The 288,358-nt window shown below is 32.8% G+C and overlaps 20 protein-coding genes and 4 long non-coding RNA genes across 33 annotated transcripts; 14 read left to right on the top strand and 10 right to left on the bottom strand.

Moving 5' to 3' along the window:
* Positions 1-21,283: 21,283 nt before the first annotated feature.
* On the bottom strand, positions 21,284-22,117 carry LOC130940068 (protein FAR1-RELATED SEQUENCE 5-like). Its single transcript, XM_057868117.1, has one exon. It carries the CDS (start codon positions 22,115-22,117, stop codon positions 21,284-21,286), a length of 834 nt encoding a protein of 277 aa, XP_057724100.1.
* A 9,332-nt stretch (positions 22,118-31,449) lies between these two features.
* LOC130940306 (protein HEAT INTOLERANT 4-like) lies at positions 31,450-36,099 on the top strand. The gene is made up of 14 exons (XM_057868411.1): positions 31,450-31,817; positions 32,147-32,185; positions 32,294-32,347; positions 32,448-32,511; positions 32,640-32,698; positions 33,047-33,171; positions 33,244-33,285; positions 33,656-33,714; positions 33,906-33,985; positions 34,156-34,194; positions 34,612-34,674; positions 34,751-34,798; positions 34,882-35,007; positions 35,475-36,099. The coding sequence occupies exons 1-14, from the start codon at positions 31,680-31,682 to the stop codon at positions 35,520-35,522; spliced, it is 984 nt and encodes a 327-aa protein (XP_057724394.1). The 5' UTR covers positions 31,450-31,679; the 3' UTR covers positions 35,523-36,099.
* Positions 36,100-37,789: 1,690 nt separating this feature from the next.
* On the bottom strand, positions 37,790-39,028 carry LOC130940069 (uncharacterized). Its single transcript, XM_057868118.1, has 2 exons — positions 38,389-39,028; positions 37,790-38,295 (listed from the first exon to the last, which is right to left on the bottom strand). Exons 1-2 carry the CDS (start codon positions 39,026-39,028, stop codon positions 37,790-37,792), a joined length of 1,146 nt encoding a protein of 381 aa, XP_057724101.1.
* Positions 39,029-39,391: 363 nt separating this feature from the next.
* On the bottom strand, positions 39,392-39,946 carry LOC130940070 (uncharacterized). Its single transcript, XM_057868119.1, has one exon. It carries the CDS (start codon positions 39,944-39,946, stop codon positions 39,392-39,394), a length of 555 nt encoding a protein of 184 aa, XP_057724102.1.
* Positions 39,947-39,949: 3 nt separating this feature from the next.
* On the bottom strand, positions 39,950-41,511 carry LOC130940071 (glutathione S-transferase T3-like). Its single transcript, XM_057868121.1, has 2 exons — positions 41,493-41,511; positions 39,950-40,572 (listed from the first exon to the last, which is right to left on the bottom strand). Exons 1-2 carry the CDS (start codon positions 41,509-41,511, stop codon positions 39,950-39,952), a joined length of 642 nt encoding a protein of 213 aa, XP_057724104.1.
* Positions 41,512-45,547: 4,036 nt separating this feature from the next.
* On the bottom strand, positions 45,548-46,464 carry LOC130940333 (uncharacterized). The gene is made up of 3 exons (XR_009070281.1): positions 46,256-46,464; positions 46,048-46,160; positions 45,548-45,948 (listed from the first exon to the last, which is right to left on the bottom strand). It is a non-coding gene; the product is annotated as an uncharacterized LOC130940333 (long non-coding RNA).
* A 24,676-nt stretch (positions 46,465-71,140) lies between these two features.
* Positions 71,141-75,543, top strand: LOC130941397 (BES1/BZR1 homolog protein 4-like). The gene is made up of 3 exons (XM_057869882.1): positions 71,141-71,486; positions 74,264-75,033; positions 75,216-75,543. The coding sequence occupies exons 1-3, from the start codon at positions 71,271-71,273 to the stop codon at positions 75,217-75,219; spliced, it is 990 nt and encodes a 329-aa protein (XP_057725865.1). The 5' UTR covers positions 71,141-71,270; the 3' UTR covers positions 75,220-75,543.
* Positions 75,544-89,658: 14,115 nt separating this feature from the next.
* Positions 89,659-95,219, top strand: LOC130941067 (uncharacterized). The gene is made up of 7 exons (XM_057869446.1): positions 89,659-90,626; positions 92,382-92,627; positions 93,123-93,212; positions 93,715-93,864; positions 94,009-94,133; positions 94,741-94,870; positions 94,974-95,219. Exons 1-7 carry the CDS (start codon positions 89,946-89,948, stop codon positions 95,097-95,099), a joined length of 1,548 nt encoding a protein of 515 aa, XP_057725429.1. The 5' UTR covers positions 89,659-89,945; the 3' UTR covers positions 95,100-95,219.
* Positions 95,220-103,521: 8,302 nt separating this feature from the next.
* LOC130940072 (uncharacterized mitochondrial protein AtMg00860-like) lies at positions 103,522-104,259 on the top strand. Its single transcript, XM_057868122.1, has 3 exons — positions 103,522-103,642; positions 103,690-103,745; positions 104,041-104,259. The coding sequence occupies exons 1-3, from the start codon at positions 103,522-103,524 to the stop codon at positions 104,257-104,259; spliced, it is 396 nt and encodes a 131-aa protein (XP_057724105.1).
* A 1,278-nt stretch (positions 104,260-105,537) lies between these two features.
* Positions 105,538-106,026, top strand: LOC130940073 (uncharacterized). Its single transcript, XM_057868123.1, has one exon. It carries the CDS (start codon positions 105,538-105,540, stop codon positions 106,024-106,026), a length of 489 nt encoding a protein of 162 aa, XP_057724106.1.
* A 12,291-nt stretch (positions 106,027-118,317) lies between these two features.
* LOC130941564 (1-acyl-sn-glycerol-3-phosphate acyltransferase LPAT1, chloroplastic-like) lies at positions 118,318-125,817 on the bottom strand. 5 transcript variants are annotated; one of them, XM_057870116.1, is made up of 8 exons: positions 125,412-125,817; positions 123,355-123,614; positions 122,064-122,332; positions 121,276-121,369; positions 120,694-120,852; positions 120,195-120,604; positions 119,933-120,052; positions 118,318-118,836 (listed from the first exon to the last, which is right to left on the bottom strand). In XM_057870116.1, the coding sequence occupies exons 3-8, from the start codon at positions 122,157-122,159 to the stop codon at positions 118,633-118,635; spliced, it is 1,083 nt and encodes a 360-aa protein (XP_057726099.1). In that variant the 5' UTR covers positions 122,160-122,332; positions 123,355-123,614; positions 125,412-125,817; the 3' UTR covers positions 118,318-118,632. The 5 variants fall into 5 exon arrangements, with proteins under 5 accessions (XP_057726099.1, XP_057726100.1, XP_057726102.1 ...); XM_057870119.1 differs by having other exon boundaries at positions 118,327-118,836; positions 121,276-121,333; XM_057870118.1 differs by having other exon boundaries at positions 118,358-118,836; positions 119,951-120,052; positions 125,412-125,815.
* A 7,196-nt stretch (positions 125,818-133,013) lies between these two features.
* On the top strand, positions 133,014-136,820 carry LOC130941562 (uncharacterized). Of its 2 annotated transcripts, XR_009070650.1 has the most exons (11): positions 133,015-133,649; positions 133,751-133,836; positions 133,958-134,024; positions 134,608-134,750; positions 135,048-135,096; positions 135,197-135,334; positions 135,438-135,518; positions 135,599-135,775; positions 135,849-135,935; positions 136,336-136,556; positions 136,653-136,820. XR_009070650.1 is itself a non-coding variant. In XM_057870115.1 (10 exons), exons 1-10 carry the CDS (start codon positions 133,380-133,382, stop codon positions 136,396-136,398), a joined length of 1,161 nt encoding a protein of 386 aa, XP_057726098.1. In that variant the 5' UTR covers positions 133,014-133,379; the 3' UTR covers positions 136,399-136,809. The 2 variants fall into 2 exon arrangements, 1 of the variants encoding a protein (XP_057726098.1); XM_057870115.1 differs by having other exon boundaries at positions 133,014-133,649; positions 136,336-136,809.
* A 387-nt stretch (positions 136,821-137,207) lies between these two features.
* LOC130941565 (uncharacterized) lies at positions 137,208-139,179 on the bottom strand. Its single transcript, XR_009070651.1, has 3 exons — positions 138,932-139,179; positions 138,442-138,564; positions 137,208-137,488 (listed from the first exon to the last, which is right to left on the bottom strand). It is a non-coding gene; the product is annotated as an uncharacterized LOC130941565 (long non-coding RNA).
* Positions 139,180-141,024: 1,845 nt separating this feature from the next.
* LOC130942145 (probable WRKY transcription factor 38) lies at positions 141,025-144,975 on the top strand. Its single transcript, XM_057870841.1, has 3 exons — positions 141,025-141,353; positions 143,236-143,340; positions 144,521-144,975. The coding sequence occupies exons 1-3, from the start codon at positions 141,058-141,060 to the stop codon at positions 144,906-144,908; spliced, it is 789 nt and encodes a 262-aa protein (XP_057726824.1). The 5' UTR covers positions 141,025-141,057; the 3' UTR covers positions 144,909-144,975.
* A 31,067-nt stretch (positions 144,976-176,042) lies between these two features.
* LOC130940074 (probable WRKY transcription factor 70) lies at positions 176,043-181,972 on the top strand. The gene is made up of 3 exons (XM_057868124.1): positions 176,043-176,433; positions 180,575-180,679; positions 181,573-181,972. Exons 1-3 carry the CDS (start codon positions 176,123-176,125, stop codon positions 181,970-181,972), a joined length of 816 nt encoding a protein of 271 aa, XP_057724107.1. The 5' UTR covers positions 176,043-176,122.
* A 35,694-nt stretch (positions 181,973-217,666) lies between these two features.
* On the bottom strand, positions 217,667-219,676 carry LOC130940582 (nudix hydrolase 14, chloroplastic-like). 4 transcript variants are annotated; one of them, XR_009070339.1, is made up of 5 exons: positions 219,618-219,662; positions 219,323-219,428; positions 218,809-218,901; positions 218,481-218,712; positions 217,667-218,224 (listed from the first exon to the last, which is right to left on the bottom strand). XR_009070339.1 is itself a non-coding variant. In XM_057868770.1 (4 exons), exons 1-3 carry the CDS (start codon positions 219,545-219,547, stop codon positions 218,575-218,577), a joined length of 456 nt encoding a protein of 151 aa, XP_057724753.1. In that variant the 5' UTR covers positions 219,548-219,676; the 3' UTR covers positions 217,667-218,224; positions 218,481-218,574. The 4 variants fall into 4 exon arrangements, 1 of the variants encoding a protein (XP_057724753.1); XR_009070340.1 differs by having other exon boundaries at positions 218,809-218,894; positions 219,618-219,636; XM_057868770.1 differs by having other exon boundaries at positions 219,323-219,676.
* Positions 219,677-220,216: 540 nt separating this feature from the next.
* Positions 220,217-222,314, bottom strand: LOC130940583 (uncharacterized). Its single transcript, XR_009070341.1, has 5 exons — positions 221,851-222,314; positions 220,867-221,133; positions 220,659-220,750; positions 220,328-220,394; positions 220,217-220,234 (listed from the first exon to the last, which is right to left on the bottom strand). It is a non-coding gene; the product is annotated as an uncharacterized LOC130940583 (long non-coding RNA).
* A 6,178-nt stretch (positions 222,315-228,492) lies between these two features.
* Positions 228,493-229,622, top strand: LOC130940438 (uncharacterized). The gene is made up of 4 exons (XR_009070304.1): positions 228,493-228,550; positions 228,762-228,846; positions 229,101-229,187; positions 229,598-229,622. It is a non-coding gene; the product is annotated as an uncharacterized LOC130940438 (long non-coding RNA).
* Positions 229,623-231,833: 2,211 nt separating this feature from the next.
* On the top strand, positions 231,834-235,024 carry LOC130941880 (WRKY DNA-binding transcription factor 70-like). The gene is made up of 3 exons (XM_057870508.1): positions 231,834-232,245; positions 233,420-233,524; positions 234,333-235,024. The coding sequence occupies exons 1-3, from the start codon at positions 231,878-231,880 to the stop codon at positions 234,832-234,834; spliced, it is 975 nt and encodes a 324-aa protein (XP_057726491.1). The 5' UTR covers positions 231,834-231,877; the 3' UTR covers positions 234,835-235,024.
* Positions 235,025-238,325: 3,301 nt separating this feature from the next.
* Positions 238,326-240,418, top strand: LOC130939558 (probable WRKY transcription factor 38). The gene is made up of 3 exons (XM_057867652.1): positions 238,326-238,668; positions 239,088-239,192; positions 239,871-240,418. Exons 1-3 carry the CDS (start codon positions 238,343-238,345, stop codon positions 240,370-240,372), a joined length of 933 nt encoding a protein of 310 aa, XP_057723635.1. The 5' UTR covers positions 238,326-238,342; the 3' UTR covers positions 240,373-240,418.
* Positions 240,419-276,888: 36,470 nt separating this feature from the next.
* LOC130940075 (uncharacterized) lies at positions 276,889-277,559 on the top strand. The gene is made up of 2 exons (XM_057868125.1): positions 276,889-277,032; positions 277,171-277,559. Exons 1-2 carry the CDS (start codon positions 276,918-276,920, stop codon positions 277,557-277,559), a joined length of 504 nt encoding a protein of 167 aa, XP_057724108.1. The 5' UTR covers positions 276,889-276,917.
* A 68-nt stretch (positions 277,560-277,627) lies between these two features.
* Positions 277,628-279,811, top strand: LOC130942060 (sirohydrochlorin ferrochelatase, chloroplastic-like). Its single transcript, XM_057870738.1, has 6 exons — positions 277,628-277,654; positions 277,743-277,824; positions 278,067-278,131; positions 278,224-278,399; positions 278,514-278,575; positions 279,304-279,811. The coding sequence occupies exons 3-6, from the start codon at positions 278,079-278,081 to the stop codon at positions 279,409-279,411; spliced, it is 399 nt and encodes a 132-aa protein (XP_057726721.1). The 5' UTR covers positions 277,628-277,654; positions 277,743-277,824; positions 278,067-278,078; the 3' UTR covers positions 279,412-279,811.
* A 1,424-nt stretch (positions 279,812-281,235) lies between these two features.
* Positions 281,236-285,204, top strand: LOC130940337 (gamma-glutamyl hydrolase 2-like). Of its 2 annotated transcripts, none has more exons than XR_009070282.1 (10): positions 281,236-281,622; positions 281,847-281,933; positions 282,048-282,137; positions 282,547-282,641; positions 283,074-283,134; positions 283,773-283,862; positions 283,986-284,048; positions 284,161-284,249; positions 284,450-284,642; positions 284,735-285,204. XR_009070282.1 is itself a non-coding variant. In XM_057868448.1 (10 exons), the coding sequence occupies exons 1-10, from the start codon at positions 281,260-281,262 to the stop codon at positions 284,766-284,768; spliced, it is 1,065 nt and encodes a 354-aa protein (XP_057724431.1). In that variant the 5' UTR covers positions 281,236-281,259; the 3' UTR covers positions 284,769-285,134. The 2 variants fall into 2 exon arrangements, 1 of the variants encoding a protein (XP_057724431.1); XM_057868448.1 differs by having other exon boundaries at positions 284,550-284,642; positions 284,735-285,134.
* Positions 285,205-286,406: 1,202 nt separating this feature from the next.
* Positions 286,407-287,324, bottom strand: LOC130940076 (uncharacterized). Its single transcript, XM_057868126.1, has one exon. It carries the CDS (start codon positions 287,322-287,324, stop codon positions 286,407-286,409), a length of 918 nt encoding a protein of 305 aa, XP_057724109.1.
* Between the last annotated feature and the right edge of the window lie 1,034 nt (positions 287,325-288,358).

Genomic DNA, 288,358 nt, shown 5'->3' on the forward strand with positions numbered 1-288,358 from the left:
AATGTAACAAAAACATTGAAAATAACAATAATTACTCACATAATTAAAATATATAATCTTAATATATACATATACATGACCCTATATATATCAAAGATTGTTATGTATGACATATAATTTTTTTTTGTTTTCTGTAATGATTATTTATATAGTTTATTGAAAAAAAATTTCATCTTAATATTTAATAAATTTAACATACAAACTATTATTTAGCATATAAAATAAGTAAGTTAAGCCATCATCTAGAACAATAAGTATAATAATGCAAATAGTTATTTATTTCTTAGTAGTGAAAAATATGTAAATACTATAGGTTGATATTTTTTAAGTTTGAAAGTAATAATAAAGGTTATTAATTAAGTTAATTACATAATTATAAAGTTATGAAGAATTTCTTAAGTAATAATGAATTATAAGATCACTATTGTCACCTATTACAAAATTTCAGAAACAATACGGGGGATAGTAAATCAATTCTACATAGATTATACATTAATTCTGTCAAAAAAAATAAATAATCAATACATTGAATATTATTATTTACGTAGTACTATAATACATATATTATCGATTATTAAGTTTATAATTAATTTTTAATCTAATTTTTTTAAATAAAATTTAAATGATCATATTTATTGAATGTTGAATATTTTGTATCTAACCCATTTATTTTTTTATTAAAATTAAAAAAGGATGAATTGTTAATCAATTTTAAAATTAAATTTAAATTTGAGTAAGAAAATAAAAAATATTTTAAATTTTATTTCACTAATCAGATTAATTTGAAAATAATAAATTACTTTGTACATCATATATATTGCAGGATAGTGTAGTCATTTGCTATTTTTTAATGGTAAATATTGTCAAATAAAATGTTATGAGAAATTAGAAGAAAATGTATTTACAAGTTTAGGTTTTAGGAATATATTTTTCAATAGAATAAATTATATATTGAATAACAAACATTGTTATTGATTTCTCTTCACACTAACTAATACTGAACGATGGTGTTTCGGTACACCATGTTACCAAGATAAAAGTTTATTAAAAAATAGATTAAAAATGATGCATAAAAATAATATTATAATATAATATCATGTCCTCTTTAGTAATTATCTGTCTAACAGCGAGTTTAAGTAATGTTATGCAAACGATATTTACTTTATCAAAATAAATATTGGTATGGAGTTGCCAAACACAAAGCATGTTATCATATAGTGACTTCTACTCGAGATCAACATGAAAGAATCACTTTTATTCGCACTCCATTTTGACAAACAACAATCCAAACACAGACTATGTCTCTGGGCTTACTCTGAGTGTCTATACATGCTAATTAGGATATCTGACTGATAAACCTGGCATGAATGCTCATGGGCATGTATTTGGAAATTTCAAACACTAGACTCGCGATATTGAGTCTGATCAATTTGATATCACTAGTTTGGTGTGAATAGGAACAATGATCGAAGGAACGACAACCGTCCGGATCCGAATTCAGAAGGGCAAACCAGTACCCAACCGGATGACTTAAGGTGCCCAAGATGCAACAAGTACCATCCAAATAGACCATGCAGTTTACGATTATGCGTATGTTAGAAGTGCGGGAAGTCAGGGCGTGCATCTCGAACTTGTCCACACAAGAAAGGTCGGGATGCACCCGAATCGGATTTTCAGACCCGAGGTAATTATGAACCAACAGTTGAATTTCTAACTTCTTTGCATACCATTAATGTGTAATATTCGTTCATGCCGCATGACAAGTTTCAATAATCATAAAGTCCAAGTCAATGATTAGTCAAAGACTATTTGTTGTTGAAACGAAGGGATACTTAGTTAACTTATATGAGCGGTTAAGCTCTTGAAGGTTCAGGATGAATGTGCCATAGTAGAAATAGGTTGGGTTATATCTGAGGAATCAGGAGTGTTGAAAGCTACGCAAAGTTATTGTTCAGGACCCAATGACAGTGAGCCACAAGGATGAGAAATGAGATAGACTCAACTATTAATTGCTTGATGTTTAAGAGGCGAGTGAAGTGAAAACCAAATCCCTATACGAGAGAACTTCCGGGATATTGTTTGAAAGCGTACCAAAATTTTTGTCTTAGAGAAAGTGAGTTTGCGGTAGATTTAGTGCCAGAGGCCAGCTTAACTTTGATTGCACCATGATAAAAGGCACGTTATAATCAACAAGATTTTGAAGGCAGTTGAAGGAAGTTGCGGAAAAGAAAGCCATTCAGCCTAGTGTTTCCCTGTGGGAGGTACTGCTTATGTAAAGTGAAGAGGGAAGGCAGCAACAGGAATCCCCACGCGAGATGTTAGTAGAGTTGGTCATATTAGCCAATCGTCTTCTTCAAATTTTAGCTAAGAATTCTTTGGCTCTATATGCTGTATTCTTCCTACCAAAGATCCTTGATTCGAACTCTTTTCTTGAGATGCACCTAGGTTCTGAAACCTTTTACATTCCATTATTTCGGTAAAGCTCTATTTGACCGTTTACAAGATTTTCTTTCTGATTTCTCATGAACACCGTTCATATTGTTTATTTGTCTTTCGATCTTAATGCCTTTTTAGAAATCAGCTCGAGCTTATATTAATATTGTGTATGAGTCCTAGCTATAACCATCGAGACGTTAATTTCCTTAGGGCGATACTTTTGGACGCAGTTGATGAAGCATGTAAGTATGCGATATTAAGAGGAGTTGTGGAGCTTTGATTCCCTGCCGACCATAATACGTATGAGTAAGTTAACGCGCTAGAGTGCACCGTCTATATGGATGCATAAATGCGAAAAAGGTTGCTGCTCTTTCAGAATTTGTGTTAAAGATGCACTTGGTACCCCAAGCAAGCGAAAGGAGCTTTCGAAAGACAAATGAAGGATTAACCTCAGTGCCAGTAATCATGATAGCTAAACTTAAATAAAAACTCAGAATTATTGTGTTGCATTATCAAGGGGATTAGGATGTCTGCAAATACAACACCATGAAGTGGTGACGGACGCCTAAACAGAAAATCTCTTAGTATTGTTCAGATGATCAAAGGAAAAGAACTATTAAGTCAAGGTCTTAACGTTAAGAAAGTGAATGCAGGTGTCAAACTGAATCCATTACAAATTACAACAAATTATAAGGTCAAGAATTAAATTTGAATCAATTTAAAAATAAAAAATTTAGAATAAAAACATAGGTGAAAAATAAAAAAAAGTGTTCGATTTTCTTGAGATTCCAGTTGGGCACCCACATCAGTTTGATTTACATCATTTTAGATTTTTTAACAAAATTAAATAAAAAATATTTTTCATTTTTATTAAATTATAACGACATTTTAGTGAAATTAGTGAGTTGATATTTATTTTATTTTCAAAAAATCTGGTGTTGAGGTGGAAAATAAATTTTATATCACTATATGTTATTTGTCTATAATTTTTTACGTATCGATACGTATAAACTTATCATCGTACCGTATCAAACACCTAAACTTATTAGCAATATGCCTACTCAAAATTTAAAAATAAGAGTCTTCTGCATAATTAACCGTGTGAAGGTTATTTTATTTCCTATGAGCTATTAACACAATAATTAAATACGCATGTTATTAATAATATTTAAACCGATAATTTAGAGTACGATACTCTGCGTAATCGATAGTAATTTTGTTGCCAAAGTAAATTATTTCATTTCACATATTCCACAAAAAAAATTCTAATAACATGTTCAATTAGGAGACTTCTTTAAAAATAGTTACTTATTTATTAACATGCGATAGTACTCCTTTTTAGTATTTTTAGTAATAAGATTATTACTAAACGAATTGTTGATCCTTGTTTTGGGCCAAAGTGAGTCCAAAAACTAGAGAACTATAATAATCATAGTAACGAAGGAGTATGTCGAGCGAACATCTCCACGTGCTAAGAATCTGTCTTTATTTTCAGTTAAAAATTTATTATAACTTCATATAGAAATAGATATATACAATAATTTTTCATTAATCATATTGATTATATTACTGTTAAAACCAAATAACATTATCCCTTAAACATAACTATTATCACTCATGCTTATGCAACTGTATCTTTAAAATTATCCTTTAAGATTTCTTTTTAAAACAAAAAATTTATACACAACAAAAATTTCATGTTTGTAAAGTTCTCTTTAAAAATGTATTTCCGTCCGAAGATAATTTAAAAAATCATATCTCAGTAGGCGGGAAAACATAAAACTTATTTAATGTGGAAATAAAAATTGAATATTGACTTCAGTGGGGACCATTTGATTTTACTCGTGCGGTCTTCAAGGAGTTGCTCTGCATGAACAATGTTGCTTCGGGGTCACGCTTGTGCAGGAGTTACGTCAGTGTCACAAATATACATGAAAGATTTGACATGGACAATAACCTAACATAATGGGGCATCTAACTAGTCAGTTTAGTGTGAGGGAGAAACAATTTCATGGTTACATTAAGTTGTGAGAGTGTGCCACCGAGGTTGTGGGCCCTAGCAAAAGAGTCACTACAAATATCCTTTGCTCAAAAGTCACATAGAGGAGAGAAGTCTTTGCTGTGGTTTTCTTGTTCTTCTTGGTGGGTTAGGGAGGATGGGGTTCCCCTTTTATGCGGTTAAGGTTGGCAAAGTACCTGGTATTTACACTTCGTGGGTTTGTTGCAAGGCGCATGTCGACGGTGTTAGCAACGCTATTTTCAAGGGTTTCCGATCTCACAAGGAAGCTCTGAGATGGCTTCACACCCGTGAAGAGATACTTGTGGAGACATTTGCCCTCGGGAGCAATGATTGTGTGTTCAATCCGGTGACGGACTTCGTTGCGGAGAGACAACTCTCTCCTCACGTAGGTCCTGTCTCCTTTAGGGAGTCGTCACAGTCGGGGACGGGTGTTCAAAGGTAATATTTCTAATCATATGGGGCTGGTTTCTGTGCGTGGTGTGAAATTTGAAGTTCCTAATCTGTGCGTGGTGCTTTGTCCTTGTATGAAGAGGTGCGTGGCAGGTGGACGACTTCCTCTATGTTGAGAATATGGAAATGTTATTGGCACGAGTGTGTACTTCACTTGGTGTTGGGCATCCCCTGTTTTATCGAAGAGAAACCAGTGCGCCGGACAAGGGTCCACTAGTGGGGTTCGCCGTGGTTCTTCCTGCAAATCCTCTAGGCTTGGCCATAACAGCTGAAGGTGAGCTAAGCACGCCTGAGGAGGATGCTCGGGAGGACGCTGCATTTTGAGGGATTGAAGGGGTGTTAAATGTGACGGGCAAGAAGATACTAGACTATAACTACCGCGTGGTCATGCGTGTTCAGAGGCAGCTTCAGGACCTATGCCGCCAAAGCGCATACAGGGATCGTGACCGCATATATCAACTTAAGATGGAGAATGCAACTTTGAAGGCTTAGGTTGCCCTATTCAACGATATCTTAATATGAGCGTGTCTTCTAGTGTCATAGCTAAACTTGTATCCGCACGGACACTTTGCAGGTAGACTTATCGTGGCTTAGCCGTAATATTTTATTGAATTGGTTAGATGAGGGTTTTGGACGGATAGTTACATCTGTTGCCAAGCATGTAAATTGATTCTAGTGTATTGTCCCTGGATTCAGGCTCACATATTTTAATTTTTTAATTTAGGCTCAACCCTGTCAACTAGTTCTGCTTGGTTTTGCTCTTTTCATAGGGTTAGGGTCGGAGGAAAGTGCGTAAATTTAAAGTTTTCGTCACTGATCAAGGTCTTCAGCAGCATGGCCCTGGATGCTACAGGTTTTTGGTTGGGAGTAATCAAATCAATGTTATGGTTAATTGTACTATGCCACTTTACTTGGACGAAAAACTGATTGACCTTTAAAGTTGGTGTTAACGCGTTATGATCTGTGTTATTATTGCTGTCCAAAATAACAAGTTATATAAAAAAATTAACGGCTAAATTTTTTTATTACGGAAGATAAATGTGTGCAATTCAATTCCGTTGGTGTGTGCATGTGTTTTATTTTGATATGGGAATCAGTAATTGGACCTACCGATTACTTTGTAACTTGATTTTTAAAATTTTTTAAATATCAAATCGAAGAGTCCGATTTGTTTGTTATGATTTTTTTTTAAAAAAATTTACAAATCGGAGAGTCTGACTTTTTGTTCTTTATGAATCGGATGGTTGACAAACCCCGTTTTGACGGTTTATCTTGTATTGATTTTAAGAGATTTTATCACCTTTCACCCACATTTATTCAATGAAATAGCATGGTTTTGTGATTGTCTCCTTATTTGTGCTTAGATGTAAAAACATGCTTTTCAACCTTTAATTTGATGGTTCTAATCTCCCTTTGATTCCACTAGATGCCTTGATATGTTTGCTAGTGATTTCAGATTGAAAAGGCTAGGAATGGATCAAAGGAGTGAAGAGGAAAGCATGCAAAGTGGAGAAATCATGAAAAGTCAAAGAAGTTGAACTCGCCCATGGACGCGCGCGCGCACTTGGCGCTTGCGCGCACCTGCGAATTACCCCATGGACGCGTACGCGTGATGTGCGCGTACGCGTCGGTGTTAGTTTATGATTTTTTAATGAAAACGTGGCCAACGAATTCTGAAGGGTTGTGGGGCCCAATCCTAACCAACTTTGGCGCCAAAGATGCTATTTAAAGCCAAGGATTGAAGAGCAAAGGGGATTCCAACTCATTAGTTCATTACACACTCATTAGGATTAGTTTAGAAGTAGTTTCTAGAGAGAGAAGCTCTCTCTTCTCTCTAGAATTAGGATTAGGATTAGGTTTAGTTCTTAGATCTAGATTTTATTCATCTTCTTCTACTTCTATCCTCTTAATTCCTTGTTGATACATTCATCTTCTTCTATTCTTTTGTTGTAATTTCCTTTATGTTGTTCTTATGTTTTGTTGTAGATCTACTTTTGTTCCTTCCTTTCTCTTTCAATTCAATAAGAGGTAACTCATGTAGATCTTTCTTCCTTTATTTGTTGTTGTTAATTCTTTACATTTGATTGTTGTTAGAATTGATTCTTGTTGTCAATTTACTATGCTTTTCTTTTATGCCTTCCAAGTGTTTGATGAAATGCTTGGTTGGATTTTAGAGTAGAATTTTATACTCTTGGCTTGGAAAGGTAACTTAGGAACTCTTGAGTTACTAATGTCCAAGTGATTGATGATTGGGAGCCATTGACTCTAGTTCTCACTAATTGAATTGGTGGAGAGTTAGGACTTATGGACTAGGATTGATATAGCTCATTTAACTTTCCTTTACTACTAGTTAGAGGATGATTTAATGGGATTAATCCTTGCCAATTCTCATATTGTGGTTAGTGATTAGGATAGAGATCCTTGACCACCAACCCTTGCCAAGACCTTTTTAGGCCTTAGTTTACTTTCTTGCCATTTATCTTTCATGCTTCTTATTAAAACCCCAAAAATAACTCACAACCAATAACAAGACACTTTATTGTAATTCCTAGGGAGAACGACCCGAGGTTTGAATACTTCGGTTTATAAATTTTAGGGGTTTGTTTTAGTGACAAACAACTTTTTGTATGAAAGGATTAGTGATTGGTTTAGAAACTATACTTGCAACGAGAATTCATTTGTGAATTTCTAAACCGTCAAAAATCCAATCGTCAATGGTCCGATTTTTATTCCCAAACAAATCGGAGGGTCCAATTTCCAGATTTTAAATAGAAAAGTTCCACATTTGAGAATAATACTCTTATTATCTATAATCCTAAAAAACACTATTTCTACCCTCAATATCAAAAATAATTTGCGAAAATTAACTGCCGATAATCAACAACATTTAAGGAAAAATTACTCCAAATGTTAGTTAGAATGGATTTAACTATTAAATAGGATTTTTAATAGTTAAATATGGTTTAGGACGTTTAACTCTTTTTTTTAATATTTAAGACATTTAAAAAGGAAAGACCAATTCCTGAGATCATTATATCAGTAATTAATTTTTTTTATTTTTCACATTTTTATGTTAATAAGTTTCATTTCATTCGAAGAATTGGTAATTTTTTTTATTTTTTATTATTTTGATTTACGTGATTTCTAACATGTTTTCTTCCTTCAATCCGATAAAAAAGGATGAAAGAACACAAAAATAAAACAACAAAAAAACTAACTAAATACCTAATGAAAATCATTAGAATTAAAAAAATCAAAATTATTAATGAAAGAATACGAAAAAATGGTTGAAAAAATATATGATAATTAACTTATCTATTTATAAAAAGATTTGGTCATTCTTTTGACATGTTATAAATATGACAGTGAAAATTCAGTTCGTCTTAATAATTTTGGTGTTAAAAATCCGTTTCCATGAATAAATTTTCCTTGCCGTCTTTAAGATTAATTTATCTACAATATAACCAGTACAAAATTGGAACTGAATACAATAACAAAATTAAGATTATTAATAGTATTTAAAAAGAGTACTAACAGGTGGTGTATGAACATGATATTTTTAACATCCTGAATAAATAATACTATGTATTTAAAAAAGAATACGTAAAAAGTTGTGGACCTTTAAATGTTATTTTTAGTGTTATAAATATATATTAGTGTTGTATTCTTTCATATCGGAGTACTTACATCTAATAGTGATTTTCACTAGTACTGTCCGAAAAACATTTATTTTATCAAAATAAGTTTGAGTACAAAATCGTCAAACATAAAATCAACTTGGTATAAACTCACTAATACCTCATATTAATTCCTACAAATTATCTTTTATTCCAGCTCCGCTTTGACATGCCTCAACCGTGAATACATACATGGTTGGTAGTTATGTATCTGACATAAATCTCAAAAACAAGGTATGAAAGTTTAATGGGCCAATGTTTGAGAAGGCCATGGCCCGAAAGGGTATTACTGGACAAGTTAGACCTGTAAAGGTTCAAGTCCCAAAAAAAAAGACCTATAAAGGTTGGTGCTGGTTATGCGTGTTCGACACCGCAATAAAGCCTTTTCCGCCCACGTTAACCTAGCCTTTTCATAGTATCTTGATGGAGAAGCCAAAGGGTGCAGCCGAATCTGCTCCAAGCAAGACCTCAGAGAACGAAGCCTCACAAGGTGCATCGGGGTTGGACAAGTACATTCTCTATCAAAGTTGCAGCCACATTTTGATTCATGTATAGCATGAAACTATGTGACCTTATACTGAAGGCCGATGACTGTCTTGTTTTGTTTTTTGTTTTTTTTTAAATCTTCCTGTATTTAGGGAGGGCCATACAGATGCTAGTGAGAATGTGACCTCATCTGAGGATCGGGTTCTGCAACTGCTCAGGTCCATCCGTCAGGTACGACTACAAACCTATTATGCATTGTTGAATGTCATTAACATGGTGGAATCTGGTCTGGTGATGTTTCAAGTCTTTGTTACCTTTTTTACAGCATTTGAAAAGGGATGAAGCAACTTAGAGTGCAGCGGTGCTGACTCAGAACGAGCAAATACAGTCTCTGCACGAAGTTGTTGCCGGTCATGCCAAGCCTATTGAACTGCTTTTGCAGTCTATGCCGACGGGAGCGAAGAGCAAGCCAGCCGTTGAGATGAACATCGACGATGACCCAGGATCGAAGACCGTCCGTGGATGAAAGGTGGCATTTGTGGCGCATAAGCGGGTTTCGTTACGGTCAACAACCAAGATTCTTCCTCAAGCCATTTCAAATCTAGGCCGAAATGTTCCCACCCTGAAGGTAATGAGGACAGAAGTTGGACATTTTGCACGCCATACAATTCCGGAATACTATTTTTTAACTTTGTGGTAATTTTTTTATTCATCTTATGCAAGCACCCATTTCTGCCCCAGAGGAAGCTGGAGTTCAGTGACGATAACGGGTCCAACGGAATGGAAGATGTTCAGCAGAATGGGCCGGGGACACCCTTCACATACTACACGCACGTTGGCCATTACATGGATGGCAGAGAGATCCCCAATGTAAGGCATTCCAAAAGTCACTTCTACGCAATCAACGGGTGATGTACTGCAGTTACATTGTATAACTGTTTTTTCTTGTAATAGTGCGTGGACATGTTGTTCCCACCTCCAGAAGGGATGGAATTTGGGGGACTGGATCTTGTGGTTGCCGCGTACATTTTCAGTAAAGGCCTCCCAGCTAGATTGGTCGGTACCGTTTTCGGTGACGAAAAATAAAAAATTTGCTTCCTGCATTGTGTCTACAGTTTTAGGCCTCATTTTGATGTGGCACCTGTTGCCTTTGGTTACCCGATTATGATGTTTCTTGTCTTCCATGCAGTGAGGTGCTCGTTTCTGATGAACACTGCCCCATCACTAGAGGGTCTCTACATATACTGTGTCCCGAACAACAAGTGATCGATGACGTAAGGTCCCCATGCAAGGTGATTACCCATTATATGTTGCTACTTGTATGACATGCGAATGTGTAACGGTCGCAGGTGCTCACCTTGACCGCTGCTATGTGCACTAGGAGCATCACTGTGGAGTCGTCTTTGAAGCGATAGTGGCTTCCTACTGGATTCTCGGTTAGTACCTGTAAATCTAATTTCCTTCTGTGATCTGAAGTAGATTATTGTAGTAGTCTGGGTCCTGGAATACCAAATATTCGTCTCCGTCTTTCATGTCTTGACAGCAAATTGCATTGAGCCCCAGCCACCATTGTCCACAAACCCTGGAGTACATTAAGAAGAAGTTCATGGGGTTGAGGGACAACTTATTCAAGGTAGTTTCTTAATCGTATTCATGGAATCCAGAGTCAGATAAACAACGAAGGTTATTCATTGGTGAACCCGTGTTGTTTTTTTCCAGGCTACTCCAATAGGTGTACGTGCCAATGCACAAGGATAATCACTGGTACCTCATGATCATCAATTTTGTGAGCTCCAAACTTGTGTACTTAGACTCTCTGAAGGTTGGTACGGAGACAAAGGCCCGCAAGGGTCAAATGTGATATGTGGTAATGCATGGTTTCTTATTCTTTCATTGTGATAATCTGCCTTGTTAAACGAATGTAACATAAAGACTTTTACCGGGTGCGTAGGCATTTTTCTTGGAGAATATGCTTGCTGATCGTAGTTTCTACGACGATAAGGTCAACTGCATCTTTCCAAAGCCTTCTACCTTCGATGTCATGGAACCTGAAATAGGCCAGCAAGATGAAAGATCGTGTGTTACGGCATCAAATTTAATTTTATTATGGCTGGTATTTACCTGAGATATTTAACGTCACATTGTGTCTAAACGATTGTAGGAACGATTGCGGAGTATTGGTGGCATAGTGGATGATCCAGTCCCATCTGTGGCGAAATCACAACATACAGGTAACGTAAGAAATGCACCTAAGTTGACTTGTGCCCACAGCACGAGAGTTCCAATTTGCAATAACTTGTCCTTGGTCTGCCTCCACTGAAACCAAGTCGTTAATGCAATGACTCGAATGCGACTAGCTCTGAACCTTGTCATGGGGAGACATAACGCACTACGAACGGACATAGGACGCATGGCCATTGATAATTGGGATGCAATGTGCCGTCGATCAGTAAGAAAAGCAAGGAAGCACATACGGGATTCATCGGGCAAAGCCGCACCGACTGAGTAGGCCGTGTCGGCGGAACAGAAACTAGTGACACACTCTTCGAATGGTTTTTGACACTTTCTATTTGTCGCATTTTGTTCATCATGGAGAGGTCAACCATTGAATGCCATCTACTGCACCTGTGGTTTGCTGATAAGAGCATACTGTATTTTGTTGAACTGACATGTTAAGTACTGGGTGCCTCTTTTAACTTAAGCAGATCATGCTCAGTAACCGTCCCTACTGCTGATCATGTAGATCATTAAGTTGTAGTATTTTAGTTCAGGGACTTCCAGTTGATATTTTTTGGAAGTATTGGCTACATGTGCGTGCTTGTTGTTACGCACAGGAATATAGTGACTCTGTTATGGCGTGGAATTTGATTTTGTAAAGCCCGTCAAGTGTTTGTTTAAAAAATATTATGAATGAACAAGCTTTACTATTTGTGTCCACAGTTTGGGCTCGTAAGCCATTTTTACCATGTTTTGTTGTGTGTCTGCTAAGTACTTTAACGCAAAAAAATATTAGCTTATTGAGTTTAGGTAAATGCTTTAGCAGTTCATAGAATGGACTAACACCCAAATATATTTATATGCAAGTTGACTAGCAACAGCAACATGTAGGAGTCTGAGTTCAGATAACATCTATGAACGAAAAGCCACAGTTGGGGTATACCCCAAAGGAAAAAAAAAACGAAACAAAATGACCAAGATAGCATTGGGAATTATAGCTGCATGGTATCTACCTGTACCATCGGACTTCCCTACCACTAAAGGCAAACAAAATGGTCTTGCACCTCAATCTTTGAGTATTTCGTTGAACATTTTCATACACTCCTTTAGTTCCTCGTTCTTCTGTTCCAATGCCCGTACATGCTTCGAAAGAGAGTCGACAGCTATGTTCTTCTCTTACTCTATACGCAAGATCTTCTAGTAGTTGAAATCCAAAATCTCATACCCGGTGATAGCTAGAATCTTGTCCAACATCAGGGTGGATGCTTGTTGCCTGGCATCACGGTCTTCGTCACAGACAGGACCCTCAGCATAGACATTCATAAATCTAGCACTGTTCGACATGAAAACAGAATACCAGAAACGGACATCTCCAAGCGCGTTGTTGGCCTTTCTCAGAATGAAGGTCGGGGACCTTACGCGCAGATTTGCACACACCCTCAGGAGCATCAGCTCCATATCCTCTTCGTAGATGAAGGTGGCATCACCGGTTGGGAGTCCATCCGCGATAGTTACCATTGAAAGAGGAGAGGTGAAAATGTGTGGAGGATGGACATGTAATAAGGGTGCGTCGTATATACAGGGCTAATGCAATAAGGTGTTGGCTATAGTTACCGAGTTACGTACCACTTATTTTCGTCAAGTGATCCCCATCACCTCCTGTCTGGAAACCGCTTGAACCTGCATCTATGGCACAATGTAACAAAGTGTTGTTTCTTTTCTTGGGATATCAATAGCAGTGAGATGCATATGTAGTTATAGCAATAACAAAGTCACAAGGATAAAGTGCATATTTCCAGTCAGCCGCGTGCCCTTCTGCAAATCCAATGCAGACCTAACTTTACCTACTCTGTATACATCTTTTCGGTGGCTCTCCCAGCAGGATTTTAGCTGTAATCTCACTATTGATACGACCCTCGCCGTCTGATTTTGTGAAGATCAATGCACCCATGACGTCACTGGGGCTGGCTGTAACTCTATCCAAATAACAGTACTCCTGGGCTGTAAGAAAAATTGCATTTCTAATGGAAGCATTGTACAGTTTATTGGGACACGAAAAAGTGGCCCAGTTCAGGTTACTTGCTGGCAGGTCCATGCCTCATCCAAAAGATCACGTTACCGACTCTTATCTAAAAGCTTTGAGTGGTTTCTATGGGTTACTATTGAAAATATATTTCTTTAAGTTGTCGCATCGTAGCTGTTGAAAAATGAAGAATTTAATAGATGAATTACATGTTTAAGAGGTTCACCGTGATCGTGTGGGGTATAATGGTGTTGTATCGTTTTGTTTTTTCAAAAAAATTCGTAGTTATGTAGATTAAAGAAAAAATTGTTGGTCTTTGGTAAATAAATTATTATCCGTGTTGAATTAGATATTAATTATAAATTTTTAAGCTTTCTTATTAAAAGTGATGTAACAATTTGTTATATCAGCAGGTTCATTGAATTTACCGTGTGTAAATGGTGCGGTTAATGTGAGTTAAACTTAAATTTCTGGTTGCGACCCGGTACAAGAAGGTCATGGCGCGATTCCTGATGGAGTATGGGCTTCGAGTTAATGAAACGATTGACGCCATGGCAGCCGGTGCGCCAACGTAGGAATGGATGGCAATGTGATGAGCTCGTTAGCCAAACGATGGGGATAAAACAGCCGGAGGTGCTACGATGGTAGGTTGGGGCCAGCCATGGGAACTAGGCATATCTTGCCGCCTCTTTATTGGGCCGGGATGATCAGGTGGGAACTAGGTCTGGCTTGCTGTGGTTTTTTGTTCGGGTCATCTTCGTTGAGCTAAGCTTAGCCAAACACCCAAAAGACAATTTAAAGTGAGAGTAGAAAGTTGCAAGCACCTGAGTAAAGGATACATAACCTAACCCTAATTCAGGACAGGCCGATTCAAAATTCTCGAACCCTTCGTCCTTACCAAACCCTTCGGTATCCATGGTAAGCCGTCACCCCTATGTTCTCGATTTTATATGTGTCACAAAGTGAAATATAAAGTTGAAACTCTTTTTGCCTTGGTGTGATATAATAGACAGTCCAAACTTAGCTGAATTCGATGATGGGAATCGTCTGCGGCAACTTCATTGTGGCGGAGCTGCTATCGGGAAATCCCGATCGAGTATTCAAATTTCAAGGTTGGTACCTCTCCTTTCGATCATTCTTGTTGTTGAACTTTTTACACTCTAACCCACTCTCCTTTCTTCCACATAGAAATTTTTTTTTATGTCTTTTGGCAAAGGTACACTTATACATCTAGAAAGGGCAATATTCTCAAGAAGACACACTATTAAGGGAGGAAAAGATATTAGCAGCTAGAGGGAGCGGGAAGAAGATTATTCCTGGTGAGAAAACATCTTTTCTCTGATTTATTCTTTATTCTGCTATTCTCTCTTCTCCCCGGTTAGTGATTCAGTGTTGGTCGTATTCCGTAATCCTTATGTAGGTGATTGCTGCCTAGTTTTGTTCATTTCTTCATTCCTTATTCTTTGCATGCATACTTCTCGAATTTGTGAAAGAAACCCCAAACTATACCCCCTGCACCACTACTAATTCGTTCTTTCCTATTATTAGTTGCCCCCTTTTGAACCTCTTATTTGTTGTTTGGTTGTTATTTTATTGTATGATATAATTGTTGTTATTAATTTGTTATTATTTTTCAATTTTAATTAGAGAACATACTCATAACCGCTGCTTGCTCTTATTGATAAATACAATGAAGACCAATTTGTTATGTGTTATTTCGTTTTCTGGTTCGTGTGCAATTTTTACTAAACGATTTCTCCTGTTCCTCTTTCCAGTCTGAGCCTTCACCTTCTGTTATTTTATTATATTCTTGTTTTCTTTTATTTTTCTATTATACCTAGATTTGAAAAGCCATCATAAAAGTGACATGTGAGAAAGCCATGAACTAAGTATCTGCGTAAGACTTTATATCACATTGTTAAATTAATTCAAAGTTAACGCAGAAATAATTATTAAGCTAAATCAAATTTCTATTGCAAACAAAAATATATGTTTTCAAAAACTTTAAAGATAAAAATATATAATACCTCAAATAATAAAAGAAGCAATATCGTGTTAACCCAAATTAATCAGATAACAGTGATTATTTTTTAAGAATAAACAAAAAAATATGTTAGTATAATTATTAAAAATTACCGGAACAATTATAAAGGGAGAAGATGTTGAGTTTTCAATTAATTAGTTTTTTTACAAGCAAGAGAACAAAAATATCATAACTGAAATCAGCACGACTCTCTAACAGTTCCCTTTAGTGTTTATGAAGTTGAGCTTGTTTTATGAATACAAAATCTTTTGTTGAAAATAAGTTAATACAAAATAATGGGTTGGGGTAAATTTATAAATATTTTTCGCAATTTCATTGAATGGAGCTCTAAACGAGAGTTCCATCAAATGCTTTGCCTTGTTACTATCTATTTGAAGATTAAGTTTGTGATCCCATTTTCTTATCAACTTTCCGTTCTTGCATTGCAGGTCTAATAGATGCATTTATCACTTGCCTTAACGCCTATGAATCCCTTGATGCAACAAGAAAGGGAAGTGTTGCCAGATTTATAAGTCACTCCTGGTATATCAATCAAACAGTATGGTAAAGTTAAATGAAACTACGTTGACTTACAAATCATAGTAGTCAGTGGTTACCCTCGTTGTTTCCCATTCCCTAGGGTTCAACATCAAGTTACTTCTTTTAAGTTTGCATTCAACCAAACTGTGAGACGAGATAATGGAATGTTTTGGGCGAAATAACTGTTGGAGTAGCTGCAAAACATGATACTCCTTTTGGTGCTGAAATGGCAGATGACTATAATTTCGAATGGTTTGGAGGCGCCAAGGTTCACTACCTCTGCGATGTAGGTAGATGTTGTGGGTTTCTTGGAGCAAAGTCTCGTTGTATCCAAGTAAGCTTTTTCTGTTGGCCAACTTTTAAAATAGTTGATGAACTGAAAATTTTATTTGTTCCTGAGGTTCTAAAACAACTCTGTAGCCATGATTCATGTAATCACCATATTAAGTCATCAAATAACTTCTTTGATGTACAAATAGACATTGCTCGTCTTATTTATGCCGTTAAAAACTCTGCCTGAGGCATAAAATTGTTTTGATCAAGGCTGCGAGAATCGAACAGGTCAATGAACTGGTAAAATGACTGGTTCACTCCGTCAATGGTTCGACCAAGGTTCATTGAACTAGTAGGACTCTTGCATTCTGCCTAAAATTCATAAATGATTAGGAAATAAAATAACATTTTAAGAGGAAATAAATACCTGGAAAAATAGTTAGTCTCCACAATCCGGAGTCCCAAATGGCAGAACCTAAGCGATCTTAGTAACAAACCACATTCACGACAAAATAACAGAGGAGCTAAATATTTGTGTGTGCTTATCTATTAGTTTTTTAATAAATAAATCCTTTTTTGTAGTTCCAATCAATTAATCAGCGAGAGAAAGCTTGAGCAGAGATACAAAACTGCTTAATAAGACATGGAGGAGCATCTCCAGATTTGTTGTTGTAGCACTTAATTACCTCCTCCTCCGTATCATCGCAAAATCTGTGTCCATGTTCCTTAGAAGATGAAAGTTTGTAATAGAATGACAACATAGCACAAGATGCTACATAGATCCTTGATTCTATTTTCCTAAAAGAGTATTTGCTACAAATGTGGAGTGATCTTTATTTTCTTGTTCTCTTGAACTTTTGGATGCTTGATTTCACTCTCTACATTCATGTGTCAAAAACTGTAACAGGTATTGGCATGAGTATAATAATTTTCAATTTCAATTCACTTCCTGTTACGTTTGTCAGTATTATTTTTTCCAGCCTTAGTTGAATACCCACGTAATATCTACCATGGTCCATGGAAAAATTTATTCTAACCAGTTCGTTTGAGGTTGCTTTATGACTATGATTTGAATACCCACATATCATCTGTATAATTCATTTTCTATTTTTAGTTAGACCATGTCTGTTTATTGATGTTATTTAGGGACTTTAATGTCTGAGCACTGAGGAAGAATAGTTAAATAATACTGATGGAGAGAGATGCCATTTTGGCCAGGATTGAAGTTTCACAAGCACGCTTAGAGTTCAATGTAGTCCATCATGGATTTCCCATTTTACATGATGGAAAATTTGGGACAGACAACAATTTTTGACTTGGAATGCTCCCTAAAATTCCAGTAAGATGCGAGCATGTCCTGTTTATTGTTTTAACTTGTCGTTGACCCGAAGGTGCATGGTCTTTGTGTCTTTGCCTGGGTTGCAAAGTCTTGAGTGTGAACCTTACAGTTCAAGGCTAGTTGAATATGTAAGATGTAATAATAGTGGACTGTGCCACTACTCTATATAGGACTTTGTTCTTCTCGGGAAGTGGGAGATTCCTAGGAGGCAAAGTGCACATAGCAAAGTTCCTTAGGAGCCTCCAAAAGATAGCGGATGAGGTAAAAGTCGATGTAGCCTGGAAAGTAGCAAACTCTGTTTTTAATTTGATGAATTGATTTTTTCATGTCGCTTAGATTGCTGAATATATGACAATATGTACGACTTTTCTTGGCAAAACAGAATAAACTTCTCTGTGATTCAGACACAGCTAATAATTTTGTTTATGTAGCAAGCTGCAGTTGTCTGGTTGTCGTCACAACAAACCAGATAGCTTCATAGGCAGACGGTGATGCAGTCTTCGCTGTGCCTGAACTCACCCATATTGGAGACTCATGTTATGGCTGATGCCACCAATTCAAGATTCATAGATGAGAACAATGGGTGTTTTCACTTGTAATTCTGGCCCAGCTAGGTGCTTATGCTGCAAGTTTGGTCTTTAATTCAATGAAGAATAGCTCTTACGAAAGGAAGGAGAAATGAGCGCCTGTGTAAATTGACACGTTCTCCTTGTTTAGCTGAAGGTGAAGCCAGGTTTCAGAGATGTGGCAAAGGAGTCCCCGATGTTAAAGACTGACAAATATTACTATTTATTTTTATTGTTTCCCTATTTGGGGAGAGGGGGTGTTCATATACATGGATATTTCGATGTCAAACTTGGTGTCTCTTTTTGTAAAATATTTATAAAATTCGTTGCTGTGTTGTGATGGTCATGAATACAGAAAGTTTGTTTGAATTGCATTGTAGGAATCGTAATCATCAATGTTAGTTAGAGTTGCCACTTTTCTGGATATAAAAGATGTCAATTAAGCCCATTTCTGTTGCCTATTATGCATGCTGATGAACCAATTGCTGCCCTTAAATTCTACAGTTTAAGTCAACTTCGATTTAAATATAAAATGAAAGCGGCGAAAATTTGGAGGCATTTCATAGTTGGAACCAACTTAGAGTTTCCAATTTTCTAAAAATCAATGATGACATTTACACCTGAAAAGAAAATAGGTTAAGAAACAACAAGTAATGTGAAAATAAACACATCCAAAAAGAACGCATGATTTACCAGACCCATTGCTTTGGCCAACCTTAGCAATTTTGTAGTACCTTCGATGTTTGCTTTGTTATATATCAAATCTATTTTATCACTGATATATGCCTCATACATTAACCTTTTGAAGCAGAATCCCCAAGCACTTGTGGTCAAGATCAATGTCTTATTTCACCCCCTTAGGTGCTAGATATTGCCAACTAAGATGTTGCATAGCGCAGATATAGAGGGAACCCGATTGGAAAATCCATAGTGCTAACAAATGCTCACTAAGATAATAGTGGCATCAGATTAAGTAGGAGAATCAAATGCTTCAAATGCAAATTCCACTCATTGTTGGCAATTAACATGAAACCAAATCTTATCATGATGACTAATAGACACACAGCACACAACCCTATACAAAAAGAGGGAAGCTGAATACAAAAAGAGGAAAAATGAATTAAACAGTAGGGAAGGAATGATCATTTTAGCTTGGCATTCAACAACAGTGTCTCAATAGTTGGATTCCAGTAGACTTCTATTCAGTTGTAAAAAAATTCATAAAGCAACAGCTTTTAGTGTTCCCAAATCAGTGCACGACAATTAAACTCACACAAATGCATCAGAGCCAATAAGTAACATTTAATGACACCTATGTTGAGGTCCAATTCAGTCGATAACTACAGTTAATATTCAGCAAGTACATGTGCACAAAAAAAATGCATACACAGCCTGTTGCAACCAGTGTGTTAACTACCGAAACATTAATTCCACCTGAAAACTATACGGTACACATAAAGGAAAACTCACTTCAAATTTTCTAGTCATAAGGCCTTTGCAAGAGATGCCACCATGTCCATCAGCTGCGGCATAATTCACAAAAGAACGTGAATGAGAAAGGAACTATACAGTTTTACACAAGCACCATTTGCGGATTGAGAAAATATGACACATAAAGCATACCTTGCTTGTCTTGGCATCCTCCACATCAAGACCGCCGACAGTGCCCTCCCTCAAACCTGAACTGTATGAACCGAGTACGGCCTCCTCCACTCTGGACTCATCGATTGTCCCGAAGTTGAGATCGTGCATGGGATGAGGATGACTAGAATGACTTGGCTGTTCAACCTCTTCATTTGACCCAGTTACCTCATACTCGGTCACCTGCATGCAATAGCACCAACATAATTTATAACCACCCAAGGACCTCTAGAAATATATTAACTAGCGTAAGACAACCAACGTGAGCATCGCCAGCATCCATCCGCGTGGTACGGGCCCTTTTTACCTTATTTTTTTGTGCTGCGTACAGGACATGTTCATTTGGTATGACCCGGCAACTTACATGCCACACACTTCCTTCTGTTCTAGTTTTGTTTGTGCACCCTAGGTGCACCCTTGGTTCGCACAACATCAGGATCACGGAGTTCAGCAGCCGTGATGTCACCCTTGCCGTCACCCTTTTTGGAGAACATCTCTTCCAGTTTAGCACGTAGCTCCTGTAGCCCCTTCATCACCTCCGTGAATACACTGAATTGTTGTGCCCCAAGAAAAAATAACCAATGAGACGCGGAATGCAATGCCCCATGACGAAGCAAAAACTCCCGGTCACCATCATCATATTTTTTTCCACATACTTACCAACATGTTTTGCATCTTTCGTCCATCGCTTCAACACCAAACGCTTCGGGACCTCCATCATATGCTCGTGCTTCATAACGAAGAACATATGCTTACATAGGTACCCGTGTGTGTCCCAGAAGTAACAGTCACACTGTAACCTTCCCATATTCTTGTCACATAAGACCACAATAGGCCGGCCGGAATGCCCGAATTCATCTACTGTGTACACTTTGGTGGTAAGCAACTGCCAAACTCTCACAAAGTTAACAGAAGCAATGGCTTCGAGTTCCTTCTTCACATTATTGAAAATTGTTCGGGTATACACTCTAGCGGCAAACCTTTCCAAGGAGTCCAACGAGGTCGTCAACACGGGGTCACCATAGATCAACCTAAACTGAGATAGTAACTCGTTATTCCTAAACTCCCAAAGAAGAAGCTCAAGGTTTTGTACAAGTTCCAATATTGTGTGCTTTGATTGAAGAAACTTCTTCACCACGCTGTTAATGCCCTCACACCGCGATGTTGTCCGGAACCTGGCACAAAACTTATCTCGCAAGTATGCATTAGCCCACATCTCCCTCTTCCCGTACACCTGGTTCCCCCACAAGGTGTCATTCAATCCATACTCAGCCGATGCTTCGGCCCATTCGGTCTCATACTCATCGACCCCCATGTCTGCATACAACCACATGTTGAATACCTGCCGTAAAGCCACGTCCTTGACGTTAGATGTAACATTCTTCTCAATGTGCCATGCACAAAGCCGATGGGTTGCATCCGGAAAAATATTTCGAACAGCCTCCCGGATTGAATCATCTCCGTCAGTCACAACAACCGATGGCACCTTATTGCACATGACCTCTAAAAAATTCTCTAGCAGCCATGTATATGATGCGATGCTCTCATCTAACACCAACCCAAACCCAAATATACAAGTTTGCTTGTGGTTATTACAACAACAAAAAAATAACCAGCAGCCTGTTATACTTGTTCTTCTTATATGTTGAGTTGAATGCAAGAACATCGCCGAAGTACTGGTAGTCAAGCCTGCTACCACCGTCTGCCCAGAGTAATTTTGCTAGCATGTCATCCACGGTAACATTATACCAGGCCATAGACATTAGGTCAGTATCAACTTTTTCCTCCAAAGACACTATAGCCGAGTTCGCATCCTCGTCGGCGATTCTAGGCCTACTCCTGTCGACGTAGTTATAGGCATCCTTCTTCAGGAAACCAACTAGAGAATACCCACCGGCCATGCCGACCAGGTACTGCATCGTCTTCGAGGTCGAAATTCCACACCCTTGCATCCCATCTATTTGAGCTTTTGCCGCTTTTATCATGGACCAAAAATTTGGAATTAGGTGGACCATGCCAAGATGTGTGAGCGCATGGTTGTGCTTCATGATAACCTTTTTCACCCTCCAGATGTTATTGCTCCTGTCAAGGTTTATGCACATCCTCGACTCACAGTTTATCCTTGTCTCCGGCTTGTGAAGCCTCATCCTATCCACCCGATTATAATGTTTTCTATGTCTGAACCCTTCTCTATTGCAAAAAAGTCTTCGCCTAATTAGGTTCCCACCTCCATCCTTAAACATATCCCCCTTACGAATTCCAAAACCATGAAACCTCTCCAACTTCTGATAGAAATCATATGCATCTTCTTTCGTTCGAAATACCTTTCTTAATATGTCATCGTCGGTGAGAGAAGCAACATCTTCGTAATCAACACCATCATCACTCCGTGTGTACAACACATTTTTCAAGTTGACTGTTGTCATCTACGTATTCATTGAGATTTCACATTATATAAACAACTTTCATGACTTAAGTTTGCACATTTTCAATAAACAATTGTAACCAATGTTATTTTTTATTTTACTATCATATGTACAAATCACTTATATTACAAAAGAATTTGTAAAGAACTAAAAAAATAAATAAATTCACTATTTATATTGAATTACCTAGAGGCAGATGCATGTTTACCAAGAGATACAAGATTGTTTATGATTCCACTGGTAATTGAATATGTGCCTCCAAAGGAGAAGTTAAATTCAGGAAACTTTGATGAGCTCAAATCTAGCAGCATATAATACAATCGAATAAATGACCATTTGTACGCATGAGAGATGAAAACGCTGATATTTGTAGCCATGATAGCCTGAAACTAAAGTTATACCCATGATAGATGCTCTCCGTGTGATAAAAGTGTCCTAACTTGGATCTGAGCTTGGTTCGTGGGAATCCAATCCTAGGTGGTACTCCCTCCCTTATCTTCAACCCCTCACTCACTCACTCACTCACTCACTCTCTCTCACTCACTCACTCTCACTCTCTCTCTCTCTCTCTCTCTCTCTCTCTCTCTCTCTCTCTCTCTCTCTCTCTCTAACAATGGCTATTGATTCTCACCTATTTATTGAGTCAACTTAGCCAGCCACAACTCATACAGCTTTAACTCTGCACTTCGACTTTCCCTTCTCTACCATTCATGCCTCGGCACTCTTCACTCTCCAAACCCCACTCTGGCCCCTTCTTCCTCAACATTTGCTCCCTCACCATCCACTCCGCCCTTCACACCGACGAAGCCATCCTCTTCTCCCTCCCCACCACTTCTAACCCCATCAAGGACACCCTCCTCACTCACATGCTTTTCAACCACTCTTCCTTCATCCTCACCTTCTCCACCTCCCCTTCCTCTTCCACACTCCAACGACTCTTTCCTCCACAAATCTGCAACAAAATCCACCCTTACGTCTATACTCAGTTCCAAGCCATCCATGCGCGCTCTATCTTTCCCTCCCACAACATTTCTGCCCGAACGATTTGTTTCTCTGCCATCCTCAACATCCCTTCCGAGCTCTCTGTAGTCATGGCTACAAGCTGCATGATGACAACGCCCTTTGCGTGACGACAATGTCGCTGCCCTCGCCTCATTAAACTTGAACTGGTGCATCCAAGACCGACTAGGAAGGAGAGAAGCTCTTCGGAAAATACAACTAGGAAAGGTTTGATCTTTTGGTGCTGTCGCCGAGTTTTCCTTACGGAGAAATAGAGAATCCAAAGATGGTTGTTACAGGGTTTTGGAGTTGAACCAGTGAGGAGCAAGATTCGAGCTTTACCTCTGACAAAATTAGGGTATTTAGGGTTTTGCTGGAGCCATTGTTGGCGTTGTTGATCCCAATCGAAGATATTGGGCCCTAGGGAGAAGGCGGCGGTGGCGTTGGGATTGAAAGGGGTGTCGTTGTCATTGGGGTCGGAGCGGATCTCAGCGAGAATACAGTTGGTTTCCTCGATGAGGCTCTGGTTGACGGCATCAGCGTAGGAGGAGGAGAGGTTGACACCGATGGTGCTGGAATGAATGAGAGAACTCATGCTTTATCTGTGAACTAATACTATATATTGATACCCTTTATTGCAAAGATTTTGTTTTTGGTTTTTGGATTTGGATTCTCTCATTTATGAGTTCTCTGATGAGAATAGTTGTGTGAAATACTGAATATGGTTCTTATTTTTGTTTCAATCACAGATTGCTTTAGTAGAACTAGTTGATTTTTCGAGAATCATGACTTCTATTTTTGGATAAAAGCAAGTCTCTTTGAATTATTTGCCTTGAGTTTTTTACTCCGAAGGATTATAAGAACTAGAAAAGTATAGGAATTAGTCTAACGAGAAGGTAGATAGAATTCAAGAGCTTTAGCCATGTCTATGGCATTACAATAGGAGGGAGTGCCACCTAGGATCGGATTCCCACAAACCAAGCTCAAATCCAAGTCAGGGCACTTTTGTCACACGAAGAGCATCTATCATGGGTATAACATTAGTTTCAGGCTATCATGTGTACAAATATCAGCGTTTTCATTTGTCATGGGTACAAATGGTCATTTATTCTAATACAATCCATGGTTGAAGAGTTTAGCAATGAAAATATCTAAATATGCATTGAAAATGTACAAAATTTCAATAAACATTACTAAACAGATGTAAGAAAGAACGACCATCATTCAGCAACAAACACTACAAAACAGCAAAAAGTAATCACACTATTACCAAATTCAAAAAGAATGAAAACCAGATAAACCCAATCATAAACACAAATTAAATAAGAAGTCAACCAAAAATCACCTTGCAAATCCAATTAAAAATAGCTTTTCACTTTGTACCCTAAACACCAATTAAATCACATGAACCAAAATTAATTTGAGGGAAAACAGGACAGTTCAATGCTTATGAGTTTAATGAGAAAAAAACGGCAACAGCAGCAGAACAAATCAGTTATCATTTATCACAAATTTAAGATTCAAAACACAAATCAATAATCAAGTAATCAGAGATATTCAAAATCACAAATCACTACTTCAGACTTCAGAGACATTTAAATTCAATAATCCAAGTACTTCAGAGACATTCAAATTCTGCCTAAAGCCTTCAACAATATACAAATTTCCACCATTAACTAAGTTTCTACCATTAGCAACCATATAGAGTAAATTCTGCCTAACATAGTAAATTTCCACCATTAGCAACCATACACACAAATTTTCGCAGAGTAACAGAGCATTCAGAACCATACATCCAAATTGGCAAATACAAGACAGAATCAAACTTCAAACCGAGACCGAAGACCAAAGAAGAAGAATTGAAGAACCAAACTTCAGAACCAACATGCAAAGCAAGACCGAAGCAGACTTGAAGAAAAATGGAACAAAAATTTAAGAATAAGACCAAACCCTCCGTGAAGATGAAGACGAAAAGCCACTAACCTGGGTCTGTATCGAGAAGTCAGCGTAGATGAAGAGCCGAAAAGGATCTGCCGAGTTACTGGGTTAGGCGGTGACGCTGGAGAAGCTGGGTTAGGCGGCGACGATGGAGGAAAAAGCGGCGGTGCTGAGGACCTGCGACGGGCGGCAGCGCTAACGACCTGGGTTAGGCGGCGACGATGGAGGGCTAGGCGAAGGGCTAGGCGGCTAGGGATTCTTTGATTCTGCGTTCTCCAGTACATGAATGAATGAATGATTGGGGGAAGGGGGGTTTGGGTCACGAGGGGGGGTTGGGAATGACTTGGATCTGTTTTTTTAACAAATTAAAGACCGGCGTTGTTTTATCCGAACAGGCCAGTTACGGTCCGGCCCAACCGCCAGGTTCGATGGTTTTCATCACCATGACTCTTACACATCTTAAATTATTCTTTGGTACTGGATCCGCATAATAACTTTCGCTTGGGGTACTATCTCATTTAAACAAAGGCCAACACAAAAACAATCAGTCACTCAACAATAAGGCCCAACTTGCATAGCCCAACACTGCCGAAAAATTTCATTGGCCCACTAATTATGTTCTCCCAAAAAATTGTTTAACATCATCCTTCCATTACCAATGATACTTAGCAACTAATTCTCTACACCCCTACATGACCCACATCTAAAAAGCCCCCCTCTTTCCATCATGTGTCAGAAGTACTGATTGCCTAAGTCTATCTAACACCACAGGTGTCGTTCAACGGATGCATGCACATGGCATTCACATCTCTAGATATTCCCTTCAATCCATATCATAGCTTTTGCCTTCTCTTAGAACCCTATGCAGAGATTTTCAATTTCAAATTTACACTTTGGTTACTTTGGTTTGAGTAAACTACCCATTGCGTATACAACAAGCGCCAACAAAAATTTATGAAATATGTGATTGTTGAAAATAGGACAAAAATAACAAAAAATATTATATTTTTTATAAGTGACAAATTTTTTTTTGTATTTAATAAATAATTTTTATTTTTAAAAAAAATTAAATCATTCACAATAAAAAAATTTTAAAAAAATTATTTAACATAAAATTATCAATTTTAAAGATGAAAAAGATATTATTTTTTTAATAATACTTGCAAAAAATTATATCAAAATATAATTTTTAAAGTTGATTTTCAAAAAATATATTTAATATTTAATTCTTTTGTAGCATTTCTAAATCTTGAGATTTATTTATCGTAAGCATATTTTAAAATTATTTTTATCAACAATATAAATATTCAGCTACTATTTTAATAGTTTACTCTTTTAGTTTTAATTTTCTTCTTTTTTTATTAATATTATTAGATTTAGAAGATTTTATTTTTACTTTTTGTTATAAAAGGATATTTTGTGGTAACAATAAAAAAAATTTAGTCTTTTAATAAAAATAGTTACAGAGATATGTTTTTTTTATAATTATTTATAAGAATATTTTTTTATATATAATGATATATTTTTTAAAAAAATAAATAAAAATCAAATGCTGATATAGATAAATATAATCGTAGTGGTGATTTTTTATTCCTCTACCTATCTTATTGTACCGACACTTATAAATTAATTAATTGTGCCAAGTAAATACCAAAGAAATATACTACTTTTTCTTGAAACCACTCATGCGTCTATAATAGGATGGCAAAACAAATTAAATTCGTCGAATCCACACACAAAAAAATACTCGTTGAGCAGAAATTTTAAATTTGCCAATGTAAATTTAAAAAAATCAACGACTAATTAATTAATAAATTAAAATTTCAATAATAGAAATTAGAAATGTAAATTTAAAATATAAAATAAGATAGAGTTAATTAAAACAAAAATTTTGATATTAATTTCAATAAATTTGGTCCAAAATTAAATTAAATGGGTCGAACCAGTCGAACCGGATCTAAAATAGACCCAAAACCCAATTACACCCAACCAACTTTAATTAACACAACACCTCTTTCTCCCTTTTGCCTCCATTCACGCTGAAAATATTCAAGGAAAGGGGACGAGCAAGTGACAACCCCAAACCCTAACACCACAAATCAAACCTCCATAACTTTTGATTCGGAGGTCCGATTGTTGCACTGTTTGTGGCTACAGGACCACAGCGTTGAGCTTTACAAAGCCCAATATATCACAAGGTATGAAAATCATTGTTGTGCTTCAGTTTCTTTCTCCCTAAAATTTGAATTACATGAATAATTATGTTGAAAATTGCTTGATTTCGGTGTTTAGGCTCAAATTAACTTGAGGAGAACATTCAATCTTGCTTCTTTGATGCTTGTGTGAGGTGAAAATCCTAGAACTCTAGCTAATTCATTGATTTTGTGTTTTGGGTATTGAATTTTGGGAATATGTTTGTGATAATCATGTTAGGTGCATGTAAATATGTGATATGAGGTAATTGGATATGTTAGAAGTTTAATTGGAAGCTTGGAGTGAGATCTAATTACTGGATTTTGGTGTTTGAGGCTTACAATTTTGTCTTGTGGGTTGTCTTTGGGTTATACGAGAAAATCGGCAAAGGTATGGTTTAGGTTTCGCGTATTTAATATATAATGTACTGTGAAAATTTAGGCTAGACGACCATAGGATAGGTTAGAACGTAAATGAATGATTAATGTTTAGTATCTTTGTGATGATTTGTGATATGAATTGTTATTGGACTAGGTGTTGCTACTGATGATAATATTAGGATGTGAATTGGTGAATTGATGACTAATGGCTTGATGACATGAAGGTATATGTTTAGTATAGGTGATTTATGATTTTGTTGATGTATTTGAGAGATTGATGCATAAGATTGTTGATTTGAGATATGGTAAGACATGGTGGTTGTTGTGGTGTTGAGAAAAATGTGTTGTGTTGGGAATTTATGGGTATGGTAAGTTAAATTGAAATTGAGTATTTAAGAAAATAGAGGTTTTGAAGTTTTGTGTAACTTTGGTTTTTAACCAAACTTCGGTGAGTTATAACTCGACTTTCGGACTTCCAAATGATTTCAAATATATTTCATATAAAAATTGGGTCCGTGAAGTTTACACCATTTGAAGAACGGAAGAAAAATGTTTTAAAACAAAAAAGTTATGCTCGTAAAAAATTCGGAGGGCGAAGTTGACATTCTGCAGACTTAGCCATTTCTGGCCAAATTGCAATGTATGCGTACGCATACCCTTCATTCGTGAAGGGTCGATTCTGCCCCGCGTACATAGATACACGGACAAGGCTATGCATACGCGAAATGGGCCAAAATGTCCTCCCACGCGTACGCGTGACCTGGACAAAATTACACGTATGCGTACGCATAGCCCTATTTTTCAGCAAATGGATATTTTGTGTTTTAAAGCCAATTTTGACCCTTCAAACCTCTATTTTCATTCTTTTAATCCTAAATCTTATTAGTAAGCCTAATAAGAAGATGGAGTTAGGAAATGGAGGTAACTTGAGGGTGAAGTAAGTTTAAAAAATGATGAATTATGTATGAAAAATATAGAGAACTAAAGTATATGTGATGCCATGGCTGTAAAGGATGATTATGCATTGATTATAAATGATTATGAATGAATTGGAAAAATGAAGAAAACAGAATTGGATTGTGAAATTGAAGGAATTTGAATGAATATAATGATGATGAGATTGAATGTGATTGCAATATGCCTCCGGGTAAGATGCAGTGGTGTTATCCACTTGCTCCGGGTATAAATTTAGAATGAATGAATGGTAATGATAATGAAAGTGTGTTTTTGTATGTGACTCCGAGTAAGATGTAGTGGTGTTATTCACTTGCTCCAGGTAAGAGTCAATAAGCCGGGTAAGAGTCAATAAGCCGGGTAAGATGCAGTGGTGTTATCCACTTGCTCCGGGAAAGTTCAAGGCTTCGGATAAGACGCAAGGGCTATGTTTTGTCACCGCTTACTCTGGGTTGAGAACTATAACACTGCTTGGGTAAGAGGCAGGGTGAAGTTGTCCCCTGCTCCGGGTACGCAGGTAAGATACAAGGATTGTGGCGTTGTCCCACTTGCTCCGTGTTTGGTGTTCTGTCCATGGTTAGCTACCATGACATGTCGGGCTGGCTAAGTAATTGACAGTTGATATCAACAGCCATAGTACAGACATGCATCATAAGCATATTGCTTGAATTGCTTGTTCATGCTCTAATTGGGAATGCCTATGTGACTTTCATATGCTTACTTGTATACGTGCTACTTGCATTACTTGTATCCTAATTGTATTTGTTATTGTTTGCTTGCTTGTCTGTGTGATTTTACTGGTGATGGAGGTTTTGGAGGAAAGAGAATGATGGAGGGTTAGGTTAAAGTATTTGGTTAAGTTTAGGAATTCTTAGAAAACCACCCTTATTTATAGTTTCAGTTTTAATTCTTAAGTTCTATAATCTGAATGTTGGCGTTTTAGGATTGCCTCTGACATTTCCAAGACCTTATATCTTATGTGTGTGGCACCTTTACTATGCTGAGAACCTTTGGTTCTCATTCCATACTGTGTTGTCGTTTTTCAGATGCAGGTCGAGAGGCACTTCAGTAGGTGTCTGGAGTTTTTGCGGCGAAGTGGTTTACTTTAGGGTTTTCTTTTGTTATTTTGATATTATTATGTATAAATTTATAGTTTCTCCTCTTGTGTATAAGAATGCTTTGTTTATGTACCTCTTATAGGTTTTATGGAGAACTAAGGTTTATGTATGTGCATTTTGGGACTTGGGGTTATGTATATATATACGTACATATTCTCCGGCCAACCTTAGCTTCACAGGCTGAGTTAGGAGCTTGTTATTTTGTACCCTTGATCTTCTACTCTTATCTTTTGTATAATTATGTTAGTGTACTTTAGATTTCTTCGTATGCAAGTAACCACGTTTTCTGAACGTTGCACTTTTATATTTTGCGATTTTTGCTTTACCTTTTCATCAAGGCTCCTCGTATATTAAGTCCTTTCAATTATTATACTATATATATTTTATTTTAGAGGTCGTAGCGCCTTGCCACCTCTGTTTTACTTTCTAGGTGTAAAGCTCTATGTGGAAGGGTGTTACAGCCAACCGTAAAAAATCTGCTGAATCCATTCTGCTGAACCAGACCTTTAGTACGACGGGACTAGGGGTGGCAAGCAAGGAAGCCTGCCCCGTCCCGCCTTGCCTAATGAGGTGGTCCTAAAATCCCACCGCCCCGTCTAACTACGGGCTGGCGGGCTAAACCCACCAAAGCTCCTCTTTTTTTTATTATTATTAACTACTAAATAATATATATAATTTCACAACCATATTAATAAATTTATAATTTCTAAAGACATAAAAAAATTATATTTTTTATATTCACAAACATTAAAGTCTTTGCAATTATAAATATCTAATAAACATAATTATAAACCAAGTTTTCATCCAAAACATAACTATAAATATTATCTCCAAAACAAAATAAACATAATTCAAAATATAATTATAAATATTGTCTCCAAAACAACATAAACATAATATAAAATACTTAATTTTCATTTTCATACTCTTGAAAGTTGGGTTGAAAAAGTTGGGTTTTGACAAAAAATTACAAAAATACCCCTTGCAAAAAAATTAATCTTGGTAAAGAAGTCCACCCTGCCCCACCAAAACCCGTGGTTTAAGCGGTGGGTTAGGTGAGCTTTTGCTTTTTGACGATCCCAATTTTTTAGTCCGACCTGCCTTTTTTAACGGTTACGCGGACTGACTTGGCTGATTTAGGCCCGTTTGTCATCCTTAAGCGAAACAACTCGTCTATTGGTCCTTACTTTTTTTTAAAAAATTGAAGTATTTATTTAATGCATCTTTTTTTGTATTTTTTTCAGAATTTATTTGAATGCTGTTAAATTATTAGAAAAAATATTTTTTTAAAGAGAAAATATTTTTTTAATATGTTAGAAAAAAATTTAATAATAAAAATAAAAATATTATAAAAATAGAGTTTTACTATCTTGTAACTTAAAAAATAGAGGTTAAACATACCATAAAAAAATATTTTAATACTATTTATTACTTTTCATGCATTAAGAATGTAAAAAATGAATAACAAAATATTTTGTTTATGATATGTTTAACATGTGCTTTTAAAATTAGGGATAGCAAAACCTATAAAAAAAAATATATTTTTTTTAAAAATTACAATTTATATTTCTTTAAATTTTTTTTACTTAAAAACATATTTTTACATAATAAATAAATAAAGAATATTTGTATTTTATTGTATTTAAATATAATTATTAAATAATTTTTTTTTATATAACATATCTAAATATAAAATTATTTTTAATTTAAAATATCTTTTTAAAAAAAATAACTTAGATGTGATCTCTTCTCTCAGCTGTCAACCATAGCTCTGCAGTCTGCACTCCTCTCTTGCTCTCTCCATCGTCTCTCTTCGCTCTCATTCCGTGAAGCTCGCTCGGCCCCTTTGCCTCATTTTTTCGTCAAAGTACCAACATAGTGGCGACGACGACGTTCTTCTGTGCGGCAGTCAGCGAGCCTCTCACTTCAACCTCTGACTTCGTGTCTCTCTCTCTCTCACTCATTGGAAAAGACGTCACAATGAGGAATGCAAGTAAGAGGAAGAGAGAAGCCCAACATGGTCCACAACAAAACAAGAAACATTCCACGAAATCACTTTCTCGATCTCAAGCTAACCCTAAGCCCCAGGAGGAGTACTTCGAGGAGAAGCGCAACTTGGTAACCACGCTTTACTTGCTTCTGCTTCCACAATGTAGCTTTTATTTTTATTGGGAAAGATATATTGTATATGCTCAACATTTGATGATGATTTCAATTTTAAGTTTTATTTCGATTCAATTTTGCTCTTAATGTTCTATTTGTTTCAATTATACCTTTTCTTTCAATTTTTTATGGTCAAAGATTAGTCAGTTTTGTTTTCCATTTTTCAAATATTAGATATATAGTAAAATTCCAAATAGTAGATAAATGATTCCCTTGAATTTATCCATCAGTATACATGTATGCTTCTACTGATAAATAAATATTTGTTGATTTGTGTTTTATAGGAAGATTTGTGGAGAGAAGTTTTCCTTGTTGGAACAGAGGTTTGTTAATTTTTTGTAGAATTACTAGTTTCTTAAGTTGATTATTGAATTGTCCTCCTTTTTTTGTCCTTTTTCTTTCTTACCTCCTCCGTCGTATTATAATGCCAGTGGGACCAATTGGATTCTGTATATCAGTACAAGTGGAATTTCTCTAATCTGGAAGTGAGTTTAGTTGTCAAATACAAATTTTCCTTTGATTTTGTAGTTCTGTATTTGGTCTTAAGAATTTAGCTTACTAATTTGATCTCTAAATTGTTTTCAGAATGCATTTGAAGAGGGCGGTGTTCTACATGGGAAAAGGGTTTACCTTTTTGGTTGCACTGAGCGTAAGTATTTCTAGCTTTTTATTCGTTTTGTTTCATTACTTTGCATCCCTATTGACGATATTTATGTAGGTTAACATTGTAACTTATTTTGGGCATTCATCTATATATGTTTTTGACATGGTATGCAGCTCAACAAGTCTGCTTTAAAGATGTAGAAAAAGTTGTCTTCGTACCTATTATTGTCGCTGTAAGTTTCCGACTCAAACTGAGCTCTGTCTGCATTAAAATCTTCTAGCTAAGTTCATCATTGCTTGAGGTATCTTTTATTTATTCTTTTATCATGAAAAATTAAATTCTTTATTAGGCAATTATCGATAGCTTGATTCGTGACTTTTGAGTTGATCCAGGTATTGAGCATAATATGAAATACTTATGTTTAACTATGTCTAGATTTGCTGTAGAAATTCCTGTTCACCTATTGTTGGTTAAAAAAATTGGGATTATTTTTGTAACTATATCAACTTTGATAATTACAAACGTTATTTTCACTATTGTTTTGATTTTAAAAATGCTCCAACTTCCTTGTGTAAAATAGGTAGTATCACCTTTCCCACCATCTGATAAAATTGGGATTACCTCTGTTCAAAGAGAGAATGAAGAGATTATTCCCATGAAACAAATGAAAATGGATTGGATCCCATATATGCCTCCAAAGGACCGGTAATTTGTCTACCCTTCGTGTTTTATTTAATTTTGGTGCTTGTCTTTATATATTGTATTCAATGGTGACAGATTGAAGTCTCAAATATTTATCTTGAGTTGCACCCAAAGGAGGTACGACACTATCTTCGCTAATCTCCCTCAGTATCAATAGCTTGCTTCACAATTTCAGGTTGCAAAATGAGTATGGTATATCCATTGAAAGTGAGTGTGTTAGGATGAATATGTTACTCTGGTAAAATGCAGTAGTGGAGCGCAAGTTTTTATGTTCTCTGTTGTTTTATGATGTACCTTCCATCACTTGTTTTCTTGTTTAACTGACTAATGTATAGGGGACCCCAATCTTAAAGCTATAACGTTATTATGTGGCTAATACAGATATCCTATAATTTAAATGAGATACTTATCTTCCCCATAAAATTATTCATCTGGTATGAAAATGTTGATGACTTTTATTTTATGTGTGATATACTCTGTGATTCAGGTCTGCTTTAAAACATCTAAAGTTGGAACAAGTAAAAAAGTATGAGTACTGCTTGCCATGTGAGTTTCTGGCTTTCCTTTACAGTATCATTGATCACATTAATGTGTTGACCATTTCTATCTGATAGAACAAAGAAGATAAGATGCCGTCTTTCTATTATTATTATAAAGAAGATTAAGATGCCGTCTTTTTATTATTCTTGTAAAGAAGATTTGATTAATTGTGTCCTTTAATATCATTCTTTCTGAAGATTTCTACCATCCATTCAAGGAAGACGAACTTGAACAAAGTACCGAGGTTCAAATATTGTTTCCAACAGAGCCGAAGCCGGTAACTGATTGCAATTTTTGTGATGCTTGAGATCCCCACTTTATATGCATGTTTACATATTGATATCACTGCTAAATTCTGTCAGAGTATCATTGTATCAACAGTAGTAGGAAGTTTAGTGCCATATATGGTTTTTGTTTTCCCATACTATTGTTTACTTTTTATCGCAGGTCTTTTGTACATTTGATTGGGAGTTTGAAGATCTTGAGGTAACAGATTAACTTTCTGATGTTTATGATTTTGTCGGGTTAAACTCGCTAGAAGCTAAATTCTAATGTGGAAACTAGAAAAGTTGACATTTCCCCGTACAATCATATGATAATAGCCAGTAATCATGATGCCTGGAGTTTTCTTTTAATCTGCAGCGCATTCGTCAATTATATTCTCTTTACAGATAAGAAACATCTATTTTTGAAATTCAGTCTAAAGAATCTTGACATATCTTTATTGAGAGACGGGAAGCTTAAAGCTTGAGGAGAGAAGCTTCTATTTGTCTTTTTTTACCCCGATCCTTTTACTTTCTCTGCATTGAACCTCCTCGTAAAGTAGCATCAAATAGAAGATAGCTGGAAAAGAATATGATAATAGACAAGTCTTTGAGTGCATACTTGCTTTATATTTCACAGGAGCTCACTAATGCTGTCATACAAGATGAGGAATTATCAGCAGATCAAAAAGATGTCTTCAAGGTACCTAGTAAATGAGAAAGGTGCATGCTTCCAACTTTTCCAGGCAGGATTTTGGCTGATCCTTTCTTTGTTATAGGAATTTGTCAAGGAAAGAGTACGTGAAGCAAAGAAAGCTAATAAAGAGGTAATTTTCTTTGGTTTTGCACACCTTGTTTTGTTGCCATCTGCTTCTGCTTTTTTCATTTTTCACTGATTTTGTCTTCGTAGGCAAGGGAAGCTCGGAGGAAAGCCATTGAGGAAATGAGTGAGGAAACTAAAGCTGCATTTGAAAATATAAGATTTTACAAATTCTATCCTGTGCAAAGTCCAGATGCTCCTGATGTGTCAAAGAAGGTAAGTGGACATGCTAATATGAAGATATTTAAATTCCAAGTTATGTTGCGGACATCCTAATAATTTGACAAGCATCACTTGTGAACATTAAGGAATCAAATTGTGTCCTTAAAACTGGTATTCTTTCATGTAACATACTGATAATGAAGATAAAAAAGAGTGGCAAGCAATTTTAGTCAATCTCTTGTGAACTCTATCATTTACATGGATATTTACCTGATAAATCACAGTGAAGTTATCAAAGTTAACTGATGGAAATAAAGATTACATTTCTCTTTAATCTTTGGATTATAAATGTGGAGTAAAGAATTGGTCAAGGATCACTAGTTCTTTCCCCAGATTTATGATTTGTGTGTTTGGCATGTCTTTATGGTATCCGTGAGAAATACTGCTGAATTTATGAGACGTTTCTGTCATTAGTTTTCTGTCGCATTCAAAATGATGCTCTGTAATTCCTTTATTGGCAGTGTAACGTCATTAACAGGTATTATGGAAAGGCTCATGAGTATCTGTGATTTGCTCCCAGACGACGATGTTGACGGCTTAAAACTTTCCATGCTTGTTTTGCGTGTAGCTAGAAGTGGTCTGGTTGTTGTTTACCGTTCTCAGTGGCGTAGTTATTAAGATCGAACAGGTAATTAACTCTATCAGAGTATTGGGTTATTGGATTACTAGTTCATCCATTGAATCGCAAATTGATCTGTTAGATTGGTTATAATTAAATAGATATATATAATTATATTTCATTCTTTTCATAATAAGTATTTTTTTTAATTTTATTTTGGTATTAATTTAACCATTACTTTTTAATTTCAATAATCATTAGACAGTTTATACCTATATTATATATTTCTATTTATTAAAACAATATCATATAGTTATAGAAAGAGGAAATTTATTATGACTAATAGTGTTTGTCCTTTTTTTCTAATTTATAAATATTTAATAAAAATTATTATTCATTTTAACAATTTTATATAATTTATAAAAAAATATAGTTAATTGGAGAAAGAACGAGTACAAAACTAAAATTAAATTTTATTTTGGTATTAAATTAACTATTACTTTTTAATTTCAATAATTCATTACGTAGTTTATACTTATTATATACTTCAAATATTTAAAACAATATCATATATTATAGAAAGAGAAAATATATTATGATTAATAGTATTTTTGTCTTTTTCTTTTAATTTATAAATATTTAATAAAATTTATTATTCATTTTAACAGTTGTATATAATTTATAAAAAATATGGTTAATTAGAGAAAGCATTTTGTTTATGTTGAGGGTATCACCTTGATGTTGTTGTTGATGCGGCTTGCTACTTCTATTTTGGGCCAAGAATTTTTAAGCCCAGTGAATAGTTTTCGTTTTCCCCTTATTTATAAGATGTGTTTTTGACTTTTTATCCTTTGTTATTATTTATTTACTTATTTTTTGTTTTTATTACACATTAGATTTTTTAAAATACTATTATAATATATCTAATTTAAATTATATATATATTAAAAATTAAAGAACATAGAATACATTTGTTCTAAATTAAAAAATGAATTGAGATATATTTATATTGACAAATATTTTTGTGTGTTTATTCTTTATATTTTATAACATGTATATAATATAATGAATTATGTGTGTGTATATATAACTCTTGATGTTAATTTTTGATATTTGACTATTTTTCTATCTATTTGTTTGTTGTGTTGTACTTATATAGAATTGTGAGACTTTGGTTGGTATTATATTTTAATTTGTGTATTTTTTAATTTTACATTTAGAGTATTTTATATTTTATTTATTTAAATTTGCTATTATACTATCAATTTGTATACTTAAATAAGATTATAAGATTTTAATTATAATTTTAATTGTTAATGTATTTTTTTAAATTTAAATTAGAATATATTTATGTCGTTGAATGTTTATTTATAATTTTATATATTATTTTATAAGATTTCGATTATTTCAGTGTAATCACTATTGAATTGGCCTCAAATCAGTAAATCAGGAGCGAGAACAGTTGAATGACCAGTCCAATTATCAGAACCTTGACAATTACAATTATTTTCCTTGTAGTATATGGTTATGTTCTAACCTCAATTTGGCCAAGATCATGTTGAGCAAGTTATATGAAGTGAGATGTTAGTAAGACCTAGGTTTTTTTTTTTTTTTTTTTGGTCAGTAGTAAGACCTAGGTTTATAACGTTTTTTTTTCTCTACACATGAACCTTATTTGGTGCGCTCAGTATAGGTAGATGCTTCAGTGCCTTTTTATACAAATAGCTCCATTCTTGCATGAGGCACTGGACCTTATCAATTAACATATAAGACCATCTCCAGTAGGGAATTCATTCCAGTTCTTGTTTATGGCTCGCTTGTCATAAAAAGTAACTCCACATCAGCTTTTGCGTCGTAAACAGTAAATAGGAACTCAAAGCATCTCTCTTTTCTCCATTAGAAGAAACTAACTTTAGTCCCTGTTGTGGTTCTACTTAATTAATTAATTAAAATACTTGTAATTAATATAATTAATTTTTTTAATAATGTAATTTAAATATTTAAATTTAAAAATAATTCACTATTAAAAGATATTAATATTAAATAAATTTATATATAACAATAATACACAATAGATAATTCAGGGTTATACTAATTTGTAAAATTACTTAATACAAAGAAAAACATAATTAAACTCTATAGTTGACGACAAGCATTGTGAAATTGCTATATGTGTTCAATCAAGTCTTCCTTCAATTGTCTATGCTGCTGCCTATTTCAAAGTTGGGCATTTCTTTGAAGAAATTGATGGTATGGTGCAAAATCTTCCTCTCCCAGCTGAGGTTGTGATAAGTCATTTTCAACATCATCATACTCTAAGCCTTGAGTAAAATTTCCTGCATAACTGTCTTTTTCATCCTCAACAATCATATTATGCAATATAATATAAGCTCTCATTATGTTGGCAAGTTTTTTCTTTTCCCAAAAATGAGCTGGACCACGTATAATTGCAAAGCGTGCTTGTAACACTCCGAATGCTCGTTCCACATCTTTTCTTTGCCCTTCTTGGTATTGTGCAAATAACTTGCGTTTCTCATCTTGTGGCTTTGAGATTGATTTGACAAATGTGGCCCATTCAGGATAAATACCATCAGCTAAATAGTATCCCATTGTATAATTATTACCATTAATAGTATAATTTACCTCCGGAGCACGGTCATTTAGAATATCATCAAACACTGGAGAACGATCTAACACGTTGATATCATTATTTGAACCAGAAACTCCAAAGAACGCATGCTATATCCAAAGGTCTGAAGATGCTACAACCTCAAGTACTATGGTTGCAACCCCACGATAACCACTCATGTACATACATTTCCACGCCTTTGGACAATTTTTCCATTGCCAATGCATGCAGTCAATGCTACCCAACATGCCAGGGAAGCCACGACCCTCCGCCATTTGTAGCAGGCGTTGTACGTCATTTGGATTGGGTTTTCGCAAGTATTCATCCTGGAACACGGAAATGACACCTTCAACAAATTTTTCCAAGCATTCAATTGTAGTGCTCTCACCTATGCGCACATAATCATCAACAGCATCAGCTGCTACACCATATGCTAACATCTGTATCGCAGCGGTACATTTCTGAAGTGGCGACAAGCCTCTTCTTCCAGTTGCATCAACCCTCTGTTGGAAATACGGATAGACATTTGAGAGAGCGTGTACTAACCGAAGGAACACATCTCTTCTCATTCGAAATCTCCGTCGGAAAATGTCAGCATTATACACCGGTTCATCTGCAAAGTAATCTTGGAAAAGGCGATCATGTCTTGCTTCTCGATCTCTGTTGATCCATCTACGAGTAATTGGGATAGGACTTCTATCAATATCTTCTTCTTCTGAATCTTCGAGTAAATACTCATCGATCCAGTTATCTATGAGTGTGTTATCTTGTCGTCTTCTTTTGCCATACAAAGCCTCATTGAACATATCATCAAAATTTCTAGCCATATGGAGAAATGTAATTTTTAGTTCTCCGTCGAGGTGAGAAACAAGAGTTGAAGTGGAGTTGTGGAGTCATTGATAGTTGATATTTAGTGTGTCTGCAATAAGTACCTTAACGGCTAGTTTTGTAACGGCTAGTTTTGCAACGGCTACTTTTGCAACGGCTACTTTTGCAACGGCTAGTTTTCCTTAATGGCTACTTAACGGCTAGTTTTGCAACGGTCACTTTCATGAACAATAATGACACAATAATATTGACTAATTTAAAAACTTACATCAGAAATAAATAAAACAAACTACATCACATACCAGTAATACGCAATAAATAAATAAGAACATACTACATAACTCTACGAATACAAGGAACCATTAAGTAAACCACTTGGCCATTATTTTCTCACATGCAATCTCATGAAGAGCTCGTCGTTTCTCACTCATTGTAGACGTGTCAGCATTAAGTATTTGCATATCCATTTTCCTTTCTTTTGCTTTTATCTCCATTTCTTTAATATACCTCTGAGTTTGTAATTCTTGTTCTTTCATTGCCGCTTGAATTTGTATCTCCTTCTCTTTGATTGCCATCATCTTTGCTCTATGTTCCTTCTCCTCTTCTCTTTCTTTTTCCCTTTCCATTAGTTCCTTTTCTCTAACATTCTTAATATCTTCCATGAGAGATAATTTTTTTACAACCGATGATTTTCTTTCGCTAAAATCTTCAGACATCTGTGCTTTTTTCTTACCTCTTCGCTTGCTCTTCTTTGATCCTTGTGGGCGAACGGGAGAGTCCACACCGGGTTCGTCAGCCAACGGTGTTTCTGGGTTTGATGAGGATGAGTATGCTCCAGTTGTACTAACCTTGGTTCTCTTTGAGCCGCCACTCTGTGTAGGTAGTTGGCTTCTCCATTTTTGCTCCAACCGAAGCATATTCTAATGCCTCTCAAAAGTGAACTTTTGACCATAATTTGTGGAATAAAGTTTATAAGCCAACTCCTTTATATCATCAGCGTTCGAACCACTCCTTATGTTTCGACTAGCTTGATCGTAACAACCAGCAAATTGTGCAACAGCCTTGTTGATCTTATACCATCGTTTCTTACATGCAACTACCCCCCTTGTCATGTCGGTGCAAAATTCTACACAGTAGCTATGAATTCGACTCCAAAATGTTTTCCCCTTTTGATCGGTACCAACTACAGGGTCAGTTGAAACATTTAACCATCCACTGATCAGCATCTCATCCTCTTTCCAATACCAGTGTTGAATACTATCTTGCCTCCGATCTTCAATATCATCATCATTAAGGTCGATAGCATCTAATCCACGAGGGTTGGCAAAATCTGAATATTGCGAATTGGGACTAGATTGTATAGGAGTCTGAGAGGATGGGTTAGAAGAGCCACCAACACCAGATGAGTTATGTCTTGATGCACTGAATTGAGTTGGAAACGGCAAGGAAGTTGGAGTAACATTTCCGATAGAGGAGTTAAATATGGACGAAAATGGAAAATGGGGTGTTTGTGAATTTGATTTTGCGGTTGGAATATAGGAAACTGATTATTATAAGGAGCTTGAAAATTGAAATTAGAAAGATTTTGTGGATTTGGATTTTGAAATGAATTTGGTTGTGTGAAGTTTTGATTTGGAACTTGAGAGTTTGAGGTTTGAGATTGTTGGGTATTTGGAATTTGAGGAAAGTTTTGTAAGTAATTGAAGAAAGAGTTGAGTTGGTTTGGATCCATTTTTTCGAACAAAAAATAATAGTAGCAGAACTTTGATTTCGTAAACTTGGAAGAAGATAAAGAAGAGTAGTAGATAGTGTGAGAATAGAAGTGTATCTAAGTGGTATATATAGAGTAACAAAATATTAATTTATTAATAATAACGGTAACATAATAACGACTAGTTTTGCAACAGCTAATTTTACAACGGCTAGTTTTACAACGGCTAATTTAATATAATAATATAAATATAAATAATATTTAATATTGATTCTTATATAAATAATTAATATAAATTATTAATTAAATAAATAATTAATTATTTAATCTAATTAATTATTATAATTATTAATAAATTAATTATAATTTAATTACTTAATTAATTATTATTTGAATAATTAATATAAATTATTAATTAAATAAAATTATAATTACTTAATTTAATTAACTATTATAATTATTATTAAATTTAATTTAATTTAATTATTTAATATAATTATTTATTATAATTTAATTATTTAATATAATTATTTATTTAATTATAATTTTATATGTATTTATTTAAAAAGTAACTTGCCATGTGGCAAGTTACCATTGGTTAGCTTGAGTCCCTGCTCAAAGGGACTCTTCTGCCTTGGCCTCCGTGAAGGAACTCATCTCTCTCCTTTTTCAACGGTTAATTTCTCCATGTGTCAGGAAAAAGTGGAATGAGGCTCTCCTATTGGAGTTGCTCTAAAAAGATGTAAAAGTACAATCAGTAAAATCTTGCATTTAGGTACTGTTCCTTCATATGGGGCATAAACCATTTGTAAAATTCAATAAATCCAAAAATTGCCAAGTAAAATCTATTGTGCAACCTCCATTTCATAATCAATAAAATTCTTGGGTGAGTTGCATTAAAATCTTGAAACTTGAAAGCTTCTCTTTATCGGTGATCAATTTTTGAAACCGTTCATTCATCAGAATAATGTCCTATAAAGATGATAACTTCATTGTATCACTTCTTATTGACAAATCTCATTCAAGAAAATGTAGAAGATCCTCTAGCAGTCCTTGTCTCTTTCAACTCATGTAACAACTTAGATCTTCAGTAGACTGATTTTTTAAACTTTATACGTTGGCAATTTACAAAATCTACGTGATACGGTTAGTCTCAGATTTGAATCTACTGCTAAAAAATAATAATATAGATGCAACGAAATTTGCCAATGCTGATTGAATAGCAAAGGGAGCCGCTCAAGATGATGTTAGAACAACAAAAGGAATGAAATTAAATAACCCTTAAGACATTCTACATAAAACTAGATGCGACAACATGAAATAAATTCATTAACCAAAATCAAACTTTAGCAACTAAAATTGAGTCCGTTGCAACGATAAACCAAAACAACATTTGTTTAAAAGGAAGAAAATTATAAATCAGTAAAAGAAACAAAAAATAAAATGAAACCCCAACTATAATCAAATACAAGACCTAAAGCAAGCTAAAACTCATGTTATAATCAAACCTCAACTATGCGATAAACAAATTTAGGCAATGAATTAAGCATGCATATAGACCGAACCCAAAGGTTCAATTCATGCAAGAAACAAGTTTTTCTAATTTCTACGAGCTACGAGGCAAATTGCTCAGATGATTTGGATTTATTCAACAAATCATGAAGGTGATTAGCCTAGAAAAAAAGACATTCGTGCTACAATTGAAGTATGAAAAGCTTGGGGTTTATTATTATTATTTTTTTTTGTGAATTTTTAGGACATGAAACGCGAAACTGTAATCAACTTCTTGCAATTCCAGAAGTAGAAGCAGAGGAATAGTTGAAATGGAGGCCTGATTTGAAAGCCGAACAGGTAGGATGGAGAGTTAAGGAGACGAAAAAAATCAGAACCCTAATTTGGTAAGGAAAAATACTGTTGCAAATCAGATGGGTAATTAGCTTATTAAAAAATTTTGCTAAACTATTTGTTCAGGAAAGTAGGAGCCCAAGAGCCTCAGAAAAAAATAGAAGCAACACAATTACATCGTTTGATATTAATCTCCGTACAAATAATTTGACTGACCAGAACAACTTTTAAATTGGTGCAACTCACAAGAATGATGAGAAGAGTAATAAGGGATGGAAGATCAAGCATCTCGCTAGAAGAGGTGGATCAAGAGAACTAATAATCAGTGTGTTGGGAAAAATGAAGAACAAATGTGATGAAATTGCAGGCAGATCAGGAGGACTGGAGAGTTATGAAAGGAAAGAACTGAAAGGTACCAACCTAAATATGGCATCCCAAATGCAATGAAGATGATGATGTGGAATTGCCAGAATTTGGAAAAACCCTTGGCAATTCACAATATCAAAGGGATAATAATATCCCATTCTCCCGGGGTGATGTTTTTATGTGAGACTAAACATCAAACCTCGTTTGTCAATGGTCAGTTACGAACGTGTGGTTTTAAAGAAAACTTTTGTGTTAATACAAATGGAACAATTGGAGGTTTGGTGGTCGCTTGGAAGTAAGAAGTGAAGCTGCTGGTGAAAGGAAGTGGGGGCTTTTACATTTGGTTTACAGTGGAAGATCAGGACTAGTAACACCACTGAAAGGTATTAGGGGTTCACCTTCATGGTGTTGATCAGATTCGTAATAGCCAATTTAAAGTACTTCTTCCTATAATCCAGCAAGCAGGGGAAAGATGCATGGTAGCTGCAGATTTTAATGCTATTGTAATGTCCCATGAAAATAAGGGAGGCAGGAGAAAATCACCTCAAGCAATGCAGAATTTTCAAGAGTTTATCAACAGGAGAGGATTGATTGATGCAGGATATATTGGAGATAAGTATACATGGTGGAACCAGAGTTGTCAAGATAGAGCAATAAAGGAAAGACTGGATAAGTTACTAATCTCTTTAAAACTCCGAGAAGAATATCCTATGGGCTATGGCTACTATTACACATCTTGATGACAACGAATCAAATTATAGACCGCTCTTACTTCACTAATTCGGAGACTTGTAGAGGCAAGGGACGGTTTTGTTTCTAAGAGAGGTGGTGCAGGATGGAGGCAGTGGTTACAATTGTAAAGGAAAACTGGCAAATGAGGGTGAGTGGATCGGTTATGTTCCAATTATTTTAGAAACTCAAATGCTGCAGACATGAGTTGGTGAAATGGTAATTCTCTGGGGTAGGAAATAGCAGGAGAACTATGGAACAATTAGAAGACAACCTTTCAATCATGAAAGAACAGCCGAATGGGTACGAGAAGGAGGAAATCCTGTGGCTGGAAGATCAATTGGCAGAAGCTTATGCTATGGAAGAGCAGTTCTAGAAGGAAAAATCAAGGGTGAATTGGCTGACATGGGTGACAAGAATACTAGATTTTTTCATTCCAAGCATCAAGAAAGGAATTAAAGGAATAACATCCGAAAACTAGAGGATGAAGATGGGCAGTGGTGTACTACTCCCGAGACTATTGGAGAGAGAGCACATAGTTACTTTGAGGGCCTGTTAAGTTATCCTAATGATCCATCAGAAGCTTTGGGGGGAGTAAACAAAAAAATTTCAGCTAAAACTAACAGAGGGCTAACAAGGTCGATTATTGAAAATGAGATTAAGAAAGTAGTATTTTCAATTAATGCTGAAGCAACTCCAGGTGATGACAGATTCACCGCTAAATGTTATTAGCACTATTGGAGTATAAATAAGGGAGATATTTGTCGAGCTGTTAAAAGCTTTTTTGGAGGTAACAGAATTCTAAAGAGTTTTAATCATACACAAATTTGTTTGATACCAAAGTGCCTAATGCTATGATGATGCCTCAAATCAAACCTATTAGTCTAAGCACAGTTTTCTACAAGATTATTTCTAAAATTCTTATTCATAAAATGCAACTACTTATGAGCAGAATTATTAGTGATAATCAAAGTACTTTCATCCGGGGTAGACTAATTAGTGATAATATTCTGGTGGCGCATGAATGTATTCATTTTTTGAAAAATAAAATCTATGATGATAATGACATAGCTCTAAAACTCGATATGTGTCACGTCTATGATCGTGTAAAGTGGAGTTTTGTATGGTTTATTGTGGAGAAATTGGATTTCTGTAATAGATGGATAGAGTGGATGAAGGAGTGTGTCAACTATTTCTTATTATGTTATTGTGGATGGTTCACCATTGGTTTTTTCAAGCCAACTAGAGGGCTCCGACAAGGAGATCTCCTCTCCCCATACCTATTTTTAATGTGTAGAGGGACTTTTTTATTTGCTCTACAAAGGAGAACAGAATAACTTGTTTCAGAGGCTTCGGTTGAACAGTACATGCCCAACCATCAATCATCTATTATTCGTAGATGATTCTATCCTATTTTGCAAGACAAACTAGCAAAGTTGCATTAATTTATAAGCCATTTTAGAGCTGTACAATAACCTAAGTGGCCAAAAAGTCAATTTGAACAAATCAGTAGTATTTTTTAGCAAGAATACTCAACAGGAGGTAAGAAGCGAGTTGGCGGATCTACTTGGAGTTCCAAATATGGGTACTCAAGATAAATATTTAGGCTTTCCCTCCATGGTTAATAGATCGAAGAAGGAGACTTTTGCTTACGTGAAGGACAAAGTCACCAAAAAACTGAATTACTGGAAGAGAAATCTACTATCAATTAGTGAAAGAGAAATCCTAATCAAAGTAATAGGCACTGCTATTCCTATATACTCGCTAAGTTATTTTACGCTGCCTGAGACATTAATCGATGACCTACATAGGTTGATGATAAATTTTTGATAGGGGTAGAAACATAATCAAAGGAAGATGCACTGGCTCAGCTGGGATACATTAAGCAGAAATAAACAGGAAGGTAATTTGGGATTCAAAGACCTAAAAACTTTAAATCTAGTGATGTTGGCAAAACAGGGATGGAGATTATTAATCAAGCCCCATTCTCTATTCTACAAAATCTTTAGAAATAAATATTATAGGCTAACTTCTTTTCTTGAAGCAAAAAAAGAAAATAGACCATCTTAGGCATGGCAGAGTCTCTTGGAGGGAAGAAATATTTTGAAAAAGGACATGAAATGGCCAATCTCTCCGCAAGGGATGGTGAAGCTATGTGAAGATCCTTGGTTCGGAGATGAACCCCCTTTCTGATTTCCATCAAATGAGCTGGGCAACCAACAATTATTATGGGTAAAACAATTGATGGATGATTTGGGAACATGAAACCTGAACAAAATAAATGCAATTTTTCATCAGTGAAACCAATTTCAAAATATGCCAAACAAAAATTGAAGAAGGTGAAGACAGACTAATTTGGATACATACTAGCTCCGGTGAGTACTCTACAAAACCTGGCTATCAAATCGCATATCTCTTCTTCCATCCAACTTCAAAATACTCCATGAACAATTTAGAGAAAAGAGAATCTAGAAAACCATCTGGAAGATTAACAGTTAGTAAAAAATTAGAATTTTCATCTGAAAATTAATTCACAATGGCTTAGCAGTGAAAGAAAAGATTCATGGGTGCAAACCTCAGGCTGACCCACGTTGTTCTCGATGCTCTACTGCTCCGGAATCAGTCCTGCCTCCGCTGATTCTTTTGTCCAGAAGTCGCAAAAATTTGGAACAACTCTCTAATGACAAGTGCAATTTTCAGGAACAGCTTTCTTCAACCTCGATAGTGGTGGATAGATGTTGTGGCAATAATGACAAATGAAAGTGAGCACAGATTGAATATGACTCGAATAGATTACCTTCTTTGGGGTTATGGTTGGATATGAACTCCTTAGTATTTGATAGAAGAAGAAAAGGACCTGAGAAAATTCTGGCCCAGACAATAAATCTCGTGTCAGAATTCACAAGAAATAAAAACCAGCAACATCGAATTGATTCTTGAAAGTTTTTCTTCTTCGATATTCTCTCTTTACTTTCGTTCATACTTTATTTTTTCTATGTTTTGGAAAACCTGATTCGTAGTGAATTCAGTTTTAAACACGATATTTAGACTATTTTATTGTAATAATATACTAGTTTTTTTTTTTTAATAAAAAATCAGAATATCTTGAAAAAAAGACTCAACCATTAATTCTTAAACTAACATACATGACATTGAATAACTTAAATTTTCTAAAGTATCCCTATTGTTATTTAAGTTTATATTGAATAATTAAATTATTCAATAATTTTGAAAAGTAGTAATCAATCTATCTCTTAGCCAATAATGAAATATATCACATAATATCATTAATTATTTTTCTCAATCAAACATAAACGTTTTAAAATTAAACGTTCTTATTGTTACTTAGGTACTAGCTTTTAGCACTGGGCCAAAATTCAAATGTTTGGTACTTTCGAAATTAGACATTTAAATAAATAAATAATTAGTTAAATAAATAAATAAATGCCAAGGAAAGCATTTTCAATCATAAGCAAAATGATGGTTTCTTACATTATACAAAACTCTTAATTGGAACAAAAACATAATAATAATAACAAAAGTCAAGTGTAAAATTGATTAACAAGCAAGTGAAGCTAAAGATATAAAACTATAATAATTGGTGTCGTCTTAAACACTTAGTTTAGTGTATATACTACATACATGATATGAAATATATGATTGGTAAGAAAAAGATCACATGCATGCTTCGTTCTTTTCTCTCATTTTCTTTTGGCATTCCAATATAGTGTAAGGCTTTACTCGCATTATAACTCTATTCCTTTTAAGAAAAAAAATAATATTTTGATCTTATGATATATATCTTTCTTATTTGCTATTTCTATGTAATCATAGCATATAATAATTAAAAGGGAAAAGGATATTGGCCACCGAATAAACCACTACCAACGGCCACCAAACCCGCCTCTCTTCTACTCTCTTTGATAATGAAATCTGCATATATATCAGCCATGTATACGCGCCATCCTTTATTTATACGTTGACAAATGATAACAAAAGTCAACGAGAAACCTAAATTATTATAGTATGTAGCTAAAATATATCTTAATACCACATATAAGAGTATAATAAAAAAATATTTTTAAAGTTTTGATATGTTTAATTCATTAATACAAAGAATTATTTTATAAAACATTTTAGTAGAACTTTTTTGATGATACTCTTAAAATATATTTTTAAAATACATATTAATAAAATTTATTGTTATATGCAGAAAAATTTGACAAAAACTATAATAATTTTATGAGCAATTTACATGATTAAAACAATTAGAATTTAAATTTATATAAATGTAATATTCTCAAATAGTTTATATTTCAGTCTTAATTTTAATTTATGTAAATTGTTATAGGCTACGAAAATTTTAAAATTTTCATATAAATTCCTTATACCTTATCGCGATGAACACTGATAAACATAAATTATTGTAGTCTAAGAAAGATTATATGCATAAGAATTGAAGTAAATAAATCGTTATAGGGTACTCCGAATTATGAATCAATGTTATAGCTTGCAGCTGTGGAATTGTTGGATAAAAAAATTTTAATATATATATTGGCTAAATAAATTTTTAATAAATTCTATTATAAAATAATTAGATTTTTAAAAAATATTATTATAAGATAATTTATTATTTACAATAAGTTCATCTGAAGATTTTTAAAATAATAAAAATTTGTTAAAAATTAAAGTATTTATTTAAAATTTTCTAAAATCTAATTTGAGTGTTTACTGTATAGGATTATTGTTTCATCTGATGATTCTGTGTTTGGAATTTTGGTTCATATTGTAGGTATTATTGTATTAGTTAGTGTGATTAGTGTTTCGTACAAAAGTAAATATATACTTTAATTTCATCAATAAGGCAATCTCGCTATATGGCTTCGGGCTTATTTAGACGAGTTTTTATAAAAAGATTTTTTTTAAAAGATGTTTTAAAAAAATAAAAATGATTTTATATTTAAATGTTTTATGTAAAAGTATTTGTTTTATTTAATAATTATATTTGAGTACAATTATATAAAAATATTTTTTATTTATTTATAATATTAAAATATATTTTTTAAAATAAAAAATATCCTTTAAAAAAATAAATTATAACTTCTAAAATTTTTTTGTTGTTTAATATTTTTATTTTTATTATTAAATTTTGTCAAATATACTAAAAAATAAAAATATTTTTTAGTGATTTTTTTTTCTATCAACATCGAAACAAGCTCTTTATATCATATAGCTTGCATCTTATTGTGATGCTTATTATATTATTCTTTCTATTAGAAAATGGTTCCATTAAATATTTATAAGATTTAATTACTCTATAAATTATTATAATTTTATCAAATTTTTAATTAGGTTTTTATTTTTTTTAAGTGAATTCCTAGCTATAGCATTTATTTTTTTTCAATTAAATTCCTATTAACATTAAATATCTAAAAAATGTTAGTAAAATATGAATCTATTTATTACTCATATCCTACACTTATAATTTTCACCCTTATCGCCTTCTACTAGTACTTGTACTCCTTCTCCTCTTCTTCCTCCTCCAGCATCTCCTCACCTTCCTTCTCTGTCATTATCCTCTTTCTACCAATAAACTCCTTTTCTACATAGCAGAAAGAAATGATAGGGATCATGCTTTCAAGGTGAATTTTACCATCGATGGTGCGGCGAAGCTGAAGGAGAGTGTGAAAGAGAAGCTTAAGGAGTTCATGGGGGAGTACACCGATGACACTCTAGTGGTACTACCTAATGCAGCATGTGCAACACAATTTCACCCAATAATAACAAAGTCAAAAGCAAATAGCATCACAAAAGAAATTAGTATGCATTAGAACCTGCAACAATATTCAAGCAGAGCACAGGGAGCCTTCAATTCTATTACCAAAAGTGGCCTCTAATTAAAAGTTATATTTCTACTGCTAAATTCATAGAATTCTAGCCTTATATGCACATTTTACAAGAAATTTCAACAGAAACCCATCTCCAATTCATTTAACAGAACTCATAACACATCAAAATATTCAAAAACTAACTGCGACAATGGACGGAAAGAGAGCAACTCATCAACAATAAAACCACGACAAATTCAAATCTCAACAAAAATTTTAGATTTGCAATTGGAGTTTTTGATTTAAGAACCAACCTACCGGAATACGAGCTCTGAACGTTGGCGATCGTACGTGGTGGGAAAGAACCGGATGAGGAAGACGACGACCTCCACTATGGCAGAACCACTCAACACGACGATGGCGCACGACGCAGTTTCCCAAGCTTATGAACTAGAAAATGCGCTTCAACGTTGTAGTTTCAGTGCCAAAGGTTGGAGTACTTGCACAATTGTTGTGACCCTCCAGTGATTTACAGTGACATTAAATTGAGTAATATTTTGTTGGATTCTGAGTTTAGGACTCAAATTGAGGATTTTAGGCTTGTCAGGGAAGGAGGAGGTTGGCGTTGTGGTGGTGGAGGAGGAAGTTCACGGTGGTGGTTGTGGTGGTGGCTGCGGTGCTGATGAAGAGTGTGATCGTGGTTCGGTGCTGGAGAGTGTGGCGAACTACTGCTATATTTGATTTGGAAAGGTCTTTTACTGCCGTGAGAATTTTGGATTCAGATGTGCAGTTCGCTAAAGGTGAGGTTGGAGAAAGGTAATGCCTTGTCAGATGGGTTGTTTGATGAGATGCACTACAAGAAAATGCTGAATACCGTCGCATGTTAGCGGCAATTTTATTATCGGATTTATTGGCGGAAAATAAGTCAAATTCGTCAAATCAAACCATTACCGGCGGATTTACGTTTGCGGATAATTATTGGAAGAAAAAATAAAAAAAGTCACGAAAATTAGGGATAGAGTTACCATCGGATTTTTCCACCGGTAAATCCAATTAGTGGAACGCTATGTTTTGGCGCACTAGAAACTATTATCATCTGATAATCTGCTACTAAATCCGACGGTAAATTTTAGCTAAATACAAAACGCGCTCCCCTCCCTCCCTTACTTTCAAGAACACCCTTCTCTCTCCCCCATTCTCCTCTCTCTTCTCTCTCCACTATAACTACCTTCAGCAGCCCCTCCAGCCACACTCTGCCAGCACTGCCCACCTCTATTATCCTCTAAGTTTGTGTGGAGTTGCCTGGATTATGTTTCGTTGCCTCAAACGAAGTTGTTCCCTCTGTCTTCGCTATTGTTGGAAGAGCTGCTGCCGCTTCTCCCTTTGTCACCGGAGTTGTGTCTCTCCTCTGTCGTCTAAGTAGGTTGCCCACATCTCTCTCTCTATTTCATACAGTTTTTTTTTAATAAAAAAAATCCTAATCCCTTTTTTGCCCTAGCCGCTTTTTTGAACCACTATTCAAGTCCGCCCTTACTTCTGGTTCCCCTGCTCGCGGTTGTTTCATTTGCTACTTGTGTCCCCTTCTATTTTCGCTGCTTCTGGTTATCCTACTCGGCTATTTCGCCCGTGCTTTTAAGTTTGCTTCTTCTTAGCTGTCCTATTTCTGGTTCGTTCTTTTCTATTTTCTATAATTAGTTGATTTAATTGGTTTTTAATAATGTGTTTGTGTAGATAAATGGTTTTGAGTTACATCTTGCTCTCTTGTTAATTGTATTTAATAATTTATAATTGATTTTGGATTACCTTAATATCAATTTAATTGTTGATAAATTTGATTGACGAATTTCTTTCCTTGACTCTTTTTCTTTGGATTTCTCTGGACTCCTATTTATGATGTTATTAACATAATTTTTTAACTAGTTTCTTTTTACCATTCTTGTCGCAGGCTACTGAGCACATAACCCTACTGTAGATGACTACCAAGGTACTGCACCTTGTACATTGTTTATCCTTGATACGTTTCTCAGTTTGTATATCCACCTATTTCCACCATCCTTATTTCCAAATAAAGAAAATATAGAGTCCCTTTTATGCTTTAATGTCTTACTTGGAATATGCTTTTGATTGTAAGTGGATAACATGTTTCATAATTACATTGTGAGGTGGTTCTAACTTTGTCATAAGGTTTAGAATAATGTGTTTATTTTTGATTGATGACTAAACTAATACTGGTTTGTTCAATATTTTACTTTTTAAAGTGTTGATTGTTGTATAAAATGTGTTGTGCGGTGTTATTCTTTTGATACTAAACTAGTAATCTTTGTATGATGGTCTATTTTTTAATCCTTTTTTTATTATGTAAAGTTATAAATTTACTTCTAATTTTTGGAGAGAGATTATAGCTTTTTCCATTAGTTTTATGGAAAAACAACGTCACACACATAATTTTTAATTTTGTTAAGTTAAAAATTATTGGATTTTAATATTTAAAATTATATATTAAATTTTTAAATAATTTTTAAAAAAATTAAAATTTAAGTTTATTGTCAGATTTATTGGGGGATAAATCCGAAAGATTTTGCCAATTAAAGGTTTATATCTGCTGCTAAATCTGTCGATAATTAGTGGCGGACGAAAAAATTCGCTGGTAGATAATTACCGACAAGGTTTTATACCGTCGAATTTATTCCGCCACTAAATTCGACGATAAACAGGTTACCGGTGGATCCATTTGAAAAATTCGCCGGTAAATCCGACGGTATCTGGCGAGTTTCTTGTAGCGGTGAGTGTAGAGAATGCGAATCATAGGTGGAAGGGTGGCAGTAATGGCAGTGGTTCTAGCAGAAATTGGTAGTGAAAACAGGACAATAGTGAAGGGTCAGAGTCAGAGATGGTTAAGGATTATGTTATGGAACACTGCAAGAAAAATATTGGGTACCATCGAAATTACTGTCGAAAAACAAATACAATTCGATGGTAATTAAAATTGAAACTAAACAAGTTCAGTGCCCTAATTTCAAAATTTTAGAAAATTCTAAGTTCAAAACAAGTTTAGTACCCTAAATTCAGAACTAAATAAGAAAAAAAATCAAAACATGTTCTAATTAAAATTGAAACTAAATAATTTTAGTACCCTAAGTGCTGAATTTTAGAAAATTCTAAATTCAAAACAAGTTCGGTACCCTAAGTTCAGAACTAAATAAGGAACAGAAATCAGAACAAGTTCTAATTAAAATTGAAACTAAACAATTTCAATACCCTAAGTTCAGAATTTTAGAAAATTCTAAGTTCAAAACAAGTTCAGTACCTTAAGTTCAGAACTAAATAAGGAACAAAAATAAAAAATCAGAATAAGTTCTAGTTAAAATTGAAACTAAATAAGTTTAGTACCCTAAGTTCAGAACTAAATAAAGAACATAAATTAAAACATGTTCTAATTAAAATTAAAACTAAACAAGTTCAGTATCCTAATTTCAAAATTTTAGAAAATCCTAAGTTTAAAACAAATTTAGTACCCTAAGTTCAGACTAAATAAGGAACACAAATCAGAATATGTTATAATTAAAATTGAAACTAAACAGGTTCAGTATCCTAATTTCAGAATTTTAGAAAATCCTAAGTTTAAAATAAGTTCAGTACCCTAAGTTCAGAACTAAATAATCAACAATAATCAAAAGTCTCAAAACAGAAAATAAACCTTAAAAATTATATCAACAAATCAAAATTTCAGAAAACCCTAAGTTCAGAAGCATTACCTGAAGAAGAACACCAGAGCTGAGAAGAAGAAGCGATGTAGACGACAGCAATATAGGCGGCGGCAGAAGTAGCGGCGTTAGTGGTGGCAGCAGCAGCGTTAGTAGCTCGATCAGAATCCGACAACTACAATGGTGACACGAAAATGACGAGGAGTTGCTCCCGGAGAGGAGGGACTACCAGGGAGATGAGAGGAGTAGAGAGAGAGTGGGAGGCGATAGGGTTACAGAGAGAGAGAGAGAGAGACAAATTTGAATGAAGGTGAAGAGGGTTCGCACTTCAATTTTACGGCATAGTTACCGTTGGTTATAACGTTGAAAAAATTCGACGGTAACGTATTGCAGGTTGCCAAAATGAAGCATTTCAATAAGTGGGTCCACCATCATATTTTTCCACCGGTAAATCCGACCCTAAAGGACGCGACAATTTTTTTATGTTTCCTCCAATTATTACCGGCGACGTTACCGGTGGAATCGTAAATCTACCGGAAATAATTTGACCTGACGAATTTGACACCTAACTCATCAGTAAATTTGCCAATAAATCTGCGGCTACTCTGTGATGGTAAATCCGATGGCATTCATCATTTTTTTGGTAGTGAAATGAATTGATACTAATTAAAGAAGCGTTGAAGATAGAAAAGAAAATGGTAATTTTAGAATTTAAAAAATGTTCAGATGTCTTATTTAAATCTAGTATACTTAACTTTAAAATATTCAATTTTTAATAGAATGTTCTGTTATTTCAAATGTTTTTGTAACGCCAGGAATTTAATTAAAAAAAATTAAATGATATAAAAATCTAATTGAAAAGAAAAAAAAGTATAAGAAGGTCTAATTGAAATTTTAGTAAAATTATAGAAACTTGTAGAATAATTAAACCTATTTATAATTAAGGTAATTTTTATAATATTATTGTTATCATCAAATTAATACTTTAAATATATTGATTTCATTTAAATAAATAATTATTTACCATTAATCTAATATATTACTTTACATTATTAACCCATTAAATTCAAGAATATGCATGATTACGACAGAAAAATTAGATAATCATACATATTTACTAATTCTTGATATAATTTAATTTTAATGCATTATAAATATAAAAATATCTTACGGGTACATCTAGGTTTGTATCATTATGTTAACAAAGTGACATTTATATCTATCTATCAATAAAAATACTTTTTGTTGTATTTACTCTCTTAATAATCTTATAGTTATTATTTATTATTATCATACATATTTAATGAATGAAATAATAAATTAATAGGTATGTTAGTGTCAATTAATATATTAGTACTTGTAAATGACATTAATATTATAATTTATAAAATAAAAACATTAAATAATATTGAACTTAAAAAATAGAAAGTATTCTCATAAATAAAGAGAGTATTATACAGACAATCCATAATATCACTCATATGCATCTTCAAAGGAGTTCAAGATAAGTTTAAAAAAAAAAAAACAAAAACAAAAGAGGAGTTCATTACATATATTTTTTTAAAGAAAGAAATTATTTCTTTTTTAATAATATCCCCTTGCATAGGATAAGAAAAGGGAAAAAAGTAGAACAAAATTAGTTGACTAGATGATCAGATAGGAAGATATGGACTCATTGAGACAGCGGGAGTCATGGGTACCACAAAAAGGCAGGATCCGCAAGAAAGGAGAGTAGATTTTTTCTGGCAAAAAAAAAAAATGGATAGTATCAATTGTGATTTTTAATTTTTTATTATTTTTTATATTTAATTTTAGTTTTATTTATAAAATTAATAATAAAAAATTATTTTATTTTTTTAAATATTAAAAAAATTAGAAAAGATCTATTTTCGCAAGAAAGTGGCACTTGGGATTTGGGGTTGGAGCCTCTTCGGGTTTATTCCACCACAACAGACGACGTAATGTTGTTTAGGTTTATAACATTGGTAGGGTAAACAATTTCATTTTGGATTTAATTAACACGTATTTTAAGACCCATATTAAGGTTAACACTAATATAAATATTTAAATTTTTATTTTATAAATTCATAAAATTTATATATTTTTGTTCTCGTATTATAATTTAGGATAAAATATTATTTTAATTTTTAATATTTAAATTAAATCCTAATTTTATTTATAATATTTGAGACGTTTTATTTTTATTCAAAATATTTTATTTTATTTTTTTTAGTTTTCTAATTAAAATTAATTTTTTTTACAAATACACTTTTTTATTATGATTTTTTTAAATAACAACAAAAATTGTAATTATAGTAGTCATATAGTAGTTGTTGTAGTGATTTGAAAATAAAAGTAATGGTATAATAAAAGAAAGAATAAAGTATCGTTTTTGTTCTTAATGTTTGGGGTAAATTTTATTTGTATCTTTAACGTTTAAATCGTCCTATTTGTATCCCTAATGTTTGTAAAAGTGATTCAATGTTATCCTGCCGTAAATTACACATCATGAACGCTTTAATTTGAGTTTTAAAAATCTCTTCTTGAAGTTAGAATACAAATGTCTGGGATAGAATTGATGATCCACTTCGAAAAATAGCTCATCAAAAGTTGAAACTAATTCCTACAATATTTACATAATTCACTTTTTAGGGACATAATTGAATTTAAACACAAATAGTGAGTATAATATTAAAATCGAACACATCTAAGTGAGACCTAATTGAAAATGAATACATTCAAGTAAGAATAATTGAAAAATATAATCTGATTCGTTAGTATAATTGATAGTAGGATAACATTGAATCACTTTTATAAACGTTAGGGATACAAATAAGACGATTTAAATGTTAGGGACACAAATAGAATTTATCCCAAACGTTGAGAACAAAAATGATACTTTACTCTAAAAAAAAGATAATAATAAATAAAAATGATATTTTAAAAAAAAAATTAATTTTGACCAAAAACTTAAATAAAACCAAACAAAATATTTGGAATGAAAATATAATGTTTCACATATTAAAATTAAAATTAAGACTTATCTTAAATATTAAAAATTAAAATAATATTTTACTCTAAAATTATTTATCTCTATTAGACTGCCACTGTATACAAAGACGTACAACCAATTAACAAATAATTTAGAATAAAATTAAACACTACAATATTTTTGTTATGTAATTACATTTTAAAACAGTGACTATAAATATAACAATTATAAATTTTGAGTTACTATCAGTGTAACTATATCCCAAAGTCACGGTTTTGCCAATGTTGCATTTGTTTTTTTGCCAAATTGAAAACATGACATGGAACCACCCCGTTTGTTTTAAAAGATTTTACGCTACCGTTTTAAATTGTGCCCACCCATTTTGATAGTTAATTTAGTAAGATTGATTAGTCATTTTATTAATAATTTTTTTTGAAATTAATAAATTATAATTATATGACACGTTAAACTGTTGATAATATGTATATTAAATACCAATTTAAATTAATAATTTTTTTTATTGAGAACTTCTTATTTTTTAGAATAATTATCAATAATCGTTTAAATTTTTTTATTTTTTATTACTTCCTTTCATGTACGTAAATTACACAAATGTAACTATATTACTACATTACATATAAAGAAGACCACTAATAAAATATTGGAGTTGATTAAAATGGTGGCTAATAATTAATACTTATACTCCTTCGAAAGAATAATAAAAAAAGAGTGATAGAGTTGGATGCACTCGACACTCTTCTAGCCCAATAAATTAATGCCACTACTCAACAATTTGGGAATATACAAATCTCTAAAGTGAATACACAAGATGCTTTTTATTATATGAGTGGAGAAAGTTCTCAAGGTGAAGGATATGAGTTTGGCCAATTTTCTCTATAGCAATTGAATTATATGAAAAATTCTTCAAGACCATTCAACAATAACCCTTTCTCTAAGACATACAATCTTGGGTGAAAAAATCACTCTTACTTTAGGTGGAGAAATCAAGGACAGAGGCAACCCAATTTCAGTAATAACCCCCACCAAAATAATTTTAACAACAACCATCACCAAAATAACTTCAACTCTCACCATCAATCTGGCAACCCTCATCACAACTACTAATCCTCACAACCTCCCCAACCATCACAAAAATCACAATTTCCTCAAAAGCTTTTTCATATGGAAATTATCGTAGAAAAACTCTCCCAACAAACCTCCACTTTTGTCTAAATTAAACCACTCAAAATTTTATGCAAGAAATTAAAGTCTTCATTAGAAACTTAAAAATATAAGTGGGACAAATTGCTCAACAATTATCAAAATCCACAAATATTTTTTCAGTAACACAATTTCAAATTTAGGAGAAGAATGCAAGGCTATAAGTTTGAGGAGTGGTAAAGTGGTTGGTAAGGAAACTACAAACACTTACAAACAAGAGGAAGAAGCAATAGAGAATATCATAACTCAAGAAGAACACGTGCCTACTAGTCCCCTTATACCCTCACTTCAAGCTTCAAAAGAGTCACCAATTGACAAGGTTAATATGCTAGAATAATACAAGCCAAAAAGTTCATACCCTTAAAAGTTCAACAGGAAGAATAAGAGAAAGCAATACTCAAAATTTTTTGAAATATTCAAGACTTTACACATCAACATTCTATTCATAGAAGCATTTGAACAAATGTCCCTGTATGTTAAATTCATGAAAGAATTATTGTTCAAGAAAAGATCCTTCAAGAGAGGCCAAATAGTTATATTGACTAGAGAGTGTAGTGCAATCATTCAAAAAAATTTGCCAAGTAAGAAGAAATATCCTAAAAGTTTTTAAATTTTCTGTACCATTGAAAACACAACTTTTGAAAGAGTCTTGTGTGATTTAAAGACAAGTATCAATTTGATGCCTCACTCTGTGATGACAAAACTTCAAATTCAAGAGATGAACCCCACAAGAATAGCTCTACAAATGACATACAGATCAATCAAGCATGCACACGGAGTGGTTGAGAATGTCTTGATTAAGGTGAGAAAATTTTTTCTCTCAATAGACTTTGTGATTCTTGACATGGAGGAGGATGAGAATACCTCTATCATTTTAGGAAGATTATTTCTAGCCATTGAGAGAGCTCTAATATATGTGAAGAAAGGTGAATTATGTTGAGGGTGCATGATGAGCACTTGGTTTTTCATATTTTTAAAATCATACATCATTCAAGTGAAGAGAAAAATTGTATAAAGATTGAATCAATTAATCCAAGTCTCCAAGAACCTCCTGATGAGACTAACAAGAATTTACAACCCAAGCCTCTCTTTGATATCAACAAAAACTCCCTGACATAAAACTTAAGTTTAGTGTTGGATAGGTATTATCAAATGAAGAAAGGAAAGCTCCCAAGAAGAAGATGCCCAGGAGCTGGAGAAGTAAGAAGATCTCTACAAGTGACTTTTCATCGGGACAACAAGTGATGCAATTTTCTTTCCCACTATGGATTTGGCCATACAAGTTCAACAAATGGTATGAACCCTACACAGTAAATAAGATCCTCTCCTTGTAACACATTGAACTCATGGATGAAGATAATAGGAAGACATTCACAGTGAATAGGAAGCATTGGAACACTATGATCAAGCTCCACTTTAGCAAAAATAAACCATCAAACTATTGACGTTAAAAAAGCGCTTGTTGGGAGGCAACCCAACCTTAGATAATTTACTTTCATCTTTCTTTTTGCTTTGTTTAAAATTGTGTATGTGTTTCATGGATTAAGTTTGGTGTTGCTACACCAACAGGATGCTTGCATTTCATTGAGTACTTGGCCCAGTTTCACATTGATTGTATCACACTAAGTTTGGTATTCTCACACCAAATTTGATATTGCCACACTTCACCCATGCAAGGTCCACCCCCATTCAAACATATTAGCAACCTATTTATTTTACGTTGTTTAATCTTTACTTTCATTTTGTTTTTAATTTTGTTTGTTTTATTTGAATAAGCTTTCACATCACTTAATTACCTCTACTAGATAATTATGATTATTCCTATTTCTATCACCACTATTTTTCTTTATTGTTTTAGGACAAGCAACCATTCTAAGTTTGATGTTGGATGCTATGCTCTACATAACCTAAAAAGTGATGAACAGGACGTTGAGGAAGATGATGAAGATGACGGCAATGATAACTAAGGTTGTTGAATTCTATTTGCCTCCTTCCTTTTTAATTATGTGCATGTATGTTATCCTATTCTATCTTATATAATGCATTTATGATTTCTGTTTCTTAAGTGATTTATCATGACTTGTTCACCACAACCCACAATTATAATTGTGCTTGCTACATAAAGCAAGCAAGGATCATGTTCTAAGAAGGAAACAACAAGAAACAAGGTGTTGAATATAGAGAGCATGACAATGTGAGTTTGGAAAGCCAAACTAATTGAAATGTTCAATATTTACTGAACAAAATTGTTTGGGACCTTAGTTTAGAGGACTATTATGGGATCTTCACATTTGACAAAGTCTTAGAGAAGCAAAATATAATGAATAATAATTAACAAAAAGGGATTAAAAGAAAAGTCTAAGGCTTTAACTACCACTAACTGGGGAATTGAAAGAAAAAAAAGGAGCTCAAAGAGCCTCCTAAGTCAAGTGCTTGTGGTGCTTATGTATCAAGCAAAAGTTTAAAAACAAAGCACTTAGAGTCACACCTAACCTCAATATGCAAAGCACCCCCCAAAGAAAGAGAAGTCAAAGGCTCTGGGCATCACTGATGGAAAATGTCAAAAGAACATTGTAAGCTCAAAGGTCTCCCCAATCAAGTCCTTGTAATATTTTTGTGTCGAGTAAAGTTTGAGACAAAACATTTAGAGTCACAGCTAGACTCAATGTGCAAAGCACCCAACAAAAATAAAAGGTGAAAAGAAAGTAAATAAGCTTGCTTCAAGGTGATGAGTTAAGGAAGGATTCCATAATCTAATCTAGATAGAGGCGTTGAAAGATTATAACCATTTGTATTGAATTGTGCATAAGTGAAACGGCTAACCAAAATCATTTGAATTGCTACCATTTACTCTTGCTGTTTTAAGCTTTAAAACTTTGATGATTAAGGCATGATTCATTGCTTTGTTGAGGATAAGCAATAGCTTAAGTTTGGTGTTGTGATACATGAGCATCTTATGTACTTTTCTTGGGTGTTTCTTATGTGAAATTGATGACTTTTTACTTGATAACTATGTGCTTTTATATGATATTCTATTAGTACTTTAAGTGCTTGAATTTTTTGTTAATTGTAGGAGAATGGTAGCAAAAGAGAAGTCAAGCACAAGCAAAGAAAAAAAAACCAGGGAAGCATCCTCCAGAAGGCAGAGAACTAGCATGCAACACGCTAAAAAGGAGGGCATGCAACACACCCATACAGGCCAAAGCAGAGGACCTGGTGTGCAACACGTCAGCATAGGGGCGTGGCACGTTAGGCCAAAAGACCAAGAAGTCCATTTTGAATCACAAAGTGGGCGTGTAACATGCTAACTCCTGGGAGTGATTTTGGCCTTGGTGTGCAACACCCCAAGCAACTGGCATGTCACACACCCAGTGAAGAAGATTCAAGATAATTTCAAGAACTTGGCATGCCACATATCGAGACATGATCGTGGCACACTAGGCCAACTTTCTAGAGGCTCAAACCCAAGGAAAATCAAGCAAGAAATGGGCGTGTAACACGCCAAGAAAGTGGGCGTGCCAAACGCCCAAAAGAATGACTCCCATGATGAAAGATAAGATGGCATGTAACACGCCAAGTTCAACGGGCGTGTTATTTTGGCACACCTTCAAAAGTGCAATCATGCGTATGTAGTCCCCATGCATACGCACAACACCTGAAGTTTGCTGAATCATGCGTACGCATCCCCATATATACGCACAAGACCAAAAAATTTGATGGATCATGCGTATGCATATCCCATGCGTATGCACAAATAAAGAATTTTTTTCAGTCATGGGTATGCATCTCCCATGCGTACGCATGACCCTACTTCAACAAGGAACGTGTAACATGCCAAGATCCAAGTGCGTGCCAAATTGGCATGCCTTCAAGGCTCAATTCAATGCACATTATTGGCATGTCACACGTTATATATAGGGCGTGCCACACGCCTAGACAACACTTCCCAGGATTGAATTTTTGTTATGGCGTGCTACATGTAGGTTCAAGGTGTGGCACGCTGGGCCAGAACTCCAGAAAACAAATTCAATGCACCATTGGCCATGCCACACGCCAGCCTCTGGGCGTGCAACACGCTAGGAAGACTTGATCCCAGGGCCTCAAAGCAGAGTGGCGTGAAACACTCCTAACCCTGGGCATGTCACACGCCAAGTTCTGCTTCCAAGGGTGAAGAAAATAGTGGGCGTGCAGCACGCCATGTATGGGGCGTTTCACATGACATTGACTCAAGCAAGTGCAAGCCTTCATTCAAAGTCCAAGCCCATATTGGATTATGAGAAGTTGAATCACTAAAAGCCTTGAACCTGAACTGCAATTGAAATTTGAAGATTAAATGCGGAATATTTGATTTGATTATGTTTTGATTGTAATTAAGTTTGAATTTAATTATTAGGTTTCTTTTAGTTGAGTATATAAGGTTTCTAAGAACCTAGCTTATAGACATTTTTGGCCATTTTTCATTCTAAGTTTGAGGTTTTCATTGAATCATGAGTCACTAATCTCCTTGGTTAAGGTTAGGAGCTCTGTTGATTCATATGGATTAATGTTATAACTTTTCTATCTTGATTAATTCATTGATATTTTCTAAAAAAAAGTTTTTGTTCTTCATCCAAAAGATTTGAATGTGTTGGAAAACAATTCTCTTTTGACTTGAATTCTCTTAATATCTTGGAATAGTTAATTAATTGAATTAAACTTGAAAACTTCTTCTCATGATTCTTAAGTTTTTGACTTGGACTTGATAAGTGACATCAAATCAACCAAGTTTGGCTCTTGAGAATCGTGTGATTTTTAAATCAGATAACGTTCTTAACATCCTGTCACAATTAATTAATCAAGGAATTGATAATTTATTAGGACTAGAGAAATTGATTTACCAAGAAATTAGCATTTGATTATTTATGATTTGCCATAGACACATCTTTGCATTATCAAGGTGGAGAGTGAAAAGCATTTTTTCGGAGGTTAAATTACACAGTTGATCCCTACACTTTTAGTGAAATTGCAAATTGGTCCTTACACTTTAAAAGTTTGTAATTAGGTCCCTAAAAAGAATTAAAATTTACAATTTAGTCCCTGCCGGTCAAAAATTGTTGATTTAACAGAATATTCTTAAAATATGCTGGAAATATTCTGTTAAAATAGATAATATGCTGAGAATATTCTGTTAAATCAAATACTTTTTGAAGGATGGGGACTAAATTACAAATTTTAATTATCTTTAGGGACCCAATTACAAACTTTTAAAGTGTAGGGACCAATTTACAATTTCACTAAAAGTGTAGGGACCAACTGTGTAATTTAACATTTTTCGGAAGTCTCAACTTCTATAAAACCTTAACTTTTTTGAATCATATTACTTTCTCAATTGTTTAGGACTTGCTTTTGTTAAATTTCTTATTTTATGCTAAGTGTTCTTAAATCCTAAGTTTTTTATTGTATGACTAGAATAATAAATTGATTATTACTTGCTTAATCCGTTAACCCTCGTGGAAACAATAACCCATTCCCGTGGTATTACTTGAGACGATTCGGTACATTTGCCGATAGTTTATGGTTTGTAAAATTCGTATCATCTATCCATTCTCAAAGGAAGCATTGTATCTAGCTTTGGTTTACTCAATATTAGTAAGTCTGAATACGTATTTTAGATTCAAATTTAGATAACACAATCTTATTTTGCAGATTTACCTTAATTTTAGATTGGCGATTCCAAAGCTTAGTGTACATGACATGATATCTTCAATGAAAGAGATATTAGAGCTAGCTCCAATTAATAAGGTGACAAAAATAAGAATATTGTTATACTTCAAGATCATGATTTATTTAACTTTAGAATATGAAATTGAATGTGTTACAAAACTAAGTTTTTGAATTTCAAGTTATGTTCAGCACTGATGGCTATGTATTTTCAAAAACCTTTTACTTAGGTTAGTTAACATCTATTTTTATGCCTGATTTTGAGGAATTGTATCATATTCTATAGTGTAAGATTAAGTGGTTGAAATAATATTTTGTGACATGCATAGATGCAAAGAGATCTAATGAAGATATTTTTGCTGTTGTGTGCAATGCGTGCATTGATGGTAATCCCTCAATTCCTGAGGCTGTGGAAGCTGCTAAAGATATCTTTGCACGAAATACGATTCGATTTTACAAGATTAGTCCAACTAAGAGTTTAGGTAGTTTAGAATATAATTTAGTTTCTAAGGTGAATATTAATAGCTCAGAGTCCGATTTGTCACTGGTTCGTATCATATTCGTTGACCGCTATTATAAACATTAAAAAAGATACCATTTTAACCAGTAAAAGTGGCAGTTTAAAACTATTGTTTTAAACAATTAAAAATTATTATTTTATCTGGTTAAAATGGCTGTTTCAACTGCTATTTTAAACTCAAAGAAAATCGTCGTTTTAATTATGAAAATTGTAGTGGTTTTTCAAAAACTTGAAAAACTATAGTAAAAACCAAATGGCACTTAAAATTATGGCGATTTTTTTTAACTGTCATTCAAGATAATAATAATAGCAGTTCAAACTGTTGTAATAATCTCAAAAAGCTGTCATTTTAATCAGAATTTTTTGTAGTGAAAAGGCGAGGACTGTCAAAGAATTAGAGTGAAGATGTGATACGAAGAAGATAGAGATAGAAGCAGTACCGATTATGATGGCATGTGGAGACGATGACGACAGCAACAACACCAATGTGTGAGGAAGAGATGATGATGGTGGCACTAGTGATAACTGATAAGTATTGATTTGGGAATGAACTATTGGAGTCTTTGAAAGAGAAAGAAAAAGAATTTTAGATGTGATAATGACGAAAAAAAATAATTTTTTGAGGATAAAAAAGATATTAATCATATATTGTTTAAAAAAATTTGAAGAGAAGAGATAAAATTGAATTGAAAATATTAGAAATAAAATAAAATTTAAAAATATTTTTATATTTTTGATAAATTTTAATAACAAAAAGTATATTTTATCTATTATAAATAGTAACTGTATTTTTTATTTAAAAAACCCTGATCTCTTTTTTATTAAAGTAGTCAAAGTTAAAAATCATGACTATAAAAAATGCTTGATATGTTTTAAAAATAAATCACAACTACGATTTTTAGTTACGATTTTTGAATGTGACAAAGAAAATTATGACTTATGTGACAAAAAAAACTATGACTTAGTATTTGTTTGGATGTCATTAAATTGATAAAAAAATATTTTTTAATAAAATAAATTTTTTATTTTTAGTGTGTTTGACAAAATTTTTATAGTAAAAATAAAAATATTAAAATTTTTTTTTTAAAAAGTTACAATTTATATTTTTTTAAAAAAAATTAAAAAAATATTTTTTACATAATAAATAAATAAAAAAATATTTTTATTTTATTTTACCTAAACATAATTAATAAATAAAAAAAAATTTATATAAAATATTTAAATATAAAATTATTTTTATTTTTATAAAAAATATTTTAAAAAATATTATTTAAAAAAAGATTTTTCATGAGAATAACGTTCAAACAAGTATTTAAAACATTAAAATATTGTAGCGAAAATCATAATAATAGAAGTAAATACGTTCAAGTAATCCCACCGCATTGCTGGTTCTAATTTCTAAACACATACATCAAGTATATACTAGTTATATGAATGATAAGTTCTTTCGTGATTATATATATCCTTACAAGTTACAACACTACTATATACACTTCCCATTATCAATATACTTGCTATGCAATTTTTGCTTGTGGCAATAAAAAATAAGTAATTCTTCACATACAAGTGATTTTCTATATAAGTCATACAAGTCATTTATAAATATGTCATTTCACGTTTTTTTTTTATCTCTTTTTCTTCTTCTTTTTTTTCCGTGCTTCTTCTTCCTCTTCCTCTTCTTCTTCTTTCTTTGTGTCTCTTTTTCTTCTCTTCCTTCCTCTTTTTTTATTGAAATTTCTTCTCCTCTTTTCGTTTTCTCTTTCTCCTTCATCAAAATTACCAGAAAAAACGAAAAAATATTATTCAAGGTATGTTTCTTGCCTTCTCTTTCCTCCTTCTTCTTCTTCTTGCTACACGTTCTTCTTCCTCTTTCTGTTCTTCTTCTTTATTTACGTGCTTTTCTCTTTGTTTTCTTTCTTCGTTATTCTCGGTTTTCATTGTTTTTTGACATCAAGCTCTGAAATCATTTTTGAAAAAGAAGAAGCAATAGCAGAAGATGAGGAGGAAAAAGAGAAAGAGTTCTGAATTATGCATAAGGTGTACTTCAACGAATTTTGGGTGTATTTCTTAAATTCTTTGGGTGTATTTTTATAATTCTTTGGGTGTATTTCTATAATTCTTTGGGTGTATTGATTTCAAGAAGAAATATATTGTCTCTCCCTATATTGGGTGTATTTCTTAAATCCTTTGGGTGTATTTCTTAAATCCTTTGGTTTATTTCTGTAACTGTTTGGGTGTATTTCTGTAATCCTTTGGATGTATTTCTATAATCGTTTGGGTGTATTTTTGTAATCATTCGGGTGTATTTCTGAAGTTTCATCATCTTCAAAACAATTTCAAAGCTTGATTTCAGAAATCATGAAAATCGAAAAAAACAGAAGGAGATCGAAGGCAAAGAGAGAACACTTTTCTATACAAATCATACAAGTCATTTATATTCACGCTGTAACGCGCGTGTTAGGCCCAACTTATAAGACTTGTAAACAAAAATGACTTGTATGTGTAACACTCCTCTAAAAAATGTGACTTATTTATACTGTAGTTTAGGGGTGTAATAAAATAGGTGAAATTGGGTTGTTTTAATTTAGATTTGATTTTAAATAATAATTGAGTCTATTTTTAAGATTTTTATTTGATCTTAGACCCAATAAAATTTTATTATTTTCGGATCACACTAAAATAAAAAAAAAATATACTTGTTATTGAGAAGTTAATATCTATATTTGAATTTGAATTTGTTCATATATTCTAATTTCATATTTTTTTATTTATTTTTTAATTTAATAAATATAATTAAAAATAAAATAATAAATTTATTATTAATATAACATAATATTAGAATTAATTTAAATATATATACTTTTTTAAGTTTTTTTAGTATGTACATAAATTGAATAAAGTTAGGTTTGTTTTGATCCGCACTTCATCCTAAATAATGATCAAATTTATTTTTAAAATTTTTATTTAATCTTAATTTGAATTCAGACCAAATCTTAAAACCAAACTGGGGCATATACACCCCTACTTTAGCCCCTTTGGCTCTTCCTCATAAAAACACTCATTAAAGGTGCTTTGGTTGGTGGGAAAGAAGACAAAAAAGAGAGAGGTAGGGCCACAATTCCGAACGGGTTCATTTTTGTGGCACCGTTAATAAACCCTTTTCCCATTCACAATTGACATCAAAGATGAAAATTATATTATGTGTGTCAAAAAATCCTTTTTTATCCTTTCAACTTTTCCTAATTGGTTATTACCCGCCCTAAAACATTATAACCAAGAGTGTAATATTAAATATCAAAATATATACTGAAATATAAAATGATCTTTTTCATAAGTTTACGAATCTAGACAATTGCTTTTTAGATTAGTGAAATTCTTAATACTCTTTTAAGTTTGTGTTCGATATTCAATACATAAAGGATTAAACCTAAAAGATATAGATAAAAAAAAAAATCAGATTTTATATCTTTTTTCATTTCTATTTGATGACTAATCCTAAAAAACTGAAAGAAAGAACAAGATTAAACCTAAAAGAATAAAAGGAAAAACACAAGGACAAAAGTTGGCATCACATTGACTTTTAGAATTACTACTAGTTTACCTTCATTAGAGTGGATATGATATGATATATGCCTTTGTTAAAAATATTATTATTTCCCAATAAAATTAAAAATGAAAAGAAGACTAGAAAGAGAAATTTCATCTACCTTATAATATAAGAAGATAGTTAAATTAGAAAAACGAATCAGTTGAGAGAGTTGAGTAGTATGTCCTCTCCCCATAAGATTTTTAAATAAAATTAAGATAAAATATACGATAAAATAGAAGTTAATACTCAAATTAGGTTTTGAAATTTATCTCAAATTTTAAATTGGCTCTTAAAATTTTAAAAATTTCATTAGAGAAATAATGAAAAATCTTGATAATGTGTATAATAGGCTAGTTATTTAGTCTAATAAAAATAAATAATAAAAATTATTTTTATTTAGTTATTTCACATCAAATTTTAAATTTTAAATTTTTAAAAAATTCAGTTAGTTATTTTAAAAAAATTAACCATTCCGAATCCTAATTTACCAAACATTTCACTTCAATACTCTCTTCTTTTTCAATCGGCTGCCACCCCACCTTCATCAATAATCATCCCACTTCATCCCTAGTAAAAATAACCATCCACTTAAGGATAAAAATAATCATTCTCATACCTAATGAATTGAACATTCAATATATTTTAATTATATGTAACTAAACCCAATCCCTATAGGAATTAAAATAATCATTCGCATACCTACTAACATGATCATCCTAAACTGACCATTGAAGTAGAAGAAGGAGATAAATGAACAGAAAAAACAACCATGATCAAACTGGCTGCAGGGGAGGCTGCACGGCTGACGGCAGGTGGGCAGCGCAAAAGAGGCTGTTCGAAGTTGGTGAGCGCGATCGGACATTCGCAAAGAGGCTGGACGGTAGAGGCTGGACGTATGAAAACGTCACACTAGTATGTCCCCTATGTGACACGAATGAAGACGTCAGAGAGTGAAACGTTGCCAACTGGGGGGAGGGACTTTTCTGACTGTCATGTTCAGGGCTGCCCGAACGACGCAACCTTTGTGATTGTGCTGCTCGGTTGTCCGCGGTGCGCACGGCGGCGTCTTCCAAAGCTATGCGCGACGATAGCTATTGTGGGTGGCGGCGCGGCACCGTTGAGAGAAGATGAGACTAGGCGAGAAGCAATTTAGTTCAAATGGAAGAGAAGGATGCAGTTTTGCGTTGTTTACTGTTTTGAATCTTTATTTGGGTTGTATTTCAAATTAGAAATAAATAATAGTTAATTAATTTAATTATTATTTGATTTTAATTTGAAAAATATCTACATTATACATATTATACACTAATTAGATTGGCTCTCCATACTTTCTCAAATTTTAATTGTTTCAATTTAATTCATGAATCTTCAATCTGTAACGCACGTTAACCCTCAAATGTAATAATTTCTATTAACGTCGTGGTAACGTGGCATGCTGACATAAACAATCAAAATAATATTTTCGATTATGTAAAATGAAGAGATAATATATCTTTTAATGACACGTGGTATACTGACATAAATAGTAGTACCACATGTCATAACACGATTTGTCTATGTATCAGTTATATACTACACGTCATAATATAATTTGTTGACATATTATTGATATGTTATTATTCTAAATGATTCAAATTGACCCCTAAATTTATACTCAATGACTCATTTGAGATTCTAAATGATTCTGAAGTTTTGTGCATTAAATATTTAATTTTTTAATTTGGTCTTCTTTAATTTTATTTTTTTCTTTTTTTAATTTATAATTTTGATGTTGGTCATCTCTAATTCTGATTCACTCTAATAGTATTCATATTATTTTAAATAAACTAGCAAAAGAATATAATTTTACCTGAAATAAATCTTAATATTAATTTTATATATTTTAAAAATTAGAAACATACAAAATTTTTATCTTTTAAATTATAAAATAATATTTATATTTTCTTAAGTATATTTTATTTTATTATAAAAAATAAAATACAACAAAAGTATTATAAATAATGATATAAATTGTGTCTTTGTAATAATTTTATACTCTAACATGAATTTTACTAACATCATTCAAATAATATTTATTTTTTTAAAATTATATTTGACAACAAATATCTAAACCAAAGTTACATTGATATGAATTCAATTTCGATAAAAATTAATTTTGTAAAAACACATTTATGCAATATGTATTTACAAACATTAATTCAAACACATATTTAGACTCTAAAATATAACTATGAAATTTTTTAAAAAAAAATTTTAATTTTAATGTAGCCTGATTAATCTTGGGCTTATACAAAATTACACTTGCCTTTGTGAATTTTAAAATAAAATATAATTTAACCAATTCTTATTAAACGTATGATGTGTGTATAAACATAATATGGAATAAAAAAATTTTGAAGTATATTACTGATATTTTAATAATTTTTAATCGTTAATATTAATTATAAAAAAAATATATAATATATAATTAAGATCGATAATTAAAATTTACTGAAATATTAATATATTAATATACTTAAAAGATTTTCTATAAAATAGATGTGACATAGTCTCTCAAATTTAATTTAAAAACTTTATCAAGTAGAATGGTCATATACCAAAGCTTGCTAGATAAACTTTTGCGCTTAAGTAAAGAAATAAGCCGCGAAGGCTCGGACCTATGATATGTCGATACTATATGGATATAGGATACAACATTATATAAGATACGTGAATATATAAATTTAAAATTTTTATAAAATATAGAGACATGACATACATATAAAATATAAATAATTTTTAGATAAATTATAATAATATTTTAATATTTTATTAATATTAAAAATATAAATTAAATTTTTAATTATTTTTAATTATATAAATTATTTAAATTTTTATTTTAATAATTAATAATATATATAAATTTTAAAATTATTTTAAGAATAAATATTAAGAATAAGATTAAATATGTGAATACATAATGATATTTATATGTGTCCAAAAATATTTAAAAAAATATTTTTTATTTAGATACAATTAAACATAAAAATTATATATATCAGATAAATATTAATAAGTATAGTATCTAAAATTGATCTAATATAAAGACACAATAAATAAATAAAAATGTCTGTATTTTATAAGCTGTGACAAATGAATAAACTATTGAGTTTAGAACACTAGTCGTGTGCTCCTGGCACCACTAGTGCCATTGTGCCATCTCTCTCGTATTTTAAAATATTGTTTTTTATTTTTAAATAAATAAAAATTTAAATATTTATTATTTTTTAAAATATTAAAAAGACAAGGGTTTATTATTAATTTGGTATTTAAAAGATTCAGTCATTGACTAAAAAATTCTTGAAAAATATTATCAATAAAATAATTTTTGAATGATTTAAAAATATGACAAAAAAATTAATAAATATTATATTTTTTATAAATAATAAAAAAATTTTATATTTAACAAATGACTTATTTATTATATCTATATTTTTGTAATAACATTTGAATAAATATTTAAAAAATATATAAAAAAATTTAAAACAAAATTTGATCTTTAGATTTTTGTTTTTATTTTTCAAAAGAATATAATAATTGACAATAAAAAATTTTAAAAAAATTTCACTTGACAAAAAAATACAAAATTCTAAAAATAAATTTTTTTATTTTTTAATCATGATTACAAAATTTTGCATAAAAATTTGATCTTTAAAATTGTTTTTTTAACTATATATTTAATATCTAATTTTTTTATCATATTTTTATATATTTTAAGAATTTATTTATCGTTAACATTTTTTAAAATTGTCTTTGTTAGAGATATAAACTTTTCGTACTATTTTAGTAGTTTACTCAAAATATAAAAAATAATATATATATATATATATATATTTGATCCGCAAATTTGGGTAATCAAGTGTTCTCCACAACGTGTACTCTACTCATAATCCACGCTTTTCCTTTCTTTCTTTCTTTCTTTCATAAAAAAAAGTCATTTCCATTTCCCAACTTCTTCTTCTCCGGCCACCCATCTCCGATCACTCCTCCTCCTTTTATGACTTCAGGAACTCGGCTTCCGACATGGAAGGAGAGAGAGAACAACAAGAGGAGAGAGAGGAGGAGAAGAGCAATAGCTGCCAAGATCTTCGCCGGTCTAAGAATGTACGGAAACTTCAAGCTCCCAAAGCACTGTGACAACAACGAAGTCCTCAAAGCTCTTTGCAATGAAGCTGGTTGGACCGTTGAACCAGATGGCACCACTTACCGCAAGGTAACCAACTAACTAACTTAGTAACTGTTGAAGAGAGTGCCTGTCATTTTATTTTACTTAATTGGAATAATGGTGTCTTAGTGTATACTTTTTTCTTCTTGAGATTATACCTCATTAGAGTAAAGCTATGGTTTTTCTGCTTTGGAATTATTGTTCCTTCAACATAATTTGATTAATTTCATACTAAATTAAGACACTTATTCGAGTGAAACAGCTCTCTAATCAGCTTTTGGTGGTTCGTTCAAAGACACTTTTTTTTTGTTGTACGTGACTTTTTTAAAGAAAAAAAAACGGAAATGATGGAGTTTCTTGGATGAAATAATTAAGCTGCCAAGAAGGATTTGTTTCTTTAAATTAATCTAAATCTTGCTTCTTATTTTCCCTTTTGGATTATTTAGTGTACATACAATAATAATACTCTAAATAGTAAATGATATTGCAATGTTTCTTAATTTTAAAAACTAAGACTACTTAACTTCGTGATATTATTAAACTCTCTTTTCCGTTCTTTCTAAAACTAAGAAATGTAAATGGCTTTCCCGGTCCAAGAAAAAAAATGTAAATGACAGTCCTTTATTTAAAAAAAAAATAAAGTGTTTTCTTTCTCTTTTTTCACACTTGTCATTGGTTCTGTCATTTTAGTGGGAAGCATAAAAAAATCTATGTAGCTTGTTGACTAATGCTCACAACCTGAGAACCAGGACATAATATTTTTTTCATTTTTGTCGGATGATGCTCTCTTAATTTATATATAATGAAAATTATAAATTTATTTCTGATTAATTTTTTATTCTGTTATATTAAAATTTTTTGTTTACTTTTAAAAATCTTTTTTTTCATAAAATGAATGGAGGGACGAAAATGCCCCTGGGTGATGCTTTTGATTTGTCTGCCAAAAGTGGGTACTTGAAAGCGAGTAAAACAGGAAAAGGGTAATTTTTCCAGCTCAGATGTTCCCACCTCGGATGCTGTGTCACTGTTGCAAACGTAGCAACTAGCAGCAGTTTTTTTTTTTTTGTTTTCACACTATTATTGTTTTGCGGCCATGCCCATTTGGAGTTTTTTTTTTTTTTTTGAGGAAATTAGTAAAGTTGAAATTAAAAGTTATTTTTTTAATTTTTCTAAAACATTAAAAATTACCTTTATTTAAGTTTTGTTCGTTTTATTAAAGGTTATTTTTTAAGTAACCAAGCTATGTGTTCTTTTCTTTTTTGGAAGAAAAGAAACTAAAACAAATGCTTCTTAAATTATTAATTCTTTCTGGTGTTACAAACTTACAATGGAGGCTCAAAAGTCAAAACCGATAGAGGGGAATTCTTAACAATTTGATTGGGATAAAAAGTAGTGGAAATTGTCATGCTATATAGTTGTTCATTAAGCTTATCTGTACATTGTCTCGTCCAAATTTCACCCCCAATCATAATTGAAGTACAAATGGGTTGAAAATGTTTTTGATATGAAGCTCATCAATCAAGATTTTCACCCTAACCAAACATTTTTTGTGTAAATTTTTTGTTGTGAAAAGAATCTATAGTTTTTGGATTTAGGCTAAGACACGTGTTAGATTGTAAATTAAAGAAATGTTTATGAAAAAAATATATAAAATTTTAATTTTTAATACATTTGTTATGTACTAGTAACTAGATAATTAAATTTTTAAATGAATAACAAAATTTTAATGAGTGCTAACTGCTAACTAAGCCATAGTTAATTGGTAACAGCTACAGATGCAAAACCAAAAATGTTTGCTTAAGTTTACTGACGTAATGAATGTAAAATGAAAACTGTGTCTGTTTGGTTGGAAAACTTGTTTGTTTGTTTATTTATTAAAAAACGATAATAAAATGCTGAGTTCGAAAAGAGCTAAAACATGAAAGTGACTTTCATTGAAATAACAAAATCATTGTATTCCAACTCCACTTTCCACCGTTGTTTTCATCTGCTCATTTTCCACCAACTCAGATAAGCACAATCTTATACAATATATACTATATAGTACACCTTTTTATTTTTATTTTTTTTGGCACTTCCTTGAGCAATAAGAAAGTCATTAATTTAGGTTGCTAAGTGCATGAAAGTCTAAAATGTTGTGCATTAATTTATCTAAAACAGTCTGATACTTTTCGGCATGACAACCATTTTTTATTGCAGAACTACACTGAGTCAATAACTAACAATTCATGTTGTCATCATTAGGATTAGACAAAAATAGGAAATTTGATACTTTAGATAGAGGGTGTGTTTCTTATTTCAAACATATTTTTATATTTCTTTATCTCTATATTTATATCTTGTTTTAACCAATTAATTCGACTAAATATTTATGTTGATTCTACTCCAGTTTGAATATTAGACCAGTGCTTCAGATTGAATTGAAATACTCATTCATTTCTTTTTCTCATTCTCACATTTTGGTATATTTTTGGAATTTAGGATTCACTAGATTAGTGTTTAAATAACGATAGTAGTACAATGAACTTGCTACCAAATATTATGCAAAGAAAAATGTTAGGAGGCCAACACATTTTATTAATATTAGTCAACACTTAACCAATACTCTATTTTAGAGTTTAGAATTTAAAATTTAGAATTTAGTACTTAAGATTTAGAGTATTGACTAAGTGTTAGTCAAAAATGATAAATTTTGTTAGTAATAGAGTATTACTCTTCTGGAAATCATTCAATTCTGCTATGCCAATTATACTATATACTTGAAGTACTTAGTAATGTGATATGTTAATGTTAATGTTAATGTGAAAATGGTTTTGCAATATCAGGGATGCAAGCCTTTGGAGCGCATGGATATAATAGGCGGTTCCTCAACAGCAGCAAGCCCTTGTTCATCTTACCACCCAAGTCCCTGTGCTTCCTACAACCCAAGCCCTGGTTCATCATCCTTCCCAAGCCCATCAAGATCTCCCTATGCATCAAACAATCCAAACGGCGACGGCAATTCCCTCATTCCATGGCTCAAGAACCTTTCCACTGCCTCGTCCTCTGCTTCATCTCCTAAGCTCCCTCACCTCTACCTTCAGAGTGGCTCCATAAGCGCGCCTGTTACGCCTCCCTTGAGCTCTCCAACTGCCAGGACACCGAGGATGAATGCCGATTGGGGTGATCAGTCTGGACGGCCAGGACCAGGATGGACTGGAGGACAACACTACTCATTCTTGCCATCCTCTAGTCCTCCTAGCCCTGGCCGCCAGGTGGTCGACCCTGAATGGTTTGCAGGTATCAAGCTCCCCCATGTTAGCCCAACTTCGCCCACATTCACCCTTATGTCCTCAAATCCTTTTGCCTTCAAGGAAGAGGGTTTGGCTCGAAGCGGCTCGCGCATGTGGACTCCTGGACAGAGTGGGACGTGCTCTCCCGCCTTCCCGGCAGGTTCTGATCACACTGCTGACATTCCAATGTCCGAGGCTGTCTCGGATGAATTCGCATTTGGAGCCGACGCGTCCGGCCTTGTCAAGCCATGGGAAGGAGAAAGAATCCATGAAGAATTTGGAGCAGATGATCTTGAACTCACACTTGGTACCTCAAAGACAAGGTACTTTAACCTAAACACTATTATAGACTGTTCAGATTTTGTCACACCAAAAATTTGTGTCTTTGTCCCTAACACCAAACGATTTTTTTTTGTCAATATTTGTGTCTTCATTTTTATTGATTGATTGATTTATTTATTTAATTAATTAATTTTCCCTTGCTGACGTGATTTTTTAATGACAGGTGATGCCGTTGTTATAAATAGGAGTTTTAGTAATTGAATATGACTATGTGAACCCTCCTTTTGTTGTGGTCTTATTCTGTAGAAAATGTTGGAAGGTAATTGGGGTGTTGTGCTTCCTTTTCTTTAATTTCTTTTGACTCTTTTTTCATTTATTAGCGTCAAGTAATATACATATATGTGTTAGTTAGGTGTGGGGTGGCTTTTCGCAACCCATTGATTTTCATGATTGTAAGTCTTTGTTAAAACGTTATGATTGCAAACATGAATGAATATACATTGTATGGATTGCCACGGAATGATCAAAACGGCTCTTTTGTCTTTGAATTACGTGAAAGATCAGAGTGAAATTGAAATTTTACTCATACTGAAATCCAAAATGTTAAAGCAATAAATAAATAATAAATTTTGCATAGGGAAAAAGTTTTTTTTTTCATGGTATCTCTTTCAATTCAATAGGTCAAAGATTGATTCGCTGTAGATTTGAGCACCATTTAAGATTCTACTGCTGACCAACGGGTTATTACATACACAAAGTGGAATTCAAACTTTTGATACTTATTTAAACGAACGAATGAATTGATCAATCAACCAACCTAAGTTGGTTTTACATGAAAAAGGCTAAGGTCTGATTGTTGATGTACTAACAAACTTATTTTTCAGCTGAAACAGTTGTTGATTAGGAAAATAAGAGGGGCGGTGTGGTACTATGAAATAGTAATTGGGGTCTTAGATTCCTTCTATTCTACTAAGGTCTGAGGTCTTTGATTCCAACATGTCGCGACTTGCCATTTGTATCGTTTTTGTTGATGAAATATTAATAGCGTTCTAACGTGGATCGACAGTTCCTGCATGAAATCTCCAATAGCTATCTGATGTGGTCACTTATACCCTTGGCAATTCTCCGAGTACAAAGCCAAGTTACCATATCCTCAAAGACTTCAGCGGGAAGATAAGGATAAGCAATTCTCCGAGTTTCTAGAAGTTTTCAAGAAGCTGGAGATCAAAATCCCCTTTGCAGAGGCTCTTGAACAAATGCCTTCTTATGCAAAGTTCATGAAGGAAATGCTGAATAACACGAGGGATTGGAAGGCAGTAGAGACAATGGTGTTTTCTAAGGAGTGTAGTGCAGTCATTAAGAGGAATCCTCCTAAGAAATTGAAGAAACCTCTCACTCTTTCCAGTGACACAGGGCCTACCACAAGTCAAGAGTGCAAGGCCATCATAATAGATGCTGAATCCGTACAAAAGGAGGAAGTGCAAGCTGCTAAAGGGTCAAAGGAGAGAGAAGCTCCAGAAATAGCTGAGGTTACACTGTCACATGCCTCCTCTATGACACCCATTCAAGAGCTTGCAACACCACACCCTCAAAAGCCCCAAAAGGAGACCAAGGATGAGCACTACTCACAGTTCTTGAAGGTCTTTAAAAAGCTGCAAATCAACATTCCTTTTGCTGAGGTTTTGGAGCAAATGTCTCTCTCTAATGAAAGAAACCTCATTGATGCTGAGAGAGGCAAATTGATGCTGAGGCTATATAAGGATTATATGGTTTTCAAGGTCTTTAAACCTCCAAAACCCCTTGACAAAGGAGGTACCTGCGTGTAGAGTGCAATGCTGAAGCCTCTTCCCTTGGCGGAAACTCACACAGTTTCTCCAATCATTAAACCTAAGTTTGGTGTTGGGTGTGCACTATCAACCAAGGAGGAAGGTCCCAAGAGAAGGATGCCTAGCGGATGAAAAAATAATAATATCCCTACTGAAGGCTTCTCACCAGGGATGAGGGTAGTATTCCCTGCAAGCCCAATCTTGCCCCATGTAGTGAACAGAATACTGTCTCTTGAGTATATTAAGCTAATCCATGAGAGCATAGAAATGAAGCTCCCAGTGAGGAGTGAGGATTTATTCCTCTATGACTATCTTCCTCCTTGAAGGAACTAACTGTCAAGCTAATGACATTGAAGAAGTTCTTGTTGGGAGGCAGCCCAATCATAAGTATCCTTTAGTTTATTTCAATTTTACTTCAATTTTATTTTAGCTTGATTTCATTTTAATTTTCATTGATTTTCACAGTTTTCCTAGATTTTCTAATGTTTGTGATCATGTGTAGCCATTAGAACAAAAACAGGAAGGCGTAGCAAGAACAACAGAACACCCTGGAGGGTGCCTTCCTGGCGTTCAACGCCAGAAGAGAGAAGAGAAATTGGGCGTTCAACGCCCATAAGGGAACAGAGAGGACCCTCTGGCATTCAAACGCCAGTCCTAGCGTTCAACGCCATTAAGGAGCCAAGTTTTCTTTGCTTAGGGACAAGCAAACTTTTTAAGTTTGGTGTTGCAGAGCGAGCTCTAGGTGTATATTATCATCAATGGCACTAAAGGGAGGTGAATCATCTTCACAGAAGAGCACAGCGTGAGCAACCATCAGCACTGAGGTGGTTGAGTTTCATCCCCCATTTTTTTCTGTTTTTCAGTATTTCATTCTATTTTCTATTCTAGCTTTTGCATGAATTTTTTTTTCAAAGTTTTCAAAAAATTTTATGGTTATAAGATGTCTCATGAATTTCCCACTAAGCTTAACAAGAAAATTTTTTAAAAAGAAGTAGTAAAATGCGTAAGATTTCGAGTTCTATCATGAGTTATTCCAATTACTTAAGATGTGGTGGCCTTATCTTTACTTTCTGAATGTATGAATTAACTGTGCATAATTGATATTGAAGTTGAGCATGTTGCCTGGTGCATGAAATTGCAATCACACTTTTGCAACTCCGCACAACTAACCAGCAAGTGCACTGGATCGTCCAAGTAATAAAACCTTACGCGAGTAAGGGTCGATCCCACAGAGATTGTCGACTTGAAGCAAGCTATGGTCATCCTGTAAATCTTAGTCAGGTGGATTTAAATGGTTATGAGGTTTTGATAATTAAAAGATAAATAAAACACAAATTAAAATAAAGGTACTTATGTAATCCATTGGTGGGAATTTCAGATAAGCGTTTGGAGATGCTTTGTTGCTTCTGAACCTCTGCTTTCCTATTGTCTTCATCCAATCATGCGTGCTCCCTTCCATGCAAGGTGTATGTTGGTGGATCACCGTTGTCAATGGCTACCATCCGTCCTCTCAGTGAAAATGGTCCAGGTACGGTTTCCGCACGGTTAATCATCTGTCGATTCTCACTTGTGTCGGAATAGGATCTCTCTATCCTTTTGCACACTGTCACTGCGCCCAACATTCGCGAGTTTGAAGCTCATCATAGTCATACCATCCCAGATCCTACTCGGAATACCACAGACAAGGTTTAGACTTTCTGGATCTCAAGAATGCTGCCAATTGGTTCTAGCATATACCACGAAGATTCTAATCTCACGGATTCGAATGCTCTGTTGTCAGGAAAGGCGAGTCAAATCCGTGGATCAGAGACCTAAGAGATTATACTCCGGCTGTTGTCCAATGATTACGTTAAACATCATGTAGACCGCTTGTGGTTGTTAGGCACGCGGATCTTGGCTAAGCGAGTAACGAAGATAGTGGGTGATTGTCACGGGTCACCCCTTCATTCTGACTTAACTGAATTAAGTACGAGAGTATATCTTGGAGAAAAAGTAAGCATGAATTGAAAGAAAAACAATAGTACTTGCATTAATTCATGAAGAACAGCAGAGCTCCGCACCTTAATCTATGAGGTATAGAAACCCCACCGTTGGAAAATACATAAGAGAAGAAGGTCTAGATATGGCCGAATGGCCAGCCTCCCCAAAGTGCAAAATGGCATAAGCCCTAGATACAACAGTAAAAAGTGCTACTTATACTAAACTAGTTACTAGGGTTTACAGAAAATAAGTAACTAAGTGCAGATAGTACATAAATCTACTTCCAGGACCCACTTGGTGTGTATTTGGGCTGAGCTTTGAAGCTTTCACGTGCATAGGCCATTTTTGGAGTTAAACGCCAGCTTGGATGCCAGTTTGGGCGTTTAACTCCAGTTTTGGTGCCAGTTCTGACGTTTTACGCCAAAAAAGATCTCTGGTGGGCGTTTAGACGCCAGTTTGGGCCATCAAATATCGGGTAAAGTATGGACTATTATACATTCATGGAAAGTCCAAGATGTCTACTTTCCAACGCAAGAGAGAGCGTGCCAATTGGGCTTCTGTAGCCCCAGAAAATTTACTTCGAGTGCAGGAGGGTCAGAATCCAACAGCATCTGCAGTCCTTTCTCAGCCTCTGAATCAGACTTTTGCTCAGGTCTCTCAATTTCAGCCAAAAAATACCTGAAATTACAGAAAAATACACAAACTCATAGTAAAGTTCAGAAATGTGATTTTTGCACAAAAACTAATAAAAGTATACTAAAAAGTAACTAAAACATACTAAAAGCTACCTAAAAACAATGCCAAAAAGCGTATAAATTATCCGCTCATCACAACACTAAACTTAAATTGTTGCTTGTCCCCAAGCAACCAAAAACAAAATAGGATAAAAAGAAGAGAATATACAATAAATTTCAAAATATCAATGAAGCTTAATTCTAATTAGATGAGCGGAACTAGTAGCTTTTTTCTTCTGAACAGTTTTGGTATCTCACTTTATCCTTTGAAGTTCAGAATGATTGACATCCATAGGAATTCAGAATTCAGATATTGTTATTGATTCTCCTAGTTTAGTATGTTGATTCTTGAACACAGCTACTTTATGAGTATTGGACGTGACCCTAAACATTTTGTTTTCCAGTATTACCACCGGATACATAAATGCCACAGACACATAACTAGGTGAACCTTTTTAGATTGTGACTCAGCTTTGCTAGAGTCCCCAGTTAGAGGTGCCCAGAGTTCTTAAGCACACTCTTTTTACTTTGGATCACGACTTTAACCACTCAGTCTCAAGCTTTTCACTTGGACCTTCATGACACAAGTACATGGTTAGAGACAGCTTGATTTAGCCGCTTAGGCCATGATTTTATTCCTTTGGGCCCTCCTATCTACTGATGCTCAAAGCCTTGGATCCTCTTTACCATTGCCTTTTAGTTTAAAGGGTTATTGGCTTTTTGCTCTTTCCTTTTGGTTTAAAGAGCTATTGGCTTTTTCTGCTTGCTTTTTCTTTTTCTTTCTTTTTATTTGTCGCCAATTTTTTTTTCGCAAGCTTTGTGTTTTTCACTGCTTTTTCTTGCTTCAAGAATCAATTTTATGATTTTTCAGATTATCAATAACATTTCTCTTTTTTTATCATTCCTTCAAAAGCCAACAATTTCAACATTCATAAACTTCACTATAAAAAATTATGCACTGTTCAAGCATTTATTCAGAAAACAAAAAATATTGCCACCACATCAAATTAATTAAACTAATTTCAAGATAAAATTCGAAATTCATGTACTTCTTGTTCTTTTGTAAATAGAAACATTTTTCAAGTGAAGGATTCATGGAATATTCATAGCCTTAAGACATAGACTCTAAACACTAATGATCATGTAATAAAGACACAAATATAGACAAAACATAAAGAATAAAAAACCAAAAAATAGTAGAACAAGGAAATTAAAGAACGGGTCTACCTTAGTGATGGTGGCTAGTTCTTCCTCTTGAAGATCCTATGGAGTGCTTGAGCTCCTCAATATCTCTTCCTTATCTTTGTTGCTCCTCTCTCATGGCTCTTTGGTCCTCTCTAATTTCATGGAGAATAATGGAGTGCTCTTGGTGCTCCATCCTTAGTTGCTCTATATTGGAGCTCAAATCTCCTAAAGAGGTGTTGAGTTGCTCCCAATAGTTGTGTGGAGGGAAATGCATCTCTTGAGGCATCTCGGGGATTTCTTGATGAGGAATTTCCTCATGCTCTTGTTGAGGTCCATGAGTGGGCTCTCTTGTTTGCTCCATCCTCTTTTTAGTGATGGGCTTGTCCTCTTCAATGAGGATGTCTTCCTCTATGACAATTTCAGCTGAATTGCATAGGTGACAGATGAGATGAGGAAAGGCTAACCTTGCCAAAGTAGAGGGCTTGTCAGCCACCTTGTATAGTTCTAGAGGTATGATCTCATGAACTTTCACTTTCTCTCCAATCATGATACTATGGATCATGATAGCCTGATCCACAGTTACTTCGGACCGGTTGCTAGTAGGAATGATGGAGCGTTGGATGAACTCCAACCATCCTCTAGCCACGGGTTTGAGGTTATGCCTTCTTAGTTGAACCGGTTTGCCTTTAGAGTCTCTCTTCTATTGGGCTCCTTCCACACAGATGTCCATGAGGACTTGGTCCAACCTTTGATCAAAATTGACTCTTCTAGTGAGAGGATGAGAATCTCATCTCATTATTGGTAAGTTGAATGCTAACCTCACGGTTTTCGGACTGAAATCCAAGTATTTTCCCCGAACCATTGTGAGCCAATTCTTTGGGTTGGGATTCATACTTTGATCATGGTTCTTAGTGATCCATGCATTAGCATAGAACTCTTAAACCATTAAGATTCTGACTTGTTAGATGGGGTTGGTGAGAACTTCCCAACCTCTTCTCTGAACCTCACGTCGGATCTCCGGATATTCACTCTTTTTGAGCATGAAGGGGACCTTGGGGATCACCTTTTTCACAACTTCATAGAAGTGGTCTTGGTGGACCTTTGAGATGAATCTTTCCATTTCCCATGACTCGGAGGTGGAAGCAACTACCTTTCCTTTCCTCTTTCTAGAGGTTTCTCCGGACTTAGGTGCCATTAATGGTTATGAAAAAATAAAAAGCAGAGCTTTTTCCCACACCAAACTTAAAAGGTTTGCTCGTCCTCGAGCAAAAGAAGAAAGAAGGGAGGAGAAGAAGAAGAAATAGAGGAGATGGAGGTGTATTAGTGGTTCGGCCAATGGGGGGAAGAAGTGTTTGTGATGTGTGAAATGGAGGGTGGTAAGGAGGGGTATTTATAGGGTAAGGGGGGAGGGAATCCGTGTGAGAATGGGTGGGTTTGGAGGGAGAAATGGTTTGAATTTGAATGGTGAGGTAGATGGGGTTTTATGAGGGGTTTTTGGGAAAGAGTAGATGAATGTGAGTGGTGGAGAGAGTATGTAGAAGAGGGTAGGATTTGATGGGTGAATGGTGTTTGGGAAGAGTGTTATGGAGAGGTGTGAAGAGGAGAGAGAGTGAGTTGGGGAAGGTGGGGATCCTGTGGGTCCACAGATCCTAAGGTGTCAAGGATTTCTCATCCCTGCACCTTTCAGGCGTTTAAACGCCCTCTATGTGCCATTTCTGGTGTTAAACGCTAGGCTGATGCCTCTTTCTGGCGTTAAACACTAGTCTGCTGCCAATTCTGGCATTTAATGCCCAGAATGCTGCTAGACTGGGCGGTAAACGGCCATTTTGCTACCCTTACTAGTGTTTAACGCCAGCCAGACACCAGACACCTTTTTCTGGCGTTAAACGCCAGTCTGTGTGCCATTTCTAGCATTTAACGCCCAAAATGCTGGCAGACTGGGCATTAAACGCCCATTTTGCTATCCTTACTGGCGTTTAAACGCCAGTAAGCCTGTCCTCCAGGGTGTGCTATTTTTGATGTTGTTTTTTATTCCACTTTAATTCTGTAGATTTTTTTGTGGCTCCACATGATCATCAACCTAAAAAAAATATGGACTAACACTGGAAAATAAAATGAGAATGTAATTAATATAGATAAATAAGATTGGGTTGCCTCCCAATATGCGCTTCTTTAATGTCAATAGCTTGACAGGAAGCTCTTACAGAGCTTCACAGATGCTCAGAGCATGATTGTGGCCTCCCAACACCAAACTTAGAGTTCGAGTGTGAGGGCTCTGCTTGACTCTATATGGAGAGAATTGGATAAAGCTTGTCATGCTTCTTCTCCATGTTTACAGAAGAAGAACGTTGAGCCTTAAACACAAGGTAGTCCTCATTCAATTGAAGGACTAACTCTCCTCTGTCCACATCAATCATAGCTCTTGCTATAGCTAGAAAAGGTCTTCCAAGGATGATGGATTCATCTTCATTCTTCCTGGTGTCTAGGATTATGAAGTCAGCAGGGATGTAGAGGTCTTCAACCTTTACCAAGACATCCTCTACAAGTCTATAAGCCTGTTTTATTGATTTGTCTGCCATCTCTAATGAGATTCTTGCAGCTTGTACCTCAAAGATCCCTAGTTTCTCCATTACAGAGAGTGGCATGAGGTTTATACCTGACCCGAGGTCACACAGGTCCGCTAGCTATTTTTAGGCTTGGGAATGAACATAAGCATAATGAAGGGATGAAATTAATGAATTTGAATAAGATTGTGGATTGGAGTGATGAAGATAACGATGGGTTGATGAAAGCTTGTGCGTAATAAATGTACTGAATACTGAATTGACATAAGATATGAATAATAAGACTGGTGAACTGAGATATATTCTGGCAAGGTCAGTGGTATAACAGGCTTGCATTTTGACTGTTGTTTACTCTTAGCAAGGATGTGACAAGGACGATAGTGAATTCCGCTTGCACACTGAGCTGAGTTGTGCCAAAATAAGGTCGATTGTTGATCCCGCTTGTTTCGTGGCTCTCTTTGATCGTAAAGATGGTCGGGCTTGCAATTCCCAGATAGATGCCTCCAGGAGAAGGTGATAGGGCAGTAATCTCTCTTAGACTAACATGTGATAAATCCGGGGTAATGCCTTCTGGGGATGCATGACAGAGAAACAGTGTTCGAGTTAGCTACCAGATGTGTCGGATTCTGGCAGTGTAACTGACAAGTGAGCTCATGACCAGTAGGATAGACATACATCATATGCATTTATGTGAAATTATGAGTGTGCATTATTTTAGTTTGTCTACATGAATACCTCTGTTTAATTGCTAATTGCTATATATATATATATATATATATATATATATATATATATCACTTCTGTTTATCGACACTTCTATTCTTAATGTTTTGAGTGTGACACGATTCTTACTTTGATTTTGCTTATCTTTTCTTTCAAGGTTCCTAGTTAAACTATTTTCATATATATTATTTACATGTTGTAATATCTCACCACCTCTGATTTACAACTTAAGCGTAAAGATCTGTATGGTAAAATGTTATACATTGAGATTCAACTGATGGATCATAATTAAATAATTATATAAAATTTTATTTTATTTTTTGTTTTAATCATAAATATCTTTTTTCTTTAGTTTTATTCTGTGTTCACTTAATTATTATTTTTAATTTTTAATAACTCTTGAATTAGTTTATATTTATTATATTCTTCAACTATTTATAAATTAATATTTAGTGTACTCTTTAAGTATTTATAAAAAATAAAATAAAAATAACAATTATAAAAATAAAAAATATATTTCAATTAATAAAATATTTTTTTAAATTTGTAAATATAATTTAATTTTATTTACGTAATACATTTAATGAAAAAGTTATGTATAGAAAATAATATTTTCATTAGTTTAATCAGCTTTGGCCAATCAGATTAAATTGGTTTTGGATGAATTTGACCAAATTTTATTGAATTTGACTAAATTTGACCAGGTCAATTACTTAACCGCTTCAGCCTTTAGATAATGACCTGAGTTAATAATTGGGATGACAGGATTTGATAATTATGCTAAAAAATTATAAAAAGCTCATATTTATCATATAAATAAAAAAAAATACGATAAAAAAGAAGTAAAAAATTAAAATATGAAAAAGAATTCTAAAAATAATTAAAAAAGATTAAAATATTTACTTGGTAGTGATTGAAATAAATCTAAAAATTTTGTATGAAAAAATTATTAGAATCAAGACTACAGCAAAACAGAGGTGAAAGCATATTGTTCTTTGTGCTCCTTTTTATAGAAGAAAATAAATGATAGAATTGATAGGATAAAAATAAAGTTTTTCAATTAATTGTCCAATGGCAACACACAGAAGCTAAGTGTGCGTTTAAATTGGCGTTTGTCAAATTGTAGTTTGAATGAAAGTGATTTTATATAATTGAATTTGCATATAAATAAGATTGTGTCAACATGATTTATGATTCATGTTTAGCAACATACCAAAATTAATTTTGATAAAATAAATATTATTTAAATAATATTAATTAAAATCACTTTTAAATAGATAATTATTAAAAAGGATATGACATTAATTTATAATATTATTTTTTTAAACATGTTTATTTTTTACATTTTTTTCGTATGTTTTTTATATAATATTTTTTTCTAATATTTTTTGTAGTTTTTTTAGTACGCTATAATTTATTATTATTATTATTATTCATGATTAATTTTTTTGTTTAATTTACTTTACCTAATAGGATCAATAAATTATATTATAAAAATATAATAATAAATACAATACAAGTGTACAATGTTAAACTAAAAAAAATTAACAAAAAATAAAAATAATAAATAATGAAAAAACTCATATAAAGAGAAATAATAAAAATTTCATAAATAAAATAATAATATGCATAAAGAATAATGTTGGTAGAAGAAAAATAAAAGTTTAGAGTTAATGACTAAGGCCCAATTTGGGTAAATGACTTAAATAAGTTCTTTTGAAAAAAGAGTTTAAAGAATAAGGACTTTTATTAATAGCAGCTAATAAATAAGTTATTTTGTATTTGGATTTTTAGTTATAGAAGTACTTATTTTAAAGTTATAACGTTTGGATAAATAATTCAAAAAATACAATTTTTTTCATAAAAAATGGATATTAAAACAACGATGATAACAAATACTTTTCAATATTAAATGTTGATTTTCTATAACCTAATCACTAAAATTACAATTGTTTAGGCAATTAATTCTTTATAATAGCACAATAATAATAGCAGCTATATAAAAATAAAATCGAAAAAAATAAATTAAAACTGAGATTTTATACCACACACAAATTTAAATAAAAATTTAATAATAAAAATAGAGTGATGAAATGATAAAACAAAACTGGAAGAAATATAAACAGCAGGTGGTTCAGATAAAACATTGTTTTAAAATGGTAGTGGATGGTCAATATTTTCAGCAGATAAATCATTACGTGAAAATGATGGTAGAAGGCCAATGTTTCTAGCAGATGGAACCTTGGATGAAAATGGTGATGGGGAGCCAGTATTTCCAGTATTTTTTTACAAAGCCAAGAATGAAAGTAGATTTTTTTTGTTTTGAGGTGATTTTTTTTACAGAAATGATAGAATGACTTCTCAAGGAAGAGAAGTCATATATTTCTACTTCTTCAAAAAGCTTTGAATTAACTTTTCGGGAAGTTGAAAGTTCTTTTTAAAATAGTGTCAAACACGTCTAGAATGACTTTTCATAATTCAAAAGTCAGAAAAAGTAGCTTTTGCTACTTCCCAAACGGGCTCTAAATGCCAATTCGTGAACGCAGAAACTAAGAATTGTTTCTTCCTGTAAACGTGATTTTGAGTTACAGTTGTCTTAAAAAAAGTAGCCAAACCGAAAATTGAAGAATTGAACATGTTTTTTCCTTTCAAACGCCAAAACAAATACACTCTAAACTTCTAACTGTAAAATTATTTCTATGTTTAGAGCAGAAAAAATATCCAAAAATAAAAAAGAAGCGCTATGAAGGTTGTGGTAGGCTTAGAAAATGGGGGTTGAATCTATGCATTCCTTTAAGTTACTGAAAAGACCCTTTAACAAACTTTCAATTCTGATTTTGTTTGTACTCAACAGCGAAAATTTATGAGATAATTTATTTTTGTCTCATGAATATCAGAAAATAGAACACAACAGAGAAGAGAAAAGCTAACACCAGCATGTATCCTGATTCGGTTGCCTTGTGCTATGCAACTTACGTCCAGTCTCCTCCACAACAATAGAGGAATTTTCATTATAGTTAAAAGTATTACATACACCAATTCTACAGGATTGGCCCAATCCTTTCACACTCAAGTTCTAACCTAACTTGACATTGGCTATGCTAATACCTAACTCTTCACTCTTAGTGCTAACCCAACTAAGAAAGGGATACCTAATAGGTATAAGATGCAAGACACTTAATCAACCTAAAGAAATCTGAAATAACTCTAGGCTTTTCTCTCAAGTGTATCACTCAACCTTTTTCCACTCATTGCTTTTACTTGAGCTCTCTCACTATGCCTTTTCACTCAAGAAATTACAAAAAGATAAACATTGAAAAGTACATTATAATCTGCAAAACATGAAGGAGATTGACTTCATCAATAGCCTCTTTGCTATGTGATAAACCAGATTTGCAAGCCTCTGATTTTGTTCTTTAATATTGGCCGAATGCTTCTTTGAAAGAAACCATTATCCAAGTAGAGAAACTAATTCAGGGAACTCTTCACAAAACAAAACCTCAATAACACTGGTTTACTCTCCTTACCTTTGAATGAACAGAAAATCTTCTTTTATCTCCTTGCATGTTGCTGGGTTCTTCTTCCTATGTCAACTTCTTGAGCTCTGTGCTTCACCAACTCACAAAATCACTTTTTCTCATTAATCCTCAGAGTAGAAACTTTTCTTCTGACATTCTCTTGTTGACCGAAAGCCATAAAACAGCAACCACAAAAGTCTTCCAATGGTAAACCGAATTCGAGCCATTGAGAAACTACTTGGTCTCCAAGAATCACTTGTGACCGTAGATACATAGCAGTGAAGAACAGAAATCAACTTTCCTTTGTATCCCATTTCGGACTGAGTAGAGAGTTGGAAAGAGGAGAAAAAGATATGATGCATGTATAAAGAAATATGTTACCTTTTACCTTTACCTAAGCTTGATTTGGTTTGAAATGGTTGATTAGACTTCTGCCTTTCAAGCTTGGTCTTTCTCTTTCTTATTTCTTTGGTGATTAGCTTAGAGAAGAAGCTTTCGCTCACTTTCTTTGAGTTTTGACCACAGCAGGTTAAAGTGTACGTTGAGTTGGTGAAAGCAAGTGAGAGGAAATTTGCTTACTGAATATTAAATTGGGCTTGGGTATACACTCAAGTTCAGCGCGTTAGATATCTTGCTTTTATTTTCTTTGGGCTTTCATTGCTTTATAGCCCGCCAGCCTTATTTCTTGATTTCATTCAATTTGAGCTGCTTGCTTTTATATTGGTTTTGACCTGCATCAATAAATAATTAGCCACATATAATCATAAAATAATCAACACTAATTATTTACTTTACCCAATAAAATAATGTTTGTCATCATCAATTATATTAGTTAATTTCTTAACTCGACACACTCAATACATTTAAATATGATTTTCTTCTTTATACTAAACTAAACAAGGCCTTATTCATTGAATTTTTGGCAACATACACCTTACCCACGGCTATCCAAACCTATCTAACCTGGTGGGATAAGATTGCTAATCCGATCCTCTGTAAATAAGATTGAGTGCGAAATGAATTTAATACTTTTGTTTATATAAAAATTAACTCTATTTTAATATATATAAATACAACATTATATTGCAATATTTTATTTGTATTTGTCTTATTAATTTAAAGTTTAAACAAAAATTTACATATAAAATTAAACATTTAATAGTTATATTATTTATGAGATAATTATCTCATTTTTGAGATAATTGTGTTGTTTATATTAAATATTTAATTTATATGTTTATTATGTTGTATAATAATAATAATAATAATAATAATAATAATAATAATAATAATAATAATATTTGTGAAAATCTGCATATATAGTCAATACCTGCATATTGATCATAGATAGAATTAGAATTGTAATATTCGTAATCCATAAATAAAATAAAATTAAATTTTAATAACAAATTTAATTCACAAATAAAATTAAAATTAAACTTAAATTTTACTCTACACTACTCATTTCTATCCCTAATCTTGTATTTACAAAAGCCCGCAGGCCACAAGTGTATTGGATTTAAGCACAGTTTAGAAAAATAATTTAATTAAGCTACTTTTGAAAAAATAACTAAAGCAATAAATGACTATATTAAAAATAACTTATAAATAAATTATTTTATATTTGAGTTTTTAGTTTTAAAAATACTTATTTTATAAAAATATGATAAAAAATAATAATATTATGAAAGAAGTTATTTTTTTAATTTTTAAATAATTTTTTATAAAATTATAATTTAATTTTAAAATTACACCAAACATTAATACTACTATTTTTTATAAGTAAAAAACTGAAAAAATTTTTTTTTTAAGTTTTTCAATGGATTTCAGAACATATCCCTATATAGTAAGTCCAAAAAAAGAAAAGAACATATCCCTATAGTAACTTATTTGAAATCGAGAGATCTGAGATCTCAACGGCCGAAGGAGTGTCTGTCAAAAGCGCGAAAAAACGCGCCTTCACATTGGACAGTCACGTGTGCATCCATCCTTGACGGGTGACTCATTCATTCCCTCTAACTAAAATCTTCAGTCTTCCCTTCTTCCTCATCCACAACCAATATTACGTGCAACGTGTCACCCAACAAAACCCCCTGTGCGTACTGCACACCCCCGCGTATCATACACTAGCACGCCTCCCTCGTCCCATTTATCACTCTTTTCATTTTTCTCTCTCTTCTCAAAACACATTCACTCTTCCTTTCACCGTTTCTTTTACATAGCCACCCTTTCTTAACACACCGTGTAAGTTGTAACTGCCTCAACAACTCGCACCTTATCTTTGTTCAGATATCAGTATTTTACCCATATCGTATTGGATTCGTTGAGTATTAGTCTTGGTCGTTTCGATTCATTTTTCAGCGATTTAAAGTTTGAAATTAGATTTGTATGGCAAGTTTGAGGGAGCTGTGAGAGAAGAGAACATGTCTGTAGAAAGGTCCTTCGAAGCATGGGAGGAGGTGCAACGGCATGGGCAGGACCTTGCTGATAGGCTTGCCCAGGGTTTCAGTGGTCTGATCCAGACGCACATGACCCCGCCGCAGTTCGCTTGGCCAAACCCTCACAAGTCGAAGCTATTCGATCTTGAGTTCCCGACACACAGCTTTGCGAACGGGGATCTTGCCCTCGCCACGCAGGAGTATGGGATAAACGGCGTGACAGCGATTTTTGACATTGGTAACAGGATCGGCCAGGCTGGGGCGGACTTTGGGGCCAGTTTGAACGGTTTGGTTCAGCAGTTTTTCCGGTCGCTGCCGTTACCTGCGGTGCAGTTTAAGCCGGAGGAGGCGGTGGTGGGCTCGATTCGGATGGATGGGGAGAAGGTTAGGCAGAGAAGTGGTGGTGGTCTTGGGGTTGCTGTTATGCAAGAGGATTTGGATTTGGGGTCACTTAGTGAGAGGTTGAAGAATCATGGTTTTGCTGAGACTAATAGTGGCGGCGGCGGCGGCGGCGGTGGAAATGTTGATGAAGAAGGTGGTGGCGGTGGCAGCATCGGCAGCGGCAGCGGCAGCGGCAGCGGCAGTGGCAGTGGCAGTGGCAGTGGCAGTGGCAGTGGCAGTGGCGGATTTAACCTTGGGTCTATTGGTTATATGGGTAGGCGACAGGTAATAGTTTTTTTTTTGTTGATTTCATTGATTTGCTATTTTTATGTTTGATTAATTTATAGCTGCTTTAGCTTTGTGTTTCGATGATTTGCTTGTTAGTGGCTGATTGGAGAATGATTAGTGTGCTAATGTTAGGAGAGATTTTAATCTGTTCAAGTTATTGCTTTGCTCCTTTTGACTTTGATTTGGACTATGGGGCTGTTATGTTATTCATCATAGTAGTTGGTCAGGGACCCGGTCATTTGTCTGAACCAACGCAATAGATGATTTTACTTTTATGGTTTAGTCTGTGGTTTTATTTATTATGAATTTGTGGTGATTAGTATGATTGATGCCTTTAAGATGGTAAAATCTAGTTTTTAGTGGTTTTGGCATGTTTTGAGAAAACCTATAGAACAAGGAGTACACCATGTGGTGGTTATGGAAATAGTCCAATAGCTAGAAGAAGAGGGAAACCAAGAAAAACGTTGATGGAACTATTGAAAAGGATTATGATTTTTCTTGATTTGACTATAAACATTAGGACAGGATATTATAGCATCTTGACCTAATCTATAACTTCTCTTAGTAGGATGAGGTTTGGTTGTTGTTGCTCACAGTTTTCTTACGGTATTCATGATGAGTAACGAGCAATGGCATCTTATCAAATTAATAATTTAGTATAGTTACACTAGTCCTACTTTGAGAAAGACAAAAAGTAATAGTTGAAAGATGATTATCAACTTCATCAGTTGTAAAGAATTGCACCTTGATATTTTATTGTAGCACTGGCCTATAAGTTTTCACCCTTTATCCGTTATCCCCAGTCAAAAATTTTGAGCGACAGAGATCGCTTTTGGCAATATAAAAGTGGATTTTTACTTATCTATACCCAAAATCAATTAAGCCTCTAGAATTGATTTTGGCAGAAGCAAAAAGTTGTTACTTTCTGTCAGAATCACTTTTAAAAGAACTAGTAAAAATGAATTTACCGCAAAATCGACTGTAAGTAAAAATTCTATTGAACTAACTAAAACCATTTCTGCAAAAGCAGACCCAAGCACACTATATGTAGTTAAAATGCTCATAATTTCAATGATCAGTACTCGATTATACCGGTTTGAATGAATTATTTATTTGCGAAATTGATTGTTACTTACCAAGATTCCTCATAATTTTAATCTTAATGTTCAGTTGGAGTGGCAACCTGGAAATTGATATACATATAGGGGCATAGACTATAGACTCACGACATAATGCTATTTTGGGAAAATTTCAGGGTAGCACTTGTTAAGCATATTAATGTTTATGCCACTGTTGTACAAAACAAATGATTTTGCAGCTAATTCATTTAGTTGCTTAAGCTATCTTGGAATTTTTCTACTAGTCAATGCTATATTTTCTTTTCTTTTCCTTGGAATTGTTTCCGTTGATTAATAACTATCAATTATTTGATGTCTTCTCCTATATTTTATTATCTGGTACTCTCTATGAAAGTTCTTTGTCCTATGATTTCTATGTCATCAACGTTGAGGGTAAAATTTATATGATTTATACTTTGGGGGGCAAAATTGAAACTTTTGGCAAACGTTGGGGGCATTTAATATGCTTTTTCCCCTTGTTATATAAGAAAATATCAATTGTGCAAACTCTTACTGTTTTTCTGTAAGATTGAACTATTGATTGTGTATTATGGTCAAATTCTCTTCTCTCACTAAGTTCCTTGCCCAAATTACTTTCTGATTCCAATGAGTGTTTATTTTCTGGAAAATGCAGGGAATCATAAATTTTACGTCAACTTATGATAGTAGAACACAAGAAGTGGACGGGTCTTTAGTTGCAAGGGGAGATTTGTGGAGAGTAGAGGCATCACACGGTGGCTCTACTTCTACATCTGGAAATGGAAATTCATCTCTTTTTCTTGTCCAGCTTGGACCTCTCCTCTTTATTCGCGATTCAACTCTCCTTCTGCCTGTTCATCTGTCAAAGCAACACTTACTTTGGTATGGCTACGACAGAAAGGTAAGTACGAGGATCAGCTATCTAAATTCAACTTACAGGAAAGTAACAATGTTTGTGGAAATGGCTTTTATCTTAGAACAGTATATTTGTGGACATTCTGTTGAAGTTGTGGTTAGCAAAACATATTTCGTCTTGTTCTATTAAAGGAAACCTTATATTTTGTATCTTATTCACATGCATTTGATAAATGAGCCCCATTTCCATTTACATGATCAACTTTCCTGTCCAAGTTAGTGTATAGTTTGCTAGTTAAAATGAGACACATTAATTTGGCATTTTTTGTTTCTGCGATACAGAAGATTTCAATATACCATTTTTGGCAATAGATTTATGACTTTATTTTCCTGTCAAAAGTAACTCCTCCTCACTTGTGAAAATTGCTTAATTATCTTTTGAATTATTTATTTCTATCTTCACGTAGACGGTAGACCCTTCTCTTCTTCTTCTTCTTCTTTAATATTATGTTACATGATATGATAATTTTTTGATTGTCAGAATGGAATGCATTCTCTTTGTCCAGCAGTGTGGTCAAAACACAGGAGGTGGCTGTTGATGTCCATGCTTTGTTTGAATCCCTTAGCTTGTGTAAGTTGATAGCTTATGATGACTCTAAGATCGGTCGTTCTGGTTTTCATTTGTGCATTTGTTTTTATGCACTGCTATGTGCTGACTTATATTATCTTAGTATTCCAGCTTAGTGCTTCGGTTGCTTTATAATTATGTCATCCTCAGGCACAATCTGACAGTTGCTGATATAATCATTCTTGTTTCATCACAATTGTAAATTTCAAATAGAAAAATTTGAAGGTTGACCATAAGCCCATAATTGCATGTATCAATCTTCTATTCAAGATCACTCTGACATTGTCTTGCGTGTGTCAATCATAATTCAACATTTTAATATTTACATGGAATATTTGACCCTGCCTAGTGGGATAGGCTTTGTTGTCGTTGTTTGCTGTAGTATTTAGGCGTAATAAAATTCCCGGTTGTATAAAATATGAGTGATTTCCTGGTGTTAGTATTCTCTCTTCTTCCTTAAATTCCCTATGTTCACATTTCTTTTTCCTTCTATCTTTGCGTCCAGTCATTTGTGGATCTGCAATTTCCTAATGGACAACTAACCTACGTATCCGGTGAGGGTCTTACTACGAGTGCTTTCCTTCCGGTTTGCGGAGGTCTTCTTCAAGCTCAGGGTCAATATCCTGGGGAAATGAGATTCAGCTATTCATGCAAGGTAGAATCCAAGCTGCATTGAAAACTTAGAATAACTTTTTAAATACACATGGTTCTGTGAGGTTCCAAAATTTTAGTGACCTCACTGATACTCCTATATATGGGAATTGGGAACTAATGTAATACAATGCCTCTTGTTTTTCAGAATAAGTGGGGAACAAGAATTACGCCGATGGTACAATGGCCTGACAAATCATTTTCTTTGGGTGTTGCCCAAGCCTTGGCCTGGAAGAGATCTGGTCTCATTGTGAGGCCAACCGTTCAATTCAGGTAAAGATGTTTCAATCTTGATATATTTCTTATACTTTCCTCTGAGGGATGTTTTGGGATTAATAAGCAAAGGGATTTTCATTTATCTTAAAATAAAGAGGGAAAAAATTTTGAAAGAGAACTCCTTATTGAAAGCCTCGTTCCAGTGAAGTCAAGGTGAAGTGCACTTATTGGTTTTTTATTTTGTTCTACTGGAGTTTAGGGTAGAGGTGCCCAAAGTCCTACATCTAGCTTTTAAGGTGTGGTTCTCTACTTTTTTTTAGGTGCTTAACGGTCACCTTTTGATTCTTTACCTTTATTCCCTCCAATGAAACTCATTGGATAATAAAACAAGAGGTTGATATGTTCTATTCCCCTTTACTCCTTCCCTCTTTAGCCTTTGGTTCAAACATGCGCTAAGTTTATTGTGACCATTGGATTCATGAGCTGAGAAAACAAAGGCTTTTTATTTTAGAATGTCGCTTCTATATCTTACATCTGGTTGCCGTGCACATCCAATACAAGGCTAGCTGATATTTTGGTGTAGTTCATGGTTTTCTGTATATATTAACTTCAATTTTCAATTTTGTTTGTAAATCTCATCTTCCAATTTTCCGGACATGGTCAGTGTGTGTCCCACAGTTGGTGGAAGCAATCCAGGGTTGCGGGCCGAACTCATACATTCTGTTAAAGAGAAGCTCAGCCTAATCTGTGGATGCGCCTTCATGTCGTATCCATCTGCATTCGCTTCTGTATCCGTAAGTTGATGGAATGAGAGTTCTTTCTTCATAATAATCTGCTATAACTCTTTCCTTGGCTCATTTTTTTTTTTTTTTTTTTTTTTTTGCATTATCTTTCCAGATTGGAAGATCAAAGTGGAATGGAAATGTTGGGAACTCGGGCGTTGTCTTCAGAGTTGATGCTCCTCTCTCCAATGTTGGGCGTCCTTCCTTCTCCATTCAGCTAAATAGTGGCATCGAGTTTTGATGAAGCCTTATAATGTGTTCCGTACTTTAATATATTCCTTATTTTGTACGAGAAAAAGTGTAAATATGTTTGGTTAGTTGGGGAAAAAAAAAAAAAAACCTAAGTCTTAACAAATAACAACAGTGAATACAGTTTCTATGTGAATAGAAAATCTTGTCCTTGCAGTCTATTATTTTTTTGACTGTTGGCACTTAGCATCGTTTGATTGTGTAGCCAATTCCATAGAATGGGAAAGGCTTAGTTGTTGAATCATTTGGGAACATGTACTATAATTGATTTGTTGCTAATCTTTTCCCATTTTTAGTATTGGTATCCGTGTGCTTAAGGTTATAAAAAATCATCGATTTTGGATAAGGGGTCGTCGTAGCTTGTATATAACTTTTGAACAAGTCAATGATGTGCAGAAGAGAGTTTTGAACTTGAAGCTTTATGTACGAACAAGTCAATAGTAGTTATTGTGAACATAGTTGTTAGTATCGGCCAATTCGCATGATTTGTCATCCTGATGTTACAGAAACAAGATTCAATAAATTGCATACAGAAACCACGACAACCATGGGCTTTGTGCTCTCTTCTCTGTTATTTTCTGTCCTTAATGTTTTCAAAAGATTTTAAAAATACTCTTAACGTTTAATTTATTTTAATGTTATTCTTAACGTTTCAATTTTATTTTTACTGTTAATTTTTTAATAGTCAATGTACGGTCAATGTTTTTCTTTTCAATTTTATCCCTCCCTCATGTGTCACTTTTTCCCATTATTTTCATTATCATACTCCACTTCTCTCTCTACACATTTTTAACACATTTGCTTAAACCCACCACGGCACCACCAACGACCCACTCCACGACCCATTCCAGTGTTGCACCACTGCGCCATCCTACTACACCAGTCACTCTCAATACTACTACCTGACCCCTCTACCTTTGCACCACCACATTTTCCTATTTTACTGTCTCTCCCAATACACCATCCCATCATTATTATCATTAACATTAACAACATTAACAAAATCACACCTGTTCACCTCACCACGACCCTTCATTGATATCATTGTACCACTGCACCACCCTCGCTCTCCCTACTCCCTTTCTAGATCTCACATTTTTTTTTATTTCAATTTCTTCTATTGATTTTGTGATGGTGGGGGCACAAAGTTGTGGGATGTGGCGGTGAGAGAGAAAGAAGCAAAGGGTTCGGTGCAGAGAGAGAGAGATAGATAGAGAGAGAGGAGCAATAATAACTTGCTTCCTTAATGAATTTTTCAAATCCAAACCCTTAATCTTGTGCTTTGCTTCCAAGTTTCAATATTAGTCATTGATTCATAGCAGATTAAAGTAACCCCCACTTTTTTCACGTTATCCGAAATGGTTGTGCAGAAAGGAAGGTGAAATCAACAAATAATTAACTTGCATGTTTATGAAAATATTTTTATCTTTTTCTTCTGATTTAGCTTGACTTGAACATTATGCTTTCGGCTTCAATTTTGATTTGACATACTCACCAGAATTTGCCTTTTCCTTTCTTCCTCTTTGGTGTTTAATGAGAAAATGATATTCTCTTTCTTCTTTGTGCCATATCCGAATCACCATAATACTACCATCAGCTAAATGCTATTCTTTTCATGAAGGAAATGGGCTGGATTAAAAGCTTGGTCCAAATAGCTAAGGTTCAGGTGCTTGATTCCATTGTTTTGGGTTGCACATTAACATTTGGGTCTATAACACTAAATGAATCATCAAAACACTTTTAGGCTTTCAACCCAACTAAAATCATATTTGTCATCACCAAAAATATTATTATTATTTACTAAACTCAACAGTAGTCAATGCTCTCAATTTGATGGTTACCCTTGGAATCTTCTAATTTTGCCTTATATTTCATAATTTCACCATTTGGATGTTGTTTGATTGTAAAATTTCAACGACAAACAATAACCTTTGGATTGTCAGGAGTAGTTTTCACTGTGTAGGTTTTTGTTTTGTTTAGACTTTAGAGCATCCAATTCTTCAATCATAGCTTTAATTAATTATATATAAATGGTATATCTATTTAAGATTTCAAGTAATCCACTGACATATATATTTCTTTCAAATGGTATATCTATTTAAACTTATACAATTTTAGTAACTTTAAAACTTAGTTAGAGGTTTTGCATCATAAATCTATTGTCTACAGGCACATTTTTTTTTTTGGAATAGCAGGCTGTACACCTTCAATTGCAAACTATAAACATAATCAACACACATATTATGATCGGCGTGAGTACTATTTTAATGTCTTTTATCCATAATTTATTTTGAGTTTGTTAAGTTTTATATGTTTTTATGTGTTTGCTAATCTTAAGTTTTTTATTAATAGGTTTGAATCAAACAATAATGCATGCACACAGGAGATCTCCAATGTGATTAAGTCCATGTACGACAACCCATGGTCGAGCTACACAAAGATTCCTATTGAGACTAGAGAGCGATAGTTTCAGAAGTGAGCAGTAAGAATCCAATGTTGTTGAATTGACCGTATTTAAACTGTATTTTATTTTGACTAACTAATGTTGTTAAATTACTTTATGCAAGAGAAATTTATATGGGATAGAAAACATGATCTCATTATCAGCAAGATCTACAACCACCAGATAGCTAGACGACTTCAGCAGATGATGCAGGACGTTCGTGAGGGGCGCGACCACCTTTCAATTTGGATCCATCCAGATATTAAAAGGACATTGGAAAACCATTTTAGTACTGATGAGGTGTTCAGGCATCGCCATCTGACGAACAGAGCTAACATGGCATCATGGAGGTCGTCGAAGTATACTGGTAGGACGGCGACTTTCATGAAGATAAAGAGAAAGGTGGTATGTAATTTGCTAATCTTTGTTAATTATTACTTGAATTAATTGTTACTTGATTTATTTTATTACTTGGTTTCAATATGTGTAGTCTAAGTCGATGGAGCATGAGGCAATAATAGTGGAGACCTTCAAGTATACCCATATGTTAAAGGCCAATAAGGAGAGATTTGCTGATGAGTAGTCTGTGGCTCATTATGTGAATTTTCAATTAATTCTAAGTTTGAAATGTATTTGGTTTAAAGTCAATTAACTATCATCCTAATTACAACGTGTGTTACACAGGAGGACTACATGCAGAGATTGAAGGCCGCGACCCAGCAATCATAGCCTAGTGGGGACGACCCTAACTCCGATGACTCGGTCGTCGATCTTGATAGGGTTTGGCACAACTCTACCTCTGTGCCCTACAAGAATTGCGTCTACGGGTTGGGTTCGTTCTTCGCCAATGGCTTCCGCACCTCCATATTGGCGGTTTCATCTGGCTCTGCCTCTGCCACCAGCCATGCTGATTACGAGAAAATCGTTGATTAGAGAGAGCATGTACAGAAGCTCACACAGGAGTTTCACCAACAAGCTCAGCAGTCTGAAGAGAGGTACAACGAGCTTCTTGTATGCATGGGAGACATTGATTCCCTCAGGCTACAGCTGAGGGAGGACCTAGAGCGGCTAGAGCATTTGCGAGGCCAAATGGTGGTGTACAATGAGCATCTTATGTCAACTCCTAGGAAAAATGACCCAGAATTTTACTCCCGGTTATTTATTTCACTTGTGACACATTTTAAATTCGATAAGTGGAAATCTCGTCGGTCAGGACTGTACTTGCAACGTTAATTTGGAAAGATACTTTTGGTAATTCTTGACCGACATTTATCTGCCTATCAATTTTTGGCGCCGTTGGCGGAGAGTTGCATATGTGTGCTAACTTATTGGTTGGTGTAAATATTTTTATATTTGCATAATTGCATATTTTATTTGTGTTTTTTTTTTGTTATTAGTAGTATTTATTAGTATTTTGCTTTATATATTTTGTTGCCATGAACTCTATATTTCTTCTATTGATTGACGCGTTCATTACCGGATTCGAGCTTAGCCCCATTTGATCCTGAAATTAAAAGAACCGTTTCACTTATTAGGCGAGCTCGGCATCGGTTAGCCTCCGAGGGTGGTAAAGGGGTATCACCCAATTCACTAATCTTACCCGAGGTTAAATGCGAAGCGTTATTTGAGGAAGAAGCTAAATCTTCTCCTACTAAATCTATTGACATCTCTTTTATTGATTTAGGTACCAATACTATGGCCGCTCCTAGAATGATTACTCTCAAGGAGGCAGGAGCTCCGGATTTCACTCTCCACCCATTTCAAGTGCGTCATCCGAATTTGACTGCCGATTTCGAACTAAAAACCGCATTGATCAATCTACTTCCTAAATTTCATGGTTTACCCACTCAAGAGCCCATCAAGCACCTTAGAGACTTTCAAACAACTTGTTCAACTACTAGGTGGCATGGAGCAGATGAAGTTGTTGTTTGGTTATATGCCTTCCCATTTTCTCTTGAGGGAAGGGCAAATGAGTGGTTCTACACTCAACCTGAAGCTGTTGTTACTAATTGGAATTTGCTTAGAAGGGAATTTTTAGACAAGTTCTTTCCACTGGAGGTCACGGATAGATTGAAGAAGGAAATCTCTTGCATCATTCAAGGTGAATCAGAGACTCTCTATGAGTATTGGAAACGGTTTAGGAAGCTCCTTGATTCGTGCCCCCACCTCATGATTGACGAGTTGGTGCTTATTAGTTAATTTTGCCAAGGCATGAAGCCTCAAGATAAGGTCCTTTTGGATGCTTTGAGTAATGGCTCTATGACAAAGTACAAAACAGCGGCGGAAGCGTGGCAACTGATCACCGACTTAGTCGCGTCTACTCAACATGCGAGGCACAGAAATAATCATCCCAAGGCTATTGTGGAAGTTTCTTCTAGCAGTAAGTCCGCCGCCCTTACCAAGACTTTGGGAGAGATGACCAATATCCTCAAATAACTTCAACTCAATCAACAACAACCTCCACCTCCTCTATAATAACAATGTCAACAGTTAGTCCCTCAGAGAGTATGTGGGATTTGCACTTGCTATTCTCACTATATTGATGAATGTCCACAACTCCAAGAGGAGAACACCTTGGCAACTACAAATGCTTATTACAACCGTCCGAATCAAGGGTACTATCAAAAAGGTGGTAACTATAATCAAGGTGGTAACTACAATCAAGGTTGGCATGACAATCCCATCTAAAGATGGAGAGACAACTACAACCAAGGAGGCAGAGACAATAGTGGAAACCAAAGGTGGAACAATAATTACCAACAAAACCGGTATCAACAAAATCCTCCCTACCAACAACAAAACCAAGGCCAAAGATACCAACCACCTCACCAAATGCAAGCTCAAGCACCTCAACTCAATCAACCACAAGCACCCAAATTACCTACCTTCCTTCTTCCTCCAACCAAGATGAAACACTCTGTTCTATTCTTCAAGGACAAAAAGATCTTCAAGCCACAGTTGCCTCTAGCATCCCTGGTCTTATCTCGACCATCCAAGCTCTTCTATCTCGTATGGAACGACCCTCTACCTCCAATACTCAACCTTCAAGCTCTAGTGTGCTTCCCTCTCAACCTTTACCTAACTCCAAGGGTAGAATCAATGCCATCACTTTGAGGTACGACACTACATTGCAAGAGAGGAATCCCGAGGAGCCAAGCTCAAGACAAGCCACTCAAGATGAAGATGTTGTTGAGGTAGAAGATGTGGAAGACAAAGATGAGGTACAAGAGGCGGTTGAAGAAGAAATTGCTCAACCAAGGGATGGAGTTTCTAAGGAAGACAATGTTTTGAAAGAGGCCATCCCCATTCCTTTTCCACACCTTTCTAGGAGGACTAAAAAGCAAGTAAAGCTAGATCCCAAGATGGTAGATATCTTCAAAAAGGTTGAGGTAACTATTCCACTTTTTGATGATATTCACCAGGTTCCTAAGTATGCTAAGTTTCTAAAGGATTTGTGCATGAATAAGAAGAAGATTCATGATTTAGAAACTTCCTTTGGGTAGCTCGATTTCTACTTTGACCGGTGCTATACCGGAGAAATGTGGTGATTCCGGTCCTTGTATGGTTACTTGCACTATAGGTGGTATACAGTTTGTTGATTGCATGTGTGACTTAGGAGCTTGTGTCAGCGTTATGCCTTTATCTGTATATGATGAATTGAAGCTTCCACCATTGAAAAACTCGACAGGCTGTTTTGTTTTCACAGATAAAAGCATAATTTCTGTGGTTTGGCATTGCGGAAGATGTATTGGTAAGCATTAAGAGGTTGATTTTTCCTATTGATTTCTACATTCTTGAGATGCCCCCTAATGACTCGGGAAGACTATCGTCTATCTTGCTTGGGAGACCTTTCTTGAAGACCTCTCGGTTTAAATTGGATGCCTTCTTGGGTACCTACTCCATTGAGATTGATGGAAGAGCAGTAAGTTTCAATCTTGACGAAGCTATGAAACATCCACCGGAAGACCACTCTATCTTCCAGTGTGATATTATTGATGAAATTATGGCCGAATTCCACCAGGACACAGTTGATGAGAAGAACATGGTTCAAGGTGCAAGTGTGGGAAAACCCCTGAGTATACTGAAGACACCTTGCCACCTCTAGTGGTTCCGGATGATCAAGTGCCAAGCCATGAGCTGACTATGGAGTTAAAGCCCCTTCCACCTCACCTCAAGTATGCTTATCTTAAAGACAATCAAAAGTTTCCAGTGATCATTGCAAAGGAGCTTACTTCCCAACAAGCGGAGCGATTGCTTAATGTGCTGAGAAGAAACAAGAAAGCTATTGGGTGGAGTTTGGCGAACATAGTTGGTATAAGCCCTCAAGTTTGTGAGCACCGTATTTATCTAGAGGAGGGAGCCAAGCCTATCCGTCAATCTCAAAGGCGGTTAAACCCCATAATTCTAGAAGTTGTGAAGAAGGAAGTGACCCGACTACTTGAAGCCGACATTATCTATCCAATCTCGGATAGTGAGTGGGTTAGTCCAGTACAAGTGGTTCCAAAAATGTCCGGCGTCACAATAGTGAAGAATAAGTGATGCGGTATTTTACAACCCACACTACTTACCGGCAAGTGCACCGGGTCGTACCAAGTAATACCTTACGTGAGTAAGGGTCGATCCCACGAGGATTGATGGATCAAGCAACAATGATTGATTGATTGGCTTAGTTAGGCAAGCAGAAATTAGTTTTGAGATGTTCAAAAGGTTTAAGTTCGAATTCAAAATATCAAAAGTATAGACAATAAAAATAAAATATGGATAAACAGTTAAGGCTTCAGAGTTATCTATTTTTCCGGATTAACTTTTCTTACTAACTATTTTAATTATGTAGGATTTAATTTATGGCAAACTATATGTGACTAGACCCTAATTCCTTAGACCTTCCTAGTCTCCTCTAAAATTCATTAACTGCCAATTCCTTGGTCAATTAATTCCAATTAAAAGGTACATGATCAAATTCCAGTTTGCATGCCACAAAAATTCTAATTACCCAAATAATAAAAGGATTATATGTCACGTATCCCGTTAAATCTAGATAATTAGAATTTAGGAGAATATGTTTTCAAGCTGTTGTTCAAGTATAGAGCTTTTCCAAGTTATACAAGAACTCAAATAGAAAGAGGGTCATACTTCCGTTCCACCCAAATTCATAAGATAAAGAACGAAAACAATTCTTAAATATAAATCCAAAACATAAATTAAAATAGAAAAAGTAATAAAATCAATCCATACAAATAGACAGAGCTCCTAACCTTAACAGTGGAGGATTAGTTGCTCATGGTTCAGAATAGAAAACTAGGATTTAGGTCAATTGTTTCTGATCTGAATCTACATAGTTTTTTTCTAATGGCATGTAGATTCCTATTTATAACTAATCCTAATAATTTTAAAATCTAATTATCTAAAATTAAAAATAATATCTTTTCCTCAAAGATAAGATTTGAATTTAAATTTGAATTAATTAACAGCTCCGCGTCTTGTAGCGTGGGGACCACTTGGCTTCACTGGATTTGCGCCTAACTTGGTTGCTAAAATGGGGCCCAGAAATTACCCCTCAACGTTTTCTGTGTTTTCTGCACGTGGTGCATGTTACGCGTACGCGTAGCTGGTCTTCTTCGCAAGTCACGCGGACGCGTCGGTCACGCGAACGCGTCGCTGAGCAAATCCTCAAATCACGCGTACGCGTCAGTCACGCGTACGCGTCGCCATGGATATTTCCAGATCACGCGCACGCGTCAGGCATGCGTGCGCGTCGCTCCTCGCTGCGATCTCCTTTGATTCTTGAGCTTAAAAACTCCATCAAATCCAGCCGAATGCTACCTAAAATAAATAAAATTGCCCAAAACTCAAAATAGCATACATAGTGGCTAAAATATAATTAATTTTTAATTAAACTCAACAATTTAGATGCAAATTCACTAGGAAAAGATAGACAAGATGCTAACGCATCAATAAGCATGGAAAACTCATGGCTACAAGGGTGCAGAATTCCTGGAGAGTGTGCATCGACTACAGGCGCTTGAACTTGGCTACTCGCAAGGATCACAATCCACTACCTTTCATCGATCAAATGCTTGATCGCCTATCAGGTAAATCACATTATTGCTTTTCAGATGGCTATACTGGTTATTTTCAGATCCATATTTCTCCATAAGGCCAAGAAAAAACTACTTTTACATGCTCCTTTGGAACGTATGCATATAAAAGAATACCTTTTGGTTTATGTAATGCACCGGCTACATTTCAAAGGTGCATGATGAGTATCTTCTCGGATCTTCTTGAGCATTGTATGGAAGTATTTATAGATGATTTTAGTGTCTATGGTGATTCGTTCGATCTTTGCTTGGATAATCTTGCTAGAGTATTAGAAATATGTGCTCGTTCAAACCTTGTGCTTAATTTTGAAAAATGTCATTTTATGGTAAAGCAAGGTATTGTTCTAGGCCATATTATTTCTATTACTGGTATCTCTGTTGATTCTACAAAGGTTGATATTATTTCTGGTTTACCTTACTCCTCCTCTGTGAGGGAAGTCCGTTCTTTTCTTGGTCATGCAGGTTTCTACCGGTGTTTTATCAAGGACTTCAGTAAGGTTGCACTACCCCTTTCACGTCTGCTGCAAAAAGACGTAGAGTTTGACTTGAGTGAAGACTGCATGGAAGCATTTGACAAGCTGAAGATTGCCTTGACCAAGCTCCTATTGTGAAAGGGCCTGACTGGAGTAGGCCGTTCGAGATTATGTGCGACACATCTAACTATACGGTAGGAGCGGCGCTGGCTCAGTGGGAAGGTAAGGATCCCTATATCGTAGCTTATGCTTCTAAAACTTTAGATGGTGTCCAGTCTAACTATACTACCACTGAAAAAGAACTTTTAGCAATTGTTTTTGCCTTGGATAAATTCCGCACTTATTTACTTGGAACCAAAGTGGTAGTATATTCAGACCATGCGGCCTTGAAATACTTGCTAGCTAAGAAAGAGTCGAAACCAAGGTTAATCCATTGGATATTGCTACTGCAAGAGTTTGATTTAGAGATCAAGAATAGGAGTGGTTCCCAAAATTTAGTGGCAGACCACTTGAGTCGCTTAGAACATATTAAAAGTGACTCCACTCCTATCAATGATGCATTTCCACTTGATAGCTTGCAAGCAATATCTGAGGTGGTTCCTTGGTATGCACCCATAGCTAATTATTTGGTTAGTCGCACCTTCCCTCCTAATTTTTCTAAACATCAAAAGGATAAGCTCAAGAGCGAGTCTAAGTACTACATATGGGATGACCCATATTTATGGAGATGTGGTGGTGACCAAATAATTAGAAGGTGTGTTCCACAAAATGAAATCCAGTCTATTTTAGAGGCATGCCACTCTTATGAGAGTGGTGGCCACTTTGGTCCTCAAAGAACTACAAGAAAAATTTTAGACTGTGAATTTTGGTGGCCCACACTTTTTAAGGACGCTAATCTTTTCTGTAACTCTTGCCACCAATGTCAAAGGTTTGAAAACATATCCAAGAGGGATGAGATGCCCCAACAACTCATGTTATTTTGTGAAATTTTTTATGTTTGGGGTATTGACTTCATGGGACCCTTTCTAAACTCGAATGGTTTCTTATATTCTGTTAGCTGTTGATTATGTTTCTAAATGGGTGGAAGCAATTCCTACCTGTACTGATGATGCTAACGTGGTTGTCTCTTTTGTTAGGAAAAATATTATTTGCCACTTTGGATCACCACGAGCAATTGTGAGTGATCAAGGCTCTCATTTTTGTAACAGAAGAATGACATGTTTGATGAAGAAACATGGCATCATTCACAAGGTGGCGATAGCTTACCATCCCCAAACAAATGGCCAAGTCGAGGTGTCAAATAGAGAGATCAAGCACATACTTAAGAAGATTGTTAAACCTCATAGAAGGGATTAGAGCTCTAGGTTTGGAGATGCACTATGGGCTTATCGGACAGTTTACAAGACACCAATCGGTATGAGTCCGTTCTGCCTAGTCTATGGAAAGGCTTGTCACCTTTCGGTAGAGGTAGAACACAAGGCTTACTGGGCTATAAAGAAATGCAACTCAGGATTGGGAGGAGCCAGAATTGAAAGAAAATTACAACTAGAGAAATTGGAGTACATTCGACTAGAAGCTTATAAAAACTCAAGGCTCTACAAAGAAAAGGTGAAAGTGGTACATGATTATAACATCAAGAGAAGAGAGATTAGAGTTAGGGATCAAGTCCTTCTCTACAACTCAAGGTTGAGATTAATGCCGGGCAAACTGAGGTCAAGATGGGATAGACCCTACGTGGTGGAGAAGGTTGAACCGTATGGAGTTGTCTACCTAAGTCCCTCCTCAAACCCTACCTTCTTCAAAGTCAATGGCCACCGTTTAAAGCTTTATCATGGTGCACAAGTGAAGAACAAAAAGGAGCTGGTGATCTTTCTCTTGAAGGACCCAGCCAAGGAAGAGAACTGAGCCTGTGGACCGCCCAACTTAAGGACGTTTAAGAAAAGTGTTAGGTGGGAGGCAACCCACCATGATATGATCTTTCTATTTTATAGTTCTATTTTATTTGCCTATCTTTGTTTCATTGGGTGTCTGTGTTAATTTTTAAATATGCATGTTTACCTTTATTCTGAGTTATTTTAATATATATATATAAAGGCTAGCTCACGCGTAAGCGTCCCTGATGCGCACACATCATAGTGATGCTGGCGCTCTCTGGTACAAAAACCAGAGAGTTGCACTGGAACTGTGCAGGTGGAATGCCAGGAGCACAAACCACCCCACGCGTACGCCTTGCTGACGCGTACGCGTCACCCAGCAATTTCACCTTTCCACACGTATGCGTGAGCGACCGCACGCGTCGTATGTCAATGAGGCGCTTTCTGGTACAAAATACCAGAGATTTGCACCGGTACTATGCTAAAGACGTGCGTCTGGCACGACAAGTGGCTACGCATATGCATGACCGACGCTTACGCGTCACTATGTTTTTTGGTTACCCACACTTGTGCGTGGACAACACGCACGCATCATATCTTTGTGCAGCCATGTCCGGTACAAAAACCAGAGAGTTGTGATGGAATGTTGCGAGTATTGTGCGTCTATCACGAACACTAGTCATGCGTCACTCTCATTTTTGGGCCTCCCACGCACGCGTGGATGACGTGCACGCCTCACAGCGCCGAATCAATGAAATCAATGCGCCCCCCAGACCCCCTTTTTCTTTCATTCCTCTTTTCTTTCTCTAATCATAATTCTTCCTTCTTTCTTTCTTTCTTCCTTCTTACTTCTTTCTTCTTCTCTCCCATCACCATCACCACCGGCAGACCACCACCGGCGACCACCACCTCCGGCGGTCAAACCTCCTCTCCTTTTCTTTTTCTTTTCTCTTCTCACAAATCTTATCTTCTTCTTACTTGCATTTATCTTCCTTTTTATCTTATTTTCAAGGTTTCTTTTCTTGCTTTCTTCTACTCTTTCATTCTTCTTTGTTTCTTGCATTCGAATATTTTAATTAATTTTAATTGCATACTAATTTTGTTATTTGTAATTTATTTTTAATTCTTTTCTCTTCTTGCATTTTTATTTTGGTGTTGGAATTTCATTTGGTGAATTATTTTGATATTTCTCAGCTTATTTGTGTTATGTGGTGTACTTTGCCAATTGGTATTCTATTTTGGGTCTACTATACACTTGAATTGCTTAACTTGCTTCTTTCTTTTAATATGCACACTGATGTGTGAGCATATTGTCTATCTTTTTCTAGTGAATTTGCATCTAAATTGTTGAGTTTAATCAAGAATTAATTGTATTTTAGCCACTATGGATGCTATTTTGAGTTTTGTGCAATTTTATTTATTTTAGGTAGCATTCGGAGGGATTTGATGAAGTTTCTGCAAAGAAAAAGAAGAAACCAAAGAGATAACCAGCGAAGACCGACGCGGACGCGTAGCTCACGCGACCGCGCGGAATGAAGAAATCACAATGACGCGATCGCGTGCCTGACGCGAACGCGTGGACTGGAATATGCACAAATGACGCGAATGCATGGACGAAGCGGACACGTCACATGCGCGATCTGCAAAAATACAAATGCGTTGGGGTGATTTCTGGGCTGTTTTGACCCACTTTCCAGCCCAGAAAACACAGATTAGAAGCTGCAGAATGGACAAAGCAAGTGGTCCCCACCCATCAACTGAAGATCTGTAAATTAATTCGAATTTAAATTCAAATATTATCTTTTAGGAAAAGATATTATTTTTATTTTTAGATAATTAGATTTTAAATTAATTAGGATTAGTTATAAATAGGGGAGACTTCTCTTCTATTCACACAGGAGATTACATTAGAAGGATTCCATTAGGGAATTCTATACAAATTTACATTCTACATTCCATGAGCAACTAAACCTCCACTGTTAAGGTTAGGAGCTCTGTCTACTTGTATGGATTGATTTTATTACTTTCTCTATTTTAATTTATGTTTTGGATTTATATTTAAGAATTATTTTCGTTCTTTATCTTATGAATTTGGATGGAACGGAAGTATGACCCTCTTTCTAATTGAGTTCTTGTATAACTTGGAAAAACTCTATACTTGAACAACAACTTGAAAATATATTCTCCTGAATTCTAATTATCTGGATTTAACGGGATACGTGACATATAATCCTTTTATTCTTTTGGTAATTAGAATTTTTGTGGCATGCAAACTGGAATTTGATCATGTATCCTTTAATTGGAATTAATTGACCAAGGAATTGGCAGTTAATGAATTTTAGAGGAGACTAGGAAGGTCTAAGGAATTAGGGTCTAGTCACATATAGTTTGCCATAAAATAAATCCTACATAATTAAAATAGTTAGTAAGAAAAGTTAATCCGGAAAAATAGATAACTCTGAAGCCTTAACTGTTTTCTCAATATTTTATTCCCAATTTATTTAATTGTCTATACTTTTGATATTTTGAATTCGAACTTAAACCTTTTAAACATCTCAAAACTAATTTCTGCTTGCCTAACTAAGCCTATCAAATACTATTGTTGCTTAATCCATCAATCCTCGTGGGATCAACCTTTACTCACGTAAGGTATTACTTGGTACGACCCGATTCACTTGCCGGTTAGTAAGTGTGGGTTATAAATTCCGCACCACACACTAAGTGTTTGTGAAAAAATATTAATGGTATCTTGATTTATTTTTTATTTTATTCTCGCACCTTAATGCCTCTTTTTCACAACACTTGCAATACATGTGATTATCATTGTTGATATTGATGCTTGAGCTATTCTTCTCATGCTTTATACTTGCATGCTTTTATCCCTCTTGCATCTAGTGTTAGTGACATGCCTTCATGATTTTAATTAATGTCTTACTTGCGTGTTGTAGCTACCATGTATTTAAGACACTTTCTTTTTCTTTGGTATTCATTATCACTTGCACTTTCCTACTTCCAGTATTTATCTGTCCAAGTTTAATATTCATTCTTTTTCTTCCTTTTTCAAGATGGCCATCAAGAGAGGAAAAAAGAAGGCTTCTAACAAGATACCAGCGAAGAAGGAAACTAAAAGAGCACCAGCTAAGGCGCACCCATCCTCAAAGGTCAAGGCACCGTCTAAGCGGGTGAAGAGGACCATCCGAATTGATGAGGCAGAGAAGGATTTTTCCGCAAAGGACTCCATAAGATTCACTAACCGCTATTGTGAGTGGATGTTCCCCGTCCTGGTAGAGAGAAACTACCACAATGAGCACATCCTAATTCTTCTAGAACACTTCGTTCAATTTGTGGTGCCCCGTATTGAAAGAAGGCAGTAGGGATTCTTAAACAGGAGGCCGTGAGAAGCTAATCTCTCTTAGGTAGTTGAATTCTACACCAACTATCACTCGCCTACCCTTCAGTCAGTCTTTGTGCACTAAAAGCAAGTCCCTATCTCAGAAGATGCTATTCAGGAAGTACTTGATCTTTCACCTAGTCCGGATGGGATGGATGCCTATCAAGCGACACAGGGAGAGCGCAAGACATTTGCTTTTGACTGGGACCTCGTCCTTAGAGTCATCGCCCAACCCGGAAGCGCGTGGATTATGGTTAATACCGGACTCAACCCAAGTGCATCTCCACCCAAGCACTCACTATGGAGGCTCGCGCGTGGACACAGATCATGTCCCACTATATTCTGCCGAGCACTCATGAGTCCAATTTTACTGTCGACATGGCCATCCTTGTCTGGTGCATCCTCACAGAGAAACCTCTCAAATTGCCACGACTCATCTGACAAGCTATGCGCCGAGAGCAAATAGTGGGCACCTTACCCTTTCTCATTGGTTACGGACTTGGTGTCTGCAGCGAGAGTTTCATATCGAGCTGGGGATGTGAAGACCATGATTCTGAGGGACGATGAATATGTTCCGAATGTAAAATATATTAGGCCCCCAGCACTACTCGTGAGCCGGAATGAAGCCCTTCTCTCGAAGCTCCTTCATCCTCCGCTCCACCCTCACCAACACCACATGCACCACCACCATCCACCCACCAGTTGCTACTTGAGATCCTTGATAAGGTAGACCGGCAAGGCTGGCGGATTGAGAAAATTGAGTACCGCAACAAGCGTCGCTACGACTAATTGAAAGAGCTCGTTGGTTGTACTTACCCACCTCCGGAAGAGCCCAACACTCCGGAATCCACTTCAAACGACAACATGGAAAGCGATGATGAGCAGGACAGTGGAAGTGATGATTCCAACCCCACTTTGCTCATCACTGATGGCACAGAGGACCGTGCCAAGCTTTAAGTATGGGGAGGTTGATAACTAACTCCCAAAGGTAACAACCCTCTTCTCTCTCAACACCAATATTTTAATTTTATTTTGTTAGATAGGATAACTTACATGTGTAGTTAGTTACTTGCATTTAGGTACTACTTGGTTGAAGTGATAATTTCCTATCCAAGAAACTGTTTTAGGGTATTTCACTAGTTTGAATTAAAATTATGTTGAATTTACTTGAAGAAATTTAATTTGGAACATGATTTAAGAGCTCGAACACACAAAATCAGTGAGATTTTGAACCTATTTGATTGGTTGCATCTTATCAACCAATGTTTTATTTTGATGTGTGTTGTTCTCTCTAAAATTGTGATCTTTGTCTTGCTTGATTTTATATTTCCATTATTTGATGTATGCATACACTTATGTGATTGAGGCATTGTTTCACTATGGCTCACATACCCATATGGCCTTACCCTTTCATTACCCTTTGCAAACCAATATTGAGCCTATTTTACCCCATTTATTCTTTATTTTAGCACATCAGTAGCTCTAAGCGGAAAACAATAAATGTTCCTAATTTTAATCCTTGGTTAGTTTAGACTAGTGAGATGTACATGAATTAAGTGTGGGAAAATTGGGTTGGGGAATACTTGGTTAAGGAATCGGGTATTTTATATTCTTATGTGAAAATATAAAAATAATTTGGGCACTTGTTCATTCATCTAACACTTAATCATATGCACTAACTCCTTTATGCATATAAAAAAAAGAAAGAAAAAAAAGAAAAGAAAAAAAGAGAAAGCAATAATAAAGGGACAAAATGTCCCAAGGTAAATAATTGAATTAATGCATATGATTTGTACTCAAAAGATATCACGGTGCATGAATTTGTGGAGAAATAGTCAATAGGTAGTTAGGATTTGCATTGTAATTGCATGGAGTGTCTTAGGTTAGGTGAAAAGTTTAGGTTAATCAAGGATTCGAATTTTAGTTCACTTAACCAAATACATACCTACCTTGACTCCAACCCCAGTACAACCCTTGAAAAGACCTCTTGATATGTGTATTTGTGCATTAAAACTCACATTGTTGTGTGTTCTTAGCTCAAAAATAATGTTCTACAATATATAATTCAAACAAGTTCAATGAAAAATTTTACTCAAATCAATTTGGATGTCAATGCCCTATATAGGAATGGTCTTGAAAAATTTTATTATTTTGACTAAGCTTATATATATATATATATATATATATGCAAGCCAAGAAAATACAACTAAGAATTCTAAATGACAATAATAGAAGAAAAAAAATGAAATGTGAAAGTGTTTAGATTAGAATTTGTCACCCAAGATCGGCCAATTGGTCAGACGACCTCCTCACACTTAAAAGTTTGCACGGTTCTCGGTGCATTCAAAGATGGGCAATGGGGGTATGACGACTTTCCGGATTGCCACCTTCAGCTGGTGGGTCAACTGGCTACTGCATGTTCTTTCTTTTGCTTCCCTTTTTCCTTATGGTGGATCATCCTGAAAGATAGAAAACATGATAAGACGAGTAAATACAAAGCAATGAAGCATAGATTGTTGGAATGGAGTAAGAATCACTAGAATGAAGTGAGTGATTCAATTTGTGACATTAAAGAAAAGTGGTGCGCGAATTCTAAGTTTGCATGCGATTTAGAACTCGCGCACTAGCATAAAAAGCTATCTCACAATTACACAAAATAAGCATGTACTTCACCCATTTTAGTGTGCCTGAGATACTTTAAAGAAACTTGTAGATTAAGACAAATAAACAAGTAATAAAGAAGCATAAAAGCATTCAAGCAATAATTAAACAATTGTGAAATGGATAATGAATGGACTTAATGAACCAAATGAAATATAAAACTCGCACATCAATCAATGACACACCTTAAAGTTTGGTTGCATCACCTAATTGACATAAAGTGTGGAACATGGGTGCTGTGTGACTTAGAAAAGAGAGATATAAGTTGAAAGTCAATTACATAACAAGTATAGTCCACATAGTTTGAAAGGCACAAAAAGATGTCATTGGGTGATCTTGCAATCCAATTTCACAATTCCACAATCTCAATGCATGAATTAGGTGACGTAAATAAAAATCAATCATAAACAATAATCACCTAACAAGAAATGCGTCGAATAGAAGCAAATTGCCTAATGATGGATAATGAATTCAAATTACATGGTGGCTAGCTACAACATGCAATTTAGAAATTAAAAAAAAAAAACACATTCTCAAAGGCAATGTTATGAGTACTTGGTATGCACAAATACTAAGCATGAACAATTCAATATCAAGCAACAAATTATAACCTCAACAAATAATCCAACAATGAATAATCATAACAATGATGCTAAAATAGCATCCTATCAGTAATCAGTAGCAATAAACAGCAAACAAGATTAATAATCCAACACTTATCGCCAAAATAAAAAATTAAACAGAAATTAAACTAAGTAACTAACTAATTAACGAATAGACTAACTAAAGAAGATGGTGGTAGGTGGTAAATGGTGGTTGAAAGAAGGGAGGAAGAGAGAAGAAAAGAGGAGAAGAAAAGAAATAGAAAGAAGAGAAGAAAAGAAAGATAATGGAACAGGGGTTCCCACGCATACACGTGGGAAGGGTGAAGGAGGTGCGACGCGTACGCATCATGCAAGTGCAGGCGTGGCAAGGAAAAATAGAGGGTGACGTGTACGCGTGGAGGACGCGTATGCATGGGACGAAATTGTGCTAGACGCACATTGTCCGCACCCTTCACGCACAACTCTCTGTTTGGACCGTGCGATGGCACAGCCCACGCACAATCCTGACGTGATCAAAATCAGGGGTGTCATGAATACGCGTCGACCAGGCGTACGCGTGACGGACATGTTTGGTTTTTTTTTTAGAAGCTTATTGAGAAACTAATAAGCTAAAAAAGCAATACCAAATTTTATTAAACAAGCTAAACCACAACCTAAACTAAATAAACCTAACTAAAAGTGAAGATTCAACTTATTGCCAATATAAATAAGAGAGAAAATAGAAGAAATTTACCATGGTGGGGTGTCTCCCACCTAGCACTTTTATTTAAAGTCATTAAGTTGGGCATTTGGTGAGCTCCTTGTCATGGTGGCTTGTGCTTGTATTCATCCTTGAACTTCCAACAATGCTTGAATCTCCAATAAGCTCCATCATTCCAAATCATTTGCATCAAGCCTTGATGGAGTTATACACAAGCTATGAGCTCCCAAAATTGATCCTCATGTATACCGGGATCCCAAATCTTGTTTCTACACCCATCTTCTAATTGATCATCATGATTCCACTTGGGTGGGAAGCACTCAGAATTCTCATTTAAGCACCAAATTCTCCTCCTAGACCCATAAAACTTAGCATTCCCCCAACCATGGGACCTATACTTTGAGGGTTCAACCTTAGTGAGCCTAACATCATTTTGCCAACCACTACACAACTCTCTCTTACTCTTCACTCCACAAAGAGCTATAAGTTGACCATCTGTTTCAAGCAAACCATATTCAAGTGGGAAAGTAAAGTTTAAGGATAAGAGATTTACCCACTTGAAAGAAAGAATGGATGGTTGCTTAGTGAGAGCGGCTCTAACCAGCTTGGGCAAGATGTTTACAACTCCCTTTGGTTCCTCTTCTTGAATTACCTCCACCTCTTGCAAGCTTCTTCAATTTCAATTCCTTGTTCACCAACTTCTACACATTTCTCATTGCTCAAGTCATGTATTGGAGGTTTTGCATGATCCTCCTTATCATCAATTTCACACAACAATGAGGAATGTTCAACAATTTCAAATGGCACATTAGTTGGTGTGGAATCATCTTCAATAATAGGACTTATCGCTTGCCCAACTTCGCCTAGGTCTTCAACCACTTCTTCTTCTTCAACAATCTCCTTCCCTTCCACTTGTTGCACAACACACTCCATTTCCTTGTTCTCGCGTTGAGATTCTAAAATCTCATTTATGCTCCGCTTATCGATTAATTCCCCATATTCATCCGTGAAAATACTTTGTTTGTGGCATGAATCCCATGAGTCCAAGTTGGCTTGAATTTTGGTAATGTTAGCCATAATAGCTTTGCGCGTCCTTTGGGCTTCCTCTTGCTCCTTTTGATGGATGATTGCTCGAAGCCGATCCATTGCTTCCTTGAGACGATCCCTTGGCTCTTGTTCTACTTGACTAACATAATTAGGATAATGTTGCTCTTGGATCAATAGATATGGATATTCTTCCATGGAGGGTTGTGGTGGAAAGGAGAATTCATCATGTGGTTAAAAGTTCTCATATATGAGAGGTGGCTCTTGGATTGATATTGCACTATAGGATGGTTCATACTCATAATATATTGGAGGAGGTTGTTGCTATAAAGATTGATCACATGCTTGAGGCTTCTCTCACCTTTGATTGTTCCATCCTTGATGCATGTCATCATTGTAGTTCCAATTTCCTACAACATAGTTAGAACCAAACTCATAGCTAAAGTAGTGAGAACTCATAGTAGCAATAGAAAATAAAAACAAAAACTTACAAGAAATAAGCAAACAAAGTCCTAAAATTAACAAAAACTACCAAAAAAGTAAAAGGCAAACATATTCACAATATTAACATATATACAATAACCAATAACAAGCGCACATTTGCAATTCTCCGGCAACGATGCCAAAAATTTGATAGAGGATAAACGTCGGTCTAGGATTTCTCAATAGAATCTCGTTGCAAGCATAGTCCAAACCAACAATTTATCCTCCAATCAAAGTTTAAAAAGGTTTGTCACAATACAAATAAAAAATAACCGGAAGTATTAATCTCGGGTCGTTCTCCCTTGGAATTGCAATGAAGTACTTAATTATTGGTTATGAATGGATTTCGGAGTTGAGGTGGTGATTGACAAGAATAGTAAATAACAAGAAAGTAAATGTCAATTAACTAATAAAGGAAAGAAAAACTCAAATGGTAAAAAGCTCTTGGCAAGGGTTGATGATTAAGGTTCACTATCCTTATTACCAACCACAATATGATAATTGCAAGGATCAATTCCATTTTGTCATCCTCTAACAATTGAAGGAAAGTCAAATGAGTTTCATTAATCCTAACCCATGAGTCCTAGCCACTCACAAATTAACTTAGTGAAGACTAGTGTCAATGGAAACCAATTATCAATCACTTGGACATTGGTGACTCAAGATCACCCCAAGTAACCAACCCAAGCCAAGAATAGAAAAATCTATCTCATAGCTAAAAGAAACATTTCATCAAACACTTAGAGTGCAATAAAAATAACCATCATAAATTGCAAGAATTAATGAAAGCCATAACTAACATAAGCAAGAAATTAATAATAGCAACTAAGATAAACATCAAAGGACATGGAAAAATAAAAATTGCATTAAAAAAAATTGAAATTGACAAGAGAATTCATGAAATAAAATTAACAATATAAAGAAATTAACAAGAGAAGTAAATGGACTAAAGTATTAGAACAAATAAAAGTAAAGAAAAACTAAATTGAAGGAAGATTGAGATCTAGATCTAAGAAATAAAACTAAGAATCCTAAAACCTAGAGAGAGGAGAGAGCCTCTCTCTCTCTAGAATTCTACATCTATCTCAAACTAATGTGTGTATGAATGAATGGTTCATTCTCCCCCAATCCTTGGGTTTAATAGCATCAGAACTGAGTTGAATCTGGACCTGGATGGCTCAAAAATTGCCCCCACCATTTTGCCTTTAAATGAGTCACGTGCCGCTTATCACACGTACGCGTCGGCCCCGCGTACGCATCGGCCACACTTACGCGTCAGTCACGTGTACACGTCGCGATGAATCCTCCAAATGCTCCTTTCTTCATGAGTTCTCCACTTTGCACTTTTCCTTCATTTCTTCCATTCTATCCTTCCCTTATAAACCTTGGGATCCCTTCAACAAACATATCAAGGCATTGAATGAAATTAAAGTGAATTAAAATTAATAATATTAAGGTCTAAAAAGCGTGTTTTCACTCTTAAATACAAATTAGGGAGAATTATAAAACCATGCTATTTTAGTGAATAAGTGTGAAAAAAGTTAATAAAATTCACTAAATTAGACACAAGATAAGCCAAAAAATTTATGGTTTATCAACGATGATGATTACCTTAATTATAAATTCTAATTAATTTATTAATTAAATTTAATAAAAAATTAGTATTAGTGAAAATAAGGTTAATCAACAACTCTTAATTATCAATCAATTAGAGTAAAGGTGACTCAAAATCACCTTATTTCTTAACTCCAAACCAAATGTAAGAATCTATTTCGTAACTAGTTCAAATATTGTCAAACACTTTATGTGTATCATAAAACATAAATTTGCAATTAACTAAAATCTATTTCTAATCATCACCAAATTTACAATAAACATAAAATTAACATAAAAAACATAAATAAACAATATCCATAAAATAAATACTTTATTAAACATCAAATAAAAAATTTAACATAAAGCATAAAAAGTATTCATAAAAACAAAATAAAAAAAACTAGAAAAAAACGAAATTAATGCTGGATTCTTGCAAGAATTAATTGAAATTAAAATGAAACTAACATAAACTAACTAAACCTAAACCTAAACCTAATCTTAATCCTAATTCTAATTTTAGAGAAAAAAGAGAGATTCTCACTCTAAAAAACCTAACTAAAATATACCAAAATTAAATCTAAACTCTCCCTAAGTTACCTCCTTGAGTTTCCTCCTTAAATCATTGAATTTCTTATGCATTTCTCGTCCACGTGCTTTATTAATTGAGGCATGTGCGCCGAAGGATGCATACACACATTATTATGATGCTTACACACCCATTGCTTTGGATATCATTCTTATTCTTCATGAATTTTTCAATTTTTTGCATGATTTTAAGGGCCTAAAATTACCAGTATTTTAAAAATTTTCATATAAAAATAATAGATAATAATTATTTAAATAATTTGACATGTTTGAATAAATAATGAGTATATTTAAGAGAAATGTTAGTAGACTAATATTTTAGATAAATATCTTATTTTTATTCTATTAAAATTTAAAATTCAATCTTTAATATTTAAAATTAACTAAATATTGAAAAAAATATATTAACTTTTTCGTCACCTAGCATTGCTCAAAAAATTAACTATGCATCATTGAGTTATATATAGAGGTTTCCATTGAGTTATGAGATGAGAAGTTTGTATAATGTTGATGGCTGAGTTATTAAATTAAAATTTTGATGTATGTGTTCTGGTGTAATTACATTGATACATTATCATTGTGAATTACATACAGTATTTCCAAATAATACTAGTTTTAAAAACCTAAAATACATGTTTTAATCAATCAAGTTCAATTAAAAAAAAGTTCACAAAAGTACACAATCACATAAGAAAAATGCAAGTTGATATATACCCAAAATTAACATAATATATGCATTTATCGTCACCAAATATATATATATATATATATATATATATATATATATATATATATATATATATATATATATATATATATATATATGCATTTATCAAAAGGCTCAAATGATTGACTTCAAAAATGCATTCACAAAACCGATATATGTGTTTTGGCTCTAAGACATTAATGGGCGTACTCAACAAATTAACTATTTAAAAAGCTTCTCTTTCTACTACTATGCTTAGAACAAAACTTAAATTATAGTATGAAAGAGGTGTGTGTCCAACCAATATTTAATACTTCTATGCCTATAACTACAAGACCTTAAAAGACAAGAATGAATTGCTACAAAAAGATCACAATAATCTTTAAAAAATCAAACGTCTCAAATAGGTCTTAAAAGATACAGAAATTAAATTGGTCATTTCTTCATGACACTAAGATTCTGAACAAACTGGGAACGCTCCAAATTTTAAACACCAACAAAATAGTTATCGTTGCACCAATTTTAAATTGTTTTTAGTATACAAAAAATCCATAATCCCTTCTATTTACTGCAAAATTAATTTTAACTTTTGTTAAAATTTATTCAAGAAATATTGCGTGATAAAAAGATTATTCTATAAAATATAAATTTTCTATGATTTCAAATAAAAAACATAGGATTATAGTTGGGATCAGAATCCTCTCATTAGGGATGACAATCCCTCTTTAATTTCTTTTAAAGTTTCTAATTCATGACCCCACAAATGCAAACGTGGCTATGGGATTTTCCCCTCGAAGTTGCTGAGTTATGTAACATGGGAAGAAATGAAAAAGAACTCGTGCATAGCATCTCTCAGGTTTGAGTGATTACAATACACTTGCGATTGTCGTCCTAGCTTCTTTGCACAACATTTCAGCGTCTTTCCCACCTAAAGGTTTATGAATAACAACTTTGACCCAACCTACGTTTACTATACCCTCTCTTCCAGCTGGCATGATTTGACCAGTTCCAATAAGGGTTATTGGTACCACTGGAGCATTTGTCTTGGCAGCAATACTGAAGGCACCTTTCTGAAAATCCCCAAATAATTATAACACAATTTAGAATTAGTTCATTGACAAAATCTTACACACAAACATGTCTGAATGCCCGAAGTGGAAAGAAACCCGAGAAAACTTTGGATGATATTATTAAAAGCAATTTAAGTAAAAATAGGCTGAATTTAAACTGTGAGATGGCCTGATCTATGAAGTTAACTGTTAGGGAATTGGGCATAATGGGGTGCCTAAAGTCCCACATCGAGCAGCATGAGATGCTTCATGTTATATTTAAGGAGTGGTTCTTCTCCCTTAACAGCTAGCTTTTAAGATGTTGTTTTCCACTTTCTTTAGGTACTTACAAAGGTATCAAAGCCTTGGTTGTTGGTGCCATGAAAAGTGCTACCTATAGGCCAGATGCTGATAGCGGGTAGCAAAGTTGCTACCACTGGGTCGGTGTCGAAGAGTGAAGCCGCCGAGGATGTGGGCTCTCCAAGGGCGGTGTATTGTTAGAGACTTGGGTATTATGGGGTGTCCAAAGTCTCATATTAGGTAGTATGGGATGTTTGATGTTGTATTTAAAGAGAGTGGTTTTTTCTCCCTCAACAGCTAGTTTTTATGGTGTGGTTTTTTCACTTTCCTTAGATACTTAACACTAACACCACCCAAGAGGATAAGGCTTTGTTGCTGATAAATTTTATAACCAGTAGATTGGGGTTCAATTTGTTATAGGTAAGTTAGCATGTGGTGTAAAATTCAACATCCCCCCTTAAGAATTTACCATAATGAAAAAGAATTAAAAAGTAAAAGAGTGAATGGACAAAGTTGGTAAATATGAAAGTACACCCAAAAGATTTATTTCGATGGACAAAAGTATACCACGGGCCTTTAACCCACTAACGGCATGGCATTTTTGTCCATCGAAAACAATATTTCGAGTATACTTTGATATTTACAATCTTTTGTATGTACTTTTGTCTACCACAAACCTTTTCATATGTACTTTTGTCCATTTACTCAAAATGGAAAACTAAAATACATTAAGGAACTGTTGGTCATTGGTCATTAATGAATAACCTAAAACTGTTTGCATCCTTAAACATGATTATAGACAGATGAAAATCATTACATGAGTTGAGATAAAAACCTTGAAAGCACCTAGTTTTCCATCTCTACTGCGTGTTCCCTCTGGAAAGAAAAAGACTGAGGCTCCCTTCCTGATAAGATCCATGCATCGTTTAACACAATCCTATATGTGAAGAAGCAAAACAGAACTGTGACTTTGAAAATCATATATAAACACAATTTAGAAATAAATTCGTGGAAGACATTGGTACTGAATCAACAAGAACAAGTTAAAATTATCCACAGCTTCAATCGCAGAAGTATACCATCTGGCTTCGGCTATCCATGCGCTTCAAAGGAATGGTGCCTAGAAGAAACATTGCCCACCCAATTATCGGAAAGAGAAATATCCCAGTCTTGCTTATGAATTTAAAGCTTCTTCCTAGAGTGAGAAGAGTATATGTGTCAAGGAAACTCTGATGATTGGAAACATACACAGCAGGTGTATCAGGAGGTGGCAGATTCTCCAACCCCTCAAATTTTATTCTATAAAATGGAGCAACTGTGAGTGAAGCCCAGACTTTGGCAACATAATGATGAAATTTTCTTCGTTGACGATCAAATAGTAGCACAAATGGATGTCCAACCAGCATCAGCACAAAAAGAAATACGGCGGAAAGGGTGGTGACAGCATAAAAACAAGCTCCCCTAACTTTTGATTCCATTTTCAGATCCGCTGATTAAGCAAACACCAATAGGTGAATTGGCATTCCATTTAAACATTATTGTTGCTACACATGAAATCTGATCAAAGGATTTTTATACCTGACAATGAGTGACTATCTCCCGCTGCTGTAAGTTCGCATCTTGCAACCGTGTCTCTGGCATGTTTATTCTGATAGCGCAAATTGCAACTACAATGAGGCCTACATAACTCCTCATTGGGACAAAAAGATACCCACAAAGCATTTCTGTGCTTCGCATCTATACAAAGATAAACAATCAACACTGTTTGTTGAGATAAGACTCAATTTGGTAAATGAATTTTCACCCGAAAATCAATTAGCCCCTAAGTTATGAGTTTTAAAAGTATGAATCACATTAGTCCTTCCGTCACAACTCAACTAACAAAGGTACTAATGTGTGTAGGAAACTGCCATGGCTCAATTTAGTCTATTTGTAACACATCTAAAAAGATGCTTAACTTCTAGTTTCTTTACTCTTTACCATACCAAACTATTCAAACATAATATATATATATATATATATATATAAAGATCTTTTTAAATAAAAACAATTGCATATAAACAAGCACTAGATATCAAGTGAGAAAAACAATTAAGTAGTTTTTAAAAAAAAGAGAACTAATACCATGAAAGACGAGAGATAAGTGATAAGAACACTTACAACTAAGTGAAGTCCTCAAAACTTGATGATCATAAGTTGGTCGTTTATAAGTACACAACTGCAACCAATGGAAGTAGAACAACATAAACAAAACCTGTTCAATTCAGGGTGAAATGGTCCTGTTTTTTCAAGCTGCCAAACCGAACTGAATTGGAATGGATTTGATCATATCGGTTTTCTGTCTTAAACTTGTCCTATGTAACATTGGTGTAAAAAAACCGTTCCAGCTGTCCTATGTGCATTTTATATTTTCAACAAAAAATATGACATAAAATATTCTTAAATGCCCACAAAGTTATAACTGCAAAACATCAAACATGAGTTGCACAATGTCGCACTAAATGAAAAAGAGTAACTGATAGTGGGCTGGGAATCAACATAATGTGTTGGGAAAATTATGGGAAAATACAAAGTAAATTTTAATATCTAATACTCGTAAACAGCAAATTAGCATGCTAGATGTATACATTCTAGTATTCAACAATTTCATGTCAAAGCTAAGACTTCAAAGCATGAATGCAAAACATCTGAAAATTAAAATCGGCATTTGACTTTAAGGAAAATAAATTTGACATTTGAACTCATTTACTTCTGGAAATTAAAAAAGTTTCATTAATAAAACCCAAGAAACAGAGACGAAATAGTATGCTTCTCAGCAACCGAAACTAAAACCAGAATTTGACTTAATCGCATTTGAATTCATATCCTTCACAGCAACCCAAATGCATAACAGAACAACATCATAAACACAATCATAAAATAAAACAGCATAATAAAAAAAAAACTACCTGAAACATCTCCATTGAGGGACTGGAATTAAGAAACATCGACGACAATGGTGACTGGGAAACTGAAGTGGATAGGAGCGCGCGAACAGAGGACATAGCTATGGCAATAGGGATGGCGTGACGGACTCACAGCGTTGTCATGTGCAACAGCATAACTGGAGTAATGGAGTGTGGAGATTGCTTTGCGAAGTGACGGCACGGGGAGGGAAGAAAAGGAGTGATAAAGTGATAAGTGGGGTTATAACTTCCAACAAACAACTTCAAGTTCTCTGTTAAAAAAACGAAATACATAAATGTGTCAACATACATCATAAACAAAACACCATTTAAAGTATAAAGACTTAATTTCTCTTGATGGATTTTGACTTAATTTCTCTTTGCTCAACCATAAAGATTTGTAATTTGTCGAGCTTAATATGTGTTCAGACATTAGCATCGTAAAAATGAATAACAAGTTCCATTAAAAAACACAAAGAAAAAGATAAAACAAGAGATACCGTTGATCAATTACATCAACCTGCAGAATAGATGAAGAATTTACAATACTATCACGATTTGAATTTAATTTTCTTTTTCCAAAGGAAAAAAACACTTCTTTTACCACACAATTTTTGGAATTCAATAACCACACACTATATACATTATATGCACCAGCTACAAAAGCTTTTTTACTTCTTCACTAGAACGATCATTTTCTGGCACCATAAACAACAGATACTAAAATAGATAATTTTTCAGATATAGCTTAAGACCAAACGTTTATCATGTGAACACATACTAATAGGGAACAACTCTATTGTTTTTCCATCTGAACTTGCCTAACCAAAATTCTAACCTCACTAACCCTTAAAATGCACCAAACTAAATTAATCCAAATCACAATTAATTCATTGTTTGCACGCTCAAATGACTTCAAAGCTTAAAACTTGTATACGTGCACACTAGCCAAGCCATTACCAACAAAGAAGGCTTAGCCACCCAAATAATTTCAAAATAATTTTTACTAGGAGCTCAGATTAAGAGTTGTACTATTAAATTTCTTTTGAAATTTTTAGCCTATTGAATCATTTTTTTTTTAATCAAAAGCTTTTAGTTCCTTAATGCTTATTCAGGGGAAAACAAGCACAAAAAATGCACAAAACAAGCACAAGCATGCTGCAGCTGCGGAAAATCAAGCAAGGCTCAAAGCACAAGCATGCTGAAAATCACCGAGATTCAAAACAAACAAGCACAAAAAATGCAGAATAAACCTTTAGTGCAATAAATTACTGAGAGGGGGAGAGTATCCAACCTGAAGTGGAGGAGGAGGAGGGACAACCGACGGCTGCAGCGGCGATGCTGTCGACGGCAGACGAAGGCTTCTTTCGAGCGGACGACGAGCAACGATGTAGAGCACGGAGCAGCGGACGAGGTGGGGGACGGCGCAGCGGACGCGAGCGGAGAGGAGAGCACGGAGTAGCAGCGTAGAGGAGAATTGCGGCGGAGAAGAGTATGGACGCCGTGAACAGAGGGAATAACGCGGTGAGAAGGGAGAGTAGCGAGGGGGGATGGCTGCAGAGAGGTGAGTGACGGCGTATAATGATGAAGAAAGGAAGACACAATTGAGGAAATGAATAATAAAGATTAAAAATTGGATCTCTGTCGAATGGATCACGATTATCAAGAAAAATTATACTGTTTTGGTTCAACCCAATGTTCTGAAAACCGGACCGGTCATCAAACCACTTTAGTCACTGATTCATTAGTTTAACCGGTCCAACCGGTGGTTTAACCGGAAAAACCGTTTTAGAACAAAATAATAAATAAATTACAAAGGACCAAAGATGAGGGTACTCCAAGAACTCTTATTAGATGCAACAGCATTCAACATTATCACATGTTCTCACACACACATACAAAGCCTTAACTCAAAGAACAACCATAGCAAGTGACTTGGAAAGAAAATGTAAACACCGAAACAATCACAAGCATACACAACATGTGAATATTTTTATAGCAAACATAATAATAAAATAACTCTTCTAATGCGTCTCCGAAAATATCCCAAATCAAGAAAACTACATAATCTGATCCACTTGATTCAGAAAGCTACATATATTAGAAAAATTAAGAATCAACTAAAAGAAAAAGAAAAGGAAGGCCTGGTTGATTCGATTCAATTGCCTGAGAAGAAGAATTAATCAGGGCTGAGAAGCTGAGAGTTTAAATGTTAAACCTCAATATTTAAATAACATGACTCCATTATTGTTATTATTACACCCTTCTAATGTCACAAACTCAATATATATTATAGTCCGTTGACACTTGTGCATTCACAACTTGGCCTCGTCATTCTGATTCATACCTTAAGTAGAAGAAAAAGTCCCAATCAACTTTCGTTCCAATTTTATCCACAGAGTTGGGGTTTTGGTTCGGAGTTCATGTCGATGATGACGACAAGAGGGATGAATCCGTGAATCAATAACATAGGTAGTACAAATTTTAACAAAGCTCATCACAATGATTAACAACAACAAGAAGCACTGAAGGAACGGTGAATCAGTAATATAGGCAGTGCAAATTTTAACAAAGCTCATCACAATGATTAACAACAACAAAAAGCACTAAAAGAACGGTGAATCAGTAACATAGGCAGTGCAAATTTAAAATTTAAAAGTTATCAATTTAAAATTTATCATCAAATACAATCAGTGAGCAAAGCCGATCAATCAAGCACTGACTGAGCATTCTGTTCTGATTCTGTGACTGGGAAGCAACAAATTCAAGTTACAGCAACAAATTTAACAAATCCTAGTGAAGTCCCGATTTACAGAAAAAAGGCAAACTTATTGATTACCAATTCAGCAACACGCAAAAATACAGGGAGAAGGAAAATCTGAAAAAGAGAGAACACTAAACCAAAACATTAACCAATAATCACAAAACACTAAACCTTCACCCAGCAATTACAAACATGAGCACATTATAAAACATTCCAAAACACTGAACCTTCACCCAGCAAAACCAGCAACTACAAACAAAGCCATCAGTAAATTTGAACAAAAAAATTAAGAGCCATCAGCAACTAATAGAGCCATCGAGCCATCAGTAGCAGAACAAAGAATTGAAAGCAACAGACTAACAGAGCCAACAAGCCATCAATAAATTTGAAAAAACATTTTACAGCCATCAGCAACCAGCAAATACAAGACAGATCCATCAGCAGCAGGCAATTACAATTTACAAAACATTACAAGAAAAATGGAACAAAAATTGAACAACAATTTCAGAACTTCAAACGTAGAAGACGACCGACCATTCAGAAATTAAAAGGAAGAAGCGGCGAAGAATGAAAGCAGGGCCACTAACCTGGGTTCCGTGCCGAGAAGCCAGTGAAGATGAAAACGACGTACCGAGCTACCTGGGGAAGAGGAAGATGAAAACGAAACGGGGAAGAGGAAGCAGCGGCAGCGCTGAGGACCTGGGGACGGTGGCAGCGATGAAGGGCTAGGGTTTTGCTTTGCTTCAGAGGTCTCGAGGGAGTGCACGAATGATTGGGGGAAGAAGGGGGGGAGGGTTGCGCGATGGAGGGAAGGAAGTTTGCGACGTTTGCTGCCCGATGGAAGGGATGTGAGGGAGCAGGCGGTGGCTGTTCGAAGTTGGAAGTTGCGACGGCGACGGTAGCAGGCGGTGGTTGGACGGAAGTGAGGGAGGGAGGGAAGAGCAGGAGGTCGATGAGAGAAGCTCTGGACAGTGGCTAAGTGTCAGAGAGGCAAAGAACGCGTTTTGGTTAGGGCTGAACTCTGAAGTTAGGGTGGGATTCCTCTCCACAAAAACGACGGCGTTTCAGCAAAATTCAAAAAACCGATCAGATCACGGCTCGGTTCGATCGACCAGTTCCTAACCGATTCAACGGTTTAAAGAAGGTTTTTAAAATTTACGATTTTGACATCTGATCGGTTTGTTTTTTTGTGTTGGTTCACGGTTTAACTGATTCGACCGGCCGATTTAAACCAGTTTTCAGAACCTTGGTTCAACCTATATGTAATTTTATATGAAATTACAAACTATATCAATTTAGTAAAATTTGGAGAGTAGAATTTATATCTACATATATACCATGCAAAATGGCTAAAAAACTTATAGTAAAAATAAGTTACTAAAAAATATAGAAAGATTTTTACATGTGCCAGTATACTTTATAGATATACTAGTAAATCAATGATTATCTAACTTCTAAATAAAAAAGTTTTTACTATCTCCCTTAACCTTTTCTCCTTTGCTCCTGCCTCCTTAACCTTTTTCTTTTTTCGTCTCCTTTGCCTCTCCTTCTTTCTCCTCATTTCTCTTTTTTCTCTGTTTTCTGTTCTCTTCTACCTCTGCCTACATTGTTCCGTCACCTCTTTAACTTCTTCTCTCTTTTCTCCTTGCTTCCTATTTCTTGTTTTGTTTTTGTGTTCTACTTTTCTTTTAGAGATTTAAATTTGAGATCCAGATCTATATCTAAAATAATTTTTCTTCGAACCTGAATTTAGCTCTGTGTTCCTGTTTTTATAATCCATCTGTGATTTTCCTCCTTTGTTTGTGGTAGTGTTTTGGTTTTTGTTATGGTTGCTGGTGGTGTTCTGGTGATACAGATCTTGAAGGAAAACTCTATGAAGAAATAATTTTGTTTACAGAAAAACTTTCAGATTCAAAAAATATTCAAATTTATATGGAAAAGAAGAAGATGTATCTTATTGGCTTGCAGCACATATGTGTAGATTTAAAAATAAAAGAAATTCTGTTTGGTCTCTGTTTCTTTTTGTTAAGATTTTTAGTAATCGAATGTTGAGTTTGCTATCAGATTTTAGTTCAATACATGAAATATCTATCTTCTTATTATTTATATAGAATTGATATTTTTTTTATATTTGTAAATACTGTTTGGCTTTTTCATAATTGAAAAACGTTTTTTTCTGTCCAAAAAAAAAAGTTTTTACATGTATCAGACCACTTGATTGGTATATTGCTATTCTATTGTTCAGAGACGTAAAGATTTATATTAAAGAATTCTATTGACCATAATTGAGTGGTAGGATACATTTAATAAAAGAAGAGTGTAGAGGAATTTTTTGACCTGTAATATCTTAAATCAAAAAGATATCATTGCTAATTACCTTGTGGACAGAGACATTTGTTTCTCTCATTGTGGGAAGCCATTCTTTGATAGCGGCTAGTTGGCAGTTTAGGGAAGCTAACAGAAATATTGGGCTAGTGAATTTTCTTTTATTTGATGAGCCACGGAAATGTGAACAAAAATTGGATATGTAGCTCATGGGTATTTTCATGGAATTTAAACAAATAAATTGAAAAAAATAAAAGAAATTAAATTTAAAATGCCTCCTAACTTGCACCTTAATATATTATATGTTTATTAAAATATATAAAAAGAACTAAAATAGTGTTATAAACTTATAATACGTGAACACATATAAATTTTTAGGTTTTCTATAAAATTGTCCTATCATTTATAAACTTAGTTTATAATGATATAAAAAAATATTTATCTATATATAAAATTACATTTATACTATACTACAGAGAATAATATTTATATAATTAATTTAATATTAATTTCACCATTTTATATATTAAATTATCTAATTCTATTAAAAAAATTATAATATACAAAATATTAATTTACATTAATGATCTAAATTCTAATATTGTATGTCATATTTGAAAAATAATTTTTTTTTACAAAAATCCATTTATTTATTTATCTATTTATTTATTTATAACATACAAAAAGAAAATTTAAGTGATATCATAATGAGCTCTTGAATATTAAATAGCTTCAAATATTGTCACATAATAAATATTTAGGTGGAATTGTTATTTTATAGTTTTTTTTATTATCGCATTATTTTTTTTCCTTCGTAGCCCTATCTTTTCACCTCTTTTTACTTTTTTATTTCTATATATATTACTCTATATCTTTAATGGTTATATTTAGCGACGAATCCAGAAAAATTTGATAGTGAAAATTTTTTTTATATAATATGACAATAATTTTTATAATAAAAATATTATATGTACATAAAAAATCAATTATCAAATTATTTATTAATTATTATATATTTGTGTATAAATATATGCATTGTTTAACTTATTTTTAACATGTATTTTATACGGATAGTTATTTTTTATGTACATATAGCATGATTGTCGTTATAATTATATTTTGTTATTGTAAAATGTGATTAATTTTCAAAATATCTAATTTATAAATTCAAATACTAAAATAGTAATTTAAATAATAACGTATAATTTAAAATTCTATTACCTTAGATTTTATATTTTTAAAAAATTAAGTAATTTTTCTTTGATGGTACAATTAAAATTTTTCTCTTTTTATATATATCACTAAACAATTATTTAGAGATTCATTTTCCAATACAATTAAAAATCGAATCTTATTGATATTCATAGTTAAAAATGTTCTTTTAATTAATACAGTTGTTATGAAAAAATTAAAACTAATTTCAAAAGAAGATAAATAATATTATTTTGAGTCGATTTTTAAGAAAGAACGTCAATCTTGTTTAAATTTAAAAATTAATTCTTCTGACGAACATCTAAAATGAAGTTCTTAAATTGAATGTTAAGTACCGAAAATTAAATAATTTCATCATATACTACTTAAAAAAAATTCAAATGGTAGTGAAACAATTGCCCTTACAATACTATGCTTAGAATCATCCCTGGTATGTTATTTCTTTTTATAAACTAGTTAATAAAATTTAATTCATTTTATCTTTTTATTCTCACTTTTATTCATATTTACTATAAAAATTAATATTCACTTTACACATTTACTTTATCTTCTTTCACATAATCTTATATATTTACTATTTTTTTTCATCCTAACTAATATTTTACACAATTATTTAAAAAATTTAGTTGATAATGATATATAATTCTTTATTTAAACATAAATGTTAGATGACCAACTCCTAAAACTTATAATATATGTGTCATTACAATTTTTTTTATGTTTTATTACCTAATTGTGTTCATCATATATGTATTATCTTTGTCACTTATATATCACAACTTTTTTTCAACGATTTGCATCTTTTAATATTATTTAGTTGTAAGAATAATATTAAAAACAATACATGGTGTCATTATTCATGAAAATGAATGTTACTTTCAGTTAATGACATATTATGTTCATATTTATATTGTATTTAATAGTTTCATTCTTATACCATAATATTTGAATATAACAAAAAATAAAAAAAAACTAATATAAGAAAATGATTACTTAAAAAATAGAGATAATGATATATTACTTTCAATTTAATTAGGTATTCTTTAAATTATTTTTTTAGTCTTTTTTTTATTATATTAATTTAAAAAAATAAAACAAACACATTTAAATAAATTCAGTGTCTTTTTTTTCAAATTTAAAATAAAAATTTAAAAAACAGTTTAAGTAAGATTAAAATCCAAAAATTCAATTTCAAGTATTCAAATTTATTTTAAACCCTTAAACACTAACACATAAAAAAAATCCTTAAAATCCCAAAACATACCTCCCTCCTAAAACGACAAAATCTAGGTATTGCGATCCTCATCGTCATTACCGCTTCTTCCACGCCGCGCTCATCCTCGCCACTGCTTCATCCTTCGCGACAAGCTCCTCCTCGTCGCTGCGCTTCTCCTACACGCCACTTCCTCCTCCGCGACACATTCCTCCACGCCAGAAACATAGGTATTTGAATGTGTTTGTGTTGACAATTTTTTTTCACTATTCTATTTGATTTAAAATTTGTTACCTCCTTCACATTTTCTAGATTATTAGAGTTCTTGGTCTCTCCTTTTTTCTTTTTTTCTGTTTAATAAAAAGTTCTATCTTCTCAATTTATGCATAATATTAAATGTGTATGTGGTTTTTTCGTTTTTTTTAATATGTTTGTGATGATATTTTTTTTTTGCGCTCATCTGTTTGATTTGGGACTTGTAATATTAAGTAATTTAAATGTGTCAATACTGAATTTTGAATGTGTTTATATTATTCATTTAATTTTGGACGTATTTATGTTGTTCTTTATGGCTCTATTTGGTTGATGACTTGATGCATAGGATGAGACGTAGGCACAAAGACACAATCATTAAAGACATACACATAAAATATGTGTCTGTATATTATGTTTGGCAAAAATAATGAATAAGACACACAAATATTTAAAAAAAATTGAATTATCATTCATTCAATCACAAGTTCTACTACTATCACTGTACACTCATCACCCCAAACACTACACATTATCACCATTGAATTTTTATTTCTTTTAGTATTTTTTTTCAATATCATCTCAAATTATCATTCATACAATTTTTCTTGAAAAAAAATAGAAAACCAAAGTCCAGAATTTATCAAAGATTAATCAAAATTTAAATAAATAAAAAATTAAATGTACAATTTTTTTCTTGAAGAAAATAGAAAACCAGTGCCCAAAGAAAGAGAGAAAAACGAAGATGATTGCAAGAAAGAAGCAGAAAAACCAGAAGAAGATAACAGAAAAGAGAATGACGGAGACAACTACTTGAAGAAAAAGAAGCAGAGGAAGAACCAAAAAAGGCAAATCGAGAGAAAGAGGGAGAGACAGAGCAGATCTGGAAGGTGAAGTTTGGATATGGAAGATGTGGAGAGACAGAACGGATCTAAAAGAGGAGGAGTGTGGTGAGGTAGTCTCGACGGCAGAGACGAGGCAGAACACAGAGAAATGCATGTCCATGAATAGTGGAGTAATGCGACAACGAATGGCAAATCAGACGGCAACGTCATCGAGAGAGGAAGAGACGACAGTCGAGTTTCCATTGGTAAGGGTTGAAGAAGGTAGAACGAGGAGGATTGTGACCAGTGAGAAAGAAAGAGGTGATTGTAGAATCTGAAAGAGGAAAAAGAAAGAGAAAGGTTTGGAAAGATAGAAGGACACATCTAGAAAATTTAAAAATTGAATAAAAATAAAAGAATAAAAAATTAGTGTCTCAACAAATTAGAGGTACATAAATTGAGTGTCTCTGTATTTATTTATATCCTCCCATGATCTTTAAAATTTTGTCTCACCAAACCAATCAACAAACATGTTTCACCATGTCCATGTGTCATTGAAACATGGATATTAACCAAATGCTACCTATATTTCCAAGTTTGTATATTTAATTTTTGAAGTGAGTTTAATTTATTTTAAAAATTTCCGTGATTTCATCAAAAGTGGTTACAAGTTTTATTGTGACAAATATAATAATAAATTAAATAAAAATGATAACGGTTCCTTAAAAATAGAAAACATGATTAATTATAAAATTAAAATAATAAAATATTAAATTTAAAGGCCGAATAAATGACAATATTTAAATGATGAGCAAAAACACAAATCAACAAATATTTATTTATCAGTAGAAACATACATGTATACTGATGGATAAATTCAAGGGAATCATTTATCTACTATTTGGAATTTTACTATATATCTAATATTTGAAAAATGAAAAACAAAACTGACTAATCTTTCACCATAAAAAATTGAAAGAAAAGATATAATTGAAATAAATAGATCATTAAGAGTAAAATTGAATCGAAATAAAACTTAAAATTGAAATCATCATCAAATGTTGAGCATATGCAATATATCTTTCCCACTAAAAATAAAAGCTACATTGTGGAAGCAGAAGCAAGTAAAGCGTGCTTACCAAGTGTGTGTTTGGATTTCAGTTTGTAAACAGGAGTTTGCATAGAATTGATTTTGCAAATTTGATTTTGATGAAAAGCAAGTTTGTATTGAAGTGATTTATATTTGGCCATCTTTATATCAAAATGGATTATAGTAAAATAAATATGGTTTGGAATACACTACTCAAAATCACTTTTAGATGAAAAATTACTAAAATAGACATCAACTTAAATAATTTTTTATATTATCCTATCATTTTAATTTAGATATTTGAATAATCTTATTAATTAATTTTATAATAAAATTAATATATATGATTTTAAATAAAAATAACATATAAAAATTAGCAAAATAAAATTATATATATAAGAGCATTTTTTTGGTGACTATATATAAGAGTATTTAATCAAATATGTTATATTTTTTTAAAATTTTAAGTATTAACGTAAAAATGTTAATTTAGTATTTTTTTACATCGTATTTTCGGTTTAATACTCTTAATAATTTTATTCTTAATATTATTTTAGAATCTAACGTGTATGATTTTATTAATACTTATGATTAATTTTTTATTTAATTTATCTTTTTTAATAGGATCATAATCTATATTATAAAAAAATTACAATAAAAAACTATATATACCAGAATTATAATTATAAAAAAATATTAAAAATAATAAAATTAAATATTTATCTTGACAGTAATGAAAAAAATCTAAAAATTTTTTATAATGTATTTTATATAGTATATTTTTAGTTCTCTTAGTACTCTTTTTTAGTACCTTATAAATTTTTACTATTATTATTAAAAATAATAATAATAGAAAAGAAGAGCTTATATAAAGAGAAATAATAAATAATACATAATAGAAAAAAAGAACTCATATCAAGAGAAATAACAAGAAAAGAAGGCCAATTCACCTAATAAGAATTTCATAAATAATACAATAACATGTCTATAGGATAAAATTGGTAAAAAAAAAATAGATGTCGAGGGTAAATGGCTAAAAGCCCGTTGGTGAAACGCAGAAGCTAGAAATTGTTGCTTCTGGTAAACGTGGTTTTAAATACAAAATCACTTCTGCGTTTACCAAACTAAAAATTAGCCAAACAAAAATGTGAAGCTTTCAAGAAGCTTAAACGTGCTTTTTCTTCTCAAACGGGTTTGCCAAACACACCCCAAGTTGCGCTTCTCCTCGTGGGGCTTAGGGTTAGCTTGAGATCGAGAAGGTGGTTTCGTGGAATGTTTCTTGTTTTGTTGTGGTCCATGTTGGGGTTCTCTCTTCCTCTTGGTTGCATTCCTCATCGTAACGTTTTTTCCAATTGTAGAAGCAATGCAATTGAACTAAAGATGAATTGTATTGACAGATGAGAAGAAATGAACGAAGGAAAAACGGTACAGAGAATATGCCCCCTATTTGAGTTGGGTGCTCACTCCAATTCACAATCGAATTCACTAAATTCTCTACTGAACTTTCAATAGGGACTAGGGAGTGAAGTAGTTGAGAGATTGACATCTTTGGTTTTGAAGAGGAAGAATCCAACATCTTTGAAATCTCCGTCTCACTACAATACCCCCAAGCAACATTTTTTCTTATTTCTGCAACCGAATGCAAGCTTTGCTTCACCATTTCCCTCTTATCCGAACCTCACATTCTTCCTTCTCAGCTATGGCTTCTTCTTCTTCCCTCACTCTCCCTTCTCTCTCTCTCAACAACTTCCCTTCTTCCCCATCATATGCACATTCTAGAACCTTCAACCTTCCCCTCCTTCGATCTAGGGTTTTCATGAGCGTCGCTTCCGGATCTCAGGTCTCCGTTCTCAACGATGCTCCCTTCTCCGATTACAAACCCTCCAACGCTTTTCTTTTCCCCGGTCAGGTAAACGGACAATTCTGATCCGCAATTTTTTATTTCATTTTTATGATTATAATATATTTTGTTTATTCGATTTATGAATTTCTGTATTAATGTGATTGCAGGGTGCACAAGCCGTTGGAATGGGAAAAGAAGCTCAGAATGTGCCTGCTGCTGCTGTTCTGTATAAGAAGGCAAATGAGATATTGGGGTAGTTGCTGATTTCGTTTTATAATAACTATTTTCTCATGTTTGTCTTTTTATTTATTTATTTAAATTCTATGATTCTGGGTTCCTTGTTGTAACTGATATTGTGTATTCTCTGCCTTCAGGTATGATCTTCTTGATATATGCATTAATGGCCCAAAGGATAAGTTAGATTCAACTGTTCTTAGTCAGGTAAAGTGGTAAATCTTTTTTACTTCTTTTTGGGTAGTGGTGGTTGTTTTTTTAACAATCTATTGAACATGAATTTAGAATATAGGGTACATTCATCTTAGTTTTATCGTTAAAATAATTAGTGGAGTATTATGGAGTTGGTTTATCTGCAAATAATTGAGCTAGGCAACTTTAGTTAAATGATTGCTTGTCATGCGGAGGGTAATTAGTTTTGGTTGGATGGATATTTTTACAGTCAATTCACAGATTGCTGTTGTTAACTTGTGCCTCCAGCATGTGTATTTCATTCAACCTTTTTATAATGTGCAAATACTAAATATCTTTGGCAGTTAATTCATTCCTGGGTCAAATCCCACCAAGAATTTTTCTCCTCCTCATCGTGTCTTTATTTATATTCAAGAATAAAATAAAAGAATTAGTGAAGTAATAAACAAATTTGCCTTTAATAGAGATCTTTTATGATTATGGTATTATATTAGTGAGTCCATACATAGTTATCGACCAGTCTGTTCTCCATGTTTTTTTGTCGCATATAAAGATTTACATGGGCATAATGTTTACCAATTTTTTTCTACTTCTTCAGCCTGCTATTTATGTCACAAGTCTCGCTGCTGTGGAGCTACTTCGTGCACGAGATGGAGGACAACAGATTATTGATTCTGTTGATGTTACCTGTGGTCTAAGTTTGGGAGAATACACTGCTCTTGCTTTTGCTGGGGCTTTCAGGTGATTTGCCAAGTATTAGTAATTAATATATAACTGGATTTTGTAATGCTTTGCCCTTATGACCCTCTTTTCTTCATATTATTCCTCATGTATCAAGAAATCACTGTAAAACCAAAGGAATAGCAAGTACGACATATATGCCCCTTCTTTTTGGTCATGGTGACCTATTCTGTCATAAAAGTACCATCTGTTAGAACCATTATTTATGAACCATCAATAAAGTACGATTTTGTTTGGAGTTCAACTTTGTTCTTTAATTGACTTGCTATCAACCCATGTATTTATTTGAATTGTAAGCTTTGAAGATGGACTTAAGTTGGTCAAATTGAGGGGAGAAGCCATGCAGGTAAACAATGTGTTCCAATTTCTTGTCTGACTTACATCAACTTGTTTCGATAGAAGCTCGTAATTTTTGTTCACAGAAATAACTTCCGCCCTTTATCTAGGATGCTGCTGATGCTGCTAAAAGTGCCATGGTTAGTGTCATAGGACTGGACTCGGAGAAGGTCCAACAATTGTGTGATGCAGCGAATCAGGAAGTACCCGAAGCTGAGAAGGTTCAAATTGCCAATTACCTTTGTCCTGTAAGGTTCTTATGGATCTGATTTTTAACAAGCTTAGCAGACAAAATTTAGTGTCTAAATTTCTCATCACTAGCTTCTTTTTGATGTTTTTTTGTTTTCTTAGGGTAACTATGCTGTCTCGGGGGGCTTAAAAGGAGTAGAAGTGCTGGAATCTAAGGCGAAGTCTTTCAAGGCTCGAATGACTGTATGAACATATCCCCAAATCTTATCTTTCCAATGCTAACTTTCCTAAAAAGTTTTAATGCCTTTCACTCTATTCTGCAGGTTCGCTTAGCTGTTGCCGGTGCATTCCACACTAGTTTTATGGAACCAGCTGTGTCAAGGTTGGAAGCAGCATTGGCAGCAACAGAAATCAGAACACCAAGAATACCAGTCATCTCCAATGTGGATGCACAACCACATGCAGATCCTGACACTATCAAGAAGATATTGGCACGTCAGGTATGCGGCTGAAACTCCATCATGCAGAAATACATGAACGGGAAATAATTGCATTCTATACTACAATTTGCAGGTTACTTCCCCTGTTCAATGGGAAACAACAGTGAAGACTCTTCTAAACAAGGGGCTGAAGAAAAGTTATGAACTAGGACCTGGAAAGGTAGGATACATAGATAACAAATACTGTTATGGTAAACAAATACTGCAATGGGGGAACTAGTATTAGCATTTCAAAGGTGGAGTCCTATAGTTCTTACTTCTTAGGGTTAAGTACACTTTATCTCCATGACCACACGATGTCCACTTAAGCCACTGGATTTTAAAAATGTGAAAAATCAACCTTTTGAGTTTTGAATTTTTCTAAATGTGTGGATTAACCATGTTGGTTCTTTTCCCAGAAATTAACAAAAATAACACATTTAACAAAATTTAGAGCATCAAAATTCCATATTTAGGAAAGTTGATGGAAAGTTCACATGATGTGAAGGACTGGAAGTAAAGTACAACTAAACCTGATTTTTATAACTCTGCTAACATTTGTTTTGTTGTTCTCTTCTCAGGTAATTGCTGGTATTATCAAGAGAGTGGACAAAGGTGCTGATATTGAGAATATAGGTGCCTGAGAAGTGAGAAGGCAGTGAAACCTTGCTCCTTCTGTGACTTCCAAATTCCAATCAACCCGATAGTAAACCAACATTTTGTCTCGTACAATGTGGGAGAAAAGGTTGCATCCCCAAATCAAGAGAACATGGAGCTTGGGAATTTTGTAAACATAGATTAGGTACAGTTGGATTTGAATGCCAATTTTAAAGTTCAGTTTTAGTTTTAACTTTTAAGAATTGACACTAAGTTGGATGCATTTTAATCTAATGTTCAGGAATCATGAGGGCATGCACAAGGAAAAGCATTCAGCTTCTTTTTATTTCTGCCTGGCTACTACCCATTTTTATCTGCTCATTTTTATCTGCACAAGGAAAATCATTCAATAGATATACATAATTAATATCATACAATTTGTTAAGGCCTTCTCTACTTCATGATTTCTATTTCACTTCTTTCGAAGGAAACGAGCAAAGTGAAAATTAGATTAGAAAGTTAGTAGCACACTTAAATAAAACAGAAATAATTCAAATTAAGTAAATACTTTTAGGAGATTGTACACCAAAGCTAAAGTAGTAACCATCCTCTTCTATATGAAACTGAAAGTAAAAGGGGCATTGCAAGTAACACAAGAACACCAGGGGCATTGCAAGAAGATAAATTAAAAAAACAAAACACAACACCAACAACAACACAACATCCGCAACTATAACAAGATGAAAGGTTCAGAAAAATAAGACAACAGCATCCAAGGTGTTTCTAATCAAAATTAAAGCTACTCTTGTTCTAATTACCTATTTCAATTCCAATTAACTTAGTTCAGAACAAAATTAAAAGGCATAAAGAAAACAAAAGAATAGAACAAAAACTTAATTGCAGAAGTAAGATTGGGTAATTTACATAGAGGGTAATTTACATATTGTTTTAAAAATGTTTATCTAAATTCAATATATTAACATGCACTTGTGAAAATCATACAATAATTATAGAGATGTTTTGGCTTTTTGTTGCTAGAATTAATTTCAATTTGTGCTTTCTGTCCCTTCTGCTTGAACTTTGATTCACCTCCAAGAACCACTACATTATTTCGAACAGTTTGGCTCTGAATTCCACCTGTTAACATACAGAGCTAAATAAAGTATTGAGAGAAAACAGAATTGCTATTAATAATTGAAACAGAAAAACTTTGAAATTACATAAATGCATCCACGAAAATCTCTGATCTACTTTTTCTGTCCAATCAAACATTTCTTTGGGAGGAAAGAAAAAAGTACTATCAGTTTAGCATGTCCTTATTTGATCAAGAGTTCTACAAATATTTGACTTTTCACTTGGATACCTTATAGTGGCTTAGTCATCCTTTCATGGCAATGCTTCTAATAAAAGTAAGCAGAGCAAGGTGGCATTTATTTCTTTTCATATTTCTAATTTCTGTCCATTCAATTAACCTAGAACACTGAAATCATATGGGTAAAACTGGTTTAAAAATATGTGCATATAAGCAAACGCAGTTAATGAGGTGATTTAGATGTCATAGTAATGTCACGTTTAGGGTTTTACCATAAGATAATGTCATGTTAGCCACTAAGAAAAGGTGTATTGGTAATAGACAGCCTTCCTTAAATAAGACCACAAAATTATTGTTTATCTGTCACGTGAAAGAGACAATTTTATCCTCTAATCTGTCAGTCAGAATTGGTTGCCAACTAATAAAAAATTCTTATCAAGAAACATGAAACTAAAACCAGGATAAAGCCATGAACAAAATCAAAAGAAGCCCATGAAAAATGAAATAATGCTATTTGTGTTCCGTATGAGTTCAAAGAGATTGTCACAATAAATTATTTATACAAAATTTCAAGCAACCAGATACAGAACATCACATCTTATTAGGACATTAATAACTACTTTATGCAAAACAAGCTGATGGGCATTAAGTCAATAACAAGTTAAAAAGTGGAATAACATTACGAATTGAATTGTTTGCCTTAATGATGGTTTGAAACTTCCAGCCAGTCAATAAGAGTGCTATGCTCATATTTATTAGGATGTTTAGGAAGACAAACCTTCAAATGGATTTTTCCTTTTCCTTGACTCCTGACTTTTATCTGCCACTGAAACTGAATTTTCTAATTCATGAGCACAAAGAAAACCCACAAAGTCTTCCTTTTCTTCAGTTTGCTTGAACACTTAATTAATATAGAAATAATTCAGATTAAGTAAATACTTTTAGGAGATTATACGCCAAAGTTAAAGCAGTAACCATCCTCTTCTATATAAAAGTGAAAGTGAAAAGGTTGTTGCAAGTAACAGAAGAACACCAGCAAATAAGGGCATTACAAGAAGATAAATTAAAAACAAAACAAAACACCAACAACACCACAACATCAGCAACTATAACAAGATGAAAAGTTCAGAAAAAAAACACAACAACATCCAAAGTGTTTCTAATCAAAATTAGAGTTACTCTTGTTCTAATTACCTATTTCAATTCCAATTAACTCAGTTCAGAACAAAATTAAAGGACATAAAGCAAAGAAAATGATAGAACAAAACCTATTTCCAAAAGTAAGGAGGTTGCAGCAAAAGCCACGATAACAACACCACCACCCACTGCGACGGTACTTCAAGGAGTCGTTAAGGGATGATGGAAGGAAGAAATATGTTCCGAGCGAAAGGGCAGCAGATGCTTCTTCTCCCGACGGAAATAGTGACGACGACGGCGAAGCTTAGCAGGAATAAATTTGAGTATGAAGGAACAATGAAAGGGAGAAAACGTTTTTCACTCAATAGAAAATGTGTTTTTCAATTGGTGGAAGGAATCAAATTAAAACTGATTTGGTAAAAAACATAAATTTATTTATGAATATTTACAAAAATTATATAATTATCCATCTTATAAAAATATTTAATTATAAAATAATCCTATTTTAGTTAAGATATTAATTCTTGTTGGGTTAAATTAACTTAAACTAAAACTAAATATTCAATTAAAATGTGCCATGTCATAAAAAGGTATTTTACATATTAATTTAGAGAGAATTGGGTAGAATTCATCAATATATAATATAATATTATCTTATTAAATTATTAATAGTTTCCAAGGAAAAAAACTAATACATCACTAATAAGTAGTATTCAGCAACATACATCTATCTGTCCCTATATCAGCTATATCATTAAAATTTTAATAAAATGAAAGACAATGATACTTGACAGATCTTCTTGTGTTCTTCACTTGATCAACATACATCTATCTGTCTTATTTGGCATTATTTGCAGCTTGCAAATAAAAATGGATTCAAATATATCTTTAATATTTTATTTTCTTGTACTCCACTATAAATTTAAGATTTTATACTGTAATTTGATTATATTCATTTAAAACAATATCTTAAATTATTAGTTCCTAATAATTTCTGTTTAGATCAAAATTCTCTAAAATAAAAAATTAATCTATCACTCTTAAATTAAGATAATATAATTTATATCAGTCCTTATTAAAAAAATTAATCTATAAATTATTATAACTTAAACTTTCTAAATAAATGATTGCATCATGCATTCATTGATTTAAAATCTTTAATCTTAAATCCTGAATTATTATACGTTATATTTTGTTGCAAAATTTTTGCAACTCTACGGTTACACTTTAAAACCATTGACCTATCCGACAATGAGAGGGCATCTTTTATAATTTTCTGAATATAAACGATAATTTAATTTTAGGGAGCCACTCGGATAAAGACGCCTAAAATATCTTTTTTTAAATATATTTTTTAATAATTAAAATTTAACATATATAATCGATTAAATCATGTTATTTTTGTCAAAATTAGGCTAGACAAATTGATTTAACCGAAAAAATGGTGAATTAAATCTTGAACTGGTCTAAATGAATATAATACTCTTATTATATATATAAATTTTAAAAATTCTAAATCCTAACCCTAGGACTAAAATTTAGGATTATCTAAATTAATATATATAATAGAAGTATTTTAGTCATTTTTTATAATAGAGTATTGTAGTCATTTTCTATAAAAAAAATAATATTAATTTAGACTATTTCAATATTTGATTCACCATTTTTCGGTCAAATCAATTTGTCTAGCCTAATTTTGACAAAAATAATACGATTTAATCGATTATATGTGTTAAATTTTAATTATTAAAAAACATCTTTATAAAAAGACATTTTCAATGTTTTTATCTGAGTGACTCTCTTAATTTTATGTAGTTTGCAAGTAGCCTTGCCCAAGAATAATATGGATCTATTTAAGATAATAAATAACACTAAATAACATGTGGTTAGCTCATGAATCTGCTTAAGCGCAAGTTTGAATTTTTTCTTGTGCATGTAACAACCTTTTAACCAGCGTCAAATCTTTAAATAAAATTTAGTAATACAATAGATTAGTCTTTGAGTTGTCGAGTTGAAAAAATACTGTGAAAAATAAGTAATAATTATAATAATGTATTTATTATATTTAATATTATATCTTTATTTCGGCATAAATTAATGAATATAAACAAAAAGAAAAAAGAAAAAATTATTATTATTATGATTTTCAAATTATAGCCTCCAAACGTTTTTTAAGATTAAAAAAAAAAACAATGAAAAGTACTAACCTAGTTATATGCTTCCTTCACCCAAGTAAACGTTTAGGGAAAGAACTAGAATGGAGAACAATAATGAGGTTTCAAAGGCAACAATGATGGAGCAAGAAATAATGAGAGGGCGTGACATGGCAAACCAGTTACTTCAAGTTGTTGTTGATAGTAGAAATGAAGAAGAAATTGAAAGGTCAACGGTGATGCCTTTTGCTGAAGATGCTGTGCGCAAAGTTCTCAGATCATTCACAAACACACTCCTGCTATTGAACAATGAAGACACAAAAGAAAGTAGTTGCAACAGCAACAACAACAAGAAGAATAGTTCCAGCAATAAAAGTCAAAAAGGGTACCACAAGAGAAAGTAAGAATCATATATTCATACATGATACTTTTCTAGATCTAGCTAGCTAGCTAGCTATATGACTATTCTGTGTGTTTTAATTTGTGGGTTTGATTATATCGATGTTAGGAACACATTTTAAGTCAAATCTTGTGTAGGGAATAGAGATAGACACTTAGTCACTGAAGATTTCTAATTAATCCTCCACTGAAAAGCAAGTCTAGAGTCTACTATATATTCATTCTATCTATCTGGTCAGTAATTAAGGATCCAATCATCCTAAATTACAGTCCGAATTTCATTTTCTAGGTTAAACTAGAGACCAATTTGTCCCTTTCATGAAAATTGATTATTTCCTGCCTCTAAGTCTCCATTATTGTTACCAAAAATTCCATTTCTAGAAGAGAAGTTTCTTCTTTTCTTTTTTCTTTTTTCTTTTTTCTAAAGGCAATTTTAGTGATCTAATTGTTATAAATTAGTTCTGAAAAAAAATTTAAACCTGTAAAAAACTTACGTGAATTATTATATATTTTACATATTCTTTCGTGTAATTTTTTTTTAGATTTATGTAAATTTTACATGAATTTTTTTTATTTATTTTATATTATTCCTTATAAAAATTTAAATGGATAAAATTAAGAAAGACACCTGAGTAATTATATGCCTGTCAAATAAAATGATGGTGGTCTAACAACTACCTTTTAGCTATAGAACTACCACCATTTTAGACTGATCTCATTTACGACTATCATAACAATCATTACTGTTATATGTAGCAGCAATAATAATTGAAAATTACTGCAACATATTCGTGATATATCAGTGATATCAAATGCTACTGATGATATAACTGGATGTTAATAACAGTAAATCATGATTGTCACCAAACTAGTTGCAAAGATAAAATATTATGTATCAACAATATCATAGTTTTTATGTTGCAGGTATATGTATTTATTACAGCAATACCCTACATATGTTGCAGAAAGGGATTAATGCTTTTGCAGAGTTAAGTCCATTTTGCTCTTTGAAATTGGCGAGTTGTACTGATTTTAATTTTTTATCTTTTAATTGTTACAATTTGGTTTTCTAAATTTAAAAAAATGTATTAACGTAGTCCTTCGTGTATCTCCATCACCCGAGTTTAACGCCGTTAGTGACGTGACTCAAGTCTTGCCACGCTAGACATTAAAACGACATCATATATGTTTTGGCTCTAAAAAAGTATTAAACGATGTCATTTGAAGGTTTGAACTTTGAACAATACTAAAAAGAGAGGAGTAACGTTTTAGTATTGTTTAAACCTTTAAACGACGTCGTTTAGTACCTTCTTTAACGCCAAAACGTGTATGACTTTATTTTAATATCCAGCGTGGCAAGATTTGAGCCACGTCACTAATAGCGTTGAACTCCAATGATAGAAGATACATAAAGAACTACATTGATACACTTTTTTAATCTAGAAGATCAAATTGTAGCAACGAAAAATCAAAAACTAAATCAGTACAACTCGCTAATTCACCAATCTCAAAGATCGAAATAGGCTTAATTGCTAGCGATATATATACCTATTATTGGCATAATTTAACCTTAATAACAAGTTAGGATGTCACTTATTAAGAATAAATGTTATATTTCATTTGAAAATTTGCAATTTCTTATATTATGGTTTCGGATTAATTCATTGTTGGGTTAAATTTATCATCACTATTGTTGATTCCAAGTTCTCCGTTTCAGATATTTCAGTCCCACAGACACTAAACGAGGAACCAATTATTGTACACCAATTGTAATATTGTTATTTGGGTTTCGGTTTTGGTTTTGAAATTGAAAGTACATATAACTATAAAAGAAATTAAGGGTTTTCTAATTAACAATTAATTGGAATTTTTGTCAAGTGAAGATCAGTTGCACCAAGCTGGCAGAGTGACAGCTCAATTCTGTGTGAGGATGGCCATGCATGGAGAAAGTACGGACAGAAGAAGACCATCAATTCCAATTACCTCAGGTATTCTTTCTTTTTTTTTAAAAAAAAAAATGAAGAATCCAATTTTAAATTTTGATAATATATCTAAAAATTATTTATCTCAAAATTTTAAATGGATAGAAAATAAAAATAAATTATTATACCTTTAATAATTTTATATAATTATATTATGAATAATATTATATGATCAAAAAAAGATATTTTATACTAAAATTTTAATTTTAATTTTTAAATTTTATATAATAATATAAAAGTAAAATATTAATATAAAATATTAACTAATATTATAAAAAGTATTGAATTTTTTTAAGGTTTTAAACTAATAAATTATTCAACCACATGATTTTTAATTACAATTGTATTCGTTGCATTAAGTATGTTTTGCGTCATTTGCGATTCAATAGTTACTATATTCAATATATTCATTACCCACAAAAAAAAAAAAAAAGTTACCATATAGTCTTATATACAGTAGAAAGCTGATAAAAAAATGGGCCAATTTCAGTTAATAACTATTGAGCTACAAGCAAGTGTGTTCACTCAACCTTTATTTTATTTTATTTTATTTTTCCTGACAAAAAAAACCTTTATTTTTTGAAATATTTCTTTTGTCTTTTTTATTTATTTATCTTATTTTTTTCAAACCTACAATTTCATTGTTCACCACCAGCCATCTATCACCCGCAGCTGCTGATTGTCAGTTGCTATCTATGTTGTTGCTTTTTAATCGATTTAAATCATAAATATTAATAAATTCTTAATTAGCTTTATTTTAATTCACTTCTAATTTGTTTTAAACTTGAATTTTGAATATTTATTTTTTTTAGTTTAGAATGTTTCTTTCTTATTTTTTAATTGTTAGTTAATTTTTAAATTAATTAACTTATTTAATATTAACTTACTACACTTTTTTATTGTCATATATGCCACAAAAGTATTACAATTATAACGACACGATCAAATTCCTTTAAAATAAAAAAATTAATAAAATAATAAAATAAAAAATTAATTATTCTTAAATTAAGATAATAAAATTAATATACGATAAAAATTATAAATTTAATAATAATTAATTTTTTAATTTATGATTTTACCAATTTTTTATTTTAAAAGATTTAAATTCATAAGTGTAATTTAAAATTCACCAAATCAAATTTTGCATCCATGCATCTTTCTACAACTTGAAAAAGAATGTGTGCAGGAGCTACTACAAGTGCAGCTACAAGAATGAAAAAGATTGCAAAGCCATCAAACATGTTCAGAGAATCCAAGAGGATCCTCCATTATACCGTACAACCTATTATGGCCATCACACTTGCAAATGCTCTCTCATCACTTACCCACACACAAGACTAGAACCTGCTTCTTCTTTTGAATCTTCTATGTTATTATCCTTTAGTAGTGATCACAATACCAATAATACCCTTCCAATAATAACCAAACAAGAAGCACAACCTTTTCCTTCTTCATCAACAAAACAAGAGCCCATGGAAGTAGTGGCTTCTAATGACCGTATTGACCACAACCAATCTTCCTCATCAAATGACTACGATCTCTTAAGTGATTATGAACTTTATTTCAATTATTAGAGGCATCTATCTTGTGTCTTAATTAAGTAATCATTTGGATTTTGATATGATAAGTTTATATTGTCTTAATAAACCTCCTACTCAGTGAAATCAATTTTCCAGTGATTAAGGGGTATGTATTGACTTCCCATTTAAGGAGAGAGAAGTTATATTTGAATTTAATTTGTACAAAAGTTTGATATAATTTATGTTGGATCAATATATATAGTGATTTAGACATCGCAAATTCGTAATCCATATTTGCTACTAATTTTAAATTTAAATAATATAATTTAAAAGAAAAGAAAATTATATAAATTTTGAATTCAAGGGTTTTGGTCAAACATTACTTATATAATTTATACTAAAAAATTAAAATTTTTAGAATACATACAATTATTACTTATTCTAACGGTTAGAGATATAAATTTTTTTTCATTAGCTTAAATTTTTTTAAAAAATAATTTTATAACGATTACATTAATGCAATTTGCAACTTCTCATAAGCAATAATATTGAAGATTATTTTTCACTTAATAACTCTCCATACATTTTCTCAATTTGATTAATTGCTAACTCATCAAAATCATTACCTCTACTACATGCTTAAATTATAAAGAACCAAATTCATAGCATTTAATAGTATATATAAAAGTACGACACATATATTTATTAGTTTACAATACTAAAAATACAAATCATCAAATTGATCTCTAAAAAAAAAAAGAACAACATACTTGTAAAGAGAAAAGAGACAAGTCTTGTGGCGAGCAACGATGATAGCAAACCACACGATATAAGAGGTTTCAGCCTAGTTCACGCAATCTTTGGAAGTTGTTAATGGTAGCTGACGCTGGCGGAGGAGGCTGTTGAAGGTGATTTGGAAGAGAGAGGGGGTAGTTTGAAAATGTAAGGAAAAAGAATTTGTGTTTTAATTTTAGGACAAACTTATCATTAAATTTATTAGCGGATAAATTTGATGGTAATGTATAATGTAGATTATTAAAATACAGCGTTTATTAATTGGGTTTGTTGACGTATCCGACGCTAAATTTTGCATCTATGTTCTTTATTTTTTCTCTAATTATTATTGGTGAATTCACCATCAAAAAGGTAAATCTTCTGATAATATTTTGATATGACGAATTTAATGGCAGATTTATCGAAAAATTCAATAATAAAATTGTCGCTAATATTCGACGTTAAATTTAACGATAAATTTATCAGTATTAAATATTTTTTATAGTATATCATAATACCAATAGACACATAAATAATTATGTTTTTAATATTGGTTTTATCTAAAAGTTTTTTGAGATTTTTTATTTGTTTTATACTAAATTCTTTTTAGAGTCAATAAAAAAAATAAAATTCTCAATTTTTTAAGTTATACAAAAAATTTTTATAAAATAACTTCTTTCAAAAATTTAAATTAATAAACAAATCATAAATTTTTATATGAAAAAGTTTAATTTTTTATTAATAATTAATTTTAACATTCGTTATCTAAAATTTAAAACAATTTAACATGTATATTTTTACATTTAATTAGATGTATGGTAATTGTTAAGTCTGTTGCATAAATAAAAATAATTAATTTTTATACTTGTTATTTAAAAATAATATTTTTTCTCTTTATGTATATAAAAATATAATTAGATATTAGCATAAAAAAATTATACAGATAGTTATAAAATTAACTCAAAATTAATTTTTTTAAAATAATTGAATTTTGATTTTAACTTTTAATTATAACATTATTATTATCTCAAAGTTATATGTAATAAATATTTGAAAGAAGAAAAATAAAAATATAGATTAGAAAGATAAGCGGTGAAAATTTAAAACTAAATAAAAAACTAAAAAATTATGTATATAATAACAATAATAATAATAATATTTTTTATTCAAATTATATTATTTTGTTAATTTTGTTTTTTGTAAAGGAAAAAGATAGAAAAATAGAGAATGAGAGAAAAGAGAGAGAAAGATAAAAATGAAGAATGAGAGTGAGAGTGAGAGTTTGTTAATTTTGGAAGAAAATTTTTTATTTTAATTGTAAAAAAATTTTGGATGATATATTTTGATTTATCAAATTACTAATATAAAATATAAATTATATATAGAATAAAAATAGTAGAGAGAAATAGAAAAATGGAGAGAGGTAGATGAGAGAATTTAGAAAGAGAGTTTATTAATTTTGAAAAAAAATATTTTCTCTCAATTTTAATAAAAGAGTGTCATGTGACACATTTGATTATTAAATTAGATAGTAATATATAATACATAATATAGGTATATTTCAATTTCAATGTTAATATTTCAATTTTAATTTTAATGCAATTAAAGAATGTCATGTTGTATATTTTGATTGTCAAATTAGTAATTAATTATTGATATTGATAATGATAATGATATATAAAATAGATAGAGTGGTTGAATGAATGAGAGAAATAGAGAAAAGAAGAGGGAGGAGGGGAGAATTCTTTAATTTTGGAGGGAAAGATTTGATTTTAATTGCAATAAAAGAGTGACATGTGGCACATTTTGGTTGTAAAATTAGTAAGGAGGAGAGAAAAATTCTTTAATTTTGGAGAAAAAGATTTAGTTTCAATTACAATGAGAGAGTGACATGTGGTATATTTTGGTTGTAAAATTAGTAAGGAAGAGATGAGAATTCCTTAATTTTAAAGAAAAAAATTTGATTCTAATTATAATGAAAAAATGACATATAGCACATTTTAACTCTAAAATTAGAGATATATAATAGATATAATTTAGAAATAAGATATATCTAATATCTTATAAAAAAAACTTTTATATTATACAAATATAAACAAATTAATTATTTATTATTATTTATTTAATTATTTTACCATAATAAATTTGATTATTTTAGTAATTGATTAGTTGAAAAATGTATGAATCAATTCATATATAAAATATGTATTGATACATAATAACTAATTTAATTACTAACTTTTAATATATATATATATATATATATATATATATATATATATAATATTTTTGTAATTTTATAGCAATACTTGCAAAATCAGCTAATAATATATTAAATGCTTTACTCTTTGCATAAATTAGAAATGAATGAATTTTTCTATTTAAATAAAAAATCATAATTTAAATGGTTTAATTCTTTCACAGTTTTATATTCGACTAGTCGTTACTTATTCTTTTGATGTGTGCTTTTTTTTTAAGTTAATTCTATATCCAATAAATAAAGCAGCCTTAATTAATAATTAACTGATCATAGGCATAGTGATAGCCCTAGGGTGCCAGTTGTCTCGTTAACAATGTTATTGTAATACAGCGCAACCCTTTTTTATTTTGCGGATAACAACATAATACATTTGGAAAAACCTGATTAATTAATTATGAATAGAGGTAGCTCTCGTCAGATATTGAGGCACCCTACGTAAGCATCATGACGTCACTCGAAGCATATTCTTTGTAGATCCGTCGTTGGAGCCCGCAAAACTTACTTTATGGACTACCGCATTTGAACCTGTCTCGACTCTCGAGATTTCAAATTTAAAAAAATATATTTAAATAAAATAAATAATTAAATATATTAATTTTCAATTTTAGTAATTATTAACAAGATTTTGAAAGGTTTAGTTAGTCTATTATTTTTTATAATTTTATTAAATTTTTAATTAAATTTTTATATTTATTTTAATTAAATTTTTATAGTATATTATTTTTAAATTTTAATTTTATAATTAAATTATTTTATATTAAAAACTTTAAAATTAACAGAATATTTTTTCTAAATTTATGCAATTAAATATCTAATTAAGTTTTTAATTATAAATATCTTCAATTTGCGAAGAATTATTCTATTAATTTTAATATTTTTAATATGAAAATGATCTAATTATAAAATTAAAAATAATATAAGAATCAAACCTAATTAAAAAAAGTATAAAAATTTAATAATTAAAAATTTGATAAAACTATAAAAATTAATATAATAATTAAACTATTTTAAAATATGAGTAGGTTATTGAACTGAAAAAATAAAAAATTTAAAAAGTTCAGTCGAAAAGAATGAGATATAATAAAATATATATAAAATTATATTGTGAAATATTAAATTTTTAATTAATTTTTCTAATAAAAAATTAGATTGATTCAATTGTTTATTAATTTTATCGGTTTTTTAATTTAATCGATTTTTTTCAACTCTTTGTTTGAGCAAATTAGACTACTCAAAAGATTAATTCTTAATTAACTCGTTTAAATCGACCATTTCGATCCAGTTTTTAGAATTAGAAAAATCATCTAAAAGATGAATTATCATGTCATCAATTTTGTTCTCCCCTACAACTAGCCTTGTTGCAAATAAAACTCGATGGGGCTGAATATGAAGAGAAACAATATTGCTAAGTTTGCAGAATTATGAGATTATTTTATTCAAATCAATCACCATCACAGTTAGTCGTCTAATAGTTATATTCGGATAAATAACAACTATATTTTAACTAGTTACTTGTTCAATTTAAGTTTGAGATATTGGAAATATTAGAATAAGAATGATAGGAGTTTTGGATATAATATTTAGAGTTAATTACGATTTTAGTCTTATAGTTTAGATCTAAAATATTTTCTGTCTTTAATCTTTTCTTATACAAAATTGTCTATAAAATTTAATGTAATTTTGATATTATTCTTTTGGACAGATTAATTTTTTAAATGATAAAAACACCTCATTTTTCTCCTCATCACCACTATTCTCACCTACTATCACTTCATCACTATTTGTATCACCCCATCCACTATCATTTTATCACCGTCTATTTATAAATTCAACAAGATAACTTTCAACAACAACTTTAAATAAATCAAAACTAAAATAGTAATTCATCACCAAAATCATCATCGTTAACAAAAACAAAAAAATCATCATCATCATTGTTAAAATAAATATTAGCAAGAAAATTAGAGATTAACAAAAACAACAAACATCTTGTTCTTCCTCCAAATTCTTACTAAAACCAAAGAATCAAGAAAAGCAACAACAATCCATATTCGAAAATTAGAGTTTCTGACGAAGGGAAAGGGAGGAAAGGGAATTAGGGAATTAGAATTTTTCCGTTAGCTCACCCATGTTCTACAAGAATTTCTGACGAAGGGAAAGGGACGTGTGGCGGTGATGTTAGAAACGCAAGAAACATGACTATTGCCACCACCTTCCCGACAATGAGAAATACGAGGCAAGGGTGAGGGCCAAGCGCGTTGCGGCAAAGCAAGGGCACGAGTCGTGGTGCTGCGAGGGCGAGGGCAAGGCGCGGTGAGGCGAGGGTGAGGTGCGACGAGGATAACGGCGATGTTTCTTTCTCTCATTTTCTGAGTTTTTGCTTCTCTCTCTGAATCCCTGCTTCTTTCTCTTCTGAAGGTGGGATGAAAATGATGACACTAAGAATATAATTGTTTGAAGAACAATTTTAAAACTAAGTTAAATCTTATAAACAAATTTGAATGTACAAAAAAATTGGGAACAAATAATTTTTTTAACCTAAATCTTAGAGAGCAAAATCGTATTTAACCTTAATATTTATAAGTATGGACAAATATAAGAGGGACGAGCATAATAACCCTCTAGAACTGTAAAGAAATATAAAGAAATATATATATAAAAGACATGTTTAAAAAAATAAAAACATTATGTAATTTAATAATTTTATATGTATTATTTTTATTATGTAATGAATTTATATTTTAATTATTTAATTTACTAATATTTTTCACTTAAAAAATTTAATATCATATATTTAAGTATTTGTACTTTTCAAGTTAATTTCTACATTTAAAAATTGTTTTTTTCATTAATATTGAAATATTAAAATAATTAACATTTATATTATTAACTAAAATATTAATAATAACTTTTACAAATATATTTTAATAATTACATTATATATTTTAGATATTATTTTTGTAAAAATACTCATTTTTTTAGTTTATATTGTTAAACAAAAAAATTCCTTAAATTTTTCATCATAACTTATTTCATATATCATTTTATTTTAAAATTTGTATCTTGTATTTTATAAAAATATTATCTTAATTCAGATAATTAATAATTTATGATTTATTTTCGAATTTAAAAAAAAAACTCATTTTAATTAATAAGATATATGATAATTTCTTAACTAAACATATCACAAAATATTAAAATTTTGTAATTTTATAATGTACTGATATTATTGTTGTGTCTTTTTTATGTAACTATCATATAAAAATAAAATTACAAAAAATTTATAAAATTATTTTTCTTTATATATTGATAAACCTTTTAAAAATAACCCAATTCAATATCCACATATTACGTCTAAATTATTTTTATATAATAAACAAGAATAATTAAAAAATTGTCTAAAATTTAGTTCTTTTATATTAAAATTTTTGGATCCATTCCTATTTACAAGGCAATTATTTTTCACTACAATAAAAACAGAGAATAGCGGTGGTTTTTATTGCCATTACCGCCGCAAAATCAATGGATGGTGGCTCACTAGAGCACCCTGGTAATGGGCGTGGGGATTAAGTTTGACAATAGATTCCAACAGCTGCTAGTATAATCGCCGATAAATCAGTAATTCGCGACAATCAATTAGAAAATCGCCGCAAAATGTGAGTGCCACAATTTTCAGCATGTTTACCGGTGGTTTTAAAACCGTCGCTACTTACTTCAATAGTTTTAAGTTTGCGCATATTTTGTGGTGGTTTTAAAACCACCGCAATATGGAACTGGGTTTTGAGCAAAGTTACTGGCGTTACAAACACCGCAATTTCGGACATACTTTTCAAATTTTGAGACATTTTTTGGCGGTTTAAAACTGTCGTTAAATTAAGAAAAATAAAAAATGCAATATTTAGGTTTTTTTAAATCGCATAATTTTTTTAATATTATAGATTTTTTTTCTTTTTGGATTTTTAATTCTTTTAAGAGTTATTATTTTCAACCCTAGAATCTAAACTATTGGCAAAAACCAAAAAATTATCTGTAAAACAAAATAGTATATTTATGAAAATATCAAGAAAACAAATCTCTTGCAAAGAATTGTATAGTCTAATTCAAAAAAATGTTTGCTTCAATCCAAAGCATCTCCAATTCTGATATACTATTTTTCACTCTATCATTCTACTGAACTCATCCCTGCAACGATGTCTATTGGTAGTTCCTCACCCTGCTGTTGAAATAGATAAATCAGAGCACTCTTCATCGTCTTTCTCTTTTTCTTCACTGATGCTGCTTCATCCTCCATCGCCTTCCTTTTCAACTTCTCGGCTTCCAGCTCTGCCTATAGTTCAAGCAGCTTCCTTTGGGTCTCATTTACTTGGATTTTGTTTTCCGACATATGTGAATTCAGACCGAAGAGTTAATTAGGAGTCCAACCCACTCCACGCACTCTACGCGGTTTTTCTTTTCTGAGAACTTGAGCAATGAAATTATTTTGAGACAACACTCTAGAAGACTCATCCAGTTGCTTAATCTCCTCAAGGTTTCCTACAGACATAAATCAGCAAATACAAATATTTGTTGATTAGTCTATCTCATGTCAAGAACACGCCAAACATGATGATTAACCGAATCACGTTCATCACATTAAAAACACACAAAAATGAATGAAAAAATTGATTTTATCTATCATTATAGTTTTGTTATATTACGCAACTTCATTGTCATTGTGTATGCTTCTTAAATTGCTACTTTGTCTTTCACGACCAATATAGACCAATATAGTGCATCATTTCAATAGTATGGATCCGATTCAAATACATTCAATTTAATTAAGACTAAAATTGCAGCTCAGCATGCAAGGAAGAGGCAACTAAGAAGCATTAAATGGAAAAGAAACAAACACGGATATTTTTACTATTTATGTATAGATAAGAATCTAAACCCTAAACTTTGTAGCCTTATGATAAACCCCAATTCCGTGGTTTATCTTGTGCTTAATTTAGGGCATTTTATCAACTTATCTCACATTTATTCAATGAAATAGCATGATTTTGTAATTCTCCCTAATTTTGTACTTAAGAGTGAAAACATGCTTTTTAGGCCCTTAATATGTTTGTTGGGTGATTTTAAGATTCATAAGGCAAGTATTGGATGGAATAAGGGAAGAAAAAAGCATGCAAAGTGGAGAATTCATGGAAAAATAAGGATTTGAAGTGCATACAATGCGCACGCGTGAAAAAGAGGTCGTCCAGGCGACGCGTACACGTGACATGACGTCTACGCGTGACAAGGAAAATGCCAGACGATGCGTACGCATGGGCAGGCACGTGACCTTATTAAAGTGAAAACGCTGGAGGTGATTTCTGAGCTTTTCAGGCCCAAATCCAACTGATTCTAGAGACTATTTCATGTAGAATTCAAGATGGGTCAAAGGGGGAGCAATTATTTTTAGGTTAGCATCATGTAGGTTAGTTTTCTAGAGAGAGAAGCTCCCTCTTCTCTCTAGAATTAGGGTTCTTGGGTTAATTACATCTTATATCTAGGTTTTAATTCTTGCTTTCATCTTGTTTTCTTTATAATTCTTGTTTCTATAACTTCATTCTCTTAGTTTGTAGTATTGATTTTCCTTTTTATGCCTCTTTTATGTTTATGAACTCCTTTGTTGGATTTGGTTTTCATTTAATGCAATTTGATGTTTGATGTTCTTTTATTATTGATTTGAGTTGTTATTGTTATTCTCTTGCAATTGGTAGTTGGTAGATTTATTATTCTTGCACTTTTATGATGCTTTCTTTTTATGCCTTCTAAGTGTTTGACAAAATGCTTAGTTAGATGTTAGAGTAGATCTTTGAGTATTCTTGGATTGAAAAGAGAAATTAGGCAATCTTGAGTCATGAATACCCAACTTATGTTGGTGATCTAGAGTTGTTAGTTAATATTGTTTCCATTGATGCTAATCTTTTGCTAATTCAATTAATAAGTTTATTAGGACTTTTGGATTGAGATTAACTAGTCTTATTTGACTTTCTCTCATGTGAAGATAACATTATACCTTCTTCTATTGTTGGGCATGACTAAATAGGATAAGCTCTTGTTAATTATTGTTATCATTAGTGACTAGGATAGAAAGTCTATATTCTCAATCCTTGCTATGGATGTCTCTCTTTATTAATTGTTTTCTTTAGTTGTTCTCTTTACTTTTTTTGTCATTCATTTTCTTGCCCCTTTTATCAAATCAAACCCTCTTGTTCCTTCATAGCCAATAATTAATCACTTCATTGCAATTCCTTGTGAGACGGCCCGAGGTTTGAATACTTTGGTTAATTTACATTGGGGTTTATACTTGTGACAACCAAATTATTAAAATTTGATTTGAGGATCGATTGTCGATTTGGAGCTATGCTCACAACGAAATTATTTGGTTAAATTCTGAACCGGTATAAGTTCTTGTATCAAATTTTTGGCGCCGTTGCCGAGGAATTGCAATGGTGTTATGTTATTGGCTATTGTTCATATGTGAATATTGTGAATAGTTTGATTTTTGCTTTATTTGCTAGTTGTAGAATTTTGTTTCTCTTGTTTCTTATTAGTTTTTTGTTTTATTTTCTTTTGCTATTATGAATTCTCACCACTTTGGCTATGAATTTGGTTCAAATTATGTTATAGGAAATGGGAACTATAATGACAACATGCATCAAGGATGAAACAATCAAAGATGGGAGGCGCCTCAAGGAATTGATCACTCTTCATGGCAACAACCTCCGGTCTCTTATAGGTATAATCCAACTCCTAATGCATATCAATCTAATGGATGTAGTGACCCTCATTGTGATTGTCAACAACCACCACCATATGCCTATGAACCACCTTCTCAACATAGTTTTGAATCACCATACTCACAAGCCCCTTATCACCAAACACCTCCATATGATCCTAATCCTTATCTACCATACCAACCACCTTTTGAGCCATATGAACCATATATAGAACCACAACAATTCCAACACAATTACTCCCAAGAACCACCGCAATATACACCATCTCCATACCCTTACCAAGATGAACCACCTTCTAATTATGAGCCATTTCTCCCAAATAATGGACCCTCTCTTCCCACACCACCTCCAATGAATGAATCTCTCCATGCCTTCATTCTAGAACAACAAAGAGATATTAGCTCTTACATCCAAAGGCAAGAGGAAACGCAAAAGGAGTTCAAGAAGCTAGAAGTCATGATTGCTACCATGGCGGAAGCCGTTAGCAACATGGTCTCCTCCCGCCTAAGCTTATACGATCAAGGCACTCCCATTGTTGAATGTGGAGAAGCAATCAAGGAACATAGTGAGGGAGTGAGTTGGAGCTTTAAGGTGGAGAAGAGGAGTTGAAGCAAGAATTGTCACAAAGGGAGGAAGCTAAGACAATTGAGTCGAAAGAAGTGGTTGAGGACCTAGGAGATGTTGGAAGTCGATGGGAATGTAGAATTAGAGAGCCTTATTCCAAGAAGCTTGATATTGATGTTAAGGAGGGTGTACAACCTCCAAGGTATATCATGGTTGAAGACTTTGAAGAGTTTGATCAAAAGATGGATTCAATCATTGATGAGTTTCTATCTACAATTGAATCCTCTCCCATTGGGCTTGACATAGAGATTAAAGAAGAAGATACCTCACTTTCCATACCCTTGGTAAGCAATGAAGTAGAGATTGAATTGGAAGGAAGCTACCAAGAGGAAGAGGTTGAGCAAGAAGTAAGCTCCATCATTGAAGATGATTCCATACCAACCAATGTGTCTTTTGGAATTGATGAACCTCCCTCATTGTGTTATGAAATTGATGACAAGGGGGACCGCGCACAACCTCCGACACATGGTTTGAGCAATGAGGGATGTATAGAAGAAGTTGGTAAACAAGGAATCGACATTGAAGAAATTTGTCAAGAGGTGGAGGTAGTCAAGGAAGAGCACAAAGGAGTGGAACTTGCAATATCATTGGAACCACCCCTTCCTAAGTCACCATCCAACACAATATTGAACATTTAAGTGGGTAAAATTCTTATCCCTAAGCTTTACTTTCTCGCTTGAATATGGTTTGCTTGAGACGGATGGACAACTTAGAGCTCTTTGTGGAGTTAAGAGTAGGAGAGAATTGTGTAGTGGTTGGAAAAATAATATTAGGCTCATTAGGGTTGAACCCTCAAGACATAGGTCCCATGGTTGGAAGAGTGCTAAATTATATGGGTCTAGGAGGAGAATTTGGTGCTCTAAGGAGAATTCTATGTGCCTACCACCCAGATGGAACAACGATGACCAATTAGAAGATGAGTGTGAAAATAAGATACGGGCTCCCGGATCACAACATGAAGACCAACTTTGGGAGCTCGTATCTTGGGAAGAACTTCATCCAAGCTTGGTGAAGTCGGTTGAAAATTCTGACAATTGTTTGAGGAGCAAGCATCCCTGGAGGTTCAAGGATGAGTACAAGCATAAACCACCTTGACAAGGAACCTCCTAATTGTCCAACTTAAGGACTTAAACTAAAAGTGCTAGGTGAAAGACACCCCACCATGGTAAACTCTATCCATTCTCTTGTATATAAAATCAATGAATGAATTGAGTTGCCATTGTAGGTAGTTTTTCTTACCCTTATATATTTTGTTTTGATTGACGGATTGCTTATTAGATTCATATTTTGATTAGAATAGTTGTTGTTGAATTGTATTTTGCTTGAAGTATAAGTTTTGTTTGTTTTGTATTTGACAATTTTTCAAAAACCAAAAGATTTGTTGTTAAATTTGAATTTTGGTTGCTTTAGAATCCTTTCTAGATTAGGAGAGTACCCTGCTTCTATTTCCATACTCTAAAAAAATGGCGCGCCATGCGTAAGCATGGCCGACGCATACGCGTCGTGTGTAATGTTTGGACTCCTGGTACAAAAACCAGAGAGTTACGCTTGAGTGGTGCTGCCTTTGTGCGAATAGCACAATTTGTACCCATGCGTACGCGTGGGTGACGCTTACGCGTCACCTGTACTTTTTGCATCCCACGCGTACGCGTGGGCAACGCCTACGCGTTGCTTGTTCCTCCTGCCTTCCACGCGCACGCGTGGTCAATGCTTGCGCGTCGCCTCGCGCCCTGTTTCTTCCCATTTCTTCTTCTTTCTTCTTCTTTCCTTCTTTCTATATTCTTCTTCTCTCTTCCCTTCTCCCATTTCTTTTCTTCTCTTTTCATCCTTCTCATCATTTCTTTCTTCTCTTTATTTTTCCTTCCTTTTTTTTTGAATTTTCACTTTTTACTTTTCTCATCTTTCATGTTCTTTTGTTTATTGCATTTGCTTATTTTCATTCATGGCATTTTAATTTTGTTTTTATAGCTTGTTTCTATTTTCTTTTCTAAGTTTCTTGTTTTAACATTTGTGTTAGATTTCTCTTACTCAATTGTTGAGACTTTCTTGGTTAGTTTTGGTGCTTCTTGACTTGTTTGATATTGATGGGTGATGAAACCTTTAAATCAATGCTTAATCTTTTATGACTCTTGTGTTCTTTGTGCATTGATATGGCCTCATATTGTCTTTCATGACCCACTCTTTCTTGTTTGAACTTGATGCTTTTGAGTGCTCTTCATGCTTTGACTTTATTCTTGCATCAAGCATTATAGTTGATATGTCATTTGCTTACATTGCTTTCTCACTTACTCTTGTGTGCATTATTCTCTTTCTATGATTGTAATCTTTGATTTGTTTGATTTTTTATGTCCATTATCCCATGTATGAATGTATTTATATGATTGAGGCCATCATTTCATTTAGCTCACTTACCCAAATAGCATATCTTTCATCAACCATTGTTAGCCAATGTTGACCCTTTTTAATTCCTTTTGTTCTTAATTTTAGCACATCAATACTCCTAAGTGAAAAATAATAAATGTCCCTTAGTTTGGATCATTGATTAGCTTAGGCTAGTGAAGGTGTGTATCATTTGGGAATGGAAAACTTGGAAATATTGGTTGAGGTAAAAGTGTATTTTATATTTCTGTTGAAAATCATGGGATTGGGTACGTGTTTATGCATTAAATATGTAAAACCATATGCATTGATACGTTTGTATATACTTTAGTGAAAAAAATGATAAAGAAAAAAATAAATAAAATGTAAAAAAAAAGAAAAAGAAAAAGAATATATATAAAAGAAAAAAGAAAAAGAGAAAAAGAAAAGCAATAAAAAGGGACAAAAATATCCCAAAGTAAAGTAATAATGACAATGCATATGGAGTGTGAATTAAAGAGAATGCATGAGTATGTGAAAAAAGTGGGAATCATAGGTAGCTAGGCATTGTATTAGAATTGTATAGGTTGCTATATGTGTTTGGTGAGAGTTTATGTTAATCAAAGATTCAAATTTAAAGCTCACTTGACCATATGCATCCCTACTGTTCATACCCTGGGTCGAGTCTTGACCATATGCATCCCTACTGTTCATACCCTGGGTCGAGCTGTTCGACCCGAGTTGTTTGGCGACAAGTCAACCGACCTCTTCAGGTCAGAACTACCCGACCTCTTCTCAAAGAGTTCGGCCGGATCACCAGGAAAGCCCAAAAAGGGGCCAAACAGAGGAACACGACCCAAATCCCAAGGCAGCCCAAGCCTAGAAGGACCAGGGCGGTTCCCTTGAAGATAAGATAACTCGACTCAAAGATAAGATAAGATAACTATCTTATCTCCAGCAAAGAACCACTCTATAACATTATAAATACATTGGAGCACCCAGGTATAACTCACACTCTGATTCCACATAAAACCTGCTTAATACCCTTGCTAACTTAGGCATCGGAGTCCCTTGCAGGTACCACCACCCTCCAGTGACAGAGGATCAATAGTATTGCCAGTCCAACAAGTCGGACATGACATCTCCGACCACCACGCACAAGCCGGACCCGTCCTCTCCGATCAGTACAGAAGATTTCGTCCGAGATCGACCTACAGTTTCAGGTAACCCTCGGAACATTGGCGCCGTTGCCGGGGAACTTGGAAGTCATCCCACCATCATAGCGGATAACCTGAACAATGACCACAATTCTGATGTGGAGAACAAAACACCACATAAGAACGTGGAGGTTACACTAGACGATACTTCTCAACCTAACAAGGACAAAGACTCCCCCAGCATGGGACCCATGGAAGCACTTCAGGATCGCCTAAAACAACTCGAAAAAGAGGTCGAATATCAGTGGAAAGCCGAGAAAGACCTACAAAGGGAAGTTAGGTGACGCTGCGAATTAGAAGACAAGCTCCAAAAGCTCAAAGCTGATGTCAAAACTAGAATTACTCGATCCAGTCACGAGGATAATTCCTACAAAGACCAAGACCCATTTACCAAAGAGATCATGAAGGCCAAAATCCCGAAAAACTTCAAACCTCCCGATATGACTTTATATGATGGCTCATCAGATCCCAGCCATCATCTCAGCAACTTCCGAAGTAGAATGTATCTCACCGATGCCTCAGACGCAGCTCGGTGCAAAGCTTTTCCGACCACTTTAACAAAGGCAGCAATTAAATTGTTCGATAATCTGCCCCCCAGGTCCATCTCAAGCTTCGACGACTTAGCCAAAAAGTTTTTAGCCAGATTTTCCATCCAGAAGGACAAAACTAGACACGCCCCAAGTCTTCTAGGGATCAAGCAAGGAGATCGGGAAAGTCTTCGTAGCTACATGGAGAGATTCAACAAAGCATGTCTGGACATTCAGAGTCTACCAACCGAAGCAGCCATTATGGGTCTCATCAATGGCCTATGAGAGGGACCTTTTAGTCAATCCATATCGAAGAAACATCCCACATCTCTGAATGAAGTACAAAAACGAGCAGAAAATACATCAACATGGAGAAAAATTCTCGCCTAGGAGAAACCCCAAAATCCGGATTCTCCAACCACTCCCGAGATAAAGACAAAGATTCCAAGAAAAAAGATGATCCGTATGGAGAGAAGATTAAGAAATACCACAATTATACCCCTCTCCGGGTGTCTCTTATGGAAGTTTACAGAGAAGTATGCCACACGGAGAAGATTTCACCACCTCGTCCACTTAAAAGCAAAAAGGGAGGAGAAAATCGGATAGAATATTGTGAATACCATCAAATCTATAGACATCCCACCAACGAGTACTTCGACTTGAAAAATGTCATAGAGAAATTGGTAAGGGAAGGGAGACTAGATTGGTACCTAGCCAGTAAGACAGATGAGCCTAGAAAAAGAAGAAGAGACAAAGAAGTTGGCCGCTCAGAACGACCACCTCGTACCCCGGAGAGGCATGTTCACATGATACATGGGGAATTCGCGGGAGGAGGAATCTCCAAATCATCTCGCAAAAGACACCTCAAAGAAGTATACCTTGTCGGAGGAGAAGAGGCACCCGACCTCTCTACTATCACCTTTACTAACGAGGACGCAGCTGGCGTTATCACGGGACATGATGATCCTATGGTCATCACTATCATGTTGGCCAATGCCAATCTACACCGAACACTGGTGGACCAAGGAAGCTTGGTCGACATTTTATTCAAGATAGCCTTCGACAAACTCGGCCTAGAAGAAAAAGAGCTCAGAGCATATCCGGACAGCTTAGTTGGACTTGGAGACACCCCAATCCAACCACTTGGTTACATCTCGCTACACACAACCTTTGGAAAAGAGAACCGGTCTAGGACCCTCAACATAGACTACATCGTGGTCGACGTGAACTCTGCCTACAATGCCTTAATAGGTCGGACAACTCTAAACCAGCTCGGAGCAGTAGTCTCAACTCCACACCTATGCGTGAAGTTCCCAACTATAGAAGGGATCACTACGATAAAAGGAGACCAAAAGACGGCCGGCCGCTGTTACAACGAAAGTCTAAACCTCAGAAGCAAAGGAGAAGAAATCCACACCATCGAACTCGGAGGAGTTCAAGGTCGAGAAAAATTTCGTCCAAAACCAGAAGGCGAGATAGAAAAAGTCCAGATTGGAGATGTCCCGAACAAAACAATCAACGTTGGCACAATTCTTAAAGAAGATGTAAAAAAAGTCCCTCATATAACTCTTAAAAGATAACGTTGACCTCTTCGCCTGGAAAGCCGCAGACATGCCGGGCATAGATCCCAAGCTAATGTGCCACAAACTGGCAGTATATCCAGGGTCTCGGCCAGTACAACAAAAGCGTAGAAAGCTCGGACCAGAAAGATCCCAAGCTGTCGAGGAACATGTACAAGCCCTACTGGAGGCAAGATTCATTAGAGAGGTCAAATATCTATTATGGCTAGCCAACGTGGTCTTAGTGAAAAAATCAAATGGAAAGTGGCGGATGTGCACCGACTACACTGATCTCAATAAATCCTGCCCAAAAGACCCCTATCCACTCCCAAGTATCAATACTCTGGTGAACGCCTCCTGCAGTTACAAGTACCTTTCATTTATGGACGCTTATTCAGGATACAATCAAATCCCAATGTATCCACCTGGTCAAGAAAAAACTTCATTTTTAACTCCCAAAGTAAACTACTGTTATATCGTCATGCCATTCGGACTCAAAAACGGAGGAGCTACCTACCAAAGGTTAATGAACAAAGTCTTCGCAGAATACATCAAAAAACTAATGGAGGTATATGTAGACGATATGTTAGTAAAAACACAAAGCGAAGAGTCGATACTGTCTGACCTCGCCCAAGTATTCAATACCATAAGAAAACATGGCATGCGACTTAATCCTGCAAAGTGCACCTTTGTAGTAGAAGCTGACAAGTTCTTGGGTTTTATGCTCACACAAAGAGGAATCGAGGCAAACCCAGATAAATGCCAAGCTATACTCGACATGAAGAGTCTGACATGTGTTAAAGACGTACAACAACTCAATGGAAGATTGGCAGCCTTGTCCAGATTCCTAGCTGGATCAGCAATCAGATCTTTCCCCTTCTACGCCAACCTACGGAAGGGAAAGAGGTTTGAATGGACGGCGGAGTGTGAGCAAGCCTTCCAGAATTTCAAAAGATTCCTAGGACAACCACCTATTCTAACCCGGCCTCGGGAAGGAGAACCGCTTGTATTATACCTCGCGGTAGGAACTCGGACAGTAGCTTCGGCATTGATCCGAGAAGATGACAATGGACAACAATCTATATACTTCATCAGCAAAGCACTACAAGGGTCCGAACTGAACTATCAAAAAATAGAAAAATTCGCCTATACTCTCATACTAACATCCCGACGACTTCGCCCATATTTCCAAGCCCACACCATCAGGGTTCGGACCAACCAGCCCATAAAAGACATTTTACAGAAAACAGACTTAGCAGGAAGAATCTTGCAATGGACAGTCGAGTTGTCCGAATTCGACCTTTAGTATAAAGCTCGGACAACCATCAAATCACAGTATCTGGCCGACTTCATTGCAAAGTTTACGGACACCCCAGAAATCCCTACAAAATGGAATCTCTATGTAGACGGTTCCTCAAACAAAACCGAAAGTGGCGCAGGCGTGATAATAGAGAGCGATCAGGGAACGCAAATCGAATTTTCACTCAAATTCGAGTTTCCTGCTTCAAACAACCAGGCTGAATATGAGGCACTACTAGCTGGTTTGAAGCTGGCTAAGGAGGTTGGAGCTCAAAAGCTTGTCATCTTTAGCGACTCATAGGTAATCACCTCACAAATAGTAGGGAACTATCAAGCCAAGGATCCCACTATAAAAAAGTACTTGGACAAAATCAGGGAACAGCTCGGACAAATCAGGGATTATGAGGTACGCCACATACCTCGGAAACAGAATGCTCGAGCTGATGCACTCTCAAAACTAGCCAGTACCAAACCAGGGGGCAACAATAGAAGCCTCATCCAGGAAATGTTGCAGAACCCGTCAATCTCAGAAGAAGAAAAGGTCCTAGCCATAACAGGTCTGGATCAAGGATGGATGACTCCCATAATTAACTACCTCAAAACAAAAATACTCCCTACAGATAAGAAGGAGGCAAAGAGATTAAAACGGGAGGCACAATACTACACCATCATAAATAATACTCTATACAAGAGAGGGATTTTAACACCACTGTTAAAATGTGTGCCGACTTCCAACACAAAGGAAGTTTTAGAAGAAGTACACAGTGGCATCTGTGGTAACCACCTCGGAGCACAAGCTCTTACCAAAAAAGTATTCCGGGCTGGATTCTATTGGCTGACTCTATAAAAAGAAGCAACAGAATTTGTAAAGACATGTCCACCATGTCAAAAACATGCCAACTTTCACATCGCCCCACCAAAGGAACTTATCAGCGTAACCTCACCCTGGCCATCCGCAAAATGGGGACTCGACCTTCTCGGTCCCTTTTTTCAAGGATCCGGACAAGTCAAATTCCTCATCGTAGGGGTAGACTATTTTACAAAATGGATTGAGGCGGAACCCCTAGCTAACGCCACTGCTCAAAGAAGTCAAAAATTCCTATATAAAAACATCGTTACAAGGTTCGGGGTTTCATACTCCATCACCACAAACAATAGCACTCAATTTACAAATACAAGCTTCAGAAAATTGGTAGCCGATCTGAACATAAAACACCAATTCACATCCGTAGAACACCCCCAGGCCAACGGACAAGTAGAAGCTGCTAACAAAATCATATTAGCCGGATTAAAACGGAGATTACAGGATGCAAAAGGAGGCTGAGTTGAAGAGCTCCCGCAAGTCTTATGGGCATATCGGACAACTCCACACTCCACCACAAAGAAATCACCTTTCCGATTAGCTTACGGAATAGAGGCATGCAATGATCCCGGTGGAGGTCGAAGAAGGATCACCCAAAGTGATTCACTACAGTGAAGAGGCCAACTCCCAACTTCAAAGGGAAAAACTCGACCTACTTTAAAGCATAAATCATTTCATTTTGAATTTGTCAGTAATGCAGTTCTATCAAATTTTAAAATTTTTTTGGTGACTTTATCAAAATTTAAATTTGAATTTTTATTAGTTTGTTTTTATATTTATTCAAATCTAAATATAATTATTTTATTAATGTTTATATTTTAAAATTAATATATAAAAAATATTAATATATATTTTTTCTTTAATTTTATCATTCATCTTATTACGGGTAAACCAAACAGTTAATCACTAATTAATCGCTGTGTATAATAAATTGTATTTAACATCTCATAAAAAATTATATTATATCATTATAAATATATTTAATTATTTTTTTATTAGATGTTTGATTATTCTACTACAAAACATTTAATTATTCTAATAATTGATTATTAGTTAGAAAAATAACCGAATAAATATATATAAATAATAAAATTAAACAGTCAAATAATTTTTAAACCAATTACAACCAAATCTATTTGTTGTATGTACTTTTTATTTAATATCTTTTTTTTTTCTTCCTCTTTTTTGTGCGTTTTTTTAATAACGTGATCATCATTGTTGTTATTGTTGTCAATTTTTTTTGTTTAATTTATTCTCCTTATTTTTTTCATTTTCCATTATTATTATCATTATTGTTGTCGCTATCTTTATATTTTTTTATATATGTTCAGCAAAACTACTTAGCCAAAAATTAATATATAATACATAAATTTTAGTATACAACACAAATTTTAGTATACAGCACAAAAATCTTTAAAAAATTACATAGTCAAAAATTGACAACTAACTAACAAAATACACACAATACATAAAATTTTTTATATACAACACATAAATTTAGTGCATAACATAAAATTTTTTAAAGAATTACGTATTCAAAATATTGAGATCTAACTAACAAAATACATACAATACATAAATTTTAGCACACAATACATAAATTTAATTGCACAGTAAAATTTTAAAGGGCCGTATACTAAAAATATTAATTCATTCAACCAACAAAATACATTCGCAGTAAAATTTTTATATTGTATTGATAAATTTATGCCTATCTGCAAAAATTTCTGTATTATTGGTAAAAATTTTTATGCTATATTAATAAGTTTTATATTTTCTAAAAGAAAATTTTATGCTAAAGAATTGTGCAAAAAGAAGAAAAACATTATGCATTTATTTTTTGTTAGTCTTGTATCAATTTGATTAAATTTAATTATAAAAATATTTATTTTTATATATAATATCATTGATATATATAAATATATAATAATTTATTTGATAATTAATTTTTAATATATATAAAATATTTTTATTATTTTATAATTTATCCCTACGAAATAGAATATATCCTTTACTCTTTACAGAAATTAGAGATCAATAAATTTTTATTTGAATAAAAAATGCTAATTTATATAGTTTAATTCTTTTAAAGCTTTATATTCGTTAATTATTCTTTTGATGCGTTCTCTTCTTTTAATTAATTCTTTATTCAATATGGAGATGTAAAATAAAGAAGCCTCTTTAATTAATAATTAACTGACCATAAGGTGCCAGCTGTCTCGTTAACCATGATATTGTAATATTGAATAACATTTTTTTATTTTGCTGATAACTACATATAATGCAATAATACATTTAACCTGATTAATTAATCATGGATAGTGGTAGGTTTCGTCAGAGATTAGGCGCCTTAGGTAAGCATCATGACGTCACTCGAGAGATATTCTTTCTAAATTCGTTCGTTGGAGCCCTCAAAACTTGGAAATGAATTCTTTTTATTTTTTTAATATTTTTTTTAAAATAAAATATGATTTCTCATTATTAACTTTATAAATAAAATCAAAATTAAATAAAAAAAATAAAAAATAAGATATCATAATTAACTCTATCTAATTTTTTTTTATTGGAGCCACTCCCCTCAAGGTTTCTAACATTTTCACCTATCCAAATTTGTCTCGACATTTTAAATTAAGAAAATAAAATGTTAAAATTTATTAATAGAGAGATATAATAAATAATTTTTATAAAAAGAATATTCTAACAAAAATTTTATAATTATTTTTATATAAAAATATTTTATTTTAATTATTAAATTTAAATTTTATATATTATAAAAATATTATTTTTATTTAAAATATAACTAAATAAATAAGTCATATTTATTAAACAAAAATTATTATGAAAAGATACGTTTGGATCTTCAATTAAGTAATTGTCATTTTACGACTTTCGATTCACATTATATATACTTTTTGGGGTTTTTATTTAAATGAAATAATTTTTCAATAAAAATTAGATTGGTTTCACCATTTTAATTAGAGAAAGTCTAGGAGGTCAGTAGATTTTGTGGTTTTTAGCCATTAATGATATTTTTAATGGTGTGAGATTGCATCTAATGATGTAGAATAATTCAATTTCCTTTTGATAGTTAAGTACTGGCCAGAATTTAACAAAAATACTAGTCTCCTAACACTCCTCTTTTAATTAAACCTTTTAGTTTGGTAAGAAAAATACTTACTATTTTAACAAACATCATATTTATTATTATTGTACATATTTAATTAAGAATGAAAGATCAAATTCATTTTTAAAAGATTATTCATTTTACAAATTGATTTTTAAAATTTTTTTTAATTAAATTTATTTTTTAAAAATTTTAAATTGGACATATTAATCTTTCGATCACTCTTTTTACCGATGGTATCATAATTTATTAATATGATATGTTAAGTAATACCGCAATATATACATCACAATCATAATTGACTAATGATAAGTTTATGAAATTAGTTTAAATTAATTTCAAATCAAAGATTTCAATACCTCAAAGTCTCTTTCAATCTGAAATTATAAACGAATTTAACTATTTATTATTTAATTAATAAAAAATAGATTAAAATATACGTTCATGCAGCCCAAGTTGGTGGTGGTAAAAGACGGGGATCCCACCCTTTGAATTGCAGAGGAGGCAAGTTTATGAGTCAACTTATTAATCACTCAGGTGATGATAGCAGGGTCAAATAACGCCATTGGCTTTATTTGCTTATAAATGAAGATCCTATGCTCAGGATACTCAAATCTTTCACTAAGTCTCTCTTTTTGAGTGTAATTTCACAAAGTGCTCCAAGCATAAGGTAATCATATCTCAATTGCAAATTATAGCTTGCTTTCTAGTTTCTTGATTTCTTCCTCCTTCAATAAAGTACTTTAGAATTAGCTTTTCATCAACCAAATTTAGGTCATTTTCATATACCCAATGGTACATCCTCGTCCAAATGATTTTGATAAGTCGAGTTTCAAACAAAATATTTTTAATTAATATCAATTATGGTAGGTAAACAGTCATATCAATACGCTACCTTTTATAAATAAGACTGAATCTTTTAGTTTATTGACTTATTTTTTTAATATATTAAAGATAGCAGTCGTCTGTCTTATTAAAAAGTAAATAATGATATATTATTTTTATCTTTATATAAAAGATAAATAATTATTTAATTTTATATTATATTATAAATGTGACAGATGTAATTTTTGTCGTAATAATAAACATTTATTATTATTTTTAAAATTATATTTTGTTCAAGAAAGAGAAGTTACATATTTAATATACCTACCATACATATAAGTATATATGCTACTTGTAAATTAATTAAGAATTTTAAACTTTATGATGATTTAAGTTAGCCAATTTCTATATATATCTCTCATTTATTATTATACGTAAAATGAAAAATAGAATCAGTAATGGAGTTAATGATTAGTATGGGGTAAAATTATAGAACAAGAAAGGTATTAGCCAAGAAGATGAAATTGGTTTGCAGAAAATTTCTAATAATAATAAGTATGAATGTGTATGTGAGAGTGAAATATTGAAGGAAAGTAATATAATCCAAATACTAGTATATCATTTATTGCCTGTCTAATTACTTTGGGGAATTAGAGAGAAAGGAGAAGAGAGATTATCATACCAGATTCAGTTCTGCAAAAAGAAGAATTTAAAGTTAAGATAAAATCTGTTAAAATTTGCAACAGATTAAAACAAAATTTTTTAATACCATTCATGCATTATCATCACTAAAAGGGTTCTCTTAAAGTTAGAACTCTTGAGCAAATTCTCAAAGGAGGTTGAAGCAAGTTAGTAACATCTGCAGTATAATATGTTTGGTATACAGACACTTCTTCTCTTAATAATAATAATAATAATAATAATAGTAAAGTATTAAACTAGTTCTTAAGTTTGGATCTAATTCTAGTTTGGTTTTTAAAATTTAAATTTTAAAATGTCCTATTTGAATTAAAAAAATTTTATTTAGTTTCGATGTAATTCTGTTGTTAAATCAATGTTAAATAATCAACAAAACTCAAATTTTAGATATGAAAAACTTATATAATCAAACTCTTTAGTTGTCGAGGGGAGTCCCCGCAATAGAAGAGACGATGACCTTGTCCTTGTCGTCAATGGCAAACATCTCTGCAGAAAGTGAGTTCTCGTCGATGTTCTCCATGTGCTTGAACCAAGCCAATGCTCGCGGTGATGCATCCGTTGCTGATCTTGTATCTCTCAAGTTTGTATCTCTTTTTTAGGGAAGGACATTAGGCTGTGTTTGTTTACAGGGACGGAACACTGAGACAGGGACACAGAGACACAAAATTGTATTTGACAAATGAGACATGGATAAAAACATTGTATCTAGAGACACTGAATTAGTGTATTTTGTGTCTATCATAACAAAAAAGACACAAAGACACTAACAAGGGATACAACCTTTTTTTTCATTATATTTATTAATTTTTTATAATTATATTTTTTATTAATATATTTTTTTCTTAAATTTTTTTGAATGAAAAAAGTGAGAATAAATTAGATTTTTATAAATTGTCCTACTTTATCACCAAACAAAATATAAAAACACTAAATTTTGTGTCTCTATCCTTTATGTCTTGTTCTCAGTATCTTGTCTTGTCCCGTTTTTAAAAACAAATGTAGCTTTAAGATTTGGTGGAAGGGTGACGTTAATTATTTAAAATTGATTTCACAACAAAATTAAATTAAAGATAAATGAAATTTTTTTAATTCAAATAGGATATTTTAAACTTTTAGAGTCAAAATAGGATTAGATCCAAATGTAAGAAAGAAATTAAATACTTGATTCTAACAAAAATAAAAAGGTATATATATATATATATATATAAGAAATTAAATACCAACATTGAAGACATTCCAATTTTGTATCTTATTATATTCATATTTATGGAAAAAAGTATATATGGACAAAAATTTAAACAAGAATCTGTGCTTCTTCCTATTGAAAATGCTAAATAAATTAAATTGGTTGGTGAGTTGTGGGTGTAAAGGAGCTATCATCTAAGCTTTGTCAAGCAACTTATTGACGAGGTGCAAAAGAATCTAAATATTATATATTGACAACATTCTATGGCCATTGAAAGTAGAAACAAGATCTTACAAAACCGTATTGATGAAATAATATTGATTTAATTATTTTTTTAGTCTTTATAATTTTATTAAAATTTTTTAATTAAATTTTTATATTAGATAAAATTTAACAATTAATTTTTTATTAATTGTTATTTAAAAATACAATAATTCTAAAATATTTATTTTTAAAATATTCTATAATTTATCCTACATTAAACATAGAGATGAATATTTTAAAAAAAGTTTATATCTTTTAATAAATAGTTAAAATGACTTAATTAAAAATTTTAATCATATATAACAACTTAATTATAAATTTTTAAAATCAGACTTTTAAAAGTTTTCATACCCCAAACCCATTTCAGAGATGATTATTATTTTACATCATTCTCTGATATCTATATGTATCTCCACAAAAGTTATTTTTGTTTTGCTTTATTTGTTTTTTTTTTTTCAGGGGAAATATATTTGATTGTAGTTAACACCACCTTGTTGTTTTCATTTTTAAATAGATCATACAATATTTACTTTCAAGTTAAAAAATAACAACCCAAAACTAAGAGAAAAACTTGAATTACTAAAGTCTTGGCAATTTAATCATCCTGTTATTTATTGGGAAAACCAACAGTAATTAACAATAAGTTAAATACTACATATTAACTTATAACTTTGAGGTAATAATGAGTTTATAGGGTCCCTTCTATTTCATATAATACTCACTCGTTTGCTCCATGCTTAAAATATATAATGTGTAAACTAGCATTAAAACGAAAATTATTAATTATTTCAATCTAATTATGTAAAACAATATAGATGATGACAGTCTTTTATTTCTGTCATATATTATTGCTTGTGTTCTAATATTTTACGTGTTTATCTATTTATTTTATTTATTTTTTCATCTAGTCTATATGTTATATTTTATACATGATACAGTGATGTGATATATATTATTTGCGTATATTATCACACCAATCAACTTATATTATATTAATGGGTAAAGTATATTTTTTGTCTTTAAAATTTGATAAAAAAATTTTTAAATTTTATTTTGTTTTAATTTTGTTCCAAAATTTTTTTATTTGCATCAAATATACTCTTGACGTCTAATTAATTTTTTTAAAAAAACTTAACACCGATTCAAAAACAATTTGATAAGAACAACCCTCAAACAAATCAAGCATAATTTTTATGCATTATTATTGTCAGATTGATTTTAAAATTTTTGAAAATTTAATCGTCTAGAGTACATTTGATGCAAATAAAAATTTTTTATTACAAAATTAAAACAAAATAAAATTTAAGAATATTTTTAAAACTTTTGTCAAAATTAAGAAACAAAAAGTATACTTTATCCTATATTAATTAATACTTCTAAAGGCTGTAATAAAACTTATAACATAGTTCATAGCTTAACATATTTTCTTCTAAGATATTTAAAGATAAATTTTAATTTTGAATATTTATTTTATCTTTTTTTTTCTCTATCCATTGAGTTCCATAATGCATAAACTCTTTCCAACCCAAAGAGAATGATACCGGAGCATATATTTTTACATTTATGTCGTTAATTAAAATATTCTAATTTAGCATATATTATTATATATATTGTGTTATGAATTAGTCCTACATCTCTCGAGTCATAAAGGTTCTCCCTCCCCTACTAGTATAAATATACATATGTACCCTTTTTGCTTATGAAGTTAAATTGATTAAGTTATATAGTAAATAAATTATGTGTCTATTTTTTTCTAGACTCTTTAAAAGTAAGAGGTCCTTGACTTAATCAACCAAAATGGGTTCTTGACTATTTTCATCATAGTAGGGTTGTTAACCTCGTCAAAATTGATGACCTACCCAAGCGCAGTTTGGTATTAAAGTAAGGTTGGTCCTCGACTTATTTTATTGGTTCATGGGTACGGTCTTTAGTGCGGTTCTCTCGCTATAGGTACGAGTCGTCGTCAGTACGAATTATTTGCTGCGAAATTTCGGATAATATCGTTCTTTTGGTGCATTCCCATTATTATCATCATTGGTGCATTCCCATCATCATTGTGCATCATCATCATCATCATAACATCGACACCTAAATATCAACCTCATCGCATAGGGAAAGATAGCTCCAAAGTATAGAACTACTCAAGAAATTGAAATGGAGTTGCAAGAGTTACTTGTAAAATATGAAACTGTTCAAAATAATCATGTCAAGCAGAGTGATGACAGTTTTTTCATTGAAGAAGATAATGCAAATCCATTTCATTATTCTTCTTCATCTAAAGATTTATCCACACGAAAATCACAACACAACACGACTCACAAAGTGAAAGACTTAAAGAATCAAAATTGATATTCTTGAATTTGAAGGAAGACTCCAACTTGATAATTTCATTGACTCACTTTGCATAGTGAAAAGAATGTTCGAGTTAAAAGACGTTTCAGATCACATTAAAAAACATTTTAGGTGAAGCAAAGCATGAAAATGGCATTTCAGTGCTTCAGCTACAATCAGGTGGCAGGTATTGATTTGTCATGTAGTTTGGATTAGAATGACCATTGTACCCTATTTACAATGTCGTAAAGACTGTAATGGACAGCTTCAAAATGAGAGAGAGAAATGGACAGCAGCTTACTGAGGTGAACAAAAAAAGAACTCGACTGTGATGATGAGATACATGTATTATTATAAAAAAAATTATTATTAAAATAATATTTATGGTATGATTTAAATCAATTTATAAAATAAAAAATAATACAATTTATTATTATTTAAATTAAATTTAATAAATTTATAAGTAAAATTTAAATATAATATAAATTTAATTAAAAAATTAGTTATAAATTGATACTGTTGTAATTTATGAGACTTAATTTAAATCATTAATAACTACTCCTCTTATTCCACTTCTAAATATTTTCTATCTTTTAATGTTGTAAAATTAGATGGTCCTAAATAGTTAATCATTTTTACAAATTTATAAATTATTATTTTTTTATATTTTTAATATGATAAATGACCATACAACAAATAGAATTTAAAATATATATAATTTAAATTTAAAAATTAATACTCAAAAAAATATATAAAAAATTTAAAAATTTAGAAATGTTAGATAAAAAATTAACACTCCTTTGAAAAGAATACATTTAAATTTAAAAAGTTAATATTTAAAAAAAATACATAAAAAGTTAAAAAATTTTGACCAAAGTAAAAGGTTTGTATATATAAAAATTTAAAACTTTTTATCAAAATTTTTTATGTACTCTTATGAATACTAATTTTTAAATTTAAATTAAAAATATTAGAAAAAATAAAAAAATTGTAAATTTGTGGGAGAAATTAATCACTTATTTAATTTTGTTAAAAAAAAGTTAACTATTTAAATATAAAAATTATGTTATAACTGGAAAAAAAACTATTTGTGAGTGGGAAAGTAGTTATTATTGACTTCTCCAAAGAAACTCTTTGGAGTTATATTTTCTGGAGATTAGGTGGTCAATGCAATGGTACTAGCTTATTTCTAAATTTTATTTTGTTTAATTTAAATTATATTATGTCTAAATGCTACTTATAAATTGATCTAATTTGATCTAAATAATAATAAATTGTATCTTTTTTTATATAGATTTCTTTATCAAATTAAATTTTACTTGTAAATTTATCTAATTTTATCTAAATATTAATAAATTGTATCGTTTTTTATTTTGTAAATCAATCTAAATCATACCATATATATTATTTTAATCGTAATTTCTTTTAATTATACATATATCTCGTTATGTATTTTTTAAATTTTTATATATCTCAGTATAAATGAAATATAAATAATTTTAATTTGTTTATAGTATAAACAAGATATATAAAAAAATAAATATAATAAATATACTATAAATTATTTATATTCATAAATAAAATATTGAAATCATTTATTTATAAAAAAATTCAATAAATTTCAATAGATTTAATTTAAAGGCCCAAAAAAATAAGGGAACTAAAACATCCTCTTAACTTTTCTATTGCCTTAATGTCTTCCAAGCCAACTAAAGAAAATGCACCCTTTTTTAAGACAACTTTGGCATTAACATCTCTACAATAATCAAACTCAACACCTTCTAATATGGTCACAGACTCATTGTACATCCAATTATTCACAGCAGTATTCTGTCCTTTATTTTAAGTTTTGGATTATTTTATATTAAATCTCAATAATACTCTGTCCTTTAATTTAAGTCCTTGGACTATTTTATATTAAATCTCAATAGTATCGGCCAATAGTATATTAGTCTACCACTCACTTACGAAAAACGCTACCTAAAGTTTAATTAATTGGTATATATATAAACCCTTGTTGGTTGAAAGTTGGTCTGCAGTTGTTCAGTGTAGTGGCCTTTTCAAAGATTTGCAAAGTGCACAGAGAGAAATGGGGAAAAATGAAAGAAATAGAAAAAAAAAAAAGATAAAATAGTAATTGTATTCTATTATATATTTTACATTTTTTTTATAGAGTATTCTCCACCAAGGTCAGAAGCGTTGGATTTTGTCCTTTTTAGTTAGCTAAAGATTCCCTCGTGTTGTCTTGCTGTCTTGCTCTTATACATACGTAGTATTCGGAATGATGAAATAATGTTGTTACTTACATAGCTAGGCACCAAGTTGGATCCATGAGACCTATTTTATACTCATATAATTGCCATTTGTATATATCCAAGGATGGGATAAGATCTATAAGATTACATATATATTCAAGTCAAATAATGTAACTTAGGATAATATACTCAGCTTCCTAATCAAGCACGGTTCAAAATAGGAAAGTTATTTGTTTATATAAAAAGTAGTAAAGTTTCTGTAGAAAATAAATAAACTTTGGTGCAGTGGTAACCTGCAAGGTTATATAATAAGTTGCCTCAATTAGCATATGTACATGCCTAGATGGTTTGATTCTCGGTAATAGAAGTGTACGCAAATTAAATTGGATCTAATATCTATAATTTTTAAATTTGTATTCGATTCGATTTATATATTTGTGGATCGGATATAAGATATATCTGTAAAATATTAAAATATTTTTAAAAATTTATTTTTATTAAAAAATATTAATAAAATTTTTGTTTTCTATCCTTTTAAATATATTTATTCTTAAAATAATATTAAATATACTTTTCTTAAATACTAAAAATAAAATAATACATTATATATGATAATTATTAGTTGAAATAAAACATAAAAAAATATTTATTTATTTATTTATTTTTACAGATTCGCGGATATGCGGATACCAACATAAAATTTGCAATCGGATTCCATTAGTATGCGGATCAGATCCGATAGTATTACGGATCGAATTCATATCTATAATTTTCAGATCAAATTCGAATAAACACTTCTAATATACAAATCGGATCCAAATACACATCCTTACTCAGTAATATCTCACTTTGTGAATTCTTTTTTAAAAATATTCATTCAATTATATCTTTTTTTTCCCATCTCTTACTTTATTATTTTTTATCATTTGATCCTGTGTATAACATTCTTTGATTGGTACCTAGTCACAATGGAACACCAAAATTTACATCTCAAACAGTAAAATTATTAAAATAGACTAAATTTATTGGGACCATTTATTTATCCGTTTAATTAAATAAAATCAATTTTAAAAAATTTAATATTTAGTATATTTTTTTTTTCATTTGTTTAACTAGACAGTAGACACTTATATTTACTAATGAAGAAATAGACATTATTCGATCTTGTTCCCTCGGTCTGTACCAATTTAATAGAAATTAAGAGGGAAAATTCCACTCTCCTCCCCTGCGAGATATTAAAATAACACTCTCCGCTCCTCTATTTTATAAATATATATTCTCTTCCCTTCCAACTTTTAAAAAATCTCCTCTTTAATCTATTTTAAACTTTTTGTGTTAACTAATGTTAACTTTATCCATTTTTTAAGAAAAAATAAATTATTTTTTAAAAAAATACCCATTAACAAAAATTTTATTTTTTATTATTATATTTTTTTACTAAAATATTTTTTAATAAACTATTTTTTATTGAAATTGTATTTTTTAAAATTTAATAATATTATTTTTTTCCTAAAATATCCTTCAATAATTTTAATTATTAAATTATAATTTTACCAAAATTTTCGTTAACGATTTTATATTTACTATTAATTTTTGTATCTATATATATTATTTTAACATTAAATAAAAAATTTTAGTAAGATTATTTTTCAATATCAATATATATTAATTGTTATATATATTAACAGTGGTAAAATTTTTTTATTTAATGTTAAAATAATATATTGATATCAAAAAATTAATAGTAAATATAAAAGTAATTGTTCATAAAAATTTGGTAAAATCATAATTTAATAATTAAAAAATTATTGAAGGATAGATATCTTAGAAAAAAAATAATTAATTATTAATTTTTAAAAGTATTTTAAAAAATACAATTCAATCAATAAAAATAATTTATTAAAAGGTATTTTAGTAAGTAAAATTTAATGATAAAAAATAAAATTTTTGTTAATGGATATTTTTTCAAAAAATAATTTATTTTTTCTTAAAAAATGGATAAAGTTAACACAAAAAGTTTAAAATGGATTAAAGAGGAGATTTTTTAAAAGTTAGAAGGGAGGGGAATGTACATTTATAAAATAGAGGAGAGGGGAGTGTCATTTTAACATCTCACAGGGGAGGGGAGGGGAGTGGAATTTTTCCAAATTAAAATAAGAGAAGAGTATTCAATCTATGGTTTACATATTAGGAATCTTTTTGTTCCCAATGTAACCGTGAATAACAAGCAATTTTTAATTTTGGGGTGGTGGCCAGAGTGATGTTGAATTTAAACCAACATTTCTCCATAGTTCACTACCTTCACCCAAAAACGAAGTCCAAGCTTTTCAGTGAAGAATAATGGAGAATAACAACAGTGGGAGAAAGGAGGCAATAGAACAAGAGCTAATAAGAGGCCGTGACGTGGCAAAACAGCTACTCGAAGTACTTATTATTCATAAATCCAATAGAAATGAAGAAGGAATTGAAAGGTCAATGGTGATGATGCCTTTTATTGAAGATGCTGTGAGCAAGATTCTCATATCATTCACAAACACCCTCTTGCTATTCAACAGGGACACCCAACATAACCGCTCTGATGAGGAGGGTAATCATATTCATCAAGGTTGCAAGAAAAGTAAGAGACCACCAACCCTATGCTACAAGAGAAAGTAAGTCTCATCTACATTCTGCTGATTATTTAGGAGTATTTAAATTATTTTTTTATCTTTAAATTTTAAATTTTAAATCTTAATTCTAAATTCTACCTTCTTAGTAAAATAAGAATTAAAAATAAATTTATAATAAAAAATTTACTAATATTAATTATTTAAAATTAATATTCTCTACATATTTATCATTTATTTCAATCATGTTAATTAAGCACACTAAAATTAATTATCAAAATCAGTCATTAATATAAATATTTAATTCAAAAAAGATATTCATGTGAATTTTTTACATATTTTTTTTATATTTATCTTATATTATTATTATTTTTTTGAGATAATAAAGATCAAATTTTAAATTTTTAGATTATATAAATTCTCATATTATGTCATAAAAATTTCTTTTTCCAAAAGTTAAGATTTAAATTAACAAGACAAAGAAACACATGAATGATTCTTATGATGCACGGACACTGACACGAACACGGGACACGATACGATACAGGATATGTCGATACACAAATTTTAAAATCTTACATAATACGGAGATACATATACATATAAAATATAAAGTAGTTTTTAGATATATCATAATGATATATTGATATTTTATTGATAATAAAATATAAAATAAATTTTTTAATTATATCAAGTATTTTAAATTTTTTTGTTTTAATAAATAATAATATATACTATATCTAAATTTATTTTAAGAATATATGCTAAGAATAAGACTGAACACGTGATGGTATTTAGGTGTGTCCAGATGTGTCCAGAAATTTTTTTTATTAAGACACAGTTAGACACAGTAAACACACGTATCGGTAAGTGTCGTCGCAAACATGACAACTCAGCGAAGTGTCCGTACTTCATAGATTATATCATAACAAAAATAGTTACTAATTTATGTATGTATGTATGCGTAGCTCCTTTGCTGTATGTTACGATCTAAAATCTATAAATTTTCAAATAATCTACCGCTAAGATTGAAATTAGGGTCTTTGATTTCTTATTTCTATTATGAATATGATAACGGTTGCAGCTATCACAATTGCGGGCATTACGGTGTGAATATTTTTATGTGTTTAACAGCTATTTGTGTCTATTAGCTAGGGTTTAGATATATTCCGTTGTTGCCCTATTATGAAAGGGCAAAATTTGAAACAACTACTGCAGTAGTTGATGCCTTGTGCCCTCTATATTACTTCTGATTCGATGAGTAGAATTATCAACTAATCACTCTAGCCAACAACATTGCCAACATAGTAAACATCAATAGAGGGAAAGAATGATAAAATCATCATATAACTGATGGACATAGAAAACTTGGTGTGTTTTGCAAAAATATGTCCTTTTCAAGTGATGATATATATCCACCTTAGATTTCGATCTTTTAAATTTTGAATTTCAATTTAGAGTATAAAGTATGATTTCTCATTATTTATTTTATAGGTGGGACAAAAAAAATATGAAAGAAAAACTATTTAAAGGTGAGAGATCACACTTTACTCTCTAAAATAAAAATTTAAAATTTAAAAGATTCAAATTCATCAATCTTATTTAAGTTCTAAAGGAGGAGGCTAAGAGAACATGCGAATTAGGTAAAATTTGGGTGGGTTTTAACGATGATGAAATTGTTGAAGCTTTGATAAATACAAGAATTCCGATAACTATTTAAAATGTGTAAAGAAAAAATTGAGTTAAATCTCAATTTGGCCCCTGAAATTTAGCTCGATACTCAGAATAACCTCCATAATTTCGTTGGCCTCAATTAGAACTCCCAAATTTGCAATTGTGGCTCCAACTTACCCTTGCGATCATCTCCATAATCAGAATGCTAATTGCATGACACGGTGGACACTACTTAAACGACGGCGCATTGGTTTCACGCCCAAATCCTTTGAAAACTACGTCGTTTCAGTTTTTTGTGGGTTAAAACTCTCTTTCTTTCCACTATGACGATCATAAGTTGTCAAAGAAAACCCTTGCACTACGTGGTTTCCAAAGGGTTTGCACACGAAACCAATGCGCCGTCGTTTAAGTAGTGTCCACCATGTCACGCAATTGTGCTAGATCAGCATTCTGGTGACGGAGATGATCGCAGGGGCAAACTGGAGCCACAATTGTAAATTTGAAGGTTCTAATTGGGGTCAACGAAATTGTGGGGTCATTCTGAAGATCAGGCCAAATTGAGATTTAACTCATTCATCAGTTTTTAGATTTTTTTATTATTCAAAAACTAATAAAAAAAGATTTATTTGGTGAAACACTACCAAATTTTACAGATAAAAATTAAATGTTTTATTTTGTTAATAATATTTGAAAAAACCGTATTAAAATTTGATTTTTGAATTTTTTTAAATATATATTTAATATATAATTGTTTTTATTATGTTTTAAATTTTCTAAAAATTTATTTGGTGTTTGTATATTTTAAAATTATTTTGTCAGCTATATAAATTTTTTAAGACCTTTTTAATATTTAATTTTAACTTTAAACCTCCTAAAAGTAGTATGTTACATGTCCAAAGTATGGATTGTTTAAGTTTTGATGTAATTTTACCCTTTTTTCTTTTTTTTTTTCCAGTTCAATTATAGAAAAAATCTTTTAAGACAAAACTTACACAATATTACGCAGTTTTAATTCATTATTGGATGATATTGAAATATAAATATCTCTTTAGAACAATATTAGTAGCTAGATACAGTACAATAACTCATCATTCTTATAGTCTCTATGATAAAGAAAGTAAAGTTGTTTGCATGCCAATATTTACGGGTTTCTGGACCAATTTTAGTGGGTCTAGTTAATTAACTTTTATCCAATTCCACTTATGGGTTCAGTTTAACATGTTTTTGTTTCAATTGAATATAGGCTTTGCCTTTGTTGCTTTTTGTCATCATACTCATAGTAAAGAAAATGTATCATGAAATCATTTTTCATAAAAATTTAAGCAAATAGGAAGAATCACGTTAATTATTATATCTTTAATCTCCATTCGTATAAGAATTTCTTTTTGGGTTTTTATGAATTTTTGCAAAGACGCCTAATAAGGATAGAATTTTAAATTTTTAGGTCATAGAAATATTGATACAATATAATAAAATTATTTTTTCAGAAATTTAAAGAAAAAGTACATAAATAATGATATCTTTAATAAAATGATGTTATTTATCTTCATATGTATAATGAACTAACAGTGATACTGGTAATCTGTTTTTTAGGTTTAATTATTCTATTAATCTTTATAATTTTATTAAATTTGTAATTAGATCTTTATATTTATTTTTTTTAATTAGATCATTATACTGCTTTTTAATTAATTTTATAATTAAGTCATTTTTATAAAAATATTATAATTAACTGAACATTTTATCTCAAAGAGTATGTAGTAAAAAATCTACATAAATTCTTAATTATAGATACTTTCAATTGAAAACATAATTATAAAATTAAAAACCTACTAATTGGATCACTATACTGCTTTTAACATTTTTTATACTAGAAAAAATCTAATTATAAAATTAAAAATAGTATAAGAATTCAATTAAAAAAAAACTATAAAAACTTAGTTACAAATTTAATAAAATTATAAGAACCAATAAAGTAATTAATTTTTTTTTAAATAAGTAACATAAAGAATATCTAAAGACAAAGACAAAAACATTATTTTTGTTAATAATTTATTTCAAAAACTTAATCTATTAAAATAGAGCCTCTTTTAAATTTGAAATGTGAATTTTTTTACAATTTTTTTCTGTTTTATTCACTTTAATTATACTAAAATTATTTTTTTTGATAGGAGATAATACAATATTATAAAATTATTTATTTTAAAAACTTAAAACAATCGGTAGAGACTAGAGACACATAACATAAACACTGTTAATTCTATTTTTTTTTAAACATAATTGAAGATATTTTGGTTATTTTTGTTTACAAAATTGTTTAAAATTTTCTCACTTCAAAACTTTCTTTCTTTGCAATCAAAAGATCATTATAATATAGTATATGATTATAAATTTTGGTTTTTGTGGGCAAAATGTTTAATATGCACAAAATTAAAATATTTAAATTTTCTATTAAATTTTAAAATTATCCAATATTAAAGATTTTGAACTTGGAATTTTTGTGGAAAAAAAGATCATTTGCACCAACTTGGAGCATCGACAACGCGATTCTATCAGAGGATGGGCTTGAATGGAGAAAGTATGGACAGAAAAAGACAAAGGACTGCAGATATATAAGGTACATGTTCCTCCACATTGCTTTTCATATTATATATTTAGTTAACAAAAAAAAAGTATAAATTACCTTCTAAACGTTTGATTTGGATTTTCATTTTGTGTCTTATGTGGTACTTGTTTCAATTTTATCATTGATTTTTGAAAAATGTTTTAGTTTATCTTGAGAATTATAAATAGTTAATGATAATGTTTGAGTGTCTTTAAATATTGTTTCAAATATTTTGATATAATTTTAAGTTTTAATTATTCTGTTGGTTTTTATAATTTTGTAAAATTTTTAATTAGGTCTTTATATTTTTTTTTAATTGGATTCCTATACCAATTTTTTTTAATTGAGTTTTAACATTTTTTTTTATTTGAGTCCTTGAACTAATTTTTTTTTAGTTGGGTTTCTAGACAATTAAGCTAATTACTACAAAAAAGGACTTAATTAAAAAAAAATTTGGTGTAGGGGCCCAATTAAAAAAGAAAAAAAATATGAATCTAATTAAAAATTTCGCAAAACTATAAGGACAACAGTATAATTAAACCTAATTTTAATCATGTTCCAAAAATTCAGATGTAATTTTATTTAATCTTTTGTCTCTAACTATGTCGATTTTTTAATATTAATTTATTTTTTTTTAAAAATTCATGACAAAGAAGTAAAAAGGAAAAAAAATTTAAATTCATCACACATATTTAAAAAATAAATCTCATAAAAAAATATATTAAAGATATGATTATTTATATATATATTTTTATTATATTTTAGAGAGACAACACATTTAACCTCATATAAAATAGATGATCTCAAATGACTAATGTTTTTTCCCTTAAAAAATTAGACCTAATTTGTTTCAGAATTTAATCATAGTTAAGAAAAGATAGATTTTGGGTAAAATACTTGCGCAGGAGCTACTACAAGTGCAGTTACAAGAATGAAGAAGATTGCAAAGCCATCAAACATGTTCAAAGAATCCAAGAGGATCCTCCATTATACCGTACAACCTATTCTGGCCATCACACTTGCAAAAGCTCTTTTGTCAATTACCCTCACATGAAACTTGAATCTGCTCCTTCTTTAGGGTCTTCTAAATTACTAAGTTTTAATAATAATTATTATTATAACAATAATACCCTTCAAAGCAAAGAGATGAAACACCTTTCATCATCAATTTCTTCTACAAAACAAGAGCCTGTGGAAGTGACTATTCCTAATGATGACCATAATCAAATCCATCTTCTGAGTGACTGTGAGCTTGATTTCGATATTCCACCGAATCTGTTGCATTCGAAATTTTATGGGGGATGAAACACCTTTCATCATCAATTTCTTCTACAAAACAAGAGCCTGTGGAAGTGACTATTCCTAATGATGACCATAATCAAATCCATCTTCTGAGTGACTGTGAGCTTGATTTCGATTATTCATCCACCGAATCTGTTGCATTCGACATTTTTATGGGGATGTTTGAATTTTGAAAGCTAAGTTCATGATGGGCTCGGTTCGTTGGTTGGGAATGTTCTTTGTGTGTGTGTTTTTTTTTTTTTTTTTGGGGGGGGGGGGGGGGGGGCGTAGTTTTTCATATCTTTGGAACAAAGATTAGATAATCTATATATATGTATCAATGAGCTTATTAAACAGTGAAATCGTATGCCTTCATTGCTTAAGTAAATGAGTTTTTCATTTATCATTTTATCAATAATCTATATATATTTTGTCCTTTTTGGGTGCATAAAATTAAACACTGCAAAAATGGTTGTGAGAAATTTGCATAGTATATATACGAGATTTTAGATTCAAACTTTATAAATATTGTCAACGTATGTACTGAGAAAATGTTGCGAAGATCAGTTGCAGTCAAACAGAATAATGATAAAATACGTCTAATTTTTTTTAATATATATAAACTCTCTCATATAATTTGTATAAAATAGGTAGTACCAAATAGAATTTTTTTTTTTTAGCTCTAACAGAGGCTAGTACTATATATAGGCTTGGTAAATTTTGTTTAGAGGTGATTCTCACGTTTTGTGTTTACTTAATAAAAAAATTATGTATTCATATTTAAAAGTTAAAACTATTTTTAAATTAATTTTTATATTTATTAAAATTAAAAAATTTAATATGACCTTGTATATTATTAAATATTTAAAGTTATCATTGTATTTATATCTATTATAGTTTATTCAAATTTTAAAAAATATTTATCTAATCTAATTATTATTATTTGTGTTTATAAAAAATAAATTTTAATTTAATTTACTAAATATAAATATTAGTATTTTTAAAAAATTATCTTTTAAAAAACTAATAAATGTGGAATTGATTTCCTTGAGCCATTTCTAAGGTTGGTAAAACAAGTCAACTAGCTAATAGTGGTGATGAACTACTTTATTAAAAGTGGGTGGAAATTGAACCATGCATTCACTCCCTATTACAATTGTCCTGTCAAAAATGTTTCTAAAGCAACAACATCACACCAGGTTAAACATTCTAGAAGTAATCACCTCAAACAACAAAATCAAATTTATTGATAAAAAAAATCCACCAATTCATCAATAATTCTCTTTGGTGTTAGTAAATTGTCTATGACAAAGTGATATTAAAAAGAACTGAAAAAACAGCTAGACAAAACCAAGAAAAGCTAGGGTACACAGAGCTTGAAAATATTCTCTTGGCATCATGCATACTGAACCATGGCACAATTTAAAACTCAAACCACTTAGTTCAAACTAATATATAGGATATAAGTTGTAGTGAACTACTAATTCGGTCTCTATCCATTTCTCATAATGACAACGCGACTCCTTACCATAAAAACAACCCACTTCGGTCTCTGTCCTTTACTTTCGTGACCCAACGCGGTCCCTATGAGTGTTTTCCGTCAACTCTGAACGGAAAATGCTGACGTGTTAGGTTCAAAAATGGACAGAGGCCTAATTGTCTTTAAATTTAAATTGGTTAGGGGTTTATTTGTCCCTATTCTTTAAATAATATTTTTTTAAAAAAAATATTCATTATATTAATATTTTTTTAATAAATTATTGAATATGGTATAATAAGTACAAACTAATTAATAAATTATTCAAATTTAAAATATTATTTATTATGAAACTAAATAAATAATTTTTAAATATATAAATAATAAATATTAAAATACGGTTAATATATTAATAATAATAATCCTATGATATAATATTAGTATTATAATCTAGATAATTTTCACAATAAATAAAAAATAAACATTATTTGATATATATATTTTTTTTGAGTTTTCTCTCTTTAAACTAAATTAATATTCTATTTGATATCTTTGCACTAAAATACACCATGAGTAAGCTACTAATACTAAATAAAATAAAACATATTATATATATATATATATATATATATTAAGAAGACCATTTATAAACTCAGCAAATTCAAAGCATCAATAATATTATTAATCTATGAATAATATTTTGAGTAAAATATATGTAACATTTAATTAAATTTTAGTATACATAAAATTTTAGTTAATCCACATTATTCTTATATTGATAAGTTTTCATGGATCTAGACCTTATGAAAATATGTATTATTGATAGATTAATAATATTATTGATGCTTTGAGTTTGTTGAGTTTATAAATGGCCTTCATAATAAATATATATATATATATATATATTATGTTTTATTTTATTTAGTATTAGTAGCCTATTCATGGTGTATTTTAGTGAAAAGATATCAAATAGAATTATTAATTTAGTTTAAAGAGAGAAAAACTCAAAAAAAAAATTATTATATATCAAATAATGTGTTTATTACTTTTTATTTTATTGTGAAAATTATTTAGATTATAATACTAATATTATATTATAAGATTATTATTATTATTATATTTACCGTATTTTAATATTTATTATTTATATATTTAAAAATTATTTATTTAGTTTCATAATAAATAATATTTTTAAATTTGAATAATTTATTAATTAGTTTGTACTTATTATAACATATATTCAATAATTTATTAAAAAAATATTAATATAATGAATAATTTTTTTTAAAAATATCATTTAAAGAATAGAAACAAATAAACTCCTAACCAATTTAAATTTAGAGACAATTAGGCTTCTGTCTATTTTTGAACATAACACGTCAGCATTTTCCGTTCAGAATTGACGGAAAAACACCACATAGACCGCGTTGGATTACGAAAATAAAGGGCAGGGATCGAAGTAGATCGTTTTTATGGTGAGAGGTCGCGTTGTCATTCTAAAAAATGAATGGAGATCGAGTTGGTAATTACTCTGTGATGCATTTTGATGTACAACTGGACAAGCGATATGTTTAGCGATGTGTTAGTGGTGTTCTAGATTAATTTCCTTGGAAAGACGTTAATTACCCTCTCGAGTGATTATCCTTGAAGGAAAATCTCTAGAAGTAGTCATGGCAGTTATGGTCAATCTTTGTTGCTTCTTATTCTTCATCCTGTGATCTTAGGTCTCTCTTACGTGTATAGGGGAGGGGGTATTCTAGTGAGCTTCCTTAAAAAAAAAATCTTTCTTTAATTTGAAGCTCTTTTTACAAGGACCATAAACTCAACTTGGGACTCGAGATTTTTAATTTGGATGCACTCTGTATTGTAAATTTCTAATAAGTCTTATAATAATCTTTTTTTAGTTAAGTACTTCAACAATAAAAATATACTTTGATGGGACTATGGGAGTAAATTAGACCAGGTTACAATAACCTTCTTGAGAGTTTACAAAAAAGCCTTGCATTAAAGGGCGTTTGAATTGTTCAAATTGAAGATCTCTCCCTCTGCCCTTTCTTGCAAGTGTCCTCAGATCATGTTAATATTTTGAAATTTTCACATTAGGTTCAGTGGTAGGAGTGTTCATGGCATTGATGTTAATTCTCTTCACGCAGATTCCAATTGGATCTGGGTGTCATGCTCTTAGTTATGGAGAATGATGGTGAATGTCTTCTGTCTCTAAGAGTTAGCGTGTTATGTCTATCATCTCATCTTTGTTGATATACTCCTTGATTAGCATGATGTTCTTATTTTGTGAGCTCTCATCATTAACTTATGAGATTTTTAGTATTTTACGGTATCGGTTTGGATGATTTATTTGATAGCATTTTTATGAAAATTGATAAGTGGAAGTCTCCACCACCACATGGAAGTGTTACCCTGCACCCTTAGTTATCTTAGCTCATACAAAGTTGAGAAATGCAAATTTTCAATTAGTAATTATTTAATGGAATTGTGGAGAGTATATGTAAAGAATTCCAACAATCAAATTAATAGAAATAAAAAAAGGTGAGAATTGGACTGAGCTTGATACTTGGACATATTTTATGTCTTTTAGTTATAGTATGAAAGAGTTTTTAACGAAACAAAGAGTTGAAATGAATTGTTGATTTATCATTGAGTAATTGGATGTGTTACAATAGATGAGCCAACTCTGCTATACAAGCTACTATAGAATTATGTTGAAACAAAAAACAGAATAACAGAATTGAAAACAAGCTAGGTTTGACTATCACTTAATAACTGTGTTTTGATCTTTTTGATCTTGATCCTCTTGATCTTGATCTGTTATATATATTACATACTCTATCTCTATTACCCTCTCTCAAACTCATGGTGATTTTGGAAATAACCTTGAGTTTGAAACGAAACTTCTTAAAAGTAGGAGCTGATAAGGTTTTAGTGACAATGTCAGCAACCTGTTCTATAGAGGGTATGTGCATAACCTTCAATTGATTCTGATTAACCCTCTCACGGATAAAATGCAGATTCAAGTCAAAGTGTTTTGTCCTGCTATGAAGAACAGGATTTTCAGCAAGCAACACAGCACTAATGTTGTCACAGAAAATAGTGGGGGTCCCAGAGAGTGAAATGCGCAGTTCCTTCAATAAATTTTGTAGCCAGATGATTTCAGAGTCTGCTGCAGCTAACCCGTGATATTCAACTTCTGTGCTAGACCGGCTCACTGAAGATTGTTTCTTGCTGGACCATGAAACAAGATTTGATCCTAAATAGATTCCATATCCACCAGTAGATATTTGGTCATCAATATCTGACCCCCAATCCGAATTTGCAAAACCAAATAGCCTTAAATCAGTAGAGGTATGAAACAATATACCTTGATCAAGAGTGCCAGCCAAGTATCGTAAAATCCTCTTTACACATTTTTAGTGTGTGAGAAGCGGGCGTTGCATATACTGGCTAACCTTATTTACCGAAAAGGAAATCTCAAGACTGGTAAGAGTTGCATATTGCAATGATCCTACTATAGACCTATATAAATATGGATTGTCAAATTCATCATCTCGCTGATCTGAGAGTTTTAAATTTGTGACCATAGGAGTAGGAACTCCTTTGGAGTTTAACATGTTAGCCTTTTTTAACAGTGAGTGAATATATTTTGATTGAGACAAATGAAAAGAATCTGAGGATAATTTAGTAGCTTCTATCTTTAAGAAGTAGCTAAATTCTCCAAGATCCTTTAAAGAGAAGGCATTATTTAATTGAGTATTGATGGTTTAAATGACATTGTTATCATTACCCGTAATAAGAATATCATCAACATAAACTAAAATGTAAAGAATAATGTTACCAGATGATTTAACAAATAAGGAAGGATCTGACCTTGTTCTGTAGAAACCAAAAGCAGCAAAAGTTGAGGCCAATTTCAGAAACCAAGCTCGAGGAGCTTGTTTAAGATCATAGATGGACTTATTTAACTTACATACATATGAAGAATCACCTTGCTGGAAGCCTGGTGGCTGAGACATGTAGACAAGTTCCTTAAGATCCCCATTCAAAAAGGCATCATTGAAGTCCAGCTGCCTGATTATCCAATGAAAACTCAGGGCCAAAGAGAGCACCACCCGAATTGTAGAAGGTTTAATGACAGGAGCAAATGTCTGATCATAATCAATTTCTTCAAGTTGATGATTGCCTTTGGCCACCAAATGAGCCTTATACTTCATGATTTGGCCATTGGGATGTCTTTTGATGGCAAAAATCCAACGACAGCCAATAACTTTGTCTGTTGTTGTTGAATTGACCAGTGTCCATGTATTGGTCTTGTATAAGGCTTGTAATTCTTTCAACATAGAATTATTCCAGTGTTCTGATTTTAGGGCAGCAGCAATGGATGAGGGTATATTATTAACAAGATCACATGAGGTGGAGAGTGAGGCAGTAAGGGCTTTCGGTTTAAATATGCCAGACTTAGATTTGGTTTGCATAGGGTGAGTGTTAGAAAAAATTAAATTCTGGTAGGAAGGGAGTTTCCAAATTGAATAATAGTGTCATTGATTGGGATGTTGTGAGGATGTAGTGATTGGTATGACTGAGCTGATTTAACTTGTGATGTTGGAAGGGGAGTGGTAGGTTCTAAGTTCTTAGTGGAATCAGTAGAGGTCTTCAGGACAGGATTCAAAGGAGAAAATGACAAGGATTCTGTCATACTTGAAGAAGATGGAAGAAATGAAATAAGAGGTAAAGGGAGAGTTGTATGAGAAAATTGATCAGATGATGAGGAGGGCTTTTCAAGTGGAAAAAGTTCAGCATAAGGAAATCTGTTTTCATCAAACAAGACATGTCTTGTAATGATAACGTTACCTTCTCTAGTCAGGCATTTGTAGCCTTTATGATGAGGAGCACAACCCAAAAATACAGAAAGTTGTGATTTAAAATCCAATTTGTGAGTATTATAAGGTTTCATATAAGGAAAAGCAGCACAACCAAAAACCTTAAAGAAAGAGTAATCAAGTGGATGATGATGTAAAACTTCAAATGGTGATAGATTGTTAGTGTTAGGGGAAGGGAGTCTATTAATAATATATGTCGCAGAAATAAAAGCATCATCCCAGTGAATTAAAGGGATTGAGGCAGTGGCTAAAAGTGCTAAGCATACTTCAGTCACATGTCTATGCTTCCTCTCTGCCCTCTCATTTTGTTGATGAGTATAAGGACATGAGAAGTGATGAGATATACTTTCTTGAGCTAAATATTGAGTGAAGACATTGGAGAGATACTCCTTGCCATGATCAGTCTGCAGTTGTTTCAATTTTAAACCAGTAAAATTTTTCATTTCAGCTTTGTACTGAAGGAAGGCCTGAAAAGCTTGTGATTTGGTATGAAGTAAATAAATACAAGTATACTGAGTATAAGCATCCACAAAAGAAATATAATATGTGAAACCATGATAAGATATATATGGTGCAGGGCCCCAAATGTCACTGTAAACCATTTCTAAAGGGTCATGAAAATTAAATTCATCTAATTGAAAAGGCAACAAGTGCATTTTAGCCTGACAATAATGTTCACAAACACCAGATTTTATTGAAGCAGAGGAAATAGGTAGATTACACTTGTTCATTATAGAAACAACAGTCTTGAAAGCACAATGACCTAAACGTTTGTGCCATAAATTGTAAATGTCTAATTGAGAAGCATAAGTAGCAGGTACAGAAATACAAGAGATAGAATTTGATGGAGATATATGTCTATTCTTAGGTGCAGATTTTGTGACAGCAATGTTATCAAACGTGTACACCCCATTATATGGAGCTCCTTGTAGAAGAATCTACTGGGTGTCCTGAGATTTCACATAGCAAACATTAGGGTGAAACTCAAAAAAGCATGCATTATCAGTGGCAAACTTATGTACACTCACTAAATTTTGTGTAATTTCAAGAACAAGTAAAAGTTGGTTCAAAAGAAAGTGTTTCTTTGAATCTAAATTCACCAAATATGAGTGTCCAACATGAGAGATACTACTACCTATTCCATTACCTAGAAGGAGTTGGTCTGTACTAAAAAATTCAGAGGGCGCCAAGATAGATTGTGCATCATTTGTGACATGATTGCTTGCCCTCGATCAGGAAGCCAGCTTGCATCTGAGAAAGTAGATTGAGCATCCATATAAGCCCTTGGATTGTGATAGGTAGTAGGAGGTGGTAACAATCCAAATTGGGTTGGAGTTCTTGCATTAGAATATGAAGCTTGATATTGTTGATTAAAGCAATGAAAACATGAAAGTGTAGTATATCCTGTCCTTCCATAGACTTGACAAATTGGTCTAAAATCAGAATTCGCAAACCTGCCTCTATTAGAACTTCTTTCTCCTGACCACTTCTTGGAGCATAATTTGTGGTATTTGCTGGTCTAGGAAGGGAAGATGATGATTGAGTTTAGTGTGCTTGTATCATTTCCAAAGCAGTCTTTTTAAACCTTTCAATCATTTCTTCATGTCCAAGAAGAAGTGATTCGACTTCAATAAGAGTAATGGATTCTGATTTTTCCAATACTGTTGAGAGATATAAAGCATAATCTTCATTAAGACCATCTATAATGGCTGATATATGATCTTCCAGGGAAAGAGTATAGCCTATTGATGCCATGGAATCAATAATATCTTGGATCTTCTTAAGATACTCATTTGCTGTCATACCTTGTTTCCTTACAGACTTCAATTCATTCTTCAATTGCTGAATCTTGATCTTGGAGTTCTTTGCAAAATATTCAGTAATAGTTGTCCAAGCTTAATGCGCATACTTGCAATCCAGCATTCGATTCTTGAATGTGAGATCCAGAGAAGAAAGGATCCATGTCATAAGGTAATCATCTTTTTGCTTCCAATCCTTGTAAGCTTTTGATTCTTTACCAGCTTCTTTTACAGAATCGAATTCAAATTGTGATGGAACCTTGTCAATAGAAAGATGATCAGCAAGGCCATTAGCATTTATAACGTGAAGGGCAAGCTTCTGCCAGGTTCGAAATATGTTTTCAGTCAATTTATCAAGAACAGATGCAGTAAAGGGTTGAGGAAAATGGGAAGAAGAAGAAGAAGAAATGGGTGGATTCTGATGAGGGATGATTGAGGTCATGGATCTATCACATATGCTCTTGATACTATGAAAGAGTTTTCAATGAAACAAAGAGCTGAAATGAATTATTGATTTATCACTGAGTAATTGGATGTGTTATAATAGATGAGGCAATTCTGCTATATATAGCAAGCTACTATAGAATTCTGTTGAAACAGAAAACAGAATAACAGAATTAAAAATAAGCTAGGCTTGATCCTCTTGATCTTGATCTGTTATATTACATACTCTATCTCTATTATAGTAAATGATAAAAAAAAATTTGGAAAAATTTGATATATTGATCAATCTCAAATTTATGTAGGATCTAATTTACATTTGGTTAAAATTTTGTCTTATGGGCTAACCTTTTCCAAGAGAAGCATACTTGATTTAGTTGCCATCGTAGACCTAATTTGATAATTAGGTTATTATAGAACTCATGAGGGCGTTTAAATCTCCACAAACATAGATATTATTAAAAAGTAAAACATACATAGGAAATAATTGGGAGGATTTTTCAGTGAGAAAGATGAGAGTCCAATTATTTTATACTAGTATTTTTGTCCTAACAATATTACAAGAATATATATTTTTTAAATTACATCGTTTTGTCCTAACATTATAGACTATGACACAAAAGATTTATAGAATTAAACTATTTTTACAAAAGGTCATAAGAGTCAAAAGTTTTTGTAGACAAAGAAAACCAAAATTTCTGTCGATAAAAAAAATCAAATAATAAGTTTTTTTAGTTATTATTTCATTTGAAAAAGTTTAATTTTTTTACTAATAATTAATTTTAACATTCATTATCTAAAATTTCAAAGAATTTAATATGTATACTTTTACATTTGATTAGATATTAAGTCTATTGCACAAATAAAAATAATTAATTTTCATATTTGTTATTTAAAATACTATATATATAATATTAAAAGAAGATATATTTTCAAAGAATTTAATATGTATACTTTTACATTTGATTAGATATTAAGTCTATTGCACAAATAAAAATAATTAATTTTCATATTTGTTATTTTAAAATAATATTATATATATAATATTAAAAGAAGATATATCAAATTCAATCATGTATGTGCTAAGAGGCAAATTAAAAGAAGCTAGAAAAATAATTAGAAGAGTGATAATATATTATTCAAGTTCAATCATAAAAATTTCTCACGATGATGAAGTGATAATTGTATTATAATCATAATGTTTAGTGTCTTCACTAGAAATAAAAGGAAAAAAAATCTCAAATGACAAAGCTAAATTTCAAATCCTAGAAAAACAAAAGCAGGAACAAGAGCAGAGCAACAAGCAACAACACCAAACCTCAATTTCAAAACGAATAAAAAAAATCATAATACTAACTACCATAAATTTAAGACTCTTATATATTAAACAATCGAAGATGAAAAAAAAAGCTAAATCAAGAAAAAATAGAGACCACAAAAATAAAAACACAAAAATAGAAAATAAAAAGAAGAGAGAAGACATACCTACAATGGAGCATCAATGCAAGGCAACGATAGTATGTTTCCGCGCGATAGACCGTTGGCAGCGCAAGTGACGGAGGTACGACAGTGATAGATTGGCGGTGAAAGAAACCGAGTAAAAGTGGTGACTGAGAGTTGGCTGTGAAAGTGAGATCGAGGCCGAGACCGAAATCGAGATCTGGAGATTGTATGCACGTGCGAGAGCGATGGCGACGAAAGCACAGCAGTTACAGCTTGAAGATGAAAGAGATCAAGTAAGAGTGGAGATTGAGAGTTGGTGATATTGGCATTGGCGCGAGTGGCGGTGAACGACGATAATCGACGGTGAGCAATGGTGCTGTAAAGTATGAGTGTGAAGTGAGTGTGAGATATGATGAATAAAAAACAATAAAGAAAAAAAGCTTTAATATATACTTGCCAAAAAAATATTTTAATAGGAAAATAGTGGCAATAGTACTATGATCATTAAAAATTTGTCATAAAAAACTTATTCCTTGTAATATTTAGTGGCAGTAATGATAATTACTATCAAATATATACTAATAATGGAAAATACATAATTACTGTAAAAACATAATATAAATTAAAGTTTTAGCGGCCATTATGTTATCGCCATTAAAAGTTTGTCGCTAAAAACTATTTTTCTTGTAGTGTGTTACATACTTTGATTGTCAAATTTATAATTAGTTATTGATAATGATATATAAGGGTGATAGAGTGTGTGAAAGAATGAGAGAAATAGAGAAAGAGAAAGGGGAGGGGAGGGGATGGGAGAATAGAAATCTTTGAGTTTGGAGAGAAAGATTTGATTTTAATTGTAATGAGAGAGTGACATGTGGAATATTTTGGTTATAAAATTAGTAATAAATAATAGACAAGATATAATACTATGCATTTAGAAGAAAGATACAAAATGAAATCAAGTTATAATACTGTGTATTTAGAGGAAAGATTCTAGATAACGAATTAAAGTTAAAATAATAGTATCAGAGGAAAAAAGCAAAAACTTCAAAAATCATATCCCGTGGAGGATTTGGTATAATTAATAGGGAACAATGGCATTCAGCCCCTATACAGCATCACTCGAGCCGAGCAAAGTCACACAAGTAGTGCGAGGCCAGGTTGCTAAAACACAGTTATACAGATAAAATTTTACTTTATATATAATAACGAAAAAATCTTTTGATGAATATTTACATATATTAAGAACAACAAAATTCAACAAAAAATAAAAAATTTAAAGGGATCAATTTAATCAAACATTTTGCTAAATTGAACAAACCCAAAAAATCATAACTTACTACAGAATCAAAAGTGAAGAATATAACTGCGACAAAAGAAGTCACACAATGGGGCGTGTGGCTAGGTGGCTAAAATCTAGTTATACAGATAGAATTTCACTTTATATATAATAACGATAAAGTTGTCTGATAAACACTTATATGATTCAAGAACAATAAAATTAGACACAAAATAAAAGTTTTTAAAAAATCAAATTCATCAAACATTTTGCTAAACTGAACAAAACCATAAAACCATAACTTACTACAGAACAAAAAACGAACAACGTAGCTGTGACAAAATAAGTCACACAAGGAAGCGTGTGGCTAGATAGCTAAAATCTAGCTATACAAATGGAATTTTACTTTGTATTTAATAACGATAAAGTTATCTGATAAATGCATACATGAATCAAGAATAACAAAATTAGACACAAAATCAAGATTTCTAAGAGAACAAATTCATCAAACATTTTGCAAAACTGCACAAAAAAATAAAATGATGACCAACTACAAAACCAAATGTGACGAATACAACTTGCACAAAAGAAGTCAGACAAGGGGACATGTGGCCAAGTTGCTAAACCAAGTTATAGAGAATGAATTTTACTTTACATATAATAATGATAAACTTGTCTTATGAACACTAACATAAATTAAGAATAATAAAATTAGACATAAAATCAAGGTTTTTAGGGATCAAATTCATCAAATATTTCATATTTGGTTAAAAATTAAAATAGTAATATAATAGAAGATATAATACTATACATTTAGAGGAAAGATACAAAATGAAATCAAGTTATAATACTGTGCATTTAGAGAATAGATTCTAGATAACGAATTAAAGTTAAAATAATAGTATCAGAGGAAAAAAGCAAGAACTTCAAAAATCATATCCCTTGGAGGATTTGGTATAATTAATAGGGAATAGTAGCATTTAGTCACCTATACAGTTTCACTCGAGCCGTGCAAAGTCACACAAGGAGCGGGTGGCAAGGTTGTTAAAACAGAGTTATACAGATAGAATTTCACTTTATATATAATAACGACAAAATTTTTTGATGAATATTCACATATATCAAGAACAACAAGATTCAACAAAAAATCAAAGATTTAAAATAATCAATTTTATCAAACATTTTGCTAAACTGAACAAACCCATAAAATCATAACTTACTATAAAACCAAAAGTGAAGAATATAACTGCTACAAACGAAGTCACACAAGGAGGCGTGTGGCTAGGTGGATAAAATCTAGTTATACAGATAGAATTTCACTTTATATATAATAACGAAAAAGTTTTCTTATAAACACGTATATGATTCAAGAAAAAATAAAAGTAGACATAAAATGAAAGTTTTTAAAAAATCAAATTCATCAAACATTTTGCTAAACTGAACAAAACCATAAAATCATAACTTACTACAGAACAAAAAGCGAACAATATAGCTGTGACAAAATAAGTCACACAAGAATGTGTGTGGCTAGATAACTAAAATCTAGTTATACACATAGAATTTTATGTTGTATTTAATAACGATAAAGTTATCTGATAAACACATACATGAATCAAGAATAATAAAATTAGTCACAAAATTAAGATTTCTAAGAGAACAAATTCATCAAACATTTTTGCAAAACTGAACAAAAAGATAAAATGATGACCAACTACAAAATAAAATTTGAAGATTACAACTTACACAAAAGAAATCACACAAGGGGTGCATATGTCCAAGTTGCTAAACCTAGTTATAGAGGATGAAGTTTACATTACATATAATAATGATAAACTTGTCTTATGAACACTAGCACAAATCAATAATAATAAAATTAGACATAAAATCAAGGTTTTTGAGATCAAATTCATCAAATATTTTGCTAAATTATATAAAAAGAGAAAACGATGACCTACTACGAAACCAAAAGCGAAGAATACAACTCACACAGATTAAGTTATGGAGGAGCCAAAGCGCATATGCGAAGAGGGAATAGGAAGACTTACACATTAAGTGGAAGAATAAATATATTTTTATTGAGGTGTGGCATGTGGCATATTTTGGTTATAAAGCTTGTAATAGATTATAGAATAATAGACAAGATATAATACTATGCATTTAGAGGAAAGATACAAAATGAAATCAAGTTATAATATTATACATTTAGAGGAAAGATTCTAGATAACGAATTAAAGTTAAAATAATAGTATCAGAGGATAAAAGCAAGAACTTTAAAAATTATATCCCTTAGAGGATTTGGTATAATTAATAGGGGACAGTGTCATTTAGCCCTCTATACAGCTTCACTCGAGCCATCCAAAGTAAGACAAGGAGCGGGTGGGCATGTTGCTAAAACATAGTTATACAAATAGAATTTTACTTTATATAAAATAACGATAAAATTTTTTGATGAATATTCACATATATCTAGAACAACGAAATTCAACAAAAAATCAACGATTTAAAGGGATCAATTTCATCAAACATTTTTCTAAACTGAACAAATCTATAAAACCATAACTTACTACAGAATCAAAAGCGAAGAATATAACTGCTACAAAAGAAGTCACACAAAGCGGCATGTGGCCAAGTTGCTAAACCTAGTTATAGAGAATGAATTTTACATTACATATAATAATGATAAACTTGTCTTATGAACACTAGCGTAAATCAAGAATAATAAAATTAGGCATAAAATCAAGGTTTTTAGAGATCAAATTTATCAAATATTTTGCTAAATTGTAGAAAAAGAGAAAACGATAACCCACTACGAAACCAAAAGCGAAGAATACAACTCACACAGATTAAGTTTTGGCGGAGGCAAAGCGCATATGCGAAGAGGGAACAGAAAGACTTACATATTGAGTGGAAGAATGGATATATTTATATTAAGGTGTGGCATGTGGCATATTTTGGTTATAAAGCTAGTAATAGATAATAGAATAATAGACAAGATATAATACTATGCACTTAGAGGAAAGATACAAAATTAAATCAAGTTATAATATTGTGCATTTAGAGGAAAGGTTCTAGATAACGAATTAAAGTTAAAATAATAGTATCAGAGGAAAAAAGCAAGAACTTCAAAAATCATATCCCTTGAAGGATTTGGTATAATTAATAGGGGAGAGTGGCATTTAGCCCCCTATACAGCTTCACTCGAGCCATGCAAAGTAACACAAGGAGCGGGTGGGCAGGTTGCTAAAACATCGTTATACAGATATAATTTTACTTTATATATAATAACCACAAAATTTTTTGATGAATATTCACATATATCTAAAACAACGAAATTCAACAAAAAATCAAAGATTTAAAGGGATCAATTCCATCAAACATTTTTCTAAACTAAACAAACCTATAAAACATAACTTACTACAGAACCAAAAGCGAAGAATATAACTGCTACAAAAGAAGTCACACAAGGGGGCATGTGGCCAAGTTGTTAAGCCTAGCAGGTCATGAATACTATTGCTTCTTGGATGGATATTCAGGTTATAATCAAATTGCAGTAGATCCCCAGGATCAAGAGAAAATAGCATTCACATGTCCATCTAGAGTATTTGCATACAGAAGGATGCCATTTGGTCTATGCAATGCATCTGCAACCTTTCAAAGGTGCATGCTCTCAATTTTCCCTGATATGGTGGAAAAATTTCTGGAAGTCTTCATGGATGACTTTTCAGTATTTGGAGACTCATTCAGCTCCTGTCTTGACCATCTAGCACTTGTTCTAAAGAGGTGCCAAGAGACTAACCTGGTTTTAAACTGGGAGAAATGTCACTTTATGGTGACTGAAGGAATTGTCCTTGGGCACATAATTTCGAACAAGGGAATAGAAGTGGATCAAGTTAAGGTAGAGATAATTGAAAAATTACCATCACCTGCCAATGTTAAGGCAATCAGAAGCTTTCTGGGGCATGCAGAATTTTATAGGAGGTTTATAAAGAATTTTTCAAAAATCGCCAAACCTCTGAGTAATTTGCTAGCTGCTGACACACCATTTATCTTTGATAAAGAGTGTCTGCAGGCATTTGAAACTCTGAAAGCTAAGCTGGTCACAGCACCAGTCAACTCTGCATCAGACTGGACATTACCATTTGAATTAATGTGTGATGCCAGTGACCATGCCATTGGTGCAGTGTTAGGACAAAGGCATGACAAGCTTCTGCACGTTATTTATTATGCCAGTCGTGTTCTAAATGACACACAGAAGAACTACATAACCACAGAAAAAGAGTTACTTGCAGTAGTTTACGCCATTGACAAGTTTAGATCTTATTTAGTAGGATCAAAAGTGATTGTGTACACTGACCATGCTACTCTTAAATATCTATTCACAAAGCAGGATTCAAAATCCAGACTCATAAGATGGGTGTTGCTTCTGCAAGAGTTTGATATAGAAATAAGAGACAGAAAAGGGACAGAGAATCAAGTAGCAGATCACCTATCCCGAATAGAACCAGTAGAAGGGGCGTCCCTCCCTCTTACTGAGATCTCTGAAAACTTTCCGGATGAGCAACTCTTTGCCATCCAGGAGGTGCCATGGTTTGCAGACATTGCAAACTACAACGCAGTAAGATTCATACCCAAAGAGTACAGTAGGCAGCAAACAAAGAAATTGATCACGGATGCAAAGTACTATCTTTGGAATGAATCATATCTCTTCAAGAGATGTGCAGACAGAGTAATCCGTAGATGTGTGCCTAAAGAAGAAGCACAGAAGATCCTCTGGCACTGCCATGGATCACAGTATGGAGGACATTTTGGAAGTAAGCGAACAGCCACAAGAGTCCTCCAATATGGCTTCTACTGGCTTACTCTCTATAAAGACTCCCGAGTATTTGTACTTAATTGTGATAGTTGCCAAAGATCTGGCAATCTGCCTCACAGTTATGCCATGCCTCAACAAGGAATCTTGGAGATTGAGTTGTTTGATGTATGGGGTATTGACTTCATGGGGCCATTTCCACCATCATACTCAAACACTTATGTTCTGGTGGCAGTGGATTATGTATCCAAATGGGTAGAAGCTATAGCAACACCCACTAATGATACTAAGATAGTGCTGAAATTCCTCTAGAAACACATCTTCAGCAGATTTGGTATCCCTAGAGTACTAATCAGTGATGGGGGCACTCATTTCTGCAATAAACAGCTTTACTCTGGTTTGGATCGATACGGAGTTAGCCATAGGGTGGCCACTCCATATCATTCACAGACAAATGGGCAAGCTGAAGTCTCTAATAGAGAACTTAAAAGAATCCTGGAACGGACTGTGATTAATCGTAGAAAGGATTGGGCAAGAAGCTTGGATGATGCTCTGTGGGCATACAGAACAGCATTCAAGACACCTATAGGAACTTCTCCATACCAGCTGGTGTATGGAAAAGCCTGTCACTTGCCAGTGGAACTGGAACACAAGGCCTATTGGGCAACTAGATTCCTAAACCTTGATGCCAAGTTAGCTGGAGAAAAATGATTGCTCTAGCTAAATGAGCTAGAGGAATTCAGACTCAATGCTTTCGAAAATGCAAAAATTTACAAAGAGAAAGCAAAAAGATGGCATGATAAGAAATTATCATCCAGAGTCTTTGAGTCAGGGCAGAAAGTTCTGCTATTTAATTCTAGGCTCAGATTATTCCCCGGGAAATTGAAATCCTGGTGGAGAGGTCCATATGTGATTACAAGTGTGTCACCATATGGATACGTGGAGCTTCAGGATAATGATTCTAACAAAAAGTTCATTGTTAATGGACAGAGAGTTAAACATTATCTTGAAAGCAATTTTGAGCAAGAATGCTCAAAACTGAGACTTGATTAAAGCTCAGTAATAGTCTAGCTAAAGACAATAAAGAAGCGCTTGCTGGGAGGCAACCCAGCCATTTACAAGGCTTATTTGTTAATTAATTGATTTTTATAGGTTTATGTCAATTATCTTCAAGGTAAAATAGCAATTGCTTGAGTTCACAGAGTTACAGAAGGATTCAGAGGATAAAACAGCAAAAAGAAGCTCACTAGTGCGAAAAAAGCCAATAAGAGCTGTTTTGGGCGCTGAACGCCCAAAAGAAGCACTCGATGGGCGTTCAACGCCAGTAAGGATAGCCATCTGGGCGTTGAACGCCAGAAAGAAGCACCTTCTGAGCGTTCAACGCCAGATTTATAGCGTCCTGGGCGTTCAGAAAAACGCCCAGTGACAAAGGAGTTCCTGGCGTTCAACGCCAGCTAGAAGCAACAGCTGGGCGTTGAACGCCCATGAGAAGCTGCAAACGGGCGTTAAGCGCCCAAAACATGCAGCGTTTGGGCGTTTAACACCAGGATTGTGGGGAGGAGGTAAATTCGTTTTCACTTCAATTTTTTTCCAATTTTCATGTTTCAATTCATGATTTCTTGCATAAACATATTACAAACTCTCATCTTTCAACTTCAATTCCAAAAATTTTAATCCTAATTTCTAAAATCCCTTTTTCAAAAATATCAAATGTATCTTAATTCATAAACACAAATCCTTTTCAAATCCAATCCAACTCTTTTTCAAATTGTGATATTTTGAATTCAGACTATCTTTTAAAATCTTTTTCAAAATAAAAATTCAGATTTATCTTTTTCAAATATCTTCACAACTTTTTAATTTTAAGTTATATCCTTTTCTTATCATATTTATCTTTTATAAATCATATCTTCTATCTTATCTTCCTTCAAAATTTTTGAAACCCACCCCCTCCCTTTAAATCCACATTCGGCCTCCCTCCTCTCGTCCACCATTCGATACTGGCTCTCCTTCTACCCCTCTCCTATCTTTCCTTTTGCTTGAGGACAAGCAAACCTCTAAGTTTGGTATGTTTATCCGTGATCACTATACCCACTAAGATCATGGCCCCTAAAGGAAAACAACCCACTCCAAGAGGCAAGAAAGAGAGTATTCCAAAACCACTTTGGAATCAAGGAAAGTTCTTAACCAAAGAACATTCAGACCATTATTACAAAATAATGGGTCTAAGGTCAGTGATCCCGGAAGTCAAATTTGATCTGAAAGAAGATGAATATCCGGAAATTCAAGAGCAAATTCAAAACAGGAACTGGGAAGTCCTAGCTAATCCTGAAACAAAGGTGGGAAGAAACATGGTTCAGGAATTCTACGCTAATCTGTGGCAAACAGACAGGCAGAGAATATCTGGAACTGCCCTCTATGACTATCGGACCTTGGTCAGAGGAAAGATTGTTCACATTCATCCTGATAAAATTAGGGAGACCTTTAAGCTACCTCATCTGAAAGATGACCCAGACTCCTTTAATAGGAGAATGATGAGAACAAATAAGGGCCTAGACAAGATTCTAGAGGATATATGCATCCCTGGAGCCAGGTGGACCACCAGCACCAAGGGCGTCCCAAATCAACTCAAGAGAGAAGATCTCAAACCAGTCGCCAGAGGGTGGCTGGACTTCATTGGGCGTTCCATATTGCCCATTAGCAACTGTTCTGAAGTCATAGTTAAAAGAGCAGTGATGATCCATTGCATTATGTTGGGGAGAGAAGTGGAAGTTCATCAACTAATTTCATGTGAACTTTACATAATCGCAAACAAGAATTCCAAAGATGCCAAATTGGCTTATCCAAGCTTAATTTCTATGCTCTGCAAAGATGCTTGAGTGAAGATGGGAATAACCGAGTATATCTCAGTTGAGCGACCAATCACCAAAATATCAATGGAAAAACAATAAGTGCAGGATGATCCCATCAAGAGGAGAGCACAAGAATTCCTCCCGGAATTTCCTCAATTTGAGTACTGGGAGCATCTTGAAGCATCTGTTACCAAGTTACAAGAAGCTCTGGACCAAATAAAGGAAGAACAGAATAATCAAAATAGCATGCTTTGCAAATTGCTTGGGGAACAAGAAGAGCAAAGGCGTGACTTAAAGGAACTGAAGCGTCAAAAACTATCTTTTGAAGGACCAAGCACTCCACAGACTAGAGGAACATCCAGTTCTCAAAATAAAGGTTGTTGAGTCCTAATCTTAGCTTTAATTCTGTGATAGTTGTTATTATAGGAATTTACCTTAGAAGTTATATAGGAGTAGTAGTAATTAGTATATCTATTTTGATTTTATTTTCAATTAAGTTATAATTTATTTTTCTCATCATCATCAAACATGAATAAAATAGTAGATTTTTAGAATAAAGAGGTAATTTATATTTTTCGAGTTTTTAATAAGGAAAATTCTAATTGTTTAGATGTGGTGGCAATACTTTTTGTCTTCTGAATAAATGCTTGAACAGTGCATAATTTTGATCTTGAATTTTATGAATGTTAAAATTGTTGGCTCCTGAAAGAATGATGAACAAGAGAAATATTATTGCTGATCTGAAAAATCATGAAATTGATCCTTGAAGCAAGAAAAAGCAGTGAAAAAAAATACAAGGAATCATTGGATAAAGAAAAAGAAAAAGCCAATAACCCTTAAAACCAAAAGGCAAGGGTGAAAAGGATCCAAGGCTTTGAGCATTAATGGATAGGAGGGCCCAAGGAAGTAAATCCAGGCCTAAGCGGCTAAATCAAGGTGTCCCTAACTATGTGCTTGTGGCATGTAGGTCCAAGTGAAAAACTTGAGACTGAGTGGTTAAGGTTGTGATTCAAAGCAAAAGAATGTGCTTAAGAACTCTGGACACCTCTAATTGGGGACTTTAGCAAAGCTAAGTCACAATTTGAAAAGGTTCACCCAGTTATGTGTCTGTGGTATTTATGTATCCGGTGGTAATACTGGAAAACAAAGTGCTTAGGGCCACGGCCAAGACTCATGAAGTAGCTGTGTTCAAGAATCAACATACTAAACTAGGAGAATCAATAATACTATCTGAATTCTGAGTTCCTATGGATGCCAATCATTCTAAATTTCAAAGGATAAAGTGAGATGCCAAAACTGTTTGGGAGCAAAAAGCTACTAGTCCCTCTCATCTAATTAGAATCTGAGCTTTACTTAAAACTCTGAGATATTATTGCTTCTTGATTTCTTTTTATCCTATTTTAATTATCTAGTTGCTTGAGGACAAGCAACAGTTTAAGTTTGGTGTTGTGATGAGAGGATATTTTATACGCTTTTTGGGGGTAATTTCATGTAGATTTTAGTATATTTTAGTTAGTTTTTAGTAGATTTTTATTAGTTTTTAGGCAAAAATCATATTTCTGGACTTTACTATGAGTTTGTGTGTTTTTTTGTGATTTCAGGTATTTTCTGGCTGAAATTGAGGGAGCTGAGCAAAAATCTGATTCAGGCTGAAAAAGGACTGCTGATGCTGTTGGATTCTGACCTCTCTGCACTCGGAATAGATTTTTTGGAGCTACAAAAGTCCAATTGGCGCGCTCTCAATTGGGTTGGAAAGTAGACATCCAGCTCTTTCTAGCAATATATAATAGTCCATACTTTGCGCGAAAATAAATGACGTAAACTGGTGTTCAACGCCAGTTCTATGTTGTAGTCCGGCGTTCAACGCCAGAAACAGGTTACAAGTTGGAGTTCAATGCCAGAAATAGGTTACAACCTGGCGTTCAACTCCAGAAACAGCCCAGGCACGTGAGAAGCTTAAGTCTCAACCCCAGCACACACCAAGTGGGCCCCAGAAGTGGATTTCTGTACTATCCATCTTAGTTTACTCATTTTCTGTAAACCTAGGTTACTAGTTTAGTATTTAAACAACTTGTAGAGACTTATTTTGTATCTCATGATATTTTTAGATCTGAATTTTATACTCTTTGATGGCATGAGTCTCTAAACTCCATTGTTGGGGGTGAGGAGCTCTGCATCGTCTCGATGAATTAATGCAATTATTTCTGTTTTCCATTCAAACATGCTTGTTCCTATCTAAGATATTCATTCGCACTTCACTATGAAGAAGGTGATGATCCGTGACACTTATCACCTTCCTCAATCCACGAACGTGTGCCTGACAACCACCTCCGTTCTACATCAGATTGAATGAGTATCTCTTAGATTTCTTAATCAGAATCTTCATGGTATAAGCTAGAATTAATGGCGGCATTCATGAGAATCCGGAAAGTCTAAACCATGTCTGTGGTATTCCGAGTAGGATTCAAGGATTGAATGGCTGTGACGAGCTTCAAACTCGCGATTGTTGGGCGTAGTGACAAACGCAAAAGGATCAATGGATCTTATTCCGACATGATCGAGAACCAACAGATGATTAGCTGTGCTGTGACAGAGCATTTGGACCATTTTCACTGAGAGGATGGGAAGTAGCCATTGACAATGGTGACACCCTACACAGAGCTTGCCATGGAAGGAACTTTGCACTTTTAAAAGTGAGGAAGCATTATGTTACAGAAATTCAGAAGACAAAGCATCTCCAAAACTCCAACATATTCTCCATTATTGAGTAACAATTATTTATTTTATGCCCTTTCACTTTTTACAATTGAACTTGAAAAACACTGTTGTTGGCATCCTGACTAAGAATAACAAGATAACCATAGCTTGCTTCAAACCAACAATCTCCGTGGGATTCGACCCTTACTCATGTAAGGTATTACTTGGACGACCCAGTGCACTTGCTGGTTAGTTGTGCGGATTGCAAAAGTGTGATTGCAATTTCGTGCACCAAACATGCAAACAATCCAAAAATAATTAGTGATAATTGTCAAACAACTCCTTAATAATCCACAAGCAATTATAGAAGAAAACAATCACCCAATTAGATTTCTAACACCAAGTAAAATAATATAAAAATAAATAAATAATAAGAAGAGAAGAAAGAAAATAGAAAGAAAAAACCTTGAGAAGAATGGGACAAAGAGAGATAATGGAGAACGTGAGGTGAAGAAGATATGATGGAAGGGGGAAGAAGAAGAAAAAGTAAAGGAAGAAGTAGGAGAAAAAGAATGGATAATAAAGAAGAAAGAAGAGAAAGAAAGAAGAAAGAAATAAGGATTAGAAAAGAAAAGATAAGAAAAGTGGCGGCGCAGGGATCTGGTGGTGTTGCGCTAGTGACGCGCACGCATACTCTACGCGTACGCGTGGGTCGCAAAAATTGGAAGGTGACGCGTGGGCATCGGTCAGGCGTACGCGTGACTGTGTTTGTGCTACTCGCGCGAAGGCATCCTTGCGCGCGCACAACTCTCTGTTTAGCATGGGGTGTGTGCCAAAATAACATGTGATGCGTGCGTGTCATTGACGCGTATGCGTGAGTGGTCAGAATTTGAAAATGGCGCGCACGCGTAAGGGACGCGTACGTGGGTGAATTTGTGCCTTGGGCACAGTGCCTGCACCAGGCCAGCACAACTTTCGGCTTGACACCTCTTTACGCCGATTTTTCTAGGTCACACATGCGCATCATTGATGCGTACGCGTGAAGTGCCAAATGTTCAAAATGACGCGCACGCGTGAGGGACATGTGCGCATGGTGATGCTTGTGCGATTGGCACACTTTTTGCATTGCTCCCACGTAACTCTCTGCCACATTTTTTTATGCAATATGCAGATGCAAATACAGAATGCAGGTGAATATGCAGAAATTATGAATGAACACTAGTAAAAATAAAATAAAATAAGATTAAGAATAAAAAGGAACGATTATACCATGGTGGGTTGTCTCCCACCTAGCACTTTTAGTTATAGTCCTTAAGTTGGACATTCGATGAGCCCCTTGTTATGGTGGCTTGTGCTTGAACTCGTCTTGAAACTTCCACCAATGCTTGGACTTCTAGTAAGCTCTATCAATACTAGGTAAATTCCTCAAGCCTTGATGGAGTTCTTCACAAGTTTTGAGCTCCCAAAAGTGATCCTCATATATTCCCGGATCCCAAATCTTGATTCTACACCCGTCTTCAAGTTGATCATCATGATTCCATCCGGGTGGTAAGCGATCCGACTTCTCACTAAGGCATCCAAACAGCTTCCTAGACCCATTCATTCGAGCTCTACACCAATCCTTGCATTTAGATTTTGAGCTCCCAACCACAACGAACCTAGGATTGTGTTGCCAACCACTAACCATCTCCCTCTTACTCTTAAAGCCACAAAGAGCTCTAAGCTGACCATCTGTCTCAAGTAAACCATATTCAAGTGGGAAAGTAAAGGTCAAGGATAAGAATTTTATCCACTTGAATGTTGTATTGGATGGTAATGGCTTTGGGGGAGAGGTCTCCAACAGCTTTGGCAAGGTGATTTCAAGCTCCATTCCCTTGAGCTCTTTCTTGACAACTTCCACTCTTTGCAGGCTTCTTCAATTTCAACCTCTTTCTTTTGGTAGCTTTCTTCCAATTCAATCTCTTCTTCATTGCTTACCAAGGGCATGGGAGGTTGTGCCTCTTCTTCTTTAATCTCCATTTCTTGATCAACCTCTGCAAAGTCTTCAACCATGATATGCCTCGGTGGTTGTACACCTTCCTCAACATCAACATCAAACGTCTTGGAAGGAGGCTTTATGACTGGACTTTCCCATGGAGGTTCAGCATCTCCTAAGTCTTCAACCACTCCTTCCTCTTCAATAATTACGGCTTCCTCCAGTTGTTTTAGCATAAAATCGTACTCCTCCTTGATGATTTCCTTTCTATGACAACTCTCTTCAACTACTCCTTCATCTTCAAGGGTCTCTCCTACCTCCACATTTTGGGCTTCCTCTTAGTCCTCTGGAAATAGGGCCGCGTGTAACCGATCTATTGCGTCCCTAAGACGATCCCTTCTCTCTTGTTCCATGTCAGTAGTATCATTGGGATCAGGTTGGAAGTACACTAGAGCTTGAGGGTTGAATATTGGAGGTAGAGGGATGGTCCATGCAGGATATAAGATTTTGGAGTTTAGAGGTGAGACTAGTGATAAAAGTAAGTGTGGTATGAAGCTCTGTTTGCCCTTGGTGAATAGCACCAAGGGTGCTGTCATCCAGTAGAGGTTGGGGTGGATAGGAGAGTTCATTATTTTGGAGAAAGGGTGCATGGTAGGAAGGTGGTTCTAAGTATGGTTCATAAGGTGGATAAGGGTCAGGGTCATATGAGGGTGTTTGGTAGTAGGGGGCTTGTGAGTTTGGTGGTTCAAACCTATGTTGAGGAGGGGGTCATAGGCATATGGTGGGGATTATTGGTAACTACAAGGGGGTCCACCATAACGATTGTCTTGGTATGCATCATAGAGTGGTTGTTGGCTATAGCGCATTGGAGGGGGTTGTTGCCAAGAGGGTTGATCAAATCCTTGTGGCTCCTCCCATCTCTAATTCTTCCAACCTTGATGCCTGTTCTCATTATAACTTCCATTCCTTACAACAACATTGGAACCAAACTTAAAGCCAGAGGGGTGAGAATTTATAGTAGTTAATAAAAATTAAAAACAAAAAACAAAAACAAAAACAAATAAATAAGCAAAAGAAAATATTTACAATAACCAATAATAAGGCACACGTTTGCAATTCCTGGCAACGGCGCCATTTTGACGAACGGACTTTTGCTAGTAAATAATTTCATAAAAATAATCACATTGTACGTATAGTTTCTAAACCAGTAAAGAATCCTTTCGTACAAAAGTTTGGTTGTCACAAGTAACAAAACCCCTAAAAAGTAATAACCGAAGTATTTAAACCTCGGGTCGTCTCTCAAGGAATTGCAGGGAGGTGTGTTTATTATTGGTTATGAAAAAAGTATATTTTTGGGTTTTTGAAATAGGGAACAAGAAAATAAAGTGGCAAGAAAGTAAATTAATTATCATGAAAACCTTTGCAAGGTATAAGAACTGGGAATCCCATCCTAGTTATCCTTATCAGGTGTGATGAGAATTGTTTATTGCTCCCACTTAGTTAACCCTTACTAAATAAAGGAAAGTCAAGTGGACTAACCAATTTGATTTCTCAAGTCCTAGTCAACTCCTATGGAAACACTAGCTTTAGAGGGATCTAAATCAATCAGCAAATTCCAATTTTCAATCATCAGCTGAGTTTGATAACTCAAGTGTCACCAATTACTCAACCAAAGCAAAGGGAGGAAAAATTTAAAAGCACCAATAACATAAATTTAAGAAATAATCATAAATCTGAAATACCTCAAATTATATTAAATATAAACTCAAATCTAACATGAGAATTCATAAATCAAAGTAATAGAATAAATAAAAATAGAAGAGAAACCAAAGTAAAGGATCATTAAACTTGGAATGAAGAAGAAGTAAACCTAACCTAAGAGAAATCCTAAATCCTAAAAACTAAAAGAGATGAGAGAGCCTCTCTCTCTCTCTCTAGAAAAACTACATCTAAAACTAAAATTGTGAATAATGAATTGCCCCCCTCATTCTTCCACTTTGCAGCCTTTAATCTGTATTTTCTGGGTCGAAAACTGGGTCAAAACACGGTCCGAAATTGCTCCCAGCATTTTCTGTTAATTCTGCAGATCGCGCATGTCACGCGTACGCGTCAGTCACGCGTTCGCGTCGCTGGTCATTTTGGCGTGTCATGCGTTCGTGTCAAGCACGCGCTTGCGTCATATTGCAGAACTCCAATCCACGCGTACGCGTCAGGCACGCGCACGCGTCACTACAATTTTCTCCATGTCGCGCACATGCGTAAGTCATGCGTGCGCGTCACTGCTCGCTGGTTATCTCCTTAGTTTCCTGTGTTCCTTCCATTTTTTGCAAGCTTCCTCTCCATCCTCTAAGCCATTCCTACCCTATAAAGCCTGAAACACTTTACACACGGATCATGGCATCGAATGGTATAAAGGAGAATTAAAATACACAAATTAAAGATTTCTAGGAAGCAAGTTTTCAACCATAGATCAAGACTAGGAAGGAGTTGTAAAGCCATGCAAATCATATGAATAAGTGGGTAAAGACTTGATAAAAACCACTCAATTAAACACAAGATAAACCATAAAATAGTGGTTTATCAAGTAACTACCAGTCTTCTCCTTCATACAGGTAATTTTATCTTCTCCATCATTAATGGTAGTGTTGATGATAGCTTCTCATACTTCTCCACTAAAAAATTCCGCTATTTTATTTTGGTTCCACTGTTTATTCGGGAGAATTAAATTTGATACTCGTAGAGGAAGGTCTGTTGAGTCAGGGTTCGAGATAGGGGTTATTGTTGTAAACTTGGTGACCCAAGAATCTTCTCGTATTCTGACAGAAGTTACCCTTCCGATTTTCCATAGTATGCCTATTTCCAGTATTGTTCTTCCTTCTAAAACACTTCGCCAGCCCCAAGAAGGACTATTCCCAGCCTCAGCTCTGAGAAAATATGTAAACCTAAAATACTTGCTTCTATACACCTTATATATCAGTGAATTTGTTTGAGTTAGGAGTCTCCATCCTTGCTTGGCTAACATAGCAAGATTAAAAGCTTTCAAGTCCTTGAAATTGAGTCCCCCTTGGATCCTTGGCCTACAAGTAGTCTTCCATCCCACCCATTGCAATATATTCTCTTCTCTCTTTTGTCCCCACTAGAATTGGAGCATGGCTCGTTGCAGTTCATCTAAAAGTGTCTCAGGGAGCTTAAAACGGCTAAGTGTATATAACGGAACAGCTGTAGCCACCGCTTTGATCAAAACCTCCCTCCTACTTAGTGACAATAGTTCCTTCTTCCAATGTTGTAGCTTCTGATTAACCTTGTCCTTAATGTAATTAAAAGTAGTTCTCTTTGGTAGTATTTATTTTCGGGGGCAGGACACGGAGACATAGATAACACTTGTTTAAAAAGTGTTTGGAAGCAGAGACATGGACAATGGACATATTGTCTCCGAGATAGTTTTTTATACTTTTGTGTCCACTCTTTCACGAAGGACAATGATGGACACGGAATTTGGAAGAGTGGACACGGACAATTTTATAAATTTTGTTTTTTTTTCCACTATTACCCCTTCTTATTTTTCCTATTGCGTTGTTCAGAGATACTTTTTTCTTCCTGTTCTTTCTCTATCTCTTTCTTTTTCAGGTACTCTCTTCTTTCTGTAGAATTTTTATTGGGGGTAGATAATTCTTTCTTTTATCGTTTTACTTCAATACCATTTTAACCTTATATTATATTATTTGATTTGTAATAAAAATAATAATAAAAATAATTAATCTTAAACTTTTGAAAGATAAATATTATCAAAAGTAAAATTGATCTTTTAAAATGAAAAATAATTTATAAATTGTAATTGATTTTATAATTTAAAGAAAAATCAGTTTTTTATAAAGAAAAATCAGTTTTTAGATAAAAAAAAATTAGTTTTTTTTTAAATAAAAATAGATTTTTATATGCAAAAACTAATTGTTTTTCATGTAAAATGGATTTTTTTAAATTAATTTTTTTTAAAATTAATTTGGCTTATTAACTTAAACAAAATTTTTTATTAATCAAACTCAAATTTATTTTGTTAATCTTAACCATATGTATTCCTACATATTAATAATAAATTTTAAAATAAAATAATTATATTTATAAATTTTATTTTAATATAAATACTACTATATTTTTTTATTAAAATTTTTTGCCTCTTCAAATATTTTTTTCAAATTCCGTCTGTACTCCTACGTACTCTCATTTTTTTATTAAATTAATTTGTATTAATGTAGAAAATTTGGAATCACAAGGCTATTTTAGTCATTTCATATAATATTTTAGTCTTGTCCATGTGTATCCAAACATAATACTAGACATTACATTAGTGTCTTGTCCATCGTATCCAAACACAATACACAAAAGATAATTTTTAGTGTCTTCGTCCTATTGTCTCCGTTTCAGTGTCATGTTCTGTCCTGTCTCTAAAAACAAATGCAGCCTTTGATCTCTAGACGATTGCTGGTAAACCCAGGTATTTGTTTTGATTACCAACATGAGGAACTTGAAGAACGGTAGCTAGTTGATCTCGGATAGGAAGAGGAGTGTTTTTACTAAAAAACACTGATGACTTATCCATATTGACCACTTGGCCGCTAATTTCCTCGTAGTTCTGTAGGGTACGCAATATTCCTTGATAGTCAGCTGCACGACTGAATAGTATTGAGTCGTCAACAAAGAATAGGTGATTGATCTTAGGACATCTGTGATTTAACCTCAAACCAAAAAAACTCTAGCCTATGTTCTCCTCTGTGGAGCAGATGGGAGAGACCCTCTGCACAAAATAGAAATAGATAGAGGGAAAGAGGATCGTCTTGGCACAATCCTCTGCACGGTTTAAAAAAACCATGAGGTTGACCATCCACAGTAACAAAGTACAAAACCGTCATCACACACTCCTTAATCTAATTCATCCATTTGTTACAAAAACCCAATTTCCTCATAATGGCCCAAACACAAGACCACTAAACCCTGTCGTATGCCTTACTCATGTCCAATTTTAATGCCATCTCCATTTCACCATAGCTCTTATTTTTCAAGAAATGCATAAACTCGTGAGCTATTAAGACATTATCGCTAATTAATCTTCCCTTAACAAAAACACTTTGATTATCACTAATAACTCTATTTATAACAGACTGCATTCTGTGGACCAAAATCATTGAAATAATTTTATAAAAAACACTGCTAAGACTTATTGGCCGAATCTGCTTCATAGAGGTAGTGTTTGCCTCTTTTGGGATAAGGCAGATATGAGTATGATTAAAAGCCTTTAAAATTATACCTCCCTGAAAGAAACTTCTGACAGCTTGACATACATCCTTTTTTTATTGTTTTCCAAAAGAACTGGAAGAATTTAGCAGTAAAACCATCATCCCCAGGGGTTGAAAAGGAGTTAATAGAGAAAACAGCTGACTTAATTTCCTTCTCAGTTACTGTCTGGACCAGCATCTTGTTAGTTGTATTATTGATCTTCTGAGGGATTCCTTGAATATCCTCCTCTGAGTCTTTCGGATTGCTCGAAGTAAAGAGCTTCTCAAAGTATTTTTGGGCCATTTCAGCGATGCCTTCAGAAGTAGTAGTAGTATTACCTTCGTCATCCTCTAGATGATGGATTTTATTTCTTCTATTCCTTGTTTTAAACTTGGAATGGAAAAACTTTGTATTTCTATTCTCCCATCTTAGACACTTTACTCTAGATTTCTCCTGCCAGTATCTCTCTTCAGTCTCCAATGCTTCCTCTAATTCAGTCTCCATCACCCTTATATCAATAGGATTGGCTTGTTCCCCTTTTCCAGATTCAGCAACAATGCTTTCTTTGAGGTTGATTATTCGGTTCATTGAATTTGAAGATGAGGTCTTTTTCCAGTCTACTAGTCAATGTTTATATTTCTTCAATTTTCCAACCAACTTGTACATCGCAGAGCCCTCTATGTCTTCCCTCCACGTGCTCTTGATCAAGATGTTTACCTCCTCTATCCCACACTATCTTTCTTGAAATCTACATCGGCGCTTGGTATTTTGTTCTTGCCTTTCTCCCTGAATTAACAACGGCCTATGATCTGACCCCATATCATCTAATTGAGAGACAAAAGCATTTGGCCACTCTTTCCATCATTCATCCGAAATTAATACCCTATCCAATCACTCTTTGATTAAATTTTCTCCAAATTGCCTATTACACCATGTGAATGGATCTCCTTTAAATCCTAAATTGATCAGCCTTCCTCCATTAATCAACTCATTAAAGTCTCAGATTGAGGCTTCCGATTTATCTCTTCCACCATGCTTCTTAGGGTGCGCTTTTATCGCATTAAAATCTCCCATAATCACTATCTTGTTGTTCCTTCCCTCCATCATATGTAAGATATATGAAAACTACTCCCTTCTTCTATTTTCATCTGTTGCCAAATAAACTCCCATTACCTCCCATTCTTTGTTGTGTTGTTGGTCAGTGCACTTAAAGTAAATGAAAAAAAGCTACCATGTTTTAAAATATGAACATCTACTTCTTCTTTCCACCCAACCACTAATCCTCCTGATAAATCCTTTGGATGAAAAATAAATTAAATCCAATTTTTCGTAGCACACTTCCCACTTTCAAAGTATTGTTTTTTGTTTCACTAAGAAACAATACTTCGGGGGAATGAGATTGAACAATCCCATTGATGTTGTGAACTGTCAGGGATTTTTCCAAACTCCGATAGTTCCACGATAGCATCTTCATTCCTCCTGGGGTGCCCATTGAAGGGTGGCACCCTCTGCCCTCACAGCTGACTTGGTGTTCTCTTGGCAATGTCGCTTCAAGGTAGATATATCTACACTGCTGGTTGGCTTCCTCTTGAGACCTGTTACTAGTTTATTTGCATTGCCTTCCTTGCCAATTTTTTCAGGTTAATATTTCTCCTTCCTTTCTTTTTTCCTAATTCTGCCGAAACACCAAATGTAGATATGCTCTCTCAATTCTCCTCAGAGTTAAGTTGCTGCCCATCTTCGTTCTCCTTTCCCGCCTCCTCCGATTCACCTCTACATTCTTCCATCACTTCCTTCCTCCTATTCTCCGCGTTCTTTTGTAGTTTTCTCTGTACTTCATTGTTATCCTTGTCAGCCCGAGCATTGCCTTCCTGGACAGATAAGCTTGCAAAAACACGGATAAGACTAACTAGTGTAGGTTTTGTTGCTGTGTGTTTCCTCTCTTCACTGTTAAAGAACTGATTTGGATTGTGATTTTCTTTTTGGTCTCCAATTCTCCTTTCTACCTATTCAGCTCTCAACCAAGGCCCCCACATCTCCTCCCTTACTTCCCCTTTCTCCGAGTCTTCTAAATTCTGTCTGCAAGCTCGTATTTCATGCCCTACAAAACCACAATAGTGACAGTAATTGCCAATTCTTTCATATTTCAACTGCACTTCAATTACTTTTTATTGCTGCTTGAGATCCTCAGAATTCTTCTAATAAGTTTTGTAATATCCAATTCCACTTTAACTTTTAGAAGCCGCTCCTCCCTTCCCCTGATTTCAAATAGGTCCGATTCTATAACTTTACCCATTGCCTCCCCCACTCTCCTTCCAAGACTCCTTGTTTTGCATTGCTCCGGCAATCCCCAAAGTTAAATCCATACAGGGACTATGGCAAATTCTGCATCTGCAATAACCATATCTTCCTTCCAATGCTTAACATTCAAGATATAGTTTTTGAATAACCAATGTGCCCCTTTCTCAAATCTTATCCGATCAATTTCTTTGTCAAAAAAGAACTGAAAGATATTACCCCCGCAATTCAACACCTTAAAACCCTCCGGTTGTCCCCAAATTACATATAGAGCTGCTTCCATAGTTCCCGAGCTAAATTGGCGATCTGCGAAGATCCTTCCAACCATGTTTTTCAAACATTTTTCTATACCTTCCTTGATATCCTCATCTTCGAACCATATGATCCTCTCTTCCTCCTCTTCCCCCGTAGTTCTCTTCTGATCAGTAGAGTTATTTGCCGTTGCCATCAGAATCCAACCTAACTCACTGATAATATCACACGAAAAAAGAATTTCACACTGAAACCCTAACAGAAAACCTACCAAACCATAGTAACAGAGCACTTTTACAAACTTTCTCTGTTTGCATAGAATGTATGGGTTGATACCAGCACTTCATCCCTATACATATATTCGTGCATGTTATTTTATTATTTAACATTTAAAATTACTAGAAAAACGTATCGAATAACTTGAAAATTTAAATTTGGACAAAAAATATAGGCAACACAAGCTAGCTCTTTTGTTTTTGCAATCATATACTCTAGTGGCCTAAAAGTCATGGACATCCATCGCAAGCACAAAACTATTGTCACATATAGACATAGTTAAAGAAGAGAATAAAAATAGTGCATAATAAGCAATGTTATTACAAGAAGGTTAAAGTTGTTGTAAACTACTAAGTGGGTGGAAGTTCAAGCACTCAGTCCTATTATAATTGCTCTATCAAAAATTCATATAAAATAACAACATCACACCAGATTAAGCATCCCAAAAGTAATCACCTCAAAATAACGAAATCAAATTTATTGACTAAAAGTTCCACCAATTCATCAATAATTTTCCTTGGTGGTGGCAAATTGTCAAGTCAAATTCTATGACAAAGTGATATTAAAAGAACTGAAGAAGCAGCTAGACAAAGCCAGGAACATTGAGAAAAGTTAGCTTCTCCAAAACATAAGTACTAAGACTTAGTACCTCATCCTCACATACTCCACTTTCCAGTTCAAGTGCTCTTGTTCTTGCATCATCTTGTTGTTCATGCTTCTGTTCTTTATCTTGTCCTTTATCATTTTCCACCCCATATATCATTTTTGTTGTGGTCTTCATAGATGTTGTCGTACAACAATACCTTTTATCTTGAGAGGCTCTTGAGTGGAAATTCACTATGATACATTTCAATGTACAGTTGGGCAAGCAATATGTTTAGTAATGTCTTGATGGTGTTCTAGATTAATTTCCTTAAAAAAGCACTAATTGCCGCTCTCGAGTGATTGTCCTTGAAGGAAAATCTCTGGAAGTAGTCATGGCAGTTGTAGTCAATCTTTCTTCATCCTATTACAAATAGTTATATAGGTGATCCTAGATCTCTCTTACGGTGTATTTGTATAGGGCTAATGAGGTTTCTTAGAAAAAGAAATTTTCCTTTAATTCGAAGCTCTTTTTATAAGAACCATAAAATCAACTTAATTGGGACTAGAGATTCTCAATTTGGATGCACTCTGTTTTGCAACTGTCTAAAAGTCCTATAATTATTCTTCTGACTTTTGGACCATGGAGAATAATTAAGTTGAGGTATGTCTTGGGTAGGTATCTTTCTTTAGTTAAGTTCTTCAAGAACCTTTTTGACATATCCTAAAGTGAAGATATACTTTAATGGGAGTAAATTATGGCGGTATTATCCTGAACCCTGGGTTATCTTAGCTCATACAGTTGAGAATGCAAACTTTTAGTTAGTATTGATTCAATGGAATAGTGGAGAGTACATATAAAGAATTCTAACGATCAAATTAATAGAAATAAAAAAAAATGAGAATTAGGGTGAGTTTGAATACTTGGATAGATTTTATGCTTTTTAGTTATATTAAATGATAGAAAATTTAGAAAAAAATATAAATTAATCAATCTCAAATTTAGGCAAGATCTAATTTAGATTTGGTTAAAATTTTGTTTTATAAACTAACATTTTCCAAAAGAAGCATACTTGATTCAGTTGTTATTATAGACCTAACTTGAGAATTAATTTGTAATAGAACTCACGAGGACATTTAAATTTCCACAAACACAAATATTATTAGAAAGTGAAACATATATAAAAAAAATTGGGAGAATTTTTCGGTAAAAAAACGAGAGTCCAATTATTTTATAGTAGAAATAACATAGAGTCTTAGTTTTTAAATTTTATATATATATATATATATATATATATATAATTAGCAATGTATCATCGTTAGTATGACTACTTAATCGTGATCTTCTAGGAAATCACCATGGAAAGTAAAAGCATATTTGATGACTTGACTTTTCATTAGAATTCTTGAATTTGAATAACCGGAGAAAGGAAGCAACGACGTAACCGAATTATTTCACAGTCAAAAGTAAGAAAGTTTGATCCAAACCTTTGAAAAGACAAAACAGCATTTATCACATTTAACACGTGCCAACAACTACCAACACTAGCTCACTCTAATAATTAATAAAGATTATTGCTACCTATGGTATTGATACCGCCCTTAAGTCCTAAACTCATTATTATGAAAATGTGGTCAAATTTAATTGACCAAATTAATGACAATGATCAAATCATATCACAAAAATTAAATTTAATAGATATTATATACATTTATATCAAATAAATTATCTTAAAAAGTAAAAAGTTATTATATAATATTAAAAATAATAATTAAAGTATAAAAATCTATTTTATTATTGATGTTATTATATAATAAGTGTTTTAGTTATATAATATGATTTTTTGAGTCGGATTAAATCGATTCTAAATATAACTCAAATCCAATTTAAAGATAATAGTAAATAAATAACAAATTTAAATCCAACAAGATATATTTTAAATTCAGATCGGTTTATGGGCATTAGATCTTGCATGCCCCTAATTAATATGAAGTTAGTCATTAAAATAATAGATAATAAATATGAAAAGATTTTATCTCATTTTTTGAAATGTATTTTTTTTCTTGTTCTTTCTAGTGGTAAAAAAAGCACAAAATAAATCTTCCTACAAAAGAGTATACAATTAATCTAAAAATGGGACAAAATATGGCGTAGACAATATATATTAACCCAAAAACATAATTGTAAAAACTGAATCTCATCCTAGTTGATAGGCTCCTTGATTATCCTTATGTTCTCAGCTCTCATAATTAAGCACAAAATAAATCTTCCTACAAAAGAGTATACAATTAATCTAAAAATGGGACAAAATATGGCGTAGACAATATATATTAACCCAAAAACATAATTGTAAAAACTGAATCTCATCCTAGTTGATAGGCTCCTTGATTATCCTTATGTTCTCAGCTCTCATAATTAACTAATGATATTTTTAGTATTTTATCCACCGATTTGGATGATTTATTTGATAGCATTTATATAAAAATTGATAAGTAAAAATTTCCACCACTAATAATCTAATATCATGGAAGTATTATCCTGAACTCTCAGTTATCTTAACTCATACAGCTAAAAAATACAAATTTTTAATTAGCAATGATTCAATAAAATAGTGGAGAGTACATGTAAAGAATTCTAAAGAACAAATTAATAAAAAATAAAAAAAAGTGAAAATTAGGATGAGCTTCAATACTTGGACAGATTTTATACCTTTTAGTTATAGTAAATGACAGAAAATTTGGAGAAAATTATAGATTGATCAATCCCAAATTTAGGCAAGATCTAATTTAGATTTGGTTAAAATTTTGTTTTATGAATTAACGTTTCTAAGAGAGCATACTTGATTCAGTTGATTTCATAGACCTAACTTGAGAAGAGATATTTTTCATATTCAAGTAATTTTGGCATTTAAGTTCATCCAAACAATTTTAGGTTATGCATTTTTTTCACTTTCTTCTTTCCTCACGCTTCTTCTCTTTTTCTTCTTACGCTCATTTACGCATGGAGCGTTCGCCTTCTTCTTTGCGCTCCTCATCCTCCTCATTCTCCTCTTCTTTTCGCGTTTCTTTTTCTTTACGTGTTTTCTCTTTATTGTCATTCTTTTGTTGTTGTTGCTGTATTTTTTTTTTCTTTTCTTCCTTCTCTCCCTAGTAAATAAGCAGTAGAAGGTGCGGAGCAAGAGTCACTACAAGAAAACACGTCTTTTGCCACGCTTTTAAAGCGTGACGAAAAGCTGAAAAAAGCGTGGCAATAGCTTTTCGCCACGCTTTTTAAGCTACCGCCACGCTTTTGAAAGGGTGACCTAACAAAGGGTGGCGGTTGCTCTATCACCACGCTTTTTGCAGCCTATTGCCACGCTTTTTGTTTGCCACGCTTTTTTACAAACTGCCACTTGGAAAAGCGTGGCTGTAGGTGGAAAATATGGCCACGCTTTGGAGATACGACCACGTTTTTAAAGCGTGGCGATAGGTGGAGATACGGCCACGCTCCATAGCAAAATATACAGCCACGCTTTAAAAGCATAGCGAAAGCCTTGTTAAATTAAAAAAAAAAATTTCTTTTCGTTACTTGATCTTCATTGCTACACAATATAAATTTTCAATCCTTTTTTATTACCAAACCTACAAATATCATATGCAACTTTTTATTACAAGACAAATCAAACAATAATTAGTGAGATATATAATTTACTATAATTGTTTTATACATTAAAAAACTATTACTCAAATACAAAATAAATCTCGAGTTCAAATTCCAAAACTAAAAACCGAAGAAAAATACAGAAACAATACAAGTTAGAACTGCTCATGATATATCAAATTACACTAATAGAGATGATCATCAACCTAAATACTTAGTAAAAGATCAAAATCAACCTAAAACTGCTCCACTTTGTGCATTAAGCGTTCAAGTTATCCATTCCAATACTAGCCTGCAGCAAAATATCAAGAACAAATTGAACCAACAAAAACCATATATATAAAAATATTATAAGAAATAATCTAATTTATGCATGTATTAACAATTCCAAATTAAACCAGGTTCACATTCTACTATAAAATACTGTTAGATTGAACCACAGATAGCCAGAAATTGAATTGAATGCTCACTGATTGGTAAATGCAGCGACAAAATTATTATTTGCAAAACCAAAAGCAATAAGGTTGATGCAGATGCTTAAGGTATACCGGTGAGGGAAAAAATCTGCATCCTGTTGAAGAATCCAAGAAAGCAGTGAGATCAACCATGTCTTCAAGTTTGAACTTTATGCCAGTCTCCTCTTCAACCTGTCAGAGGCACAACTAAGCCATGAAGAGAGAGAGAAGCCTCACGAACTGCAGTGCCAACAAAATCACCCTTGTCATCATCCAACATTCCAGCAGGCAATTCCAAAATAATTCTTCCAGTAGGAACCCTTGCCTGATAAATAAAAAATAATAAGCATAATATGGAACACTAGTTAAAATGTTTGTAAAAAAACATAGTTCTCTCTGCAAGGATCCAACATCTAAGAACCTGTTCAGTAAGGACAGCATAAGTTTCACCATCTGATTCCAGAAGTATCAACACAGTCACAGCAGGTCCTCTTGCAAATACAATACCTGGAACCTAATCACGGGTTACTTTATTATATATAAAGAAAGAAATCAGCATCAGGTGCAAGTGCACAGAAATTACAAGCAAAAGAGGAATGATGGATGCCTGAGAACATAAGGTAAGAAGCAAAAGATCCTAATAGTTGTGCATTTTAAATACCACTACTAGTTCATAGCCCTTGCTAAAATTAACACAAGAAAATGGAAACATAGACTGGCTATAAATGTCAGCTTTAAATTTGAGAAACCAATGCGCTTTCCAAACATGTCACCCTGTTTACACCAAAAGAGTCCAACTAGTTTCGTTGATTTTGATATGAGAACATGAATAAGACTAGAAGACTAACAGGTTAGTCAGTTACTTAAATTACCACTTAACAAGGCCTAATTATCAGAAATCATATCCACTTTTTAAACACTGATGATGCAATTACCTGAATTAGAACTTGTCTCAGAGCCAAGGTGCCATCAGCTAGAATCCCAATCTCACTTTGCAAGTTATGCAACCATTGCTTGAATAAAGAGGAATCAATAGCATTCCTGCAATGGAAAACAACAAAAACCAAACCAAACCACACAACTGAGACATGTTTTTTATATAGCATGATAACAAGAAGAAACTTTGTGCCTATCAATTCTCTTTTGCCATTACATCTCATGGGGACTTGTCAAAACCTAGCATCTAATTGAACAAAACCTCCAATATCTAATTTTAGTAGCTGTCAAAACCTGCAGGGTGTGAAAGAGGAAGAAAAGAATGCCTAAATCCATCTTTTAATATAATTATTCAGCACATTCCCTTCCTGAACAAACACACTGAACTTTCAACACATATCTCACCCTGAAATCAAAACAAGAACAAAATGTTAAAGAGTGTCATTATAATGCGTAACCTGAGTTTCTTCATTATTAATTCACTTAAGAGAAATTTGACCTTGTTATATACTATGCCCAAGAGAGCAAGGCTAGCAGCTTTATCTACATCAGCATCATCAAAGATTAGAAGAGGTGACTTTCCTACTAATTCAAGTGAAACTTGTTTCAAGTTGCTGCTAGCTGCAGCATCCATTATTTCACGGCCTACCTCCATCGAACCGGTGAAGCTGACCTGCACACACATAAAGCACAAAAATCAAAATATTAGCCGAGGTTAACTATACAAATCAAACAATGCTATAGCCAAGTTACATTGCGGTCAATTACACACTTAACTCATACAATCAATACAAAGAATAAGAACTTAATTTGTAGTCTTAAACATTGCGGTCAATTACACACTTAAAGCTTAAACTTTTTGAAACAGAATTCAAAGAATAAGAACTTAATTTGTAGTCTCTTTGCATAACCTTCAAATAAAACAAAGCCAAAAAAACTTACTCAGCAATAAAGTTGGATTATCCAAACAGAGGGTAGTTAATGAAAAGCAAAATCAACATTACCTGGAGCAGATCAAACTGAACTCTCCCTTCTACAGCAACTTCTTTACTTTCTCTGGTTCCATACTGTCTACAAAACCATCAAGTAACACCGAGAAAGTGGTTGAAACAATTGACAGTGCAAAAACACAAATGGTAAACAAGATAGTTTTAAAATTCATAGAAAATGTTGAGGACCTAAAATGTTGTAATTACTTTTGAAACCAAAAATCCTCATTTTTTATAGATGTTGATGCACTCGTAAGAAACCCACCATCTACTACAATTCCAGAAATTTAACTAACACAAATAACATGAGAGTGAACCCATAGAACGTGTTATTTCTTATCTTTACCTAGATGAAAAAGTTGTATCCTTTACTCGGACCCTACTGTTCCTGATACGGCCCAGAATAGGAAATTCTGCTATTTTCAAGGCTTGAGCTCTCTGAAAACAAGAAAAGCATAAACTAAACATATAATAAAATAGCAGCCACGACTAAATTAACCGAAGCTTCCAATTATTAACTGGTAATACTTTCTAATCTCAAAGATAACCAATACCTCAATAAGATATGGCAGGTCAAATTTGCAGATGTTATATCCAATTATAATATCAGGGTCAACTCTAACCGAAGCAATCAAACTCTAACTGACAGTTAGACAAGCTTCTTGCTGTCTTCTTATATTTTCCAGTAGGAATTTCAATCCAATTACCACCAGCTATATTGCAATCAATCATGAAGCGAAGGGCAAAAAGTACATTGCTTTCATAAGTCATGAAGCTCTTCATGCCAAGACCATTAAGCTGAATACCTCTATCAAGAATACCTACCAAGAATTATAATTTTGGCAAGAGAATAATTAACTCATGACCATTTGCTTTTGAGAAGGACAATTGTCAAAATGTAAATACCAAAACATTAATGTAAGGATTTGAGAAACCTAACAATTTAGCAAATTAAAACAACAATAGCCCAATAATTTAGCAAATTATCAACTTAATAGGTTCAAAAACAGAAAATCACAACAAAAAAAAAAACAAAAAAAATAACAGAAGAACAACAGAACAACAACACAAGAACAATTAGCAAATTAACAAGTTCACACTAACAGTTAAAATTTACCAGGAGAACACTAATGCAAGTGGAATCATCATGCTAATATGTTTTCTACAAAGATGCTATTTGTGCAGCTAAAATTTCCTAATTACTAAGATCCAGTTATTCTAATTTCACATGCAATCAACTTACTAAGTTTCTAAAAGCTAGAAATGATAAACCAACCCGAAATATGGTTAAAGCATTTCATCAAACATGTTGAGTGCGGTAAACTTGAAACGAAATAAGAGAATTCAAAGCTTAGTATCAATGTGATAGAGAAGAGAACATAACTATTGTATACTTTAATTCAGTCTATGAAAAAAATCCAAACCACTGCCAAATCAAATAGTTACTTATTGTAATAGAAATAAGAAGTTGCAGAGTTTCAAGCAGAGTATTGGTGTTGTGTGAGTGTATTGTCTGGTGGTGGGTTTAGGGAACTCACGGCGGCGACAAAAGAGAGCAGTTCGACGGCTAGGTGGAGCACACGGGTTGGTCGCAGAGTTTGAAGCAGGGCAACGTGGCTTCCAGACGAACGTGAACGCGAACGGTGAACGGCGAGTGAACGCGAACGGTGAACGCCGAGCAAACTTGAACGGCGAAGAACGCGAACGAAGATGACGGCTGAACGAAGACGCGAACGTTAACGGCAACCAACGGCGGCGGAAGCGCGGCTGAGCAGACAAAGACAACGGACGCCGAGCTCGAGGAAGCAGCTGCGATCGGTGACAGCGAACGGGGGTTGAAGACTTGGAGCACGAGGGAAGCTAGATAGACGGACGGGCGGCAGCAGTATGCCACTCCTTGCGGCGGCGGTGGTGTAGGCTTACAGTGTTAGGGTTTTTTGGCTGAGTTTCTGTGAATGAAAGAAAAGGGAGAAAGGGAGAAAGAAACGAAGGAGCTTCAGAACCAAGAGTGAAAGTAAGCAAATTTGGCAAAAACGACGAAGTTTCTTTTAAACCGGTTGGTTCTCTGTCCGGTTCAACCGTTCCTGTAGCTCTCTACAAAAACATTTTGGCCACGCTTTTAAAGCGTGCCAAAAGAGTACTAGGATATGGCCACGCTTTGTAAGCGTGGCCGTAATGAAACCCTGTCGCCACGCTTTCAAAACGTTCTTGTTTCTCTCTATCGCCACGCTTTTGAAGCGTGGCAAAAAAAAGCGTGGCCGTTTCTCTAATCAATTGCCACCATACAAAAGCGTGGCCGTTGATACTTTTTGCCACGCTTTTGAAGCGTGGCAATAAAAAAAGTGGCCAAATCTCTAATCTATCGCCACCCTCATAAAAGCGTGGCCATTGACCACTTTTGGCCACGCTTTTGAAGCGTGGCAAGAAAAAAGCGTGGCCATAGGCCTTTTTTCTTGTAGTGAGTTTTGAATTGTGCAGAATAAAAATGAACCGAACATGTTATTACGTGAAACAATTATATAGTACTAAATGAATGGAACATTATCCATCATATAAATTCAAATCCGAATAGTTTTCTGCATGAACACGTACTCATGGTGAAACAATTGTATAGTATTGAATAAACAAAACATAATTCATTATATAAAATCAAATTCAAATAGCATTCTGCATAATGAACCGAACATGTACTCATGGTGAAATAATTCATTATATAAAATCAAATTTAAACAGCATTCTGCATAATGAACTGATATAAAATCAGATTTAAACAGCATTCTGCATAATGAACCGTACACATACTCATGGTGAAACAATTCATTATATAAAATCAAATTTAAACAGCATTCTGCATAATGAACTGATATAAAATCAGATTTAAACAGCATTCTGCATAATGAACCGTACACATACTCATGGTGAAACAATTCATTATATAAAATCAAATTTAAACAGCATTCTGCATAATGAACCGAACACGTACTCATGGTGAAACAATTGTATAGTATTGAATGAACGAAACATAATCCATTATATAAAATAAAATTCAAACAGCTTTTTGCATAATGAACCGAACACATACTCATGGAGTCATGGTGAAACAATTGTATAATACTGAATGAACGAAACATAATCCATTGTATAAAATCAAATTCGAAACAACTCTATCTACAATTTAGAGATTATCAATTTAATTCAGATTCAGAACACATGCGTCCATTCAATTTATTCAATTTAACTTAACAATTACATTCCATTCAATTCGATTGAAAAATAATTCATTAGCAAAATATTGGTGTTGTTTGTGATGACGATAACAAAAGAGGAGAAAAAGAGAAGGAGGATGAGGAGGAGAAGCAGAACAAAAATTTACGTGCGTGAAGAAGAAAAAGAGAGAGGAGGTATACGTGAATTTAAAAGAAGAAAAAGAGAAGAGAAGAAGATAAAAAACATATAATAACATTCTTTTAATGAGAATGATTTTTATTAGTATTGGACTTAATTAAATAAAACTTGAATAAAAAAAATACTTGAATGTATGTATAGCCTACTTGAGAATTAGGTTGTAATAAAACTCCCAAGGACATTTAATTACAGATATTATTAGAAAGTGAAACATATACAAAAAAGAATTGGAAGAATTTTTCGGTTAGAAAAAAATGAGTGTCCAATTACCTTATACTAGAAATAACAGTCTTAGTTTTTAAATTATATATATATATATATATATATATATATATATATATATATATAAAATTAGCAATGTATCATCGTTAGTATGACTACTTTATGGTGATCTTCTAGGAAATCACCATGGAAAGTAAAAGCATATTCGATGACTTGACTTTTCATTAGAATTCTTGAATTTGAATAACGGAGAAAGGAAACAACGACGTAACCTAATTATTTCACAGTTAAAAGTAAAAAAGTTTGATCCAAACCTTTGAAAAGACAAAACAGCATTTATCACATTTAACACGTGCCAACAACTACCAACACTAGCTCACTCCAATAATTAATAAAGAATTATTGCTACATATGGTATTGATACCCTCCTTAAGTCCTAAACTCCTTATTATGAAAAAGTTGTCAAATTTGATTGACCAAATTAATGACAATGATCAAATCATATAACAAATATTACCAAGTACCCAACTAATACACGCGTTTGAAAAACTTCACCCTAGCTAGGTATTACTGCAAAATTATACTAATTTTCCAGAACCACTCCCTTCCGAGCAATTCGATGAGTATATCATCATTCAAGCTAGTATATATGAAGTAGCGTGTGCATGGGTCGGGTCCTGCCGAATTGTTAGATTCACATTCGACTCTAGCACTACAACATTTTTAAGCTATTGCAACATATGCTATAAACAACACTTAAAAAATGTTGTTTATAATAGTAAAAAACAACACTTAAAATTTATTGCAAAAAAATAAGGCTATTACAACTCTTTATTAATAAGTGTTCTCTTTGATCAATTTAAAGAACATATAAAAAAACGTTGCTTTAGTGAATCAAAAAAACAACATTTATAATATTCATATATTACACTTTATAAGAGTTGCCTTTAAAGATATATAATAAACTTGTGGTGGTAACCGTTGCTTAAATATTTTTCATCATATTTTAATTTCCTCCAAATATTTTAATAGAATTTACTTTCCCTCCTAAACCAAAAACAAGAAAGGAAACACGAGCAATAATTAATTCATCACCTTCCTTACTAACATGTCAAGTACACTTAGAAACACAACTCAATTCATACCATTTTAGAATCAAAATCCTAACCGCAACCCTAGCTCAATTTCTCCAATTGACTCGCGTTCTGCGTTCCTCTCTCTCGCCGTCGTGGTGTTCTTCATGCTCTGCTCACGTCGTGTTATGCTTGCATCGCATTCTGCTCTGCTCGTGTCATGTGCTTCTTCTCGCATCGTGTTCTGCTGCTCCGCCATGTTCGATCTTCAGCTCGTGTCATTCTGAAACACTCACTTTGCTCCGCCGTGGTGTTGTTCACATCTTCCTCTCAAATTTCTCAGGTATGACAAAATTTCTCTCAAATTTTACTTACTAGTGGTTAATTTGGTTGAATTGTTGAAATAACAAAACTACTCCAACCACTTTGAATTTTGATTGATGTGAGATTTACTCTTTTCTCTTCGCATTCCTTGTCACGGCTCGCGATTTACTCTTCTCTATTCGATTTCCTTGTCATTGCCTGTGTTCCTCATTGCTGGCGTCGCTGTTGGTGTCTCTGTCGTGTTCGTCACTGCTCGCCTCACCTCGCCGTTGGGTTCGTCCCTCCTCGCGTCACTATCTGTTCATTGCCTACTGCTTAATTAATTATGGTCTTGTAAAATCGCTACAATGTTTCATTGTTATGATATATTTATCTGTTGCTGCTTTAATCACTGAATGATGGCAATTTTAGGGATTGGAATTTAATTATTGTTGGCGAAATCTCAATTTGGGAATTTAACAGTGGATTCATTATTTTGTAGATGTTGGAGTTGGCTGGGAATTCCTTCAGTTCAATTGAGTTAGCGCTAAGTTTTTCGCCATGCTTCCAATTACGTTCACTTCTTTTTTCTGCTTCTCTCTTTGCAAATTAGGTTTGCTTTCATAGCTACAATATTTGGGGAATTCTTGGAAGCTTTGTCTTGGCTACAGCTACCTCAAGTGCTTAAACATTTGATGGTTTTTGAGTGCAATAGCTATTTCAATGGTTTGGCTGCTTGATGGATTTTGTGTGCAATAGCTATTTCAATGAAAAACTTGTTTTACTACTTTAACTTATAAAAAATAATTTAACTTCAACCTGAAGGCTACTCAATGTGATCATTGATCAGTTTGAAATTTACATATATGATGTTGTTTAGTATTTTGTAATCTATATATTATTTTATTAGCTAAGTAGTTGTAGGGTCAAGTCTTGTTCTGTTTCCTTTTTTAGCTAAATTGTGTCTCCCATTTAAATATAAGGTATTGGTACAAATTAGAATGTTCCATGCCTGCATTTGTTTTTTGCTCTTCCTGAGATTGCACATGCATAGATAGATACTCCTTTAATTTAAGCCATTAGTAATTGTAATTATTTAATTTAAAACATTAATTGGTGGGCATGTGATTCATCTACTACTAAATAATATGTATGGACAGATTGGGGCGAGAAGTAAGCCATGTATGTTGGAAATTAACCTAAAAATGGTTTATAAAGTTAAGCTACACATTGCACATGTGCCTCCACAACTTTGATGAACTATACACAATACAGACATGCATTGCATAACTTTGTATTTATGTTCGTTATATCATATGTGTGTTTGTGCCTTATTGATTTAGTTTAAGGGGGAAGTCCATTTGAATTAAGTGTAATTAAAAAACCTGGGTACCTCATCATTGCATTGTAATCTCCCCATTTAGTTAGGTCAGTATTTGTTTAGATATAAAAGCACATGCATTTCTATGTTTAAATTTTCATATAGAAATCAGTGTTTTGTCTTCGCTAGTTGCTACTTAGTAATAAATTTCATTGTTTTTCATGGTATCTCCAAGTACTAGTCATTTCAATTAATTGGATGTCCTTTTGACATTAGAATTTTACTGCATGCAGATCTATAATTTGGACAGCACAGGCTTTGCAATTCTCTTGCAGTTTCATTTAAGCTCTATGATTTGGACAGCACAGGCTTTATAGAATGCCAAGAGGTAGCTATTCTTTTTATTTGATGCTTCAGGATGTAAGTAACTTATTTTTTTATGGAGGAAGAGATGGATAGATTCAGCAAAGTTCAGGAGAGTTTCTTGCCAAGTTCTTCAACTCTCAGTATACTTGAATTCATATTAGTGATCAAAACATAAATGTGGAGCCAATTGAATTGTTGCAATTGTGAAAAATGTGATGCTTTAGTGATTTTTTATTTGAATTTTGGCAGATTGTTGATATTAGCAAAACCCTATCGTTGTTCATAGAGCTTCAAACCTTAGGTGACAACTTCTGTGATTTGGTTTAATGGAGGTTCCAATTTACAGGAATACCAATGATTTAGAATTGGAAATGATGGGAACTTACAAGGAGTAGGCCTCTTCATAATTTTTTAAATTTATTAGGAATATGCCCCATTACTTAATTGCTGCTAGTGGCTTTACTAAATTATATTATTTAAGTAAAATCACCAAAATTAATTAATTCATTCATTAATTATAAGATAATTTTGATGATAATTGTGATAGGTGCTATTAGATTGATTCTTTGGACACTTTGGCTCTACTCGGTGACCATGACCGCTTTGCCGCTTCCGTTGAATGGATTGATAAAAATATTCGCTTTGATATTGTGAGTGAATGGCTAAGCAGCTGAATTTTAAGTTTCTGTACTCAATTTGGAGTTAAGGATGAATTTAATTACTTTTTGGTCTGTTACAGAACAAAACTGTTTCTTTGTTTGAGACGACAATCAGAGTTCTTGGAGGATTGCTTTCGGCTCATCTTATAGCCAATGATTACGCTAAGGTATCTGTTATATACATTATTATATACCTGCATTTTTGTATTTTGATAATAGTCTAGTGATTCTAACATTTGAGCACAGGTGAAAATGAAGTTATCCATTAATCATTATGTTTCAATTGGACATAGTTGAAAAACTGTTGATTCAAATGTGTTGGTTTACAGGGATGTGATGATTGGTGCCATTCCAATCTATAAGGAGCTGTATATTCAAGTTCCAAGGGTCTTAAGTATGGACTAAAACTTTGTAAAGGTACTTGATTTGATACAAGGAAACAAGACTATGGTTTTGTACTCTGCATTTTTTGGTTCTTTTTATTGGAAAATGATCTAGCTCTTAATCTATATGACATTCATTTTTGTCATCATGAGTTTGTGTCCTGCCATTTGTCTCATTCTTATAAAACAATCATCTGTGTCCTTCATTCACAGCTGGTGATCACCACTTTAGTTCTCAGAAAGTAAGAGTTATAGCAATTGATGCTAAAACTACCCAAGACACTAAACTATGTTTTTTTTTTGGAGCATTTGATTGTTTTCGATAAGTTGAAGGTTTTGTTTTCAATTTTCTAATCTCCAAAAAGAAAGAAACATTCTAGATATGTCCTATAAGCCAATATACTACTGACTATGAATATGAATAGTTGATACTACGTCCAATGCATTAATCCATGTCTCGGCTCAGGGAATCTTAATAGGGACCTTAGCAAACCATTTATTGATAAGTGAGTATTTGATACAGCCCGTACATATATATTTTATATGTTATGTATTATTGTGAATAGTTTAGAATTATTTTCTATTTAATTATGTTTTTGAGGTACCGAATTATATTTGAAATTTTATTGATTAGTTCAATTTAATTTATTTATACGCATGAGTGTCAATTTGTCATGCTTTTGATTGTTTCTTAATGTTCTTCAAATTTATGTGCAGTTCATTGAAGGTGGAGCAGAGGCTGAAATAAACTCATAGTGAAGTTGACTCGGTGAAAGACCTGAATGAATCAATCCTTCTTCAGGTATATAAAAAGGATAATTTTGACATAATAGATGGTGAAAAGTAGATATGTGTGAACTTCTCATTATGCTAACTATATTTTAGAAATTAAATTTAAATAATGAATACATCTAATATTTAGTACAGAAACAGTCGAGCAGCTTGCCTGTGTTTTTTCTGCTCATCTGAGTTGTTCATTTTTGTTTTTTTCAATGTTGATATAAGATTGTTGCTTTATTCGTACAAAGTGACACCATGCTTTGGTTAAATAACCAGGATGAAGAACATGAAAACAAAGGAAAATATGAGAGCTGTGAAGCTGCTAAAAGCGATGCATCTGAAAGGGAAGATGCAACTGACGAGGTAATGGTTAGCTTCTGGTTCTTTTTTCTTCTGCAAAAAAACCTTGAATATACCGAATTATTATGAAGTTTGAATTTGTAATATATCTCTTTGTTAGTTAGCTCCATATTTATATAGAAGTTAGTTTAGTCAGTGGCAAAAATAGAAGATTGAGATCTCTCTTTGCACATAGCAGAATCTTGAAGCTTCTTTTCTATTTTCTATTCTCTCTTCACGCATCAACTCTGTTTTAATTTAGTAATTTATGTATTTGGTATTTAGTGATTTTGTGTCTTGCATGAATGAAATCTGAGGCAAGCTATTTATTACTTTTATATCTATGTATTTAATATCATAAAAAAAATTCTATTATTATAATTTTTTAGTTTTAATAATAAGTTACTTATTTTTTTGTTGTGTATTATTTGCAGATTTAGCATATGGGACAAGTCAAGCATGGATATAAAATATGCAAGTAGATTGACATCTTTTTTACAAATATTAATTACTATTTTGTTATGTATTGTTAGATAAGAATTTTATTATTTTGTCGAGAATTATTGATGAACACGTATTTGAAATACTAATTGAACCTTTTAATATTTATTTTAATTTTTACTTTATTATTAGTTATTTTGTCTCTTTTATAAATTTTTTCTGTTGTGCACAAATTTATTTATTAATTAAAATAATTACATATGTATGAACAAAAAATTTGTTATAAATTTTATTTTTTTGTATTTTTATTACAAAAGTAACTTTTATTTTTGCTCAAAAGGCAACTCTTCTATTAGTTGCATATTTTGAATATTAGACAACACTTATATGGTTGCATATCCAAAAGAAAAAGCAACACTTGTATAGATTGCATATCCCAAAAAAAAAGGCAACACTTATAAAGATTGCATATTCAAAACTAATAGGCAACACTTCAAAGGATTGCAAATTCAAACTTATAAGCAACGCGTAAAAGGGTTGTATTTTATTGCAAATAAGCAACACTTTTTAGTAGTGGCCAAAATATAAGAAAAAATACAACACTGCAAAGTGTTGTCTCAAACACACATTTGAAGTGTTGTTGTTTTTCAACCAAAGGCAACACTTACCAAGTGTTGTCCTCAAAAGCAACGCTTTTGAAGCAAAAAAGTGTTGCCTTGATCTAAGGCAACGGTCGCATATACAACGCCGCCCAAAAACGCTGCCTTAGGTCCAAAAGTGTTGCCATAGATAAAAAGCAACCTTTTATCAGCTTTTAGACAACACTTTTTAAATGTTGTCTCAACTTAAAAATGTTGTAGTGTAGCTTAAAATAAATCCGATTATATTAGGTCGATTCAATATAAAATTAACATATATAATTTTATAAATTTTATAAAAAAATTAATAAAAGATAATTTTTAAAAATTAAATTTAATAAACATTATATACACTTATATCAAATAAATTATCTTAAAGGTAAAAGGCTATTATATAATATTAAAAATATTAATTAAAATATTATAAACCTTAACACTATATTTGGTTAGAGAAAAAATGAATGAAAAAAATAAATGACAAAAAAATGAATAGAAATGATATTTTTTTCATTTGGTTATCAAATAAAATAGAAAAAAAATTTGTAGAGTCTACTAAAAAATTTTTTTCATCACAAACAAAAAAATAAAAAAAATGTTATATTTTTTATATCTTTAATACTATCCTTAGTTATATTAATATTAACAATTATTAATATAAATTTAGTTTTAATATATTACTAAATAAAGATTCATATTTAAATATTATATATATTAGTTAAATAATTTAAATCAAATATATAAAATTATAATATTTATAAAATATAATAAAACATGAATAAATAAATACTCTATTTTATAATAAAAATATTAATATAATTTTATAATATTATAATTTTTTTATTTTTTATTTAAATAAAATTTTTTTATTTTTTCTTCTATTTTTTATTTATTCAAACAATACACAAATAATTCTATTTTTTTGTCAACATCCAAACAAAGTATAAAAACTCTGATTATTCTATTTCTTTTTACTGCTCTATACGGTAGTTATAAGAAAACTACCATAACTGAAATAAACTGTCGATAACATCTACATGGTGGTTCTGGTTTAATTGTTGGTCTTCGAAAAAAGTTTCAGTACAAGGCCAATATAAAGATAAAAAAATGTTATGTAAAGAATTTACATAAACCCAAAATAAAAAGGTTTTTTTACGAAGTAATATATATATATATATTAAAAATATAACTATTTATATATCTTATTTTATCGGTTTAAATTTTGGAGAGAAATAGTGTTTGATATAATTTTGTCAATTCAAGGAATTCACCCACAAGCATGGTAGGCTTCTTCCAGGGTCCCACAATGCAAAAACCTAATAATAAGGGCATTTTTGTCCTTTCAATTAGATGGCTGAGTGTTTAGAATGAAGTAATCCGAATGAGCTCATCATCCATCAGCATCAAAACAAACACCAATAAGAGGAAACCCTCATTCTTATGTGGCAAAACTTGATTGGTTGTGGCTCTTCAACTTGTTTTTTTGTCTCGACTCTCGAGCACCACCCTAGTCCTTTTCAAATTTGGAAATACAAAGAGAAAAACATTTTTATATATTTCCTAGTTGAATAAAAGGCGTGTGGTGCCTCTCCAATTTTCTCCCCCAATCTAGTGAACACTTTCAAAAACAACTCCACAATGGAGAATCATCATCATTATTCATCGAAGGGAAGAAGGGAACTAATGGAGCAAGAGCTACTTAGAGGGCGTGACGTGGCAAATCAATTGCTTCAACTTCTTGTTCATAGATCCAATAATAATGATGAACAAGGGTTGACGTTGATCTTGCCATTTGCTGAAGATCTTGTGCACCAAGTGCTAAGATCATTCGCAAACACCCTTTTGCTCTTGAACATTTCCAATAATAGTAATAATATTGATGATGCAATTTTTCCCATCAAAGATTTATCTTCTTCTTCTCCATCAAGTTGCCAAAAGCATGAGGATTTAGATGAGGCTTGCAAAAGCTTCCACACAAATAATGGAAGAGGGCGCTACAAGAGAAAGTAAGAGTTATTTACAATAAGTCATTATTAAAACCTTTTTTTTAAAAAAAAATAATTTTTTTTATTTTTACTATTTTAATTATCTCACTCTTTTTTGAAGAAAATAATAGCATTATATTTATTATTATTATTGTTGTTGTTGTTTGGCATATATATATATATATATATATATATATATGAAAGATAAAGATGATATGATTCAGAAGAAAGAGTCTGCTTTAGAATTTAATCCTTTAATTTGAATTTTAGTTTTTATTTTTTTTAAATTAGGAGTGAGATTCAAATTCGAAATCTCTAAATGAAAATATAGAGACTATGTCATTTAAGTTATAGTTATTTTATTTATTACACGAAAAATTAAATATATAATATTGTATGATTAAGATTTTGCATATAGATAATATGCATCTGTTAAAAGGATTGGTAGTGCCCCCGATAATAACAACACATATATTTCTAAGCTAATGTATCTTTTTAATTAAGAAGAAGAGTTTTCATGTATTTGTAGTAAAAAATTCTTACTCTATACAAATTTATAACAGAAAATTATTTTTTATAATACCTTTTTTATTACTTTTAATATGCTGTGGTTGGTATTTATGTGGTGTATAAAAAAAATATTAATTATATGGTAGAACGATAAGAATTTTTCATAATTAGATCGATCTAAAATTTTTCATAAATTTTTTTAGTAGTTACAGTAGTTTTGAAATCTAAATCAATACACGTCTGTCATAATTATGTTTATTCGTCATCACATATATTTTTTAATTTTTTTATATGTTGATATTAAGCTAAAACAAATTTTTAATTAATTTTAGTATATTTAATTTTTAACTTTTTTAGTAGTTACTGCCTAACTTATGATGATAGATAGGGTGTATATTTTGTACTTTAGTGCCAAACACTTTTGTTAAATTAACAGCAGAGACATAATTATTGTACTAAAATACTGTATTCCATCTCATATTCTTTCATTGCAATTATAAAACAGCAACTTGGTGATTTGGTCAAAAATTGAATGGACATACATTAATATTATTAGTATCATAATCATTGGATCATCAATTGTGATATAATGTGCTTTCATCTGCTAGCTAGAGTATGGATTAGCTCATCAGCAAATAGATTAATAGTTTATAACTCATTTAATTTTTGTCTTGATGGTAATAAGAACAACTGCACCAACTTGGGAGAAGGACAATCCAATTTTACTTGAAGATGGCCATGCATGGAGAAAGTACGGACAAAAGAAGACAATGAATTCGAAATACCTCAGGTATGAATTTATTGTTCAATTTCAAATTATTACTTAGCTTCTTATACACGTGTAATTCAATTAAAATTATTGCCAATATATGTTAAATAAAAATATATAAAACAGCTTCTAGTTAATTAATATTAGTCATCAACATTTAAGATTTAGGATTAAGGCTAATGATTTAGGACTTAAAATTTAAAATAAAAGTTGATGTTTTGATTAATGCTATAAAACCAATAAAATTTATTAATTTTTGTTAATACTTGATGAACTCTAAATTTTAAACACTAAATTTTAAATTTTAATAAAAAAATATTAGTCATAAATATTGACTAATATTAATAAAATGTAGTATTAATTCCCTAATATTTTCTTTTATGAGAAAACATATACCAATTTTTTTCTTAAAAAATAATTTTTTTTCTGCTTATATTTTTATCACCCACACATCAAGATCTTACTTCAATTCCAAATACATATTATCCATTTCTCTCATAGTTTTCAATAAAACTATCACTGGTTTTGGATATTCTATTTTACTTTTAAATATTCTTTTAATCGAGTTTTAGATGTTCTTTTATTACATGATTTTAGATGTTCTTTTGAATATTAACACTAGTTAACAATAAAATTTTTAAAAAAATTGATTGATATTAATTGATAAATATATTTAATTTTCTAATTTTATTCTAAATTTTTTATCTCAATATTATATATTATCTCTATCGATCATACTGATCATTTTTAGGAAGTAAAAAAAAAATGTTTTCTCTCTAATAATCATATATGAATTAATGGGGAATAGAATTGAATGGATGCATGGCAGGAACTACTACAGGTGCAGTCATAAGAATGATGAGGGTTGCCCAGCAATGAAACATGTTCAAAGAATTCAAGAGAATCCTCCATTATACCGAACTACCTATTATGGTCATCACACTTGCAAGAACACTAATTATTATAATAACGAGGAATCAATTATTTTGGAACATGAATCCAAATATTCAATGTTCCTTAGCTTCAATAATAACAATAACAATATCATCCCAATTTTGAGATCAACAAAACAAGAGGCAGTGGAATTAGTGATTCATGATCATCACGATGACCCTAGTGTTGCTACTCATCATCAGAGTCAATTATATGATCACTATGAAGTTGCTACTCATAATGTTGCTATGCTATCATCATCATCATCGTCATCACCATCTTGCACTGATGATACTACTGTTCATCAGTTTGACAATTATGATTTTGGATGGGACTTGGATTTTGATGGCTTGGCATGTTTTGATCATCATCAAGATCAGATTACGATGATTATGTAAGATTTTTAATTTGCTTACTACATATGGTGGAAAAGGAAGCTTCGTTATAAGTAATAGAATTGAGTGTGGTCGTTTTCGTATTGGAAAAAATTAAAAAACAGTAAAATAAAGTAGATATCTTTCTCCTTCTCCTCTTCATACTATTATATATATATATATATATATGTAATTTGTACATACCCCTTTACCTATAAATTTCAGCATTTCAGGTATGGATTTTGATTGTAAGAATTATCGATTTTGAAATGATTTCTGACAAATTTTCTCTTTTCTCAGTAAATAAATGAATATATAAATTCAATAAAATTAGTGTTTTTCAGCTATTTTTTACATAAATTGAAAAAAATAATTGTAACAAACATATACATAGATTTAATGTTTTGTATATTCTCTTTTTAATATTTAAAAATACAAATTCAAAAATTCTAAAAATTATTTTGTTTAAAATTAAATTCAAAACAATCCAAACAAATTTTAAATTACAAAAATAAGATCAGAATCAATTTTTTTAAAAAAATCCTAAACTCCAAATTCTAAAATCTTAAACCCTTAATTCTAAGAGGCCTGTTACACATACAAGTCTTTTTTTATTTACAAGTCTTACAAGTTGCTACACATACAAGCCTTTTAATGCGTTATTCAGTTTCCAAAGCGCTACACTCACCATGTATTATGAACGACTCTTCTTCTTCTTCTTCTTCTTACTTCTTCTTCCTCTTCCTCTTCCTCTTCCTCTTCCTCCATGTATTTTTTCGTTATTCTCTTCGCCTTTTCATTAGTTGTTTTACTTGCGTTTATCACTGGTATTCTTGCTTCGTTTTTTTTTTTCGATTTTCATGGTTTCTGAAATCAAGCTTTGAAATTGTTTTGAAGATAATGGAATTTCAGAAATACACCCAAACAATTACAGAAATACACTCAAACGATTACAGAAATACACCTAAACAGTTATAGGAATTCACCCAAACGATTATAGAAATACACCCAAAAGATTATAGAAATACACCCAAAGGATTACAAAACTACACCCAAAGGATTTAAGAAATACACCCAAAATTCGTTGAAGTACACCTTATGCATAATTTAGAACTCTTCCTCTTTCTCCTCCTCATCTTCTGCTTCTTTTTCTTCTTCAAAAATGATTTCAGAGCTTGATGTCAAAAAATAATGAAAATCGAAAAAAGAAAACAGAGAGAAAAGCACGTAAATGAAGAAGGAGAAAGAGAAGGCAAAAATGAAAAAAAAAAAGAAGAAGAAGAAGAGGAAGAGGAAAAAGAACGTGTAGCAAGAAGAAGAAGAAGGTGCAGTGAAATTGTGTAATAACGGTTGAAGAAGGAGAAAGAGAAGGCAAGAAACGAAAAAAAAAAGAAGAGGAAGAAGAAGAAAAACGTGCACTAACGGTTCAAGCGCGTCAATATAATGACTTGTAAAGACTTGTATAAAAAAATGTTTGTATGTGGAGAATTTCTCTAATTCTAATGCCTTAAATTCAAAAAATTAAATTACAACAACACGTGAATAGGCATTCAAGGAGATAAAAAAAAAGTAACAAACTGAAAAAGTGGGAAAGAGGTTATAAAAGTGATAAATTTTTTATTACCAAATTCAAAATAAATTTAATTAGATTGAGCTTACACCTAATTTTGGAGATTGAAGATTGAAGAAGGAAGAGGAGAATGAGGAAATAGAAGATCTACAGAGAGTGAGAAGAAGCTTTTTCTCTATTACAGAAAAATCAGAGAGATCACAAACAATTGTGACGTATATATATGAATCTATTACTCACACCACAAGCTACTTAACTTACCATAACTACATATACCTTGAGCCATTCATAGCCTCAAGTGCCAGCTCAGCTTCTACTCAACTAACTGAATCCTAACAAACTACACAGCTAATTTTACTCACTCCTAACTAATTGTAACCAATTCTTTGCTTCCAAATCAGATGACAGTCATGATGTTTGAATGCAAAAATGTATAGATACTTAATAGGAGAAAAACTACTACAATAGCCACACTTCAAATGAAATAATAAATTGATTATATTTAGGTCATGTCTCGTTTAGAAAAATATCTTTATTAATAAAACCATCTTTGTAACCTTTATGTAACGATCTATATCAATAAAATCCTTGAAACTCTCGCTTCAAATCATATCCAGATATTACAATTGATGGATCCCATGAAAAATAAAAACAAATAATAAGGAACCTCAGAGAAGTATTATTAGGATCTATTCAAATTACAATCTAATCAAAACTACTAAAGGTAAAGTAACTAATTTCATATTCATCACTACTATTAATTAATCCCTAACCAGTGCTGAGTTCATTGTCAGAATTCCATTAAAATTTCATAATAGGTTCTTGGATACACAAAGCATTATTTGATTAGTGGAGGACAAATCCGGAAAATAATAATCTCGAAACTAGGTTAAAACAAAAGTTAATCAAGCTTTACTATGATTAATTAATTTTAATATTATTGATTATTTCAAGCTAAGTCTTTGTCAATTGTTAAAATTTAACCATGAGTTTTCAAATATAAAAATTAAAAAATAAAACCAATGAGAAACACGTTTTCTCCCAAAAATATATAATACAATTACTAGCTAATCCGTTTAATTTGACTGAACAAGAATAGTTGCCTTGCCTCAAATTGAGGGCAAAATCGTCTTTTTTGTGTACATCTGGATAGAATAGATAATTTTATCAATTCAGATCATCCATATTAAATTACCAAAAATATATATTATAGGACAAAAATATACTTATATTCATAAGAATGGTTGAAAAAATTTGGTTCTTTGATCGATCTTTCTCAATCAAAAGTTTTTTATATTTCTACTAGGATTGAATCACAACTCTTTGATGAAAAAAGAAATATGTTAAAGACTAAAATCTTGAAGTTACTATTTATATTCGAGTGTGACTCCATTAAAAATTAAAATTCAAATAAAAAATAATTATAATTTATTTTAATATTTATAATAATAAATAAAATTATTATTATATAAATTATTTAATTTAAAATAATATAATTTATTATTATAATTAATATATGTATTATTTACAAACAAATTAAAAAATTAAATAAATTTTCAAAGACACGTAATCACGTATAGCACTAAGTAAGAATGATGACGTCATCATCATGATGCATTTCCATGAAAAACAACAACCTATGAATCCAAGCTCCTGGCTAACACATCAGTTGCAATATACAAGAGAAAAATCTCTCTCTCTCCCCTACCTATACGTGGCAAAGCCCCATTGGCTGTGTTCTCCAATTAAACTACTTAGCTCATCAACACTACTTGCCTCTCATCATCATCACTATATAAAAAGAACATTAATCAAAGTTCCACTATATATACTTTTCATATTCTCTCATCATCTAATTTTGTGAGGGTTTAATTTCTACTACTACGCACAAAAAATATGGAGAATCAAAATTCAAGGGGAAGAAAAGAAATAATAGAACAAGAGCTACTTAGAGGGCGTGACATGGCGAATCAATTGCTTGAAGTGCTTGTTGCTCATAATAACAAATCCAATAATCATCACTATCTAAATAGATCATATGATGATGATGATGATAAAGGGTTAATGGTACTATTACCATATGCTGAAGATCTTGTGCATCAAGTACTAAGATCATTCACGAATTCCCTTTTGATCTTGAACACTACTACTACCACTAAAAGTGATGCTATTGATCATGATGTTTTCTCCGATGGAAGGGTGGTTTTTGATTCTGCAAAATTCAGAGATTTCTCTTCTACTACTTCTTCTCCGAGTCTTCATCACACAAACAATAATCGATTAAGAAAGTAAGAATATAATCATATATTATTGGTATATATCAAATAATTACTTTATGTATGTTATTGAATTTCATATTAATTATATGTACAGATTTTCTCAATAGCTCTTAGCTTCTTGATGATTAATTATTATGGTATTGTCTTTTATTTTTATCCGAAATGATATATATGCCTCTCATATGATTTTGTCACGGGTGTTTTCTTCATTAATTTGATCTTTTCCTAAGTACAAAACTCTTATGTCAAACAAATGTTTTGTCTCTTCAATTTTTAGGTTAGTGTACTAATGTAGTCCCAGACAATATTTGGGTTCAATTTTATTTTAGGTTAATGATATCTGATTCCGAAGGCTTTCAAAAGAAAACAAACAAGAATTTATTTACTAACTTAATTAACCCAAATTTATATGTCTTGAATTTGATAAGATCATCTGTACCAACATGGGAGAAGGATAGTCCAATTTTAATTGAAGATGGACATGAATGGAGAAAATATGGACAAAAGATGACAATGAATTCAAAATACCTAAGGTATTCTTCAATGAAATTTTCGGCTTTAATTTTATGAATTTAATTTTAATGCACTGAAAATATAAAATGTTATCGCATCTATTTCTTGGATAACTATTCATACGATCAATGTAAAAATTAATTATTTTTGCCAACAAAACGTTAATAATTAGATACATATATAAAATTTTTATTTATATTGACAATGCATCAAAATTAAATTCTTAATTTTATTTGTACCATTCATTTCAAAATACTAGGGTTATTAATCATTTTCTTTAAAAATAATACATGTTTTTTAACTAATTAAATATATATATATATATATATATATATATATATATATATATATATATATATATATATATATATACTCAAACATAAATGTATCTTAATAATATTACAGTGAATTTGGTTTATATTTTCACTTTTAAAATTTTATTAAAAAATAATAAAAATAATAAAACATTTTTTTATCTTTACTTTTTATTTTTTTTTTATTTTTTTATTCATAAAATTTTAAAAATAAAAAATATTGAAAATAAAATTATAAATCAAACCACACGTAATTTTCTAATGGAGAAACAGGTAAACTAAAGCAACATTTATTAGAAAAACAAAGTATTCCTAATTCAATTATAACCTAATCATGTATATTAATAAAATAAACATATGATTCAATAAAATTGTTGCATGCAGGAATTATTATAGGTGCAGTCACAAGAATGATCAAGGTTGCCCAGCAACAAAAAAAGTGCAACAAATTCAAGACAATCCACCATTGTTCCGAACAAGCTATTATGGTCATCACATATGCAAAAGCATCACTTATAATGAGGAAACAATTTTGGCATCTGAATCTTTTTCCGAAACTTCTATGTTCCTTAGCTTCAATAATAATAATAATAATAATAATAATAACAATAATAGAAATGTTATTATTACACCTAGCAAAGAACACCAATTTTCATCATCACAAGCTTTTGGATCAAAAAACTTCATCTCACAAAACCAATTATTACTATCTTCATCAGATTACTACCACCCATTATGTGTCTATGAAGAACTTGGTTTCGACTATTCTAGGCACCATGATCCTATGCTATATTCCACTGATGAAAAGGTTCAATTTGACAATAATGCTTTAGGGTGGGACTTATTGGATTATGATGGCTTGGCATGTTATGGTCAACAAAATTAAGAAGACTTTTGGTGACGTCAGCTTGGAACAGAGATTCAATAGAATTTAGGTTTCTTAATTAACTATTAGGAGAGTTTGTTAAGCAAATTAAATGATGAGTTGAGTTTTATTTGAAATTCAGAAGACAAAAGCAAAATTAATTAATTAAATAAGAATCTTTCTTCCAGTTAGATTTTTCCCCCTTTTGTAGAGACTTAATTAAACAGCGGTTGTGTAATGCATATAAGTTTTACTTTTCTTAATAAATTATGAAATTTGTATAATAATTAAGATGTTGCCCAAGGATTTTCACTCGTTGGTTTGGCTTGTTGGGTTTTTTAAGACAAATTAAAGATTTAATAAATTAAATCGAGATGATATGGTTTAGTTCCTCATAAGTATTTTTATTAACAATTAATTTTTACGTACAAGTCATTTAATTAATTAAATAAGTCTAACAAATCGAGTTGAAACTTATTTTGGCCCGTGAAATTTTTGACCGGTCTCAATTTTGACCTTCAAATTTATAGTTACCCAATTAACACCCCCAAATATTGGATCGTGTCCCATGTTTGTTTTTGTAGCTATTTCCATTAACAAAAATTTGATATGGCACGTTAAGTTGACAGAGTGTGTATGTACGTTGCACCCAATTTATCAGAATATAGATGTATAATGAGTGAATGATGTGGCAAAAGTTGAATGAACTCAATTTAACCTCTCTATAGATGATAAAATCCTAATTTGCATCCCTCTTTTCCCAATGCGTTCAAGACTTTGCTGAAGAAATAATGAGTTCAGGAAGTCAAGCTGTAAGGAGTTCTGCACGATCATGTTCTCATGGGACTTCTGTGAGGAAACTTACTCATGGGAGATTGGGGAAGATTTCTAATTGATGTGGTTGTGGAATGTGTCCAGTGTTTCGATAGTTTGGAACGAATGCCAATCCTGAGAGACTCTTTTATGAGTGTCCAAAATATAATGTAAGTTATCAATGTCGTCTTCTTCTTCTTCAATGTGTTGCTACTGGTACTTTTGTTTGATGAGTAATCTTAAAATTTTTTCTTTTTGTTGGTTGATGTGAAATTGGCAGAGTTCTGGGAGAATGTGGTGTGGTTTCTTTATGTGGGCAGATGGCAAAGAAGAATAGAATTTAATGGGCAAAACACAACCTACAAGCAGTAATGATAGTTGGAAGATGAATTTAGCATGTACAATTACTTCAATGGAAGTTGAAAATAGGTGTTTGAAAATATGAATTAGTATTTTAAGTTTGGTTATTTGTTTAGGTATGTTTGTGACTGTTATGTATGGTGTAAGTATGATTAAATTTTGATTAAAAGTGTGGACCTAAAGGTGTGTACTTTGAGGGTGAATGAAAGCATTGTATTCAGATTTTCATGAAAAAGAAGCATGGTGTTAGCTCCTCTGGTACATATGTAATGTTGCAATAGTGAAGAAGTAAAGCTAAGTATTAAACATACTGATACCATTCATAAACCTGGAATAAAGTGTCTACATTTCGGGTAAAAAAAAAAGGGCATTCATAATGAATATCCAAAAGCATTGTATTCAGATTTTCATGAAAAAAGAAGCATGGTGTTAGCTCCTCTGGTACATATGTAATGTTGCAATAGTGAAGAAGTAAAGCTAAGTATTAAACATACTGATACCATTCATAAACCTGGAATAAAGTGTCTACATTTCGGGTAAAAAAAAAGGGCATTCATAATGAATATCCAAAAGCATTGCTTGCCAATAACTGAACAAATATCCAGAAAGTCATGAACAAAATACATCCAGAAATTTTTCAACAAAATAGTCAAGTATTTGGACACATATAACCATGTTCCAGTGACACAAGATAAACATAATTAGAAAAATAACTACCCTAACTATAATAGTCTATCACAACTAAATATCATTCATTTCTTCCTAGGAGGTTTGAATGCTGGCTTCAGTCCTGGTGTTGGGACAAATTTTATGAATTCAGCCATCCTTAAAGATGTTCCAGTACTTACTCCCTGTAATGGGCCAACACTTGTTGATCCTGGGACTGGAGATGCTTTCCTCTTAGGTTGTAATTTATTAGGCATTGTTGCAGGAGTTACCTATAGTTGCGAGTAGAATACAAGTGCCCATCAATTTAATACACAATTAAATTAAACAGATATTCAAAATAAACGTTAAAAACACAAATAATATGACATATTGGATTCTTACTTGTTCTTGATCTCCATTATCTGGTTGTGAAAAAGGTGCCTGTGATAGCACAATCTCTAAAGGAGCCTTAGTATTTGTTGGGGCCTCAGAAGTAGTAACATCAGTTGCTGGAACAGGGTCACCCTCTGCTTCTCTGTCTTGTGCAGACTGACCCTTCATGGATTCATTTGCATTAGAACCCTTTTCTTTCTTCTTAGCTATTACAGTTGCTGCAGCAGTAGTAAGGACAGCTGCAATGTCATCAGCTTTTCTGTGGGAGCAGCTTCTCTTCGTGTGACTTTTTGTCCCACAGTAAGCACAAGAAAACTCCTTGTACTTTCTAGCTAGTTTTGTTGCATCTGTCTTACTCTTATTACTTCCTGAAGGCTTTTCATCTGCATCCTTCCGTCATTTCTTCTTCAAAGGACCTAGCTTCCTCTGAATCTTGAGAGCTTGAGACCTACTATATTTAGACTTCTCCCACATTGCTTGTATGTTCAGGGATGAAATTCAAGGAATGCTTATATATTTCTCTATATAAGTCCATTGTCAACCACTTGTGACAATAGTCTTCAGGATTCCCATTGAGTCTAGCTATTGCAGCACATGCATGAACATATGGCATGCCTGAAATTCAGATTACATCCAATTAGAGAGAATGTTCAGTCACAAACAATTTATATTCAATCAAAGCAGAATTTGTTCCAAACTAAATTGTATGCCTAACACATTTATTTCAATCAAAGTTACGATTCTTACAAAAGTTGGCAATTAGACCTCAAATGTATATCTGAAACATTTTATAACTAATACCAAATAAAAAACAATCTTATACCTGTGATCTGTTAGAATCTACATGTGCATATATGCTTTTTCAAGTCAACAACCATGTTTGTTGGCCTCCTATGAATCTCAAATCTATGATAGCCATCATTACCATACCACACCAGACGCTATTTTTGGGACTCCTTCCTTGTCTTCTCTAGTCTACTCCTCTGAATAGGAGGTAACCTGTCAATGTGGTGTTGCAGCTTCACTTTATTTTTTGTAATTGTTCTCATCACGAACATGCGTACTTCTTCTAGTATAGTGATGCCCTATATTCCTATATCCTTGCATTGAAGATCTCACACACGTTATTACAAATATTATCCAGCTTCGGAGCATGGCTAAAGTATGCCTTGGTCCAACTTTTCTTCGGGCATTTGTTCACCTCATTCTTTCTCTTTACCTTCTCCATCTTCTACTCAAAGCCATGCCTAGTTATCTCTCTTGCACATTTTCATAACATGGTTCTTAACTCTTACTCTTTTCATTGCTTGTTAAAATTCTTTCATAGGTGCCACACACAAAACCTATGGTGCACTCTAGGCATCAATTCACGGACTGCTGGAATTAACCCCTGCCATAATATGCAGAACAGTTAGCAGTTAATGTTATCGAGCCCCAATTAAGCCCCCCAAATTAACACTTAAGACTCTATCTGATCTCTTAAATTTAAATTATGTCCCAACATAGTCTCCCAAAATTGCAGTCAAAATTTTTAAAGCTTAAATATTACTTTTTGCATGTCTGCCATAAAGCACCAGTTGTTAGAGGCTACATCACCCAGATCAACCAACAGAAGCTCCAAAAATCATCGCCAATTGTCTTTGTTCTCGACCTCTACAATGGCCCAAGCGATTACATATATGTGGTTGTTGGCGTCTTGTCAAACTGCGGCTAGTATTTATCCTCCAAAGTGTATCTTCAAAAAGGCTCCATCTAGCCCAATTAGAAGCCGACACCTAGCCTTGAATCCTTTCTTGCACCCATCGAGGCATATGTACATTTTTTCGAAAGTTGGTTCTCCTTCAGGTTGCGGCTTCACTCCTATTTTAACCGTTGATCCAGGGTTACTTTTCAGTAGTATCTCTACATAGTCTCTGAGAAGTGTGTATTGTGTTGTCGCATCCCCATATACAATGTTCCTTGCATTACTTAAGACTCTAGTTAGAGAGGACTTATTCAAGTCAAGATCACACTTTCTCTTGAAGTAATCATACACTTCTCCATACTTGAGGTGAGGGTATTTTCTTATTTTCTTTACCAGCTTTAAGGCTAGCCACTTCTTGTTTGCTGCCCTATTTTTAGTCTTCCTTGCACATATGTGGTTATTGTTGAATGTTTTCATCTGCTTGCAAGTCTCTTCATGATCCATAGAGGCATATGTAACCCACTTACAACCCTCCTTCTTGTACTTGCAAACAGCTCTCACCCTATAACTCTCATTCCTTCTGAAATTAATTTGCCTCTCCTCTTGTATGGTGAACTCCCTCACTGCCTCAATAAAATCATGTTTGCTATTGAACTTCATCCCGACCTCTAACTTTAGCTCTCCAAATCTTACTCCCTCCACGAACATTGGAAAAGCATCGTCATCATCCGCATCAGATTCTTTGTCTGAAATAGGTGGGGTCTTTATTTCCTCAGATTTCCATGAATCATTTCCATTGGAATCATCGTGGTATACATTAAAGGCATCATATGGTGGCTGGACCTCACTGACTTTTTTTATCACTTGACCCAAATCAACTTTCTCATTCGAATTCTGAACTATTAGCTCATCTTCTTCACACAAGTCTTCGAGACATATCTTACCTTTTGCCTTATTCTTCTTCATTTTCAACTCCCTGGCTCTTGCTGTAGCAACCTCAGAATCATCATCGCTTGAATTCTCAAAAGCCTCGGGTCCAGGCCTATAGAGCTTATCTTTCACACTCTCATATGAGTCACTACTGTCACTGCTTAATGTCATTGTAGGGACCTCACCAATAGCCTTCTTCCCTTTGGGTGTAAATATTGAAGCTGATCGTGTCACTCGTTTTGGTGGTGGTATTGTTACCTTCTTGACAGCACCTTTCCTTGGGATAGACTTTGAATTCTTTTTGACACTTGTTGCAGACTTTTTTTGTAGTGGTGGTTGGAATAGATTTTTCAGATTTATTAGTTTTTGGTTTAGAAGAACATGGCCTAGAAAGAGGCATTGATTTAGGTTGGACTGGAGGTATGGAGGTGGTAGACTAGGATGTAGGATTTGAGGTAAGCTGGACTGCAGGTGAAGAATTGGTTTAGGCTACAGATTTTGACTTGGGCTGGGTTGGAGGTTCAGAGGTGGGTTGGGCTGGATGATTTGAGGTGGGTTGGGCTTGAGGTTCAGAGTTGGGCTGAGTTGGAGGTGTAGAGTTTGGCTGGCCTGGGGGTACAGAGTTTGCATCAGGGAATGTGATAATATTTTGTTCAAAGGGTGTGTTTGGGATACATGAAGATGGATTTGAGGTGGTGTCAGATACAGGAGTTTTTGGATTGGGGGTCATAGAGACTAGTTATGGAACCTCATCACCTTCATGTTCAGAATTTCTATAATCAAGGTACACATGCACTGCACCTTCATTATTCTTTGTGTGAAAGCACATCTCCAAAAGCCCCTTCTCATGTGAGAGTGCTCTCAATCCAGTCTTTAGGGACCTCCCAGGAGCTAGCCACCAGCACTCCTTCAAGTTTTCATATCCTAGAACCTTGTAGTAATTTCTTATTGAGAACAGTCTAATGTATCTTCCTATAGTCCAACCAACTGTTCAATTTGGTCTCTGACATACACCACTTTTTGATCTTCTTTTGTCTCAAAACTTCTTCCATGCTGAATGACAATTGTTATATCATCATCCATCTATATTGCAAAATAACAAAAATCTCAACAATGATTTAAAAAAAACAAAGCATACTGGCTTAACCGACTTCAAACTCTAAACAGAACAATAGTTCATCATTCATTTTTAAACGACAAATTTTTTAAATACAAGCAATAATACACACATAATAACATTTATTTAAAGACAACAAAAGATACAATTGACATTCTCTTCTTCAGCAAGGAAAAAAAATCCTAGCATCATTCACATGCAACTTCCAATGCCCTAGATATAACCAGCACATTGCTTCGACAATAACAAGGCAATACAAAAACCAAAACAAAATCCAAGAACAGAGTATCAAGAAATTTGTGAAAAAAAATAAAACTTCACTTCCTAACATGATCTTCGTCATTTCTTTCTGCGACAATGCTAGTTGTTCAGCAACCTCACCCAACAGTCCAAAACACGACGAATGTTACTCTGATTCTCCTTTCTCACAGTCAAGCATGTGAGAAGAACAAAAATGTGAAGAAGAAGAATATAAGAAAAAGAGAATGAAGAAGAAGGGTCAAGTTACTTCTATGTCTTCATCTATATGTTGACCAAACTTTTTTAACCCAAAGAAGCCCTTAAACGACGTTGCATTGACTGAAAATTGGGAGGGAACATAAAAGGACGTCATTTTAGGGTTTCCTACATGTCAACTTAACGTGCCACATTAGATCTTCGTTAACAGAGATAGCTACAAGGGCAAACATGGGGCATGATCTAATATTTGGGGGTGTTAATTGGGTGACTATAAATTTGGGGGTCAAAATTGAGGCCGGTTGAAAATTTTAGGGGCCAAAATGAGTTTCAACTCCTAACAAGTCATTTATACTCACGCATTCCTACTGTTCGTTCTTCTTCTTCTTCTTCGTCACTCCTTCGTCTTCTTCTTCTTCTTCTCTTTTTTTTTGTTATTTTTCTCTTTCGTTATCGTCATCACCAACACCACTTCCTCCTCCTCCTCCTCCTTCTTTTCTCATTGGACTTTGTTCTTCTCCTTCCTTTTCCTCCTTCTCCTCCATCATCTTCATCATCATGATTATCATCGTTATAGTCATCGTCGTCTTCTTCTTATACGTATTGTCGTTATTGTTATCGTCGTTATTGTAGAATTTTTACCCTATTGATAATGTTGCCTGATCCAAAATTTTTGCCATAGAAAATTTTCAAGTTTCTTCTTGTTTTACTCTCTTAATAAGAATAAAAACAAAAAATCAAACAAAGAAGAAGAAACACATAATACTGCAAAATTACTTAGAAAAGGATAAACCTATATTCATTCAACTAAAAGAAAAAAAATAAAAAAATACAGCATTAAAGAAAATATTTTTGTGTATTTGTATCAAATTTCGATGTAAAACTGAGATATTATGTGTATTGTTAAGAATTTTTGGTGTATTTGTACTGATAAATTTTGCATAATTCAAAACTCTTTCTCTTCCTTCTCCTCATCTTCTGCTGCTTCTTCTTCTTCTTTTTTATCATCATCATCATCTTCTTCTTTTTTTCTTATTCATCTTTCTCTTCTTGTTATACCTTCTCAAGTTTTTTCTTATTTTACTCTCTTAACAAGAATAAAAATCAAATAAAAAAATCAAATAAAGAAGAAGAAAAAATACATAATGCTGTAAAATTACTTGGAAGAGGATGAACCTACATTCATTCAACTAAAAAAAAGAAAGAAATAAGGGAAAAAAGAAAAAAATGCAGTATTAATTTTTTTGTGTATTTATAGCGAATTTTGGTGTAAAACTAAGGTATTTATGTGTATTGTTAAGTAATTTCGGTGTATGTGTACTGATAAGATTTAGGTAAGTTTGGCAGTGTGTCATAAGAATCCCACGAATCGTCAATAACAGGACAGATCTGAGACCTCCAAGATATGGCAGGGAGTATAATTGGACTAAACAGAGTATATTTTGGGAGTTGTCTTATTAGAAAGACAACTTAGTTCGACATTGTCTTGATGTGAGGCACATTGAAAAAATACGTGTTTGATAGCATCATGTACATAGTAATAGACGATGAGCGAACAAATGACAACAATAAAGCTAGGATAGACTTTATGGACATTTTTAGGCGGCCAAATCTGAACTTAAAGAGACTTGATAACGGACGGTGGGCTAAACCAAAGGCGGTGTTCTCTCTAAGTGATGGAGTAGAGACAAAATATTTGTAGGTGGATTAAAAGATTACGATTTTCTAATGGTTACATCTTTAACTTAGGCAGGTGTGCAAACGTGTCACAGGATAGGCTTGCAGGGTTAAAGAGTCATGATTGTCATGTATTCATAGAGTCTTTGCTTTCGATCGCGTTCAAAGAACTTCCAACCAACATCTGAAAATCCTTTATGGAAATAAGTGAGTTTTTTAGGGAGTTATGTGCTACAAAACATATCATCAATGACCTCACAGTCATGAACAAGAACATTCTCATCATACTTTGTAAGCTAGAGAGAATATTCCCTCCATCCTTTTTTAACGTTATGAAATATTTAGCAGTCCACCTACCGTACGAAGTAATACTATGTGAGTCGGCCCAATTTCGATGAATGTACCCATTTGAGAGGATGATTGGTTCATTCAAGCGCACCGTGAATAACAGAGCTTGAATTGAGGGCACCATCTGCGAGACATTTTTGGCTAAGGAAACTTTCGTATTTTGCTCTTTCTATTTTCTGTCTCATGTTGAGTCATGTAGAACAATGGTTACAAGAAATGATGAGAGGGGAGAATTCTTGTTAAGTTGAACAACATACCCAATTTTTTTGTCGGAAGGAGCTGCAATGGGTGCGGGCAGTGACTACTGGTTAGAGTAAAAGGAGATCGACGCCGCATATCTGCATGTGTTGCTTAACTGTGACCAAATTTCACCCTACCTTGTGAGTTTTTTAAGTCTTCGTAAATATTGCAATTAGTAACTTACTAGCTTCTTAATTTAATTAAAAATTTGTTATCCTGTTCTATCATATAGGTTATTTCGAGAGGCAAATCCAGAGACTTCATTGAACAATTTTTCACATTGGTTCTGAGAATATGTCAGCGTGCAGCTAACTAACACAACAGATTCAGAACTAGTTGCACTTAGTTGGAGCCCAATGAATAAGGCCACTAGCTACCGGATTTACAATGTTAACAAACACCGGTTCCATACCTTACAATGGTCGATTGGAAAGAAAACAGATAATGCCAGAGTTTGGGTTCATGGGAATTCAGGTGGGGTCCATTCTGATTGGTTTGGTGTGTTGCACAATATAATTGAATTATATTATTTCTGTTGCACTACGTACAAGGTGTGCATATTTAAATGTGAATGTATGATCCAAGTTCACGACAAGGAACACGAAAGCACAAGGGTTACGATATCACTAAAGTTAATATAACTAGGAAATATAGATACTACGATCCTTTTATACTACCTCAAAATGAACAACAGGTATATTATTTGCCTTATCCAAGTTCATGCAAGTCTATTTGGGTAGTTGTAGTTAAGACTAAGCCAATAGGCCGTATCGAGTCTGATGATACGATAGAGGGTCAGGAACCTTACTAGATTAACGACCCAACTCCTTCAAAAACGGTGCTTGATACCGGTGAGCCAATCTCTCTTAGGTCTGCTGCTATGAATGATGACATCGTTGATCTTTGACTAGATGCATATACACTTCTATTAGAGAACAACGATCTTCAAGAAGAAAACAGGATCGATGGCGACGAAGAAGAGGAAGACGAGTTCGATGATAATCAGAAAACTACATCGGAAGAGGAGGATGGTAAACCAAAGGAAGAGGATGTTGAATCTGATTAGGGTTAATGTAAACATAGTTTTGTAATATATTTTCTTTAAAAACTTAATTGTATTCGTAATATATATTTCAGTGACTATAAATATAGTTCTGTGAATGTAAAATAGTTAGTATTTTTTTAGATATTTCAGTTACCATTATTCAGTATTTATAATTTATATTTTTCGTCTTCACATCAGGTTTGAAATACTATTTCAATTGGTAACTATCAGGGTACACTAGAGATGAACAGAAAAAGATAATTTAAAAAAAAAAACTAAAAATGTTATCATCAGAATTATCGTTGGAATATTCCGATGGTAACATTATTTTTAAAAAAATTCAAAAAAAATATTTTCGTCGGCATTTATTGGATAAATTCGTTGGTAATATAATGGAAACACGAACGATCTGGCACCAACGTTACCATGAGAAATTTCTGATGGTACCATCCAACTTGATCCATTTTCATACTAACTATATTCTGTCACAGAATCTAATGGTAATTACTGGCGAACGAAGAAAATTTGATAGTAAATATTTACCAGCAAGATTTATACCATCTGATTATTTCTTATGGTAATTAACTTACCGTACCGTTAGATTTTTTTCTATTTTTCGACCATAAATCTGACGGTACTCAATATTTTTCTTATAGTACTAGAATTTTTTTTCGTTGCTGAAGAAAAAAGTGGCATTTGTTGGTTTGATGTCTTTGTTAAAATGTTGTTTTTATATGTCTATATTGTTGTTTTTATTAGGAAAATTTGTAGTTAAAAGATACTGCTACTTTATTTGGTGGCTGAACTAAGTTAAAGGTTTATGCTCTGTTTTTGAGATCATCATCGACTTTTTTATTTTGTATTTGTAGATGAATGATGGAATAAAAATTGTCTTTTATCATGGAGAAAATTTTAAGAGTAAAGAAAATAAAAAAGTAGTTTATGTCAGAAATTACATTGATAAGTTGGTTGGGTTAGAGGAGGACACAATAAATGTGTTCTCAATAAGAAATTACTACAAGGTTATTGGATATGAAAAATTGAAGGAATGCTAGTAGCTAGCTTCTGAAAGGTCCTTGAAGATTGAATTGAGAGCATTCTCACATGACAACAAACTGTTAGAGATGTGATCTCATACAAAAAATAATCATGTATTTGTGGATGTCTATCATGAAGAGACTTGCTGATAGATAAAGACATTCAACAATGACCATATCTTTGCTAAGAGGACTAAGAATAGGACAACAAATAGAAAGTGACTAGCCTTAAAGCTTGTCAAAACAATAAAAAAGTATCCTAACCTAAAGCAAGGAAAAACCTCTAATTACTTTAAAAAACTGTGATCTAAACTTAAATAAATCTTCTCTTACTAAAGCATTAAGTGGTGCAAAAAATATTATTTATAAGAATGTAGAAGACAATATACATTGATCAAGGTCAGAGACTGTAAAAACTCTTCTAAAAAGCAATCCTGGCTCAACCGTAAAGATTGGAGTGATACCCCAACCTGAAGGAAATTTTATTTTTAAAAAAATATACATATGTCTTAATGGATGCAAGAGAGTCTTCAAGACTGAATGTCACCCCTTGATAGGTTTAGATGGATCCTTCTTGAAGACTCAATTCGGAGGAAAATTCCTTTAACTATTAGACAATATACCAACAACCATATATATGTCATTGTCTGGGTTATTGTAGATAACTTTTGTGTTGCTATTTGTGAGGGTAGTTTTGATTTTATAAAGTTAATTTAAGGGTCTGGTTTGAGTCATAAATGAATTTTAGGGTCTATTTAAGATCGTAAATTAAAACTTTGAGGGTTACTTTAAGGCATGATTATAAATTTCTTTATAATTTAGACGAATGTGTTCAATAAATTACTGCACATTATGATAGGAGTTAATTCTAGCAGTATAAGAGGTGATGCTTGGAGTACATCATAGGTTTTGTGTGTGGCACATGTAGAAAATTTTTATCAAACAATAAAAAGAATAAGATTTGGGACGCTTATTATGGGAATGTGCAAAAAAAACTATCAGATATGGGTTTGATCAGAAGACGAAAAGGCCTAAAAAAAGAATAAGGATACTTGGGCCTATTTGAAAAAATGTCCAAGAAAATCATGAACCAGGACATACTTTAGCCATGATCCTAAGCTGGATAACATTTGTAACAATGCATGCAAAGAAGTCAATGCAAGGATAAAAGAGTATAGAGCAAAGCCTATAATTATTCCCCTAGAGGAGGTTCGCATGTTCGTAATGAGAACAATTGCATAAAACAAAGTGAATCTGCAATATCACATTGACAAGTTACCTCTTATTTAGAAAAGCAAACTAGAGAAGATAAGATACGGAAAGGGTTACAAAATAGCATCCAAAATTATCCATGCTAAATTTATCTTCCAATTATTATCATTGTTTGCATATTGTGCTCTTCTATTATGCTGCCTTCTTCTTTGTCATTTGTTCACACAAAAAAATCATATTCTATCCTCCCAAGTTTGTCGATCTATCATCAACCTAAAAAAGGAAAAAAAATTATAATACTCATTAACAAAAGTTTTAGTATCAACACATTGAAAAAGAAGATATTGAATTTACATTATAATTTGGGCACCTATAAAAGGGTCTCTCAAAATTGACATCCGTCTCAAACCACCAAAATACTAGACATATTCCACAGTCACACCAGTTAAGAATCTTCTCCAATCTATCACGGTTAAAGTTCCTTATAGAGGTGCCATGAGAACACAACCTAGTAGAGCTCCCTAAAGCTTGGCTACCTGAACCCATAATCTTTTCAGCAAAATTTTAAACATGTTGAAAAAATATAGCTGCAATTTAGGGTTTTAGCATCTTTGGAAGAAGTTAAATTGAGTAACACCAATTTTTGTCACATACATAATTTAATAATTACCTTTCCACCATGGCAATATGATGAAACCCACGTGAAAATACACTTTAGCAAGTTAATGTACTACATTAGAGTTTAGTTAATAGAAATAATTTCGGAGACAAATGTGAGTCACGACTTTATATTTGGGAGTTTTAATTGAGTAAATTAGATTTCAAGATAAAAAATGAGGCGGAATTAAAATTTCAAGGCCAAAACAAGTTTTAACTCAAAATAATTTGGCAAAAAATTGATTTGTTTAACGAAATAAAAAATTAGATACTAATTTAATAATTAAAATTTAACAAGAGACTAAAATAACATCTAAATTAAAATTTTAAAAAGTGAGTATGTTCTGCTTTTTTTATCAATCTCTCATATATTTTAAAAAGTGAGTAGGTACAAACTTTAATCGTAACAATTTGGGTGAAAATTTTATATATAAAAATATTTTTAGGATAATATTCTAAATAGAATTTGGGGATGAACTTAGAATGATGAATTTTAGTTTTTCGTACTTTGTGAGAATTATTCTTTTATTTTTGTAAGTATCTCGTAATCTTTTAATTTTTTTTTCAATATGTAAGAAGCCTTTTTTTCACCGTCTGCACAAAGTTTTGAAGCAAGTTTTTTTTTATCAATACATTTTTTACTAGTTTTTTCAAAACCGAACTAATTTAGTAGCTGATTTTCGGTTAACCAAATCGATTCTTTGAACAATGTTTTGAAGTGACAAATTCAATATTTTTTGATAAATTAGACTAGTCGAACACGTGACACGTCTCTAGCCATTATTTTATTAGGTGCAAAAACATATACATGTATATTACTATTACCACCTATATTTATGTATTATACCCTCGAAAGTTAGATGTAATTAGAAAATAATGTAAAGTTGGTTATTTATTTGAAAACCATAAACTAAAAAGGAAAAACGAGCAATTAATATATCTAACTATAAATCTTTCTAATAGAATGATACGGCTTCGTCTGTTTGAAATTCTACTGAAAATTTTAAGTTCTCATCTCTTTCAATCTTTTTTTTTTCTTTACAGATGAAGATGAGAGTTCTTTTCAATGAGCTGTTCGAGACTTCTGCTTATAAAAATCTAAATCTAAGGAGTTATCTAATCTAGAATAAATATCGTTTTAGACTATATATACTCTAATTAATCTCAGCATCTCTTTTCCAAAATAAAAAACACACACAAACACAAATATCAATTTTCTAAGAGAAAAAACAAAATAAAACAAAACAAAGTTAGCTTGTGGAAAAAACCTACTAGTCCAATGAGGTCGGCTCTTAATTAACTAATAACTATAATTTCTTGCTTGAAAGGATAAAATAAACTCTCCCCTTGTCTTTGAAAATGTTCGGACTAGCCTGAGGATATCACATCTAAATAATAATCTAATTGGATATCTATACAAGCTAATTGAATAAAGACATAAATTTCCTTATATAAAGAAACACTATCAGAAAACATTTACTTATTAAAGGTGTATCCATCATAAGAAGGTTCCTTGCAACAACTTTAACTTCAATCGGTCAATTCTTGTCGATTTCAGAAATCAAATCAAACCTCGTTCTACAGTCCTAAAATACGGCTCATGGATTAATATAATAACTTTGATATGTGCGTTCCGATTATTTAACACAACTATGGAATCTATATATAGATTTTATCTATCTACAATTGTTCATATCCAATAACCTTAAATACTATAATGCAACATATATAGATGTTAACAACCTTATGAACATGCTGTATAATTAAAGCTTAGTCGTTTGTGTTTTCTTGGTCTTTTGTCTTGAATCTAATAATAATAATATTTTAATTTAATATTACATTTCTCATATCAGAGTGGTACCACTGATTTTGTTGTGAACTTACCAAAAATAAATAAATAACTGAATTTATTTTATGTCGTGAATAGCTAATTAGGAATCTACAATAATCATCGCTTTCTAGAAACTGAACCAGCTTTAATTTTCTACATGTTTAACAACCTTGGATTTAAGGTTATGTTTATTTATAAAGACAGAACACAGAAATAAGAATACAGAGATATAAAATTATATTTATTATAAGAGATATGGGCAGAAATAATATATTCAGAGACACTGAATTAATATATTTTGTATTTATTCTGATAGAAAGAATATATACAGAAATACTAACAAGAGACACAATTTATTTTTTATTTTTTTCTTTCATTATTTTTGTTATTTTTTATTATTATATTTTCTTTCTCAAATTTTTTGAATAAAAAAAAATAAGAATAAATTAAATTTTTATAATTTGTTATAGGTTATCACTAAATAGAATACAAAAATACAAAATTTTGTGTCTCTATCCTTTACGTCTTGTTCTCAGTATCTTGTCTTGTCCTATTCTCAAAAACAAATGCAGCCTAAGTGCCTAACTAAAGTCCTATAGACGTCTTTTAATGAAGATTTATCCATTATCAAATTAAATTTAAAATATTATCACTTAATTATTATTCAAAAACAAAAATATTTATCACCTTAATCAATTTAATTTCATGTTATTACTTAGTCAATAATCTAGTACTCAAATTCAAAGTTGTAAGAATCAGACTGGACCGGCCGGTTAAACTAGAAAATTGGTGCACCAGTTATTTGGTTGGTTTAGTTGAGCAATTTGATTGGATAAAGAACAAAATTGGAGAAAATCGGGTTAAACCGTCCGATTTCAATGAAAACTGAAAAACTGGCGATCTTGTGTAACTCGACCGATTTAAAATTCTTTTTTTTTCTTTGCCAAAACGACATCGTTTTGGGTCTTTAAAAAAAAAAACAGACACTCGAATACCCCATTCCCCCTAACCCTAATCCCCTAACCGGCACCCATTTCCCAGTAACCCCTTCAGGCTCTAGCCCTCCTTGAAGTCTTTTCCTCACCTCATCACACCATAGTTTCTCTCAACCTTACCTCACCTCACCACCAGCCGTCTCGTCTTCTTTGTCTCGCCAGACACTGTGCGTCTGTAACCATGTCCCATGCACCGTCGCGTTTTGGCTCGCAAGTCGTCTTCTTCGTCGTGGCTCCTTGCTCAGCATCGTCGTTGCGTCCTCTGCGTCCTCTATCAGACAAGTTGGTGGTCTTCTCATTCCTCACTTCTCTGCGTTTTGCATTATCTCTGTTTTTTTAGTTATTCTATTTATGTTATATTGTTAATTATAACTGGTTGAATTTGTTGATTCTTGATTATGAATTTTTTGAATTTGTTGAATTTTTTATTATGAATCTATTTAGGTTAATAACAGATTGATGTCTTTTTTCTGATTATTAGTATTTATAGCTATTTTTATTGATATTGTTGTAAATTTAGGGTTGCTGAATAGGAAATAGGGAATAGGTGACGTGAATTTGGGATAGTTGTTGTTTTATACCTTTGCTATTCCATATTATTTTAGAATGGCTTCAGCGAATACACCATCAGAAACACCATCCTAGGAAGAACAAGGATCAACTTCTGATGCATCAATTGGAACCCAAAAAAACAACAATAGAGCAAAAATCGTCTTGCATGGGGCAATTAAAATTAAGTTGTGGAATCTAAAAAAATCATTCTGTTATGTATATATTGTGAGAAGCTTATTAGGGGTGGAGGAATTCATCGGTTTAAACTTTATTTGGCTGGATAAGGAGAAATATTGAGTCATCTTGAAAGGTGCTAGCTGCAGTGAGACACCAATTTGATCAAAGCATTGAAGAACTTCGAAACACGAAAAGAAAAACTCAAGAACAACATGCAAAAAGTTATAATGCTTGTGACGAAGTTGAAAGAAAATTTGACGAGATCGAACGTAACGAGATGCGATAACAATAAAAATCCAGAGTTCCAGCACCTAGCTCTAGAAAAGGAAAACAAGTCAAAAGATTACAATCCTTTTTTCCATCGGCAACAACATCCGGAGTTCAACCAACTATCAAAAGTGTTCTCCAAAGTAAAAAAAATTGTGGAGAAGTGTGATATTGCTATTGCAAAATGGATGATGGAAGCCTTTATGCCGTTTAATACGGTTAATTTAGCTTATTAGCAGCCATTGATATTGATGTTATTGCAAGCATGTGTGCAGGGTATAAAGAGCCAAATTATCCAAGAGTTCGTGGGTATTTATTGAGCAAATTGGTTGAGGATGTGAGAAAAATAATTGATGGCTATCATGAGATTTAGAAATAAATTGGATCTACTATCATGGTCAATGGATAGACTAATCATTGTGAATGTACTTTAATTAATTTTTGGTTTATTCTCCTAAACGAACTATTTTTCTAAAGTCAGTTGATGCTTTTAATGTCTTGAAAACTGCTGATGCGTTATTTAAGTTGTTTAGGGATGTTGTATTGTTTGTTGTTCCTAAGAATGTTGTACATATTTTAACGGATAATGCTGTAAATTATGTTGCTACTGGAAGGATGTTGAAGTATGAGTTTCCTAAATTGTATTGGTCCCCTTTGTGTGCAGCTCATTGTGTTAATATGATGTTTCAAGATATCGGAAAGTTACAAGAAGTGAGTGAAACTGTGTCACAAGTTTTAATGATCACCAAGTATATCTATAATCATTGCTATCCACTGTTCTTGATGAAAAAATTTACAAGCGGAAGAAAAATACTTTGTCTAGCTCCAACTCGGTTTGCCACTAATTTCATTGCTTTGCATAGTATTTTGGTTCAAAAGGATCATTTGAGAGCTATAGTGACCTCTAAAGAATGGACAAGCTTAGTTTACTCCAAAGAAGCAAAAGCTAAAATATTTGTGGATCAAGTCTTGGATTCTAAATTTTGGAGTCAATGCACTAATATTGTTAAGCTTACTGAGCCACTTGTTCGTGTATTACGTATTGTGGACAGTGAAGATAGAGCTACAATGGATTTTCTTTATCAAGCTATTTATGAGGCTAGAGGAGATATGGTGAAGAGGTTTCAAAAAAAAAGAAGGTTGCTGATCCTTATTTGAAGATTTTAGATACACGTTAGGATTCACAACTTCGAAAAAATATTTATGCTGTTGGTTATTGGTTAAATCCATCTTTTTTATTTAATACTGAAAAATTTGAAAAGCACAGACAAACGACTTCTAGTCTGCTAGATGTCATTGAGAAATATGCTTACGGTGATCCAGATTTGAATTCTAAGCTAACAAGTGAGATAAGGATCTTCAAAAATGTTGAACAAGATCTTAGAATACCGTCTACAATATGTAAACGAAGTACTGTTATGCCAGGTGAATTTTTTCATAAAATTAGTTTTTTATGTTTTTGATGTATTTATGATTTGATATTTATGATTGTGATATATTATTCTTTTTTTTATGTTAAGATCAATAGTGGGAATCTTATGGTTGTGGAGTGCCAAATTTACAAAAGTTGACGATTCATATTTTAAGCCAAACTTGTAGTTTTCAGGTTGTAAGCGTAATTGGAGTATTTTTTAACACATTCACTCAAAGAAGAGGAATCAGTTAGAGCATCAAAACTTAATGATCTTGTTTATGTTCATTACAACTTAAAGTTACAACAAATGTACTTTTTTAATTATTTTAAGTTGTAATCATTATTTTTAAATTTTAATCATCATAAGAGTAGTAATGAAGTATATTGATAATATAGGAACCAAATGAGAAAGCAAGTTTATGATCTAATTTGTCTTGATACATTTGATGATCATTCGGAATAGATATTGAAAGATTCACCACTATTTTTAACTCCTGAAAAAGTTGATACTTCACGGAATAATTTTACAAATATGTCTCTTCAATCACCTTTAGATGATTTAGGTATGTTTTCTTTTATTTATTTATGAATTATTATCAACTATAATTTTGGTATGCTTTATAAAATATTTTATATTATTTTTTATCTTGATTTGTAAAACATTATATAATGCTAGATCAATTGAAGTTGGAAGATGATCAAAATGATGATGGGACTAATAATTCTGTAAAAAAATACAAATCAAAATAAAAACAATTAAGATGTAGCTCCACATTTATCAAATGAAGAACAGTATTCCGATTTTGAAATCACTTCTTGAATATAGTTCATGGATTGTTATTATTCTTATTGTGTCAAATTAAAATATTATTGTAGTGGTACTAAGTACTAACCAATTTTATGTCTATCTTTGTATTAGTTATCTTTAGAATTTGAAATTTGGTTGTTCTTAAAATATTGGTGAAAATATGTATTTTAATTTTTTTATAATTTTATATTTTTTATTTACATGAAATTAATTTTATCGATTCAACTAATAATTTATCGGTTGAACTAGTAAACTTATAACTTGACCGATTTAATTATTGGTTAGGTTCTTACAACCATGCTCAAATCAAAGTCTAAAACTTTTCGAGCTAGATATGAGAGTAACATTTTTGTGGTGAATATAATTTCATTCATTAGAAATTGAAAATCTGGTATCAAGATACATAGATTTATCATGGTAAAATAATATTGTAAGTTAAACTTCAATTATAACATTGGAAAACTTAACTGTGTACAATGTTAGAAACTTGAAATAATGTATCGATATTGCATCATATAAGCTACTAGAATGGGTGAGTTCACTAGATATCTAGATGTATGAATACGGGTTTGAACCTTGGACATTGAATCCAAGGCTTTACAATATATAATGCTAAAAATTTTATATATTGGGTTATGGATTTCAAGAATGACTTTGATCCCTTTGGAGCAGTCAATACCTCGCTCTATTATTAGACTCTATTTCTAAGCAAGTGAAAAGCTTTGGTTTTTGGTACACTCTGTGACAGCAGCCGGTTAAACTTTTATATATATATATATATATATATATATATATATATATATATGATTATCATTGGCATGTAATTCTTAAAAATGGGTGTTGTTTGTGATTTTTTCAAATATGGGAGGTTGAAATTGAGAAAAAAAAACAGGGTTAGTGAATTGTAAAAGATCAAAACGAGAATGCCAAATTGTAAATTTATTGTGTAAAGGTTTCAAAATATCAGTTCGACCCAGCCGAGTTAATCTTATGAAACTTTTTTTTGTTTATTTTAATGAACAATAACACAAGGGCGTTTTGGTTTGAATTAATATTAAAAAAATTCAAAAGGACAATTCGACTATGGCGAATTGTTAATACACCTAGAGATTTTAAAGACTAGATATTTAATATATTTCAAAAAAAATAGATATTCATAAATTTTAAAGATTAGATATTTAATATATATTAAAAAATAATTAGATATTCATAAATTTAATCGCAATTGAAGTCTAGTTTATAATAACGGTTCCGCTACGTTACCAACAGCATATCTGCCAACTCTTATTTATAATTGTGTTTCATAGAAGTGTGTTCGTAGATGTGTCTAATAAAAATGTCTTTTTTATAACTGTGTTTAATAGAAGTGTCTTTATAGATATATTTTTTGGATGTGTCTCTTTATATATGTATTTAAAATATATTAATTATTAGACACATCTACGAATATACTTCCATGAAACACAAATATAAATAAGAATTGACAGAAATTAGCAGATAATATATTAGTACCCTATACTTTTCCTTATAATAATAACCTTCCTCTCCTTGTTACACATTTTACCGATGAAACAAGGAGTGTGCATGTTAGCCACTTGACAACTTTCACACAATACGACAAAAGCGTGTTGTGGTAGGGCAGTAATGAATTTTCGCCAATGGCGTATTGTTACGTTTTTCCCATACCGGTTTGACAAATTCTTTTGTTAAACACCACTCCCATAGTCATATCTATTAAGAACCGTGTGATAAAAACCTTTTCAATGCATTTGGACATAAATGTGTTTAAATATATTGATTTGCCAATGTACCACAAAAAGGTAAGATTGATAATTTGTAGTTTATATATTATCTGATTAATTAGATTTGATTGTGTGTAATATTCTTAGTTTATCATTCAAAATTTTGAATATTCAATAATAATTTTTATAATTTAAATTTTATTTTATTATAATTTTATATATTTATTTAATTATTATTGGGTCAAATAATTCAATATGCATCCCATCGGGTGAACTAGTGATCAAATGACTCGATGACCAAGTAGCTTAGTCGAGTAAATTATCGTCTCAATTTTTATAACTAAGGTTAGCTTCTTTTTTATTTGGAATGAGAGGAGGACCTAAATGTAAGGTATCAGGCTAAAAAGTGAAGAACAGAGAAAAAGCAGAGAGAAGAAGAGAACAAATCTGAGATTTGTGAGAAAAATAGAATTTTCTTGATTTCTCTTACAGGTGTTATTGATATATATAGTTGAAAATGCAACTATCTTAGCTAACTAGAAGTGTAACTAACTACTTCTAGAGACTTTTTGTAAGTTCTATTTGTAACTAACTTCCTAACTGTTATTCAGTTGTAGCTTGCCTGTGCATTACTGCTAACATCAATCCTACTGCTTTGTTTCCTGGAATTCTCTTTGACATTGATGCTTTTGTTGGAATTGTTGTTGGCTAGCACTTGTTCTATAACTCTGAGTTTGGATCTAAATTTAAGAAAATTGAGGCTGGAGGTGAATTTTGTGAAGCTATAAGCTATTTGGTCTTGGGAGGGGATGTGCAGTATGTTAACTTTCTTCTGTGCAACATGATCTCTTACAAAGTAAAGATCAAGCTTGAAATATTTGCTCTTGCTGTGTAGGATTGGGTTTGCAGCCATTAAGATTGCACTTTGGCTGTCGCGGTAAAGGTTTGGTGTGGTGGAGCATGAAATTTTCATTTCACTCATCAAATTTTAGACCCAGAGGATTTTAGTCAAGCCAGCAACTAACCCTCGATACTCTGCCTCTGTGGAGCTTCTTGAGACTGCATTCTACTTTTTGCTTGACCATGAGCCTAAGTTTGAACCTAGGAATACACATATCCCATTGGTAGATTTTCTATCATCGATGTCACTGCCCCAATTTGAATCCCTGAAGCCATACATTTAACATTCATTAGCTTTTTGAAACCTCAAGCCATAGTTTATTGTTCCTGCAAGGTATCGTAGGATCCGTTTAACTGTTTTCCAATGGCTTTCCATGGGGGTGTGCATAAACTAAGAGACTTTATTTACAGCAAAGGTAATTTCAGGTTTGGTGATTGTGGCATATCGGAGGCCACCAACTATAGACCTGTATAGGGCTGGGTTATGGTGGACATCCTCACCATGAGCTGATAGCTTGAGACTGGATACCATGGGTGTTAGTACGGCCTTGGCATCACGTGTCCCTGCTTTGGTTAGCAGGTCCTTAATGTATTTGGTTTGGCATAGGAGCATGTCACTGTCAGTGGGTTTCACAGACTCAATACCCAAGAAGCAGCTCATTTTCTAAATCCTTGAGTGCAAACACAGCATTCAGCTGAGCAATTAGGTTGGAGATTTTCATTTGGGACATCCTAGTGACTAGAATGTTATCCACATACACCAAAATATACATGACAGACTAGTGCGAGAACCTAGTGAAGAGTGACGTATCTGATTTGGTGTTGGTGAAGCCGAATCGATTGAGGGTTTCCTTTAATTTTGTGAACCACGCACGGAGAGCTTGCTTCAAGCCATATAGGGATCTCTGGAGCTTGCAGACATGATGGGGTTGAGCAAGAGAGGTGAATCCTTCAGGTTGAGACATGAAAACGGTCTCCTATAAATTCCCGTTAAGAAACGCATTGTTGAAATTGAACTGCCGGATGGACCATCCCTTGGAGAGTGCTAACCTGAGCATGATCCAGACCGTGGGCGGACAGACGACAGGGCTGAACACTTGGTCATAGTTGACCCCTTCTCACTAGTGAAAGCCCTTTTGCAATGAGTCAGGATTTGTATTTCTGAATGGTACCATCTGGGTGCTTCTTGATTCGGAACACCCACTTGGAGCCAATCACTGGTTCAATGTGTGGTGGAGGTTTGGGAACTAGCTACCAGGTGTGATTGTGCATCAGGGCATTATACTCCTCTTGCATGGCTTGCCTCCAACGAGGAGTGGCTAGGGCTTGTTGGACAGATTGGGCCAGGGAGTAGGTGAGGTTGGAGACAAGGGTAGAGAGCATTGCTGCATAGGTTTTGGACTTGAGATTTCCTGTCTTGCTGCGAGTTTGCATCGGATGCTAGTTGACTGAGGCAAGAGGAGAAGGGAGAAGTGGCAGCACAATTTCAATGTGAGCAGGCTAAGGAGCATCTGTGGGGACAGAGGAAGCACTAGTAGAGGCATTAGCAACAACAGGTTGAGAAGTAGATTCATTAGGTAAAGAAACAAGTAAAGCAGGTAATGATTCAAGTATTATATTAACTATATTAGAAGTTTCATGTAATGTATGCAAGGGTAGAAAGGGCTTGGGGGTTGAGATCGGGTGGGATGGGGATGCAAGGTGGGTGGGGATGACTGTGGGGCAGTGTGAGGTGGAGAGGAAAATGTTGCTGAAGTAGCAGCTAAGGGTAGATAGACGAGAGGTGGAGAGGTTGGGTTGGAGAGGATGCTGGGTTGGGGATGGTTTGAGAGGGGAACAGTTGGTTATAGGGGAGCTCATATTCATTGAAGATAATATCTCTTTACGTGAATTCTTTGCCAGTTGGAGAAAGACAAATTATCTTTTATGGTTTGAAGCATAGCCAACAAAGATGCATTTTCGGGATTTGTGGCTGAATTTGGTTTGGATGTATGGTCTTAAGAATGGATAACAGGTACACCCAAAAGGTTTAAGAAGGGTGTAATCGGGTTTAGTTTTCGTAAGAGCTTCATGAGGTGAGGTATTGTTCAACTTTGGATTTGGGAGTAGATTGATAAGGTAGGTGGCTGAGAGGGCTGCTTCACCCTAAAAGGTTAAGGGAAGGGTTGCTTGGGCTAAGTGAGTTAGAGTAGTTTCTGTGATGTGTTTGTGCTTTCTTTCTACTTTTCCATTTTATTCATCAGAGTAGGGGCAGGTAAGTATGTGTTGTATGCCATTAGTTTTAAGATATTGGGTGAAGGTTGTACAGAGGTATTCTTTTCCATTGTCTGTTTGCAAGGCTTTTATCTTCAGTCCTGTTTTGAGTTCAATTACAGCTTTGTATTTTTGAAAGGCATTAAAAGCTTGTCCTTTTATCTGTAGCAGGTAGATGCTGGAGTATCTTGAGCTTGCATCAATGAAGCATATGTAATACCTGCAGCCAGCTCTACTATACACAGGTGAAGGTCCCAAAAGTCAGAGAAGATTAAATCCAAAGGTGTGTAACTTGTTTGTGAATTAAAATGAGGTAATTGATGAATTTTGCTAATACAACAAGCATGACACAATAAGGGCTCAAAGTTGTTTTTATTGCTTGGATTATTGTCAGTAACATTGCATTGTTTTATTACAATAGAAGTGACTTTTTCATACGGGTGACCCAATTTTCTATGCCACAGTTGTGCAGTAGGACTCATACTCTTACAAGCTATTAGTACACTTGCTTATAAGACATTTGCATCCTTAATTGGCTTATTTACATTTTCACTATTGGAGGACAAGTCACTAGTAGAGTGTGATTCTTTTTCTTTTGTTGCTTGCTAGATTGTGCTTTGAGTATTTGATGGTTTATTTTGTGGCTGTGTTGGTTTTGGAATTGAGTGTGAGTTTGTGTGAGTAGTAGTGATTTCATTTGATTTTTCTACAATAATAGGTGCTAGTATGAGTGACCGCTGAGGGTGTGAGTGGATTAAACTTGGTGATTTGTGATTGTGTCATAGCAGGGATGGAGGGATTGATTTTGTGGTGTATTTTAGTGTGAGGGAGAGTGCTTTCATTTGGCTTTTTTGCAACAATAGGTGCTAATATAAGTGGTGATGTGAGAGGTATGAGTGGATTAGGTTTGGTAACTTATGGTTGTGTTGTAGAGGGAATGGAGGGATTGACTGTGTGGTTTATTTTAGTGTGAGGAAGAGTAATAGTATTGTAGCAAGTTGGTGTACTGTGTTTATTGAGGCTGAGAGTTCTTGGAACAATTTGAACTCCCTCAAATTTGTAAAGTTCTTCTTTAAGCAGTCATTGAAGAAGGATTTTCTTGGAGATCTGGCATTTCACATTGCACAAGTAAGGCCAAAATTTAAAATATACACAGTTATCTAATGCAAACTTGGCTACACTTATTAAGTTTTTGGATATGCTAGGGACATGGAGCAGGTTTTGTAACTAAAAGGGTCTAATTGATAATGATGCATGCATTAATATACTTCCAATATGCTTAATTTTCATACCTTGGCCATTACCTCCAAAAACCTGTTCTGTGCCCTCATAATCTGTTCCTGTGGTTAGGTTTCTTGGATTATAGGTGATATGATGAGAGGATTCTAAGTCTGGGTACTGTGCAGTATCTGCTACTGATGAGGGCATGGTGAGGAGTGCTTGAGGATTGGGAGGGGTAGGTTGTAGTGTGTTTGGTGGTTGTTGCTGCTGTTGAGGAGTTTTTGGACTTGAGTTGTTATGAAAAGAAAAAGATGGTGGTTGAGCTGTGTTTAGGGATTGAAGGTGAGGATTCATGAATTCTTAATGAAATCGATGATAGCACTGGACGACTGTGTGGCCAATCTTGCCACAGAGTTGACATTGTGGTCTACTTCCTTGCCACCATGAAGATCATCCACCTCCATCCTTGAATTATCCTCTGCCTCTGGAGCCTCGGAAGCCACTGCCTCTGCCGTTGTAGTTGTTGTAGTTTCTTCTTGGGGATGCATCTTGAGTTTCATCACTTTGAGCAATGTTTACTTGCATTGATCGTAGCTCAGTTTTTCTGAACCTCTCAACCAACTCTTCTTGAGTCAAGAGTTTTGTTTCAAACTCGCTTTCAGTGGTGTGATCTATCCTTGCTGTCGTAATAGTGACAAACGTATTGTATTCTTCTCCAAGACCTGCCAATGCCACTTCGATATATTCTTCTCTTGAGAGAGGTGCACCTAGTGCTTTTAATGAATCTGCCACCTGATTAATCTTTGACATATACTTCATTACTATTTATCCATGCTTCTTGAGTGTTCTTAGTTGAGTCTTTAGCTGTTTGATTCTTGTTTCTACTTGCACTGCAAAGTACTCTTTCAGTGTGATCCAGATCTAACATGCGTACTAACATTCAACCACTTGATTCACAAAGTTTGGCTCCATAGACGTAATGAGCCAGGTGACAAGCCATTGATCTTGAATCTCCCATTCTGAATATTCTTGACTTTTAATTCCATTTCTGCGATCTAATTTTGAGCTGGACCTTGTTGGAATTTTTGCAGGATTGAGAGGGTTTTGCAGCTTGTTAATCTTGATGCATGCGAGAGCTTGTTTCTTCCATGCTTTGAAGTTGTTTTCGTTGAGCTTGGTTGCAGAGAAGGCAGCAAACGTATTCTGGTTTGGTGCACTCACAGGTGCAATGATGGTGAACTGTGATGTGTGTTCCATTGATCTGAAGCTCGGATACCATGTAAAGTATCATACTAGAAAGTGAATAGCAGAAAGAAGAAGAGAACAAATCTGATATTTGTGAGAAAAATCGAATTTTCTTGATTTTTCTTATAGGTGTTATTGATATATATAGTAACAAACTCAAAATCTTTCACGTACAAATTAAAATAAAACAAAATTAAAAAATATTTAACATAATAACATAACAAATCTTAATCGACGATTATAGTTCGGTGATAATACTTTGATCGATGATTATAACGTAGTGATAGTATTTTCTTCCTATAATAATACAAATTTAAAGAAAATGTTCTTGCATATTTTCTAATAGAAATGGTCTTACATATTCAAGGAAGAAGAAAATTTTTCCTCCATAAGGTTGTAAAAACGACCTTTAGATGTGATACAAAGTATGAACGACAAAATGAATGAGAGTAAGAATAATGTTAAATGTGTATTGTGAAGTAAAACTTTCATGCCAACTTTAATTTTTTAACTTTATCTTCTTTGACAAGAAAAAAAAAAACTATTTTTCCCTTCTTCAAAATGAAAAATTTTGGGCAAAATATTATATATTTTATGTTTAATAATATAAGTCGCTTTTAGTCACAATGTTACACCCAAATATCTTCTTGTTACACCTAAATTTGTCGCAAATACAGAAAAATGTTTCCTCTAATGCTGTATTTTTTTCTTCTTCTTTTTTTCCTTATTTTTTTCTTTCTTTTAGTTAAATGAATGTAAGTTCATCCTCTTCCAAGTAATTTTATAGCATTATGTGTTTCTTCTTCTTTTTCTTGGTTTGATTTTTTGTTTTTATTCTTGTTAAGAGAGTAAAACAAAAAGAAACTTGAGAATGTAAAACAAAAAGAAAAAGATGAATAAGAAAAAAAGAAGCAGAAGATGAGAAGGAGGAAGAGGAAGAGTTTTGAATTATGCAGAACTTATCAAAATAAAAATACACCCAAATATCTTCGTGTTACACCCAAATTTGCTGCAAATATAGAATAATATTTCCTCTAATGCTATATTTTTTTCTTCTGAATTGAACCACACCTCAGTCACTTGATTGGATTCAAAACAATAATCAATTTTATTCTGGTTCAATTGACAATCTGAACCTAAATTATTCATTATCTTCAACAATGAGATAATTGATGATGGAGGAGAAAGAGGGAAGAAAGGAGGAGAAGAGCGTGCAGTAGTAATAAGGAAGAAGAAGAAAACGAAAAAGGAGGAAGAGCTGGTGTTGATGACGACGATAACGAAAAAGAAAAAGAAGAACGTGTAATAATAAGAAGAAGTGCAGTAACAAGAAGAAAGAGAAGAACATGTAGTAACGGTACGAAGTACGTAAATATAAAAGACTTATAAAGTCTTATATGGGAATAACGTTTGTATATAGAAAATAATTCATATTTTTAATTGTTGGCCAAACTTTGTTTGTCTAACTTTAAATATTTAAATAAAAAGTTACAAACTTAATTATTTTTATTTTATTTTTAAAAAACTAATTGATTCAATATGCTTAATTATTTTTTTTATTTGACCGTTTCGATGTAAAAAAAAGTTGAATTTAAATTACTATGTTAGTTACTAATATTTAAATCAATAAATTTTAATTATTATATGTTAATTACTAATATTTAATTTTATTTTGTCAGAAAAATTAATTATGACGTAATTTTTTTAAATTTATCAAACTAATTTTGTTGTTATTTAATAAAATTATGAATTTCTATATAAATAAGTAATCTAAAATAAAGATTAATTTTTCTAACAAAATAAAAATTTAAAGAATAATTTAATAATCAAAATTTATTGAAAACTAAAATATCTTTAAAAAAATTCTTAAACATTGATGTGGGTAATTCTCATGAATTAATTAGCACTAATTTTTTTATGGCTAAGAATTGTAATTTTATTCAGATAATCTTAAATTCAAAATTAAACTACTATAGTAATTTTGTTAAATTAAAAATTATGTTCTTGTAAGGAATAATCTTACACCGTCAATTGATATTAGATTATAACTATAAAAATGAATAATGTTACATTGTCAATTAGAAGTAGATTTAAATCCTTATTTCAATTTATACACTAATCAAAATTTAGCCTTGATCAAATAGAGTTTTAGATTAAACCAAACCTCGCCCTTTGTGACTCGGAAAAATAAGATCCACCAACCACCTTTGCCAAACTCCATTAGACATGGCTAGAATTCTTTTTTGTCAAGGTTCTTCTTCTTCGCATAATCCTAGATAGGATTGACAATGGGTAGGTTAGACTAGGGTTTAGACTCTATCTTAATTCTATTTGCAGATTGAAAACTTTCTTAAAACTCTATTCTATTCTATTTGTGGATCGAGAATCTCTCAATTCTAACTCTACTCGCACCCTAAAATTCTAAACGATATCCTATTCTACCTGTAGAAAAATCAATTTTTTTCAAGTAAATATAAATTTGAATCATTCCAAATTTTATACATATTAATAAAATAAAAAATAGAGTTTAAATTAAAATTAAAAACAATAAAATTTTAACAAAATTCAACATAAAATTACAAATACCATAATCATCTTCTTAAGAAACGACACTTAGGGCTTATGGTTTCTGAATGATATATGAATTTTTGTTTTATTTTTATTTTATGTTAATTTTATAAATATACAAATGTTTTAAATTATTAATTTAACTAACTAGTTTAGTAGTTACTCACTTACTCTAAGCTATTATATGAGGGAGGTTATGGATTCAACTCTTACCTCCTTCACTATATGTACGATTTTTAAAATATATATTATATATTAGGGGTGCGGATAGAGTAAGATAGGGTACACCCGACCCTACTCGCAAGCAAATCCAAACATATCTCTACCCTATTCACAACATTCGTAACGGGTCAGGTAGCCTACCCTATATATTCGATTGGGTTAGATCAATTGGTCAAATAAAAAAAATTAAACATATTGAATTAATTATTTTTTTAAAAATGAAATAAAAATAATTAATTTTATAAATTTTTGTTTAAATATTTAAAGTTAAGCAAACAAAGTTTGACCAACAATAAAAAAATATTATATATTATTCTTTTATTATTTGATCATAAAATATTTTTTCATAATTTATTTATAATAACTGTTTTTTTAATTTTAAAAGAAAATCAAATAAAAAAATCTTTAAAAAAACACATAATTAACATCAAAGGACACACATTTTTTTGTCCAAAAAGACAAGAATTTCAACAAAATTTAATAAGATAATTAACATGACATCACATTACATTATTTCTATTGTGATAAATATGAATGGATGAATGTTCATTTAATACATTGTGACTTTCTTTACAATATTGGATGGCCAACATTTTCAATATAAGAGAAATTTACTTCCTTAAGAAAGACTAAATTTTATGAAGATTGAAAAAGGAATATTTTGTACAAGTCTAATAAAAGTGAAAGTCTGAGACATATGACACAATAAAAATACAAAGCATTTCCTCTCTCTCTCCGTACAAAGTTCTTCTTTATCTTTTCTTCATATACTACAACATATAATATTAGTAGATATATTAATCATCATTATTATATTGAGATAGTAATTGTAGTGAATATTATTATTAGAGCTATCTAATTATATTTCATTATTTTATATTATTACATCTTATTTATTTATTTTACAATACGTTATCAGCACGAGACTCTGGTCAAATTTTAAGAAGACTCGAGTAATAAATTTTCATTATGTCAAAACTCTCTCATCTTGAATTTAATGCTTTTGATATATCTGGAAACAACTATTTATCATGGATACTAGATGCTGGAATCCATCTTGATTCAATGGATCTTGGAGATACTATTAAAGTTAAAAATAATGTATCCCAGAAGGATAAAGCCAAAGCCATGATTTTCCTTCATCGTCATCTTGACGAAGGATTGAAAAATGAATATCTCACATTAAAAGATCCTGCAGATATGTGAAAAGACCTTGAAAAAAGGTATAATCATAAAAAAAGACGGTGATATTTCCTCAAGCCTGATATGAATGGATGCACTTGCATCTACAAGATTTTAAATCCATAAATGAATATAATTTTGCAATGTTTCGAATCACCTTACGGATGAAATTATGTGGGAAAAAGATAGCTGATAATGATATGTTAGAGAGAATTTTCTCGACCTTCCATGCCTCGAATGTGCTCCTGCAGTAGCAATATCGAGAAAAAGGATTTAAAAAATATTTTGAGTTAATTTCTTGCATTCTTGTTGCTGATCGCAATAATGAATTACTTTTAAGGAATCATGAAGCATGCCCAACTGGTGCCGCCCAATTTCTTAAAGTAAATGCGGCAAATCATTATCCCAAAAGAGGTAAATGGCAAGGCTTTAGTAATAAGAAAAATTATGGAAGAAAAAGGAATTATGTTCACAAGAAAGGATCTCACCAGAAGTGGGATAAAGAAATAAACTCTGGGCAAAATAAATCAACAAAGAAAAAGTTTTTTCGTTGTGGTGGAAAGAGCCATTGGTCGCGTACCTGTCGTACCCCAAGGCACCTAGTCGATCTTTATCAAGCATCTTTGAAAAAGGACGACAAAGGAAAAGAGTCGAATTTTGTTTCAAATGATGCTGAAAATTCCACCACTCATTATGATGTATCTGATTTCTTTGAGGATCCTGAATGAAATATTGGTCATTTGATCAATGATGGAATAGTTTAATATGTGAAATTGTTAAGTATTCATGTAAATAAATAATGTAAAAAACTTATTGTTAAGTTTTACTTTCTATGTATTTAAGTTTTAAATATGATGTACATAAATAATGAAATATTAATGTTTATGTTTAAGAATTTTGAAATCATTAAATGTGTCAAGTTTTTTAAAAATAATAATAATAACAATAGTGATAATAATAAAATTTTAGTATATAACATTATTTTTATGTACAGTATTTCTTGAAAAAATAATTCCAATCAAGAATTCAATTTGATTATACATGTATTACTACTCATTTTATTATTATTTATCTTTGAAAAAAATGGTCAGGATATATAATGAAGATGTATGCCTTACAGATAGTGCAAGTTCGCAAACCATTCTCAAAAGTGATATACATTTTACTCATCTTGTGCCAAAAGAAGAATATGTTAACACTATTATTGGCTCAGGCAATGTGATAGAAGGCTACAGAAGAGCTATAATTTTGTTTTCTGGAGGAACAAAATTTATAATAAATAATGCACTATTGTCTACTAAGTCTCTAAGGAACTTATTGAGTTTCAAAGATATTCGCCAAAATGGATATCATGTTGAGACAATGAATGAGGAAAATCATAAGTACTTATGTATCACAGCTCATGATTTAAATAAAAAAGTTATAGAAAAGTTACCTTCACTTTCATTTGGGTTATATTATACCAAAATTAGTGCAATTGAGTCACATGCCATTGTAAACTAGAAGTTTACTAGTCCAAATGAATTCATAACTTGGCATGATCGATTGGGTCATTCGGGAACAATCATGATGCAGAGAATTATTGAAAACCCCCATGGATATTCGCTAAAAAACCAGAAAATTCTTAAAACTAGTGAATTTCGTTGTGTTGTATGTTTTCAGGGAAAGCTAATTTTAAGGCCATCACCAGTAAAGATTGGATTTGAGTCTCCTGAATTCCTAGAAAGGATTCAAGGCGATATATGTGGACCTATTTATCCACCAATTGGATCTTTCAGATATTTTATAGTTCTAATAGACGCATCTTCGAGATGGTCACATGTGTGCTTATTGTCTTCTCGCAACCTGACATTTGCGAGATTACTTGCTCAAATTATTCTATTAAAAGCACAATTTCCTGAAAATTCAATCAAAACAATTCATCTTGATAATGCTAGTGAATTTACTTCTTAAGCTTTTGATGCCTATTGTATGGCTAATGGAATATGTGTTGAACATCCAGTAGCTCATGTTCACACACAAAATAGGTTAGCAAAATCACTTATTAAACACCTCCAATTAATTGCTAGACCCTTACTAATGAGAACAAATCTCCCAACCTCGGTTTGGGGGCATGCTATTTTACATGCCGCAGCACTTATTCGTTTGAGGCCAACGAGTTACCATCAGTTCTCTCCTATGCAATTAGCTTTTGGCCAGTAGCCAAATGTTTCCCATTTAAGAATATTCGGGTGTGTGATATATGTTCCTATTGCACCACCTTCTCGCACCAAAATGGGACCCCAAAGAAAATTGGGAATATATGTTAGATATGATTCTCTCTATAGTAAGGTATCTTGAGATAAAAACTGGGAATACATTTAAAGGCCGATTTACGGATTGTCATTTTGATTAATCAAAATTTTCAATATTAGAGGGAGAGAAAAAACTTCCTGAAAAGAAACTTAATTGGGATGCATCATCCTTGATGCATTTGGATCCTCGATCAGGGCAATGTGAACTAGAAGTTCAAAAGATTATACATTTGTAAAGAATAGCAAATGAATTGCCTGATCCATTTTCCGATACAAAGAGAATAACCAAATCTTATATACCAGCAGAAAATATCCTAATTCAAATTAATGTGCCAGTCGGACAAATAGCCACTGAAACAAATTTACGCCAGAAGCGTGGCAGGCTTGTCGGTTCCAAAGATAAAAATCCTCAAAAAAGAAAAGAGGTAAATACTATTCTTGTTGAGAAAGACATAGTAAAAACACCTGCAATTGTCTAAAATTCTGATATAGTTTTAAAGCCAGAAGATGTTCAGGTACCTGAAAATTGTGAAAATAACGAAATCTTGATAAATTATGTCTTTACAAGAAAAAAAATGGGACCGAAATAAGACAATTGTCAATGAAATATTTGCATATAATGTGGCATTCAATATCATGCATGAAAATAAGGATCTTGAGTCAAGATCAGTCGAAGAATGTCGACAAAGAAATGATTGGCCAAAATGGGAAGAAGCCATGAAGGCTGAGTTAGACTCACTTGCAAAACGTGAAGTCTTTAGACCTGTAGTCCGTACACCGGAAAATGTAAAACCTGTTGGATACTGATGAGTATTTGTAAGAAAACGAAATGAGAAAAATGAAGTTGTACGCTACAAAGCTCGACTTGTAGTACAAGGTTTTTCACAAAGGCTCGGTATAGATTATGAAGAAACATATTCTCCTGTAGTGGATGCAATAACATTGCATTATTTGGTCTGTTTATCCGCATATTATAAACTACATATGCATCTAATGGATGTGGTAATAGCCTATTTATACGGCTCATTAGATCATGATATCTATATGAAAGTCCCTGAAGGATTAAAGATATCTAAACCATCCAAAGAATATTCGCAAGGGTTATATTAAGTCAAATTGCAAAGATCTTTATATGGTCTAAAGCAATTTGGACGAATGTGGTATAATCGTCTTCCTGAGTATCTGGCCAAAAACGGATTTAAGGATGATGATATCTGCCCATGTGTTTTCATAAAGAAATCTGCATCTGGATTCATTATAATTGCTGTGTACGTTGATGATTTAAATATCATTGGAACTCTTGAAGAAATTTCAACAATTATAAAAACTCTAAAAGAAGAGTTTTAGATGAAAGATCTTGGAAAGACTAAAATTTGTCTCGACCTGCAGATCGAGCATACAAAAAATGGAATCTTCATTCATCAAACGACATACACAGAAAAGTTCTTGAAGAGATTTTATATGGATAAGTCACATCCATTAAGTATCTCAATAATCGTAAGATCTTTGGATGTGGAAAAGGATCAATTCCGTCCTAAGAAAGAAACTGAAGATATTTTTGGTTCTAAAGTACCATATCTTAGTGTCATTGGAGCGCTGATGTATCTTGCTAATAAAACACGACACGACATATCATTTACGGTGAATTTACTAGCAAGGTATAGTTCCTCTCCAACTAGAAGACATTGGAATTGAATCAAACAAATCTTTCGATATCTTCATGGAACAGTTGATATGTGATTGTTTTATCCCTATGGATCCAAATCACAATTAGTTGGCTATGCAGATGTTGGATACTTGTTTGATCTACATAAACGGAGATCTCAAACAGGATACCTATTCACATATGGTGGTACAGCTGTATCATGGAGGTCCACAAAACAGACGATTGCTGCAACATCCTCTAATCATGCTGAAATACTAGCGATACATGAAGTTAGTCGTGAGTGGTTTTGGCTCAGGAGTTTGATCCAATATATTCTGTCATCATGTGGACTAATTGATCATAAGATAGCTCCAACTTTCCTGTTTGAAAATAATATAGCATGTATTGCTCAACTTAAAGGCAGATATATCAAAGGTGATAGAATAAAGTATATTTCTCCCAAATTCTTCTTCACTCATGATCTTTAAAATCAAGGGACAATTGATGTCCAACAGATCCGCTCAAGTGACAATCTGGCAGATTTATTGACAAAGTCACTCCCAAAATTCTCCTTTAAAAGATTAGTACATGAGATTAGGATGCACCGATTTTGAGACATTAAATGATGTCGACAAGAGGGGGAGACTATACTCCTTTTTCCTTCGTCAGATTTTTTTCCATTGGGTTTTTCTTGCAAGGTTTTTAACGAGGCAGTGCCCATCACAAAGGATTTTGTACTCTTTTTCCTTCACTAAAGTTTTTTTTTCATTGGATTTTTCTTTAATAAGGTTTTAACGAGGTATAATCTTAAATGGTCATTCAAGAAGGAGTATTGTGATAAGTATGAATAGATGGATGTCCATTTAATACATTGTGACTTTCTTCATAATATTGGGCAGCCACCGTTTTCAATAAGGGAAGTTTAGTTTTTCAAGAAAGACTAAACTTTATGAAGATTGAAAAAGGAATATTTTATACAAATATAAATAGAAGTGAAAGTCTCAGACATATGACACAATAAAAATACAAAATATTTCCTCTCTTTTTCCGTACAAAGTTATTCTTTATCTTTTCTATATATACTACAACATATAATATTAGTAGATATATTAATCATCAATATTATATTAAAATAGTAATCACAATAAATATTATTATTAAAATTATCTAATTATATTATATTATATTATATTATTAAATCTTATTTATTTATTTTACAACTATTTCTAATTAGTGAAAATAAATCTATGCTACGTTGATATTCATGATAATAGCAACTGCTTCACCTGACAAATACAGAGATAACAGAATAATATGTGTTCCTAACTAAATAAGATATAAAAAATCTATACATGTAGATAATTTTCTGAATTTATATCTTAGAATTTGCCATAATTAATATGTACACAACTCTATAAAAAACAACCGTATTCGCTAATCTAAATAAATAAATTTCAAAACTTAAATTTTTATCATCTTAACATCTAAAATTTTATACTGGCATATACTAACAAGTTTATATTTATACTAATCTAAACCGACTTATCTGCTAATCTAAGTAAATAATAAAATAGATTTCAAATTTATATATCTATCATATTAACAACTAAAAATTAATACTAGCATACACTAATAAGATTATATTTATACTAATTTAAACAAAAATATGATCAAGCATTTAATTTTCATAAAAAAAACTAAAAAAATTAAGCCCATCTAGATAGTTCACAATGTGTCTATCTTCATTTAGCTAAATAATTTTGTTATTGCGCAACATTTTTTCCTTATCTTGTTCTTCTCCTCTCTTTTTCTCATTTCTTCCTCTCCTCTCTTGCTTCGAATTTCTCCTTCTCTCACATTACAATTTTTTAAATGAAATAAATTGTTGAATACGCTGGCAAGGGGCGCGCTATTTATAACCATGATTACTGTAATTTCGTTGGTAGCAAACGTGCAATTATACAAATTCGATTTTTTTTAGATTCGCTGGCAGCAATCGTGTAATCCATATAAAATTTAATTTTGCTCTCCTTGTCAGCGAAATAGTACCTGAATGTATAAAACAGTCAAAATTCAAAAATCTATTTAATTGAGTAAATAATTAATTTATTTTATTTAAATAAATAAAACCCTTAAGAATCAAGAGATACAGATTTTAGACTCTCCTGTCCGTGCAAAAATTTTAGTCTTCCAATACTATCAACTAACTTTTGGTCATTATTGCATTATAGTAAGGATTTAAATTTTTTAAAGTTTGAATTTTACCTTAAAGAGTAAAGTATGATCTCTCACAATTTATTTTATAGGTGGGACTAAGAATAAATATGAGAGAGAAATTATTCAAGGATAAAAGATTATACTTTACCCTCTAAAATACAAATTTAAAATTTAGAAAATTCAAATTCTTATAGTAACGAGTGAATATATTTTGTTTATTTTTTCCTTTTTTGTTCTTGTTTAGAACTTGAGTGCTTTGCTATCCATGGTCACACAACTTCCTGGTATTAAGTAGCATTATATTTTACTGCTGATATTGTAGCACGATAGTTAGCTCATGATGCTTGTAACTATGGGAATCAAGCAGGGCACTGTCTGAAGAAAAAGACTATGTTTGTCTAAGAAATTCACAGACGATGCTAAAAATGAGGCAACAACATATGGCATCTCAAATTTCAATGTTACATCCTGTGAAGATCACTGTTGGACCATTTGCACAAGAGCAAGTTGAGTTTGAAGCATATCCTTCAGGTAATAGATTGAATGACATTATCACTCTTTTGGTTCTGCCATGTCGATAGAACAAATATAATGTATATTTTTTAATTTGAATTTGGACGCTTATACGAATAACAATAACGACGGAAATTATTTTTGTTATGAATGCAGGGAATGTGTATTGGCCGGATATTGACCACGGAGGAGTATTGCCGAAGTATGGAATTCACGATCAGCACGCCGGGAGCGTGGTGCCTGAGCATGTGGCAACGTGGCGGCACTCTCTTAACACGCCGAGGGCGTGCTTCTTGCGACGTGGCGACACCCCTTTACCATGCCAGGGGCGTGGTGCATGGAGAACCGTGAAGCGCAGCAGAGATTCCCGCATGCCCCCTCCAAGCCAATCCGCTTCTGCCATGTCAGCACGCAGAGGCGTGCCCTGCGTGCTGCCTAGTTGGCTCAACTACACTTTGCCACCTAGCTTTCACGCTCCCCACGTGATTCAGGCACCACACCCCCTGCGTGTTGTGTCTTCATCTAACACATCCACCTGTGTGTAATACACACAGTATCTCCATTTTTAGCCAATACATCACAATGTTTTCCATATCTAGATTATTCAGCCGAATAACGATGTCTTGGAATCTTGTTATATGTGCTCTGAATTTCACGAATCTTGTTTTTTTTTTTTTTTTTTTTTTGGGGTAAAACCTGCGGTATCTTATGATCCTTTGATCGTGCAGCCCTATGCCAGCAAAGTTGAAGTTCTAGCCCTGGCTGCTCTGGAAGTAAGAGATCAACAGTTCAGATTGGTTGAAATTCTTGGTAATTGGGGTCATTGCCTCACTTGGGAAACAATTTCTTTCGTTAAAAATAGAGTTGGAAGCATCTTTGTGAAAGCAACTAAGCACTATCAGTCTATCACTTACTGAGAAAATATGAGATAGATTGATTAATATTTTAATGATTAACATTTGCTAAAGAATAAAATATTTGACTAAAAAGGTTTTTGAAAACTAATTTTAAGTTTTTATTTTTGTATTCTTAATAAATCCAAATTAACTTAGTGAGAGGAGGGAATGAGGCTATCCCCAATGAATTCTCTTTCACTTCCTTCCCTTCCCTTCACAAGGTACTTCCTCCATTCCCGTCTTTCTTTTGGAGAAGAACTTTTTCTTTTTTATTCTCTTACTTCCGTTGGTGGTGTTCTTGTTATTGCTACAGACTTTCTGCAAGTGAAACCGGAACAAACACGATATGGGTATCCTTCAAAACCTCAATTTTGTCACCAGAGACTCAAACTTTAAGCAGAGTATTGTGTCTGAGAGCTAAAAGCAATGGTGAGGCAGTGATAATTGTGGATCATGGGTCGCGTCGAAAAGAGTCCAATCTCTTGCTTAGTAAGCTCAGTTCTTTGTCTTAATTTAATTACTCCTACTACCACTGTTATTGTACTTTGGGAATACTATAATTTGAGGTATAAAATTGGTTTTGGTTTTGGTTTTTGATGTCAGATGAATTTGTGAAGATGTTTAAACATAAAACCGGTTACGAGATTGTGGAGCCTGCTCATATGGTAATTTACTAATTTCCTCTATATATATTTCTTAAATTTTATTTGTAAAATGTTATCAGGTAAAGAAAAACATAGATTTATAGAAATGTTAGCTGATGAACTATTTCTAATGTTGGAATGGGACTGTTAGCATTTTACTTAGGTTGTTTGTTTGTCAATGGCAATGAGACTTGCCTTTTCCCAACATGAAGTAAAAAGAGATAAAGCTTCTTTCTCTTTTCTTTCATGGTTTGATCAGGCAGCTAGATTTGGCTCATAGAAGTATAAATAGTGTTAACAATTTTCTTCATGGTGCATAAATCAACATCCTTTTCCTTTTCATTTTATGACAATATTGTAATTTGGTTGTTTAATGGATCAATTTGGAGTTGTTTAATGGATGAGATTTCTCTCTTATGGGAAGTGCTCCTTAGGCATCTGGTTAGTTAGGGAATATCATGCTTTGTTGGACGTTCTTAACAGATAAACCATGATCATGAGCATTGTAACAGATTCAAATCCAAGGGCATAACTCAACAATGACCATAAAAAGTTGAATCAGTATTATATCATTTATCCTGCTTTTGGCAAGGGTTCATACCGTTTTTCCTCTTCTGCTATTCTTTCCTTGTTTATTGGAGGCCATTCTGAATCAGGCAATTGCAATATTCTTAAAAAGGAAGTACCAAATAATGGATCTATGTTTCATTATAACTGTCATATGGAACTTGAACACTCCTGTGCCGCAGGATGTTGTGAATGATAGGATCAAGCATTGCTTGAAGCACATATCCGGAGATGCCGAAGAGTGTTCTGTTTGTGCTGGGACTGGAAAATGCAGGCTCTATAATTCATGAAGCAGGGTTGAAAGTCAAGGGAATTTTATAAACTGGGTTGCAACTAACCAAACTGAAGATGTTGGCAACAGCCTGGTTCAGAAGAATCAAGATGGTTTCATAGTCATGGTTGGATATGATACCCTGAAAGTGATATGATCAGTGAGTCACAAGGATCTTCTCCTCTTATATCATGATGATTTCCAAAAGTTTAAGTTCAATTTGTTCAATTAAAAATAATTGCCAAGGCAATAATATTGAAACTATTGCTTGCATAAGCAAAGTTGTAACATTGATTGAATTCTTTGTATAATATATATTCTTACGGATGCAGTTCAACTTAGTATATGGCTAGTGTCGGCAACATGTACCCTATCCTACCCGCAGTTACCCAACCCTATCAGGACCTGCTACGGGTAGGGTAGGATGCGGTGCGGGTTTGTTTGTGAGTTAGATCGGATGCGGTTTTAGGGTATATTCTATTCCATCCTATCCGCACCCCTAATATATTATATACTATATAATATATATTTAAAAGTTATATATATAGTGAAAGAAGTGAGTGTTGATACCTCCTACAACCTTTTTTTTGTAAAAACTCAAAATAATCACTAAGCAAATCATTTAAATTATTAATTTAATAAATTTGTTATTTAAAGAGTAAAATTGCAAGAACTTAAAAAGAGTAACAAGACATTTATTTTTGTTTGTGATATCTTAATTTTATTAAGAACTTTATTATTATATTATTTATAATTTTAGGTTGAATTTTTTTAGATTTTATTGTTTTTTATTTTAATTTGAACTTAGTTTTTTATTTTTTTATTTTATTAATATATATGAAATAAAATGATTGAATTTTATACAAATTTAATTTGATCTGTGTAAAATAATTTTACACGCATCTAATTACATAATGTCAAATCAATAAAAATAATTATTTTTTACATTGACCGCGTGAATGGTAACAGATGTGATTGTACGACTGTGTGAAATGCTTTACACTGTCAGTGTATCAAAATTAAACTCATTTTATATTTGCTTGGAAGATTTTAATTTTTCTGCTAATAGGATAAGATAGAAAACTTTAGGGTGCGTTTGGTTTGCATTTTTATTTTTTATTTTTATTTTCAATGTTTTCTATTTTCTGAATTTTATAAAGCAAAAAGTGAAAATAAGAGGTGAAAACATAAAACAAAATTTTATTATTTTCACTTTTTCTTTCATAAAATTCAAAAACTAAAAAACACTGTAAATGAAAACAGAAAATAAAAATATAAACCAAACGCACCCCTTAAAATATAAGAAATAGAATTGAATTTTAAGAAAATTGTCAATTAACTAATAGAATTAGGATAAACTCTAATCTTTATTCTACTCATTGTCTGTCCTATTTGATAAGATGGTTTTTTTATGACTTTTTTTAGGATACATAACAAAATTATCCATTTCTTTGAATATCAATTTAGGTTAAAGGTGTGTGCAATTGCAATATTCTTAAAACAATGTATTTTGTGGTAACTAATTTCAAAATAATTTAATTTGTAATTATAAGATTATAGTGGAGAGAAGATTTCACCTTTAAAATTAACTTAAAGCAAGTATGCAACTACAACTCAAATGACAATCAATCTAAATCCTACTCTAATGATTAACATGACTAGATGAGTTATGGAAGTAGGCAATGACCATTATCCTTGAATACTCTTAAAATATTTTTGAAAAAATAAGAGTGAGTTTTGCGATCAAATAAATAATATTATTAAAAGTAATTTTTATTTAAAAAATAATAATTTATACAAAGGAGTGGAATTAACAAGAGCAATAAAGAGGGTTTAAGTGCATTGATGAATCCCCTTGTGTCTCACCATGGCAATTCTCTTCCTCCCTCTCTTCTTCTTCTTCGTCTTTTTCAACTCCATTCTCTACTCTCACTCTTCCAACAACAACATCATCATTCTTCAACCAACTCACCGACACCACCACACTTCTTCTTCTTCTTCTTCTTCTTCTTCTTCTTCTTCTTCTTCTTCTTGTCCAGCTCCTAACCCCAACCTCTACTACCAACCTGTCATCGGAATCGTCACCCACCCCGGTGACGGTGCTTCCGGCCGCCTCTCCAACTCCTCCGCCGTCTCCAACATCCCCGCATCCTACGTCAAATTCGTCGAAGCTGGTGGAGCCAGAGTTATTCCCCTTGTCTACAACGAGTCTCCCCAAAAACTTCTCAAGGCATTATTGCTCTCTAATTTTGCAATTTTACTTACATGTTAAAGAAACAAATCTTAAGAATCTAAAGATTTCAAATCCATGCTATCATTATTCATGGTTTTGTAAAGCTTTATTAATACTACTATATCCAAAAGAGTAAATCTTGTTCATTATATTTATTCAATTAAGTTGAAATCCTTGAGTAAATTATTTTGATTGATGATGAAATTTTGTTTACTTTGCAGAAGCTGGATTTGGTAAACGGGGTGCTCTTCACAGGTGGATGGGCCAAGGATGGTCAATACTTTGAAACTGTTAGGAGAATCTTTAAGGTCACTTGCTCATCTTAGTGATAGTAGTAATGTGAATTTAGAAGTTTCACTTTCAATTTTGTCTTTGTTATTGTAAGAAGCTTAGTTCTGAATTGTTATTTAAATGATGTGCAGAAAGTGTTGGAGAGAAATGATGGTGGAGAACATTTCCCATTATATGCCATCTGCTTAGGTTTTGAACTCATAACAATGATTGTAAGCGGGGTAAGTGATGCTATGTTTGTGCTAATGACTCATTATAAAATCACTCTTTCAAGAGGTAGACTGCCTAGGCAAGTCACTAGGAAATTCTAGAAGGACTCGTACATATACGAGACTGGATTTAGGCACAGGATTGCTTTCTGCTTAAGTTGCTCTCGGAGAATTTTGTTCATAAACTTTATTTCTTATGATATCTTATGAACATTTGCTGTTTAATGTTTGTAGTTTTTCTTGGACTAGATTTCAAATTCGCAACACACCATGATATTCGGAAAATTAGGCCCCTGCTTCAACCTGGTGAACCTTGTTCATGACATGTTCAGAACATTTTGAAAGTTCTGACATAACATTTCAATCGATTCTGTTTTTGGCTTTTTACAAGTTTAGCTGTTTTTTTTTTTATTGATAATAGGACAATAATATTCTTGAAGAATTTAGTGCTTCAGATCAGGCAAGTGCTCTTCATTTTGTGGAGAATGCAGATATCGAGGGAAGTTTATTTCAAAGGTATACAATATCAACTGTATTGTTAGGATACCATTAGTAAGAATCAGTAAGAGTAGTTATGAGTTACTTGTGAGTCTTGGGCGATTTGAGAGTTCTCTTGAATATCATCTACATTATTTTAAATCATCAATAAACACTACTTGCAGAAGTTTAACATGTATTAATATTTATGACACTGAAGCTGCAATTTGGATTCATCTGTTCTTACCATTTATATGTTTTTCCCTAAACGTCAAAAGGTGATGTTGTGCTCCATTCTGTTCATTTTAAAGAACACGGAAGTCATTTATCAAAATATTAGTATACCTGAGAATCTGAAATTTTAATTTCCCTTAAGCTAAATTTATAGGCCCTTGCCTTTGTATCACCTTTCCAAGTCACAAAGTGAGATCTGTTACTCTGTGAGTTCATATTCTCTTCTCTTTCCTGCAGTTTTCCTCCAGACTTGTTGAAGAAGTTGAGTACAGATTGTATTGTTATGCAAAATCATCACGTGAGATATTATTATATTTATTATTAATCTATTGCACTGCATGATCCGTGTACTGAATTTCACGTTTTGATTGATCCATTTATAGTTTCAGGTTGAATCCAGTTCTAAACTATTCTTGTTCTTTTGAGTTTGATGTACAACTTATTTTATAGTCAAAGTTTCATCCATAGGATGGTGAATGAAAATGAATAGAATCCTTCAAGGCATTTTAATTATAATTCAATATATTAGATGCTTGACTTTTTGGCATTCATAAGTCATTTGTCTACTTCATCTATCTTTTATTATTTTCTCTCTCAGGAAGTAGCAATGATGTTAAGTTCTAAAATTAGCCAAGTGTGTTCAGAAAAAAAAAGGGGGTGGGGAGGGCGAATGGGATATATGGCCTTATCAAAGGTGGCCTGGCCTGCAATTTCCTATCGAATATAGCTGCATAGAAAAGTTATAATGAGTAATCAAACAATAGCTGGACGTTAGGCAGAGGCTAGAAGATAGAATTGTCCATTGCATGCCATTTTTTCAGTCATCAAGATGATATGTTTCCAGGATTAGTTAATTTAACAGAATATGTATATAATTTGATGAAGTTCATCATATGATTTCAGTTAAATAATTTCAATTCATTTTGGACATGACAGTTTGGTATATCCCCAGAAAAGCTTTTGAACAACAAGTTGTTGTCCAGTTTTTTTGATGTCTTGACAACATGTAAGGATGAAGATGATAAGGTATCAAATTTAGTCTATATGAGTTCTTATGCTGATTTCCAAACCCCTCATAATGTCTTTTCTTTAGAAAAAGCTACTTTTTTGTTAAAGAACGAGTTGTGATGTGATCAGTAACTGTTTTAGGTATATGTTTCCACAATGCAATCTCGCAACTATCCTGTCACTGCCTTTCAATGGCATCCAGAGGTGATCCTTAAATTTATCCATCATTGTTTGCTTCTGTGTTTTAAGCTTCAGTTGATAAATCACATTTCAATTTTCTAACCATGTAACGTCCTTTACAAATATGATGTCCCAGAAAAATGCCTTTGAATGGGGCTCAGCAAATATCCCACACACAGAGGATGCCATTCGGGTAACTCATTCTACAGCAAGCTTCTTGGTCAGGTTAGTATTCTATGGTTTGATAATAATATCGTAAAGCATAGCTGATGCATATATGTTCCTGGAAAGTCATTAGGTTACCTAAATAGTCACAGAGACTAATTAATTATAAAAGCTAATGCAATGGAAGTGAATAATGATGCAATTTAGTTGCTTGAAATATATTGATTATCACTTTTCCATTGCTGTGATCACTTCGTTAGATATAAAATCACTCATGTTTCGGAGAAATGGTTCATGACACTGATGCACTTGTCAACATCCAAGTTAATATATCATTTTCGTTTGTGGACATGGCTCCAGTGAAGCTAGGAAATCCTCAAAAAGACCAGATGCTCAAGAAGTGAGAGACAATCTTATTTACAATTACAGTCCTAGTTATGTTGGAAAAGCTGGGTACGGCCGATAAACATATCTTTTGGAAAAAGAAAAAAACAATTTTATTTGCATATAAAGTTATTGATGTTGATGTTTTTCGCTGCTTGCAGAAAAGGATATGATGAAGTTTATCTCTTCAGATAGTAAAAAACTAAAAATGGAGGAGTCAATGGATGCTATTTTGGGCCCTATGTATTATCATCACTATATGTTTCAGAAATAATACTTTTGTGCACAAAGGAGGAGAAACGACTCAGCTATCCTCATTAGCATGTTGTATTACATAATATCTTTTAATAATGATACCCCCAACCTTTGAATTCTTACGTTAGATAATATTATACATGATATCACTCGATTTATCATTACTAGATTTAAGCTTTAAAATAATCTTTGAAGTTGTACTTAAGTCTCAAAGTGATTTCTGAAACTAATAGTTACCCAAATTTGTCTTTGACATTGTACTCCGAGTTTTATAGTAGTCCTTAAGGCACTTTTTGTCCATCACTTGTCATAAAAAAATTGAGTTGGACTGATTTCTGTCACTATGACACTATAACGGCTCGCTGATGTGGCAAAAGAAACTTTTTCTATGCAATTTGGTCCGTTTCTCTCTTTTTAAAACCCTAATTTCTAAATTATCTTCACTATTTGCCGTTTTTCCACCGCCTGCAACTTCGTCCTCTGCCTCCCACGCTCCCACCATAGTTGCCCACCAAATCATTGCAATCTCCAAAGTCCTTTTTGCCACTCAAAGTTGCGATTGGTACTCCCAACTCTAGCTCAGCTCCTCTGACTTTGCCGGCAACCTCTCCTTCCCTCGGCAGCAGTTCAAGAAGCTCGCACTCCTCTTAGACACCAACACCTTCCCTTTCTTAGACGAAATTCCCACGTGCCTTGCTGAGGCTTGGCACATTCTCGCTGATCCCAAAGGCGCCAAATGTGAGGCACTTTTTAGACAGTGTTCGTATTGCTTAGTTCAATGTTGATTAGTAATTAGTTTGGATTTTTTTTACGTTGTTGCGCATAATAAAAATAAACAATATAAGGAAGAAAAAAGTGTGCTCGAGGTATAAGATCAAATGAAAGTTTTGTTTTTGATAACTTCAATTCTGATTTAGCTAATATCTATTATTGCATATAATAGATGGAGGATTGTTGATAATGTTGGGAACAAATTGAATCTAAATGCTTGTGCTGGTTCAAGTGACTCAAAATACTCTTAGCAAGTGGTTTCTGCTCATGAGGTTAGAAGTATTATTTCTAGTAATTATATTATCAGTATTTATTCAGACAAAATTTTAGGAAAAATTCTCTTGGTGCCAATAAGTGTTCCGACAATTGTGTAGATCTTTAGATGGCACTGAATAATTTAGATATGTTCAAAGAATTAAATTTATACTCAATTGCTTTACACTAAAAATGGGACTGTGTAAAGTAACATTATCATTAATATGACTAGTTTTTGTTATTATATTTTATAATAATTCAACAATTTCTTAAATATGGCTCCTTGGGTTATCAAACGGTATTCATATACTTTTTGTTGTTGTTGAATTTTTATTCTTTTCTTCCAAAGGTATTATCCAATAAGAAGAAAAAGGTGAAAAAAAAGGAGAAATTTAAGTTAATGCAGCAATGCTAGAGAAAATATCTTCGAACAAATCATGTGATAATCTAGTTGTCGGTGGTCGCTGGATATCGATGTAACCAAGCATGTGTGTGGTCCGTTGTACCGCCGAACCTCCCATGTTCCCTTCCGTGCTCAAAGGCTGATGCGAATCATCCATGTGCAACTCTTTCCAAACTCCTTGCATCTCCCATGTACTTAAGATGATCTGACTCTATCACTCTATACTCAACTCCGCGCCGAATGCTGTAATCCTTTACAGTAAGCACAGCTTCCTCCTTACTATGGAAAGATTGGCCAACTTGAAATTCAGTTACAGAATTTTCCTCGTGCAAGCCTCGACCCCCAAAGGTTGGTGCTGAATCCGTCGGTTGGCTGATGGCTCCCAGATTCAGGGTAGAATAATGTGTAGGTTGCTCATGTGTGCCGGCACTTGACGGCGGTTGACATCTTGCTGGGTTTGTCAAAATTTCATCATCGTTGTTCCCTCCAATGTCAGCAGGCTCTTCATCGGAATCATCTTCTTGCATAGCATTTTCCACCCGGTCCGGTTCCCCCTCATGTCCTACATCTGGGGATGGATGAGTTGAGGTGAATGCCCCAATTGGACCGGCTGGCCGATACTCCAACAAATACTCAGGTGCAACGACGGGCATCGAGGTGGAGGCACCCCCTATCGTGGTGGACTGGGGGTTTGGAGCAGATGCACCAGAACTATCAATCCCATGTTCCAGCTTCGCAAACAACTCATGTATCCTCACTTTCGGAAAACTCCGACGACAATGAAACAACACCTGCATATCTTCATCTGTTCGTAACACGAACGTTTCGTATTGCACACCGGTTGACACAACCGCAATAGGGATCTTGTAGAGCAGCTTCTTCACCCACTTTGTGCCACCCGCGGCCAACTTCTGCAGTATACTGCTCTTCAGAACCAACAGTGTATCAGACGACCTGACAAAAACACTCAGCGGTTCTCTGTCTGTAAACTTCACACCGTGCCTCTTACTCCTTTTTATTTTTCTAACATGATGCACTAACACCAAAAAGCTCTCTTCACTCTCCATTCCTCAAGTTATGAATGAATGAGAATGACACTCTACACAACTTGTTGGGTATATATAGGCATCTTCCCATCAATCCACATTGTTCATAATCCACTAGAGTGTGTAGCGGATTATGAGTGTAGCGCCATTTGGTCATAAACTGCTACAAGGTGTAGTGGTTTATGAGTAACTCAACCCTCAACGTAATCCGCGATACCCTGTAGCGGATTACGTGTAATTGAGTTCCGCTACAGGGTGTAGCGGATTATATATAGTTGCGTTTATTGCATTTGCGTCTGAAAATTGCCAATGTTGTATTTGCGTAAAGGTTTTGCTCCTTCATTTTACTTGCGTAAATTGCCCAAGAGTTTAATTTTAATATGAAGGTTGTAGAAGGTTTAGAGAAGGGAGGATTGAATCTATGACCTTTTTCTATTTTTAATAACTTAACCCTTTACAACAAATTTTTTGTTTGAATCTGTTTGAACTTAGCAGTAGAAAATTTATGAGACAATTTCATTTTGTCTCATGAATATCAGAAAACAGGACAGAGCAGAGAAGAAAAAAGCTAACACCATCATGTATCCTAGTTTGGTTGCCTTGTGTTATGCAACTTACGTCCAGTCTTCACCACAACAGTGGTGAAATTTTCACTATAGTTAAAGTATTACATACACCAATTCCACAGGATTGACACAATCCTTTCACACTCAAGTTCTAACCTAACTTGACTTTGGCTATGCTAATACCTAACTCTTCACTCTTAGTGCTCACCCAACTAAAAAAGGGATACATTACTGGTACAAGATACAAGACACTGACTTACCTAAAGAAATCTGAATTAACTCTAGGTTTTTCTCTCAAGTGTATCACTCAGCCTTTCAACACTCATTGGCTTTTACTTGAGCTAGCTCTCTCTTATGCCTTTTCACACTCAAGAAATTACAGAAAGATATACATTAAAAATGAAATTACAATCTGTAAAACATGAAGAAAATTGACTCATCAACAGCCTCTTTGTTATGTGATAAACCAGATTTGCTAGCCTCTGATTC

This window comes from Arachis stenosperma, chromosome 7, assembly GCF_014773155.1.
Source record: "Arachis stenosperma cultivar V10309 chromosome 7, arast.V10309.gnm1.PFL2, whole genome shotgun sequence".
Lineage (NCBI taxonomy): Eukaryota > Viridiplantae > Streptophyta > Magnoliopsida > Fabales > Fabaceae > Arachis > Arachis stenosperma.

What these genes read in the sequence shown, in the direction of transcription:
- LOC130940068 (XM_057868117.1), bottom strand. Translation starts at nt 22,117, where the DNA reads ATGACAACAGTCAACTTGAAAAATGTGTTGTACACACGGAGTGATGAT.
- LOC130940306 (XM_057868411.1), top strand. Translation starts at nt 31,680, where the DNA reads ATGAGGAATGCAAGTAAGAGGAAGAGAGAAGCCCAACATGGTCCACAA. An exon ending in TCGAGGAGAAGCGCAACTTG is followed by an intron (nt 31,818 to 32,146) that starts GTAACCACGCTT and finishes TGTGTTTTATAG; the next exon opens with GAAGATTTGTGGAGAGAAGT. An exon ending in CAAAGAAAGCTAATAAAGAG is followed by an intron (nt 34,799 to 34,881) that starts GTAATTTTCTTT and finishes TTGTCTTCGTAG; the next exon opens with GCAAGGGAAGCTCGGAGGAA.
- LOC130940069 (XM_057868118.1), bottom strand. Translation starts at nt 39,028, where the DNA reads ATGGCTAGAAATTTTGATGATATGTTCAATGAGGCTTTGTATGGCAAA. An exon ending in TTGTCCAAAGGCGTGGAAAT is followed by an intron (nt 38,296 to 38,388) that starts GTATGTACATGA and finishes CGTTCTTTGGAG; the next exon opens with TTTCTGGTTCAAATAATGAT.
- LOC130940070 (XM_057868119.1), bottom strand. Translation starts at nt 39,946, where the DNA reads ATGCTTCGGTTGGAGCAAAAATGGAGAAGCCAACTACCTACACAGAGT.
- LOC130941397 (XM_057869882.1), top strand. Translation starts at nt 71,271, where the DNA reads ATGACTTCAGGAACTCGGCTTCCGACATGGAAGGAGAGAGAGAACAAC. An exon ending in ATGGCACCACTTACCGCAAG is followed by an intron (nt 71,487 to 74,263) that starts GTAACCAACTAA and finishes TTGCAATATCAG; the next exon opens with GGATGCAAGCCTTTGGAGCG.
- LOC130941067 (XM_057869446.1), top strand. Translation starts at nt 89,946, where the DNA reads ATGTCTGTAGAAAGGTCCTTCGAAGCATGGGAGGAGGTGCAACGGCAT. An exon ending in GTTATATGGGTAGGCGACAG is followed by an intron (nt 90,627 to 92,381) that starts GTAATAGTTTTT and finishes TGGAAAATGCAG; the next exon opens with GGAATCATAAATTTTACGTC. An exon ending in AGGCCAACCGTTCAATTCAG is followed by an intron (nt 94,134 to 94,740) that starts GTAAAGATGTTT and finishes GGACATGGTCAG; the next exon opens with TGTGTGTCCCACAGTTGGTG.
- LOC130940072 (XM_057868122.1), top strand. Translation starts at nt 103,522, where the DNA reads ATGGCTACAAGGGTGCAGAATTCCTGGAGAGTGTGCATCGACTACAGG. An exon ending in AATGCTTGATCGCCTATCAG is followed by an intron (nt 103,643 to 103,689) that starts GTAAATCACATT and finishes GGTTATTTTCAG; the next exon opens with ATCCATATTTCTCCATAAGG. An exon ending in TTTACATGCTCCTTTGGAAC is followed by an intron (nt 103,746 to 104,040) that starts GTATGCATATAA and finishes GATTCTACAAAG; the next exon opens with GTTGATATTATTTCTGGTTT.
- LOC130940073 (XM_057868123.1), top strand. Translation starts at nt 105,538, where the DNA reads ATGAGTCCGTTCTGCCTAGTCTATGGAAAGGCTTGTCACCTTTCGGTA.
- LOC130941564 (XM_057870116.1), bottom strand. Translation starts at nt 122,159, where the DNA reads ATGTCCTCTGTTCGCGCGCTCCTATCCACTTCAGTTTCCCAGTCACCA. An exon ending in CCTCAATGGAGATGTTTCAG is followed by an intron (nt 121,370 to 122,063) that starts GTAGTTTTTTTT and finishes TGAATTGAACAG; the next exon opens with GTTTTGTTTATGTTGTTCTA. An exon ending in AGGTTTTTATCTCAACTCAT is followed by an intron (nt 118,837 to 119,932) that starts GTAATGATTTTC and finishes GGGGATTTTCAG; the next exon opens with AAAGGTGCCTTCAGTATTGC.
- LOC130941562 (XM_057870115.1), top strand. Translation starts at nt 133,380, where the DNA reads ATGCAAGCTTTGCTTCACCATTTCCCTCTTATCCGAACCTCACATTCT. An exon ending in AAGGCAAATGAGATATTGGG is followed by an intron (nt 133,837 to 133,957) that starts GTAGTTGCTGAT and finishes CTCTGCCTTCAG; the next exon opens with GTATGATCTTCTTGATATAT. An exon ending in TGAGGGGAGAAGCCATGCAG is followed by an intron (nt 135,097 to 135,196) that starts GTAAACAATGTG and finishes CCCTTTATCTAG; the next exon opens with GATGCTGCTGATGCTGCTAA.
- LOC130942145 (XM_057870841.1), top strand. Translation starts at nt 141,058, where the DNA reads ATGGAGAACAATAATGAGGTTTCAAAGGCAACAATGATGGAGCAAGAA. An exon ending in AAAGGGTACCACAAGAGAAA is followed by an intron (nt 141,354 to 143,235) that starts GTAAGAATCATA and finishes TGTCAAGTGAAG; the next exon opens with ATCAGTTGCACCAAGCTGGC. An exon ending in ATCAATTCCAATTACCTCAG is followed by an intron (nt 143,341 to 144,520) that starts GTATTCTTTCTT and finishes GAATGTGTGCAG; the next exon opens with GAGCTACTACAAGTGCAGCT.
- LOC130940074 (XM_057868124.1), top strand. Translation starts at nt 176,123, where the DNA reads ATGGAGAATAACAACAGTGGGAGAAAGGAGGCAATAGAACAAGAGCTA. An exon ending in ACCCTATGCTACAAGAGAAA is followed by an intron (nt 176,434 to 180,574) that starts GTAAGTCTCATC and finishes GTGGAAAAAAAG; the next exon opens with ATCATTTGCACCAACTTGGA. An exon ending in AAGGACTGCAGATATATAAG is followed by an intron (nt 180,680 to 181,572) that starts GTACATGTTCCT and finishes ATACTTGCGCAG; the next exon opens with GAGCTACTACAAGTGCAGTT.
- LOC130940582 (XM_057868770.1), bottom strand. Translation starts at nt 219,547, where the DNA reads ATGAGATGTAATGGCAAAAGAGAATTGATAGGCACAAAGTTTCTTCTT. An exon ending in TGAGACAAGTTCTAATTCAG is followed by an intron (nt 218,902 to 219,322) that starts GTAATTGCATCA and finishes ACCCGTGATTAG; the next exon opens with GTTCCAGGTATTGTATTTGC. An exon ending in ATGCTGTCCTTACTGAACAG is followed by an intron (nt 218,713 to 218,808) that starts GTTCTTAGATGT and finishes TTTATTTATCAG; the next exon opens with GCAAGGGTTCCTACTGGAAG.
- LOC130941880 (XM_057870508.1), top strand. Translation starts at nt 231,878, where the DNA reads ATGGAGAATCATCATCATTATTCATCGAAGGGAAGAAGGGAACTAATG. An exon ending in AGAGGGCGCTACAAGAGAAA is followed by an intron (nt 232,246 to 233,419) that starts GTAAGAGTTATT and finishes GATGGTAATAAG; the next exon opens with AACAACTGCACCAACTTGGG. An exon ending in ATGAATTCGAAATACCTCAG is followed by an intron (nt 233,525 to 234,332) that starts GTATGAATTTAT and finishes GATGCATGGCAG; the next exon opens with GAACTACTACAGGTGCAGTC.
- LOC130939558 (XM_057867652.1), top strand. Translation starts at nt 238,343, where the DNA reads ATGGCGAATCAATTGCTTGAAGTGCTTGTTGCTCATAATAACAAATCC. An exon ending in AACAATAATCGATTAAGAAA is followed by an intron (nt 238,669 to 239,087) that starts GTAAGAATATAA and finishes GAATTTGATAAG; the next exon opens with ATCATCTGTACCAACATGGG. An exon ending in ATGAATTCAAAATACCTAAG is followed by an intron (nt 239,193 to 239,870) that starts GTATTCTTCAAT and finishes TGTTGCATGCAG; the next exon opens with GAATTATTATAGGTGCAGTC.
- LOC130940075 (XM_057868125.1), top strand. Translation starts at nt 276,918, where the DNA reads ATGCTAAAAATGAGGCAACAACATATGGCATCTCAAATTTCAATGTTA. An exon ending in GTTTGAAGCATATCCTTCAG is followed by an intron (nt 277,033 to 277,170) that starts GTAATAGATTGA and finishes TTATGAATGCAG; the next exon opens with GGAATGTGTATTGGCCGGAT.
- LOC130942060 (XM_057870738.1), top strand. Translation starts at nt 278,079, where the DNA reads ATGAGGCTATCCCCAATGAATTCTCTTTCACTTCCTTCCCTTCCCTTC. An exon ending in CCTTCCCTTCCCTTCACAAG is followed by an intron (nt 278,132 to 278,223) that starts GTACTTCCTCCA and finishes TTATTGCTACAG; the next exon opens with ACTTTCTGCAAGTGAAACCG. An exon ending in AGAGTCCAATCTCTTGCTTA is followed by an intron (nt 278,400 to 278,513) that starts GTAAGCTCAGTT and finishes TTTTGATGTCAG; the next exon opens with ATGAATTTGTGAAGATGTTT.
- LOC130940337 (XM_057868448.1), top strand. Translation starts at nt 281,260, where the DNA reads ATGGCAATTCTCTTCCTCCCTCTCTTCTTCTTCTTCGTCTTTTTCAAC. An exon ending in CTGTTAGGAGAATCTTTAAG is followed by an intron (nt 281,934 to 282,047) that starts GTCACTTGCTCA and finishes AATGATGTGCAG; the next exon opens with AAAGTGTTGGAGAGAAATGA. An exon ending in TTGTTATGCAAAATCATCAC is followed by an intron (nt 283,135 to 283,772) that starts GTGAGATATTAT and finishes TGGACATGACAG; the next exon opens with TTTGGTATATCCCCAGAAAA.
- LOC130940076 (XM_057868126.1), bottom strand. Translation starts at nt 287,324, where the DNA reads ATGGAGAGTGAAGAGAGCTTTTTGGTGTTAGTGCATCATGTTAGAAAA.